The 203,081-nt window shown below is 37.6% G+C and overlaps 7 protein-coding genes and 1 pseudogene across 16 annotated transcripts; 4 read left to right on the top strand and 4 right to left on the bottom strand.

Annotated features, from left to right (window-relative positions):
- The first annotated feature begins 5,564 nt into the window (after positions 1-5,564).
- LOC148851505 (spatacsin carboxy-terminus protein) lies at positions 5,565-53,817 on the top strand. 3 transcript variants are annotated; one of them, XM_088947062.1, is made up of 27 exons: positions 5,565-5,885; positions 5,974-6,026; positions 13,561-13,751; positions 13,845-16,109; positions 18,722-18,797; positions 19,616-19,738; positions 20,057-20,312; positions 20,413-20,907; positions 20,979-21,164; positions 21,346-21,642; positions 22,991-23,635; positions 24,801-25,200; positions 25,329-25,471; positions 25,672-25,842; positions 35,976-36,176; positions 38,536-39,099; positions 39,186-39,245; positions 39,745-40,079; positions 40,205-40,637; positions 42,099-42,566; positions 48,201-48,317; positions 48,496-48,617; positions 48,816-49,578; positions 50,061-50,315; positions 50,397-50,579; positions 52,046-52,384; positions 52,564-53,817. In XM_088947062.1, exons 3-27 carry the CDS (start codon positions 13,568-13,570, stop codon positions 53,311-53,313), a joined length of 9,831 nt encoding a protein of 3,276 aa, XP_088803188.1. In that variant the 5' UTR covers positions 5,565-5,885; positions 5,974-6,026; positions 13,561-13,567; the 3' UTR covers positions 53,314-53,817. The 3 variants fall into 3 exon arrangements, with proteins under 3 accessions (XP_088803188.1, XP_088803187.1, XP_088803189.1); XM_088947061.1 differs by having other exon boundaries at positions 5,565-6,026; XM_088947063.1 differs by having other exon boundaries at positions 5,565-6,026; positions 13,558-13,751.
- Positions 53,818-61,645: 7,828 nt separating this feature from the next.
- On the bottom strand, positions 61,646-76,483 carry LOC148851504 (S-adenosylmethionine carrier 1, chloroplastic/mitochondrial-like). 4 transcript variants are annotated; one of them, XM_088944637.1, is made up of 13 exons: positions 76,256-76,483; positions 76,048-76,139; positions 73,226-73,333; positions 71,757-71,843; positions 69,901-69,973; positions 68,972-69,062; positions 67,538-67,591; positions 67,364-67,459; positions 63,576-63,665; positions 63,237-63,288; positions 62,932-62,993; positions 62,667-62,747; positions 61,646-61,997 (listed from the first exon to the last, which is right to left on the bottom strand). In XM_088944637.1, exons 2-13 carry the CDS (start codon positions 76,100-76,102, stop codon positions 61,869-61,871), a joined length of 978 nt encoding a protein of 325 aa, XP_088800763.1. In that variant the 5' UTR covers positions 76,103-76,139; positions 76,256-76,483; the 3' UTR covers positions 61,646-61,868. The 4 variants fall into 4 exon arrangements, with proteins under 4 accessions (XP_088800763.1, XP_088800762.1, XP_088800765.1 ...); XM_088944636.1 differs by having other exon boundaries at positions 76,455-76,483; XM_088944639.1 differs by lacking the exon at positions 63,576-63,665.
- Positions 76,484-78,827: 2,344 nt separating this feature from the next.
- LOC148851503 (glucan endo-1,3-beta-glucosidase 8-like) lies at positions 78,828-80,570 on the bottom strand. The gene is made up of 2 exons (XM_088947392.1): positions 80,156-80,570; positions 78,828-80,038 (listed from the first exon to the last, which is right to left on the bottom strand). Exons 1-2 carry the CDS (start codon positions 80,494-80,496, stop codon positions 78,934-78,936), a joined length of 1,446 nt encoding a protein of 481 aa, XP_088803518.1. The 5' UTR covers positions 80,497-80,570; the 3' UTR covers positions 78,828-78,933.
- A 4,857-nt stretch (positions 80,571-85,427) lies between these two features.
- On the top strand, positions 85,428-109,638 carry LOC148851502 (UDP-Glycosyltransferase superfamily protein). 3 transcript variants are annotated; one of them, XM_088944992.1, is made up of 15 exons: positions 85,428-85,579; positions 93,093-93,164; positions 93,716-93,809; positions 93,949-94,091; positions 94,217-94,287; positions 95,548-95,629; positions 96,323-96,424; positions 96,606-96,661; positions 98,260-98,294; positions 98,847-99,063; positions 100,264-100,479; positions 101,745-101,804; positions 101,927-101,966; positions 102,542-102,736; positions 109,332-109,638. In XM_088944992.1, exons 1-15 carry the CDS (start codon positions 85,502-85,504, stop codon positions 109,410-109,412), a joined length of 1,542 nt encoding a protein of 513 aa, XP_088801118.1. In that variant the 5' UTR covers positions 85,428-85,501; the 3' UTR covers positions 109,413-109,638. The 3 variants fall into 3 exon arrangements, with proteins under 3 accessions (XP_088801118.1, XP_088801116.1, XP_088801119.1); XM_088944990.1 differs by having other exon boundaries at positions 102,515-102,736; XM_088944993.1 differs by lacking the exons at positions 96,323-96,424; positions 96,606-96,661 and having other exon boundaries at positions 94,221-94,287; positions 102,515-102,736.
- A 1,592-nt stretch (positions 109,639-111,230) lies between these two features.
- On the bottom strand, positions 111,231-145,483 carry LOC148851501 (DNAse I-like superfamily protein). 2 transcript variants are annotated; one of them, XM_088944988.1, is made up of 12 exons: positions 145,330-145,483; positions 128,275-128,400; positions 127,992-128,100; positions 127,749-127,820; positions 127,239-127,320; positions 126,967-127,071; positions 125,794-126,670; positions 121,414-121,598; positions 115,173-115,281; positions 114,736-114,878; positions 113,544-113,773; positions 111,231-111,556 (listed from the first exon to the last, which is right to left on the bottom strand). In XM_088944988.1, exons 2-11 carry the CDS (start codon positions 128,302-128,304, stop codon positions 113,554-113,556), a joined length of 1,932 nt encoding a protein of 643 aa, XP_088801114.1. In that variant the 5' UTR covers positions 128,305-128,400; positions 145,330-145,483; the 3' UTR covers positions 111,231-111,556; positions 113,544-113,553. The 2 variants fall into 2 exon arrangements, with proteins under 2 accessions (XP_088801114.1, XP_088801115.1); XM_088944989.1 differs by having other exon boundaries at positions 125,839-126,670; positions 145,330-145,465.
- A 23,547-nt stretch (positions 145,484-169,030) lies between these two features.
- LOC148851500 (putative F-box protein At1g19160) lies at positions 169,031-169,903 on the bottom strand. Its single transcript, XM_088945688.1, has one exon. It carries the CDS (start codon positions 169,901-169,903, stop codon positions 169,031-169,033), a length of 873 nt encoding a protein of 290 aa, XP_088801814.1.
- A 17,649-nt stretch (positions 169,904-187,552) lies between these two features.
- LOC148851499 (3-ketoacyl-CoA synthase 20 pseudogene) lies at positions 187,553-189,436 on the top strand (annotated as a pseudogene). Its single transcript, XR_016098945.1, has one exon. The product of XR_016098945.1 is annotated as a 3-ketoacyl-CoA synthase 20 pseudogene (transcript).
- Positions 189,437-201,618: 12,182 nt separating this feature from the next.
- LOC148851498 (uncharacterized) lies at positions 201,619-203,006 on the top strand. Its single transcript, XM_088947753.1, has 3 exons — positions 201,619-202,043; positions 202,174-202,467; positions 202,582-203,006. The coding sequence occupies exons 1-3, from the start codon at positions 201,766-201,768 to the stop codon at positions 202,586-202,588; spliced, it is 579 nt and encodes a 192-aa protein (XP_088803879.1). The 5' UTR covers positions 201,619-201,765; the 3' UTR covers positions 202,589-203,006.
- Positions 203,007-203,081: the final 75 nt, after the last annotated feature.

The raw sequence follows: 203,081 nt of genomic DNA, 5'->3' as shown, positions 1-203,081 counted from the left end.
AGTTAATAAGGAATACAAATATAAATATGTGGAGTGCAAAACCTTATATTTTGTATGTATTTGTATTGTACATATTTGCATTTGTATTCCTTTCTCAATTAAAAAGAGTATAAATACAAATGTATAATGCAAATCGATGGCGTGTGATCTGGCAACTCTCTATGTGAGAATAGTTCAGAAGAAATGTACTAAGGTTAGCGAGTTACAAGAAAATAATCAGAGTATTTGGGGTGCATTATCTAGGGTTGAGGGAGGTGCCTTTATATAGGCATAGGTAGTTGCGATCATGAGCCTCACGCAGCATGTCTGAGATCTCTGTGAGGATGTGGTTTATCAATCTGCCATGCTCGGTGGTGGTTTTTGCATGAAGCAATAAAGCTTATTCGATTATCTCCAGGGTGGGTGACACGAGAGCCAATTCCATCGGCAAGCATCGTGATCCTAGAGGACTCAGGGATGATAAGTCATATGTAGTAGAGGCTGGTCACCACGTCATGCAGGTTGCCACCTAGGCCTTAGTAAGGTTGGCAAGTCTTGGGCAGGAGTTTTCCCCCCATGCCAAGGTCCCTAGCTTGACCCTGGTAATGTCACAAGTCTACTTCTACCGAGGTGCATATGGCTTGGCCCTAGCCAAGGTGGTTTTGGGCGCTCTTGTGTACAAGGTGCATCCGAGGTGAACTCAACCAACTTGGCAAAGACATTTCACTGCTTACGTAGCGCCGAGATGTTATGCAATGGTTCAAAAGTGCCACGTGGCATCCCCTCATCACAAATACATACAAAATACAAGGTTTTGCATTATACATATTTGTATTTATTCTCCTTCCAAAATGAGCTTTAAACTCTATTTGAAAAGTGTAAATACAAATATGTTCAGCACAAATACAAATGGAGCCTATATTTATAAACCATGCATATTTGTATATGCACTCTTCTCAAAAAGGAGCCTTATTAGACATAGTGTTGTATTAGCATCGGTGCCTCTAGACCTTAGTGATAAATACTGATGTTGCGCAATCTGGCTGCTCCTAGCTGGAGGTGATTCAGCTTCCAATAGACGGCGGACGTAGAGGATCTGCACAGAAAGAATCAGAGAACCCGAGGGTGCTTACCCGACGATGTCGCTCCGATTCTTAAGTCAGTATGTGCGAGCTGAGAGTAATTAAAGAGCAAGAGAGCTAGTAAGCAGTAATTGCGTATGTACCTTGGGCCCCTGAAGGGAGGCCTTTATATAATGGAGTCCTCGCGGGCTTCGCAGAGTAGTTCCGAGATTATTGCCATGATAGAATCTGCTTCCGTGATAATTGGAGATAATATTATTAGTTGATAAGGTTAATCACTTCCTCCCGAATCGGATGGGAGATAATGCTTAGCTATAATGAGGCGTGACCCCGCAAAATCCGGGAACCGCTGGAGTGACTCTCGGAATTAGAGAGGGCAGATTGGTATACTCAAGTTGGTTTCTACCTTGAACTGACGTTCTTGAGCTAAAGGTCGTACACCTCGAACTGATTTATGTACTGGTGCCGCGACCTGGTATCGAGGTGCCCTTAGCTCGGGATGATTTCAGCTCGAAGAACCCTTAGTTCGGGGAAGTGGGTCTTACCCGAGCTGCCTACGCCTTGGGCATTAAAAGTACTTCGCCTCTTTTGTGAGCTCGACACTTTTAGCCCTTAGGCTGAGGGAGCGATTCATAGTCCACTCTCCTTTGGAGGCCCATGCCGAGGAGGCGATTGGGTCTTATATGCCCATACCGAGGAGGTAACTAGGACTTATATGATGCCGAGGTCTTTTTGTTAGCTCGGCGTCTTGGCCCTTAGGCCTTGGGGGGGCGACTCACAGTCCACTCCCTAGTTCGACAATTATAGATAGTATTGCCTTAGGTTGACGATGTTCCATACACGAGGTACTTGTTTCCCTTCTAAGGTTTTGAGCTCATACGTACCTTCCCCGAGTACCTGCTTTACTCGGTAGGGTCTTTCCCAATTCGGTCCGAGCTTACCAACACCGAGCTCAGACACCATGACTTTACGAAGAACCAGGTCTCCAATGCGAAAATTCCGCTTCTTTACTCTGGCGTTATAATATCGAGCTACTCTCTACTGGTAGGTCGCGGTCCTAATGTATGTGAGGTCCTGTGCCTCTAAACATAAGGTTGTGTTTGGTTTGCTAGCAAATAAAAGATAAACAAAAGGTTGATGGAATGTTCTCAATAACTTCAAAAAAATTCCTCGAGAATTTCCCCTCAAATTTCTGTTTATATCTAACCATGCACAGCCTAAGGCATATCATAGTTAAATAGTTCAGCATCATTAGGGAGGAAATTTCAATTGAAAACTGATTTTTGGGGTTAACTTAATTTGAACCCCCACACTTTAATTGTTATAACTTATGACAGTGTTTTGGCACTACCAATAGTAGGGGTGCAATAAATTTGAATGGACTCAACCCAAAAGCCTGGACCCAATAATGCAAAATTCTCAGCTTGGGTACCCAATTTGCATCTATTTATTGGTTTAATTTGCAAGGAATACAAGTGCAAATATATACAATATAAATACATACAGAATAATACAAAATACAAAGTTTTGCATTCTACTAGACTCCTAAACTTAGCTTAAGTGTATGCAAATACTTGCATCTTAGGGGCAGAGGGAGCCATGCCCCCTCCCCACCTTAAAAATCCCCATAGTACCCATTTAAAACTCTTTTAGATTTTAGCCCCTACCTATGCTTATTACCCTTTGCTTTTTCTATCCTTGCTTGTTAGCTTTTGGCTCCCATTAATAAAAAATCCTAACTCCGCCCCTACTTATAAGGATGCCTAGAAATTTGGTGACTCGGTGCACCATTAGTCTTTTTGTTCTCAGCAAATCATTTCACCAAGTCTAGCACTGATTACAAGCTCCATGGAAACAACCATTCCGTTTTGCATTGCTGGATAAAGCCTAAGGTTATGTTTCGTTTGAAGGAAAAGATAGGGAAAGGTGGGGAAATCCATACAAGATTTGTAAAGGTTTTCTACCTTTCTCTTTCTTTTCCTACTTTTTCCTTTAAACCAAACACAGCCTAAAGGTAAAGTCATTCCCTTTAAAAATAGCATCCTGCAGTTTCCATCCCTAACATGAAACCAACTCTTGGAAGAAAGGAAACCCATGTTCCATTTTATTTTTTTCATTTTCTTTAGTCAAATTCTTTCTCTAAAACATTTTCGGTGGAATAAAAAAGTATACAGGTTAAAGTAATGAAAAATTATTTAAGCATTCATAATTCAGCAATGGCTATACTTTAAAATGGAATAGAAGTACGAAATTGGATTCATGTAATAGGCCTTGGACATCATATAGTTGAGATAAGGCTTTGATGCCGATTATAATAAAGAATTAAAGTAGATGTGCAATGAAAAGTGTAAAATACAATGTTTACAGAATCAGGCCGGCATAGAACGAAGAAGGAAGAGGTTCAACCGGGGTTGAACCGTGATGACATGTCATATAAATACTATATAATATATTTTATAAAACTTAATAAATTTAAGTATGGTAAATAGATAACAAGTTCATTCATTTTTAAAGCAAATGACTAGAGTTCAAGTCTCTTAATTTATATTTTTTTAAAATACGTGCATAATAAAGTAATATATACAATAATGAATCCTTAATTAATACAAGTAAAGAGGTGGACTAATGGTAATTAAGCAATATATGAAAATAAAGGGACATGGGTTCAAGCCTCATCAATTACTAAAGGGCTTGGGCAGTTTCATGAAATTGGGACTGGTCCACCAGTTTTCAATTAAACCATCCAAATCAACCGATTTTCTCCAATTTTTATCAAAAGTGGTTATTGGGTATGACTGAACCAGCCAAGGTCCCAAGTTTATTGTCGTGGATGGAAAACATTGGTCTAAAGCAACCATTTTTCAATTGTACCCATTTTACTTTTATATCTATTAGTTTAGATGGAAATCTATTAAAATATTCTCAAAAGAATATTTCAATTTTAAGGGAAAATTCCTTACCAGTACCCTGTACTTTGGCTCGAGTGACAATTTGGTCTCCAAACTTTAAAATGCGATAATTCAATACTCGAACTTTTAAAATGTGACAATCTAGTACCTAAACTTTCAAAATGTGACAATCTAGTACCTGAACTTTCAAAGTGTGACAATCCAATACCTGTAGTTAACCAGTATGCTAACTAGTCGTTAAGTGACATTTGAAAAGTCAAAAATGCCCTAAGAATGTCATCTAATTCTCTTTATCAACCATCCAAACATTGACAATAAACTGAACAGTCCCAAATTCTAGATTCTTCTAAACAATCACTAGCTTTTTTGAATAGAAGAGGCTAGGATTTGGGATTGTTCAATTTTTTGTCAACGTTTGAATGGTTGATAAAGAGAATTATATGACATTCGAAGGGCATTTTTGACTTTTCAAATGTCACTTAACGGTTGATTAACGAACTGGTTAACGTCAGGTACTAGATTGTCACATTTTAAAAGTTCAAGGGCCAAATTGTCACTCGAGCCAAAGTACATGATACTGATTGGGAATTTTCCCCAATTTTAATTAAAAATTCTCAATTAGACATAAAAGAATAAAATAATTTTATTCAATAAAAACATTAAATCTAAAACAAATTTAGCATTTTGAATTATATGAAAGACGACCTAAGTCCCTAATAAATTGAAAAGGATAATTTCGTAACTTTAAAATCTCCATCGTTGGAACAAAGATGTAAATAGGTAATTCCAGGATTTTATGAAAATAGAGGAGAAGGTTTATGTTAGAGTGAAAACCTCAGTAGAGGTTGTTAACTTATTATGATTGTGAGCAGACCTATTTATGTGTCGGGCCGGGCTTGTGCCGGGCTTTCACTCTGTATTAATAGATTTTTCTAAGACCCAAGCCCGGGCCCGAGCCCAAAATTTAGCCCATACTGTTACTACTGTTGAAGTGGCTGAATAGAGAGAGAGAGAGAGAAATTATAAAGAAAAAAATAAACAATGTATATATTAAATTATAAATATATATATTTCAATAAGTATTATATTATTTATATATTTTATATAATATATAAAATACACATTATGTATTTTATAAAATATATAATATTGAATCGGGCTGGATCGGGTTTTGTTGATAAATCCTGAGCCCGGCCTGAAACACTATCGGGCTTATTGTGTTAGGCCTGAGGTCAGGCTTACAGGCCTAATTACATGACCAAGTCCAACTGGGTGCAAGCCAGACCGGGCTGGGCCGTCGGGCTACCCGGCCCATGAATACGTAGAAACTCGAGGGGAGATGTGTCGCCTCATCTCAAGTGAAGGACTCAAAGGGGTCGCAGGTGGCAACTTTGGACGTGGCGCAAATGATGGAGACTCGACGGTAATTTTCGGCGTGTCCCAACGCAGACGGTTCAAAGTGAACTGGTACAGCTTGATTTATATTTGCTATTGCCTATTGGTCAATTGGAAACCCAACCCATTTTACAACCCTTACTCGTTGTCCGTGGCAGTTATGCAGTTTATGAGAACAAGAGAGGCTTAAGTGATAACACCTTTGTTTTATTAATTCCAGAGAGAAACGACATGCCCATTGAGTACAAAATTGAGTATAAAAGGGCGGTAATCGCTAGAACCCGACGGAGATGGTTAAAAGTATTGAGAACGCGAGATTATTAGCTGACATGTCGATCTCCCAGTAAGAGATCTCGCGAGCTTCCAAGAAACCCATGAATTTCCAGGTTTTTGGTCGCTTTAGAGATTGGAGTTCCGCTTCATTTTCATTTTCTGCGGCCACTGGCGCTTAGGTTTTGGAATCGATCTTGCATGTTCCTATCTGTTTCATCCGGTTTTGTATATTTCGATCTGATTTCAGGTTCCGAGAGTTGATACGTTTGCGGCTGTATATAATTCGCTTTAATATGAGATGTTGTTCCTTCTGAGATTCTTTGTTTGTGCATCAGATTATCGTTTTTGGTGAAGCTTCAGTTTCTGTTACGTCGTTTGGAGCTTGCAGGTATGAATTTGATATCATGTGATGTAGCTGAACTTGTTTCTTCATAGTATTTTCTTGATTGGGCATGGATTATTTTTCCCTTTGGGGGTTGAATTTATGAATCTGTTTGTTTACCTTTGGTCGATATGTGAAGCTCGTGATGGTGATATTGAAAGACATTGCTGAACTACATTTGAACTACTCGATAGCTATTTTAAACATGAAATTTATGCGACCAATTAAGAAGCAACCATTTTTGCCTCCGAAATCCTTAGTTGTTAAGGAGTAGCCATTAAAAATTTGATTCACCTATTCTTGGATAGACGTCGATGGGTCCAACTTTTCTGTTACCTAGCCCCTTATCCCAATTATTTTGGTTCAAGTATATACAGGGGCTTAGATATATTACTCTTTTTGGGCCTGGGCTAAATTTATCAAGTTCACATTGTTTTCTGACAGGTTATGCATAGGAGAGGCTGAACACCCCCTTTAAAAGTTTTGTTTTTGGTTGCTGCAAGTGAACATGGCTTTTTTCCATGCAGCACCAGCATATGCATCATATACAATTCTTCATTTGGAAGGCTCAAAATGATGCTATTGTACACATTACAAAAATACAAAAATCATTTAAGTTCAGTTGCTAAAGTTATTTAAGATAGAAGACCAAAAGTAAATGATGCATTATACTTTTGCCATGACAGCATCCAGTAAACATCTTTTCTGATTGAAGTTCTCTTATATCTTTCCCACCATATGTGTGAGCATGTAGCAAAAGGAACAAGGTTCTAGAAATATTACCCCTCTTGCTGAAACCCCTTGCAATGAATGAGGAGGTTGTGCCGATGATGACCTATTGCTGCACAAATAACCTAATGAAATGCCACCAATCTTGCAACCAAAGTGTCACGGGGGTAGATCTGCAGCGGAAGAAACCCATGCCAAGGTAGGCCAGGACAAGCCTTTCGTGTGCTTAGGGATAGGAGTTGCCTGATGTGATGGCTCCACCAAGTTCAATAGCACTGGATCATGACCTCAGTTCACATGGCCGGGGCACTGTGTTGGCTCCTTTCGGTCCATGGGAGGTGCTACTTACGTGCTAAAGGGGGACGACCATGATGAGAGGCGACTTGACACCGATGAGAGGGACTCCTATATGCCGATGATGCTAGGCACCTGTGTGACAATGATGATAGGCAACCACTGGGATGGAACACACCCATGCGCTATGGGCAATGGGATAGCTCATTCAGCTTAGGCAAGGGGCTGGCGTGGTGAAGGGTCATGCTTAGGCCAGGCCCGCATGCCAAGTCTCCCTTGAGTGTCGGTGGCACAGTGCCGGTCCATGCATTGTCCCCATGAGCATGTGTGCGCCCATGAGGAACCCTAGTAGCCATGCTAGCCATTAACCAGGGCCGCCCCGCAAGGGATGATGGTCTAGGAGTGCCAAGGTCAGGCACCCAAGGAGGTCGACCACCCCTCATCAAAGAATACGTTAAACTTTTGGAGGTTTGCCTGAAGATAACATCAATTCTCCCAAATCTTACAGGCAAAAATGATGGTGATGTCCCTTAACGTAAGCCCGCCAAGCGTAGGCAAGGCTAAGCATGTGTCAGACCGTGACAGGCTCCCCCACTCAATCCATTGTCGACCTCGATAATGGCTCCTTCGTGAATGGGTGTCTGTGTCCCGTGCCATCCACTTGTGTGCCAGTTCCTGGGCTCGCCTGGTCAACCCGGGTCTCGCCTATGTTGGTGTCCATTTATGGGGACGGAACCATTTCACCATGCTGACCTACCTAGACTTCACCTCCAGTATTGAGGTCACTCAAACCGCACAATGGCTATGCCGTTGAAAGTGTGAAAGAAGGGCCCTCAAAGAAATTGGATGTGTGTGCTTCCCGGAGGTCCGCCCCATGTATCATTTTTACCTTAAGGCTCGACTGTCTTTGTGGTAGCTTTTCGGTGGTGCTACCGAACACAATGTGATAGGTCTACTCCTGCTGTTGGCGGTGTGTGCTGGGTATCCTTTCACCATGCTGGCCTGCAGACTTCACCTCACTGTGTTCGAGTTACTCAAACCTAGACATAGCTTATCCTCTTTTGGCCCTCAAAACTACACTTCGCCTCGCCGGTTCGGGCTACATCTTCGCTCCGAGGGGGCCCCAATGTGTTGCTGGCTCAAGGAGATCTGACTGCAATGTGGCGAGTGGTGGCAACTTTTACCCATGATGTTGCCGAACATGCACTTGCCTTGTGATGTGTTGTTGTTGCCGCAAGTGTTCAACCTGTGATGAACTGAGCATGTCCTCTGATGCATTGCTTGTGATGGGCCGCCATGCTCCAACGGCCAGTGTACCCACATTCCTATCATTCCAATATTGTGGCTTCAATCGAGGACCCATTTGATGCAAAACTGCCACTTCAGTGATATTCCTTGACCAACCGTCGACACAACCCAATTTCGGACTGTTGTCCCTTCCTCGGTACAGCCTCAGGCAAAGCTACAGAACAATGGCTCATCCATCATGAAACCAAGATGTAGGTGCACCGCCCACAACTCACTAAAATGAATAGCAACTGATGTCCGTGAGGAAGCATGGCATTTCCCCACTCAAACCACCACAATATGCCTTCCATGAAAAGGACCATGCATCTGCCCCCGCATGAGCGCAACGACCAATGTGTTTGCCCCTGCATCAGCGCAGCGACCAATGCGTCTGCCCCCGCAAAGGCGCTGCTTTGGGGTCATTGGAATGGGGACACGATGAATGGCCTCTTGCCAGGCCTGATGTGAATGATTGCTTGCTTGTATCCGAGTGGAAGTGCCTAGGGACCGCACCCCACGATGTGCTGCTTGTCGAGATAACCGCTTCATTTGGCTCTGTGTGCTTTTGCTCTGATACCAACTGCGGCAGCAGTTGGCTAGCTCGCTCTGATACCTACTGTCACGGGGGTAGATCTGCAACGGAAGAAACCTGTGCGGCATCCAGGCCAAGGTAGGCCAGGACAAGCCTTTCGTGTGCTTAGGGCTAGGAGTTGCCCGATGTGATGGCTCCACTAAGTTCAGTAGCACTGGATCATGACCTCAGCTTGCATGGTCGGGGCACTGTGTTGGCTCCTTTCGGTCCATGGGAGGCACCGCTTACGTGCTAAAGGGGGACGACCATGATGAGAGGCGACTTGGCGCTGATGAGAGGGACTCCTGTATGTTGATGATGCTAGGCACCTGTGTGCTAATGATGATGGGCAACCGCTGGGATGAACACACCCGTGCGCTATGGGCAACGGGATAGCTCATTCAGCTTAGGAAAGGGGCTGGCGTGGTGAAGGGTCATGCTTATGCCATGCCCACATGCCAAGCCTCCCTTGAGTGTCGGTGGCATAGTGTCCCCATGAGCATGTGTACACCCATGAGGAGCCCTGGTAGCCATGCTAGCCATTAACCAGGGCTGCCCCGCAAGGGATGATGGTCTAGGAGTGCCAAGGTCAGGCACCCAAGGAGGTCGACCACCCCTCCTCAAAGAGTACATTAAGCTTTTGGAGGTCTGCCTGAAGATAAAATCTTATAGGCAAAAATGACGGTGATGTCCCTTAATGTAAGCCTACCAAGCGTAGGCAAGGTTAAGCCTGTGTCAGACCGTGACAAAAGGGCAATAAAGAAGATGCATAATTGATTATTCTTGCGTGTTGCAGAAAGAAAACACATTTTTATATCTCTTCCATGGAAAGTGAAATGATCAATTGCTAGAATCTTGTCTAATGTGCAATCCAAATAAAAGGTTGAAGCTAGATGTTTATTTGGTACCCACGTCTATAGCCAAGGGAATGGATGAATGGGGTATCAGGTGTTAAGGGCCTGCGAATAGGATCTCGTCACAGGTTGGTCAACGGGGAAAACCTCCTGTTTTCCCTTGTTCCTCCCTTTTCTTGAGGAACCTATCTTGGCGCCTTAATGGTGGTTATTAAAGAGATCACCCCCTCTCCTCTGCTGTTTCTTGACTGGAAATTTCGATGCCTTTATTGAATCATCAGCTCCTTTAAATAGGAGATTACAAGAAGATAAGAGTCATACTTTTAGGAAGACTCCCTACTAATCTATACTACTGAATTTAGCTAAGATAGAAACAGATAAGATAAGAACACTGAACAGATAAGATTCCCTACTAATCCATAGTACTGAAAACAGATAAGATAAGAATACTGAGCAGATAAGATAGAACTGTATCTAGCTAGATAAGACGAGAACACTGAATTAGATAAGATGAGAACACTGAATCTTGCATCCTTTACTACTGCTGTTGGCGGCGATATTGCTTCCCAATAAAAGCGTCCACAACATTACTCCCCTCTTGGACTAAGAACACTGAATTAGATAAGATAAGAATACGTCCTCAAGCTCAAATTCAGGATAGGTGTCTTGGAACACAGTCAAAGGAATCCAGGATAGGTGGAATGATTTTGCCCTCCTGGATCGGGTTCCAATGAAGAGGGTTCATCCTCATCTTCCTCTTGTTCCACCAGGAGGCAGAAAAGTCTCTTGCACTTGTGCCCTGCTGAGTAGAGTTCATCACAATTAAAACACTGTCCCCTCGCCCTGCGTTCCACCATCTCAGCCCTGGATAAGTGCTTAATAGGGGGTGCAACAACACTGCTTCCCACACTGGATGCCGATCTGGAATTGTTGCTCGTCTGTGGTTTCTGTTCTTGGCTGGATGCTGAAGATGGAGCCATTCTGAGTGGTTTTGGGGATGCCCATGCTTTCAGAGGCCGCCCTATACTGAAAGTTCCGCGGCTGAGTTGCAGCTTGCGTTCAAAAGCGCCAACCAAATTCATAGCAGTAACCAGGTTGGGGGGATTTTGCATCTCCACACCCACCCTCAAAGTTTCTGCTAACCCTACGGTGAACATGTCAACCTGCTGGTTTGGTCGTACCGATGATGCTCTTGCAAGGAGGGTCTGAAACTGACGTTGATATTCAGCCATCGTTCCTGTTTGTTTGAGGTTGATTAGTTCGCCTAATGGGTTGCTTGTTAATGGAGGCCCAAACCTGAGAAGGCAGTAGGATTTGAATTGGGTCTAACTGAGCCCGGGTTCCTCCTGCTCCAACTATAAAACCAGAGCTGCACCTCCTCCGTCATGTGGAATGTGGCTAAGCTTACCTTGTCTCTGTCCTCTGTCCGTTGGTTGCGGAAGAACTGCTCACATCTGTACAACCATCGCAGAGGATCTCCAGCGCCATTATAGGAAGGGAATTCCAGCCTACTGTATTTGGGAATGATCGCGGCTCCTTGGGCAACGACCTACTGCTCGCCGGACGATTCTGCCATGTCTGGTCAGCGGCCGTTTGTGGTTGCAGCCCCTTCTGGATTCCTTTCCTTGCTAGAAAAATATAACTCCATCAAGCGCCTTAATTCTTGGACATCGTCCTTGATCTCGCGCACCTCCGTGCTGTTTTCCACGAGCTTGTGCTCCAGTTCATGAAACTTAGTCGTCAATTGCTCAAGGTCACCCATGACGCCTGGCTCTGATACCAGATTGTTAAGGGCCCGCGAATAGGATCTCGTCAGAGGTCGGTCAACGGGGAAAACCTCCTGTTTTCCCTTGTTCCTCCCTTTTCTTGAGGAACCTATCTTGGCGCCTTAATGGTGATTATTAAAGAGATCACCCCCTCTCCTCTGCTATTTCTTGATTGGAAATTTCGATGTCTTTATTGAATCGTCAGCTCCTTTAAATAGGAGATTACAAGAAGATAAGAGTCATACTTTTAGGAAGACTCCCTACTAATCTATACTACTGAATTTAGCTAAGATAGAAACAGATAAGATAAGAACACTGAACAGATAAGATAGAACTGTATCTAGCTAGATAAGATGAGAACACTGAATTAGATAAGATGAGAACACCGAATCTTGCACCCTTTACTGCTGCTGTTGGCGGCGATATTGCTTCCCAATAAAAGCGTCCACAACATCAGGCCCATTTAGAAGCAAGAAGAAATTGGATTGCCTGATTGATAGCATCAACTAGTTTCTTTTTTCATTTGATTGGTAACCTTAAATTTTATTAATAGAAGAAAAGAAAAATTGTGGTAAGGAACCTAGAGGAAGGGAAGCGATAAAGAACAAGAACAAACCAAGTCCAGGGATAAACAAAAAATTGTTATAAGAGGAAAGTGAAATTAAGAAAGGCAAAACCTTTTCTGAGGAGAAAATACAAGGTCTAGTCTAGGATCTGAATTCCACATTTAAGACATCCCTATCAACCCTACTCCTACTCTAGGATCTGAATTCTTTTGATCTGCTCGATGCTGACAATTACTTGGAATTTAATACAATCCCATCACTCAACAATATTCATAAGTTCCAAGAACAAATCAGATTGGTCTCATTTGATAGTTGCTTATCTAATGAATACCACAATCAAGTTAAATGTGCAATTTCTGGCTCATAGAACATAGGCTGCAAAAAAGTGACAAACATCTAAAAACACTTATATAAGACTTTTAAACTATGATTCCTTAAACAAACTAAGCATCCAAAATGTAAAATTAGGAAATTTGGAAAGCCTTCTGGGCAGTTGTGTTCATAGCAGTCATGTGAGCAGGAAAGGAATGGTAAAACTTTTTATCACAAAATTAATTTAGAGGAGCCAGTAATCAATACTGCAGTGGATCTTATAAGGAGCTGGATTTCAAATCTGAAATGTTTTAGTGAGGAGGAATTGTCTTCTTTTTTGAAAATAGACTTTTTGGGCGTTCTTAGTATATGGTGTACAGAAACTCTTTGTATAGAGGACCTTGTATGCTTTTGCTTTTATATTAATACAATGATACTTTACCTTTAAAAAAAAGGAAATTGTGAGGGAGAACTTCATTTCATCCTCTATGGTTTTTCCCTTTTGCCATAGTTGTATCAATTTGTTCTTTTGATCTGCTTGATGCTGACAATTATTGCCTTCATGTCTGACAAAGAACCATTAGAGTAAATATGTTTTTGAAGGGAAAACATTTGATTCTTTATTATTCTTTTTCTTTGGTTAAAGAGTAAAGAAGCTTTATTTCCTGGTCGTGAAAAGGCATGTGCATTGCATGTCTTTCAACAAATGGAGAAATATTGATTGGGTTTTATACATCTTATGAAATATATTGGTTGTCGCATTGATGTGAGGCCGATTGAAAGTTTTGGCATTATATAGTAAAGATGATTTACTTGGGTATTTAATGGCTAAATGGTGGCCAATACCCAATGTTGGTTCCAGCTATTCAGGGTCTCGAGTTAGTTTTACAGGATATGGACCTTACTCAATGCCTGTGATTTATATGGACTAAATCGTATATATTATATAGTGCTAGATACCTAGTTTACCTTTTTGCCAAAATATGATTCACCTATTATTTTTAATGGCTTATGTAAGCTTGTTGCTAAATTACCATCTATATGTGTGTACTCATGTTTGTACTAGTCATTTCTGTTTCTATCCATCTCTCTGCCTGTCAATTCCACTTATAATCTACCATTCTCATCCATCGATTTAAGTCAAGTTTTTTTTCCTAGTAGGACCACTATGGTTACTTCTTTTATTGGTGAGGGTGGATATAGTCCAGCTATATTGCAGTTGCGAAGATGGGACCCCTCTCAAATCCAACTAAACCTGTCAGAATTCCGTGAAGCTTTTATTTCTCCCACAAGAGAATTGTTACTGTTGTTATCTTATCAATATGAAGCTTTGCTTCTTCCACTGGTTGCAGGTAAATTCCCGACCTCTCCTGCCTTTTCCTTTACAGTGATTTGATCCTTGCCTCCACCTTTGTTCTCATCTCTCTCACTTTAAGTGAATGCAGGAAATTCTACAAAGAGGAATAACCATTTGAAAGGACTTCAGAGCCGTAGTTTTTCTGATTTCTGTTCTACAGAACAGGAAGCATCTTGCATATCAGATTCATTAGACAGTATTCCGTGCACTTCTGAACCTGAAAAAGTTACTCCAGATGGATCATCAAGATCTGAGCACTACCCTGTTGCTTGTGATGTGAAATCATTGGCTTGGGGTCACTGTGGGGATTCATACAACCAACACAAGGGTGCTATTTTTAAAGAGCTTCTTTTTGTATCTGGTGACCATGGTGTTACAGTCCATGCCTTTCGTCAGCCAGATAAAACCAGTGAAATGATCTTGCCTGAGGATGAGGTTGGACAAGGGAGGTGGGTGGAATGGGGACCTTGTGCTGCCTCACTTAATAATTTGCAGGCAAAAGAGCAGTGTGGTTCAAATGATGAAAGTCCTAGAATTTTCTCAGAAGCAAGCAAGGGTAATGCAACTGATAAAACCTTTCAAGATGTCTGCATAGAATCCGGGGATAATGATTTGCTCTCAATAAGCTCTACATCAAAGAAATGGCTGCGGACTTTCCTAACTGAAGCTGATACTACTGAATCTGATGGTCACTTTTGGACCAAGTTTCCTGAAAAGCAGTCATTTCCTTGTTCTGCAGAGATAGTTTCATTCAATATTGTTGATAGCACATCAAAATTCTTGGAGTTTCTATCTCGTACAAAACCTGTATCGGATGTTAAGGGAAATTGGATTGAGGAAACACCATTACATCCTGTGGCTGATGCATCAGTACATTCAGAAACCAGTTCTTTGAGTCTAAATGCCAATAGCTTGCCCAGAATCTTAAGCCTAGGGACCAACAATTCATACAAATTTTCTAGAGTGTTCGCCAGCTCTTCTCATCGTTTGGTTGGTTTGGTTTTGACAATAACAGATCCTGTATTAACTGATACTAGTGGTAGAACTGCAAGAAGTAGGGAGGTTTTATTGGTGGTTACTATGATACACCACTGGGGAATACAGTGGATTTGCTCAGTAAAACTTCAGCAAACTTGTCTCAATCTGGATCTTGAGATTGAGTGGACTGACTTTCAGTTTTCCAGCAATCTTCTTTTTTGTCTCAATGCATCAGGTTTAATATTCATCTATGGTGCAACAACTGGTGCATTTATTGCATGTCTTGACGTTTTGCAGATCTGTGGACTCAAGCCAAAATGTAAGTTGTCAGGACAAGCAAAATTGCCTGCAAAGGATAATTTTACCCCCGGAGGTGCTGATATACAAAGAGAACCAGATAAAAAAGTTAATAGTGCAATAGATCACCAGATTGAAGGGTATTCACGTGGTACACAAGTTTTTGAAAGGTTGATGGTTGCTTCAGATTCTTCACTGTTAGCTTCTGTAGATAAGTATGGTGTAATCTACCTAATTTGTGTCGATGACTTTATTTCTGACAATTCTTATTCTCTTAAGGAGTTTCTCCCGCATTTTGGGTTTGGTTTATTGGCTGGCTGGGAGGTTGGAGGTTCTGAATTAGGCTGTCAGAGAGTGTTTTCTAAACTCTCACATTGTCATGGTTTGAATAGCTCATTATTAAAAAATAAGAGTTTCCTCTTCACTGATAATAGGGAAGATATCAGACTCCTCAATAAGAAAAAATGCTACATCTGGAGGAGGGTAGGCCAGTATGGTGACTACATGAGTGGTTTCTCTGCTGTGTCACAGATAGAGGATCAGGGATTCCCCAGTTCTCAATTAGCATTGAGCTCAATGCGAAGAATACTAATTCCCAATGATGTATCAAATAAATATGATTCCATTTGTTTTTCACCCTTTGGAATTACTCGGCTCATTAGGAGGTGCAATGTAAATGATAAGAATGGCTTTAAAATTGTTCATAGTAACTTACAAGTAGCTACTGCAATTCAAGATGACCGAGTTTTGGACTTGCAGTGCACAAGGTCTGGTTTGCTTGGAAGGGAGGAGGCCTTTGTTGGAGAAGCAATTGGTTGCTCTTTCCAGGGATGTTTCTATTTGGTGACACAAGATGGATTGTCCATTGTTCTTCCCTCTATTTCAGTCTCATCAACCATCCTTCCTGTAGAATACATTGGGTATTGGCATCCAAATATTGTCACAGGCAATAAATATAACCTAGAATGCCTTTTGGCAGGAAATAAGGAGCACCGGCCACCTTGGAAAGTTGAAATCTTGGACAAAGTTATTTTATATGAAGGCCCTGAAGTGGCAGATCACATCTGTTTGGTAAATGGTACGGATACTTGATTTTGATAGTTTTCATGTGATCCTTAATAGCTTGTTATCTTGGAGCCTTATTATTCATTGAAGAACAGTTTTTGATTGATAACTATTATCTTTTATTTATTTTTTTGATAAGTAAAATGGAGTTTTATTAAGGGGTTCGACTATGATATGGAAAAGATATGATATCTGAAAAACTTCTGACCCGTCAAGTAGAATCATAAACGTGGTAGCCGATCAGGTGTTATTTATCAAAATTCATGGGTGGGTTTTGATTGGTCAAAACTCTTCCCATACCATATCTTTTCTGCATCATAGATTTTCCCTTTATTAAGAGATAATAAAATACATACAAGCGCCCTAAAGAGAGGTGTGAGGTACACCACTCATAACAACAAGCAACAATAAAACAAAAAGAGACAGGTAACAATTGCCCAATGAAGATGATCCATATTAACTGTTATCTTTCATGAAATACCAAAAAAGAATTAAATATGTACAAATATACCAAGCATCCCACTTTTTAGGCTGACATCTACCAGACTACCACCTAACCAACTCTTGTTATCTATTTACATTACATTCTTCAATAATTGTCTCCAAAGTAGCTGATCTCTATTGATCCCTTGTTTGAATAATGCATAAGCTGCATTATTTGCTGCTAATGGATCCAACAAAAAACTAATTTCTGCTTCCCTTGTCATAGCTTTTATCATCCTCATTATGCTCTACTATCGTCATGATCCTGGCTTGTTATTTTTCATCCAATCCACTACCACTCTAGAATCTCCTTCCACCTTTAGTGATCTAATATTGAGTGTCTTCTCAACTACTATCCTTTGTAACACTGCTGGCAGCTCAACCCTTGCAGTCCCCATGACCAATGAGCATGGAATAAATCTCTAGAATGGGTTCCTGACAGTCTCTGAATACCCCCCCTCCTATGACTGGAGGTCCTGGATTTCCCTTGCTACTGCCATCGAAGTTTAATTTGATTTGATCACCACAAGGCAGATGCCAATGCAAGGAGGCCCTTGGTCTAGCTGTAGAGGAAGAAGCCACCCACTCCAAACCACCAACAGAAAAGGTGTTAATTCATAGTTTTGATCCAATACACCACTTTCACTTAGGTGCAATCATTAATTATCATTCTTTTGATGCTAATGAAAATAGGACAAAGAGAAGCAGCAAAACATAAACACCTACTACCCCTGCTTTTACATTATTAACATATGCAACTGCTTGCAGATATATTATTTTGCTCTTTCTGATTATTGTGGATATTTATCACTCTTAAATAGGGGTGCAAGTCAAGAGTTTACACAGCATCAGGCTTGGGTCCACTCAATTTTTATCAAAATTTCAACCCAATCTCTCACCCAAGTTATAGCCCTACCTCTAAATGTTACTAATAAAATGGTCGTTAACATTTTCTTTATAAAATTAATTATAGCCTAAGCAGTTTTTTAAAAGTGATAGGTGCAAAGGTCCTTCAATTGCCAGAGGCACAAGGTTCAAGGTAAGGCACATCCCTTGATGAAGCAAGGCAGAAGTTTGAAAAAATTTAAAAGCCATTAATACATAATAATATGCAAATTTGAATTTTAAAAGAATTAAATGCTTTAGAAAGCTGAGAGGGAGGCATTTGCGACAAGTGTATGTAGAAACATAACCTCTGAAGAGGCATTTGCCTTGGTTGTCTGATGCCTTTGCAAAGTGCCATCACCTGGGCATATGCAAGTAACTATACTTGAGATGTACCTCAATTGTGCACCTAGACATGCCTTGGTGCACAGTTGAGGCATTTGCCCTGGTTGTCTGATGACAAAACAACATGCTTGCTAGAACATAATGGTGGGCTTAGAGCCATAGACCTATATGCTTGAAGGATTTCGGATTTGGTAGTTAAGGTGTGGTTGATATGGTGGTTTCTTTTTGAAATATAAGAAAGTCTAGGTTATCTTTTTTTCCCCTTTTTTGTGTGTATGTTATAGGTCTTTATTAATATAAAGGAATGCTCTGTTGTTTTTTTAACATCTATCCTCTTCCAGCTTATGTCAACTCTCCATCTCCCTTAAGAGACCTATTTTCCCCCCAAATCTGTAACAATTCATTATTTCATTCCTTGATTTGTATTTAAGGTACAGTATATTTCTTCATGAACCTAAAGCAGTTCAATGGAAGCCCAACATTTCTTGAATGTTTTTCAATTTATGCTACAAGTTTACCATCTTTGTTTAACAACCCTCTGTTTTGTATAATCAATTTTGCTTTAGACATTGAACGGCTGACAGTGTACAGATCTTATTTTCTTTCATGCATCCTCCTTTGCAAAGACATTTTTGTTTTTTCATTGGGGCATTTTTTTAACAATCCTCTGTTTTGTATGACCAATTTTGCTTTTTATCAGAACAATTTAGAGTTGGCCATAAACAATTGCAACTGGTTTGATGTCATGCTAGTTTATTAATTATTGTCCCATCTTTTCTGCTTACCAAAAAATAATTCCCATCATTTCCATATAATGCACACTTTGGTAAACTCAAATTTTATACCACCTGTATACAATCTGAGCAATACTCTTAGTTATTTCTGACATGTGAGTTGTCAATCTCTTACCAGGATGGGATTTGAAAATTGCTCGGATGCGTCGCCTGCAATTGGCATTGGACTACTTGAAACCTGACGAGATAGAACAGTAAGAGCTTCTGTTATTTGTTTACCTCTGTTATTAGGTATTTAGGGTGTATGTGATGCACTAAGTTTTCTCTGAACATATAAAAGAAATTTTTTAAGCATATCAGAAATGTTGATGTATTTGAGAAAACATGTTCTCCATGTTGGAAAAAACAACAGAAAGAAAATTGTACATTTGCAACCTTTTTCAAGCAGCAAGTACCAATTGATACTCAAAGTCTGAGATCAAGAGAAGGAAAAAACCATCTTAACCTGAAAGCTGGTTCACTTGTACTATTTTTCTTAATATTGAATGAATCTGTTCCTGTCATTGATCAAAAAAAAAAAAAAAAGAAAAAAAAGCAGCTGAAGGCAGCAAACCATACCATCTGATCCACCAAAAAAAAGCCACCAAACCCATGACTCCAAGCTGCTCTCCCTTCTCATTATGTCAATGGGATATTTACTAGAATCAACATTTTGTCCCTGATAGAAGCCCAATTGACATAGAAATAAATTACAATGAATTGTTTCATCATTGAAGGAGACTCTTAAATCCTGATACAGTGGTTTTCTTCAATGAGCTGGAGGCTTTCTAATAGGATTGGGCTTCCTTGACACTTTTTTTTTGGCTTACCAATGACTCGTAACTTTTTTTACCATTATGACTTACAACATTATTGTTTTGCTACTTTGATCATGCTAATATAAATAGAAGATCTAGAATTTGAACTTGATAACCTATCTGTTTTGCAACTTGCATAACTTGTTGTTTAGCACTTGAGCTTACTGATATCTTTGCCTTGTCCTCTAAACACATATTCTTTATGGATGGAACAGATCTTTAGAAATGCTTGTGGATGTCAATCTTGCAGAAGAGGGCATCTTGAGATTGCTCTTTACTGCTGTTTTCCAGATCTTCTCGAAAGTTGGTAGTGATAGTGAGATTGCACTTCCGTTGAGGTAAGTTCTCATAATCCCTTGTTTAAAGGTCTAATTATTCTTAAATCCTTGTGGTTGTGTAAAGGGTGTCTTACTCGAAAGGGAAGTTATCAATACTCTTTACCCATATATGGGTGAGATTATGGTTATTGCTGCCTATCATGTGAATAATCTTTCCTTAATATTGACTCTAACTGATGGGTATTCAATAGAGTTGTATCCAAAAGAATGAGATAAGTGGAGATTTCTCAGCAGAACTTCGTTCTTCATATGTTGAATGGTGTTGAAAAATACCGTTTTTTCAGTTCCATAATTTTAATGTGTGGATTGTATTTACAGGCTTCTAGCATTGGCTACCTGCTTTGCAACCAAAATGGTCCGGAAATATGGGTTACTGCATCATAAGAAAGATCAGTTTTTGTTTCAGTATATGCTGGGCTCCAGAATTAATTCTCTCCAGTCAAATTTACTAGACAGAAATTTTACTGAAATAGGTGATTTAAGAAGGCTTGGTGAGATGGCTCATTTTCTGGAGGTTATCCGAAATATTCAGTCTCGACTTGGCGTAAAATTCAGGAAGTCAGGTCGAGGGCTGGTATGTTTTCAATAGTTCTGCTGATTCATATGAAATAATATCTATTGGAATTTTCTCTGGTATGGAAGTTACTAACATTTAGTTGTACTTTCTATTTCAGGAAGATGATGAGAGTGTATTGAATCCAGTGGATACAAATTTATTGAAGGATGACTCTAACCTTCCAATGCTTACTTTAGATAGTGTTTCATCTGAAATACAGAACCAACACGAATTGCCCTTTCCTGCATCTGATTTGTCCTTTGAAAACAATGAAAAGCTTAGTTTGATGCCTATGGGAATCCTGGGCTCCTCACTCCACTCCAATTCAGGAAATTTTGATGAATTGTCTGTCATTGTGTCACAAGATGGGGTCCAGGGAAGAAAACTGATCCCTTTTGAAAATCCCAAGGATATGATTTCTCGTTGGGAAATAGCTAACTTGGACCTTAAAACAGTTGTCAAAGATGCTCTGCAGTCTGGTCGTCTCCCCTTAGCAGTTCTTCAATTGCACATTCAAAGGTTAAGAGATTTATCCACAGATGAGGAACCTCATGATACCTTCAATGAGATTCGTGATGTTGGAAGAGCTATCATTTATGACCTGTTTTTAAAGGTATCATATTTTTCATATTTTGGAGTTGGGTTTGGTCTTTTAGTTTTAAACTAATGGTATGTGATCAATAGGGTGAAACTGGGCTTGCCATATCAACATTACAAAGACTTGGTGAGGACATAGAAGGCAGCCTCAAGCAGTTGTTACTTGGTACCATTAGGAGATCTCTTCGAATGCAAGTTGCAGAGGAAATGAAAAGATATGGATACCTGGGACCATATGAATTGAAGACATTAGAGAGAATGTCTCTAATTGAGGTTCAATTGCATGATTTCCTGTTGCTTTTAAATAATTATTTGTATTTTGTATTTCTTAAAGTATATCTATTATTGTTTTAGGTTTCACTATATTAATGTCCTCATTGAACTAATGTTTCTTTCTTTTGTTCTTCTTTTTTTCTTTTCTTTCTTTTTTTTTGTGTGTGTGTGTGTGGAAAAGAGGCTGTATCCAAGCAGTAGTTTTTGGAGAACCTTTCATGGTCGGCAGCGAGAAGGCAGTAAACTTTCATCTAGTTTAACTTCTTCAGAAGGAATCAAGTTGCACCTTATATGCTCACATTCATCCAACAACATTAGCATCGAATGTGGTGAGATTGATGGAGTTGTAATAGGTCCTTGGGCAAGTAATAATGAAATGCCTACTTTTCCTGTGCCTGACGAAGACGATACTCACACCGGATACTGGGCAGCTGCTGCAGTCTGGTCTGATGCATGGGACCAAAGAACCATTGATCGTGTAAGTTTCTTCTCATCTATACCACTAAAGTTATAACACCAGTTAATTATGTATTCAACTCCTTGCCTAAGCCGAAAGTCTAAGTGCATGTATGGGTGTTCTTATCAGGCCTGGGCCCAGCCAAGCCCTCATTTAGGCTGGAAATTCCAGGTTGGGCAAGAAGTATGAAATTATTTATTTTTCTTTTAAGTTTTGCATAGCCATTACCTTGTCAGAACAGGATTCATGTAACTGACCCCATGTAGTTGGAACAAGGCTATGATGATGATGACATCCATGACTTGAACCCAAGATCTTAAACACAATGAGTTCTTCAGCCACTAAATTAATATAAATGTTATGTTGAAGGCTACAAGTTGTTTATAATATAATGCATATTCTTGCTTATTAGAGGTTTCTAGTTACTGTTACTGAAAAAATAATAAGCATATATTTAAGTCCATATAAATTTCACCTAATATATTATTTTCTGCACTACATAACTTGCTTCAATGGTATAGTTGAAGTACAAACCAAATGTTGTTCTCCATTTAGTCTTGGTTTATCTCCTTGGTGAATGGACCATGATCATCTTTTCTTTAAAGATGGATAGAGGCTCCATTATCCCATCCAAGGTATGTTTCTATTTCATGGACTGCATATCTGGACAAATCCTAACAATTTACCCCTATTATCTAAAGGTATGTATTCATTTTGTGACTCCTCCCATGGATCAGTGGGCTCGTTCCTGCTATATTTTCTCTTACGATGGCATTTCATCAAGCTGTTTGGGTACCAGTGGGTAATCCTTAGTAGGAGTCAGATTTTTTTTTTAAAGCGGGGATTAGTTAAATGCTTTTATGGGCAAAGTAGAATATCTCATTTATTTTCAGGCATCTATTTTAGAGGAGCTATGGGCTTGAACTTAGCCACTTATGTAATGATTGACACAACATTGTTGAACCAGTTCTAATGCATAGTGTACATGATGCATATCTGACTTAGTGAAATGTCCCAATCATTTTTTTTCTTATATAGGGCTTTCTTTGAGTTCCTCCCATGCATATTATATTACTATCTGTACAATTTTTACCTAAAAAATTGATATACTGCATGCCAATGACAGCCGTAAGAACTATTCAACCATCTTTACTTCAATCATCATCATCATCTAAGCCTTGTCTCAACTATGTGGGCCAGCTGTCTTTACTTCAACCAGATTGATTATTATTTGATCTTGGTTAGTTTTTTAGGACTGCTTTTTGGTGATAAATGCTGGTTTTTTTTATTTATATTTATTTTTCTTAATGATTTGTTTCTGCAATGGAAGGTTTCAAAATGACAATTTCAATTCTTATATGTTGCGCAGATAGTTCTAGACCAGCCGTTTCTCATGGGTGTTCATATATTATGGGAATCACAATTGGAATATCATATATGCCACAATGATTGGGATGAGGTCTTCAAGCTTCTGAACATGATTCCTACAGCTTTATTGTCAGAGGGAAGTCTCCAAGTCAATTTGGATGGCTTTCATTCTGGTGTAACCGTTGGATGCACTGGTGAACTCCCTGAGTATGAGAAGTATATCTGCTCTTCTGAAGAATTGGACACGGTTTGCCTTAGTGTGCCAAATGTTAAAATTTTCAGGTTTTCAGCTAGTAATATATGTTCCATTTGGTTAAGAGTGCTTATTGAGCAGGAGCTGGCCAAGAAATTCATTTTCCTGAAGGAATACTGGGAAGGCACAGCAGAGATAGTACCACTTCTGGCTCGTGCAGGCTTTATTATCAATAGATCAAATTCTGCTATGAATGAACCTTTTGGGAGCTTATCAGAGCTTAGTTTGACTGATACTGGTGGAGAATTACATGGTGATACCTTCCAAGCCTTGCATAAACTTGTTATACATCATTGTGCACAGTATGATCTACCCAACCTTTTGGACCTTTACCTTGACCATCATAAATTGGCTCTGGATAAGGGTTCACTTACATCATTACTGGAAGCTGCCGTAAGTTTCTTTATCTGGTTAGTTTTAATGTTATGAGTGGGCTCATCTGCCTAATAATTTTCATGTTAATCATAATTGTTCTGTTTCTTTCTTTATATCATTAACCAGATAAAGGAGATTGGTTAATTTAGAAGTTGAAACTATAATCTTCTAGTTCTACCTAATACAATGAAATTTATTGGAGATACATCAACCTTCCTAAACCATATGCTAAAACTACATTAATCTAGTAAAGAAACACCCGAATGTAAATGTGCCTTTCCCACCCCTCCTCTACCTAAGCTGCCTGCTATATGATTTTTCAAGCTCCACACCCATCTGAATGAGGTGTTAATCAATATGCCATAGTTGTAGCCTCTTTAACATCACTGTCTGAAGATCAAAGGTCCCTGCCATTCGTGAAACATCCAACTGTCTTCTCCTGTTTCTTTCTTCATTATTAAATTTCTATTTACAATATATTTAGGAGCCTCTTCTTGGTGCACTGTGAAAATCTCAGGATAACAAGTGGGGGAACATGGGTTTGAGTCTGAGAGCAGCCACTTTATGCGAAAGGTGCCAAAGGTTAGGTTTGTACCCAGTCCACTCCTCCCAACACTAGATAGTTTGGACCAACATCGAGTAATGACCCTTTTATTTTAAAAAATATTTCCATATTCCATAACATTGGTTTTATACCAGTAGCGGTAAGTTTCAATTGCAATCGAGTTGATTGCATAGACTAGTAGAATATGTATTGATATTTTCCTTGTTAACATTTTCTTATATGCCTTGTATGGTTAGGTATCTCTCTTTCTCCCATCCCCTCCCCCTCTTTTATATGATATTGCATGTATGATTTTCTTTACTTTCTTTATAGACAAGTAGTGTACACGTTGACTATGAAAAGAAAGAAAAAACAGTATCATATTTCTGTATCCTGTAACAGATCACTATTCAGACAGATTTTGTTAGCTGGATATTTTACTCAAAACTTTATCATTCCTAATTTCTTGATGATTGAAATTTTGTAGGGTATATCAGTATTTGACATTAGACATAGTAGATCATAGGTCAAAAAGAATCTTCATATATTGCTCTGGTTTGGTCTTCAAGATTGTATCATCTGATTTATATTTAATAACCAGTCACATACAAATGTGTCATTTCTTTTGAATCTTTACAGGGAGATTGTCAATGGGCAAAGTGGTTGCTCCTGTCTAGGGTTAAGGGGTGTGAATATGAGGCATCATTCTCTAATGCTCGTTCAATTATATCAAGCAATGTAATTCCTGGTAGAAACCTCAGTATGTTGGAGGTTGATGAAATTATACGTACTGTTGACGATATGGCAGAAGGAGGTGGAGAAATGGCTGCTTTGGCAACCTTAATGTATGCATCTTCTCCGATCCAAAATTGTCTCAGCAGTGGAAGTGTTAATAGGAATTGTAACTCTTCAGCCCAGTGCACACTGGAGAATCTAAGACCAGCTCTCCAACGCTTTCCCACACTATGGCGCACTCTTGTTGCATCATGCTTTCACCAGGATGCAGATGGCAGTTCTATGGCTCATAATACAAAGAATGGTTAAACTTCTATCCTTAGACCTCTTCTTTTTAGCATTTTATGACATGCATAATTTTCCCAAAATATTCCAAGTTTCCATGTCAAATTATATCCCCACCAATTTCTAACATTATCTTCCAATTTACAGTATTTGGCAACTCAAGCTTGTCAGATTATTTGTATTGGCGTGAGAACATATTCTCTTCCACTGGACGTGATACCCCACTGGTACAAATGCTCCCCTGCTGGTTTTCAAAATCTATAAGGAGATTGATTCAGCTTTTTGTCCAGGTTATTTCTGAGTTCATGGTTTATGTCTCTTTTTGGTATTTAATGTTCTTTTAATTGGTTGCATATTCAGAAAATTTGTAGAATTGAAACCAAGGAAAAGCTCAAGACAGTATTTTTAATCTCAAACCACTCCAATTTATGCCATTTCCTGTGACTGAGCAGACATTCTCATTTACCTGCACTTTTTTTTTGATATGCAGGGCCCTCTTGGATGGCAATCTCTAGCAGGCATTCCTGCAGGAGAATCTTTTCTTCATAGAGAAATTGGCATTTTCATCAATGCACATGAAAGTGCTGGTCTTAGTGCCATTTCCTGGGAAGCATCTATCCAGAAAAATGTTGAAGAGGAACTGTATGCTTCGTCAGTGGAGGTGAATGCTTTTCCCTGATCTCTATACACAATAAACTTGCTTTTAGAGTTTCTCTAGCTTGATATATAGATGAACAAACTTCTGTCTGTGCTTCTCTTGAACATTGCGGGAGCAAGAATTCAGCTTTTATGCTCCTACTAATGTTTATTAGTCTGTCTACTGTGTTATGTGCCTGGAATATTGATTAAACCCTGTTGAGTTAGTGGTTATGGAAGTTTGGATGGAAAAGTTTACATTATTAATTTTTTATTAGTAATAATTAGAAGGGTGTTGTGGGAAAAAGAAAAGGCAAATATTGATTTGTGTGCCGCTATGCCAGTATAATGTTCAAACTAAAATCCAAAAACTATCATTTACAATTTCCTGTATCTTTTAGTGTATTTGTCATTGCCTTTAAAAAAACTCTAGAATTACTCAACTTATTAAAAAACACCCTACAATTGCTTCTTTTCAAATGCTTCAGTGAAAGGAACCACATCCCCCAAATAGAAGCACCCACTTAGAGAAGTGGCTAATACTGAATCGCATTACAAGCTGAGGTGGGAAAAACCAAATGAATGTTGAACCATAGTTTTCAAGGCATCTAGGCGATTCTGGGCGACAATTGGGCGCCTAGTCGCCTAGGCAATGGAAATTTTATAATATAAAAAACTAACTTTTGGATAGTTCCCTAGTTTTATATACCACTCAGCATGTATATTAATTGAAAAAAATAGCAATTCTCTTTAGTAAGAACATTAAATTTCCTCTAAAAATGTGGCAAATCATCAAATCTAAAAGATAAAAATCTTTTACATATGTTAATTTCATTATTATTTTTTATTGGAAATGATAACTTCATTACTGTAAAATTAAGATACAATTGTCAACCCCTAAGATAGGAGTTGGGCCCAAGTAATTTGAAATACAGAACTGCCCAGAACAAACTTTACCTCACTGTCCCTTGTTTGGCTGAGGTATCAGCCAGACCATTAGTTGATCTTCTTATCCACCTTGAAACCTGCATCAAGCTCCCTTGTTATTATTAAGAATTTCTCGTATGGGCTGTCAATACATCCATGCTCCCAACTTGCCTGATTGCAGCCAGTCCATTAACAATTTAGAATCTCCTTCTATCTCCACTTGGTGTAATCCCAATTGCTTGGCATATTTTACACCTTGAAGCAGAGCCATCACTTCTGCTCTCAGTGAGTCTCCCACCCCTTTTGGCCCAGAAAACATAGCAACAATTCTCCCATCTCCATCTCTGAGTACTACCCTTATACCTGAAGGCCCTGGGTTACCTCTAGAGCTCCCATCAAAGTTCAACTTATTCTTTGTTGTGTTGGAGGGGACCACATTTCCTGCACAATAGGTTTTATAGATGTTGTAGCTGCCACCACTCCCCAATTCCTAAATATGTCCTCAGCTGAAAAATCTTTAAACAAATCTAGAGTTGTCAACCAATGAATAGTCATAATGGTTATTCTTTCTATAGTTGCCTCGGATTTCTCCTCCTTCAAAGATCCTGATATTTCTTTCTTCCTAGACTGACCAGAGTATAGCTGCTCTTGTGGCTCTCTCCACATAAATCTACCACGCCTCTTCGATTGCCTGAAAAAGCTTGGGTCAAAAAGGCTTGTCACATCCGGGGGAGGTGTCCACCTGCAAACAAAGAGAGAAGAGAACCAGGACCAAATAAAGTGCACAAAAGGACAAAATATTAATAGGCGCGTGATCGTCTCACCAGAACCCAAGCAGAGGCTACAAACATGGGGTGAAAGGCAGAAATTTGGCCTTTTTCTTTGCAACACATCCAAAGTATTGATTTTTTTGAAGAACCACCTCCCAACAAAAAGCCTGAAGTTTTGGGGATACAGGGCTACACCATACCTCCTTTGATGGAAAGTTCCTTGCAAGGTTATTTGATTGAATGAGGACATTAAAGAAAGAGGAACAAATGAAAACACCAGACGGGGAAGGTTTCCAAATTCTACTATCCACACAAGACTGATCTAGAAAGGTCGACCCTAAAAGGGAAACTAGTTCATCCACCATTTCCATTTGTCTCCCTTAGACCTCTTCTTAATCCCAAGTCCCAGGAATTATCAATAAAAACCGAAGGGATCACTTTTCTTTATTTTCTGACAGTGAATAAATAGTAGGGAACCTATCCTTAAGGGGACTCCCTCCAACCCAAACATCTTCCCAGAACAACACTTCGTTTCCTGCACAGGGATCAAGTTTAAAGTAAGGAAGGATGGAAGGCAAAATACCATGAGTAGCTTTCCAGGGAGAACATCGAGAAGCCCTAGGATCAACTCCCGCATCCCAACCATTGTCTGCCAATCCATGTATGCTACCAATCACTCTGTGCCATAGTCTATCCTGTTCCAATGACCACTTCCATAACCATTCCCCAATAATATTGTGTTTCTCATCCTAACATTTCCTATCCCTAGGCCTCGTCCATCTCTACTTCTAGAAACTACCTCCCACTTCACTAGGCGATCCTTAGAGACTACTGGTTCCCAAAGGAAGTCCCTCATAATATTCTCTAACTTGTTTGCCCTTTGACTGGTATCCAAAAGGTAGATAGGAAATACACAAGTAAGCTAGCCAATGTTGACTTAATTTCATTATTTTCAAAAATACTACTACTACAATAAGTATTTAATAGAGCAATTTCATATCAATTAGCAACTAAAGAAGGTTATTGACTTTATATGATAAATATTCAAGATGGAAAGTAAAATAGAAAAAACAAGGATAGAGTTTCTGTTTTATTTAATTAGAGAGAGAAGGAATAGGAAAAAAAACTTTATAATTCTATTATTTCTTTCCACTTTCTTTCTTTTTCTCTCCTCAAAACTGTTTGACCTTTTAAATTTCAGTAGTAAAACATTAAAACAAAGTATAATTGATAAATATAGCATATAATAAAATCTTTTAACACATACATTAATAAGATACAACAATATAAATGATATTATAAAAGGTGCCTGCCTTGTCATTTTTGTCGCCTAGGTGGGCGCTTAGTCACCTAGGCGGGCACCTAGTCGCCTAGAAAGGCGCCTAGTTGCTAAAAGTTAAGGTGTTTGGGCAAGATGCCCAGCCAAGGGTGCCTAGTCGCCTAGGCGTTGAACAAGAAACCAAAGAATCTGAATGTGGTAAGGTGTAGGGAAAAAAAAAGGATGTAATCTACTTGATGTCTTTGCATGTTCAACATCTATTCAGGATACAAAGACCTAAGCTTTTTTATAGAAAACATGTAAAGTATGGAATATCATTGAAAACTGAGAGAAAAACAAAATGCAGAATCCTTGGATACTAGAGGACAATACACTCAGAATTTACAAAAAAGAACACGATCCAAATTCGGGGTAGTAACACTTAGCTCCCTGGACTTTCATTTGCATCATATGGCTATGAGCTACCATGTACTTTCAGATTCGAACCATAATTTTCAAGGCAGCAAGTGAGGCTAGGCAATAGGGGGGCATCTTGTTGCCTAGGTTCCATAGCAAGAAACAACTGTCTTTCACTATTAATTGTCTACAATCTTTATAAAAAATGTATAAACTTGATTTAAACATAGAAAACCAACATATTCATGAAAAAACTGGAAGAAAGAAAAGAAATTTCAGAAAATAGAGGGACTGAGCCTTTATTTTTGTCCTAGGAAAAGAAGAAAAGAAAAAAAAGATGAAAGGAAGAAGAGGAAAATAAATAGTGGTGTGTCTAGACAGCTTCATTGAACTTGTATCCCATGACTTCTCAAATAGGATAGAAAGTCTCCATCAGTGTATTTTCCCCCTAAATCTGAGTGGAGGATACGTATATGAGACTGAAACCGAACTCGTATCATAGTATTAAAAATCTGAAATGCAGGATATACTTCTGATTTATGTCTCAGAAAGTAAATCCATGTGTACCTGGTGCAATCATCAATGAACAAATTAAAGTACTTGTATCCAAGCCAAGAAATAATAGTTGAGGTCCAAACATCACTCTGTGTAATTTCAAATGATGAGGTGGCATGTTCAGATGTGTGAGGAAAGGGTAGAGTGTGCCTCTTACTCAAACAACAAGAAACACATGAGGTATCAAATGTATGTAAAGATGAAATTTTATTCTTAGTAGAACTAGAGTCAGACAAAAATTTTAATTTTTCAAAATGTGGATATCCCAAACATTTATGCCATAATTGTTTTCCGAACAAAAGATCTAGAAGAGGATGAACTAAAATATGCCGATGATGTTGGTGCTTGAGAATTCTTGAACTCCAATGCAAATAAACGGCCTAGCCTACGCCACTTCCCTTTCACCTTCCAAGTGTACCAATCCTGAATCAAGCAACCATCATGAGAAAATGTTAGTGTGTATCTTTCATAAACAAGTTGGCCAATAGAAATCGGATTAGTAGTGAAGTTAAGAACAAAAAAGGTTTTGGTAAGAGGAAAGGATGCAGTAGATGGCAGCTCAAGGGACAAGTCATTACTACCAATCATATTCAGTTCCGAAGTCGATGATCCAAACATGAGATTGAGAGGAACAATAACCAGAAAACTCACCAAACAAGCCGATAGTAGAAAAGGCAGAGGAAATAGCAGAGGATACCAATTGCCAAATTTTCTCTACGTGGTTGGTTCTTCTTCTAAACACTGTTAGATGGCCTAATTAGACAGTCTGGAATGATGTGACCATGCTACTTACAATAAGTGCAAACATTCTTTTTCTTGCAGTGAGAAGCAATGTGACCAAATCCCTTTTTTTTATGAATGATAATAAATTTATTAATTCAGAAGCAGATTTAGAGTGAGTTCATACAACATCCCAGGGAGAGGCATGAGCTGCAGCCCCTCCTTGAATCTTACAAGTAAACTAGGAAAGAAAAGCAAGAATCACAACCGAGCCCAAAACAATTCTTCCCTATTTACCCCATAGCTAACACATTTGACAAATTATTTGCTGATCTCCCCACCCACTGTACAGTGACCAACATATTCCTTGTCAACCAACTAAATTTCTTCATTTCATTCTTGTAATGCCACATAGCCTCTTCAGGAAATTTCAACCAACCCACCACCACTTTGGAATCCCCCTCGATTGTTAGGTGTTATACCCCTAGCTGGTTTGCAAATTGCACCCTTTGTATAACAGCTAAAAGTTCTGCCCTGATGGAGTCCCCAATTCCCAAGGGACCTGAGTAGAGCAACAAAATCTCTCCCTTCTCGTTTCTCAAAGCACCCCCATTCCGAATAATCCTGGATTACCCATGCTACTTCCATCAAAGTTCAACTTCAGTGAGCCTTCGGATGGAGGAGACCAGCTTGTAATTGATTTGTCCTTTAGGGATGAACACCTCGCTACTGCTGACCAATTTCTCCAAAGGTCATTAAAGGAGAATTGATGAAAGATTTCCAAGGTCTTCAGCCAAGGTATTGCCCTATTTAACACAGTCTTTCAATTTTTGACTACTCCTTTCCTTTTCTTGAAAAATTATAATATTCCTTTCTTCCCAAAGAGTCCAAATCAAGGCAGCACGAGCACATCTCCACATAATTCTTCCTATTTTTGTAGGCCAATAAAAGGTAGAATGGTTGAAGAGCATGTGAACTTCTGTTGGTAGACTCCAACTACTCCCAAACAACCAAAGTAGCCAAGCCCAAAGGTCTGTAGAAAAGGGACAAGATATTAATAGGTGGTAAAAATCCTCACTGTGAGCTCTACAGAGGATACACCAATTAGGAGAAGTACAGAGGAAAGGTCTTCTCTTTTGTAGGTTATCTAGAGTGTTTACTTTCTCATGGAATACTTCCCAACAAAATGCCATAATTTTTTGGGGAACTGGCCTGCACCAAATTTCTTTTGACAGAAAGGGTTGGTGAGTAGAAAGTTGAGAGATGGACTTGAAGAAAGAAGCACAAGTGAAGGTTCCATTGGGTCTAGGAGTCCATACCCTCTTATCTGGCTTGGAGGGATCCAAACAAACCTGATTAAGACAACCAAGAAAGACAGAAAGAGATTCAATTTCATCATCCCTAAGTCCTCTACGAAACCCAAAATCCTGACGAAATCCCTTGCACTCGTAACATTGTGTTTTGGAGAAGTCTTTGGCACCAGATTTCTTGATTCCTTGAACAACAAGAGCTGTATCAGCCCTAAAATATATAGGAGTCTAGTCTTCTCCCTCAACAGTTCATCCATCACTGAATCCAACTGGAAGAGTTCCTCTACTCAAAATATAGGACCTAGTTATCTCATGTTCAGGTCTAAGTCTCATGAGGAATTGATTCACTTTCGTCTTCTCAAAGTGCTGCTGGAGAGATACTTGACACATTCTGCAGGGTCCGAAGGGTCTATATGGACAAGCTCGTATTCTGCCCACAAGTAAAGGAAATCAGCATAATATTCATGAATCTTCTTATCTCCCAGGCAATAGGCAAAAATCTCAGATTCAATTTTATACTGTCTAGACATGTTGGATTGATGGTACACGGTCCACCTTCTTTAAGTATGCATACATCTCATAAGCAGTACACTTTCTTCTCATTGGTACTGCAATATGAGATAAAATTGAGCTGAGTATCCAAGAAACTATTTTCCCATTATCCAACTTCCATTCATGTATCCTTCCAGACCTTTTCCTTTAACAAATAAGTCAAAATGGAACTTCCACATGCTGTAGTTAGTTCCATCAAACTTTACAGGAATGATATCAGCCTTCTCAGACATTCCGAATCACAACCACAGTCCAAGACAGGTTAACAATGCTAAAAGAGGGAAGAACCAGAGATTAACCACCTAACTTAAATCAGTAACAGTTCAAAAGCAACACTGAAGTTATACTTCACCAAGTAAAATGAGATTATACTGCAGAAATCTCAGAACAATAGGTTTATATCGATGTCAGTCCTAAAAATGAAAGTTTCAGGACTGTCGATTACAAGGTGGGATCAAAACCCTACCAAAACCAAACCAGTCTTCAAAACAGATTAATAACCAGTTAAAGGAAGCCTGGGTGACACCAACCTTAGAGTCTTAGGCTGATTGAATCAGCCAATTTAGAGAAAACAAGAAAAAGATGGCCTGCTGGGTATCTTTTCCAGAAAATATCTATCAGCTTTGGTTGATCAAAAGTTCAAAACAACCTTCATATAATCTTCAAACAGAACTCAATGGTAATCAAAATACTTCTCAAACAACCCTCTAATCATTCAAGAAATAGATCGAATCAGCAGCTGGTAGACATGACCTGCTCTGATACCATGTCAATCTTCCAGTTTGTGAGAGAACACCAGGGGTGTCTAATATGATAATCGACCCCCACCCTCAATGAGTTATATATATACACACACACACAATTACAAAGAGCCCTTGAAGGGCTAAAAGATAAAATACAAAGAATTACAAAAGAACCCTAAAAGGGCTGAAAGATAAAAGGAAGAAATAAAGAAAATAAGACTAGTACAACAGGGACCATAGTACTATTCATAAAAAAAGGGACCATAGTACTACAGTACATCAAGTATCTCCACAACTATTGGTCGATATGGGCCAATATGTTGTGGAATTTTGATCCTTGGATCAAAGGCATAATTGCGAAATGAGGCCATGGAGCAAGCTTGTGAGGTGAGATTGTGAAGACAAGGCCAGGCATTACAGTGTATCACAAGATTGTTACGTGACACGCTATTGAAGGATCGTGCTTCAATGAAAGATAGGGGAATAATTGGTGTATGAGAGACAATTGCGCTGGGATTTGATGATACCAAGTCAATATTCCATTGCATCACTATTGCTTATGCGATGGTTACATATGTAACCTTATGGTGGGTCACTCATCGTAGGTAGTGCAATGTCTAATTCCATATACTTACAAGGGGGTTTAGGAATTGATAACCTATTAACTCAAAACAAGGCACCACTAGGGAAATGCTTGTGGAGGTTTCCCCTAGAGGGAGACAAGTTGTGGCACTAAGTGGCCGTAAGCATTCATGGCTATCTGTTGGACAGTTTGGTAAGAAAGGAATCGTAGGATTTTTTTTTCTTTTTTTTTTGAAAAGGAGAGAAGTAGAGGAACACTTGTTGATGTCATTACTGCTAGAATGGTCCATTGGGTGAAGTCTATAGATTCTGTGAGGATATCTCTACAGTGGCTGTGCTTAGTAATTCGAAGAAAGTAGCTAATTCCTGCCCCTTTTAAACCTGTAGTCGATCCAATTGGACTCCACCAGATAGTGGGTTCACTAAGTTGAACTTTGATGGAGGTAGTGAAGGAAACCCCGGTCCTTCAGACATTGGAGGAGTACTCAGAGATGAGGAAGAAAAAGTGGCCTTATTTTCAGTTTCAATTGGTGTAGGTGATTCACTAAGAATTGAGGTCCTGGCTGTTTTGGAAGGTATACAAAGGGCAATGGAGCCGAATATTAGAAAATTGATTATTGAAGGTGACTCAAAGCTGGTTAGAAAAGGAGGAAATTGGGCTTTGGGGTTTTGTTGATGAAAGAAGGAGATTTAAGTGGTTGATCGAGGGTATGGAAGTAAGACTGCAGTGGGTGAAAAGAAGTGCTAATTCCTTTGCAGATGCACTTGCCCAACAAGGGTGGGGAGGGTTCAATTGTTTTGGACTTTATTGTAATCTTGTATATTTGATGTGGGAAAGGTTAAGAGAGCTTACATCTCCCCTTGCTATCTTATAATTGTATCTAGATGTGAATCAACCCCAAAAGAGGAAGGAATATTTTAATCTGAAAGTAGAAAAAAAAAAGAGAGAAGATAGCAGAAAAGAAGAGGAAGAAGAAGATGAGAGAAGAGGAAGGGAGAAGGAGAAGAGAGTTTGATCAGTTCTCTCTCCTTTCTCCTAATCACTTTTGTTAATCTTCACTTAATGATCATAATTACAAAGATGCCCTTAATGGGGTGGCCAGCTCATAACATAACATAAGAAAAGAATAAAAAGGATAGCACACCCATATGGATAAGGCACATTAACATCGACATAACAAAACAATAAAATAAAGGTACTAGGGCCCATTCGGCCCAGACTCTCTCTACATATCATTTATCTTGATTTTTAATAAATTGTTTCTGTTATTGATAAAAAAAATGGCTGGGATGCTGGTATGGCTGCAAGAGACAAGAGTTACCTTAGCTTCTCTCTGGAAAGCAATTCAAGGCAGTCTTACTATCTTTAATTTTATCAGGTACAATGTCTGGTCCAGTCATAATATTCTGTTTTGGGAGGATATGTGGGTGGGCAACTCTCCTTTGAAAGGCTTGTTCCCTTCTTCGTATGCCCTATCTCATATTATAATAAAGAGCCTGTGTCTAAAATTGTAACCCCCTTGGCTCATGATCTGGATTGGGATCTTGGCTTTCATAGGGTGTAAGAGATTTGGAAACCCTTCAACCACTCCCTGGTTATGTCAAAATTTCTAGAGGCCCATACTATCTTTTATGATCCATCCCACTATTACATGGGAGTCCCCATCCACTATCAAATTTCTATAATTTAGGAGCTTAGCCAATCTTATCCCTTGTTGGATCGCTATCAGTTCTGTCTTTGTTGAAACACCATGGCCGATGAGTTCAAAGAATAATGCAAAAATATGTAAACTTTATCACCTTACTGAATGTTTATCAATCTTTTTCTTTGAGTTCAAATTTCCATTTCACAGATATTAAGGAGCACCTAACTACAGCCATTCTTTTTGAAATCACTTTCATGCTATGTGAATGTAATAGTTCAGAGAAATGATTAGTCAACCGCCAGAAATCACAATAATAGTTTTCCTTTTATGGTTCATATATTGTGGCTATTTGCATTTCTTGGAGCTTGGTGCATTAATCTCTAAAACTGTATTTGCTCTTTCTGGGCTTCAATAAGTGCTTGAATTGACCTCCAGGCTTCTGACAGCATAGTTAAAGTAGCAATTACCAGGATCTGCATTTAAGTTAAGAACTTTCCTGTACTCAACTGTTCTTAGCATATTCCTTCTGCAGTTCTGCTATAGATTTATGTGTTATAGTTTGGAATGTATTAGCTTCATTTGAAAATTCAAGTCAGTAAAGGTTCACGGACTTAACCCACCATCCATCTTGGCTTGATAACATGCTTTGCTCATTTCATTGGGTTTGGTGTCTTACAGGAGACTGGATTTGGAGTTGAACACCACTTGCATCGAGGGCGTGCACTAGCAGCTTTCAACCATCTTCTTGGCATGCGAGTTCAAAAGTTGAAATCAACAAATATCCTGCTGGAACAATCTGGTGCCTCTGCAAATGTGCAATCAGATGTCCAAACACTTCTTGCTCCTTTGACTCATAATGAAGAATCTCTTCTTTCATCTGTATGGATAATTTCTTTGTGTATTTCTTGAACAGAATTTAATTGTTTAACTTTCAATTCATCTTACAGTTTGACTTAGTTTAAGGTGTTATTCACTAAATATGTAAGGTAGCTTAAATTATTAATAATAAAATCATCATTGATGCCTTATTCCAACTATATGGGATCGGCTACACAAATCCTGTTTTGCCAATGCATTCTATTTAAAGTCATATCCATTGTTAAATTATTAGTGCTTAAATCATTTCTTACTACTTCTACTCATGTTCTTTTTGGTCCACTCCAAGCTCTTTTAGCACCTTCAATGTGTAACAAATTACTTATTCTAATTGGTACAGTTGGCGGTCTTCTATGCACATGCCTAAACCATCCATAGGTTCCTATGGATAACTTCATTCATAATCCTATCCTTTCTAGTTTTTCCACTCATCCATCTTAGCATTCGCATTTCTGCCACATTCATTTTTTGGACATGTTCCTTGGTTGCCCAATACTTTGTTCCATACAACATATCTGGCCTGACAATTGTTTTATAGAATTTTCCTTTTAATCTAAGTGGTACTTGTCTATCACATAAAAGTCCAGATGCACCCCTCCATTTTGCCCATCCTGCTCTAATTCTTTCGGTGACATCTTCCTCAATCTCTCCCTTGTTATGAATTATTGAACCAAGGTACTGGAAATGGTCACGTTGAGTTATCTCTTGGTCTCCAATCCTAAGTCTATCTTGATTTACACTCCTATTATTACTAAATTTATGTCATATACTCCGTTTTTGTCCTACTTATTTTAAAGTCTCTTGTTTCTAAGGCATTTTTAGTAATAGAATAAAAAGAAAATCTTATTAGGGGAGCAAAAAATAAAATGAAGGTGTGTTGAGGTTCCACACAACAAACAATACAACCAGAAACAGAATAAAAGGAAGACATTCATAAGTTATTCATCCATTACAATATCAAGGGTATTAAAAATCTCCAATGTGAAAGTGTCTTCCAAATTCCAATGTCTTTGAATTCTACATGAACCATAAAAAATAAAGGATTTGAGAATTGATATCAATATAAAATTCTCTGTTGTTTTTTCCTTGTCAAAAATCCTTCTATTCCTTTCCTGCTAGATGCTCCCACAAACAGCAGATGGTAATGGTATTGAGAATCAACCTCGCTTTCTTGTTTCCAGCAAGCAAAAGCCATAATGAAAAGATCTCATAGGGGTCAACGGATCTGAACACTGGCTTGCAGAACAATGTAAAGAAATATGTTGTTTAGGTTCTGATTGTTTGCAGTGCAAATCTGAACTGAATGCAAATTTTGCACCGGGTTCAGTTCTGCATCTTTTTTGTTTGTGAAGATGATTTGCACTCCTACCCAATGCAAAATTTGCACCTTCCTCCTATCTTAATTCTTTCTCATATAAAGTGGGGACTACATCCTTTTGCTTATCTTAATCCTCCTAAACAGATAATCTTCCTGCTGCCTCCATTCTCTCTCTCATACAAGTATGGACCACATCATTTGATTTCCTTTTTTTTCTCACAAACATTCAAGATAGGGTCAAATCTGAAGCAAAAGTAAAGAAGATTTTAAACAGACCATTTGCACTATCATGCATTTATGCTTTATGCTAATGCAAATGAAATTCACAGTGCAAACAAATGGAGTCTTAGCTACATTTTTTACTATTTCTAATGAACTTTAAATTAATGGTGTTTTGCAAAAGATTGATGAACATTTTTTGTATTTTCAATTATTGCAACAACTCATTTTTTCATAAGTATGTACATTACATTGTTGAAGTGTTACATTAATTTGGACATATTTTAAGTATTTATGATTTTTTTTTTAATTTTTTCAACCAATGACAAGATCAAAGAATTACTAGTAAGAGAAGAAAAAGTTATGATAATATGATATGGTGACAATCAGAAAAAGAAAGAAATCAAAACATGGAACAAGCCAACTATCTAGGGTGACCATGGAGCCCCTCAAATATACCCAATCTACAAAGGAAGGTCCAAGTCCCAACACATCTCCTCCCTCCAAATGCTTCCCGTAGCTTATGAGTCAACTAATAATGGATAGACTTCTGTATCTGTTGAAAGGATATATTCCTTGAGGAAGCTAAAGATCATGCTTACTTGACACATGCGAGAATGCTGTGGTCTCTTTCCATCACATTTTATCCAGCTAATTACCAAGTAGACCTTAGTATTATAATAATTCTGTTGTTGGTATATAATTACATATATTAGCTAATATCATTTGTTTAATGCCAATATTATCTGAATATTTCTTACAAAATATTATCTAAATATTTCAGTTAGCACTGTCTTGTAACATGTGGTGTGCATTCATTTTCAGGTTGTTCCACTTGCTATTGTGCACTTTGAGGACTCCATGTTGGTTGCTTCATGTGCTTTCCTCCTGGAGCTTTGTGGCTTATCTGCCAGCATGCTTCGTGTTGATGTTGCTGCCTTGAGACGTATTTCTTCTTTTTACATGTCCAGTGAGTATAATGAACATTCTAAGCATCTCTCACCAAAGGGTACTGCATTTCATGCGGTAAACCATGAGGGTGCTATTACAATTTCTCTTGCCCAAGCACTAGCAGATGATTATTTGCATCATTATAATGATAGTGTTATTAAGCCAAAAGAAACTTCTAATAGAGATTCCAGCAGTAAACAACCTTCACGAGCTCTCATGGCTGTCCTACTGCAATTGGAAAAGGCAAGTCTTCCTTTGATGGTTGAGGGGAGGACCTGTGGATCATGGTTGCTAAATGGCACAGGTGATGGAGCTGAGTTCAGGTCACAACAAAAGGCTGCAAGTCAGCACTGGAATTTAGTTACAGATTTTTGCAAAATGCATCAGATCCCCCTGAGCACAAAATACCTTGCTGTACTAGCAAAAGACAATGATTGGGTACTATTATTCTTCTACCTCTGTTCTGTAATGTAGTTTTACTATTATCTAGGACCAAATGATCATTGTTTTTTCCCTTTTGTTAGGTTGGTTTTCTTGCAGAAGCCCAGGTTGGAGGATATCCATTTGATGCCATCATCCAAGTTGTAAGTTTTTATTTCCTAGTTAATTGGATGGCATGGACTTTTTTGATGGATAACTAAGAAACTTTTTTTACTTTGTTGAAAAAATAAACTATATACAAAATGATGAATGCTTTTTTTTTTTATCAGCAAAAGAATTTCATTAAATTTAATTCAGAAACTTGGTACAAAATAATGAGTGATTTCCTCAAATCTATGGAGTAGCAACCCCTTTTTAATTTCACCCTTTTATGTTGTTCCCTAATACATCTGATCGCTAATTTATCCCTTGCTAAATAATTGCTAATGCCATTTTCTGATCTCTGTGTCCAAGTAAATTCTGCATTCATCTCCCTTGCCAGCCTCCTTATCGCCCTCTGAAGACATTGATCTTTCTTAACTTTATATCTTATTTATGAAACAATTCACTATTACACCATTTCCTATCAAAAAAATCAATATTACTTCTCTTAGCTTCTCTGAGTGCATTACCATTCCATTCTGATATTATTTCATGTTTCAGGCTTCTAAGGAGTTCAGTGACCCACGACTGAGGATCCACATTTTAACTGTTCTAAAGAGCATACAGTCAACAAGAAAAATGTCTAGCTCTTATTCAAATTTAGCTCCCATGGAAAAAAGCAATGAAATGCCTTTTTCAACTGATACCAACCTCCTGATCCCCTTGGAGCTTTTTAGGCTTCTTGCTGAGTGTGAGAAAGAGAAAAATCCTGGAAAGGCACTACTGATAAAAGCAAAAGATTTGCGCTGGTCTCTTTTGGCAATGATTGCATCATGCTTTGCAGATGTGTCTCCTCTGTCCTGCTTGACAGTTTGGCTAGAGATAACAGCAGCAAGGTTTGCTAAAGTGAAAGTTTATATTTTCTTCCTGTTGTTTTAATTGCAATTGGTGCTTTTATTTAAAAAAAATGAACTCCTAAGTATAATTCTGTGTGCATCTCAGTACCAAAATTTATTTACAGGGAGACATCATCAATCAAGGTTGATGACATAGCTTCCCAGATTGCCAATAATGTTGGAGCAGCTGTGGAAATGACCAATCTACTTCCTGTTGGTAGTAGAGCCCTTACATTTCGATATAACCGAAGAAATCCAAAAAGAAGGCGCCTGATGGAGCAGACATCAGGGGATCCCTCAATTACTACCTCTTCTAAAGTTTCTACTGATATCAATGTTATCAGAAATTCTGCCATTCAAGATATCAGTGCCGAGGAAGATAAAAGACAAGAAGCTGATGAGCAAAACATAATTTTAAGTGATTCTGATGAAGTGCATGTTTCTCTTTCCAAGATGGTTGCTGTGCTTTGTGAACAGCATCTGTTTCTTCCTTTGCTAAGGGCATTTGAAATGTTCCTCCCATCTTGTTCTCTTTTACCTTTCATCCGTGCCCTGCAGGTATATAAAAAAATCCTAACAACAGAACGTGTATGAATCTACTTTATTGAATTCATCCCTCTCCCCCCAACAAAAAGAAAATTAGGTAAGGAACTATGTAGTGCAAATAAGAGAAATTGGATAACTTAAATAGGCATTTACTGGAAGATCTTATTATCGTCAAAGTCAATATCCTTACAAATAAACTCTTATATTATGTTCCTTTCTACTTGAGGTGCTTTGAAATCATTCCTATCTTTAGCAGCCCAGCTATTGTATTATATTCCAACTTTCTGAGTCTAATTACATAGGCAATTCATCATGATACAATATAATTGTATGTACCAATGAAAAAAAAAATTCCTTTATACGGGAAATGCTAATTTATCAAACTCCAACTAGAACTTTAGTTATGATATTTTTGTTATTTTATACTTTACACCAGCGTAATTTGATACATTGAATGCATATAGTTGTACTGTTGTAGTTGATAAAATAGCAATGCTATTACTTTATCAGAGATTATTTTATTTTTCTAATTGTCCCTTTCCTATAACCTTTAAAAATTGACTAGGTTAAGCTGTCATAATGTTATATCATTTCCACTTAATAAATCTCAAACCTCCTCAAATTATACTACTTTCTTTACAATTAATCCTAGTTTAGTTTTGTTTATTGCATTTTAAAATTTTAGTTAGTTAATTTTAATTAAAAGTGTTATGTTTTTTTGCAATACAAACTAGGCTGATTTTATTTCAACAACATAATATTGAAACCAAATAACAAATACCATCAAATTAATACCTTTTGTAATTTTATGATTATTGAAAAGAGTATTTTATTATTAATTTAATTATTTAACTAAATATTTTAACAATAGGTTTTCTGAAAAGTCCAATTAGAGCTGTTGGTTCAATGGTTAGGATCAACAAACCGAGTTTATATTTTATTTTATTTTTTATTTTTGCAAAATGTAGTTAAGGGTGACTTTCATGCCTCATGATTATTCCAATAGATTCGGTGGCATCGCTGAAATTTGGAATATTTGCACATTACATGTACTTTTTTTTGCTTATATATCAAAATAGTTTAGAAATAGTGGGAAAATATGAAGAGAATTTTGAAGCCTTTTAATTCTAGGTGGTTTCCTTCCTCCTTTTGGAGAAATAAAAATTTCATTATGTTTCAAGAAATTGCAAGCTGAGTATAATGATGAATCATCCAATAATGTGTAAATGGAACCATGCCTTCCATGTAGATATTGTTATGTGTTGTTTTTAAATTCTGAGTAGAGAAAGTTTCATAATAACTCACTTTGGTTGACTTCCAAGCTGAGATTTGATTCCTGTCTGAATGATTCTTCAAAAAGAAAGGAGAAAAACAACGAGCTAGCAAGCAAGACCAAGAGAGAGTAATTTTAGGTTTTGACTCTTTTTCACTATGCAATTTTAGGTTTTGATTATTCTTCGCTGTTTATTTTAGGCATTTTCACAAATGCGACTAACAGAAGCTTCGGCACATTTAGCATCCTTTTCTGCCAGAATCAAGGAAGAAGCTCCTCATGTGCAAACAAGCATAGGAAGAGAAAAATTAATTGGAACATCATGGATAAGTTCAACTGCTGTGAAGGCTGCTGAGGCAATGCTTTCAACATCTCCATCAGCGTATGAAAAAAGGTGCTTACTACAACTTCTGGCTGCAACTGATTTTGGAGATGGAGGATCTGCTGCAACGTGTTTCCGTAGACTGTATTGGAAAATTAATTTGGCCGAACCTTCATTGCGGAAAGATGATGATTTATACCTAGGGAATGAAACTCTAGATGATGCTTCACTTTTGACAGCATTAGAAAAGAGTGGAAATTGGGAACAAGCACGCAACTGGGCCAGGCAGTTGGAGGCTAGTGGTGCACCTTGGAGATCTGTTGTTCACCATGTTACTGAAGCACAGGTGTTATTATTACCTTTAGATAATTTGTCTATTATGTGCAGTATTGGTCTTTTGAGGAAATTTTTGATACCCGGAGTCTTGTCTGCAAAAAATACAATTATTAAATCCTTATTGTTGAGTTGTGGGCCGATTTTATTTGTTTTTTTATTTACATAACTTAGGTTGTTGTTGGGCTTTAGGCCCATTAGTTTATATTTAAGTTAAGTGTGACTTTTCAGCTTCTTACAAGTAGCCGACTTACTGAGGGTATACTTGTACTTGTACACTCTTTATTTATGAGTATATAATCTAATGAAGGGGGCGGCCAGATCTATTTTTGGCTTCTTTCCCATTCTCTTCTATCTCTCTTCTCTTTCTTTCTAGCAGAAACTTTTTCCTCTCTTCTTTCTCTTCTACCTTTTACAGATTTTATATCAAAACAGATTATCAAAACTTTTCTACTTGGTATTAGAGCAAGTTTAAAGATATCTTGAGCTGCTCGATCATGCAGCCCTAGATCAGCCGATTGCATGATGAGGTAAAGGGCTGATCAAAGACTTTAGCTAAGCCCAGTTCTTGGATTTTTAGGTGGATTTGCAATCCCTTGTAGCTAGTCTAGGGTTTAACACCAAAATCGGGAAGAATTGGTGAAAGGGGGAGAGTCTTGATTTAGTAGGACTCTTCAGTTTTGACCTAGGAAGCGGCGCCCTTGTTTTCTAGGGTTCCTTGAGCTTTTCTAAAGGGGGCGGTTCAAGTCCCAGCTTTTTTGGAGGCCTTTGGAGGGAGTGGCAACCTTCTCTCTCTCTTCTCCTGCTCCCACGGAAAAAGGAATCTTTGGATTGAGGGGCTTGTAGGGTACCAGAAAGGTGTTTGAGTTTCTAAGGGAGATAAATACCTCTCTTTTCATCTCAAATTGATTTCCAAATCCTTTTTGGGAGTTATGGAGGGTTGTGGAGTTGAAAACAAACTTGGAAGTGAAATGAGACAAGAGGGAGGAGGTGGAGACCTCTTCGGGGTTGGGACCACCACTACAGTCAAGCCATATGGTACAAACTACTTAGAGTGGTCACAATCTACAAAGATGGCCATTGGTTCTCGTGGGAAATTGGGGTATATCACTGGTGAGGAAAAGAAACCTAAAATTAACTACTCCCGATGGGTACAAGAGAACTACATGTGATGACTTGGTTGTGCAATTCCATGCTACCCCATACAAGTAAAAACTTTTTATGGGCTAGCACAGCTAAGGAGATTTGGGATGGAGTTGCAGAAACCTATTTACAACTACAGAATGTTGCTAGAGCTTACCAGTTGAGAAACCAGGTGATTGCTACCAGGCAGGGAGATAAATCTGTTGTTATTTATTTTTCTGCCTTCAAATCCATATGGCAGGAGATAGATCATTTGGGGACTGTGATTTGGGAAAGTAGCAAGGTTGCAGCAATTTATTAGAAGCTGATAGAGAAGAATAGGGCTTTTGAGTTTCTAGCCGAACTTAACCTTGAGTATGACATTGTACTGTAGCATATTCTTTCCAGAGACGGTGCAACTTTATCTCAGGCATATGCCTTTGTGTCTGGAGAGGAGAGTAGGAGGAATGTGATGATGAGGAACCCTGATCTTGAGCAGTTAGCTATGGTTAGCATAGTGAAACCTAAGCCAAGTGGAGACAATGGTGGAAATGAACCTAGGATGGAGGACAAGAAGGATCTGATCTGTGACTACTATAAGAAGTCTAAATATACCAGAGATACCTGTTGGAATCTTTGCCCACACCTTGTGCCGAGTTGACTCAGAAATTATAAGGGAAATGTGAATATGGCAGTGACTGGTGACTTATCAGGACCACCTACTACAACTTCCCTAGAGTCTATTGCAGCAGTTGCAATGAGGGCCGAATTGGAGAGATATGGACAATTTCTAAATCAGAGGGACACAATCAGGCGGACAACAAGGTATAGGTGGATCAGGAGGTAGCCATTCTACTTCGTTTACACATACAGGTAGTTCACATGCCACTACAAACTACGTTTCCACTACAGGTAAGGAGGGACCTCCTTGGATTATAGACTTAGGAGCCTCAAAACATATGACCAATATTTCCACCATTTTCTCCTCATACCACCTCTACTCTGGCAGAGATAGAGTCTCAACAAGTGATGGATCACATGTTCCCATTGCTGGGAAAGGGTCTATCAAGATAACTGATACCATTACCCTACCCTCTGTCCTTTATGTCCCTAGACTGAGTACTAACCTTTTATATGTTAGTAGCTTGACAAAGAATTTGAATTGTTCAGTGATTTTTTCTCCTGGTCATTGCATTTTGCATGATCTGGAATCAAAGAGGACGATTGGGAGTGGTCATGAGGTGAATGGAATCTATATTCTTAATGAGCTTCCTAGTCATCAGAGTCATCATGTCAGCAAGGGTATTGAGTCAAAGTCGGTGGGTTAGATTATGCTTTGGAATAATCGGTTAGGGCATTTGTCTTTTACTTCTTTGCATTTCTTGTTTCGTTGTTTGAGTCTATCAGTTTGTCTAGTTTGGAGTGTGAAGGTTATCAACTTGGAAAGCATTGTAGACATTCCTTTAAAGCAAGTAATAAAAGATATTCTTGTGCTTTTGATATTGTTCATACTGATGTTGGGGGTCATATCATATTGGCTATTGGTATTTTCTTCTATTTGTGGATGATTATTCCCAATATTCTTGGTTATATTTGATGGGATCCCATGATGAGGTACCATCTTTGGTTCGACAGTTTCATCAGATGGTGCTGACACTGTTTGGGGTACGAGTGTAAGTGTTTAGATCAGACAATGCCAGGGAATATTTTGAAAATAAAAAACTGGCATCATACCTATTGGAGCATGGAGTAATCCATCAAAGTAGTTGTTCATACGCTCCACAATAGAATGGTGTAGCAGAAAGGAAGAATAGACATATTGTAGAAGTTGCAAGAAGCATGATGTTGAGTTCTACTGTTCTAGTTTGTTTTTGGGGTGATGCAGTTCTTATAGTAGTTTTCTTGATTAATCGGGTGCCTACTCATGTTCTGGGATATAGTGCTCTGTTTAACCTTCTTTTTCCTGAGGGGGAGATGTTCCATATTCCTCTAAGGGTGTTTGGATGTGTATGCTTTGACAATGTTCTTGATCCTCACCACTCAAAGTTGGACCCTAAGGCGAAGAAGTGTGTCTTCCTTGGGTATGCAAGAAACTAGAAGGGGTATTGTTGCTATGACCTAGTCTCCGGGGTCGATATGTTACTATGGATGTCACCTTTTTTGAATACACATCTTTTTTCGCAGAGGGTTCTTTTTAGAGGGAGTGTTTTGGGGAAGGAAGTGAGCAATCTATACCACTTCCGGTTCCAGCCCCTTTGTCCACTCCAATTTTTGACCCAACCCACCCACTTTACCACTCCCTTGCATCCTATTTCTCAGACAATGCCTACAACGGCACAGGGAGGTTGATTCCACAACAGAGGAACCCTCATCACTCCTTATCGGCTCTTTGGAGATTCTAGGTTCAATTGACACTGACCTAGGTATGCCTCTTGCTTTCTTTGATGGTTTAGTTCCTATTGATACTACTACTCTTGCTCCTAACCCCATTGTAGATGACCTTGATCTTCTTATTGCACTTAGAAAAGGGAAGAGAAAATGTACTACTCATTGCATCTCACACCATCTTTCCTATTGTAGATTATCTCCTTCCTACTAAGCCTTCCTTTCCACCATCGACTCCGTGTCTATACCCAAGGGTGTTAGTGAGGCTCTCTCCAAACCTAAGTGGAAGGAAGCTATGCAGGAGGAAATGAAAGCTTTGATTAAGAATCAGGCGAGGGAGATTATGGATCTACCAGAGGGCAAGGAGACAATTGGATGCAGATGGGTTTATACAGTGAAGTACAAGGCTGATGGGAGTATAGAAAGGTATAAGGTGAGGCTAGTTGCAAAAGGATACAACTTAAGGCAAGATTACTTGGAAACTTTTGCACTAGTGGCAAAGATGAGCTCAGTCTGGATTCTTCTTTCACTAGTAGCTACATACTCTTGGCCACTCTTCCAACTTGATGTGAAGAATGCTTTTCTCAATGGGTATTTGCAAGAGGAGGTGTATATGGATCTTCTAATTGGTTTCTACAATGATGTGGAAAAGGGAAAGGTATGTAGGTTGAAGAAGTCTCTATATGGTTTGAAGCAATCACCTAGAGCTTGGTTTAACAGGTTTAGAAGTGCAATGATTGTATTTGGCTATACTCAAACTCAATCTGATCACACTCTATTTGTGAAGAGGAAGGGGGTCACTGGTGTCAGTTTTGATAGTGTATGTGGATGACATTGTAGTAGGAAATGATCTGAGTGAGATTGATACCTTGAAGAAGAACCTGCACAAAGAGTTTGAAATTAAGGATCTTAGGGAGTTGAAGTACTCTCTAGGCATTGAGGTGGCAAGGTCCAAGCATGGGATCTTCATTTCATAGAGAAAGTATGTTCTGAATCTACTACAAGAGACAGGGAAACTTGGGGCAAAGGTAGCTTCTACACCTATTGATCAGAACCACAGGATAAATGCTTCAAAAGGTGAACTAGTAAAGGATGTTGGGAGGTATTAGAGATTAGTGGGGTGGTTGCTATACTTATGCATGACACGACCAAACATATCTTATGCAGTGAGTGTGCTGAGTCAATACATGCATGCCCCACGAGTTCAGCATTGGAAGGCTATTGACAGGATACCTTCCTATTTGAAGGGACACCCAAGTAGAGGCATATTGTTTGCTGGCCATGGACAGTTGAAGTTAAAGGCTTACACAGATGTTGATTGAGCAGGGTGTCTAGACGATAGGAGATCTACATCAGGAGTTTGCACTCTTGTTGGAGGTAATCTAGTTTTATGGAAGAGTAAGAAATAGACAGTTGTGGCAAGGTCAAGTGCAGAAGCTGAATATAGAGCCATGGCACATGGTGTTTTAGAGCTCCTCTAGATCTGTTCCTTGTTAGGGGAGATTGGGATTAAGGCAGAAGAATCTATGATGCTATACTGTGACAATCAAGCAGCAATTAACATTGCCCACAACCCAGTTCAGCATGATAGGACAAAGCACATCGAAGTGGACAGACATTTTATAAGGCAAAGGGTGACCTTTGGAGAAGTTTGCTTGCCATATATTGCATCTGACTTGTAGTTTGCTAATGTTCTTACAAAAGGTGTTGCAAGAAACAGGCTGGAGCATGATCTACGCAAGTTGGGAATGTGTGACATCTATTCCCAACTTGAGGGGGAGTGTTGAATTGTGGGCCGATTTTATTTGTTTTTTATTTACATAACTTAGTTAGGTAGTTTTTGGGCCTTAGGCCCATTAGTTTATGTTTAAGTTAAGTGTGACTTTTCAGCTTCTTACAAGTATCTGACTTTCTTCCCCATTCTCTTCTATCTCTCTTCTCTTTCTTTCTAGCAGAAACTTTTTCCTCTCTTCTATCTTTTACAGATTTTATATCAAAACAGGTTATCAAAACTTTTCTACTCTTATAAATGGGTTACTTCATATAATTTTATCATAAGCAACTTTAATATGGATTACTTCATATTTCATTGTGCTTCTTCTATGTTTCATTGTCAACTTTGACATTGTATTTGTTTCAGGCTGAAGCCATGGTGGCAGAATGGAAAGAGTACCTTTGGGATGTCCCTGAAGAGAGAGCTGCTTTATGGGGCCACTGTCAGACGCTGTTCCTTAGATATTCCTACCCTCCCTTACAGGTCATGCCAATAATATGTCAGCAACCATATGGAAGTACAATTAATTGCAGATCATCCATATACTCATTTTACTCATATTCTGTTTAATATGTTTTTCTGTCTGATTTCTTGCTGGTCAGTTGTGTAAATTTTTTTCTACACTCCCTACTGATGTTCTTTTCTCTTGATGTGTCTTCAGGCAGGATTATTTTTTCTCAAGCATGCAGAAGCTGTGGACAAAGACATTCCAGCAAAGGAACTGCATGAACTGCTACTTCTTTCCCTACAATGGTTAAGTGGAACCATAACCCAATCCAACCCGTATGTAACTTTCCTTTTTCTGGTGCTACTTTGTCTCTGACTAGGGGTGCAACTTGGGCATGCTTGGGTTGGGAAATTGTTAAAATTTCAATAGGTCCAGCTCGAGTGCAATGTAAATTCTTTAAATTGGGTACCTAACTTGCGCCCCTATCTCTTATTTCTAGTTACTTTTCTAACTTATATGCTTGTTGTTTCCAGAGTCTACCCTTTGCATCTTCTGCGTGAAATTGAGACCAGAGTATGGCTCTTGGCAGTTGAATCTGAGGCTCAGGTTAAGAGTGACGGAGATGTCATGTTACTCAATTCTGGCTGGAACAAAGTGAGTGGAAACAGCTCCAATATCATAGAACGTACTGCAAGTATTATCACAAAAATGGACAATCATATAAATGCAATGAGAGCAAGAGCTGGAGAGAAAAGTGATACAAAAGAAAATAACCACATGCATCTTCGTAACCTGCAAGCCATGGATGCTAGCTCTTCCATGATGACAGGAGGAAGTACAAAGACAAAGCGGAGGGCCAAAAGTTCTCTTCCACCAAGACGGTCTTTGGTGGACAATGCAGATAAAAATAGTGATCCTGATGATAATTCCTATCCTCCTGTCAGTGTGAGGAACAACATTGAATTTGTTAAAAGCTTTCAGTTGCAAGATGAAAATTTTGGAGTAGAGGGCTCTGTTTCAAGGTGGGAAGAAAGAGTTGGACCTGCTGAAGTGGAAAGGGCTGTTCTTTCCTTGTTAGAGTTTGGACAAATAACAGCTGCCAAACAGCTTCAACATAAGCTCTCTCCAGCACATGTTCCTTCTGAATTTGCACTAGTGGACAGCGCTTTAAAGCTTGCAGCTACTTCAACTCCTAGTAGTTGTGAACCATCTACTCCAATGTCGGATGCAGAAGTGCTTTCAGTTATCCAGTCATACAATATAATGACTGGTTGCCATCAAATTGAACCATTGCAGGTTCCTGCCCAATCTCTTTCATCATATATATATATATATATATATATATATATTTCTTTCATATGGTTCTCTATGTTTCTTCTGTTCCTTAATCTCCATCTTTACATTATTGGCCTTTTTTCCAGTTTTCCATTCTTCCTTCTTGAATATTCAAGATGTGACAGGGCCTGGGTATTTCCCAAGTGATCGAGTTATAGCAGTCATGGTTCAAAGTTTTGATACTCTCAATACACAAAATTTGCATATCAAGACTTCTGTCTTTATCAGAACTATTTTTGTATCTATTAGGTGTCAGATTTTGACAGGGGTGTGCCAACATTGTCTCTTGTGAAATTCTTAAAACCTGCTAACTCCCCTTAAATGGCATATTGGGGACCCAAAGATACAATACGATACGCCTGGTACAGGCACATCATATTTATACTTTGAACCTTCATAGTTGATTACAGTTCTCATATTTGTTATTTATCATTTTATTGCAGGTCTTGGAGAACTTAACAAGCAAGTGCAATGAAGGTGGGGGTCGTGGTTTGTGTAAGAGAATAATAGCTGTTGTAAAAGCTGCCAATGTCTTGGGCCTTTCTTTTTATGAGGCATTTGGAAAACAGCCAATTGAGCTTCTACAATTGCTTTCTCTTAAAGCACAAGATTCACTTGAGGAGGCAAAGCTTCTAGTGCAGACACATTCCATGGCACCAGCCAGTATTGCTCGAATTCTTGCTGAATCTTTTCTGAAGGTGATTTCTTCCGTATCTGCTTAAGCATTTTGAGTTATTGCTGCATGAGATTATGTTCTAACACTTACTGTATTTTTCCAGGGTCTATTGGCCGCACATCGTGGAGGATATATGGATTCTCAAAAGGAGGAAGGACCTGCACCTCTTTTGTGGAGACTATCAGACTTCTTAAAGTGGGCAGAACTTTGTCCATCAGAGCCAGAAATTGGGCATGCATTGATGCGTTTGGTGATTACTGGACAAGAAATACCACATGCTTGTGAGGTAGGTATCTATAGTTGGGATTAATAACATAGTAATGTCATAGATTAATAGACTGCCCAACGTTTTGCTCAATATTATCATCTCTCATATTGATAAAAAAATATTATCATCTCGGATTTAGAATTTAGATCTCTCTAATAGCAGAATATTGTTGTTTTCGATCAAGATATTAGTACTGCTATTACTATTAAGTGTTAAAAATTTCAACTAGCAATATGTACCAACTGTACCATAGATGGTATCTCATAATTTTCTTTGGAACTCATTTCTCAGTTAACCATATCGATGTATTCTTGGGATTTTTTGCACCTGAGGCTATATCATAGTTTTCAAGGCGCCAAGGTGAGGCTAGGCGACAGGGGGGTGCCTTGTCACCTAGTCACCTAGGCAGGCGCCTAGATGTCACCTGGGCGATGGATTTTTTTATGTAGAAAACATAGATCCTAGGGTAGTTCCCTAGGTACCATAACCATATTTGTAATACATAGTACAAAACTGTTTGGCAATTAGGCGAGGCGAACCTCAAAGGTCGCCTTGTCGCCTAGGCGTCACCTTGACAACTATGGGCTATATTATAACTCTGTATATTGGGGATGATCATGGGCTGGACCAGGTTTTTGCAAGGTAGGAATAGTATTTTGAGCTGTCTGGGTGTGGCAGGCCTACGGCCTGATAACATGTCTGGGTACAGGCCTGGCCAGGAGTCCAGGCTTTAAAACTATAAAATTTAAAAAAAATTAAAATTTAAATCTGAGTTTATATTTAAAATTACAGAAAATATATAAAAAATTTATTATGCGTATTAATTTATTAATATATGTGCAGGCCCAGACAGGGTGGGTAATTTTTTACTTAACTTCCAGGGCAGGGTGGGTAATGCAGGCCCAGGCAGAAATTATCAACCCTACTGTATACTCCAAATTTGTATTTATCCTCATGATTATAGTATTTGTTTTTTACCTTTGTTAAAAGAACAAACATCAAATTTTGTTACTTTTGAAACTACAAAAAACAATTGAGCTATTATTTACAGAAAGCAAGAACAGAAATAATCCAGTTAAGGATCATGATATTCCAGCATTATTTATCAAAAAAAAAAAACAGATCATGATATTCCAGCACCATCTTTTAATCCATATGTTATATGTAAGAGTGAAGGCAAAAGTTTGAAGGATTGAGAAGACACTTGACAATAGTTTTCCTCTGATGCAAAGCACAGATGATCTATCTGTGTCTCACAAAATATTTATTGTGGTGCAACTTATGGTAAATGCAAACATAACAAAATCTCCAGCATGGGTTTTATTCCATTTTATTCACAGAAAAAAGCTGATTTTTTCTTGTATCAACAGTTTGAAAGACCCTACCATAAATACCCGTTTGTGTGTGTGTGTACATGTTTCTATTTCTTTGGTTCAATATGATATATTCCCACGTCTTACCATAATTAGAAAACTATTTTTCAGGTTGAACTTCTCATTCTGTCACATCACTTCTACAAATCTTCTGCTTGTCTGGATGGAGTAGATGTTCTTGTAGCCCTTGCAGCAACAAGGGTTGAAGCTTATGTGTCTGAGGGAGACTTTTCTTGTCTGGCTCGCTTGATAACTGGAGTAGGAAATTTCCATGCCTTGAATTTCATTCTTGGCATTCTTATAGAAAATGGTCAGCTAGAGCTTCTTCTTCAGAAGTATTCAGCTACAGACACTACCACTGGCACAGCGGAGACTGTCAGAGGGTTTCGGATGGCTGTCCTCACATCATTGAAACATTTTAACCCTTCTGATCTTGATGCATTTGCTATGGTATGGATATACTCCAATTCTTTACCATATTTTACACAGACATGTACACTAGAAACATATATAAAATGCTGCAGTGTGGATGATGTGGAATGGGGATGTACACTAGTCATATAGTAATTATATTGTTAAGGGCCGATAGCCTCACATTTGTCTTCATGTTTGGGAATTTCTCTGTGCAGGTTTATAATCATTTTGACATGAAACATGAGACAGCTTCACTGCTAGAGTCACGAGCTATGCAGTCCATCCAGCAGTGGTTTCATCGCTATGACAAGGAGCAGAATGAGGACCTCCTGGATTCCATGCGCTACTTTATTGAAGCTGCAGAAGTACACTCCACCATTGATGCTGGCAATAAGACATGCCGGTCATGTGCACAGGCATCTCTCATCTCACTCCAGATCCGCATGCCCGACTTCGATTGGCTCAACCTATCTGAAACCAATGCAAGGCGTGCGCTGGTTGAACAATCCCGCTTTCAAGAGGCTCTCATTGTGGCCGAGGCATACTGTCTTAACCAGCCAAGTGAGTGGGCTCTTGTGTTATGGAACCAGATGCTGAAGCCAGAACTCACTGAACGATTTGTGGCCGAGTTTGTGGCTGTGCTTCCTCTCCAGCCATCAATGCTCATTGAGCTTGCAAGATTTTATAGGGCTGAGGTGGCAGCAAGAGGGGACCAGTCCCACTTTTCTGTGTGGCTGTCACCGGGAGGTTTACCCGCAGAGTGGGCAAAGCATCTTGGTAGGTCATTTAGGAGCCTTTTGAAGAGAACAAGGGATCTAAGATTGCGGTTACAGCTTGCTACCGTGGCAACTGGCTTTGCTGATGTAGTTGATTCATGCATGAAAGCATTGGATAAGGTGCCAGAGACCGCCGGGCCACTTGTATTGAGGAAGGGACATGGTGGAGCCTACCTCCCGCTAATGTGAAGAAAGTTTGGTGGCAACAATGATGATGGGAGATAAAATGATTCAGTGTGCTAATGAGATAGTAATGATGATAGTGGTGGTATTGATGATGACAATGAAGGTAAACACTCTCACCTGAAACACATTTTAAACTTGGTGCCATTTAAGCTTTGGGTGCAGGAGAGCACAGTTGGGATTAGCACATCGTGTAATAGGCTTGAGATGGGTGTAAATTAGGTTACGGATTTTCCAGCTCCCTACAAAGTTGAAACAAGCAATGGGATGTATGGAAATGTTTTGCAGTGTAGGTTGTACAGTCCAAGTCATTAATTTCATGCTGGTTTTGTTCTTATTTTTTGGCAGAAACCGGGGCAATTTGTAGCTTTGTTGAGTGCATTCTTTGTACCATGTATCTCTTAGGCCCATTTGACCTATACGAAGTGCCCTTTTGTGTACATAGATGTATATTTCAACCTTTATAGCAAACCTCAAATTCCATCGGTGGCGTAGCAAAGTTTCTTCTCCCTTTTCTTCTGTTTCGTAAACGAATCCTTGATGTTAAAAAATTAAAATTTTATAGTATCGACTGTAATGTTCAATAAGCGAAAAAAGGAATGCTATGGTTGTGGTAGGGCTTCTTTCCGGGAGTTTGGTGCTGAAGCAGTGGTTAATGGCCACTGGAAATACAGGTTTCTTGAGAACGTCTTTGTATGAAATAAATGATCGAGTTTCAAAATTGTGAGGTCTATTTTACAGCCCCTTTATCTCCACTGCAAGTCTGCACGTAAAACCAAGAACGAACTTATTTTTTGCAGTCAGGCATTGAAATAATACCTCGAGTACTTGTTATTAGATTCATTTTTAGGATAAAGTAGAAAATATGTTATTATTAGACATTTTTTAGGATAAGTCGCAGATTACCACCTGTGCTTTGGGGTACTGATATTTAGTCGCCATAACTTTTAGCTGTGACAAAGGCCCTTCCTGAACTTCCATATTCCAATGCTTTCTCTTGATTGATGGAAACATACGGGTTTATGCAAATATGTAAAGAAAGGGCATAGTGGTTCCACAAATCAAAGAAATGGTGGTTTGGGGGTTTAAAAATGTTTGACAAGCACATGATACTGTGAGACACAGAGAATCGTTTACAGTATGTTAACAGAGGGAACAAATTGTTGAAAAAAGTACAGGGTGGGATGCTTTAGCTCGCTGAATTAAAGTGGCCATATTATTGCAGAAACATCCACCAATATCAAACCAGGAGGATCACTGAACTTTGGGATGCTTTAGCTTGTTGAATATGCAAGATTTAAGACAATTTCAGCATCCATCTGTCTATCTATCTATCTATAAAAGTGCAAATAGGTATCTTTGACTTCTTGAATTTTCGTTGCAACAAATGCCCCCTAGCTAAAGTTAGAATTGGAAAATAAGCAAAGACAAAACTGTTATTTTACAATTTTCATTTAATGTTTATTTATACTATTATTAAAAGTGTGAATAATGGTGTGAATTTTTTAATTTGGTTCTTATCTAATTTTAAGGACGGAAATGTAATTTGAAAACTAATTTTCTCCTCATTCAAATTCTCATTAAGTCTCATATTTAAAGTATTAACTCCATTAACATTCATTGATTCGTTTTCTTGATTAGAACACTCCCTATTTTTGAATGTGGTTCCTCTCTAATTGTGAGGGCCCAAAATGTAATTTGAATTTTGAACTACTATATTGTGGGGTATTAACTCCCATGTCAGCAGTCATCTCCTTCTTCCATTACCCCTTCTCTCATCTCTCCATTCTTCCTTACCCCTTTCCAATTCTCTCATTTACTCTCTTTCTTTCCTCCCCTTCCCTCTCGATAGAGTCTCTTTGCCAACTAAAGTGACCTATTAATCAAGTGATTTTTTGTTCCCATTGAGAGAATCATGCATAATTTATATATAGAGAGCTAGGTTTATAATCAATCACAATTCTAAAATGTCTTCTCTTACTCCTAAAATCTCTAATGATTTATAGATTATTGCTCTTAACTGTCTTTTCCCACGTTCTCCTCCTCCCCCCCACTGTGTTCCCACCAACTTAAATAATCTCCTCTCCTAAAATTTCTCCTAAACAGCCTCCCCTACCTCAATAATTTCCTCCCTAACAACCAATGAACCAATAGATAAAGAAAGAAGGATGTGCTTTTCTAATGTTTAGCCAAGTGATACCATGTCCCCCACTTTTTTTTTAAGTTATCTCTAATTCCTATTTATTTTCTAAATTGTCTCTAATTTAGTAAAGAATTTCTCTCCAAAATTATCTTTAATTCCTATTTATCCTCTCCCCCACTTTTTATCTATATCTACGTAAAGAAAGTTTAAATTAAAAATTTTAAGAATTATTTGAATATTATAAAAAATTATGTAATAATTATAAAATATTTATGAAAACACAAAATTAGTTATAATAGATTTAATAATATCCATATTATTAATAATTTTATATTTTTCAAAATTCAACATGAAATTATGTACTAACAACATAAATAATGTTTTAACAGATTAGTCAATTGAAATCTTATTCAAATAATAACTTTAAAATTAAAAAAATAAAATATTATTTAAATATTTCAATAACTAAATATCTTAAATAACAAAATACTAAAAATAGCTAAATAATTATATAAAAATATTTAATATTATGTAATAACTTTTAAAAAATAAAATCCAGACAAAAAATAAATATTTTACATATTAATTAAATGTTTAAACAACTAAGTGTTTTAAATAATAAAATATTTAACATAAATAAATTTTAAATAGTTAAAATAACGAAATTAGGTAATAAATTTAAAAAAATCCTAAAAGTAGAAAAATATTATAATAGATTTCATAATATTAAAATTTATAATAATTTAATAGTTTACAAAATTAATAAAGAAATTATGTAATAATAGTATAAATTATAATTTTTAAACTTATTATTTTCAATAAAGACTTGATATTTTAAAAAATAAAAAATGATATTATTAAATAACTATTATTTTAAACAACTAATTTTACTTATATCAATTAATAAATCTAGAAAATAACTTTCAAAAAATCAATATTTATTAATAATAATTTTAAAATCTTAACCTATATTTATTATATATTTACATATATAAATTAATATTTAGTGTATTTTCAGTAATTATTTGTTGTATTTTCGTGATAAATATATTTTCAATAGTTATGTATAAATCTATTTTTGTTTTGTTATTTAACAAAAAGTTTTCAATAATTATTGTAAATTAAAATACTCTTATTTAGCATTTTAAATTTACTTTATTGTACTTATTGTATTTTTGTTATAATTTATTGATTAATATTTTTAAGAGATCAAACTATTTTTTGAGATTACACTTTTTATTGAGTAATTTAATATCTTTTTAGTATTTATTTTATTTTTAATATATTTATTGTTAACCAAAAGCTAAATGATATTGTAATTATTTTATTTTTATTAGTTATTTATTTTCAATAATTGTGTATTTTTACTATGTATTTTCAATAATTATTGGTGATTAAACTATTGTTATTTATTAAAAATTAGAGTATTAATTTAGCTAAAAATTAAGTGTATTCATGGGTCAGTTCAGTTTGGTTGCAGGTATTTTTTGGCCAACTAAATCAACCTAGTCAAGTTGGGGAGTTGGTCACCCGAAACCAACTGATCATTAGTGAAAACTAGCCAACTCAGGTTGTATCAATTTGAGTTAATTTTTTATTTAGTCAGTTGATTCAAAAAATTTTAACTTAAAATTAATTTAAATTAAAAAATTGCATTGATATTATTAAAAAAATAAATCAAAAATTAAATTCATGATATAAAATACTTTAGCTAAACTAAGAAATATGAAAATTTCCCACATTCCTGTATTAAAAAATTATATTTAAAATATAAAGTATTAATGTATATCCATAGTTGTATCGGTTCGGTTTTGGTCGGTTTACAAATGGCCAAACCGAAACTCACCCAACCTGATTGGGTTTGAAAATTAATGAACCAAAGCTGATTGGAAATACTAGAAGACCGACCAACTCGGGTTGAGTTGGTCAGTTTCATTTGTTTGATGAACAATCCTAGCTAAAATTAATTATTGTTATTTTTGTATTATAAAAAAATTATTAAAAGTAGTATATAAAATATAAATAATTATTAATTAGTTAAAAATTAAAATATAAAACAATTATATACTCTTGTGTGTTTTTATTGTTTAGGTTTCACTTAATGGGTCCCCACTAGTGTGTGTGTGTGTGTGTCTATATATAAAGAGAGACAAAGAGAAAGAGTCTCTACTTTCCCTTTTTTTAATATTTTGATTTTTTATTCCATGCCATGTTTTAAATAATCCATTATAGACTCTCCTTTCCCCTTTAATTATAAAAATTTTCCTAAAATCTCTCTCTCTCTCTCTCTCTCTCTTTTATATATATATATATATATATATATATATATATATATATATATATATATATATATATATATATATATATATATATATTATTCCCATTCATATAATCTCCTCTCCTAAATTTCTCCTAAGCTATCTCCTCCACCTAAAACTTCTTATCCTAAAGCATCTCTAATCTATCTTACATGTCTAATAAACCATCTAATTCTATTGTCTCTTTCCCACCCTCCTCCCCCCTCTCCCTCTCTCTACCTTCTAAATTCATCAATGTATTAAAATATTAATATTTAGGTTAAAACTTCTTTTAGAAACAATTTAAGTTAAAACTCAAGCATTGAAATGAGATGCGTAAAAAACATCTAAAATACTAATTAGAGAAAAAAACAAATAAGACAATAAGACAAATAATAAAACTAAAGTAATAAAATTTAATTTCAATTTAAAAATGATTAACATAATAGAAAATGTAAATAAATTATTGTTTTTAATTTTAATGATTATAATTGTTAAATTTAGTTACAACAATATTACTTAATTTATAACAAGAAATTCTAACATTATTAAAAATTTTAAATAGTAACAAAATTAGCATAATATCCTAACTTAAATTACGCATCATAACAATTTACTAAATAAATTAAAATTTAATAGAAGTAAAAATTATTAATCTATATTCAATTTCAAAACAATGAAAATGAACACAACAAGTTGGTTTTAGTACGGGGTTGCATTCACCCTACTCAAACCCCTCATTTTACCATATCATTAGGCTCTTAGCCTCTAGTCATGTCACCCTATCTCCCTTTTCACCTTGGTAACAAAGGTGGAAACTTTCCAAACATTAAATGTACAGGATAATTAAAATAATAAAAATATCAATTTATTTTGATATTTTTAATAATTAATTATTCATAAATACATAAAATTTTGAAAAATAATTTATTCAATTAATAATTACTAAATAATCAATAATTAAGGAAGTTTACTAAAATTATTTTTATATTTAACTTTATTATTATTATTGTTGTTGTTGTTGTTGTTGTTGTTATTGTTGTTGTTATTGTTATTATATGAAATTAATTATTATTAGTATTATCTGAATTTTATAATTATTACTTAAAAGTTTTCGTAATCTTCACAGAATTATTTATTTTGAAATTTTCAAAAAAAATAATTTTTAGTAATTTTTAGGTTATTTAGAAAATTATTAATTTTAAAAACTAAACTTGGCAATAAAAATTCTTTGTTGATATTTTCAATTGCATTGGTTTCTGGTAACTATTAAGTATTAAATTGGAAAATTATTGGGGAGCTTTAACTATATTTCCATAACTATTCAAAAAAATAATATTTTTCAAAAATTATTAAATTATAAAATTTTATAGTTTCCATAATTAATTATTGGTAATTTAAATTGGTTTTTTGGTAATTATTAATAATTTCCTTAATTACTGGTAATTTACATTGACTTTTGGTATTTATTGGGAAATTTTAATTTAGTGATTTCCATAAACTAATCTTCATGGTTTTGGTAATTTAATTTAGTGAAAGTTAATTTGAAAAATATAATTTACTATTTTTACATTTAGTAATTAATTATTCATAAATTCAGAATTTTTAGATAATTAATTTATTAGTCAATAAATTTTGAAAATTTTATTCATATCATTTCAGAAGTTTAATTTTTTGAAAAGTAATTTATTCATATCAATATTTATACCAAGGATTTTTAAGATATTTAAGTTTTTCTTTCTATAAGGTCTCCTGCTACCTGTAGTTAGGGGTGCAAGTCGAGCAGGTTGGTCCTGGTTTATGGTCAACCCGAGCCCAGACCGAACCTGAGGTCAAGCCTGATTTTCCCAACCCGAGCCCAACCTGCCCTATAATTTGATGAACTCAGGGCCGGGCTGGGCTTGGGTTGGTCAATGAACCCATTCTAAAATTACACACACACACACACACACACACATATATATATATATATATATATGCAAAATATGTATGTAAATAGTTAAATATTTATACAAATGTATATACACAAATATATATATATGCAAAATTAACATATATATACATGTGTATAGTTGGGTCAAGCTTGGCTCAAACTACCTAAGGACTAGGCCCAGGCCTGGCCCAAAAATAGAAAAGTCCGATTTCTTGAGCCCAAGCTCAGACCGTGTAAAATTTCAGACTGGGCCAGTTCGGGCTCAGATTGGGCCCACCCAAGTTGCACCCCTAATTGTAGTGTAGACCTAGGATGAAATCCAGCTTGCAATAAACTCGTTCCAACAGCCATCATAGCCTTCTATTGGGAATATCTCCCGATGCAAGGCTGTTTGAAAACTGAACGAGCCTTGCACTGACTGAAGCCGATCTCATTTAAACCATCCTGTACTTTGACCTCTGAAGAGAAAAAAAAAAAAAAAGACATCTTTAATGTTATCAATTAATAAAACTAATCAACTTTCAGATTTTCCCGTACATCATACAGGTCCCCGCCGGTAACAAAATGAAAACCTATCCTTTCAAACGACCCACAACAATCCATAATTTCAATTTTCATCCATTATGAATTTTGATGACAATCCGAGAGGTGCAGAAGACCATATGGAACTTCGACCACTAGTAGGAAATATGTCTCCATAGATGAAGTTTCTAAGTCTGTCTTTAACTTAAGTTTCTGAACTCGAATAGCTTGGGTCAATTGAGCCCCCACTTTCAAAGCTCTTAGTTCTATTGTTAGAGACGTCCATCCCTCACAAAATGACTCAGTGGCAGCTCTTGCTATTTGCATAGAGCCTTTATTACAATATTAATTTTTGCAACGTCAGGGTGCAGAAGTCTTCCCACCAGCAATATGTCTCCCAAGCGCTGCAGTGGGAATATCTTGGCAACCTCAACAAGCTCAAAATGGAATTTACATGCTAAAGAGTTCTGAGATCCAGAAGTTTATTGCAGACAAGCATTAGGAATAAGTAATATTGTTGTGTAAGAAATGGTTTTCCTGTTTCTTTTAGACGAAAATTATAACTGACATTAAATTTGCACTTTTTTTCTCAAACATGAATTTTATATTCTGTAATGGATACTGTTCAATTTATGGCACCTGTTAGACAGGATGACTACCAATATTTTCCACTCAAGAACTCTAGAATTTAGTTAATGGTATATGCACTCCTAACGTGAACGCAAAGCCATGCCAACCCACTGTCAATCAGATATGTTTTGACATGAAAAATGTAGATATAAACCTGATGGATTTAAAAGCTGTTTTGGAGTGATACTAAACATAATAGATTTATCTAATTCAAATAAATTAACCTACCCTGCTTCAGGAGAATAACAGTATGTTGTCACCATCACATGGAGATGTTGGGTTTTTCTAGTCTATTTACACAACAATACGGACACCAAGATGAAGTCTCATCCACCAACTTATGGTGGCTCAGTTGGTAATAAAGAAGGCCATTACCCAAAGTTGGTCCTGGCTATCCGGGACAGAGGAGCCAGAGCTCCATAACCAAAATAGACTTAGTTTTCCCCATATTTATCCAATCTTTTAAGCAGCATATGTATGATTTTTGTTTGAAGGCCCAGTCTGCAATTGATTCTAGATCAACAATGCATACCGCATGGGTATCCGGGTTTTGAATAATTTCTTACATTTGATATTTCTTTCTTGCTTAATGCAAGTTCTTACCCCGAAAGATTAATCATCCCTCAAAATCTCTTTTCACCATGCACCAATAACAAGCAATGGCCCTAAATGGCACTGCTAACAGAAAAAGCAATCTTCCCCATGCAAAGGTTCCTGTCAAGTGATTTAGCTTTAGAAGTCACAGAGAACCCAGACAACTTTTAGCAAGAAGCTGCAACAACCAAAGAGCAAACATCACCCAACCAAAAAAAATAATTTAAAACGTAAACTTCTAATTTATGATAGGCTAGTCAATCCAAAACAAGGTGAATTGATGGAAGCATAACTAGTCATCTATACAACATGCTTTGAACGTTTTGCATCATAGTGACTTTTTCCTGCTTTGTAGGTGTAGGTTCTAAGTTAATCATAATGAAACAAAATCATCAAACTGAGGTGTTACAAAGGAACATGAACAATGTAGACATAGCCACCATCATTGCTGTTTAGAGTTTGCTTTTTCTGCCTCAGGACGCCTTTGAGCAAGCAATTGCTTTGTCCTCTCAAGAACACCAAAGAAAATTGAACCACCAATACCTATCCAAAGTACCCTTGGCCCAATACCCTGAGATAAACAACCAAAAAAAGGAAAAAATATTAGTGCGAGAATTCCTTTGTTCAAGATACATGAAATTTTCCCAGGCAAAGTATGACAATGTTTTCTGAGATGCTCTCCAATTTCTTCCTGCTAGGATTTTCTCACTAACATGTCTAGGGCTATGATTTTTTTTCTCTTTTCCTTGATTCACTTAAAAGTTACTGGCATCAACAAATGATAAGGCCTGTATTGTGAGTTTTGTTATCTAGGTGGGTGCTTTTTTGACATAAGTTAAGGCATTCAGTTTAGGTTCTCAATCAAGGGCATCTAGGTGATGCCTTGACAACTATACTTTCAGTCTCCCAGGGAATGACCCCCTACAGTTGGGTGCTACTAGCCCCTTGGTTTGGTCAATACATTTACCATACATTTAGCTGATCTTTGAGTCCAAGTGAAAAGAGTTCCTATTTCTCTCTCTGGTCTTCTTTTCCTCACCTCTCTTCTTCTCTCTAACAGCAATGCTACTATATAAAGACATAATGACAAAAGGGTGCTTTATGCTCAAGCCTTCACATGCTTGAAGAAGCTATTTTATGCCTCGTGCTCCTATATTAAAATATCTAGCAAACTGATAGAATTGAATAAGGAATAATAACTTCAATATTTTACTCAAGTTACATGGTGAAACAAAGGTACCTTTAAAAGAGCTGAAGGTCCTTCTTCTCTAACAAGAGTCTGAACACAATCAAAAATTCCTTTGTACTGATTTGCTGATCCCTGTATACAACAAAATAAAAATAGAATGGCTAAACAGCATCCAAATGAAGCATAATATATGTAAAACAAATTCATAAAAAAAAACAATATATGTAAAAAAATTGAGATATTGCATGCAACTCAACCAAACCTTACCAACTAATGTCTGCAAAAGCAGTTAGGCAAAGTTAGAAACGAAGTGTACCTGAACCATTAATCTTGTCTTAATCACATCAAGCGGAGTAGTTATGGCCCCAGTTAATGCACCTTCAAAACAATATTCAATTAAAGGAATATCTATGCAAGTATACCTGAACCATCAATCTAGTTCATTTCAGCCTTATGGTAAAGTATTATGCTAAAAGATTTTGTGCCATAATGATTTTTTAGAACTAAAAGAAAAGGTGATGCCATGACAAATAGGTATGGGAATGTACAAACAAAATATAATAGCTCTTTTATAAAGAAGGGACAAACACAAACTAGAAGGAGGTGTGGGGCCTTAAATACCAGCAAAAGCACCAATTATAGCATTCTCTGGATCATTTAAATCTCTCTTTGCCTGCATGACAAATTAAACAAGAAAATGACAATTATTGTCCATAAATTGATGCATAAAATAAAGACAGTGTGTATAGGCAGAGTATATAATGCCTACTCAACAATAAAATAACAGGGTTACTTGAACAAAGGCACAGAATTTTGTCATATACAAAATAAAATTTAAAGCTTGTCCATTATTCAGAAATTTTTGGAAAAAAATATGAAACGAAAATACTACACAAAACCCAACAAGCAGTCCTTTCCAATAATTTCAGGTAAGATCTAATAATAGCAAAATGAGCTTACTGCCAGCTTATAACCCAGTCGAAGCTGCTCATAGATGCAGAACTGGATGGCATCAAATGGCAAATCTCGCAATAAAAAGGACCCATATCCCTACAGTCTCAAGGTGAAAGGTCAAATAGCAATGAAAAAATATTTCATGATATCAAACAAAGAGAACCTTCACATGGATTAAAATATACATTAAGCATAAATATACTCCCCCATGTCAAAATTATTCCACTCATGTTTCCCATACTACCCTACTTGGTAGCATTAATTTTCATATTCCCATACTGTTCCCATATGATAAGATACTTATCTTTCCTCCATTTGCATTGGGAACACAAGTTCAACCTAGCTAGTATATGAAGAAAGCAAGCTGGAGTCAGTTGGAAGAGTGGGTGTATAAGGAGGAAGTAATCTGGAAGCAGAAATCCCGGTCCAGGTGGCTAAAGGAGGGCAACAGAAACACTAGTTATTTTTGTTCTATGGAAAACGACAGGAGGAGGAAAAATTCCATTTCTAGATTGGAAGTTGATGGATCTATCGACTCTGTCCTGACTACCCAGGATGAGATAGTAGAGGCACTTATAGAACATTTTAAGTCCATCTTTAGAAGGCCTCTAAATGGGAGGGTGTGTGTAGAATGATTGGATTGGCCAGATATAGGGGCAGAAAATAGGCAACGGCTGGAAAAAAAGATTTGAAGTGGAGGAAATCAGGGAGGCGGTATTTTCTATTGGCGGAACAGAAGCTCTAGTCCCGGATGGTTTCACAATGGCTTTCTATCAAGACTATTGGGATGTTTTGGAAAGGGACATAATACTAGTCTTTGATGAATTCTATAGAAGGGGAGTAATTAATCTTGGTTTGAACTCTACCTTCATTACACTAGTCCCAAAGAAGAAAGATGCCTCTTCAACCAAAGGATTTCAGACCAATCAGCTTAGTAAATAGCCTTTATAAGATAATTACAAAGGTGTTGTCTTTAAGGTTAAAGCAAGTTTTTCCAAATATCATTGCACCAAATCAAGGAGCTTTTTAAAACGGAAGACAGATAATTGATCAAATTTAAATTGCCAATGAGAATTTGGAGAACTTCAAAAGGGCCAAAAAGAAGGGGTGGTGTGCAAGATAGATCTCGAAAAGGCTTATGATTTAGTGGATTAGTCTTTTTTGAAGGAGATTTTGGTAAACTTTGGGTTTGGGGACAGATGATGCAAATGGTTATGGGGTGTGTCCAGAAGTGTCACTACTCTGTGCTAGTAAATGGGTTAATGGTAGATTTTTTTCCCAACCTTAAGGGGAATAAGACTAAGAGATCCACTCCGTTCCTGTTTACGCTGATTGCAGACATTTTGGGAAGATTGATTCATAGAGCAAATTCAAGGAATTTAATAAGAGGGTGGAGAGTAGGAAGGGAGGAATTACCCCTTACCCATTTACAGTTTGCAGATGACACAATATTGTTCTGTGAGGGTGGAACTTTTTGTTGGATTAGAAACTTGAAATTGGTGATACAAGTTTTTGAACAAATATCCAACTTAAAAGCGAATTTTGAGAAAAGTTGTGTAGTCAGCAGGAGTGAATTTGGAAGAAGAGGAGGTTAGGGAGTGTGCAGAGATTTTGGGGTGTGTAGTGTCAAGTTGGCCTTTGAGCTATCTAGGGTTACCATTAGGATACAATCCTAAAAATTAAGGCTTTTGGAACCCAGTAGTGGAAAGATTTGAGAAGAGACTCACTTCTTGGAAAATGAACTACCTTTCTCTTGGTCACTCATTAGAGCTACCTTAGCCAATCTGCCCATTTACTTTTTGTCAATTTTCAAGATTCCTGCAAAGGTGGCTAATAGGCTAGAGAAACTAATGATATATTTTCTCTAGGAACCAGGAGAGGAGAAGAGGGACCATAGGGTGGGTTGGGAGATAATGTGCAGAAGTAAGGAGCAAGGAGGGCTAGGGCTAGGGAATATTAGAAAAAGGAATGAGGCTTTGTTGGGGAAGTGGCTGAGGTTTCCTTTAGAGAAGGAGAAGTTGTGGGCTAAAATAGTGGCTAGCATTCACGGACTGGAGGGCAATGGATGGGATCCCAGAATTCTAGCAAGCACTACAAATGCCTAACCCTGGAAAGCCATCCACAACTTGCTATCAGCTTTCTCCCCTCTGATCAGGTGTGACTTAAATTCTGGAAATTTCATAAAATTTTGGGAACAAATTTGGTTAGGGAGCACCCCTTTGAAGGACCAATTTCCATCTTTATATGCCCTCTCTGATCTGAAAAATGAGCCTATCTCTTCCTTCCTTGTCCCATCTTCTTCCAACTCGGGGTTCGGTTGGAATATGGGGTTAAGAAGGGATGTTAGAAACACTGACCTGAACAACATTTCGACTCTCCTCGGTCTTCTTGAAAATATTTTCCTGGACCCCACAAAGGAGGACACCAGAATTTGGAAACCCACCCCCTCGGGCTTGTTCTCTTGTGCTTCTTTCTTCAAAGCCTTAGCTGAGCCAACCAGTCCCATGGACCCTCCTTTCCCTGTCAAAGAGATTTGGGGTAAGCCAATTCCTTCTAGGGTTGGGAGTTTTTGTTGGGAAGCTTTTCTGGAAAGAGTCAACACTAGTGATCTGCTTGAAAAAAAAGAGACCCAAGACATGCTTATCTCCTCATTGGTGTGTTATCTATAGAGCCGATGGGGAAACTGGTTTTCACATGTTGGTCTCTTGCCAGTATGCAAGAGTGATTTGGGAACGGGCATTATCCCTTTTTGGGTGCAGTTGGTTCCCTCCATTGAGCTTGCAGATGCTATTTTCTTCTTCCTTCTTCAGGTGGCAGTGGAAAAGAGGCAGGGCCATGTGGAGATGCCTAAGGGCTGCAGTATGCTAGTTTTTGTGGGAGGAAAAGAAATGGACTTTTTCTGAAAAAAAGAGAGGAGGGTTGAAGACCTGATTGACTTGATCCATTTCAGGGTAGTACAGTGGCTGAAATCCTCAGAGTTGTTCAAAGATTTCACTGTGGATGACTTGCTTAGAAAGTGGGGTGAGATTGCTAATTGTAACCAAGTCAAAACAGACCTGAGATTGTCCTAGAATCCCCCCCCCCCTTCCGGCTTCATAAAACTGAACTTTGATGGGAGTAGCAGAGGGAACCAGGGCTTTCAGGTAATTAGGGGAGTGTTTAGGGATGAGAATGGGACTGTTTTAGCTTTGTTCTCAGGCCCAATAGGGACGGAGGATTCTCTCAGAGCTGGGATCTGTGCATCTGTGGAAGGTGTCCAGAAAGCAAAGGAAATGAATATCAGGAGACTTGTAATTGAAGGGGATTCAAAGGTGGTAGTAGGGTGGCTGAAAGAAGATAAGGCTGGCCTATGGGGGTATAGCAATGAAAGGAAAAAGTTTAAGTGGCTGGTCAAGGACATGGAAGTGAAGTTCAGATGGGTGAAGAGATCTGCTAACCCATTTGCTGATAAGTTAGCAAAGCTGGGGGTGGGTAGGGAAGTTTTATTTTGGGCTCAGTTGTAATTTCAAACTTTGTCCGGGGCTTTGGCCTCAGTAGGGGGAGATAAGAAATTTTATCTCCCTTTATGTACCATATTTATAGACTGATTAATGAAATTGTTGTTATTGATAAAAAAAAATGTATATGAAGAAAGAAAAGATAATGGCTTCATTCACCAGTGTACAACCACACCAAATTTCTGTCCTCAAAACAACAAATCTACATACTCTTTCTATAAAAGTGAAACCAAATTATTCCAGAATGAAGTAACTACTTGAAGTTGGAACCTTTAAGGGAGAGAAACAAAATCATACCGCATAAAGACCTTTAAAACCCTCTTTGACAACTATAAGGTGGACAGCATCAGGAGCTGAAGCAAATTGCCCAGTTTGCATTCTTTGCTTGACAACCTGGAAACTATTGAAGATGAGAACAAGACAGGTGAAGTGATGTTAAAGAACGGGGAGTGAAGGAGTCAACTTAACTACCTCTGTTGGTACACGAATGAGAGAAGCAGCAACTCCACCAATGGCACCTGCAGTCTACATTAAGTCTGATAATCCATTAGAAAAGACAAAAGGATGGCCTGTTACCAGAGACAGAAAATAAGAATGGGTAAAATGGTTCTTAATGTGGCAGATGAGGAAGTGAATACACAGTCAAACTCAAGCCCAGAGTTTAGCAGGAAATAAGACTACAGTCATCAAGACACCATCAAGGGGGACTATCTGACCAAATCATGAAGCAAGCATAAAGGTTCCATTTGAAAGTTATAGGCTGCTCAAGGGCATAAGTCTCTAGGCTAAACAGGCTGGCTTCTGAAAATATGTAAAGGTCTTAACTACTTTCTTTTCCTCTGCAAAAATATGTTTTATCATACAAGTAGGGTGACCGTGATTAAGTCTATAGATAAGTGAAGATGCTCAACTGATGATAATGAGCATTATATAAGAAATTTTGAAGTAAAATGCAATGAAGATTGATGATTTGGAACAGACATTTGGAAGCATTCCATTCCTCTTTTTGGTACTTAATGGTGGCTCTGAAGTGTTTTGGAGCCTACTTCCCCACTCCCCCCCCCCCCCTTTCACATACATAAAAAAGGCTATTACAAATGTTGGTCCCAGCTATCCCGGTCTTGGGAGTGGTCTCCTTCAGACATGTACCCATGTTTTCATTACACCAGTAATTGCTCCTCAACTCCCATCCAAAAATAAAACAAAAGAAAAGATGAGGAAATTAATACAGCAGAGCTCCAGACTACCTTGCCATTAAGATGCATTGAAATGGTTTCTCTCTTGAGAATTCAAACCCATGCCTTAGGAGAATCTTATGGAGATCAGAAGGACAAATATCATCTGGGTATACCCTGGCCTGAATGAGTATGGTGATTGAATTAATTCTGAGATCTTATCCCTCTATACAGTTAGAGGCTCTTTTTCCATAGGGATATAGATGGTTGAGAATGAGGGAGACAAGGTAATAATTGGTCAGATGACCAATGACGCATTTAGTCCCTAATCATTGTGACATCCCATGGCTTCAAGAATGAACAGCTTGTTTAGGTGGATTTTAAGGACAACTAATTTTTTAATCAATAGTCTCAATAGGGATGTGGTAATGAGGCTGATATAGTTATTGTACATGGTTCATTCAGGTTCTATTTCTTGTATCTTGTTATGCCAGCTTCCACTTCATTTTCTTGGGGCCCCTCCCTCTTGTAGGGGCATACTTTGGCCATACCACTACTTTTTGCTTATATTAATGCAAACTTTTGATTGTTATAATTAAAAAAAAGGAAAGATTGGTCATTTTTCTTCTTCATCCAGGCACAGAGAAAAAAATACAGAATTCAACAATATAAAGTTAGTTAAGTTCCTGAAACAAATTACCAGGTTAACCATCAGTTCATACCCACTTACCAAATGAGCAATAGCACTAAGATTTTCAGGGAAGCTCTGTAATAATTTCTGCTTTGTAGGTTCATATACACCAACAAACAAAGCAGAAGCCCTGCAGGATAGAAACAACATTGTTTACCAATTCGGGCCAATAAGCAGTTTGAGGATGTAACAGGACATACACATTATGAGAATTGCTTTCTTTTGTAGTTTATTCTTCCCTTCTTTTCAGAAGGGGGCAGAATAAATGATGGATTCATATAAAATCAACATGGATAGTTAACTATCTACTAAAGATGCCAGATACAGATACAGGTACAGGAAACAGGGATATGACTCTCTATTTCCTAAAGTTCTAAACACAGATACAGACACAGATTTTCCCCTTCCTGTCCTGCATCAGAGGATCTATCAAGATCAAGTTCTGGCCATAGTTATAAGTTACAACTAGTCCAAAATCTGACCCAATATCATGAAATCATCACAAATCCTTCTATTTCCTTTAAATATTCCTCCATGTCTTCAGTTTATTGGCCACCAAGTTCTCCTCCTTCATTAGGCTCTCTCTTTTGATTGGGTACAGGGAGGTGCTGATATGGTTCAGTCTGGAGATCAGAGATCACATTTTCAGAAACATCTTTAACACAAATTGATAGTCTCTTAGCATAATTATGGGACCTAACAATGTCAGGAGTCAGGAAAGTACAGTGCAAGACATTGAGGATGAAAGTGGGGTAGTGGCTGAACACAATATGAACAACTTGTCATAAGTAAACTCTAATTTGAAACCTAGACCTTGACTTGGAACTGTGAAGTACCTGAAAGGCATATCAAGTAGAAGACAGTACGGTACAAGTAAAACTCATAAAATTATATTGAAATGAAAAGGTCCAATATGAATTTCAGAAGAAAATGTTAAGATATATTTCCAATCAGCATGAGGAGCCTACGGTAAAACCCCAGCAAGGTTTCCAGCCAGTCCAGAATAAAGGCCCTTCAAGAGAATCTCTCCTCCACCACGAGCTGCCTGAAAATAGAAAAAACCAATACAGGCAGTTTTATGAGATAATGTTGTGAGGAAAATATAAAAATATTAAAAAACAATTGTAGAGAAGTTTAGTTATCGAAGAATTACATAATTCCCTTCATGCAATTATGCACATATAAACACATATACATGCACATTACTGATCAGAGATTTTGCTAGAATAAGTACAAAGAATAATAACAAAGGTATATCCAACCCTCCCTGCTGTAGTTGCGGTAGTAGACCATGAGCATTTTCCAAGTTGCTAAAATCCCACAACATACAACCCCCCCGCCCCCCGGTAACCCAACCACAAGCCTGGAGGATCAAAGCAAATATGCTTAATTTTAATTCCATTAGAAAGTCTACTTACAAGTAACATCAGAAATGCCATGCTAAAAACAAAAGGGATAATATATTGTGAGACCAAAACTCACAAAAAAATAGAAAATATTATTTCCTCTCCCATAGTAGTATATATATATATATATATACATCTTACCCCCACACCACAGCTCTTACAAGTAACCTAATGAGATCCTTGTCCAAAAACTTGACAAGCCATGCCCCAACTACCACAAAGTGGGCCATGGAATTAAGATGGTAACAAATTCTAACATGCCCCTACCATAACCATAGAAAAAAGTTATCAAAATGCAATTCACAAGATTACTCACAATGCAAAGAAGCCTAATAAAAAGAAACATATAGAAACTCAACGGGGTTATCAATTGTTACTATTTAGATGCTTGTATCTCATCATCCAGCCACTGGATTTGCTTAGGTTTAGATAATGTGATGATGAGAAAAAGTGATAAAAATGCAATTCAAAGATTACTCACAATACAAAGAAGCCTAATCAAAAGAAAATACAGCAGCTCAACTAGGTTCTTGATTGTAACTGCTGGGGTGCTTGTATCTCATGTCCAACCACTGGATTTGCATAGGTTTGGATGTGTTAATAATGAGTCTACTACACTGTTTTAAAATTTCAATCAATCATAGAAGTGGAAAGGTACCGTCCAGGAATTGTACAGAAGCTGGTTTTTACAAATTGATAGAAACATTAATTCTGGTCGAAGTCAAAATTCGATCTTTAACCATATAAGCCCACTACTATGTGTCACCCAACATAGAGGAATCTGGCAGTCTTTAATTTTAATTTTTAATTGGATTTAGTTGGGTTGATAAGGTACCAAAGATTTTTTCCTTGAAAAAAGTAAAAAATCATTAAACACAGATTTTTTAAGACATTTTGGTAATTGAATATTGGTCCACTAAGTTGTTTCAACGGTCCAAGGTTTCATGAATTCTAGTGGGTTATTATGGATAGTTCTGTGAATGGTAACATGAAGAAATTTTTTAATAGAATTTTTTTCTTCTTTGGGAGAAACTTTTTTCTCTTTCTGTGTAGCTTGGCCAATCATAAAAAGCCATCTTTCACTGTTCTACTTAGTTTGCACTGTCTTTCTTATTATTAGATTAATGTTTGCAACTACTATTTTTTTCTTCAATTTATGTGGTTCTATCTGTGTTAAAAAGCTTTTATCCTAAATACCCAACCCACATAAATACACTAAATTTTGAGAGCTTTTTGCAGGAAATTTCAACTTGATTTCAAGTAGGCTACCCATCTCATGAATAAAAAAGGCCATTACCCAATTTTGACCCCAGCTAGCATATAAATATTTCTGTGGCTAACCTGCAAAACACTTTAATGTTCATATTAATTCATGCAACAAAAGGACAAACCATAATGGCTTTTGCTCTCTAATTAACCTGCCTGCAGGCGAGTCTTTATTGTATCAATTGGGTATAAAGCTGTTTCAACAATGACTCCAGCAGTACCTCCTGCTATAACTCCCTCTGTAAGATCCAGAACAGAAAATTAGAAACACGGAAGCATACCAATTTAAATTTTCCTCTCTATTCCTTAGTACGAAGACAAAATTGTAGCATAGGCAAGAAGTTTCAGATCTTAAATTTAATTCTAGAAACAAAAAACTAAACCCCCATAAAACCAGCTGGACTGAACCTTTCTGATTACATCAGTAAAAGCAGTCCATTTTTTGACAAAATCAAGAAGATTGTTTTCATGTACAGTACAAACAAAACATGTGCCCCTTGATCAATAATAAAAACATCATTGTTCGTAAGAACTTTTTCTCTTATTTTAAATTTCTTGATACAATAGCTAGATGGATATATTATATTGCCTAATGAACTTCTAATGCTCACTCAGAGCAAGCATGTTTGTGCCCAACCAACAACAAAAACATGTGTGCGTGTGTATACAGAGAGAGATATAAAAAAAATAAGGAGATATATAAATTCCACAGAGCATCATAGCATGTATCTAGATATTGTATTTATTTGTAAGATAAAGTTTATTGATAATGAAAAGGAAAACATGGAAGACCATTCTCATATAACCATTTATTGATTAATCAGATTCAATTTCTCATTTTTCCTTATTTTGATTGAAAAGCTCTACAAGTTTTTTTCGCCTCCAACTTACTAAGACACAAAGAAAAAGATAAAAGAAGAATTCTTTGATGAATTTATTGCCCCTACCTTAAAACTATTTTACTTTAGAAACTTTCCTTTTCATTATAAGAAAAAAAAAAAGAAACAACAATAATAAAATTATTTCTTCTATGAATATTTAGAGTCTTCCAAATTGTCAAATGACTATTTGTTTCATAAAATTCCAAATTATTTTACTAGAAAATTCATTAAATTAAAAGTGAAAGACTCAAACCAGCACAGACACCTTGGGCCCATGGTAGTTGTATTGTGGCATGCTTTCATGCAAACTCTTAGGTGTGTTGCAAGCTTGCCAGGTAATTGGGTTGCTGCTAGCATTCCGTGTAGAAGATACACACATATTTGAAAACAAGGCACTGGAAGAGATTATGATTGCGAAGAAGGTTATAGGGATGTTATTTTCTTGGATGACCAGGCATGAATCATTCAAAGGAAGATCATACAGCTCTTTTTTATTCTTATTTTTCTTTTTAAGAATCACTTTCAGAAATCTTATGTGAATTCCCAATGTACAGTCCCTTGTTGTACCTGGGTTCTTTTAATGAATATAATCATTACACTTTACCTTTTTCTAAAAAAAAAAAAGTGTTTTGAAAGTGAAATAATTTTGACCAACTATAAACAAAACCAACCTTCTTGAGAAGTTGTCCTTCAAACATCCAAAACCTAAATCCAACTTCAGAAAAATTCATAGAGCATACCAAATAAAACACGTAAAAAATTGAATGGCTTTTCTTCACTTGTGCTAATTGATGCAAAGAACTTCCGTTGGTCCCACTGAGAATTACATATTTTGCTTTTGTGTGAACCTGCAAAACCATATCACCTGCTCAAAAGTAGCAATAGAGTTGATTCTGGACATAAAACCAAAACATACTGAAATGGCATATAATACCTCAATAAATTTGAGATATTATAGAAAATGATCCCAGAAATGGTATTAACTCTAAGGTTCAAAGCATTGATACGATACGCCCCATATCAGGTGTATCATATCATATCTTTGTATTTCCAATACACCTATTTAAAGGTGTTTTGAGGAAACGGGTGTTTATTGATTAAACAATATAAAAAATGTGTAAGACAGAAATTTTGAAAAAAAAAAAAAACTAAAAAAGTAAAAAGTGTGGGGTAAAAAAGTATCGATACACCCCTGCCGGCGGTATTGAGGTGTATCAATACTTTAAACCATGATTAACTCAATTGGTGTTCCTATCAAGTACAATGAGTTGAAACATGCAATGCAAATGAATAAAGAATAAAAGAAACAAAATTCAAGGTGGATGAGTACTTAAGTAATTAAATTCTAACTCTTGTTAGTGCATACGTCAATAATCCCAGCTCTTTCACTTCTTGTTATCCAAAACTGCAGGTATTATTTCTGGAAAATCCTTGCAGAAATAATTTGTTATTCTCCTTGAGTTGGAGTAATCGCCACTTATGAAAACATTGCAGATTTTCGTGTGAAGACTTTGAACCCATTGGGGAAAATCTTCAACCCTTTCACAACATTATATTGAAAAGTTAATAAGCAACACAGAAAGTTCCTAAGTGCTTATCAAAACACACACACAGACAAAGGTTCCTAAGCCTCTTGAATGATTATCCAGTTCCTATGTGTTTTGCTATTACTTGCTCGTACTATAAGCAATCAGCAACAGGTCATATGTGCTGACTGAGAAGAAAAAAAAAAACTTTTTTTTTTTTGCTAGAGGAAACCGGTCTTCGCACCCTGTTAAGGTGTCCCTTCTCCCTAATAGTTCAGTAAAACTATGTGGCAATCAGTGCACTTAATGGAGCATATATATATCTGCACATTTATAAATAAACAATATGGTTGAAAATGCCTTCTTCCCTCTTGCTGGGATGCATCATGCAATTGAGGTAACTTAGATGGTGTTTGGCACCAATGCATTTCACAGGCATTCCGTTTCACAAGTGTTCCCAATTCATAAGTGCTTCATTTCTACTTTTTTTTTTTTTGAAAAACGAAAAAAAAATCATGTTTGGTGGAGATGCATGCTTACTGGGCGTTAAAATGTTTTGTAATATATTCATATGACAACTGTATAACATTTCAAAAAAGCTGTCAGCTTTTTCAAATTTCAATGTGCCACACCACTTTGGTGATTCAAGAAACGTCTCTTTTAAAAAATCCCAAAGCTCATCATTGCAGCAACATTTTTTTCAAAAAACAGTTTGCAATTAAATAGCATTTCCATATTTTTGTTTTTTCTAATGTGGATAGCTCGTGAAACAAAACACTTGTGAAACACTATGGTGCTGAACACCCACTTAATTTAACAAAATAGATTTGACCTTTCCATATTTCAAAAGCATTTCCCCATATGAACTAAATGGAAGTTGATCTGACATTTAAATGAATTGCAATTCTTGCTCTAGATTCTGGACATTAAGATATTCTGCCCAATCAATTTAGGGTGTCCTCAACATAAATTTCCTTGGAAGCAACAAAGAGACCAGACTCTTGATAATCTCACCGCAATTGATGATTTTGATGATTCAATTGTTAACATGCAGAAAATAAGAGAAATCTTAGCACTTCTAAATCAGCTAAAGATGACCAAGGATTTAAAGATCCATTCTTTAACTTTGAAGGAGATTGTAGCAATATGATAGCTTGGGTTTCTGCAAGAATACCCTGTTTTCCCAAGTCCATTCATTAACTCCTTTTTAGTTTTTTTTTTTTTGATAATTGAAAATGATTTCATTCAACAAGAGGAATAAGATTTTACAAGAATCCCTTGGAGAGGCATGAGATGCAGCCTCCCCTAACCGTTACAAGAGATCAGAAATAAAATTACAATGCTGCCCAGAATAAATGGTCCCTAGTAGACCCCTGTTTAGCAAGATGATCAGCCAAGGCATTTACCTCCCTACCCACCCACTGGTATCTACACGAGATGCAGCCTCAATAACTCCTTTTTAGTTATTGATAACACATTGAAGCAACTTCAAGAAAATAAAGCGAATAAAGGAATGTTTCCTTGGTTAACTCATGATAAGGTGATGTGGTTTTCTCACATTGACATTACATCTAATCCTTTTTGCCACCAAAAGTTTTAACTTTTTTTATTCTTCTTTTGTATGTGGCACGTTGGATTTGTCCCTTTCCTTGTATACTAAACTCCTCTTTCGACTTCAGCGAGAATGTTCCCTATAGCATAATCCTTTGATAGCTTCAGGTAAAAGAAGAATCAAAGCCACGCTTCCTTTCAAACAGTGTACAGCTTTTTATTTAAGAGGTTAGAGATGGAACGTATGGATATTGAAAATTCTGAAAAGGAAGTGGAGAAGTGGCCACTTACGAGAAAAGACTTCATCTAGTCATAGTTGATAAAGATTATTGCAAGAATTAACCAAAAAAAAAACTGTTTATCTATATGTCAGAGCCTTCAACATCATTCGACACAATGCAACCAATTTAAGAACATCCATAGCTAGTTCAATTCATAGAATTTACCAAGAAATATTTGTAAAGTGCTTCAGCGTGACCTGTTACCTGAAAAGTCAGCTGGAGAGATTTTGGCATCCACGAACAGCGTTAGAGGACCCATTAAGGTTCTAGAAATTCTTTTTTCTCCTCTCTTTTACCTGAAATTTGTACAATTGACAAAAGAATGCGACTTCAACATTCTTGACGTTGCTCAGAATAAAATCGACTACAACAGAAGGTGGAGGTTTCGGATTCTTCATGCATTTGGCATTACCAGACAAAATTTTCGGATATCCATATGCCAGTAACTTTCAGAATTAAGTGTCAATCTAGCATTTCTTCATACAATATACCTCCATGAACTAACTGGTTTTTATATAACAATTGTCTGTACCTTCTCCGAGTAAAGAAATGGAAAACGAGAATAAAGAAGCATCAAAAACAGAGAGAGAGAGAGAGAGAGAGAGAGAGACCTGTTGGGTAAATCTGCTGCTTTTGAGTTCTCTTACTTCTCTAGGAAAACGAAGCCAACCGGGCCGGGTAAGGAAGGGATGAAGAATTGAAGATGGAAGAGGTTGCACGTGTTGTTTTGTTATTTTCCAAAAATGGGTAAATTGCTGAAACCGACTGAAGTTTGCTAATTGCAATTACCTCCGATATGCACATCCAACCGTTGGGAACATTTCCGCTACCCTCACAGCACATTCATCCATTCATGCATTGAGAACATTTTATATCTATAATATATCTATAGTGTGAATTCAATGTAAAATTTTTGGATTAAAATTATTCTTTACTTTTTTACTTTTTGTTTAAGAAACATTATAAAAGTTATTTTATTATAGCTTTAATATCAGATTTAATAGCTACAAAAATCCTATAATTATGTATTTAGTCTATTTTAATGATAAGGGTTAAAAATGTAACTTCAATTAGTATTTCCCACCTCATTTAATCCCTTTTCATTAAGTCTTATACTTAGGTATTAACTCTCATTTTCTCTTACTAAATCTTATATTTAAGTTATTTTCACTAATAAATAGTAATAATTAGCATTGTTTTCAAAACTAGACTAGATCGGACGGTGAGACCAAAAAAACCAGGAACTAGTCCCCTGACTGGTTCCATTTCACCCAAAAATCGCTTTTTGGCAAAAAAATAAAACATTGATTTGGTCAATGAACCGTTGACATGGGTAGTCAACTCGTCAATCCAAACAATGGTTTTTGGCCTTTTTTTGTTTTTTATTATTTTTTATTTTTTTGATAGAATGGGTTGTCCATTCGGACAATTTGACCCGAGAACCAGCCCTTAAAATGGTTCCCTGTCTGGTTCAATTTCAAAAACCTTGCTAATTAAGATCTATGTCAATATTTTTAGCAATATAAACCCATATATTTTAAAATTAACTCAAAAACAAAACCATTTTTTATTTAAGTGATGGCTAAACAATTCAATCATCCAAATCAAAGTCATCAACTTATGAAGTCATATTTAGGTAATAGAATTTTTAAAATAAAAATAAATATAGAAAATTACAAAAATATAGAAAAATTAGATGCGTTTATGATATTTTTTTTAATCAAATTAAAAAAGTATAATAAACAATAATTATTTTTATTGATGATAAAAATAAAATACATAATTTAGAACTAATAGAAAATGAAATTATTTTACGATTTGGCAAAGACCAATGGTTCAACTTTTGGGTCAAATGTAATATCATAAATAAATAATAAAATATAAAAAGACATAAATTTTGTAAAAAAAAAGCATTTAGGATTATATATATATATATATATATATATAATATAATATAATATCATGTAATTATTATATTAAACAAGAAGTAAGTGTGACATATCAAAACTATTTTTACACATGAAAATACAAAAAAAAATATTATAGAAAAAAATTGAACACATCTATAATTCTATATTACACTACTATTAAAAACATGAATATTGTGGAACTTTCTTTTCACTAAAATACTCACTTTTGAATTTAGTTCCTATTTAATTGTGGTAGTATTTACTACTGTTGTTGTTGTTGTCTCTGTTAGTGTCATTGTTCCCTCCTCGTCCTCCTCTTCTTCTTATTCTTCTTCTTTTCTTTTCTTTCTTTCTTTCTTTCTTTCTTTTTCAGTTGACATCCACATCCTTCCTACCCTAATATTCTAATCTAAAAGGTTAAGATTTAAAATTAGATGTTAGAATGAACTCAAGTGTTTGAACCATTTGATCCAAATGGTTAGACTGCTGACATGAAAATCAATGGTCAATGTTTTTTCATTTCCATGTCAGTTTTTAAAACTTTGAGCAAATGTTCAATTAGAGCTACTATACACAAGGCCATCCAATGAAAGCTGGGACCATATCAATACTTTTTTCTCAGTTACTAGTGTAAGAGAACATGTTATGCATGTGCGCAAGTATAGGGGTGTTCGTGCTTTGGTTTGATTTGAAGAAAATCTCTGACTAAACTGGTAAATTACAATTTGAGAATTTCTTAGACCAAACCAAACCATTTTAGCATAGAAACCAAATCATACCAACTAGTTTTATCATGGTTTGGTCTGGTTCCTAATATGGTTTGGGCTATTTAACTATTGGACTTAACTCAATTAGAAAGCCCACCATACATACACATATAATTTAGTTTAGTTTGATTTATGGTTTGGTGTTGTTTCTAAAATTTAGAAAACCAAATCAAACCGTTTGAGGGTAAACCAGACCAAACCGCCAATTTCAGTTTGGTTCAGTGCACTTTGGGAGTATAGACCATATACATAATATAATGAACACCCTATGTGAAAGCAGTATACTTTATTCTAACAAATTAAAAGTGAAAGTATATAAGAAATTAAATCACATTAATTAGAAGAAAAATAAAAAGAAAAGAAATTAAAAAAAAGCTGGCATTTCTTCTCTTCAATCCCCATTGCTTTTCCTCCTACAATAATGTGAACCTAATAATAATCATCAAAATCAAAAACAGTGTCGTCGTAGATCTCAATTCAAGTCTCTCACCGGCACTCATAATCTCAATCGGGAAGAGACAAGACCCTCGAGAGGCATTCTTGGTTGTTAAAACCGCCAATCCCTGAAAATCACAAGCTTGAACATCCTGGTTTTGCATTTGGAAATACATATTGAATGCATATGATACGTTCCCGTAAATGTCCATGCCGTTACACGACCCTCCATACACCAGAGCCGAACAGTCTGCGTAGGTGCAAGCGTAGTCCATGTTGGCCGGCACCAGATTCACGTTCTTGATTTTTCTGTCCAGTATGCACCACTGTGCCGGCAAGTATTGCACCGCCTTTGCACCCACCGGGAGCTTATCGTGTCCTTGGCCGGAGAAGTCCATCGGAAACTTTGGCTTGCCGTCGTATCGAAAGATGCCCCAATGTCTCTCGAAAAAACCTGGTAAAATGCTCTTCATGTTCTCGTCGAAAAGACCGAACAGGTAGACGTCCATTTTCCCGGGTCTCAATGGGGTGCCCTTGTCGCTTGCCAGCTTCTTAAACAGGCCGTCGTAGAACCTCTTTGCGTAGTGCACATTGGCTTTCTTGTGTCCGTCGGTAGGCCACCCAATCTCGCCGATGATGATCTTCAGGTTGGGAACGCCGGCCTTCTTCAACGACCAGACAAGTGTGTCGTGGTTGGCATCAAGGACGTTGGTGTACTTGATGCCATTGTCGACGATTGGACTGCTGTCGCTATCAAAGAAAGCAAACTCCATGGGAAAATCGTCGTTCTGGTAGAGGCTGAGGAATGGATAGATGTTGACGACAAAGGGCGCATTGTTGGCGTTGAGGAACTTGACTATTTTGATCATGAGCTCCCTTATGTCCTTACGGAAGTTCCCACCCGATGGCGTGCCTGTTGAAGAGTCATAGACATCTGCATTTAGGGGGGTGGTAGCTTTGATCTTATCCCCAAGGCCGGCCTCGTCCAGGGCTCTCTGGATGTTCTTTAATGCTGGGAAAGTATGATTGGTGAATCTACCATTGTAGCTCTTGAGGAAAGGCTCATTTCCAATCGCAACATACCTGTAAATTGATCAGGAACATGAGAGAGAGAGAGTGTGTGTGTGATATAAATAATTACAAGCTCTCAATTAAAAAACAAACCCAGAATTAATTGTTTAGTTCTAGCTAATTATTTACTTGATATCAACTCCTCCCTTGTACAGATGTGATGTAATGTTGTCATGCACCCAGTCTTTGGCGTTATCATAGTCATCACTAAATCGTTCAAGCTGATCATTTGGTATTGCGACCATGACTTGGATACCGCTCCCTGCCAAGGAATTTACAGTCCAAGAATCTGAATCAAACAACTTCACCTTCTTTATCCCATTGTCCTTGAGCATGCGGACAACAGTGGCTGGAAGTAAGGGGTGGGACATGATAATCCCCCAGTTCACACCAATCCCTTGTGCTGGATTGGCGGAGAGCAACACTAGACAGAAGACCCATGTCATCAGGACCTTGGCTCGGACGGCCATGGTTATTCACCACCCCCTAGCTATGACAGGAGTATCAAGGAGGAAGCTAGGCAACACAGTAGGGCTTGGATTCGAGCAAGTAGTTTTGGGAACGGAGCACGAATGATATTTAGGGGAGTTTTGAATTAATGAGTTGGAAATATTGCAGGAGTGTAGAAAGAATGTAAAGGTTTTCTAAAGCTGGGGGGAGAGACCCCTTCTCATTTCAGTTGGCATTCAAAAAGTTGTTGGCAGCTCAACGGCTTTTTACCACTTCCTATACCACATGCAAGTCGGCACTATTAGTTAATTAGATGATCGCTTACTGTTATTGTTTAGGTCCCATTAACCAGATCCGGAAGATAAGCATGTAAAGTAATATTTGGTTGGTATACTAAGGTTAGATTTGAAATACTGTAAGAGTTCTTCCCAAGATTTAGGCTGTGTTAGGGCTAGATTAAACAATATTTCACGCGATGTGTAAACATGATTTGAACACGACACGAGTTTAGAGGGTCTGGGTTTACGTTAGTCGTTTTAACATGATTAATGAATGTGCCAATTTTTTTTGACCCACTTAACTTGACTTATTTATAACAAAAAAAAAAAAAAATCATTTAGGGTCCGTTTGGTTCGTAGTCAGAAGCGAAATCAGAATCGGAATAAAAATCCTCCGGAATTGAAATCAGAATGGTCCATTCTCATAGTCTATTTGGTTCAGACCGGAATGAAAATGAAAATTAAAATCAGCAGGAATGGGATTTCATTCCCAAAAGAGGGTCAGGGAATAACCATTCCCTCAAATAGGAGAATGTCATTCAGTAGGAATGGAAATGGGATTCTGATTCTTCCCAATCAAACAGTTGGAATGGGAATAGCCCATTCTGATTCTGATTCCAGACCTCTATTCCTGCAAACCAAACGGACCCTTAGAATAAATGGCTACATTATATTTAGATAAAATGCTGATAATGGTCTACATTTATATATATATATATATATATATATATATATATATATATATATATAGTGTGTTGGTTTCATGTTAATTTGAATTATATGTATTATTTAGGATAGAGTTAAATGGGTTGTCGAGATTATATCGTGTCATGTGGTGTTAATTGAAAATGACTGTTTAAATAAACGAGTTAACAAGTTACCCATGTGAGAAATAAATCGTGTTCATACATGTTTGAAAATCTAATTAACATGTACTATTAATTAATCATGTTGTGTTCATCATCAATATCTATGTATTTAAATACCCTTATCTTGGCATGATGCAAGAGCACAAATTACCACTTCTAATTAGGGACCCAGTGCTCAAGTGAATTGAATGGGCTCAGATTTGCTACTCACAAGTTATTCAATTCCCACATCTCTACCCATGGGACATTATAACTGTAAATTGGGAATATTTTCCTTGTCATTCATGGGAATGGGAAGATGTCCCCCATGGCAGTGGTGTTTTTTAGGTAGGAAAGTAAGGATGTGGAAATAGTTTGTGGATAATAGATCCCAGTGGACTTGAATCCATCAATAACTTGACTATTGTTGCCCCATTTATTTTATTATTATTGAAAATTCAATTAGTCAGTTCTTGGGTTGGTATTGGATCCCATGTCCAACACTTAGGCTTTGTTTTTTTGGTATGCTTTCAACTTCTAATGTCTTAAAAGCAAAAGACTTCAGACATTAGACTACTCTTTTAATACCTCCTGTTTTTCAGACATTTGACATTTGACCTAACAACCATTTTATTATTTATCCCCAAAATTCCTTTTGTACATTTTATTCATTATTTATTATTAGTAGCACACTCTTAATATTACTTTAATAATTTTATTATTAATAAATATGATTTATCATAATAATATTTATTATTAAAATAATAATATTATTATATTATTATATTATTTAATTATTTATTATTCAAATAATAATAACAATAATTTATGATTATTTTATTATTTTATCTTCTTGTTAACTATTTAATATTTAATTATTACTTTCATTATTTTATTATTTCCTAATTAACTATTATTATTTTTTATTTAATTATTTTGAATTACTATTTTTAACTATTTTACTATTTTAATTGACTCTATAATGTGTGGTATGCAATACCAAAAAAAGAGTATATCAAGTGACAAATTTAATTTCTTAATATTTAGATTCAAATTGGATATTATCCATGGGGTTTTAATCAAAATTGAATTTTTTTAAGGAGTGATCGAATTTGGATATATTTACCAAAAAATGAATATTAAATACCATTAATAAATTAAACTAAAATAATTCAAATATTATATATTATTTTTTAGTAGAAAATATCATTATATTATTTTTTTAAGTCATAAGGCAATTCCATTCATCATAAAAAATCAGTTACATTGTTCAGAAGAAATAACATGAGAAGCAAAGTATGTTGTCAAAGTGTTACTTGGTATCTTAAAAGAACTGAACTTAGCTAAGTGATGAGTAGCAGCATTACGATATGGTGTTTGGTATTAGAGTCATTTTTCAATGGCGTTTCCACCATATTAGAGCCATGTAAACCTATTGTTCTCTCCCTCACTTTTTCTTCTTTGGTTGAGCATTTTCAAGATGTTTTTTCGAATATATTGAATGCCTTGGATTTTGTAAGAACAATATTTGAAGAAAATGTCCTTTTGGCATTTCTTGCAATGAAAACAACACTTTCACCATTTTGTCTATATGATAACTAACTAGCACCAAACAACAATTAATGTAAACTATGCATAGAATTCAGAGTTATTTTATTAAATTTCTGGTTGTTGTATGATAAAACAACATGAGCGTAAATAGTACTAAACCGAACAATGCTGGAGGGGTAGACGTTAAGCTCCCAAGTTCAGCTATGGTACAATGAAATCTCCAATGGGGTTGTCTGTGAAGTCGCCAATAGGATATTTATGAAAGTTTGAGAATCAAGTCCCCAATAGGATATTAATTGAAAGTTTGAGAATCACCATCAATAATAACAGATGTTAAAGCCAGATCCTTGGCGAAGCGCAAGAGCCATCAAGAAAAGGTAGCAGCAGATTCAGCCTCCATTGATGAGATGAACTCTAACAAACAAGAAAGGCTACCAAGTGGTGGTTTGGACTTTGGACCACTGTGTCTGTCTTGTTGGAGCTGAAGGCATTTCATGGGTTGTTGTGCTGCTGATGGATGGGTATGCCCCAAAGCTCTTGAGCTTGAGTTTGGACCATTATAATCAATGTGGGTTAAGGGCGGAGTGCTCGAAGATTGACTTGTTTCTCTCCTTCCAAATATGCCAGCAAAGGCATGTGTACTTAAGAACAACCAATCTCTCCCTTAGGTTTGGTTGCAACTTGCAAGATCTTTTAACAAGTTAATATGGGTAAATTGCTGAAACATCCCTTCAAGTTTCTAGTTGTTGCTGAAACCTCCCCTGAAGTTTAATTGGTAATTGCAATGACCTTCTCGGAACTTTTTGACATAACTACGAATAGACCCCCTATGGTAGAATCTTCTAAAACAAAGCATGAAAATGTCCAAAATACTCATGCAATTACTTTTAACAAAAATGCTATTTTTAAAATTTTCTCTTCATATGAATCACTACCCCAAATCCTTCCAATCTCTTTTTTGAAACGGATAAAAACAGTTGTATTGTTTTTTTTCCACAGAAACCAACTTCAATAATAAATGTATGGGTATTTTTTGATATTTTTATGCTTTTTATGAAAAATTCTATGGAGTAGGGCTGTTCACAGGTCAGGTTGGGTCGGTTTACTAGTTTTTTTTCAACCAACCCGACCTAGTCGGGTTACCTAAAAATTAACCAAAACCGACCCTCTATTAAGCAAAACTGACTTGGTCGGTTTAGACCGATTTGAGTCGGTTTTGGTTTAAATATATACATTTCTGAAATATATATTTCAGCTTTTATATATATATATATCGAAAATATACATATTATACATAATATTTCAAAATATATTTTTCTGGAAATATATTTAAAACTGAAATATAATTTCAGAATATACATATTATATATAATATTTCAGTAAGAACATATTTATAGATAACTCGGTTTGGTTCGGTTCGATTTCAGTTTTCATGTGTGAAAGCTGAAACCAAACCGAATTATCGATTTACCCATCTTTCCAACCTAAAACCGACCAGTGGTGAAGAAAAACCGACCAAATTGGATTGGGTCGGGCCGGATTGGTTGATTTGGTTGGTTTGAACTTATTTGTGAACAGCCCTACTATGGAGGTCTACTTGCAACTTTATTAAAAAGTTCAGGTAAGGTGATTGTAATTACTAAACTTCAAGAGAGGTTTTAACAACTGTCAGAAACTTAGGAGAGGTTCCAACAAATTACCCTAAAAAAAGCAAAAAGTAAACATGGAAGAAGAGGCAAGGAGTGAAGGATGAAGTGATTAGATTCTGATTTGCCATCCTTCTTCGTTCATCAGAATGTGGAGAAGAGAGGGGAGGAAAGAAAGACAGAAAGAAGAAGAAAAAAGAGGAGAAAGGAGGATGTGGTAGAGCGAGGATACGAGGAAGGAGGAAGGAAGAGAAAGGGAAGAAGAGGGGGCAGAAGTTATTGTTTGTGGGACGTTCAAATGGAGAAGAAGATTGCAGTGGTTCTGTTTGTGTTCAGTGTTCACTGCAGTGTAAAAAGCTTGTTTTTACCGGATGGAGATAAAAGGGTAAATTTGTATTTTGACACTTTTTTTTGGCAGAGGCCAAGTGAATAACGGAAGGGGACATTACGTATAATTTACCCCAACTGAAAAGGGAGTTTTTTGCAGAAGTCAAAAGGTTCAGGGGAGATTAAAGCAGTTATCAGTAACGTAAGTGCCAAAAAATTTTTGTGAAAAACTGAAAATTATTTACTGGATTGGATTAGGGTGGATCCATATTCGGTCCAATTATAAAAGAATCGAATTCAGAATTTCGGACCTCTGGAACAAGATACCAATTGGCATTTGCAGCCCCAGCAGGAAGGTGGGGAGAGAGTGCAGGCATGGAGGAGGAGAATACCAGAACACCTCGGGCTGTTTTTATGGCGTTCGGAACCAAAGGAGACGTTAACCCCATTGTTGTAATAACTAAACTTTTCTTTCTCTCTTTCCCATTTTGTTTTATTTCTTCTTCTTCTTTTTTTTTTTTTTTCACTCCTTTCTTCTGCGTTTGCATCCAGTTACAGTGAGACTTGTTGAACTGTACGCCTCTACGTGGAGTAATTTAATTCGACATAAATGCACTTCATTTATCAGGAGGGAAGAATAATAAAAATTTTATAGCCAAAAGTTTCGAACATCCGATGTTCAACCTGTAATTGGCGTCACAGGTGCCATTAACGCTTAAAACTCAATTGAAATTAATAGCCCTGTTGTTCTGTTAATGGTCACTAATTGCAATGCTGGATCATCTTTAGTAGAGTTTTAGATTTGAGCTTAGACGAGAACAGAGGTACCAATGGTTATATAGCATCTTAGGAGTTAAGCTGGTCACTTTTGAACTACGTGGGGTGGAGCGTCAGCCCAAGAAATGGGATATTTTGTATTTGATGGGTATACTTGGTTTTGTACTCCTTTTTTTCCTCCTTTTCTGGTAGTGACTACTAATATTGTGATTGTATTTTGCATATAAGTGCCAAGTGAATTGCTTTATCTCCTGTCCGAGTCTCCTCCCTTATATTAAAAATATAGAAAAAAAAAGAAAGAACTCAAATTGGTTGCATTTGGATGGGCATTTCTCAAGAAACTGAAGTTCAACCTGACATGATTGTGCTGTGGACTGGCCAGTGTTTTCGATGTAATGAAGGGATGACTAGTCGTTTTGGCCTCTCTAGTCGATGCGATGACTAGTTGATAGAAAAAAAAGATATGTTCTGTATTTAAGAAATTGATGCAATCTCATAAATAAGTTAATATAAACTACAATTATGCAATAAAAGAATGATATTGAACATTTAGTTTACAGTCTTTGATTTGCAATCAAAGAAAAAGTTACTTTGGATAGCTTAGGATAGGGAATCATAGCCTTTGCTTTCCAGAGAAAGAGTGCAACCTTGATCATTTGGTGTGCCATTTGTTTGTGGCAACTCTGTACCAACAAACCACTAATTGGAAGAAAAATTGAAAGAACTCCACCCCCTTATTTTATTTTAAGCCTATTTTATTTTATATACCATCATCCAATCACATTTCATAACATCTTTAAAGCAACACAATGAATATAACAAAATACATACTATATTTTATATTATTTCAAAAAATTTGTTGCAAACAAATAAACAACAAAACAAAACAAATATTGATAAAAAAATAAATAAAGCTTTAAGATTACTGTGATTGACTAGTCATTAATCAACTAGTCTACCTAGTCAATGCTTAGTCATCCTAGGTGACCAATCGTGAATATGGACCAACTAGTCAAGAATGCAGACAGTCTGGCCCTTAACTGACTAGTTGATTGATTAGTTAATGAACAGTGGACCTGGCAATGCTGGAACCTGTAATGGTTGGGACTTAGGAGAAAATTCATTTTGATTAGTATTTCAGTTTTGATTCTTGTCATTTTAGCCGTATCTAATAAATAGTTAGTATAAAAGTCTTATAGTAATTGTTTACTTGTGTAGAGAACGCTAATGTGGACCCCACTGTTCGTATGTCAGCAATATGATAAGATTAGGATTAGTCTTTTATGATTTCAGCTTTATCTTATCTTGCCATGTAAGCAATTCAGTCCTTTTATAAGTATGATACTATGTATATAAATTTAAGAGTGGGGTGGCTGTTTCAAAACAACCAACTCTCTCTTTTCTCAAAATCTCTCTCTCGCTCTCTCTCTCTTTTCTCTCTCTTCTTTTCTTATTCTTTTTCTTCTTCTCTTTTAAGTGTCTGTTCAATCTTGAACGACTACTTGGTATTAGAGCATTCGATCTAGGGTTTCTCATGTGGAATTAATTCATCCGACCACATGAGAATTATTTAGGGCTGAAAGATTTTTTTTTTTCATTTGACTGATTCTTGGAGATTACAAGAAGTCTTCAACAACTGTCCAAGGATTGGAAAGTGCTCCTTGTAATCAAGAAGAATCGGATTTTTTTTGTTCTCTCATCAAGACTGAAGTTGGCGATCAAGAAGATTTTCTCAAAGATCAGTTATGTTTTCAGAAGTTTCTAGGGTTGATCAGCATCAAGATCAGTTTTGATCAAAACTGAAGTTGGCGATCAGAATTTCAGGAATATTTTTGAATCAAGATCGGTTTTTTCAGAAATTTCTGGGTAAGGTTTTATTCCTTCTTGAGGTCAGTAGCAAGGATAGCTTAATTTGTGAGGTACGACCATATAGAATTTTTTTTTCTTTTATCTTCTAGGGTTTTAAGAGAAAACCCTAAAATCCAGGATTGTTACTGTGTCCGGATAAGAGATTAAACTTGCTCTTTTTTAAGTTTGGCTGGTATCAGATTTCTGTTCTCTGATCTCTGTTTAGGAGTTATGTACCCAATTCTGCTGAAATCTAGGCCAACTGCTATTAGTTCTCAGATTCAGTAGGCTGATTGATATAGTGATATAGTGAATTGGAAAACTTTTTTTTACTGAATCTGATTTATGCTTCTAGACCTACTGTCGTTAGTTTTCAGACCCAGTAGTCTGATTGTTACAGAGCCAAGGGGAGGGTGTTTTTGGAACTGGCTCAAGTAATATGACTGAGAACACTTTCCAGATTATAATTGTTAAGTTTGATGGGTTGAACTACTTAGAATGGGCTCAATTAGCCATGATGACCATTAGGGGAAGAGGAAAACTAAATTATTTGCTAGGGGATATAAAGGAACCAACTAAGGAGGATCCCACTTATGCTAAGTGGATTCAGGAGAATTATTTGGTGGTGACATGGTTGTGCAATTCTATGCAGCCACACATAAGCCGGAACTACTTATGCGCAAAAACAACTAAGGAAATATGAGATGTTGTGAAAGAAACCTACTCTCAGCCCCTTAATGTTGCTAGGGCTTATGAGCTGAAATGTGAGGTTAAAAATCTCAAACAAGGTGAGAAATAAGTTTTTGTTTATTTTTCAATCTTGAAATCCTTGTGGCATGAAATTGACCACCTTGAATCAATTGAATGGGAAAGTCAGAAGGATGCACAGGCTTACAGAAAGCATATTGAAACTAATAGAGTGTTTGAAGTCCTGGTTGGTCTAAATTCTGAATATGATATTGTGAGACAACAATTGTTGACAAGAGGCAGTGTAACTTTGTCACAGGCATATTCCTTAATGCACAGCGAAGAGACTAGGAGAAAAGTTATGCTACAACAACAGCCTTTTGAATCAGCTTTGGCAGCAGTTAAGCCCAAATCTGAGGATGATAAGGAAAAAGACGTGAAGAAGGAAGCTAAGAAGGACCTAGTATGTAAGCATTGCAAGAAACCTAAACGTACTAAAGATACCTATTGGAAGTTGCATCCACATCTAGTTCCAACAAAACTCAAAAACAAAAAGGGGAATGCAAATATGGTTGTTAACGCTGATAGTACAACCTCATCTAGCACAAAAGGCACTCCTCTAGACACCCTAGCTGCTGTTCAAGCTGCTCTAATTCGGCTGGAAAATGAAGTTGGTAATTCAGCTCCACCTCCTCAGACACCATCAACACCCCCTACCTCAGCTTTTGCTCATTCAAGTAATCGGGCCGCAGCTCACCATGCCTCAGCTACAGGTAATATTGAACATTCATGGATAATAGATTTAGGAGCACCTGACCATATGACCAGCTTGCCGTGACTGTTTATTACCTATCACTTATCTTCTGGTAGAGACAAAGTGTCCATTGCTGATGGCTCCCTCGTTCTAGTATCTAACAAGGGAGACATCAAGTTGTCTGATGTCATTTCCTTATCTTCGGTTTTGCATGTTCCTAAGCTTAGTACTAACTTGCTTTCAGTTAGTAGCATTACAAAAAACCAAAATTGTTTTAGTAACATTTTTCCCGGATCAATGTGTTTTTCAGGATCTGGAGACAAGGAAGGTGATTGGGACTGGCCGTGAGGCAAATGGAGTCTATCTGCTTGGAGGGAGTTATCATTGGGAAGATAGTGAGGCTAAGAGGTCTTGTGCTTTCTCAGTCTGTTAATCAGGCTATGCTTTGGCATAATAGGATGGGTCATTTATCTTTTCGGGCTTTGAAGAGTTTGTTTCCCAGTTAATTTGAATCTATCCAGATGTGTAGTTTGAAATGTGAGAGTTGTGAACTTGCAAAACATTGCAGGACAACCTATTCATTAAATAATAATAGAAGTAATGTTCCCTTTGAAATTGTGCATATTGATGTTTGGGGACCTTACCATACCACTGCCATGGGGGGGTACAAATATTTCCTACTATTTGTTGATGATTATACTCGTTTTTCGTGGGTTTATCTCATGCGTTCTCGAGATGAGGTTCTGACATTAACCTGGATCTTTCATCAGATGATTTTGATAACCCAATTTGGGGTCAAAATCAAAATTTTTAGATCTGGTAATGCGAAAGAATATTTTGCAAACCCATTAGCCTCCTATTTGGTTGAACATGGGATCATCCATCGAAGTACTTGTTCTCATACACCACAGCAGAATGGGGTTGCTGAAAGAAAGAATAGACACATATTGGAGGTGGCCAGAAGCATTATGTTTACCTCCAATGTGTCTATACGTTTTTGGGGGGATGCTATTCTTATAGCAGTATATCTCATCAATAGGATTCCTTGATGGGTTCTTGACATCAAACCTCCATTTACCCTCTTATATCTTGATAAAGGGTTATTTACCGTTCCCCTTAAAACCTTTGGTTGTACATGCTTTGTTCAGATTCTTGGCCCTCATCATTCCAAGTTTGATCCTAAGGCCTCAAAATGTATTTTCCTTGGTTATGCACAAGCTCAAAAGGGATATTGCTGCTATAAACCTACTTTTGGGAAAAGATTTGTCTTAATGGATGTCACTTTCTTTGAAGATGTACCTCATTATCCAAGGGTTTTTCCTCAGGGGGAGAGTAGTGAGGTTGGGATTAATTCATCAGAAGTTCCTTTACCTGTCCCATTAAGTGAAGAAGGGTGTAATGGGGAGGGTTGTTAGAGGTGCAGGGATGTGAGAGTCTATCACAGACGATGGAGGTAGGTTGATTTTGGTCATCAACAGTCCAGGCCAACCCCAGTTCCTTCTGCAAATCCAGATTAAGGTACCACAGTCTCTTCACCAGATACTATAGATGAGAGATCTTCCACCATGGAGCCTTTACTTTCATTGAATGACCTTGACCTTCCCATAGCAGTCCGTAAAGGCAAACGCCGTTGCACCACACCCACAACTCACTGCATTTCCCAATTCTTGTCCTATGAACATTTGTCTCCCTCCTACAAGTTTTTTCTTGCATCCATTGCTGAAATTTCCATTCCCAGAACAGTACAGGAAGCCTTATCAGTTCCTAAGTGGAAAGATGCAATAAAAGTAGAAATTGATGCCCTCATCAGAAACAATACCTGGGAGATAGTTGATCAGCCTAAAGGGAAGAAACCAGTTGGATGTAGATGGGTGTTCATTGTGAAACATAATGCTGATGGTTCCGTTGAAAGGTATAAAGCCCGATTAGTTGCAAAGGGATTTACTCAGACATATGGTATTGATTACTTGGAAACTTTTGCACTAGTAGCAAAGATGACCACTACCAAAATCCTATTATCTCTTGCAGCCAATTACTCTTGACCGTTGTATCAGATGGATGTTAAAAATGCCTTCCTCAATGGAGACTTGCAAGAAGAAGTTTACATGCAGTTGCCTCCTAGATTTTATGGTATAAAGACGAAAGAAAGTTTGTCGGTTGAACAAAGCTTTGTATGGATTAAAACAGTCCCCCAGAGCTTGGTTTGATAGATTCAAACGAGCCCTTGAAAGGTTCGGATATGTATAGGCCCAGTCAGACCACACCTTGTTTATTAAGAGAGTGGATTCTTCCTTAACCTTGCTTATTGTATATGTGGATGATATTGTAGTAACAGGAAATGATAATAGTGGGATTGAGTTCCTTAAGCAACTCCTTCATCAAGAGTTTGAGGTAAATGATCTGGGAGAACTACAATACTTCTTGGGCATTGAGGTAGCCAGATCCAAGCATTGGATTTTTGTTTCTCAAAGAAAGTATGTTCTTGACCTATTGGAAGAAACTGGAAAGTTTGGTGTTAAGCCAACTGACACACCTATTGAACAAAATCACAAGATCAGTCCAGAGGGTGGAAAGCCCCTTGAAAATAAAACTATGTTCTAACGGTTAGTTGGAAAACTTCTCTATCTTTGTCTCACTCGACCCGACATCAGTTATGCAGTCAGTGTGGTTAGTCAGTATATGCACTCTCCTAGGACTATTCACCTCTTCGCAATTGAGAAGATACTAGCATATTTGAAGAGGTGCTTAGGTAGAGGCATTTTATTCAAGAATAATGATCACATGAAGATAGAAGTTTACACAGATGCTGATTGGGCTGGGTGTGTTAATGATCGAAGATCTACCTCTGGATATTGTGCTTTTGTAGGAGGTAGTCTTGTCTCTTAGAGGAGTAAGAAACAAAATGTTATTTCTCGTTCCAGTGTTGAAGCTGAATATAGGTCCATGGCAAATGGTGTAGCTGAGATTCTATGGTTGAGATCATTATTTGAGGAGTTATGTATTGTTTATGAGAAACCCTTGATGTTGTACTGTGATAATTAGACTGCCATCAATATAGCCCATAATCCGGTACAACACGACAGAACTAAGCATATTGAAGTGGATTGACATTTTATTAGAGAGAGGGTTACATCTCAAGAAGTATGCCTTCCATATATCACCTCCGATATGCAGCTGGCAGATCTTCTCACCAAGGCGGTTTCAAGGAAGAAGTTAGAGGCATATCTATGCAAGTTGGGAATGACAAACATCTATTCCTGACTTGAGGGAGAGTGTAGAAAACACTAATGTGGACCCCACTAAGGTGGTCCCCACTGTTCGTATGTTAGCAATATGATAAGATTAGGATTAGTCTTTTATGATAAGATTAGGATTAGTTTTTTATAAGATTAAGATTAGTCTTTTATGATTTCAGCTTTATCTTATCTTGCCATTTGTAAGCAATTCAGTCCTTTTATAAGTATGATACTATGTATATAAATTTAAGAGTGGGGCGTCTGTTTCAAAACAACCAACTCTATCTTTTCTCAAAATCTCTCTCTCTCTCTCTCTCTTCTCCCCCTCCTTTCTTATTCTTTTTCTTCTTCTCTTTTAAGTCTCTGTTCAATATTGAACGACTACCACTTGTATTTTCATAAATATATAGAAATTGCAAATTGTTTTCTTTTTTAGGTTGCTCATATCATATCTCTCACATTAACCAAACAAGTTGATGTTGCAACAACTTTACCCTAGGAAGTCTCTCTTGCTTTTTCACTATCCTCAGATTTGATTTCATGATGGAATGCAGTGTTTAATAATGATATGATCTTTCTTTTTTTCATTCTTCTTTCTAGATGTGAAAGTCATGGACTAGTATAGTAATAGCCATGTGATAACTGAATGAGCTGTTGTCTACAGGCCATTGCTGCAGCTTTTGCTATAGACCAACGTCAATACCATGTCGTGCTAATCACTCATTCAGCTCACAAGGTTTGTACTATAAAACTCTTCAGATTCCATCCCCTTTGTTAGCACTGTTTTATTCAACTAAATATTACTATAGTGAGAATGGGCCGAATGGGCCCTAGTGTACTTTATTTCTTTTAAGTAGTGTTTAAAAGTTATGTTTCTTAGTTATGGGCCTTCTTTTATTTTCTTTAATTATCTCTTTAGTGCTGGCCGCCCCATTAAGGGCATCCAAGTAGTTGTACTCAGACTTAGAATTATTAATAAAAGTGATGAAAGGGGCTAGAGAGAGAGGTTCAAATTCTTTTTTTCTCTCTTCCCTTCTTTTCTTCTTCCACAACCTATTGTTGAAACTTCTTTTCTTCTTCTTTCTCTTTCTCTCTTTTCTTCTTTTCTTGCATTATCTGAATTACTGTAGGTGAAATTTTCAACTATTACTCATAGTTAAAATCCTCTTACTTTTAACCTAATATCGATATTTATTGATGTTTATCTTTCTTTTTATCTCATTCATTGATTAGCAATAATTTCATCATAGTTGACTATAAGACTTTATTATATTGTTTATGTTGCAGAACTTAAGTACATATCTAGCAGCAAATAATGTCACCTACTTTCAAGTTTCAACACCACCTGTTCTTTCTGCTTATCAGGATGATGATGCCTCAGGTTTTAATAGTTAAATTGAGTTTAAGTTCTTTAAATTCTAGTCTAATTTATTTCTAGGTACAATTGGTTTCAATTATAATGAACGCTTTATTTTCTCTATGATTGGGTAAAGTTCTAAAACTGCTCTTTATCTTCCCAGGTTCAGTTGAGTCCTTGTTTTCTTTGAAGAAAAAGCTCATTGCAAGAGAACATCGACAAGAATGCTTGTCTATAATGGAAATGGTTTTTGGAGATGACCCAAAAATGGATGGTGATTTTATTCTGATAAATTTCTTTGCGCTGGTATGTGCTTTGTAAAACTTGGGAGCAGTTGATTTTTCCATAACAATTTAAGTGCTTCATCTAACAAGGCAGCAGCATTGCTTTATGCCTCTATCCTTGATTGGATATCTTGCATGATGGACTAGGAAGGATGGAATCTTGCCGAACTGTTTCAGATTAGATGTATTGTTGCTGCTCCTTATGTTGTTCCATATAGGTACTTGAAGATTGTTCCTTATTTACATACAATGATGTAATGAATAGGTGCTTTAAATTTATGTATTTAATATTATGCCTGATTGTTTCCCTTTGTCTATGTGATAAAAGTGCTCTAGGGTGCTAGATGTGTACATTCTATATTGCTGTGTAACTAACTTTGACATCACTACTTCCTCATGACCTTAAACTTTTGGTCATTTCTTCCCCTTCTGTTCTGAGATGGAGACCATGGAACCTGACATGTATAGTGGGTCATCTCTTCCTTTGTATTGCTTTATGGGTAGCATTTTAATTATGACTGCTTTTTGCGCAATTGTGTCTATTTATTATTTCTAAGAATCTGAGATATTGGAAACCGTGGTTAATTAAATGTCGCATAAACATAAAAAGTATTTTAGGAAACTCCATAAACTAGTGGCTATCCATTGCATAAATATGAAAAAGAAAAGAAAAGGAGCTTAAAGATGCAAAATTAGTAAAAAATTGTTATTTTAACTTATTAAGATGATAAAAATTAAAGGTAAAATTGTTAGTTTTAACTATTGAAATGAGTTATTTACATTGTTTTGTTTGTACAAAATCAGAAACATTACATTAATAAATAATAAGAAAGTAAAGTTAGATTGAGGTAGAGTAGGATGTAATACCACTACAGAAGAGGGCGGGGGGATACAGAGAAGTGGAAATTGTATTGCTCGTAATTGGAGTAGTAGGGTCTTGGTGGTTAAAAGAAGATTGTGGGTGGTCTGGGTGTGGAAGAAGGCATGGGTTTCTTGGCATGCAGATTGGTGGTATGCTACTTGCTGGTTGTTACTGTGTTTGTTTGTCTTTTTATTTTTTGTGGGTACAACTTGTATATATACATACATACATATTAAGATTCATTAATATGGTTTACCAATCAAAGAAAGGGAAGGTTTGAAGAATTAGACGGTATAAACCACATCAAAGCATTGGGTTGCATTAGGAAAATATGCTGTGACAGAACAATGATTTCAGTACCCAGTGGAAGAAAGAGGGAAATAGTTTGAAGAAGTATCAAGAAACATGCTGTTTTCTTAAATTATTTTTTTATCAGTAAAAAAGAGCAATTTTATTAGTAGTCCAACTTTCCTGTGCTAGTGATACCCTTTAGATGAACTGAATCTTGCTTCAGTACTGGGAAAGCTGTTGGATATATTCTAAATTCAACACTGATACATCTCAATGATAATTCATTATGTGATGCATTTTTTGACATTTTTTACCTACTGGACAGTGCACCTTCATCATTTGAACGCCGATTTAAAAAGGAGTTCCCTCTCCTGTATAAGTATCTTCAAGAGTCTCCTGTTGACCAAGTAAGAAATACTTGCTTTCAATATTTAGAAGTTTCATTGATGCTATTAGCACAAATGGCGTATTTCTGTACTAGTTGAGACTTTAAGGCATGATCCAATAGAAAAAAAAAAGGTGGAACCTCCCCATACTTTTGTATTTAAACCTTTTTCTTAATTAATGAAGTTTTCTGTTACTGATAAAAAAAAAAGAAAAAAGAAAAAAAGAGGTGGATGAAAAGAACTCTTTATTCATTATCTATTTTTATGAGGGGATATAACTAGAAAAAATGGATTTATCAGCATGAAAGGTTCTTGCTATTCGTCTCTTTGATATAAATAATAGATTTTTTTTTTTTGGTGTAGAGGTAACAGATATTTTAAAATTATGTAGCAGTGCCTTGATAACTTGTGGGTGATGCAATGGGATGTAATAAAAGTGACCAGGCTTCAAGGAATAACATAAATTCTATGGTGATAAAACATTTAGTTCCAAATAAGTTCAAATAGGAATTAAGAAAATACTTCTATTATTTTCTTTCTTTCTCTATTTTCTTATGATATTTACCTCTGCTGTATTTATCCATTGTATTTTTTATTTTTTGTTTATATTCTTGGTTATCTAATTATGTAATACTCATTTTCTAAAATTTCATATATCTAGAAGGATTCATATTGAAGCACACGGAGTCTTTTTCTCACCTTAATACACAATAGGTTTGCTGGAAAGATGTCATCCATTGGATGTGGCCGCTTTTTACAGAAGAGTGGGGATCATGGAGAAGTATGGCTTTGAACCTAAGTCCTTGCCCTTTCACGGTCAGTGCCCCTAGCTTACCGGTTAGCCTGTAATAACACAAGTTGCATTCAAATAAATTTTTTATGCATTTTACGATACAACCAAATTTGTTAGGACCTTGTTTTAGTAATTGCAACTTGTACATAGCTATTGTTGACCATTGTTACTTTACCCACCAAGTTGCTTCTATGATGGATGCAGGATCCTGTAACAGGTCTTCCCACATGGCATGACTGGCCCCGATCGCCCCTTCTATTGTAAGATTTTTTATATAGGTAGATAGATAATCAGTCAAAAACTGTTTATAACATCTGAAAGGAAAAAAAAAAAGAAAAACTCAGTACAAGGAACCCCCCACCCATCCCTAAACATCTGCTAGGGAGCTGACTGACCTTGATACCCAATTAATTAAGGAGTGCAACTTGGGCAGGTTTTGCCTAGACCCAACCATTAAGTCTCAAACCTCATGCTCGGGCCTGGCCCAACCCAAGGTCAAGTCTGAGTTTACCATCCCAGGCTTAACTTGAGCTTAATCCAACAAAACTCAGGCCAGCCCTGGCCAGGTTGGTTGGGTTTGAAAGTATTTTTTGAATATTTTTCACACATTTATATTTTATTGGACTTTGTAGCCCAATTTAGGAATTAGGAGTAGAATTGATTGATAATATGCAAAAATGTCCTTAAGAAATGCATACACACAAATTTATGTAGATGCGTTACATCTGTATATTATACAATATCATTTGGAATTGGGCTACTGGAGGCCTCAACCCAAGTTTTCTGGCCCAGGCCCAGCCAGGAGCCTGAAAACGCAAGCCCAATCTGTTGTTTTGACAATAGTGATAGGCCAGTCAGTTAGTTGTTTTTATTTATTGGGCTGTTATGTGTCTTTTTGGTCTCAATGGGTCCTTTAATTGTTTCTTATTGCTGCCACCCTATTAAGGGTACTAATGTAATTTGTCTCTCCATACTTTAAAACAATAAAATAGTGAGGCTTCAATAGAACCTCACAATCTGTTTTCTCAAATTCTCTTATCTTCTCTGTTCTTTCTCACTTTTCTTCTCTTCTTGCTTCTAACCAATTATCTACTGGTTCCTTGTTGATTAAAACCCTATTTTATACTGCTGAAAGTTGCGCACTTGGTATCAGAGCCTATTTGACCAAGTTGTCTAGTGTTTGATCCCCGTCGCCCTGATTATAATTAATTGAGTTTCAGCACAAGGCATGGGGGGCCTGATGTGCTTGTCCACACTCCAAACCCGATAAGCTTTCATGTCAGAGGTCATATTAGTGAATTGTGCCTTTAGGTTGGGCCCACCCAAGGCAGGGGGGACCTTACCTAACAGCTTAAGCCTTTAGGTTGAAAGGTTCTTTGATATGGGTCGGGTCAGGTCAGGCTCGGGTTAGGCCCACCCAAGTTGCAGCCCTATGATTGATATTGTCATCTTAGCTGTAGACAATCTTGCCATGCCAAAGTGTCCAATGGCCTTCTGATTGTGGTCTCATCCATGCCACCACTACTGAACATTCTTTCTCAATTTCAAATCTCTATAAATCTAGAGAGAACCAGATCCTCAGGCCCTTGATGGGGGAAAAATCTACACTCTTATGGATGCTATGTATCCAATAGTAAGCTTTCCAAGTATTTGTGCAAGGAAAATTCTGCCTCTTCAATCTAGAGAGAACCAGCATGATTATTTGTGATGGCTAGCATTAAATTATTGTGGTTAAATAGGCACTGTCTGATGGAGGACTGTAGAGTTTATTTTCTTGATTACTTCTGCTTTCAATGCTTGTGTCAACTCTTTTTAATGAAGAGTTTTGATATCTTTTACTAACCAAAGTGCTTTCCAGGTATGGGTTTAGCAAAGAAGTGGTGGAATGCCCAGGTTTGTGGATCTTACTTCTACTGCACCTTTATATTACTTGTACCAATTTTATATTGTTAAGTGGAACCTACCTTCTTTGCGAACTATGAAGGGGCTCTTCATTTGATCTAGACAAGGTATTTGATTGAGCTTATGGAATTGATACATAGAATAATGTTGATTCTCACGGGAAAAAAATGAAAGAATTAGAATATGGATTTTTGAATCAACCAACTTGATTTTCCAATATTTGATTGAACATAGGAGGTTTATATATAGAACCACAGATGGAATGGCCTGTTTTGGTGTGTCTGAGTACCAGTGACAAAACAGCTGTCCATAAGCAGGAGATTTTCAATACTAAAAGTTGGCATGATTAGTTAATTGGCCATCTCATCTGGATTGTTAGGTTCTTTTAGTTCTGTAGATTCCTTAGGTAGGATTCACTTGAATGTTGGGTTCCAATCTGCATGACTGCTGCTACATTATTAATGTACATACATGAAAAACTTCATAGAATAGTCAAACTCCATTTCTCTAGTTTAATCTATATTGACACAAGGCTGATAACAGGTTATTGGCCATCAAGAGTTCGAGTATGTGGCTTTTGGTTTCTACCTGAAGAATGGCAATATTCATGTAACAAGTGCAGACAAATTTTGACCCCACTTCCATCAGGGCATCTTAGTACAAATGATGATACGTGTCTACAACATGCTAATTTACATTGGTTTCTGAAGACATCTAAAACAGTTTTACCTATCTTCGTAGGGCTAAGCTCCATAGGAAGGCAAGTCATTACCTTGTTGTCATACACATACAGACATAGATATGTACATACATAAGCATGCATGTAGATGATCATGAAGATTGTTCTGTAGATGATCATGAAGACATAGATATGTATGTATGTATGAGAGAGGAAGAGGAGAATAATCATGGCTTTATGAGACAGAAATATGTTCACGAAGATTGACAAAATCACCTAGAAAGAAAGTAAGGCTGTGTTTAGTAAGAGTAAAAATGCAGAAGTGAAGCAAATTTGCACTCTGCTTCAGTTTTGCAGGTGTTTGGTAAGAACAAGGTTCAAAATATTGATACGCCTACCGGCGTGGGCAATATTGATAGATTTTTTCTTTTTTTTTTTATAGTTTTTTTTTCAAATCCGGTTCAGAGGGGCTGACTTAAGGTCCATCCACCCCCTGAACTGGTCGAAATCCCAAAACACCCCCTGGAAGGGTGTATTGGGAAGCCCCCGATATGATAACTTCAAACCTTGGGTAAGAATACGTTTTTGTACTTAAATGAAAGTAAACTTGTTTTTTCAACTGTTTTTGCACACAAAATGAGCTGGTCAATGTAAAATGTCCCATCCTTGAGATTCATGTTTTCATCCATCACAACCAAACAAGGCACAATAAATTTATGAGAATAAAACTGAACTGGGTTTGCGCCCTTCTATTTGAACAAATTTGCATTCACATCATTGCATTCACTTTTTGCATTCTTACCAAATGCAGCCTTGGTGTAAAATTTGTGTTGAAACCTCATTCATCTACAGCCTTGCCATATATGGGTATCCTAGTGCCGATTGCAAACTAAGTCTGAAAGAAAAAGAAATGGAAATATTTCTATGCAGTTTGTACTGTGCTTCATGTCACACTTTAAGCTACTAATGTTCCTAAGTTAGTTTCATCAACGCCTTGAGGCTTTTGCTGAAATGTTTCTGTGAAAATTGGTAGATGTTAACTTTATCTTAATTGGTTCTCTTCTTGGATGTATTCTCTTCTTTACTCTAGTACAAAATGTGCTTAAACTTCGCTGCTTGTTTGTAAGGGTTCAAGTTCGGTGCCCAGCTTGAAGAATTTAACTGCATTGGGCTTGGGCCAGGCCTATTCAAATTTTAACAAAATGCTCAACCTGGGCCCACCCAAGTTGCAGCCCCACTATTCTGTAATTTCTTGAACTTGGATACCTTTACATTTTTCAGCATGGGTTTCTTGACAAACCCTGGAGCATTTCTTCAAGTACTTGAAGCTGTTATGGAGATCACAGGCTACAGATTCATCCTTCTCACGGCTGGTTTTGAACCCTTAGATGCTGCTATTCAACTTATTGCCACTAAGACATGTTCGCTCTCTGATAAAAAACCACAGGTTGAAGATGGAATCCTTCTCTTCAGTGATCATCTCTTGTGCTTTTCTGGGTGAGAATTTCTTTACTGGCTTTATTAACATTTGTGTTTTGTTTTGCAAGGCCAAGAAAGTCAAAGAAAGAGGAGATTTACTAAATGAAGAAAGGGAAGAGAACAGTAATAAATAATTCTTGAACTACATATGTTCTTGCTAGGAAAAGTTTCACTAAAATGGATGTTACACCCCATCTAGAACTTCTCTGGTTGTATGGACTTAAAGACAGATTTATTTGTCAATATCCTAAAATAAAAAAAAAAGAAAAAAGGATAAAAAGCACTCCCTCCTCCCCCCTCCCTAACCCCCAAACACAAACAAAATAAAAAAGGGAGGAAAGGAAGTCAATGTAACTTTGTAACTTCAGCTTTGCCTTTATACCTACCAAAGTAATTTTCCTCATACTCTATTTATCCCTATTTTTCTAATTTCAGCCAAATTTTGCAAATCTGATTCTATATTGGGTGGATGAAAACTGCTACATTAAAAAACCATTTACAATTTGATAATTTTATTGATATTTAGTATTTACAGTTTTTCATGGATATAAGGGAGTTGTGTCAGAATGTTCAATAACAAAGTGAACAAAAAGCAAGTCAAAATTCCATTCTTTAATGGCACAGTTTTTCTTGTTATCTTTTTTGTTTGTTTTCTTCTTTTAGGAAGGTTGGAGTCACACTACACAAGGTGAAAATAAAACTGAACCATTACAATACATATTTAGGAACTCTCCAAGAATGACATGCAAATCTAATATCTAACAAGTCATTGAGTCATTTTATCTGGTTATATCAAGTCCGTAAAGGAAAAGAAGGAAATGACAGAATCCCCTTTTCTACTGCTCATAAATGTCTACTGTGAAACTAATAACCTTTTTTCTGCATAATTCATATCATGTATAGACTTTATTCTAATTTCTTTGTCTAAACTTAGCACTTTCTGTATCCACCATTTGATATGTTTATCTGAATGTAGCATAAATGAAAACATCAACAACGATATAAAATACAGTGTAAATTGGGGAAAATGGATTTGTTTTAGAAAAATAATTCAAATTTTGTGAAATTGTCTATTTGGGTTAAATTAAAAAGAAAAGAGCTAAGTTTCTTGGCCTTCAGCATAAGCTACACCTCACTTAAGTTCAACCACTATTTTACTTGGTCTGATTAGTTTGGTCATCTAAGAATTCGTTCTGCAGAACTTGAAATTTCAGATCAGTTTAAAATTCAGATTTACTTTTTATTTGTAGACTGACACTTCCTCTTGCCACTTTGTCAATTAGAACTGTGCCATACAACTGGCTATTTCAAAGATGTGCAGTTGCCATTCATCATGGGGGAAGGTAGAATTTTCTGTATGATCTTCACATTGCCTTAATATTAAAACAATGTTTTTGAGTGGTGTCTTGATACTAAAACATTATGCATCAGACTGACTGATATATGCTTTTCTACCATATGTCAGTGGATCCACTGCAGCAGCACTACATGCGGGTATTCCACAGGTAAATGACTAGTGTTAAGCAAGGGTCTAAGTATCGATACACCTGTGTCGGCAGAGGTATATCGGTACTAAAAACCTTGCACTTTTATATATTTTTAGTTTTTTTTTTTCAAAAAATTGTTTTTTATATACATTTTTATTAAAAAAAGAGGGATCCCGAAACACCTGTTTCGGAACCCAAAAGATACGGTACGATACACCATCAGATGTATCGTATTGAAATTTTGATCCTTGGTGCCAAGTTTGTTGGTCATCAAGCTATCTTTGGTACTCTTGATTAATATTTTTCCCTGAAACTCAATTTTTTTTTCTCTAAAGAGAATAGAAAACCTTAATAGCATAGGAAAATTGCCTAATCCATAGGGTGGGTTGAATAACTATTTTGTACATTGATATATATGAGCGGGTAAACTGCATGATAATCTTGAATGCATAGATCTATCAGAATGGATGAATGCATGGATTTATTGAAATGGATTGTGGTCCTTTGGTCGTTATGAAGCTTTTATGCATGTATTGTGGTGCTTACTGACAAGCATGGAGTGGCAGATAATTTGCCCATTTATGCTAGATCAGTTCTATTGGGCGGAGAAGATGTTCTGGCTTGGGGTTGCACCGGAACCATTACAGAGGAACCATTTAGTTCCAGATAGAGATGATGATGTAAGCATTGTGCAAGCTGCAAATGGGCTATCAAATGCCATAAGTGATGCGATGTCTCCTAAAGTAAAAGCTTGTGCATCAGAGGTTGCTGAGAGAATTTCTTCAGAGGTATGCAAATATGTTTATGTATATAAACGCCTAGTATATGAACTCAAAAACAAATAAAAACCAACTCAATCCAACTTAAAGAGTAGACTAGAAGTTAGCCCCAAAAAGCTCTCTGGGCATGTTCCTTAAGTACTGAACCCAGTCTAAAATCATTGATACCAAATATATATTGATTGTGAAAGGATAGAAATCATTAAAAGAATATGGAAATACAGGAGTAGGTGATAAGAAATAACTAAGGTAATAGAACACGACAAAACCACTGAACCCTGAACCTTAAAGAAGTGCCAGGCAAGCCAAAACACCACCCAACACCATCTTCCAAGATGCACAAAAAATTAACTGACATCCCTAACTAAATCACTGCCCCAATCACTAAAACCAAAAAATGAAACCAAGAAAGAACACCCCCAACCTGCATTATCTTTAAAATATACATAATATAAACCTTCAGTTCATGCTTAGTAATAAAATGCTGCACCTTTCAATACCTCTTTCCAAAAATTTAGAAATCATCAACCATTCCTTGTCTAGAAAAAACCTTCATTAGCCTCCAAGTTATTCCAACGTTGAGGAAATGGAATTTTTAATCTTTTCTTCTATTTTAATCTCTTCATCCTATTGGATATCACCTTTTGTTTCTTCTTGGTCTGATTCTATTTGCCATTGTGATTAACTGGCTTGGATCTAAATATTTTATTCTGTGCATTCCTGCTCACTTCAGCATTTCTAAAATTCTTGTCAGCAACTTCAGCAAAATCCCTGGCCCTATGTGACATAGAAAGTACCTTATAATCATTAGCTACTTCAACCACCAAAACTAGTGTGTATCAGGAGTACTTTTTCCCATTAACAATCAAACTCTACCACTCAGATGCCCTACCTGCTTTGCGATCATTGCCCTTAACCACCTTTCAATTGTATACACTTTTAAAATGCTTTCATGGGCTCACCTAGGGGTGATCATGGGCTGGGCCCAGGCCGAGCTTTGCCTTCATAACAACAAACTTAGGCTAGGCCCAGGCTCAGCCCAGCCCACATTATGGGCCTAAAAATATAAGCCTGGGCCAAGATTCTGGGCCTAATTATTGTATTTAAGTTCCAAAATTAAACAATTGTACTTTTTCTTCATATATTGTCGTGGAGACTATAGTAATCTGTAAGAAACTTTAAACATAATATCAAGATAAAAGCTTCTAACATAAAAGAAATTAAATAATTATACCTTGTAATTTATAAGTTTCAATTGGTCATTAGTATGCTAAAAATGATAATTTTAACAAACCAATTCTTCTATCAACAAAAAATCAACCTAGAACCTATAATATCTATCAAAAAATAACCATCCATTGTCATGTAATATCCACAAAACAACTTCAAACATCTCTACAAGGGGCTCCATCTTCCATTCAACTCCTACAAATAAAAAGTGAAATAAAAAAGATATTAGCAAACTAAGAAAAAATAGTTCAAATTAATGTAAATAAATAAGTAATAAAATATTGAAAATGGTTTCAATTTTACCCAAAACTTGCAACCACTCTAAACTTCAGATGTATCTTCATCAATGGAGTCTTCATCACTAGAAGATTCGTCTTTTGGTGAGAGAGATATTGGGCACGGTGGTGGTTTTGTAAAATTGGTGTGAGAGAGAGCGAGCTGAGAAGACTAGGGTTTAGTAATTTCTATATTTCATTAAATACTAGATTAGAATTTGGTAAGATCTAAGACCATAGGATTAAAATCTTTAATCTCCTACAAATCTCTATTTAATATATAAAACATCAATTATCAAATATTTTTAAATAACAGATATACATAAAGATATATATATATATATATATATATATATATATATATATTATTTATAAATATCTGGGCTGGGCCTAAAAAATTAGGCCCAAGCCCGGCCCTAAATTTTGCGGGCCTGATGTGGGCCCGGGCCGGGCCGGGCCTTAACAAAAAACCTAGGCCCAAGCCCGGATTTTCCGGGTCGGGCCGGGCTGAAATGATCACCCCTAGGCTCACCCCAGAAAGACCATTCTTCAGCAGGCAGAAAACTCTGGTAATGTGCACCAACTGGTGATTGTTTAGAACCTTTACAATGGTTTCCAAAGTTCTACTTTCGATCAATACCTTCACCCAAAACTCTGGTAATGTGAAGGGCAGCGCAGTGCATGAGGCTCCCACCAATGTGGGGTCTGGGGAGGGACAGATGTACATAGCCTTTTTTTTTTTGAAGAATAAAGAAAAAATTTTATTAAAAAGATAGGGAGATACATCAGAGTTGATAAGATATCACCAAAAGCAATACCAGCCCCAAACCCACAAAATGGACCAAATACCGCCCAAACCCACAAAATGGACCAAATACCGCACTGCTTACAGGCTTGAATACCCATCTAACCCAAGATATAACCCAAAACCGACCCAAAGCAAATCCCCAAAGAAAACATAAGCATTGGTCCGACAGCTGACCCAATCAAAACCCCTTCCTGAAACACCACCCTTCAGTCTAAATCCGCGAGAACATCATCCTCCCGGTCTGAGACATCCTCATCCCAGACCTTGCTTCCTTTTGAAAGTAATTTTTTCTTCAATAAGTCTTCCTTTTTTCTTTTCTTGAATTCCTTGAAGGCTCTCCTGGCAAACTCCTCACCACCTCGAAAAAACAGACGCAGGCTTTTCCCAATTCTAACCTCTCTATCCACTAATTTCTGAAGAGCTTCATCACCTGATTCTCTATCGATAGTATCACTACCCTTCTGCAATTTGTTCTCACCAGGGTTAATTACAGTACCTCTTAACTCTTTTTCCTGATGTTCCTTCATCGAATGGGGAATCGAAGCCTGAACTTGTTTTGTTGCCTCCCCATGGTCTGAACTGGATATCCCCTTGCCTCTCATTCTTTTCCTTCTATACACCCATTTGTATTTTTTTTGTAGGTCCTGCCCCACTAGGCTGATTTTGAGCCTAGAAAAAAATCTGTCACATGTACAATGTTATGGTTTCTCAAATTACTTAATTTTTTGTTAATTATCCCGTTGGTCTGTTCCTCCTCCTCCTCAAGTTTGCTCCTTTGGCCTAAGTCAACACCCAACCTACCAACCTTTATTTCTTCAAAATGCAAATGATCCTCTACATAGTTGGCACCCTTCCCTTTAGGGAGTTCCTCACCATTTGAAACTCCCTTTCCTCCAACCACACCTTCACTTTCCAGCTCGACATCGATGTTATCTCTCCTCCGAGCTGCCTACCTGCCTCATCCCTCCCTTCCGTCCTCTCTGCTTCTGCTGAGGCAAGCTCTTCTGAAAACTTTGGATCTGGTTTTCCTACTTCACCCCTAAACGCTAGGGGCGTCAGATCTGTAATCACAGATTTGGAGGAACCTTGGATCCCTATTAACCCGAGGCAGAAGCCCTGCATCACTATTCACAGAAGAAGAAAAGTAGTCATCGCCACATCGGGAGCCTCTTCTGGTCCACCTACAATCCTTTTCCTACCTTTTTTGTCATACCTGGCAATCACCCAGATCCATCTTTCTCTAGCCTCAGTCGAATTCCTTCTTCCTGTTGTTCCACTCCTTTTAAAATTTGGTCTGATGAATCCAGGATACTTTTTCTTGTTGATTCCTTTCCTTCTAAACTGATTCTCCTTTCTGCCATTGAACTCATCATCGATGTAGCCTTCATTCGACCTTTCTATTGGGCAGGACAAAAACTTCAGTTGAGTACCCTGTTCAGAGAAAGCCGATGATTGTCATGTGTCACGCTCCTTTACCTCATCATTGATTCCTGGAAGGGTTTCATCTGTTCTTACTGAACCCCCATAAGTCCCATCATGTAATAGTAGGGGAGACACAGCAGGAACACCAGCTAAATTTGAGAGCACCCATCGCTCGATTTTATCGAAGGCCCAAGTTTCAAGTGATTAGTAAGGTGTATGTTTGGTTCCATTTACGTTTATTGAAAGTGCCACATAGGCACCCCGTCAGCAAATGCCTCATTAATTGCATTTGTGTGTATCGAAGTTTGCAAAAGTAAACTTCGGTTTCTGTGCGCTTCTCCCGTTTCAGGAAGCTTCATTTTGGAGCTTCCTGAAACAGGTAGGTGTTTATTGGCATTTTGCTGATGTGGTGCCTAACGGCGCCTATGACAGAAATGCCATCATTAAATGTGTTTTTCTGTTTTGCAGTCATACAAGTACAAAACGTTTACTGAATAAACGTAAATGGAACCAAACACCCTGAAGGTAATCACGTAAGTTTGTAATCCCAGCCGGTATTTTCTTTTGAACCGCTGATGGACCATTTGGTTCAGCTAAATTCTTTTCAATACCCTTCTCTTTTATGGTGGACCCCACCCACTCGCTGATTCAACCCCCTTCAATGCTGTTTCCCCATGCAATCCTCATTCCCTGTGCAAGCCTCTTTCTTCATTAACCTCATTTATTCTCCTTTCTGCATTCAACTCTGGAATTTGAAGCGCCTCACCCGGCTTCTTCCCCACATCCTTTCCAGCCTCCACATCACTGACCACCTATGAGAGGTCAGTTACACATACCTCGCCACTTGTAACCTGACCTGCCATGTCATCTTCCTCTTTCGTCTTCCCAAACCAGAGTGTTGCTTCCACTTCCGAAGCCACCCACACCCTGTTCCATAGACCTCCTGCACACAGAGGCTGTTTCCAAGATTTGAACCTTGGTCACCCAGGTTGCAATAGAGCAACCCAACCATTGTGTGAACACCCGCCCTCATGTTACACCAAGAAATTATCTTCTCACAATATAGCATTGCAGTGATCAACAAAATGCTTGAAATGAAAATCACTGAAGAGATCAGTAATGGAGGTCCATTTGACCTAGGTTTTTTTTTTTCGGCAACTGCACCCTTTATCAGGGGGACCGGCTTTATCTTCAAACAGGCAGTTGTTCCTCTCTTTCCAGATGCACCAGCAAACCACTAAAGGAGAAGCTTTCCACAGGACCTTACCCTTATTAGAAAAAGCCTGACCACACCAATGAGCCAAGAGGTAGCGAGGTCCAGGGGAGTAACCCAGTTCATACCAAACAGACTTAAAACATGGGCCCAAATCCTGTGAGAGTAGCTACAGAGGACAAGAATATGCTTAGCAAATTCTTCATCCTCCTCACATAAACAACAGCAGTTGACAAGAATCATTCCCTTTTTTCCTCAAAAACATCTATAGTAGGAATTTTACCCTTGATGGCAGCCAAAAAAAACTGAACCTTCAGAGGAATAACAATCTTCCAAAACCAAACCCAAGAGGGGGAGGGGGAGGGGGAGGGGGGGGGGCGGGGTGAGCTCTTTTGTAGTGAGCAAGGAATTCAGTAATGACCTCACTGTAAATATACCCGAATTTTCTTTGTTCCACCAAATCTTGTACACACCTAATGACTGAATCTGAACTTTTTCCAAAGCTTGCATCAGACCAACGAGAGATTCCATGTCCCAATCATTAGCCTTTCTTCTAAGCCTTGGTGCCCAAACAATCTGAGTGGATGATAATTCAAAACAGTCACAGACCCGAACCTCCTTGTCAAGCGCCAAAGCAAAGATTGAAGGGAAATACACTAAGGGGATTAGCTTCACACCACCTGTCTTTCCAGAACAGAATTCTTTCACCCAAGCCAGGCCTGTAGGAAATGCAACAAAAAAATGGATCCCCGTTCTGCAATATTCTTTTCCACATGCTAGTACTGTAATGTTCTGAAGCTGAACCAGATTCCTAGTCATGAGTAACTTCCCCATGTTTGTTCAAGATTACAGATTTCCAGAGCAAATCAACCTCCATTTCAAACCTCCATAACCTTCACCCAAAACTTCTAACTTACTCAACACTAATATTATCAGTTTCAGCATTTTGAGGACTCCCCCTGACGTGACCCAGATAAACCCCTAGCAGACCAATTGAAATCTCAAACTGTTCTCCCGGTTCCCAGCCCAACTTCCAATTTGGATGAGCCTCCATTTACTACTGAATCATCCACCTTGCAACCATTGCTAACATCAGCACATATCTTCTAAATATTTCTTTGTTTCCAAATAAGGTTTTTTGTTTCTTTCTTTTTAAACTCTCAACAAATAACAAGCAGAACACAACTTTGAAAATTTTTTACCTTTGGCAATCAAAAGTATATGCATGCATAATACAGAGATTCTTGATCTAGAGATCTCCTGGGTGGACCATTCATAAATGGGCTCTGATCCATCGTAGACGCTACTTGTTTAGAATTTGTATTTGATGAGCAATTGGATACACTCATAGACATGGCTTCCCCAAAAGGGGGAAATTGTTAGGTAACAGTAAATGCATGCAATGAATGACAGAAGTGGATGACTATTGATTACTGTAATCTAAATATCATACTCATTTTGTAATCTAAATATTTATTTTGTGAACTCCACGAATCTAAAACACTACAAATTCTATTGGCTCCGTTTGGAAGTACAAATACAAACATGTAGAGCGCAAAACCTTATATTTTGTATGTATTTGTACTGTACATATTTGTATTTGTACTCCTTCCAATCCGAGTCTTATGTGTCTAAACTCTGCATTTATGATTTCAGGATGGAGTTGGAGAAGCTGTGAAGATCCTGAAGGAAGAGGTAATGTGTCAAAGTAAAATCAGGCACCAAACTTCATTCTGATTCAGTTTTAACTTGAGCTGATAGGGTTCCGATCCTTTCTACAATCATTGCAAAGATGCGGCCACACCTTTGAGCCTAGTGTCTGTCATTGATGTGGCCTCAGTTTTTGTCAGTTCAACTTGCGTTACGGCAATGATCCATGGTGGATCCCTTCATACTCCATTTTATGTAGTATGTATTTGTCTCATTATTTGATCCAACAAAAAGACTAAATTCATCAGCTTCACATCGTTGTTCACTTTGGCTAACAGGCTAACTGGCTGGTTATTTTGCAAAATGGCATAATTAACCAAACATCTGGTATCAGGGATAAAAGATAGTGGTCTAAAATCTAAATTTAATATGACTAATAAAAAGCATCTTAAAGCTGCTGGGATAGTGAAAAGGAACCTTGACACCCCCTCCCCCGCCCAAAAAAAAAAATGAAGATAGAGAAACGAAGAAAGAAAATATAGAAGAAAAAGTTCTTCAATGGTTAGACGATCCATTTTGAGCATTTCATTCTCCCTGGTTGAATTGTAGATTGTGTGAGAGATTTAGGCTCAGTTTGGAAGGAGTACAAATGCAAATGCAAATATGTAGAGTGCAGAACTTTGTATTTTGTATTATTTTGTATGTATTTGCACTCTACATATTTATATTTGTACACTTTCCAAACTGAGCCTTAATTGTAATTCTGCGATATATCCGCTGAGACCCACCCCACAGCTAAAATTATAAAAGCATGTGCGATCTTGTGAATAGCTTTGTAATTTGTAAAGAGAACACGTTAATACATACGATGATACGACCAATGGTTAAGGCCAGATTTTTGTTAATCTTGAGCTTTGTTTCTGGAATTACGCATCTGTTTGCTAATGTTTCGGTTTAACACGATAATGGCACAGGAGAGCTTGTAAACCCTTGCAAATTGCTCCATTGCTTTTATGTTCTTTGCATATTTCTGAATTCCTGCTGTAAGGGTTGCCTCCTAACGTCAGGTCTAGATCTGGGTTAACATCATGAGATGAAACTCCAGTAACAGACTGGGATCAATAGAAGTATAGAACCTTGACTCTTGATAACCAAATTCTCTATTGCACGGATAGGTTTGGTGCAGTCTAAGGCTGCATTTGGCATTCCTTTTTTTTAAGGAATGTCCCATTGAACATTTCAGCCTTGAGAACAGCCTAGAACCACCAGAAATTAGCAGGTATCTTAGGCCAAACCAAAGGTATCATGATGATTCAGCGATTTGCTTCCAAAAATTCTCAAAAAGCAATATTCCTTTATATTTTGAGAACATTAAGTTTTAAAAATGCTGATCATGGGAGTAGAAAGGGAACTGAGTTCTCCCCAATCCGATTCCACAGGTTTCAGTCCTTCAGATGAGAGCTCAAAAGTCACAAGACTGAGTTGGTCATGCCCAATTCTGCATTAGATCGAATAGCTGACCTATATAGCTGTTTTAGGGGCTGTGGGACCAATTGTTTTGCTCCATGTCAGCCATAGAGTGCAGATGGCCCATACCACTTAATCTCTCACTTTCACTTATGGCCGGCGTGGAGCAAAATGATAGGTCCCACAGCCCGTAAAAGTTTAAAACATGCATCAAGTTCAGCTAATCCAATTTCATTCTGCATGTCCGAAGTCCATTGTTTTGATAGCAGCTAATCGATCTCATTTGCATATCTAGAACAAATGGACTGAATTATCCTCCTTGGCTAGAGATTTTAGTCAGTCATGAGAAGAGTTGGTGGTACTTGGTAGTTTTTGTTTCTGTTTTGCTGCTTGATCCTTGCTTTATTACCAAAAAGAAAAATAGAATGATAACAAGATTGAACTAAGCAAGACACATTCAGTACAAATATATACATATTGAGACAGCACACACGCACTGAACTCTGTTTTTCAATTAATTTGCATCAGTAGCTCTGCTGGCCATTAATATATACACATTTAGTATAATGAATTAATGACATGGAACGCTATCCAAAGCATAACCAAAACAAAGAATTGGTTGCAAAAAAAAAAAAAAAAAAAAGAAATCAAAACAAAGAATTGATATGAAAAAAATAACAAATTTAAGAACTCTGTCTATACCTTTGTGCATGTTAAGATTATCATTCAGTCATTCTGTATTAACATTCCAAATCGTATATATCCTACATCAGCAAAGAAACAAAACATATCAGGAGGGATAGAACCTGATGCAGGAAAAGAGACCAAACCCCACAAATTTGTATTTGGAAACAAGCATATAGCACTGAATTTCTCATAGATAGGTTTATGCATGGGACAAGATGCACCAATGTGATTACAAAGTAAAATTAAATTTGAAAGATAAAGTAAAATTACTCGAAGCTAAATGGATTGGTCAATTAGTTTGTTCCCAAAATAAACATGAATTACCATATCTGATTCTTGGTTTCTACTTTCTAGATTGCATATCAAATAATTGAGATTGACTTAGAGATTTACTCAGCTCAGCAGGGCTGAACGTGAAGTTGATTAGGGAGTCATGTTACAATTTAGGAACTTAATCATACCATAATTTTATAAATTTCACAGAGTTCATTTTGATAATGTGTTTCTACTTTCTACACTACAATAATCAGAAATCTAAACACAAATAGTTATAATATACTAATATTAAAGTAAAATTAGATATACAGAACACTTAAAATTTATCACTTGATAATTCTTGTGGAAAAGAAAATATAGAACTCAATAGATCTACTAGTATTAAGTTTTTAAGCACCCATATGCGATCTTTCTTGTGTTTTAAAACAATGTATTTATAAACACTGACAATATCCACAGGTGGCATTTATATAACTTAACTATCATTGACTTTGAGGAGTTGGTCTCTTGACTCAACTATGTTTATTTAGAATCATCATAATAACTTAAATGGGTAAAGGCCTTTTTTATCATGACCTGGTTTCCTATGTGTTACGATCCATTTGTCCCATGTTGGTAGTATGGGATGCTAATGTGAGGTATCCCACATTGGTAGAATGGGATGCTGTTGTGGGGTATATATGTGCTGAGACGGGATCTGCTCCTCACAAATGGGCACCTCACATGCACATCCACCGTTCATTGGGAACATCTCCCCTGAATAATAATTAATAAGTGTGGGAGATGTTCTCAATGCATGGTAGGATGTGCATGTGAGGTGCCTGTGAGGTGCCAGGTGTGAGGAGCAGATCCGGTCTAATATGTGCTTGGGTTCCCTCCCTCTAACAGCTAGCTTTTAGGGGTGAGTTCTCCTAAGGCACATAACAAATGGTATCAGAGCCTACACAATGCCTCCCAGTTGCAATCGTGCGGCATAGGTGGTGATGCCGGTATTGCAGTGTTTGGCTGGGACTAGGTGGACTGGTGCAAAGCCAGCCTGCGTGGGCATCGGGACTGCAGAGCGTGGTGGAATGTTATGATCCATTTGTTCCATGTTGGTAGTATGGGATGCTAATGTGAGGTATCCCACATCGGTAGAATGAGATGCTGTTGTGGGGTATATATGTGCTTGGGTTCCCTCCCTCTAACAGCTAGCTTTTAGGGGTGAGTTCTCCTAAGGAACATAACACTATGCTTGATAGTGGAGTGACCCAAAAGAGTCAATAAGCCAACTTGGGAGTTGGGAAATTATGGATCACTTCATTCACCAAAATTCCAAACCCCGTCGATGGGATTGTAATGGCATAGCAGCCGGTGGAGGCAGGAGAAATGCCATACAAAATGCAAAACAAATTATTTTATAGTTTGGTGGTACTTCTATGTCCAAGATGTGCAATGTTAGAAACTGATGCATAAATACGCACACTTGTGCATGTGCATGAGTAATTTTTTAAAGATTTTCAGAATGAATTTTAATCATCTGATCCTAACAAAATAGACATAGAGGAATAAAATAACACGGATCTCTCTTAAGCAGACAATTATTACCAAAAAGAGATTGACAATAATTGTTCTTTTCTGAGTAAACTAGAAAATTCTTTTCCTAGTTTTCTGAATTATAATTATCTAAGTAACAGGTCTAAGAGTGTTGATCAATCAAATATTATAAACAAAAAGAATTATTGCAAAATATAAAGAACATAATTGGGTGGGGGTGTTGGACATGATAACATACAGAAGGATATTTACCTTCCAAAACTTAAGCAGTTTGTTCTGCCATAAAGTTATCTGTTATGACTTCGTCAGCTTCTAACTCTGCATCTGTGAATGTGAGAGCTCTTTGTAGCTTCCTGTGACAGAAAACCTCTACCTCAGCCATGTAACTGGCTGTCACAGGCCGATGGTCAGAAAGCCTCTGCTCAATCCTCTTATAATTCAATAGCCTCATTCCATTTCCATATGCAAGAATGCGATCACACCTGAATGACACACATATCAAATCTCGAAGAGTAATATGTTAAAATTTAAAGTATACACAAATTTTCGTGCAACTAGATAAATTCCAGTTAAAGCTTGAACTTCAGGATCTGGTATGTTAAATTTTATAATCGTGATATATAATTGGAAGCATTCTTGAGCTAATTTCAGTAAAATGATTAACTCAGTTCAGACAAGAGAGGAGTCTAAGCCCTTCATACCTGATGACATCATTAGAGGATGATAATGCGGTTTCTTCTTCAACCAAAACTAAAGACTCAAACCTGGCTCCCTCCACTAATCTCCAAAAAATTAATGGGTGCATTCCTGAAAATCCAGGGAGATCAGGAGCTGAGCTGGTGAAGCTTCAAGGAACAACCAAGGTGAAATATTGATGGTATATTAGGACCAATAGAGCAGGGAGACAGCCGAGATAGAAATCCTATTGTTACTTCACAGGTTAAGGTTGTGCTATTATCCAGGATACAGTAACAGAGGTGGAAAGGGATTTTCAGATGATAATCGTGTAGATACAAGGGGAAACTCCAGGGCCATGGCAGTTTAGGCATTTCACCAGGGAAACTAGATTTAATAGAAGCTAGCCCTAGTGAACTATTCTGGGGAGTGCCTGAGCACTTCTCTTTTTCTTTTATTGGCATCTTTTTGCATTGATTATTAAAGTTGCCTAATCAGTTATTAATCAAGAAGATAATTGGAAACATAGACAATATATAGATATTTAACCTGGGGGAAACTCAGGGATATGGTTCATCTCATAGACATCCTACAACTCTATTGTAACAGATTTTTATAGTGCATAACTATGTTAAATTTCCCTACATTTACTGGATAAAGTAAATTAAGACACACATAATGGGTCATTCAGGTAAAGGAACTAACTAAAGTTTGCATTAATTGGCTATACAAGGTGAAATGCAACAGATGGAAAATTGCAAGTACATACCATGCTGGAGTACGCCGCCCAGTCTTTGGGTCATCTCCACAATATTTCTCTGAATTATACTCATATTTGTATGTGGGTGGAAAATTTAAGGTACCCTCTTTCCATCCACCAAACGCACGTCCCTTTCTTAGTTCTCTTACAAGCTGCCATTTAATACAAAAGAAAGAATTTCAACGTAGTTATCAATTAAAGTTGGCCAGCAGTTACTGACAAAAAAAAATTGTGTTTGATCAATAAACTTGAAGACATTTTTGACTGTTGAATAGCTTCAAGAAGGTAAATAATTTCAAGATATAGGGTTCTAAAACTGAACCGCATTTAATGCTTTATGCATTACCGATTTGAAGTTTAAATCAATTCCAGCATTGGAAAAATATGTTACATTCTTTAAGGCATCATAAAGTTAGTTTACAAAATAGAAATAAAAGTTGAATTACCTGGTCCCTCTCGATCAACTCAGACCATTCTTTTCTAGATATGAGTTCTCGTGTTTTCTCGTATGGTAAATTGATACGATAATTCAGGTCCCCAAACCATATTATTCTTCTGCAAAGAGAATTATGAGAATTAAATAAGTTCATGTTCTTTACAAGATTGAAGAAATGAATGAAAGTTGGAGGTTCAAAGAAGCAGTCATTTCCATGTAATCGGAGGGCAGGTATGGGTACTACCATTAGTAGCATACTTCCCAACTAGTCTAACTCTCTTGCAAGAGTAAGTTAACAATTCCACCAAGAACCTTCTTAATAAGCAGTTTTCCATATGAAAGTGTAACATTCAGTTAGAAGATAATACAGAACTGACTCAAAAAGATGATGCTATTTTAAACCGCAATTTTTTATAAATAACAAATTCACTAAAGATCATGAGCATTAAAACATATGTAAGAGGGTGGAGAAGGGAAGAAAGTGTTTTGGAATGGTAGAATACTGATATGTTTCATTCTATTGCCAATAGGCATATTTATACAGAAAGTTGCTGCAATAAATAGAAAGAAAGAAAAATAGAAAGAAAAGAAAATAGAAAGAAGAAAAAATAGAAAGAAGAGAAAATAGAAAGTACAAAAATAGAAAGAAAAAACTTTCTAAATCAATCCTTCCACAATCCTAGGAATATATACAATTCTATTTTCAGATCTGAACCAGTAACCCCACATTTTCCAACACTCCCCCTCAAGTTGGTGAATAGAGATCCTCCATTCCCAGCTTGGCTATAATTCTCTGAAAGTCTGTACTATTGAGCCCTTTAGTAAGTACATTGGCCAGTTGTCCTTTTGTAGACACATAGGGAGTGCAAATCAACTTGCTGTCCAGTTTCTCTTTTATAAAGTGTCGGTCAATTTCGATGTGCTTCGTCTTGTCATGTTGAACAGGATTGTGAGCAATATTGATGGCTGACTTGTTGTCACAATATAGTTTCATAGGCTCTTCTCGTGGAATCTTCAGGTCTTCTAAAATTATCTTCAACCAGAGTAATTCACACACTCCTTGTGCCATAGCCCTGAATTCTACCTCTGCACTTGACCGAGCCACTACATTTTGCTTCTTACTCCTCCAAGTGACTAAGTTTCCTCCTAAGAAGGTACAGTAACCAGAAGTGGACCGTCTATCTACTGGAGATCCTGCATATTCGGCATCTATATATGCTTCAAGAGTCAGTCCTCCATTTCTCCTGAATAAAATTCCTTTTCCTGGATTAGCTTTCAAATAGTGCAGAATTCGATGAGCAGCCTGCAGATAAACTTCTTTAGGATTATGCATAAACTGACTTATTACACTTACAACATATGCAATATTCGGTCGTGTATGTGCAAGATAAATGAGTTTTCCAACTAGTCTTTGGAACATCTCCTTGTCTGCACTTGCATTCTCGTTGGCTTCTCCAAGTTTATGATTGGGATCTATAGGCGTGAAGCTGGTTTACATGCCATATTTCCTGTTTCTCTCAAAAGATCAACAACATACTTTTGTTGAGAGATAAAGATGCCTTGTTTAGAATGTGCAACTTCAATTCCGAGAAAATACTTTAGTCTCCCCAAGTCTTTTATCTCAAATTCTCTGGCAAGGCAGTTTTTCAATGCTTCCTTCTCCTTTTTATCATTCCCAGTAACGATTATATCATCCACATAGACTAATAGTGCAGTAACTCCCCCTGAGGCTGTGTGTTTGATAAAAAATGTGTGGTCACCTTGACTTTGCTTGTAACCTGTACTCAGCATTACCTTCGTAAACCTTCCAAACCATGCTCTCGGAGATTGTTTGAGACCGTATAGTGCTTTCTTCAATCGACAAACTTTATTCCCTTTAATGCCTTGTCCAAAACCCGGCGGAATGTCCATGTATATCTCCTCTTCTAGATCACCATGGAGAAACACATTTTTTACATCAAACTGTTGCAAATCCCAATTATAGTTAGCAGCCAACGACAGTAACACCCTTACTGTATTCATTTTAGCTACTGGGGCAAAAGTCTCCTGATATGTATATCCCTTGGCTACTAGGCGTGCTTTGTACCTTTCTAATGACCCATTAGATTTGTACTTAATTGTAAACACCCATTTACAACCTACCGTCTTCTTGTTTCTTGGTAGATCGACAACTTCCCATGTGTTGTTTTTTTCTAATGCCTCAATTTCCACTCTCATGGCTTTTCTCCACTCCTTATTAGAAAGTGCCTCGGCTAGAGTATTAGGAATTAGAATGGTGTTAAGGCTGGCTAGAAAACTTTTATGGGATTTAGAGAATCTTTGGAATGATACATATTTGGCTAAAGGGTACAATGGGCGTTTGGTACATTCTCTGGTTCCTTTTCTCAGTGCAATAGGTAGGTCATACTCATACTCAGACTGTGAAGGTGTAGGTTCAGGATCTAAGCATCCCTCAGTTCTAGGATTAGGAGTTGAATCTTGGACTTGCACAGGTTGAGGATCTGGATTTTTCCTCCTAGAGTAAACCTACATATATCTCACATTATCATGCACATTATTCGTGGAGTTAACAGTGTCCGAATTTGGTTCAATGGTCGGGTTGTTTGACTCTTGTTGAGACTCGGGAATGTGGGGCTCAGAGGAATGTGACTCAGAGGGATGTGATTCTTGACGATTGAATGTCTATGAGGAGGGTAGTACATCTAGAGAGAGTAGATCCGAGGCCTTATCTTCCATTAATGAGGGCTTCCCATAAAGACAAGGTTGAGTGAAAAAAGATTTTCCTTCCTCAAATGTGACATCGATGGAGGTGTAGAATTTTCTGGTGGCTGGATGATAACATTTATAACCTTTTTGAGTTGGAGAATATCCCAAGAAGACACACCTAATTGCTCGTGGGTCTAATTTTCCCTTATTATGGACATGAACAAAGGAAGTGCAGCCAAAAATTCTTGGTGTGAGATTATTTGAGGCTCAAATATCAGGGTAAATTTGAGAAAGGACTTGTATTGGGCTTCGGTTGTCAAGAACTTTAGATGGTAGTCTATTTATGGTGTAGGCAGCAGTAAGGACAGCTTCCCCCCAATATTGTTTTGGCACCTGATTTTGAAAGAGAAAGGCTCGGGTGGTTTGCAAAAGATGGCCATTTTTTCTCTCAGCTACCCCATTCTGTTGGGGAGTATTAACACAGGAAGATTCATGCACAATGCCTTCTTTTCTGAAAAAATGGGGACAAATTCTGATTAAAACAATCTGTAGCATTATCAGATCGAAACCTTTTAATTCTCACACCAAACTGAGTTTGGACCATGTGACCCTAGTGCAATCATCAATAAAGGTGACGAACCATCTGGGACCAGTAATGTTGGGAATTTGAGAAGGGCCCCATATATCCGAATGAATCAAATAAAAAGGAGTTGAAGATCTTTTATTGCTGATTGGGAAAGAAACCCTTTTGTGCTTAGCAAGTTCACAAACATCACAATGAAAGGTTTCAACATCAATTCCTTTAAACAAGGAAGGAAGCATTGTTTTTAAAATAGGAGATGAAGGATGACCAAAATGGAAATGATGACGCCAAATTAAATCTTTATTGGAGGTAGATAAGAATGACTCGTGTGTGACATGCATAACAGTGTGAGATGATTTGCTGGTTGCTTCAAGGTAGTAGAATCCATCTCTTTCCTTAACAAATCCAATCTTCTTCCCCGAAACTTGGACCTGAAATACACAGTAAGAAGGGAAGAACACAACATTGCAGTTCACATCCTGGGTGAGTTTATGTATAGAGATAAGGCTAGTGGATAACTTAGGAACATGAAGCACATTTTTAAGTAATAGGGATGGAGTAATTTGAATATTCCCAATCCCTGCCACTATGGTGAAAGAACCATCAGCAATAGAAATTTTTCTATTACTAGGACAGGGTGTATAGGTGAGAAAATGTAGTGAAGAGGGTGTCATGTGGTCAGTAGCTCCAGAATCAAGAATCCGTGGAAAAACACTAGCCGAGGCATGTAATACTAGAGATAAAGACTCACCTGAGAGAACAAGAGAGGTAGAACCACTTCCTGGTTTCAAGGTTTTCAAGAAGCGCCTTAGCCTTTCAATTTCTTCATCATTAAATGGTCCCTGACTTGAGTGTTCTTGCTGTGGGGTTGTGGAGACATTATGGGCCTGTTGAACTCCTTTTGAAACTCCTCGATTTCCCCACTCCTTGCTGGATGTGGGAGGTTTCCCATGAAGTTTCCAACACCGATCTTTCGTGTGTCTGGGCTTCTTGCTATAGGTGCACCAGAGGTTATCGTTAGAGTCACGGGTGGTTGTGTCACGAGCCAAGTTGTGATTGTCCTCACCCTTTGAACCACTGTAACTTCCTCCCCTTGCCACCATGGCTGAACCTTCGGGATCTTTAGGCTCAAGCATGATTCCACGGTAGCTTTCCTCAGCTCTGACAAGGGCTATGACTTCATTCAATGGAGGCACTTCTTCTTTTCCAAGAATTTGTATTCGGACCTGATCGAATTCAACATTCAGTCCGACCAAAAAATCATACACCCTATCTCTTTCAATAAAATTCTTCAAGATCACAGCATCATCTGCGCACTTTGTCTCAAGAACCCGATAATGATCAAGCTCATGCCATAAATTTTTCAGCAGATTTGCATACTCTGTAACACTCCTGCTCCCTTGTTTGGCTGCCACAGTCTTCACTTTGACCTCAGAGACACGAGCGGCGTCATGGGCTTTGGAATAGGTTTGTCGGACAACATCCCAAATAGCCTTTGCAGAGGGAAGAAACATACAAGTATCACTGATCTCGGGTGTCATTGAACTCCACAACCATGACATAATCATGGAGTCCTCTTCATCCCAAGCATCAGAATTTGGCTCGCCCAACCTTGGTCCTGTTCCAAGGAGGTGACTAATTTTTTCTTTTCCCTTCAAATAGGTACGCACTAGTTGTGACCACTTCAAGTAATTCTGGCCATTCAGTTTATATGTTGCTTGAATATTCTGCAAATCACTAGCGTGAGGATGAGAATTTGTTGCTCCTTCATCGGTTTGGACGGGAGCACTTGTTGCAATCATGTCGGACATTGTTAATGGAGGAAAAATAAGGCCAGCATGAAAGAAGAATAAAGGAACACTTCTGGTTACAGATCAACATTGAAGGCCAGAAGAGAAAAACACAAAATCCGGCAATGAAGGCCGAAAAAATCTCAAGGTTGACAAACCTAGAGCTCTGATACCATGTTTTGGAATGGTAGAATACTGATATGTTTCATTCTATTGCCAATGGGCATATTTATACAGTAAGCTGCTGCAATAAATAGAAAGAAAAGAAAATAGAAAAAAGAAAAAATAGAAAGAAGAGAAAATAGAAAGTACAAAAATAGAAAGAAAAAACTTTCTAAATCAATCCTTCCACAATCCTAGGAATATATACAATCCTATGAGCACTTCTACAGACCGCATTATATCTAAGTGGTCCCTTCCACACATCGAGATCTGAAAGCAGTTCCTTTGGGATTTACTTGTTTAGTAACTCATACAATGAACCATAAAGGGCAACAAAGTATATGTATCCTCTCAAACTGCATGTCAAGCCATCCAAAGAAAATATCAGGTTTCTCTAACTCCATGCACACACTTCAACTCTCCTAGCTGCCTTACTATCTCAAGGAGGTCTAATTTCAGCAGTATAGCTGTACATGTGTGGTCCCATATGGGTGTAGGGCCCTTATTTCATTCCAAACTACCATATCTAAGGGTGTAGGGCCCTTAGACATACCTAAAGTGCCAATCAAGGCCAATTCATGGTTGCCAAATAAGATGACAGATACTGCAAAGGATGCATAGATTGTACAAGAAGTTCCAATCACTAAGATAGATTCTTTGTTTTGTTCCCTTTAAATGGCTTAGTATTTGCAAGAGGTAGGATGCATCCTTAAAGAGAAACTGGAAAATGAAAATGTTAGAGGAGTGCTATAGAAACTGAGCAGTTATACTGGGTCCAAATGAATAACATAAAAAAAGGATAAAATAGAAGTAGGTTGAGCAACCTCTCGAGTTCTTAGTATTCCCAAAATGTTTAAGCAGAAAGAGAAAATTTAGAAAACCGTTCAGCATTTATGACATCTCCAGATTACAAAATGGTTTATTAGCTGAAACAACAACATAGAAAAATGACAACATTCATGTCTATTATGTCCTTACAATTGAGATGAAAAAGTTATATGTTTACTTACTCATGGTCATAGATGGTTTTGGGAAATCCCAGACCAGAAACTGAATCAAAATTTGTCCTCCGATGTATTTCATGCACATCAGCATTTCTTTTAAGTTCATCCCCTTCTTTTTCACCTGCTGTTAGGTGACTACAGATGAAACAAAAGAGTGTCTGATGTATAGACATGCTGACAGATATTGATCCCTGGAATATTAAAAAGATTTGTCAACATATATCCAAATTTACCATGGGAAAGAATCAAATGATTAATACTGCTCATCAATCACAACGGTACAAATAATTATAAAACAACCACAACAACAACAGAATTATTTTTTTACCAGATTTTATCAAAGAAAATTAGAAATTGCAATAAATATCATAAACCACCAAAGAAAAAGAACATCAGACCACAAGGAAAGTGAAGAAAATCAATCCAGTAAATAATTGCAACCATCCTACAAGGGCAGCCCAGTACGCATCCTGCCAATGCAGGGTCTGGGGAGGGACAGATGTACCCAGCCTTACCCCTGCACATAAAGAGGCTATTTCCAAGATTTGAACCCTGGCCACCCAGGTTGCAATGGAGCAACCCAACCATTGAGCCAAGGCCCACCCTCAATTGCAACTAACCTATCTATATATTTTTTGTTAGATATTCTGGAAGATGGTTTCATTGCCATTCATAATTTTTTACAAGTCTCATCCTTTATGATTCAACCTGTTGTTTTCTATACCTATAGGACTCATCCTAATAATTTGCTTGATACATAGTAAATATAGTTTGTAAATTATAATGAGTGGAAATTCCAAAAGAAATGTACACAAATAGCAAAGACAAGCAATAATAGTCTATTGATCAAAATGCACTTAACAATAAATTGTAGAAGTTGCATATGCTGACTGATTCTTAAAAGATAAATTTATTCTAATAAATGATATTGATACATATAATACTTACATGGCCAGTATTCCTTTCAGGAGCTGCACTACAGATAAGGTAATCTCATCTACTGAATATGGAAACTGACGTGCTTCTTATAAAAAGGGATAATGTTGTCAAGTTTCAACCTATTCAATAGCCATTTTCCTTAGCATTGGATGTTTACATTATTCTAAAATAAGTTCTTAATAGTGTTTGCAGGTAAAGAATTACTTCACTTCTCTAGATACTAGCAATGGAAAGAAACAGTTCTTTTCAAAAACGTACAAAGCTCTCTCAATTTGGAACTTCTCTTTCTACTTCTCTTTCTACTCCTCTTCCTTTCAATATGTGGCAGTTTATTTTGTAATTGGAGTCTCCAAATAGGGGTAGGAGGATATGGGTATATTTACATGCTTAAACTGGATGGATATCAAAAAGAAATGAATTCAGCTATGGAGAGGGTTTCTTTAATAGTGATATTTTCTTGCCTAGTTAGCTCATTTTTTGCAGGAGTTCCTTTTCTAATAATACAACTATATATCATTGCCTTTCTCAAAAGATGCATCAACACTGATTACGGGAATTTTTTCCTTCACTATTTTAACCATCAACAAAAAGAGGTATTTGTTGAAAGAGAAAAGAAAGATGAGTACAATCCATTCAGAAAATCAGAAATAGGCCATGGGCAACTCCCATGCCCATGGCAATGGGTTCTCCTTTACAAACATACAAAAGGAACATCTAACCCAGCATGAAAAGGAACCAAACAAGAAAGAAGTTTATTCCTCTTGGCTCACACCTAGTGGAGTCGTCAAAACAGGGAAGCTTGCACACACACGTAGGACTTACAAGAATCAGACACTACCTTTAACCCAAAAACTCATGCCATTAGGTTGTGGGCCAATCCTCATATTTAATTCCTTTGCTTCTCTTAATTCTATCCAATGTGGGATGTCTTTCTCATATACTCATGCATGCATCCCAATGATCTCCACCTCACATATGAGTTTCTTTCCACATTAAGTGCTCCTCCTTGAACAAAAGCTGTTATCATAGAAACAAGTTTGACAGGCACAAACCAAGAGCCCTCTGCCCACAACCATAGGGAGCCTTCACTCAACCAGAAACAGCCAAACAAATAGTTATCCATGGGTATGTCAGACATGAGAGTCACCAAATGCTCAACTATGGGAGCACATTCCCATGGGTGGAGTTATCACAGGAGATCAACCACTCAACCATGGGGAAGCCTGGTCAAGTGGTTAGCAACAAAGACACACATGTGTGTGTGTATGTATGTATCGCATTCTGTATATATTGTTCCATATATTATAAGTCAAATCATGATATTTTAATAATATCATATTGTAGGTACATGGTGGCCACTAAGACCATCAGAGTACAGAAAGTGTGAAACCAACACTACATGGACGCCTGCGATAAATCCAGGACCCATTGCACGATTGTGATGAGATCATCGCATATCCACGATTGCGATGAACTCATACCCGGGACAGGTCACGATGAACTTCGGCTAGCACGAATCTGCAATAAAGCTAAGATGCGCGGGCTTGCGATGAAACCCGAACACACGGATTTACGATGAAGTCGGACACGCATAAAGCTGTGATGAACCCGACACCATTACAGAACTGCAGAATCATGGTAGAATGGGAATAGATACCAGTTACACGTACGCCTTTAAGTTACGCGCGGGTTCAATAAAATACACCTGCCAAATGATGACATCACCCATGCCACGTCAATATAACAGGGCCACATACGAAGAGAATCCGGAAGGGATAAGATTTTCTAATAATAATCCCTTAATAGTCAAACTAAAGAAAATATCTCCTTCCCTAACAGAAGGGATTCCCTTTCCTAACAGAAAAGAACTTCTTCCTTGATAACCCTAACTTTCTCTCTATAAAAGGGGCGGGGAGAGACAACACAATCAAAACTCTGACCTAGGGTTTCTCAAGAGGTTCCTCTTTCTCTCTCCCTCTCCTCTCTTTCTTCACTTCTCCACCTTCTCTCTCATTTCGGCCACAATTTTCGAACCTTCAGAGACTGACCGACTGCCAAGAGTCTACGGTGATTACACATATAATACAAATTTTATAAATGTCTTTTCATTTATTGAAATATTTTTCTTTAAATCTAATCGTTTATTTGGAGTTCACATTGATTTTTTCAATTTAAATTTCAAATTTCAAAAAGTCTAATCAATACAACCTCAATAAATACAATTAATGCCTAGAAAATATAATTAAACATAGTAAATGACGTTTTAGTTGGTGAATGTTTAATTATTAATGCCTAGTAAATGACATTTTAGTTGTATTGTATCTAGTAGTTGTATTAAGAAATTGAAAGCTGAAACTATAGTCCCACATCAAATGGGAAGAGAGAAAGCGGGCAAGAGAGATGAACTATAAAAAGGAACTTGGGATCTTAATGAAATGTCATTTTCTTGGCCCTTTGGCAAGGCCTGGAACCAGACCCAGCCCAGACCCAATCTAAGTCCCTTGATAAAGGTGCTAAGCCCGCCCCGGGCACAGCCCAGCCCACGATCAGCCTTAGTCATCACATGCATCCATCAATACTTGCACCCAGCCAAACCTTCAGCTTTGATACCACTGTTGTGCGGGAGTTGCTAAAACTGACAAACTTGCACACATGCATAAGACTTACACACAGGAATTGGACACCACCTTTAACCTAACAGCTTAAGCTATTAGGTTGTGGGCAAATCCTCATATATAAGTCCCTTGCTTCTCTTACTTCTATCCATTGTACACACATGTGCATCCCACCATCTAGCAAGTTTGCCAGAAATTTTAGTGCATAGATCCTAAACACATCAAGAATTAGTTTTTCTATTTCTTCCAAGGTCAACAAACCACACTCAGGTTTTAGGACCTGCATTATAATATAATTTGATTCTGTTGGAACCTATAAAGATATAACCCATTACTTACTATAACAGTGTTCATAAACCAGTCTAGTAGGTTGTATTTTTGTACAGTAATGTCTTGTACACAACGTATGGTAGACAACAAAATATTTCCGTGACTCAATATTCACTATTCTAAAACAAAAACATATCTTCTTCTACAAATAATATTTAGTCCAAGTAATCCAGTCTACAGGGAGAATTCCCCAAGTCATTTATATTTATATAATAAGTACGAGAAACATTAGTAAAGGAAAATGCAAGATCCAGAGATTAATTTGACAGAATTCCCACAATGATTTTGATTCCTAGTGTTAATAAGTAGTTAAGGCATTTATAGCTTGGGCTTAAAATGCCACAAATAATCAAAAAGATCTTATAGCACACAATTCAAAAAATCAAGATTTAAAGAAAAAAAGCTTCCATTAAAGACAATGAAATCCATGAAACAAAAAATGATTAAAAAATGGAACTTGGCTATGAATTAGTTTTTAGCAACAGAAAAAGAAGGAAATGACCTTGTTACCAATGTAACCCATAACGCCAACACCAACAGTGGATACCTTCAGGTTTTGAATATGCCTCCTCAAGCTTCTACGAACCCATATAGAAAGGAAGATCCCAACCATCTGTTTACTAACTATTCTTACAAATTGTGATCTTTTCTTCTGCTGTAGAATAGGTTCCAGGTCAAATTCTGCAAGTGAATCTGTCTTTGATGACCCTCTGCTACTCTTCATTGATGATGACTTGAAAGAATAAGATTGCCTAAAAGAATTAGAGGCTTTGAAAGATTTAACTGATTTGAAAGAACTTTGTTTGTCTAAAACATGCTTAGCCAGTAAATCCATTGGAAGCTCTGGCCAGCTCAAACCAATCCTTTCTGTCCCACTAAGCGTTTTGGCCAATTTTCCTTTCTGTTGGGATTGGGAAAATGATGATTCAGAAATCCCTATAGAATTCTCTGTACAGAAACAATTTAATCTATCTAATCTCTTTGGTGTGGAAAACTGCCTCTGCAAACCTTCTTTCATTGATAATTCTACATCAGCATGTTCAGTCGAATTTAAAACTGACATACTTGTTAATACATTTTCACTCATGGTGACTGTATCCTTTATTTCATTGATATCATCACATTCTTCATCCAGTGGATGGACCATCTCATCATCATCACTATCAGTTGCATCCAGTATTTCATCTTCAATATCCGAGACATCATCTGATTGCTTAAACCTCGATGGAGAAGGAGGATGACTATAACACTTAACCTTTTTCTTAACTGGTTGTATTTTATTCAGTGTTTCACGAATAATATTTTCCCATTTTGGAACTGGACGGCCATCCTCAGCACCAAAAATGTTCCCGGCATTTAGTGGGACAATCTCCTGAAGGCTGCATTAAAAAAGCATTGTTATAGTTCCAAGTCAAACATAAAATCGTGAGTTTTTCAGACAATATTGGTCAGATAACTAGTGGGTGTGCAAGGGAAAAAGCAATCCATGATTTCGCATTGAAGTGTTCAAAGAGAAGGGAAATAAGATAACAAAAATCCTGCTGCATCAAACATCTATGCATGTCCAGTTAACTGACTGTTGAAAATTGAAAGCGCTTACATGGGAACAATTTACCATCCTAACAAATAAAATCAATTAGAAGCAGAATTCTGGAAAATAAGTTCTGGCATATACCCAAGCACATATATATCAGCAGGCTGATCCATATCCAACCAATCTTTGATATCTAGGTCATCAGATGGAAGTTTCCCTCCAACATTCCATGTCCCAACACAGATCCTAGAAAGAAATAGGAAAGTAAAAACTATCAGAGTCCAAAAACGTATTTAAAAGAAAATAAATGGTTCTCTTCCTATGGTGGTGCATTCATTACATTTTTTCACCTGGCCATTTAGTTAGCTAAAGAGTAAAAAAGTTTCATCACATACAAGACAAGAGTAACCTACCTGATTTCTTTGGTTTGTATGTATTGAGCCCGAAGGGTCTCTGAATTTCGTCTTCTCAACCTAGGAAGAGTATCAGAGGTCCCTGAAAATTAAGGCCGCAAATTTATTGGAAGGAATAATGTAATAGTATGACAATTTCCATATGAAAAAAAAAAAAAGTATCAAAAGTTGACGCACAAGAAAAAAAAAATGAAGCATAACCTTGTTATTTTATCATGAACAAATTGTCCAATAAAATAAGGACAGATATGGGGAAACCAAAAAAGAAAACACAGTATACATGACGATGTTCGCCATAACAAGAAAAACAAGAAAATGAGGAAAAATAATTATTTCCAAAGGAATTCCCTTTTCAATAAATTGCAGAGAGAAAAGGAAACAAAAAGAAGGGGTTGGAAATATTTCCTTCTCGCCAGGAAGATCAACATACTCTGTATGATAAAATATTGATAACGAGTACAAGTAAAAAAAAAAAGGGAACTAAAGAAGTACGATAAAATATTTTATTACCATTGGGCTCGAATTTGACTCCATCCCCTTTCTTGTCCCCAAACCGTGATTCTCCTTCATAACACCCGCATTCTGCAAAATCCATCATATAGTATAGAACTAAAGAAGTATGCATCTTAAACACGAAATTCGAACTGAAAGAGATCAGTCAAGTAGTGCATTAAGGAGAACACACGACTAGAATTGAAAACCAAAAGAGAAGAAATGAAATGAAACTGAATTTTTCCTTCTGTTTCTTCACACCTTCGAGATCAGAACCGCTGTCGCTACCGTCATCTGTGTCAGCGCTGTAATCAGAATCTTTGGTTTTGATGTTCAGCCACTTCCTTAGAACAACTCTGGCCCAGAAGAGCTGTAGGCACGAGCAACCGAAACAACATATTTCAGCCCAACTCCACTGCAACCTCTCAACCAACATATAAAATGGAGACTACATCGTTCGAAAAACACTAATTTAAAGCTTCTAAGCATCCCCTAAAGAAATGAAGAGAACCCAGATAGGGAAGAAGAAGAACAAGAAGAGTACCTCTGATCGTTTTCTCCGGCGATGCTTCATTTCGGCAGGCGACAAAAAAACTACAGAATTGGAGTTAGCTATAAGAGTGCCTCCGGTTCTCTCTGTCTGTCTGTCTGTCTGTCTGTGCTTAGCGATCTAGAGAAAGGAAGAGAGAAGTAAACTTAAGCGAGAAGGGTAGCAGTTGCTGGAGATGAAAGGATGCTGAGTAAACAATAACCACCTCGCTTGATAGATAACGGTCCTGTCTTGGGAGGGAGATCGCTTCGTCAGATTTATTTCAATCAAGTTTTATTGCAAATTTTACAAGTGTGCTTCGGCCGCTGCCGCGGGGCCGAGTCAGGCGCGCCATTTTTTTCTTAAAGATTCCATTTTCTATTCAAAATTCTTCTTTATTTTCGTTTTCATAATAAATATGTTTTCTCAACTCACCCAAGTTGCCAATCGCCATCCAAGTCTTACATTCTGTTTCCATGAAGCCGGAAACAACCATTTTTACGGGTCCCACACGGAAATCAGCTGAGTCAATTAATCCAGTTATTTGATCAATCATACAGATTCGATAGCTTGAGTCACGGCACAGGTGCCACGATGGTTGTTGGTCTTTTTCTGGGTAAAATCCCATATCTATCTTTGATTCTCAACATTTCTTGTTTGGAAAAAAGTAAAGGAAATACTTATACAGTGTTATGAGACTCAGTTTCATTTGGGATTATTTGTGCTCTTTCCGGAGGAATTCGCATAGGCGCCCTACAGCCCAATCCCAATCATGTATCGAAAACATTGAGAACACCTCTCACACCTGTTTTCGGGAAATGTTTTCAATGCACGTTGGGGTTGCATGTTGGGCACGATCGAGTTCGGCTTCAGTCAGACAAAGGCCGGTTTTCATACTTCTTTGTTTTGTTTTATGAGGAAATATTTCTAGTGCAAAAGTAAAAATAGCTGTTAGAACGGCGTGGGCACAGCTTTGCCATGATAAAAATCGATTTCGGCATGATCTGTACGGCGCTATCTGATCTTTTCAGAGAGGGAGCCAGGAGAATTGAGAAATTGAAAAATTTTGGCATAAAACATGGTGTACAAATACAATATTTTCCTGGGTTCGACTATAATACCAAAAGACAATTTGTAACCAGTCAACCTTTATCATAAGAGTGGTAACTTTTGGCAGTATAAACTTTTTTTTTCTTTACTATTCCAAATAATTTAGCACATTGAGATAAGATTAATTGAATGTCAGCCTACAATCATTCAACCTCTCAGGGGTGAAGCTATGATTTTTCTTAAGAGGGGTCCAAAGCTGATAAACATGAAACATAGGGCCAAAAGTTAATAAATATGAATGGAAAACCAAAATATATATAGGAATTAATTGGGGATTATGAGAAACTTTGAAGGCATAGGAGGCCATGGCTCGGTCCTCCACGACCCCTTTGTCTCCGCCCCGGGAAACCTCTCACCGAGTCACCGGGCAATCAAATGTGTTCAGCTAACCCAAATTATAGCACGAATGTCACCGACTCACGGTGGACAAATGAACAGAAAACCGCCAACGTCCAGAAATATAATCCGGGCGTTCCTTTCAAAACCTACAATGTGGGAAACCTGATACAAAATGTGGTAGCCTTTCAGATTTCCCTCAGTGCTGTCAAATATATTTTTAATCTCGTATATTAAAATAATGCCGTAGCCTTTGGTGCAGCGAAAGGACCTCTCAAAATCCCCTCGAAGCTATTTGGAACATTCCCTCTATTTCACTCTTATTTTCTGTCCAATCAAATTTCTCCTATTTTCTCTCTCTCCGAGTACATTCCCTCTCTAGTTTCTTCTTTTTTCCTTTATTCTGTTCCACTCTTTTTTTCTTACACAATTACAAAAGCTATATTTTTTTAAGTGGTACACCACCTGAAGTAAAAACCTTTTTTTCATGAATCACGGATGATGACACGTGTCAGTTGTGATTCGTCTCGTTGGGTCAGCCCAACCTTTCGGTGATCCTAGCTCAATACGATTAATCCGTTTTTCGTATTTAGATTAGGTTTTTAATGCAAATACTAAGGTGGTATTTGCAGATGTATGATTTTGCTTTTTACAATTAACTACCATTTCAATAAAAATAAGGGTTCATAACTCCATTTGATTTGTAGGAATAGAGATTTAGAGTCAAAATTAGAATTAGAATTTCAACTATTTGATGGGATGGAATTGGAATCATACAGTGAATGTCATAGTTTTTAAAAACGACCTGGAGATCGAATCGGTCAGGGGTTTGGTTACTGGGTCGAACGATCCGATCATTCAAACTGAATGATTGGTCCATTTTGACAAAAAATAAAAAATTAAAAAAAATAAAAAAATAAAAAACAGTCAAAATTATTCAAATGGTTCGAACAATTAACTGCTCGGATCAGCGGTTTACTAATCAAAATCAACAGTTTTAGGCAAATTTACAGTTTTAGAAAAAACTGAAACTGATCACCTGACCAATTACCGGTTTTTCAGTCTGACTGTCTTGTTCGATCAAGTTTTGAAAACCATGGTGAATGTCACCACTGTTGGAGGCTAACAGCCTCCGCTGTTGAGGAGCTTTTTCCATATGACACGCTACTATGGGTGTGGGTCTAAACAGTAATTGCATTCATTAATCTTTTGAAAAAAAGGTTTGAACGAGTCATGCGGAAACATCTCTTAAAAAACTTAAAGAGCCCAGGTTCTTGGGTCCCATCAGCCAAAGTATATAATTCTTGGAGAATTCGGATTAACTGAACACTTTGACTGTTCAGCGGGTGTGGAATCAATGATAATTTTCATGTCAGTAATAAAGTTATAGGCTCCACTGTGAAAGGGTTGAGTCCCATGTATTTTATTACTGACGTAAACCTTATTATTGATTTCACAGCCCACTAAACCACTAAAGTGTTAAGCTAAACCTTGCTGTTCTGTTGGGGCCAAAGACACAAGCTACAATGAAAAAGAAAAAACAATATTACCTTGCTCGAAAGAGATTGGATAGTAGAATCATAATGACACACATGGCACCCTCTTACATAGTCCACAGGCCTCTTGTGCTAAAATCAATGTTATCTTGCTTCACAACAGTCTCACCCTAATCTCACAGCATATTTCAGCCGTACATCTAAAACATCTTTTCATAAATAAAAATTTATAATTACGGAAATATTTCTAATACATAGCTGAAAAATGTATTATAAGATTGGTGTAAGGTGCACTATGTGAGCAATAAAACTCTTTTTTTTTCTTTGCTATAACTGAATCCTTTTTTCTCCATATAACTATGCAACCGGGGTAGTCAATCATCCAAACCCATAACCCCCAACTCAGGTGCAAGTGAGATTTATTTACAGCAATTGAATTAATCACAGCTATTTGAATTATATAAAATTTATAGATTGGGAAATTATAGTCGCATCTACCGATTATATTGAATTTACCTTTGACTCCTTACTTTTGCTTTTTAATGATGTTAAAGTCACCTCATCCAATATCCATAATTTTTCATATAAATCAAGGAAACCTGCCCTTATCATTCCTTATAAAAAGTCAAAATACTTATTACCTTGCTAGCATCATGCAACTTTTTCTCAACACTGCTACTGTCAAGAATCATGAGTTTTGTTGATGCACATAAGAAAAGATTTTTGATAATAAGAAAAAAGAGAAAAGACATAAATACATAGATAAGGAAAAGAATTGTGGCAATGATTCTGATACCAATGCAAAATTATAAAGAATTCGTTTTCTTCAACACTATCAAATATCATTTTTTTTTCTTTTTCTTGTTCTATCCTTCATGGGTGGATCCGAAGATCAGGATGTAAACTAGGGGAAATGTATTATGAAAGCCAGTTGGCCAGGGGGTACATGTGCGTGCCAATTAAGATAATATTTGTCTTTCTTGTTGTTTATTTGATTTGATGCAAATACATTGCACGCTTAGAGGGTTTGGTGGTATAATGGTTTTGTCTTTTCTTTTTTTATTTTTGTAAACCAAAACATCTGTTACATCAGTAAAAATGTATGGACTTTGTTGACATCACAAATATTTTGTTTTAGAAAATAACACAATTTACATTGGCAAAAACACTTTTCCTTTGTAAGTGTTGAAAAAAAAATGTGCTAATTAAACATGATGCCGATGTTGTAGCCCTGCTCTTTTTTTTTTTTTTCAGAAAGTTAATATTTCAAAATCAAGAAATTACTATTTATTGTCAATGTGCGGCCACAGTGGCTTGTTGGGAGCTCTTAACATTTCTGCATAATGGGCACAAACAAACACAATTTTTTCCTGGGTTTAGATTATTTAAGGCAAGTAATTTCACAAATTCATAATTCCACCAATTAATGGTGGCTCAATTGACAAATTTGCTAGTTAATTGTAGTGGAGACTTAGGATCAAATCTCGTTGTCACCCACGGTTGGATTACCTGAATGGTGAGCATATTTTCCTAACCAAACTGAAATAACTGATTAACCAATTCAGTTTATTGATTTTTTTTTCATTTTTATTGTAATTTTCATGAAAACAAAAGGAAACTCGTATTTCCCCTACTTAAAAGAAAAAGAACAAACTACAATAACATTTCAACACCAACCAAATAAACCAAGCAACTAATAATTATTATTATAAAAACACATCAATCTTCAATATATACTCATAACTTCTACTAAATCAAACACATACAATTATTAGAAATTATGTAATTTATGATATATTATTGATGAATCAATTTTTTGTGTTAAGTACCTCATCATTTGGTCTGAGCTAGGGGCAGATTAGGTGTTGAGTTAACTAGGCCGAACTGGGCAGGTTAGGTGCTGAACTGACTGGGCCGAGCTAGGCAGGTTAGGTGATGAGCTAACTGGGCCGAGCTAGGCAGGTTAGGTGATGAGCTGACCAGAGTGTCGAGCTACCTATTAGCTGCCGAGCTGACCAGAGTGTCAAACTGCCTATTAGGTGACGAGCTGAACATAGTGTCAAGCTGCCTATTAGGTGTCGAGCTAACCAGAGGGCCGAGCTGCTTGGTGGCGAGCTGGATTGATTGTTGAGCTTCGTCGTTCTTTAGAGACCTGCAAGGAATCAATGCCAGAGGTCCCGGGGTGGCTAACCTAGCGAGGTCACTTCGATGCTTAAGTTAGCACTCTCATAGTAGATTACAGGCTAAAAATCACAAAGTATGAGAGCTAGAATATGCTTACTTGCCCCCCAATGCCATTGGTGTTGGTGCCTTTATATAGGCATTGCTTGGCATGGGCTTCACACACCGCATCCGAGATTTCCACGAGGTTGTCTAAGTGGTCTGAGATTCCCATAGGTAACCGCCATGCACATTGACCACCCTCCGGATCGTTCGGCACATGGGCCAACTTCCAAGGATCGTGGGAGTGTTAGGATATGCATGTCGAATTCGTTAGCGAGCACGCCTCCCAGGCCGCCAGGCCGCCAGTTCGCGCCTGGGTCAGGTCGTCAAGTCGACGCCTGTGCTAGGCCGCCAGGTCGCGCCTGGGCCAGGCCGCCAGGTCGACGCTTGGGCCAGGCTGCCAGGTGGGACACCATCAACTTGGCTAAGGCAAGTTGTTGCCTAAGTGGTTCCGTGTGTCACCTAGTTGTTTCGAGGTGCCATGTGTTACAATATCATTGGAGGGCCAAATCCGCCCTTATCATTTGCCCCCCACTCCCAAGCTAAAAGTAACTTGGTAAAGGGAGTAAATTGCTCCTTTTGTTCTGAAATGACTAATTTGATGAGCTCATAAGTGTTGATTCAATTCCTTAGACTCTGGGAGTGACTCGTAGTCTACTCCTTTACCCTTCATTTTGTCCATGCAAAAGAGGCGACTAGGTCTTATGTGGTGTCGAAGTCTTTGCCAGTTCGACACTTTAGCCCTTTGGCTTTAGGAGCGACCCGTAGTCCACTCTCCTTGATCTTTGATTTTTCTCATGCCGAAGAGGCAACTAGGTCTTATGTGCCCATGCTGAGGAGGCGACTGAGACTTATCGTAGTGTCGAGGTCTTTTATCAGTTCGCTAGTTCGCACTTGGACCAGGCTACCAGGTCGTGCCTGGGCCAGGTCGCCAATTCGTGCCTAGGCCAGGCTGCCAGGTCGCGCCTTAGAGCTACGGCTGCGCTGCATCAGCCTCGTTAGTGACGTCGGTTACCCACTCCTACAAGAAGCTACTAGGAGCTCAACCTATGGGGGCAGCACTACTGACTTTAGGTCACCAGCTCGCACGGGAGCCTTGGAAGGCTCGATTGACAGGGGCGTCCATGTAGTCTGTTGGCCGCCTACTCTCGCGGAAGCCACGAAGAGCTCATCTTTGTAGAGGGTACCTTGCAAAGAGGACTGATTAGGCTTTATCTGAGTTGAAATAAAGTTGGTAGAGCTACTTAGCATGTTGGCCATCAACTTCCTGCATAGTGTTTGAGTTCATAAAAAATGAAAACTAGAAAGTGAGAGCTTTTAGTTTCTAAAAGGTGAGAACTTAGCTTTTTGGAAAAGGAGGACTTAGCCTTTCGGAGGATGAGAACTTAGCTTTTTGTAGTGTTTCCCACAGACGGCGCCAGAAGTACTTTCATAGTAAACTACGAGCTAAAAATCACAAAGTATGAGAGCTAGAATATGCTTACTTGCCCCCTAGTGCCATTGGGGTTGGTGCCTTTATATAGGCATTGTTTGGCATGGTCTTCACACACCGCATACGAGATTTCCACAAGGTCGTCTAAGTGGTTCGAGATTCCCGGAAGTAACCGCCATGCACGTTGACCACCCTCCGGATCATTCGGCACGTGGGCCAACTTCCAAGGATCGTGGGAGTGTTAGGATATGCATGTCGAATTTGTCGGCAACCACGTCTCCCAGGCCGCCAGGTCGGCACCTGTGCCAGGCCACCAGGTTGTGCCTGGGCCAGGCCACTAGGTTGGCGCCTGTGCTAGGCTGCCAGGTCGCACCTGGGCCAGGCCACCAGTTCGCGCCTGGGCCAGGCCGCCAAATCGGCGCCTATGCCAAGTCACCAATTTGTGCCTGGGCCGGACCGCTAGGTCGACACCTGTGCCAAGCCACCAGGTCAGCACTTGGGCCAAGCCACCAAGTGAAACACCATCAACTTGGCTAAGGCAAGTTGTTGCCTAAGTAGTTCTGGGTGTCACCTAATTGTTTTGAAGTGCCATGTGTCACAATATCATTGGAGGGCCAAATCCACCCTTATAGTTTTCATAAAAACAAAAGGAAACTCGTATTTCGCTTACTTAAAAGAAAAACAACCAGCTACAATAACATTTCAACACCAACCAAATAAACCAAGCAACTAATAATTATTATTATAAAAACACATCAATCTTTAATATATACTCATAACTTCTAGTAAACCAAGCACATACAATTAGAAATTATGTAATTTATAATATATTATAAATAAACCAATTGGTTCAATTAATCAATGTTTTCAAGTCGGATCAGACCAGATGGTTAGACTGAAAAAACCGAGAATCAGTCACTTGACCGATTCCATTTTTCTCTAGAACCGTTCTTTGGCCAAAAACTGTTGATTTGGTCAGAAAACCACTGATTCGAGCGTTCAAATCATTCAAGGACTTTGGCTTTTTTTATTTTTTTTTAATTTTTGTCAAAATGGGCCATCCATTCAGTTCGAATAGTCGAACCATTCAACTCGAGAACCGGACCCCTAAATGGTTCCCTGTCCAATTCAATTTTAAAAACCTTGCAGTTAATAACGAATTTTTTTTTTCCAGATTAATTGAAACCAAACCTAAAAACAGAATATCTATTACCCATTAATAAAAATGAGAATGGTTCATTGGTTATTGTCAAAAGATCCTTATTTTATATTTTTGCTTTTACTCCTGCTATAAAAATATATTTCCATATCTACCCTTGCCAAAACACCCTAAGAAAAAGTTGGTTTAATTATGTTAAAAAGGCATCAAAATAGGCGACAAATCCAGATTTTCTATTCACTTTTCTTACCCATTATCCACCTAACATGAATTGCAGCCACATGTCTCTCAATTCATATCTCTGTAGCTGCAATTCAAGACGGATAGAAAGTGAATAGGAAAAATGAGTAGAAAATCCCATTTGAACATGAAAGCTATAGATATTTTTTTTTTTCTTTTTGGACACTTATTGCAAATGAAACGCAAAATGTTCTTTTGTTTCAAGTTTGATGTTAAATTAATAACAAAAAGGACCACCAAAGAGGTTTCAATCGGTTTTTGTTTCTTTTTCATCGAAAAATCGGTTTTATCTGAAAGCATAGTTGAACGATTTCTGATCGGGTAGGACAAATCAGATGCAATTAACGTAGTTCTGACATTTCAACAGTTTGGTAAGAATTATTTAGCAAGTAAGTAACTGTCTGAAAAAAAAAGGAAATGAATTGACTCAATTACCCATATAATTTTTGTTTTTTTTATTTAGCTCATTGGCTTCGGAAAGAAATTCCGGTTTTTCAGATTTTCAGTTTGGGGTGGGGTATTATTTGTAGGTACAATACAATCGTTTTTAACGGTGGATGATAATTCAACACCTCCCTGTTTATGTCAAATTTTTTGAATAGCAATGGCTTAAACATACACCTAAAAAGAAATTAATTATTAGTATTTAACAGGAGCCAAAGTTCTCTATGGGATTTTATGCGCAAGTGGTATATATAATTGGACTTTCCGTGCACTTTTGTCCTAATATCTCAAAATCTCAAAAATGTCATGTGCACGTTAGAATCGCAACTATTTCCATTTTGACAGAGACAGACGAGCCGAGGCAGTAGGCCCCAAGGCCTGATACCTTGGCTTGGGTTCTGATGATTATTTACCAATAGAAATGCGAGATGGATGCATTTAGACTATGGAAGAAGTTCAGAAGTTCTAGGGGTCTCGTATCGTGAACCAACAACGATGTGGACCTTCGGATCACACTGTGTTTCTACGTAAAAGTTAGAAAGGGAACCTTCCCGTTTTTTGTCCCCACCATCTTTTTTTTTGTCTTGGTCCACAACACATCCCACCGGCCCAGGCCAACCAGACACCCACCACGGTCTACCCAGCCCACAGTATGAGACGATGAGTTGTGATCCAGGGTGGCTCCACTCTTTCTTGGCCAGAAACATTGCATCCACAGGGGTGGGATTAAGGGAAGAATCAGCTTTGTTTCTTTTATTCTTCTGGTGACCCGACTCCCAAAACCTCATCATTGTCACAACCGATGTGCATGTAACTGCAAATAAGTTGGACCCCTTTTTTTAACTCGTTTGGTAGTGTCGTCAATGGGATCAGACGTCAGAGGGACAAGCGATCCAATCTGCAAACATTCACTCAGCTGTTGCCCTTTTATGATATGTCAGAGGGACCAAGTGACCCGTTATCCTATTCATTATACCACTACGGAAAAATAGATTCTATTTTAAGGATATTTTGGTTTGATAAAAAATAAGAGAGAAATAGAAAGTGGTAAGAAAGTATTTAATCAATTTAACATGCCTAATCAAAATATATTTTTACTCAATATATTTCATGAAAGAAAAACATTGCAGAATCAATCATGCAATTGCGTTCCCTACTTGCCGTCTGTTATTAATTGTGCTTCAAATAATGGGCTGCAGGTAAACACTACATATTACATACCCAACACCATCCAAGAGTTATAAAACTAGGGATGATCATGGACCGAATCAAGCTTAGCATCTAGCTAAAGGGTCTATCGCAAGCCCTGACGACTTCAAATACATTATAGGTCAGTTATCGAAATAGGGGTTTATAATCAGAATCCAGCTGTCTACCTAAAGCCAAAGGACCATTTAGACCTTATCGCTTGGGAATGAGAATCTTATTCTAGCCGGTCAAAAAATAGAAGTGACTTGAGAAAAAAAAAACATAAACCTTATTTCTCTTTATTCATCAACACCAATTCTCCTTGAGAGTCATGGATATTCTGATTCTAATCTAAATCGAAAAGACAAAGCATCATAGATGGAGATGTAAGAGGGATTGATGTGTTCCACTCTTAACAATTTTTATTTATATGGGTCAAAACTCAAAAGTCATTCTCCTTTTGGCCTTTTTTCAAAAGAACCCACCTATTGACCCAGCTTGGACGGTGGGTTAGACCATTCAACTCGCCGTCCAGCAACCAAACCTAAACTGGAATATGCTATGCTTGGTTTGACTATATTCTTTTTTGTTTTAAAATTATGATATACATGTATATAACCCTGATCCGGTCCTAATCCAGGTATCCAACCCGTCTCCATGCTTAATAAAGTTACTTTCCAGAAAGCAAATAAAGGTTTTGGGAGGCTTTGGAAGTTGAGACCTCAAAAACGACCTTATCATGTATTCATGTCACGTGCTACAGTCATTTTGGTTACCAAGAAAAGAGGTTTTAAAGGCTTCAGAAAAAGAAGAAAGGTACGCGTTTCAAGTTTCAACATGGATGATGATGGATCCCTCACATGAGACAGATGAGAATTGTTGCTTTGAATTGGTGAACTGGTGTTACGTGGCACATATATAATGTGACAATATAAGGTGGAGCATGGGTGTTAAAGATTCTAATTTGACGTCAGAAAAATTCCTCAGGTCTATTTTCAATTCAAGGGGTGTTTCTTTCTGAAAGAAATTTCCATCTAGGTGTTATATAGGTGTTTTTTTACCTTCCCCACCTAGAAACAGTATTTGTGGGCAGACTCGCTACAATTGAATTGATCTCTAATCGAATGATTCGGTTTTAAATTAAATTAAGTTCAATTTAAGTTCGAACCTTGGGATAAACTCGATTAGTAAACATCAATATATATATATATATTAATTTCATTTTATTATTATATATATAAACAATTATATGCATTAAAATTCATATAAAATAAAATTTTAAGATTTTTTCATTTTCTTTTGTCTATTTTGTTAATTTATTTTAAATTTTTCATCTTTTTTCAACTTTTTTTTTAAATATACCAGTCAAGCCCAAGGCTCATCCCGCGAACTAGCCTAGTATGTGGTACAACACGGCATGACCCGGACCCATACCATGGGTCATGTCAAGCCAGACCTCTGAAGCATCCTAAAGGTAGCAAGCACGGGCCACCCACACTCGATTTACAACTCTATGAGCTCATACATACATATGCCATATTATAGAATATAAAATATATTTTTATATTTTATATAATATAAGAATATACTATATATTATTAAAAGTATCGTATATAATATATAAATATATTTATTTTTGAGATTTCAAGTCAAACTCGAGCTCATTGAATATTTAATCAAATCAAATTCGAACCAAAAAATATAGTTTGAATAAAACTAGAGCTTAAACTAAAACCTAGTAGTATTTTAGTCAAGTCAAGCCAAGCCAAGACATGCCAATGTTCAACTTGGCTCGGCCCAGTTGCAGCCCTACTCCCTAAATTAGGTTATTGGGTTATGGGAGTTAGAATTTTTATTAAGGGCCTATTTCGTTTACTAGAATAGGTGCTTGGAATCGGAATCAGAATGGCCCATTCAAATTCCAATTGTTTGTTTGGCATGAATGGATTTTGATTCCCGTTCTTAGCGGAATGGGATTCCCCCAACACATTGCAGTACTTTGAGCCCGGTCCCATCAACACATTGCAATGGTACCAAACACTATCTATATGGTAGTTCAAAAGGTAGAAATGAAATATAAGAATTCTTTTTATTTTCTAAATAATTCTTTTCATATTTTCTCTTTTCCCATTACTTTTCCAACAAAAGATTGATATTTTTTATGTTTGGCAAGAAAATGAATCTAAAATTAAAATGTAAGTACAAAAAAAAACAATTTCAATAAACGAATTGGGATACTCATGGAAAGGCATGAATTTTGACAATAGAGCCAAAAAATTAAGATACCTATGGATGCTTTAGGGAAACTCATAAGAATTCACATGAATATAAATATGAGATGAAAGTATAAAAAATACTTCAATGCATAATCAACATACAAATGGAATGGTTGATATAAATAATATGAAATATATAAAGAAAGTTCAACTAACAGATTTTAATATAAACATAAAATAATTAATAAACATTAATATTAATATTAAATATTCTAACATAAAAAAGTGGAAAACACTATCTATTAAGTATACAAATCTAGTTGAATATATAGGGATGTCAATAGATCGGGTTCAATATAGCTTCTTTACCTTGAGTCCAAATCTGCTCCTCATAGAGCGCTCTTCACACTGATCTCATAACATGTATCAGCTACACATTGGAAACATCTCCTGTACTTGTATGCTATTATTCATGGGAGATATTCCCAATACATGGTGGGATGTGACTATGAGGTCGATGTGAGAAATGCTCTGTGAGGAACATATCCCAATAAGGGGACCCATGGGACCATGCCCCCCCCCCCCGATGGTGTGGCGAAAATGTTAACGTGTGCTATGGAGAGTGGGGAGAGAGGGGGTTCGTTGGGATTTGGTCCCCCCTATGGGTTCACCAAATAGTTGTATACAGTTGACAATGCTTTCACCTATAACTTGTATTACTATTAATTATTATTTGCAAAATAAAAAATAAAACAAAACCAATATTCAATCAAAGAACTTGATACCCACAGCCTAAAACCACTTTTAATCAATTTGAACACTTCTAGAAGAAAAAACTTGGAAATATGGAATAAGACTTGCCTAGGTTACAAGTCTGAAGAACCATATATATATATATATATATATTGTGAAATCAAATTTTAGTATATTATATATTAATATATTATATTATATATTATATATTACATATAATAATAAAAAGTTTGGTTAATTTGATTAGCTGAAATTCTAATTCTAAAAATTGAAACTAAAAACCAGATTAGCCGAACCAATCTAACCAAAAACCAAAAAAACCGAAACCAAAATTTTTGGTTCGATTTTTCGGTTTTAATCAAATAGTGCTCACCCCTACCTAGAAGGATCAACTCCATAAGGTCCAGAACCAATAGATTGTTTAATACTTAAATTTAATGAATTTGATTATTCATTTATTTGCATAGTTGGAGTTGAACTTTTGATATTTTAAGGAGTTTGACTATAATGCCGGAAAGACATGATACTGAAAAAACACATAACTAGTATTTCCTTTACTTGCTTCTCAATAACAAATTTTCCACTAAGAAATTGCCAATCATAAGAGGGATGGATATTGATGGATCTTGTGAGATTTGTGGGGATGAAGAAGACACAAACCATATCTTTATAAATTGCCTGATTGCCAAACAAGTTTGGTTGGGTACTAGAGACTCGGTTAAGGTTCCTAGCGACCGGAATGGTTCTGCTCGCGGTTGGTGGAACCTCATTTCTAGTAATGAATGTGGTGGTTCAATTATTTGCCCTTATAGAAAGGAAAAATTTATGTTGCTTCTTTGGCAACTTTGGAAAAAAAGTAATGATAGGGTTTTAATAAAGAAATGTGGTTCCTCCCAGTATTATTGAGAGAGCACGAAATTCCTGAGCTGACATCCTAGTTAGTGAGGAAATGGATGTGATTGATTAGAGAAGAAGATAAACTATTCCTATTAAATGGTCAAGTGATGGATTAGAGTCAGCTTTGATGCCTCTTGTATTAATGGTAGTTGTTCGATAGCTTGTATAGCTAGAGACCATATGGGCTGAATATTGGATTTCAAGTAGGGGTGAGCAGGAAAAAAAAAAAACTGAAAAACCAAACCGACTGGTTCGGTTAACCGATTTTTTAGTTCAATTTTGGTTAATCATTTAAAAAAATCGGCGGTTAACCGAACCAACCGAATATATATATATATATATATATATATAATATTATATACTATATTTTTTTTTGAAAATCTAATTAAAAAGCCAAACTGAGAGTCTGAGACTTTCAGGTTTCAATTCGAACAACCTGACTGACTGACTGACACCCGCCACGTAGGGACTTTTCAGTTTTCCCTCTCTCTCTCTCTCTCTCTCTCTCTCTCTCTCTCAAACTCTCACTTTCTCAGACTCCCACTCTTGACTGTCCCAATTCTCTCATCTCTAAGCTCTCTCTCTGTCTCTCTCTAAGCTCTCTTTCTCTCTATCTCTCGGACTCTCTCTCTAAGCTTTATTTCTTTCCCTTTTCCCTTTTCCGCAATGGACTCTCTCTCTCTCTCTCTCTCACTCTTTTAGACTCCCACTCTCCCAGTTCTCTTCTTCCCCAACGGACCGACGGCCTTCGGCGCTCCACCCTCCGATCGAATCACCGACAACCTTTGACACTGGCGATCCCTCCTGCTTTGGCGACACTGGAGGTTCGACTGCATTTGCTCGACAACACTAGTGATCTCTCTACTACATCTCCCAGTTCTCCTCGACTGTATTTTTCCCTTTTTTATTTTAATTTTGAGAGCATATAAAAAAACCAAAAAATTGAACCACTGTTAATTGGTCCACCGGTTAACCGATTACATCAGTTCAGTTTCGGTTCGATTAAATGTAAAAACCAAACATATCAATTTGGTCTAAAAAATCACCCCATGATTCTGTTAACCGAACAGTGAGCACCCCTAATTTCAAGGCTTATAAACTAGACATTTCTACTGTCAATGTGGCAGAGGCATGGACTACGTGGGGAGCCCACAATTTTGCTCTAATTGGTTCATTATCATTCAAGGTGATTCTAATCTAGTGATCGACTATCTGAAGAGTGCTACCAACCCCACATGGAGAGTGAAGCCGATTATTGAAGGCTGTAAGGTGTTTTTTGAGAAGTTTGGTGGAATGGTGGATTACCGTCATGTCTTCAGAGAGAGGAATATGGCTGCAGATTGGCTTGTTAATTATGTGCATTCTAATGAAGTCTACAATAGTTCCACTTCTAGGAATTTAATTGTTATTTGTTGTGTTGATTTTTTAGGACGTGCTACCCCCTGTTCTGTGTAACCCCTTCTGATTCTATCAAAAAAAAAAGAAAAAACATATAACTAATCAATTGGGATCATAAAAGTGGTAAGCTTAAGTAAATTGTAAAAGCTTTTTTTACCTTGAATATCTTCCATTTTTTAAAGTTTTTTTTTTATCATGTAACTAATTAATTAAAGGAGTCTAGGACTGACTTTGAATTTTTTCTAATTTTCACACTGGAATACCTTCATTCCACAGATGGAAGATGGAATACCAAAAAAAATTATTTGAGATACATCTTATAAATTATTTGGTTTTTATATTTTTATTTTATTAATTGGTGTATTTTTTTCATTAGCTTAATGAAGGACCAATTTTGAAATAGACAAGCATTAGCAATGAATGAGCCCCATATGTTCAAACAAGAGTCCCATATGGGACTTTCGCGTAGGCGCATGCCACGACTTGTCCAGTGCACACAAGCACTTCAATCTCTTCGCCATTGCCTAGCCCACCTGCTTGGGCTTTCTTAGTACCCAACACACCCATCTGCACTCGGTTACCCACTTTGTGCCTTTACCCAACCCACCCACCTGCCCAGCCACCCCGGTTATAATTAACAAGGCAAAAGACAAGGAAATCCAATTTAAATATATAAAACATTAAACAACAATTGAAAAACACTCAATAAATGTTTTCTTTTTCTTAATCAAGTAGCCAGTAGCAAGAAAACACACATAATCAAACTGTAAAGACCACTTAACATTTTGGTGAGTAAAACAATTTTATTATTTTCAACATGTCATCTTGAAATCAACATATCAGAGAATATCAAACAACAATAAATGTATGAACATAATAAAAAAATTAGAATTTAGTTACAAAATTTACATTACAAAACCACAAAAATTTGAATTAGGAGCTAAGGAAATCTCGACAGCACAATAAAAAATCTTATATATATTAACTTTAGAATTTTGGTATTTTATAACAATCTTATAATTGTTAGCATTTTTACTATGAAAATTAGGATATGTGTTTAACTAAGCAAATTAGTTGTTGCTGTTGCTGCCAAATGTAGAGTTGAAGGCAACAAGGTAATTTATAGTATTTGCGGCTGATAAATCCAACTTATTAAGAGAAGAAATATATCAAAGGCCCCGAAAGTTATGCCAAGGGTGAAGAATCTGATGTAGGGACCCCTTTTTATAATCGGAATTGTCTGAGAGTAGAAATAGTTGAAAGTGATTGATGATGGGTGATCAGATATCAAGCCGATGCCACATATCAAGTACACGGGATAGCCAGGATGCATCTGGCCGACTTCATGTGTCAAGATCTACGGGTCGGCCAAATGCTCTAGATGTATGACTGAATTTTGAAGGCATACAACTGAATTTTTAATTTACTCTTAACATCTCTCCCCCTCCCATTTTTTTTGTTCTTTAGTACTTGTTTTATTTCTTTTTCTTGAAAAATCTGTTTTCTTTTTTTTTTTTTTGAAAAGGTAATAAATCCAAAGTCGAACTTTCCTACAAACTTTGAAATAAAGAATGATTTATCGCATTTCCAATTCATACGCTATCACAGAGTTTCAACGTCTGATATGCACCGGCGTTTAAACCATGGTAATGAGTAATGAATAACACACTAGAATACCATCTTCAGAAAACAGATGGAATCGGGGCCTTATCCTTTGCGTCGTGTTCTCCTATTGTTAGTTGTTACTATTCCCGAGATACGAAAGAGAGTACCAATGTGGACAGTGCACATTCTTAATTGACACGGACACTGACATTACCTTAGATTCCAATTCAATGGTAAGCAGCTAAAGAACACGTACTCGTACTCTTTTGTATTTTCTCTAATAATAGTTGTCGGTTATCTTCCTCTTTTGATCATGAAATTCAATATCGAGAGGAAGAGCAAATTATCTAGCTATCTACTCGATTAGTTGAGTTTTCACGCGAATTCGATCCATGGAATACGAATTTCAGAAAGCGAAGTTAGCAAAATTTCGTTACAGAGAAGCATTTTCTTTTAAAAATTTCTTTGGACACCATGAAGAGCTCATGAAGAAGAAAGAACTTCAAGATCTAGCCGAACTAGTAAATTAAATAAAGAAGGGAAAGCGGAATAAGGGACGAGAAAGAATCGCACCTTTAATTCGGCGTTCTGAGTCGGAGTCTTGTTTCTTATTTGCCTGTGAAAAGCTCTAGACTGTGAGGTGTGACGAAGAGGAGAGAAGATCGCAGCGTCTCCGCCTTCCTCGTCGGCCCGAAATTCTCTCTTCTGTGGTCTGAAGAGCTGCTCCAACTACAGCTAGTGCTTCTCTCCGAGTCTATTTATAGGAGCAAACCTGACTGCGCCACGAAGGTCCCTAGATGGCTCTTCTTTATCCGTAGCTCCTGAGCCTTCTGTACAGTAAAGCAGCAGGAGGAGAACTATCTGCTACGCCGTTAGTGTTGCTTTGGGCTAAAGCTGTGAAATCACAGCCCTCGATTTATTAACGTGGCCTTACATTGAATTAGATGAAGTGTTAAGATACACAGTAAAAATCCCAAAGCTATGCCAACGGGCCTAGCGGATTTTAGGATGTATGTATTAAAGGATTCTGTAGTTCATGATACAGTGGCTACTGTGTGTATAGTGTACATAAAGAGATATTCTGTAAAAGCAAAATGGAAGTGGAGGTAATCAATGGCGAAGAATTATTGTTTTCGGCAACTTGATGAATTTAAAATTTCCATGACACATGATGAGGGCAGATTTGGCCATGGAATTGTGACACGTGGCACCTCATGACAATTAGGAAAACACCCAGCCAACAAACTTATGAAGTTGGTGACCCACCCGGGCACTAGTTTGGCCGGCCTGGCGCGACCTACGCGCGGCCTGACGCGCGCCTGCGCACGGCCTGCGCGAACTACGCACGGCACGCGCGACCTGCGCGAACTGCGCACGGCCTGCACAACCTGGCCGACCTGGACCAGCCTAGCGCATGATCCGGCCAAGGCGCCCACCGACAAACCTGGCCTAGACACTAACCCGCCGACTGACACAGGCGCTAGCTTGACGACCTGGCCTAGACACTGACCCGCCGACTGACACAGGCGCCAGCTTGACGACCTGGTCTAGACACTGACCCGCCGACTAACACAGGCACTGACCTGACGACCTGGCCTAGACACTGACCCGTCGACTGACGCAGGCACCCCTCTGACAACCTGGCCCAGACGCCGACCTGGCCGCCTGACACAAGCGCCAGCTTGACGACCTCGAGGAGTTCACCACCGTACCCCGGTTCTGACAGGATGCGACGAGTCTTACCGTTTGGAGGCTTTTCACCCACCTAACCTGCGAGGACTCCGGTATATAAAGACCTCACCCCCCAAAGGGGAGGGGGATGAAAAAAGGGAAGTAACCCTGCTCTCTAGCTCTCTCATATTATCTTCAAAACTCTCTATAATAAGAGTGCTACTTAAGCGTCGGAGAGCCCCCACCGGGAAAATACCCCCAGGACCTCTGATTCAGTTCTCGTTGGTCCTTCAGCTCCCGCCGCCTACAAAGAGGAGGAAAAAATGGAAGTAACTAACCCCTGCTCTCTAGCTCTCTCATATTATCTTCAAAGCTCTCTACAATAAGAGTGCTAACTTAAGCGTCGGAGAGCCCCCACCGGGAAAATACCCCCGGGACCTCTGATTCAGTTCTCGCAGGTTCTTCAGCTCCTGCCGCCTACAAAGAGGAGGAAAAGATGGAGTTCTCGCAGGTCTCTCAGCTCCCGCCACCTACAAAGAGGAGGAAAATATGAAGTTCTCGCAGGTCCCTCAGCTCCCGCAGCCTACAAAGGAAAAAAGACCACCTCACGCTGAGGGCAGTCGGATTGCACCGCACCAGGGAGCTCCAGCATTCTTTAAGTCATCGGCCGCCTAGTAGGCAGTCCGCCACCAGGCAGTTCGCCACTAGGCAGTTCGCCACCAGGCAGTTCGCCACTAGGCAGTTCGCCACCGAGCAGTTCACCACCGGGCAGTTCGCCACCAAGCAGTTCGCCACCAGGCAATTCGCCACCGAGCGGATCGCCACCGGGCAGTTCGCCACCGAGCAGCTCGCCACTGGGCAGTTCGCCACTGGGTAGTTCGCCACCAGGTAGTTCACCACCGAGCAGCTCGCCACCGGGCAATTCGCCACCGAGCGGATCGCCACCGGGCAGTTCGCCACCAAGCAGTTCGCCACTAGGCAGTTCGCCACCAGGCAGTTCGCCACCAGGCAGCTCACCACCAGGCAGCTCGCCACCAGGCAGTTCGCCACTAGGCAGTTCACCCCCAGGCAGTTCTCCACCGAGCAGTTCGCTAGTAGGCAGTTCACTACCAAGTAGCTCATCACTAAGGCACGCCACCACCGGGTCAAATAACGAGGTACTTAGACAAAAAATTTTACATCATAAAACATTGGTACATGGCCAAAAACGGTTACATCAACACCCATTTAGGATGTGTTTGGTGCTATTGGTGTTTCAATCTGTAATGTTTTTTAATTGAATTTGTAACATGAAAACGACTATTTGCATACGAATCTTGTTTGGTGAGAAATTTGTATTCTTCATTCGTGTCATTGTGTCGGCACCAAATCATGTATCAAATCAGTTGGGATTTACTTGCCTCCTAACAGGGTTGGAAGTCTTGTATCTATAAATCCTAAATTTTAAACCTTAAACCCTAAATTTATATTAAAAATGTGTGTAATCTAAATGTGAAAAGTGAAACTTTCTTTGTAATAAACAGTCTCCAACTAAATAGAAAATTGATTATTAAACTCAAAATACCTATATGGTGTTGATGCCATGGCATTTATACTTGAAACTCCAAAATACCAAACAAGAGCTTAATTTTTCTCATTAGCTGAACGTTTTAAGAGGCTGTAAAATCAATGATAAGACTCCACACCAGTCTTAAAATACATGGGACCCATCCTGATTATCAGCTAAAGAGTTCATTTAATCCTATATATCCCAATCTCCTATTTAGAAAACCTACCAACTGTCCACATATTACTTAAGGCTCCTATAGAAGGTTTTACATTCTATATATCTGTATTTGCACCCTTTCCATGGCTCAATTTAATTTGGAAGGATTATGAATGCAAATATGTAGAATGCAAAACCTTGTAATTTGTATTATTTTGTATGTATTTATATTTATGCTCCTTTCAAATTAAGCCTAATATGCAAAAATTTGGACAAAAAGAAAAAACATTCTTACTATTATTTGCACGGAAAATGCATTCTTACCCAAACAAGATTGCAAATTTACCAAACATATGCATTCTTATCAAATGCACCTGATGATGCATTTGGAATGGGTATAAAATACACTAATTACGTTTTACACCAAAGCGTGAGGAAATGACCATTGCACTTTGAAAAGCATGATGTGAAAAGTACAAAGTTTTACATCATTTTTATTGATGTATTATTTATATTAGATACTCAATGTAAAATATTATATTTGATTAGGTTTTTCATTGATTTACAATGTAAAATTCCATTCCATCCAAATGCCAGTAAATTTAAGGGATATTTAACTTGCACTCCACTTCAGAATTTAGATTTGAATTGCAAACTTACAACAATTTAAATTTATGAACAGCTCCACCTATAACACCCATACCCACCCGTAAATTGGTATCAATTCTGAGCTAGCATCTACCCCTAATTATAGGTGGAACTAGAATTCTAAAAATAGACTAAAATGATAAAAACCTCTAAATTTAAACCAAAGTGAAGTATTACATCAATCTCCATTAACTCTCCATACAAACGTTGAAAAAATCAAACCAATGTAAACTTGTATATCATTTTTGTTTAAACCGATTCCAAAGGCAGCATGATGGAATATCTTCTTATTTTGCTTTTCTTTTTAATCGTCTATTTATTTTTTATCCTGTACATGTGCCTAGCCATTGGAATCGATTACGTTTCTGTTTTAGAAATATTAATGGATTGAGTGGTGGAACCCCACATTCATCATTTAAGAATCCATGTTCTGATCGTTTTGCTGGGAAGGTCCCATGATGTCTCATTGTCTTCTACCCTGCATCCATTTTGGTCAGGATTATTTGGTCCTGTCGTGGTCATAGTCAAAATTTCGTTGCTTCGTACAGGTAACTTCTACCGGTGGTGCTTAGGAATCAGGACCACCCATGTGACAGTGGGACCTACTGGCTAGTGTATCAAGTATCAACGATGTCAATACGTGTTACCACATGCAGCTTCTTTCTCAGGTTCTTATTTATTTAAGGCGACTCTTGCATGCGGATTTTTGAATGCAAGAGTCTCTCGTTCGGATGAGTTACTTGGCCTGGAATTTGGAATTCAATGGATTTAATTAAGTATTGAAGTCGGATTCCTTTTGGATGGCTGACAGTGGGAGCTACAGTATCAACAATGTCGACACGTGTGGACCAGAATATTATGTTCGATTCAAGCTAGGCTGGGCTAGTAATTCACTAATTTGTCGTGTTTCCATCTTTTGGTGAGAGGTCGTTTTTCCTCTTGGAATTTGGAAAGGAATGTCATGGTCTTAACTCTTAAATGACAAGATCAAGACAACCAAATAAGGATCCGTTTCGTACTTTCGTTTACCAACAGGACCGGAGTTTAAATTCTTTGAAATCGGAATCAGAATTATCTATTCTTGACGTCTGTTTGGTTCAATCAATAATTAGAATGGAAATATTAATTGTTTTTATTTGGTTTATTAGGAGTTGGAATCGAAATCAATCAAAATTTTTTAATTTTGTATTAGTTTATTATTATTTTATGAATATATATAATTAATATTTTATTAATATATTATTATTATTATTTCATTAGAATTTAATAATTAATATCTTAATATTTATCATTAATTTATGAATATTTTATTAATATATTATTATTTTTCTTATTAGTTTAACAAAATTCTATTATTTTTGTAAATTAATTTGTTATTATTTAATAAATAGCATGTTAATATTTAATTATAATATATTAATATTTTATTTGTACTTAATTATTATTATTTTATGAATATTTTAGTTATTATTATTATTGTTGTTGTTATTGTTATTGTTATTGTCTTAAATTTAATAATATTTTATTATTTTTATTAATATTAGTATTTTAGGGGCATTTTGTCATAAGTTAGTTATTTACTTTTTGACAGACTTTAGAGTAGGAATCCTGTGTGTGTGTGTGTGTGTGTGGTGGGGGGGCGGGATGGTCTTGCTTTAGGTTCACTATTGGGTTAAGTTATTTATCTAGGTGATTGTGGTAAGTGTATTTATCTATATTCTTTTTTTGTTCAAGTAAGTTTTTTGTTTTTTCATTTTTTTCCTTTGTAGTTTTTTTTAAAGCCTATTTAATAAGTAATTTTGTCAAAGTTGATTTAGTTTATAGCATCTCCTTCCTTAGGAGATAGGTATTAATGGTATCCAAAGGAAACTTCATTTACCATGGAACCCACATTACCAAACAAATGAATATATCATGAGGTTTGGTGGTTTAGGATTTAATAGGGCTTAGGTTTTAGGGTTAGGGTTTAAGGAATTAAGATTTAGGTTGTAGAAAGATACTTGGTTCCTGCCTAGTTGGAGAACATGCATCCCACACTCATCATTTTAAACATAAACTTAAGGTTTAGAGGTATAGGATTTAGGGTTCAAGAGTTTAGATTTTAGGACTTAAATCTAGAATTCAAGAGGTGAATATTCATAAAGATTTACACTATTGTCAAGATATTATTGATGATGCGCGATCTGGTGCTCCCTATTGGTAGACAGATCAGACGTCGGACTAAGTAGGTCGCCTGGTCAAGCTACAAAAAAGTGATTATTAGAGTGCTTGGGTAGCTTAACCCAGGGTGGGTACTCCGATGCTTAAGTTAGCAAGTGAGTAATTTTTTGCAAGAAAGCAAGAGAGTTAGAGAGTTGCGAGAGCTAAATCATGCATACCTTGTGAGGTTCGAGGTGAGTCCTTTATATAGGCAAGCTACCATGAGCCTCACGAAACGCGTTTGGGATCTTTGGCCCATCTGGTTTGGAGGTGATTTCACGCCTAGAGGTAGACTCCACGTAAGTAGGTAACGTTTATCCAATCCCGCTCGAAGCGGGCAGGGCAATAACCAGCTCTTCCAACATGGCGTTGTGATTCCGAGAAATTCAAAGATGATAGCCCGCTTATTAAGGGGGAGGTCGCTCGACACGTCAGGTAGGTCGCTAAACGAAGTCTAGTTAGATTAGTGGAAGTAGGTCGCCTCTTACGCCAACTTAAGATCTTGCCTGGCTGTTTGTAGTTCGGCCTACCGATGTGGTGCCAAGGTCATCAAGGCGGTTTGTGAAGTGTCAGAAGTGCTCCTGGAGTCCTCTTATGCGGTGCAAAGATGTCATTCTACTATTATGTAATGCCAAGTGTCATGATATCATTGGACAACCAAATTACCCCTCATCAATTGCCCCCTATTCCTGAGTCTGGCGTGATCAGTCCGATGAGGGAGTAGTCTTAACTCGAGGTGATTTTATCCGAGTTCCAACTTTGATCGTGGTTCAATCAATGGCTCAGGATTATGTTGGTTTGATCAATCCAACCTAGGCACGAGGTAGCATACTGGGAACACGCGGATGCCACACAGTCATTAGGTCACGTAGTCGTCAAAAACGTGCTAAATTGATTTCGCCTTGGAATATGAACTGCCATGTCCTTGCAAACCATTGGATCCAATTGATCTCAACTATCCATAGTTCAGTCCAACTATCTATAAATAGGACCCTCAGAGGCCCATTTCTCTTGTCCTTAACCTTGGAGTTCTGGTGCATAGTGAGGTTGTGGAGCTTCGACATTGTTGAAGTCAATGGTGTAGTCGGTGAGGTTGGTCCATTCATTCTAGGTGAGTCATCTCCCCCTTGATTTGTTCTTTGCTTTCATCATGTTGGGTGTCGAGTCTGGGGAAGAGAGGGGTCTGTCCTGCCATGCCGAGGAGGGGTCCTCGGCCCAAGAACAACGACGTTCCAATAAGGGAGCCTCATCCTCCCGTCGTCAACCCAAAAATAAATATGAGCTCGGTTCCACCGAACTGGCTGTCAAAGATGTTTACGAGCTCGTAGATTGGTATAGGATACCAAACCAATTCAGATATTCCCTTCTCCTTGGGTAGTTCCCATGGAAGCATGTCGATAACGAGGTTGCTATCATCGAGGATGCCTTGAAATTAAGTCTTCATTCCCCCCTCACCTCCTTATTCCCAAGGTGCTAAACTACTACAATGTTAGCCTAGATCAGCTCCACCCCAACTCTATTAGGACCCTGGTTGGCACCATCTCCTTCTGTCACCACGCCGGTTTCCCCTAAATCTTAAGACCTTCGTCGACATCTGCCACATAAAGAAAAACCCTCCAATACTCCTGGGATGTATAGCTACTACTTGTCCTACCGGCCTTGGTGTAAATTGTTGAACGACTTCCCTTCCAAGGTACTGGACTAGAAGATGAGGTATTTCTTTCTCAATTGAAATGGTGGATGGCTGTTCTCAATGGCATGGAGAGTGGGACTAGAGACTCCAGGGAGGATACATTGAGTGAGAGGATGCAAATTAGAGTGCATCTATTAGTGGACAAGAGGTTGGAGCTGAGTGAATTCTTGGCCGAGGAGAAGCTGATACAAGCTGGGCTGAGTCCTCCGAGTAGGTCGCCTTTTCAAGTTCTAGCATATTTCTTTCTCTCTTTGGCCTTAACGTATCTTTGAACTTCTCGTGTAGGATACATGTCGTGTGCCAACTTCTAAGCTATTTCAGGCTAAGAGGAGGAAAAAGAGGAAGGTGATTTCCTAAGAAGCTCCTCAGGTCGTAACTTCCGAGCCCACCATACGGGGTGCAGCCGAAGCCATGCCAATGGTTGACCTCGTCAAGGAGGAATAGCCAAAGGGGACCTCACTTGAACCCAAGGCCACCCAGACTTCCAAGGAGCCCCTTCCACAACTCGAGGCCAAGGCGACCACTACTTCGGACACTAGGGCCACTTCTGAGGGGTGATGGGTATTATATCATTTTTACCATAAAATGTATTCAGATTCAATCTTTAGGCACACATGGTCTATGTGTGGCGGACATCTTGGGTAGTTACAGATGATATCTTTCCTAAAAAGCTCCTTGACAAATATAGGTTTTGGTAACAATAGTCCTTTGGTCAGAGATTTCGAAAAGTGTTTAAGGGATCTTTTATCCTATTTGTTATATTATTAAAAAACAATGATCAAGAGTTAATTTATCATCTTAGATAATTGTTTTCCATGATTTTTCCATGATTAAAAAACAATGATTCCATGATTTTTCCTCTAATTGTTTTCCAACGCTTAGATAATTTCTCAGTGATACATACTTCTAAGTTGTCTTCAGGTGGCTTATTATCAGCAAATTCTTTTTACTTAGAAAACCATTCCCAAAAGGGTATATTTTCTCTACCCTTAATGATTTCTTTATACCATAAGGTTCTTATTTTATCCCTTTCTCCTTTAAGGAAGGTGGGAAAGAACCATTCATTGCCTCTTTTTAGTCTATCCATAAAGAGGTCTTACCTCTCTGGGATTCTTCTTCTTCTATTTCTAAGATATTTATTTCAAAGTGTGCCTGTGTTGGCTCATAAGATTTTACTGAGGGTGGAGTTATTTTAATCATAATCTCATATGTAGCGTACTTGATTCCTAGAGGTGGTTTTAATAAGTCAAATGATCTCCTTGAAAATACAGATCTTATCTCCAAAGGTTCACTATATGATGGTTTATAGGAGACAAAGGCCCTTCTAAATCTTAATTCAATTGATCCGTCATTTTCACTTATTATATAATCTAATTCTTTGGATTCTATTAGTTTAGGTGGATCTACATTAGCCATGGTCCCTTTTTCCATAGAATTGGTTTCAGAATAATGAAATTGTTTGTTGCATTATTTTGAAATAGGGTCATCATTCCCTTTATACCTATTATCCTATTATTAGGATATATAGTGTTCATAGTTTTAAAGTAAACTCTATATACTAAAGCAACATTTTTAGATCCTAGCTTTATATCGAAACCCTAAGTCTAAAGCTATGAGGGAAAGGCATGGGATTTTAGACAAGAGAATCAGTGACAATAACATTCTAGTGAAATGGGTGAAACCAAACAACGGCTTGGTTAAGATAAATTTTGACGCATCAAGGAGGGCTGATGGCATATGTGCAATTAGAGATATTCTAAGATATGGCAGTGGGCTTGTCTTATGGGTTAGTTGTAGAGACATAGGAGAGTGCTCAACCAATGAAGTTGAAGCTTGGGTGGCAGTGGAAAAATTAATATCATTGTGTCTTGGTTCAAGCAGTGGAAGTTCATTATAGAAAGAGACTCAAGCATCTTTATCAATAGCTTACGTGGACAGTTAGATCCTCCTTAGATTGTTAGTAACTTTGGGTCCATTTGATGTGTCTTTCTGCGTGATCTTTTGGCTGTTTACAAGCCGAGAAGACCGACTTTCGGTCTATTCCCATTTGGTTTGTGGAAGATCTAGACGCCAAAAGATGGAGCGCAGAAAAGATGCGAGAAGTCCATTTTCGGGCTGATTTTGAGAAGCTTCAAATGAAGCTTTTCGTGTCTTTCGCATTTTATTCTCGCACGAAAAGGAAAAATGTGAAAGACACGGAAAGACGTGCATCTGTCAAACTTGCTTCGGGCTGCTCAGATCTTCATGCAAAAACTCAATAGGTCTTTTTGCATGTCAGAACTACCAAAAGATCTTTTCAAAAAGACATGTGAAACAGGCCCTTCATCAGTCTTTGTATGGATATTAGTACCGATAATGACCTCCAAATTTCTTATGAGTATGTGTTGAGGGAAGGAAATATTGCGAGTGATAGATTGGCGGCTCTCAAGCATTCGATGGAGATCTCCAACTCATACTTGTCTGATCCTACCCTTTGTAATATTTGTTTTGGGGATGCATAGAGCCTTCACCAAGCACCACTCTTCATTTTAATGCATTTTCCAAAATATCAAAAAAGAGAAAAAAAGATAGCACCAACAATCTTAGCATCATCATCGGGGAACGAAGTCCATCATATTCACGTTTAGCTAAATTGGGTATTAAATCATGGTCTATATAAGTCCTCCCCCCCCCCCCCTTTATTTTAGTCTATTTCATTCTCATTAAGGCCAGTTTGCTTTTCGGTAAGTTACTTATCTAGGTAAATGCACTCACCCATGTTATCCATGTTCTTTTATTACCCATGTAAATAAGGCAATGACCATTTTAGTCATAAAAATCCATTATTATAAGGGGCATTTTTGTCACATTCAAGTGTTGGCAACTTCCCCCCAAGGTGGGAAAGTTATTTACCGACCTACGAGATGGGTATCATTTACAATGATACATAGGAAAATAAACTTTCCCTGATCCCCACATAAATCTGAAAAAAGAACATGGGATTCTTGGTCAATGGAAATCAAAATCCCACTGACCAACTTTCCCCCTCTCAAAATCCAGAAAAAGAACACCCCCTAGGTACTAACTTGTTAAACATATATTTTCTATCTCATAATGTTGTTGTTTTCAGTTGTTCTCACACTATTGTTTTCTTCTTCTTCTTCTTCTTCTTCTATTATTATTATTATTATTATTATTAATTTAATAATATTAGGTTTTGAGGGGTTTTTTTTCATGAGTTCTTTACTACTTAAGACTCTTGAATGGGAATTTCATTTTGGGTGTTCAAATTCGGTTATCAAACTAAAAATCGAACCGAACCCAAGCGAATAAGCCATTTCAGTTTAGTTAATTTGGTGTTTTATTTGGTTTGGTTTTAAGATTTTAGAAATTTTGATTTTCAATTTTGAGTTTGGTTTGAGAAAAAATTCAACCGAACTAAAAACTGAATTAACCAAAATAAAATACATATATTATATTTTAATTATAAATATTCATATTAATATTAACATTATTATTTATATTAATAATATAATATATATTTTAGTTATAAATGTTGATGTATTTTAATAATAATTATTAATATAAATATAAAATACATTTATATTTTAGCTAACCAAATTAATTGAACTAACCGAACCAAACTAATTTAATTTTGGTTTGGTTTGGTTCATTTCAAGTCTAATTCGATTCATAAAAATGACCTAACTTAAATGTTAGTTAGGTTCTATTTTTGAACCAAATCAAACCAACCTGACCGAATGAACACCCCTAATTCCTTTTTTCTCTAGGGGTCCTAAAATACCTAAACGTCAAGCCTTTCCTTTCAACAAAGGTATTTATCTATTTTCTCCTTTTTGCATTTTTCCTTTTTATTTTAAAAATATAAAAAATCATTGTCATCAATAAAGCTAGCTCTACACCATTATCATGTCATTAATAAAGCTTTACACTATTATCAAGATATTATATTATTAGAGAGAGGAGAGAGAATGAGAGAAAAATATTATATCTATACTACTTTAAAAAGCATGAATGGCCTCAAGAATATTTCTGGAACTTTCTAAGGATAAAATTTACCCCTCTATATTGAAATTTATTTATAAAAAAGAGGACAAATGGGGAAATAGGTTATTGATATTAAATGAGTTGAAAATAGGTGATTTTAAGATATTCAATGCAATCTGATGTAACCGTTTTCGGCTACGTACCAATGTTTTGTGATGTGAGATTTTTTGGCTAAGTACCTCGTTATTTGACCCGATGGTGGCGTGCCTTAGTAATGAGATACTTGGTGGTGAACTGCCTACTGGCGAACTGCTCGATGGAGAACTGCCAGGGGGAAAACTGCCCGGTGGTGAACTGTCAGGTGGCGAACTGCCCGGTGGTGAACTGTCAGGTGGCGAACTACCTGGTGGCGAGCTCCCAGGTGGCGAACTGCCTGGTGGCGAACTGCTTGGTGGCGAACTGCCTGGTGGTGAACTGCCTGGTGGCGAACTGCCTGGTGGCGAACTGCCTGGTGGCGAACTCCCTGGTGGCAAACTGCCTGGGGCGAACTGCCTGGGGTGAACTGCCTGGTGGCAAACTGCCTGGTGGCGAATGGCCTGGTGGCGAGCTGCCAGGTGGCGAACTGCCTGGTGGCGAACTGCCTGGTGGTGAGCTGCCTGGTGGTGAACTGCCTGGTGGCAAACTGCCTGGTGGCAAACTGCCTGGTGGCGAACTGCCTGGTGGCGAACTCCCTGGTGGCGAACTGCCTGGTGGCAAACTGCCTGGTGGCGAACTGCCTGGTGGCGAACTCCCTGGTGGCGAACTGCCTGGTGGACTCGTCACTTGACTTGCTCCTAGGCGGCCTACAACTCAGAGGATGGTGGAGCTCCCTGGTGCAGCGCAACCCGACTACCCTCCGCGTGAGGTGATTTACTCTCCTTTGTAGGCGGCGGGAGCTGAGGGACCTGCGAGAACTGAATCAGAGGTCCTAGGGGTATTTTCCCGGTGGGGGCTCTCCGACGCTTAAGTAGCACTCTTATTGTAGAGAGCTTTGAAGATAATATGAGAGAGCTAGAGAGCAGGGGTTACTTCCCTTTTTTCCTCCCCCTCCCCTTTGGGGGGTGAGGTCTTTATATACCGGAGTCCTCGCGGGTTAGGTGGGTGAAAAGCCTCCAAATGGTAAGACTCGCCGCATCCTGTCAGAACCGGGGTACGGTGGTGAACTCCTCGAGGTCGTCAGGCTGGCGCTTGTGTCAGGCAGCCAGGTCGGCGCCTGGGCCGGGTTGTCAGAGGGGTGCCTGCGTTAGTCGGCGGGTCAATGTCTAGGCCAGGTCGTCAGGTCGGCGCCTGTGTCAGTCGGCCGGTCAGTGTCTAGACCAGGTCGTCAAGCTGGCGCCTGTGTCAGTTGGTGGGTCAGTGTCTAGGCCAGGTTTGTCGGTGGGTGCCTTGGCCGGATCATGCGCTAGGCTGGTCCAGGTCGGCCAGGTCGCGCAGGCCGCACACCGCACGCAGCTCACGCAGGCCGTACGCAGTACGCGCAGGCCGCGCGCTAGGCCGCACGCGTGTCGCGCAGGTCGCGTGTGCCGCGCGCAGGTCGCGCAGGCACGCGTCAGGCCCCGCGCAGGTCACGCCAGGCCGGCCAGACTGGTGCCTGGGTGGGTCACCAACTTCGTAAGTTTGTTGGCTGGGTGTTTTCCTAGATGTCACAAGGTGCCACGTGTCACAATTTCAGTGGAGGGTCAAATCTGCCATCATCAATAGCCCCCCAATCCCGAGCTGATAGTAACTCAATGAAGGGAGTAGATTTCTTTTGGCCCGTAAGTCGATGAGCTAGTAAGTGCTGATCCAATTACTAGTGTGGCCCGTAGGCTTTGGGAGCGACTCGTAGTCTACTCTTTTTTGACTTTGCCCGTGCCGGAGAGGCGACCGGGTCTCAAGCAGTAATGTGGCCCGTAGGGTTTTGGGAGTGACTCGTAGTCTACTCTTTTTTGACTTTGCCCATGCCGGAGAGGTGACCGGGTCTTAAGCAGTAATGTGGCCCGTAGGCTTTGCCTGTGAGGTGTTGAGCTATGATTGTGTTGCATCAGCTTCGTAATGCCGGTCACCCACTCCTACAAGAAGCTACTAGGAGCTCGACCTTCGGGGGCAGCACTACTAACTTTAGGTCGCCAGCTCACACGGGAGCCTTGGAAGGCTCGACCGGTAAGGGCGCCTATGTAGTCTGTTGGCTGTCAAATCCTGCGGAAGCCACGAAGAGCTCATCTTTGTAGGGGGGACCTTGCGGAGAGGACTGATGAGGCATTATCTGAATTGAAAGTAAGGTTGGTAGAGCTACTTAGTCTGTTAGCTCCCTGCATAGTTTTTGAGTTCATAAAAAATGTAAACTATATGGTGATAGCTTCAAAAAAGTGAGGACTTAGCTTTGGTAAGATGAGAACTTAGCTTTTGTAGGATGAGAACTTAGCTTTTCGTAGCGTGTTCCCACAGACGGCGCCAATTGATGTAACCGTTTTCGGCCACGTACCAATGTTTTGTGATGTGAGATTTTTTGGCTAAGTACCTCATTATTTGACCTGGTGGTGGCGTGCCTTAGTGATGAGCTACTTGGTGGTGAACTGCCTACTGGCGAATTGCTCGGTGGAGAACTGCCTGGGGGCGAACTGCCCAGTGGCGAACTGTCTGGTGGCGAACTGCCTGGTGGCAAGCTCCCTGGTGGCGAACTGCCTGGTGGCGAACTGCTTGGTGGCGAACTGCCTGGTGGCGAACTGCTTGGTGGCGAACTGCCTGGTGGCGAACTGCCTGGGGGCAAACTGCCTGGTGGCGAACTGCCTGGTGGCGAACTGCTTGGGGGCGAACTGCCTGGTGGCAAACTCCATGGTGGCGAACTGCTTGGGGACGAACTGCCTGGTGGCGAACTCCCTGGTGGCGAACTGCCTGGTGGCGAACTGCCTGGTGGCGAACTGCCTGGTGGCAAACTGCCTGGTGGCGAACTGCCTGGTGGACTCGTCACTTGACTTGCTCCTAGGCGGCCTGCAACTCAGAGGATGGTGGAGCTCCCTGGTGCAACGCAACCCAACTACCCTCCGCGTGAGGTGATTTTCTCTCCTTTGTAGGCGGCGGGAGCTGAGGGACCTGCGAGAACTGAATCAGAGGTCCCGGGGGTATTTTCTCGGTGGGGGCTCTCCGACGCTTAAGTTAGCACTCTTATTGTAGAGAGCTTTGAAGATAATATGAGAGAGTTAGAGAGCAGGGGTTACTTCCCTTTTTTCCTCCCCCTCCCCTTTGGGGGCTGAGGTCTTTATATACCGGAGTCCTCGCGGGTTAGGTGGGTGAAAAGCCTCCAAACGGTAAGACTCGCCGCATCCTGTCAGAACCGGGGTACGGTGGTGAACTCCTCGAGGTTATTAGGTTGGCGCTTGTGTCAGGCAGCCAGGTCGGCGCCTGTGTCAGTCGGCGGGTCAGTGTCTAGACCAGGTCGTCAAGCTGGCGCCTATGTCAGTTGGTGGGTCAATGTCTAGGCCAGGTTTGTCGGTGGGCGCCTTGGCCGGATCATGCGTTAGGCTGGTCCAGGTCGGCCAGGTCGCGCAGGCTGCACGCCGCACGCAGCTCGCGCAGGCACTCGTCAGGCCACGCGCAGGTCGCGCCAGGGCGGCCAGACTGGTGCCCGGGTGGGTCACCAACTTCGTAAGTTTGCTATTTGGGTGTTTTCCTTGTTGTCACGAGGTGCCACGTGTCACAATTTCACTGGAGGGCCAAATCCGCCCTCATCACAATCAATTCTCTCTCATTAAATCCAACATTTAAGTTATTAACTTGCATTCATGTTCATTGAGTCATATATTTAAGTAATTTTTGTTTCTTCTCACCATTAAGTTCTATTAATTAAATCCATACTTAATAAATTAATAATTTTAATAACATAAAAGCTTATACTTTTAAAATCTACCTAGAAAAAAAATAGTGTTTTCATCTAGGTGGTGGTAAGAAATTAAACCATTAATGGTCAAATGGGTCAATCCATGTTGCCATAATTAAATAATAAATTAGAAAATTAGAAAATAAAAAAATGGGAATATTTTTAACATACATATTAAACAATAGTAAGTATGATAAATAAGAAATGTTTTTATTAATGATGGAAATGGAATGTAAAATTTTAAACCAATTGGAAATAAAAATACTTTTTTGTTCTACCTCATTAAATCCTAGATTTAAGATATATTTTTCTCATCATTAAATTCTTGTAATTAAATCCACAATTTTAATTTTAATAGTATAAAAGTAAATATTTTGAAAAGTAATTTGAAAACTAAAACATTTTCTTCCCTATTAGTGGTGGGCAATCAATTCGACCACTTGACGTCAAATGGGTTAATAAATAATGTCATAATTAAATGATAAAAATTAAAATAAATAAGTATGAAATGTAAGAAGTATTTTTATTAATGATTAAAATGGAATGCCAAATTTAAAATCTACCTAGAAATGAAATGATGTCATAGTCAAATAGTAAAATTTTAAAAAATAGAAAATACAAAGAATCACAAAAATAAAAAAGAAGATAAAGAAAAAATTGGGCACATAACTAATGTTATATTTATAAAAAATAAAATATTGGGTACATCTCTAATATTATGCATACATTATATTGAACAAAAATAAGTACTGTATATAAGAAATAATTTTATCAATGATAGAAATGTAATACAATATTTATTGTCAACCTAGAAGTCAAACTATTTTTCTTTTTGGGTGGTGGGTAGTGGTTTGGGTCACATCATATCATAGACAAACAAAAATTAAGTGTTATAAGTAAAAGTTATTTTATATAATGTAAATAAAATATATAATTTAAAAATAGTTAAATCAAAACTTCTCTCTCTCTCTCTCTCTCTCTCTCTCTCTCTCTCTCTCTCTCTCTCTCTCTCTTTCTCTTTCATTCTTCTCGCTCACTCTTCCTCTCGGTCAATATCTCCTTCTCCCTCAATCTCTATTGTTCTCCTTAGTCTTTCTCCCACTCCCTTTCTCATTCTTTTTTATTTTTTATTTTTATTGCAAACTTATACAATATTAATCAAACCATATAAAAGAATTAAATGGGCCAATTACTTGTACAATCAAGTTATAAATTTCTACCAAGTTGGTTTAAATTTTATAGCCAAGAGTTTTGTGTGAATTTTTATCAAATTGATGCAATGATTTTTGAATCATACCAAGTTGGTTTCATGTAATTTTATACGATCTAATTAATACCATATAAGTGTGTAAGAAAAAAAAAAAGAAGAATAAGAGAGGGAACGGGAGAGAAACTAAGGGAGAACGATAGAAATTAAGGGAGAAGGAGAGATCGACCAAGAAAGAGAATGGGAGAAATTGAGGGAGAATGATAGGTAGAGAAAGAATGTGAGAAATTGATAAAGCGAACATAAATACGGAAACCAAAATCTACTTTATTTATTTTTAAATCACACAATCATGAGCAAAGAGAGATGACTGAGAATGAGAGAGTGGGAGAGAGAGAGAGAGGGGGGGGGGGAGAGAGAAATTAAAACCCTTTTTTATTTTCCAATCACTCAGCATTAAAGGGCAATTTCAATATAAGTTTTTTCTTGTGTCCAACATGGATTAAGAGTCTCATGTTGGCAACAACCATATAAGCCTCCAATGACATTGTGAGGTTTTTATAATTTGAAATGTAGAGCCAATTGTTAGAGTTTTGTTGGTTTTTGGGCCAACCTATAGCCTAGTTTTAAATGTAAAACAACCGGCTCTAACTATAATTTTTCTTAATTTAAAACTAATATAAAAGCCAAGCTATTTTCTTATCTAGATGGTGGGTCAACGATCCAACTTTTCAAAGAAACCCATGATGTCATAATTGAATAATAAATATTTAAAAAAAGATATTGAAAATGTACAGAATTTTGTAGAAAACATTTGAGAACATTTCTAATGTTATATATATTCATCATATTAAATAAAAATAATTGTTAAAATAAAAGTTATTTTTATTTATGATAAAAATGGAATACAAAATTTAATAATAATAATAATAATAATAATAATAATAATAATAATAATAATAACTATTGTTATTTGCTACAAACATTTAAGTTTTGTTTTAATCATATTGTTACTTTGTTAATTTTTAGTTTCTATCTTAACTATGAGATATCTAAAATTCAATTAATTAATATGAAGAAAAATTTTCTCACATGCAACACATGTGCTTAATTACTAGTATTATTAAAGAGAGACAATAAGAGAATGTGTTAATGAGAGAGAGAGAGATTTTTGGGTATTTTAGGTAATCTAAAAGATATTAATTATTATATATAATAATAATGTATAAATAAAATATTAATACAATATTCAAGTAATAATATAATATAATTACAATAATAATAAAATATTAATAAACTAATAATAAATAAAATGTAATAAAATAATAAATTATTAAGGTAATAAAAAGACTAATACAAAATTAAGAACTTTTAGTTGATTCCGATTCCAACTCCAAATGATCCAAGCTACAACAATCAGAATCCAATTCCGATTCTTTACTGAACCAAATAAGCATCAGGAATAGGTGCTCCTAATTTTGATTCTAATCTTGTTTGTAAACCAAACAAGAATAAAATATTATTAATTTAGGATCCACTATACTTCTATGAAAATAATTATTAATAAAACTTTGTAAAAATTAAAATAGATATATCTTATAATAGTTAATAAAAATTAAGAAATTTGGTTTTCTTTGAAATATTAATCAAATTCAAATATATACATACATACATACATACATACATATATACATACATGCTGATGAAAATCAAAAGTCATTGTACTAACTCAAAGACAGCTTCAAAGGTCGACAGGGGTACCTAGAGTTTGGGTAGGACACCTGAAGCAGAAGTGAAACACATTTAGGTGACCCATGTGCCACATTATTGATGTGTGGAAGAAGCCCGAATCCCATTGATCGACAAGACAACCATGCATAATGATGATGTTGTATGTGAGGTTAAGACTTTAATCTTTCATCATAAAAAAGATTAGATTTTAACAAGTTTTTATCTAGTAACTATTGAAAATTAAGAAATTAATAAAATTAATGTCAACGGGATAATTAAAATTAATAATAAAATGTAACAAATCATTGATAACTTGGCCCAACCTGAATAAACCTATAAATTTTCAGGCTCAAGCAATTATTTTCTTTTGAACTAGGTCTAATTCGGATATACACCAAGTTCACACATAATGTGTGCAATAGGATTGTAAACAAATTAAATTTAAATGAGATGTAGCTATATTTGCATTAAAATCCGATTATGAAATCACTAGATTCACATCCACATCTAATTATTAAGTTGGATTTCAAATTTCATTTGCAAAAATCTTATTGTATTTAAAATGACCGAAAAATTAAAACTTGATATAATTGCACAATTGCGTTCCTTAATTATAAGTTTAAGATTGAATCACTTTTCCTTGATATAAATACCGTCCCCGTTAGTATGTTTGGTGGAACTAGGAGCCCAGCATTGGCCGCATCCATACACAGCCCCCTGGGTCCTATAACAAAAGAGTTCGATGGAACATTCCCAGGAGATGAGAACACAACAAACCATAGCTAAATGGTCCCGAAGAAGAAAATGGACAATGAAACCACGGTGGGTCCCAAATAAAGAAATAAACTAACAAAGCACAGTGGTTCCACCCAATTCCCAAAATGATAATCCGACACCTATCACATAAAAGTAGTTCTTCCACACACAATTGGCAATAAATAAATCAATGAAACTCGTGCAACCATTTGATAAAAGTCAAGTCAACCTAATTGTTCAAAACCAAAATGATCTAGAACCTGCCTCGTTCCCCTCTCCAAGTTTACCACGTAACTCACATAATAAACCGACAACCTCGTCATCGATTGCAACGCGTTCGGTTCAGATCTATTGACCACAACATTGTCGAATGCATCCAGCCGTACATTTGGAACATTAATTGTATTACATCATTAAAAATAATATTTGGAAATATTTTTCATGTGCAACCAGATGAAGGAGACGAACAATAACAATATATTGCATTCAAACGAGGTGTGTATTTTTTTGGAATTTGGATTAACTAAACGTGCTGTTCCATTTATTGTGAAATCAATGATAGGTTCTACGCCAGTAATAAATTTATGGGCCTTAGATGCAGATCTATGTATTTTATTACTGGTGGGGAATTTTATCATTGGTTCTACAGCTATTTGTTCGCTTTTGCATTGATTGAAATTATTTTTAAAAAGTTATTCGAGATTATTTCACTGAAAATTTTACTTTTATCAAAGCCGTCCCAAACGGGCACTAAGGTGTGAAGGGGACTGTGCTGTGTAGACCATGCAAAGATTCTCGAATCATACATGTGCCGAACCGAGGAGCCGAGACTTACTCTATTATATTTTATGAGACAACTCGACAAGTATATCTTGGAAGGATGATTGTTTTCTTCAAATTTATAAATTGTTGACCTCGTTCAGGCATCGGCTCGGCTGTGATGACTTCACTTTACATTACAGCAAATAAATAAATTAGTCAGCTGCTTATGTGTCGGCCCACATAAAAAATAAACAAAAGCCCTGGTACCCATAATTGAAGAAGAGCCCACCAATGAGATCCATTTAATTTGGACGGTGAAAAGTGAAAACTAAAAGCCCTTGTATTTGTTTTCTAATTCTATCTATAATGATGACAGTTGAAAAGGATTTGATTCAAACTCCAAAATAATCTAAGAAACGGTTAGTTGATGGGAATAATAAAATTGGCTAATTGGTGCATATCTCAGCCCACGTAGATGGGCCCAGCTTGAGAGGGCCGAGATGGTGACCCTGTTCTCCGCACGCGGCCCAATTGCATACTAACACCTTCCATCAGGTGATGAGATGAAATCAGCTTTGATCTCGTAAACTCAACAGAAATTCAGAATGATATAACCCACCACTGATTAAATATAGACGAGTGTTTGGGTATCAAAAGCTATCGATAGCATTATACAGTAGAATATGGAGAATGCAGGTTGAATTAGGACTGTTGGTTGAATGGAGTGGAGAAACGTAGAAGCGGAAGGAGATCAGATAGAAATTTAAATAAGAAAGGTAATTGGGATTTGATTGATTTCAGGAGACGGACTTCGATAGTGAAATCCTTTGCCCATTTGGTAACTTTGGGGGCGTTTTACTTTAAAAGTGGGGTCAAACAGGTTCCCAGTTCGGAATCGGAATCATAATCTTCCGGAATAGGAATCGAAATAGTCCATTCCCATAGTCTATGTGGTTCAGACAGGAATGGGAATGGAAGTTAAAATCAGTAGGAATGAGATTTCATTCCCAAGGGAGAGGCAGGGAATGACCATTCCCCCAAATGGGGGAATGTCATTCCAACAAAAATGAGAATAGGATTCTGATTTCGGTTCTGCCAACCAAACAGTTGGAATCGGAATAGCCCATTCTAAATCCGATTCCAGACCCCAATTCCCGCAAACCAAACAGGGCCTGAGTTGTTTTTCTTTATTGCTGATTTTAAAAATAAATCAAAATTATTTAGTTTGAAAATAGATTGTTTCTAAAAATAAAAACACAAAAATCATGTTTTTTGGTTGTGTATGTCAGTACGTGTTAATCAAAAATATAATTTTGAATTTCCGGTTTCAAAGACGCGTTTTCATTTAGTTATTTAATAACATGTTTCATAGATCATATGATTTTTACACTATAAAATTTGTTTTTTGTTTCAAAGACCATTGTTTTGATTGTTTAGAAAACATGTATTGTTTTTAGAAACAATACCAACTTTTTTTTTTTTCTTAGGCTCAGTTTGGAAAAAGTACTACATATTTGTATTTGTACTCCTTCCAAACTAAGCGTTAGGTTGTGTTTGGTTGCAATGCAAATAAATTTGCATTGATGCAAAACTGTAATAGTGCAAATGATTTCTAGTATAAATTCTGGCATATTTTTGTTTCAAATTTTAGCTTATTTTATTTGATTGCAGTAAAAATGAAGTAAATTAAGACATTAGGCAGAATAAAATAAAACCCAAAACAAAAATAGAGTTCAAGAACGTATTTTTGCTTTTAGCTGATGTGGCAACTTAAAAAACAAATAGAAACAAAAAAATTCATGCTGTAGAACAGCCTTTTTGAAGATCCCTGCTCCAATATCTTTTAACGATTAGCGGATTAGGTGATGCTATATTGCTATTAACCTAGGGTGAGCTTTTGATTACTTTGAACCGAGGTTTTTTAAATCGAATTGGATAGGAAACCATTCTGGGGTTTAGTTCTTGGGTCAAATGGTCTGACTGTTCAAATTGAATGGATAACCCGTTTTGACAAAAAATAATAAAAATAAATAAAGAATGATCGAAAAACGTTGTATGGCCCAATGGTTTGACCACCCAAGTCAGCATTTCACTGACCAAATCAAAGTTTTTTAGCCAAAAACAGTTTCCAAGCTGAAACGGAACCAGTCAGGTGATTGGTTCCCGTTTTTTTTTCCAACTGTATGATCCGGTCCAGTTTTGAAATCATTGCTTTGAACCCCACAAGCAGATTCACATCTTAGGCCCTAACTCAATCCAAGGAGACCTGCATTTACATTACCCAGTTTGGTCTGATCTTATCCAGCCCAAACTTTATTCATGCATGGTTTGAATTTGAATCACTTTATAATGGACACATTTGGCAGACCTAAGCACCATCAAATCGTTAATCGGTGGTCAGACAAAAGGGTCAAGCAAGTAAAATACCATGTTACAAAATGGATGGCCTTTTTGTTTGTTTGTTTTTTTTTTTTTTTTTCAGATTTAGAGCATCTATTTGGAACCGTTGCTTTTGTTTTAAAAATTGGTGTCACATCAGCATTATGTAGAAAAAATAGTGTTCTAAGAAACAGTCATCTGTTTGGATTCGTTTTTCTATAAAAAATAGTACTCCAAGCCACACCTTGGAAATCGGGAAGATATGGCTTGGAGTAATGTCAAATTTGATATTTTTTGGAGCTGCAGTTCGTTGCTGCCAACATGGCAGTGATGTGGCAGTGGATAATGGGTAGAAGTGCGAAAAACGTTTCCTGGAGCATTGGTACCAAATAGAAAAAGTTGTTGCTCCAGGAAATGTCCTACCTGGCAGCAACGATTCCAAACAAAAAAACAGTGATGAAATGTGCTCTAAGCCACACATTAGCAACACCGTTTTCTCACCTTTTTTGCAGGAAAACGATACTACAACTGCAGCATCGATGCCAAACATATACAGATATTTCATCTATTATGTTCACCTTTTTTGCAGTAAAACAAAGTTTTTATTGTCTAATACACTCTAGACAACAAACCCTAGACAAGCACCAAAACTATTAAACATTCAACCCAGTCCAGTGAACCAGCAAGGAAATAAACATTTTTATGATTAAAAGGTAATTAGAGAAGAGATGCATGATAGTGGTGATTAAAGGATGATTAATACCAATTAGGAAATCTATTTGACACAGATAATTTTATCACTACTAGGTAAATTGTATAGGCAAAACAATCTTATGGAATTTTAGACATTAATCTTATGGATAATTGGGCTCGTAACTTGCTGCATGTTCTGTAATATATATATAAGATGTCTGGGCTTAGGTCCAGGATGAGAAATGATAAACCCTAGTCCAGCTCTCTGAGGTATTGCCGTCTTGGGAGAAGAACCTTGGATTCTGTCCAAACTGTGGCATTGTTTTTTGCACAAAGTGGCAAACCAATAAGCTCTTATGACTAATCATGCCAGTACTTTGAGATCCCTGTCACTCACTTGGAATATCCTTTTTTTACAATTGATCATAGGATAAATTTCATTTGCGCCAGAGTAAATGCATGAGATTGCAAATAGGTTGAATGTAAATTTTGGTTTATTTTTGCTTCTGATTTAACTTTCTTATTTGTTTGTGAGATATAAAATAGGTTAGGTAGTAAATTAATATGATTTCCACGTTAAGAATGGGGTAGGATAAAAGAGGGCTATTTGTTTAGGGTCCCCACTTTATATGAGAAAGAATTGGGGTCATATGAATTTTATATCAGTTTTCGGATGCAAAATTTGTATTTTCAGTGAATGAAAATGAGACAAAAAAAGTACAGATTTTGTGTCAGATATATAAGAGTGCAAATCATATAGATGCAAAACTGAACCAGGTGTAAATTTGTATTGTGTACTTCATATTTTCACTATAAACAAAGAGATCCTTCCACTGAGAGAAAATCAAAAAGAAAAAAAAATAACATGAATTAGATTGCAATTGAAAACTAGAGATTTCTCTACATGGAACTATATAACAATATCTAATTAAACACAGTTTTCACTGATCAATATTTGTTACACAATTCCAGATCAATCAAACATTCAAAGAAAAGAGGTTGTTGGCATGGGGACCATAGATACCATTTAGAACAAACACGTTTCCTTCTGTACTTAACCAACCTCCATTGCCCAACTCTCAAATCGTAGATGCTGAAGTGTCTTTCGTATCTATGAAAAACAATAACTTCACCATTTCTTAGGGTGGTGATAACATTATACAAACATCGTTTTATCTCCCAATGCACATTGATACTGTATTCTTTAACCCAACCTTCTGCATGAAAATCCTTCAGAACCCACACGTTTATATGTTCATAGGGATCTCGATCAAGAAATGACAGAAAGCCTCCTTTCTCTAGTAGTTCTACCTGTGTGTGGAAACGTCGATGAGGGAGTTCCACCAGACGGAATTTTTCTTCCCTGAGATCCATAGATATAATATACCAAGTCGAATTAACATTCCAGTATATAACTCCTCTCACTATAACTCTTTTTCCCCAAAAGTATTTATTGATTCGGTTTTCTGTGATCGAATCGACTAGTCGCCATGAATCATCACCACCACCACCACCACCACAAGTGAATATCTCACACCGAAAAGTGAAACTATGGTAATCTTTAAACAAGTGTATCACCTTATACTCTTGTGTACAAGGAACGTATAACAATTCGAACCAGTGGCCAATGGGTGTAGTGAAAGGAGGAATGCTTGACCATTGACTTGTAGCAGGATTAACTACATAAAGGTTATGAACATTTTGTCCATCTTGCAACAACGGCATGCCATTAGAGCAGCTTCTAAGGTTGGGCATTTCACATGAACTCAAAGATCTAAATTTGATGAATCGGTCTATCATCTTGCCTGCTCTGATATCCATAAAACGTAATGCAATCCAACCCGGCTTAAAACATATTAGCCCCAGAGTTATCAAACCCTGTTCGGCATTGGAGTAATGAGTTTAAATGAAATGAGGATTGGAGATTGATTCAAACCACTTCCTGCATACATGTCTGAAGTTGTTATGAAGATTGTCTGCTGGAACTCTAGTGAGTATCTCTTTAAAGATGATATCATCACTTAAATATGGGTTGATCATCTTCAAAATTAAGATTCTATTCCTGCACCTATCCCCACGTTCGTTTGACTTGAAAAAGAAATTAATGAACAGACCTAACAAACAAGTATTGATCAAGGAAGAACGAAAGAATTATTAATAATAGAATAGAAGAAGACAGAATGCTTGTAGTTAATGGGCAGATGAGAGTATGAGACTAACTAATAAATAAATAAAGATTTAAAATCCCAGTTCGATTAGGAATGTACATAGTTAATAGAAGGTGAAGTCAGTGCCGAAGACTAATTTAGACTACTTGGCATGCAAGAAAACTTGGAAAACACGTAAAAATGGAACGAATTCGTAAGAGATAATTCCATAAGGAATTTCCAAATTTCTAAAGGAAACCCAACCCCAATAATCCAATAAAGAAGTTGAGGATTTGTAAAGTTTATTTGCTTTCACTATGTGACCACGTGAAAGAGGTTTTCTTGGTATTTAAATAAGAAAAGCCTAGAAAAACACATAGGAAAAAAAACAAAGTTGTTGTGTCTGGGTAATTTAGGAAGCTTCCCACAGTTTATTATCAGGAACTTTTCTTCAGTACAAAGACCCTAGTCCTAATGCAGTGTAAATTAATTGACTTGTACCCCCTCCCCAATTTCGACTTCTTTCACAAATTTTCATGATTCGTGTAGCATGGAGCCCTATTTTGTTGCAGTGCAATTTTATTTGCACTAGTACAAATGTATGAAAGTGCAAACAAAAAAAAATGTAAAATGTGGTTTTACTTTATTTTGTTTCATGTCTCATTTTACTTCATTTGCTCTGCAATCAAACAAAATAAGGTAGAATAAAAAATATCACAATTTGCACTCAAATGATTTGTACTATCATATTTTTGTATTTGCACTGCCATCAAACCAGGCCTAAATCACAAACATGCCCCAAACAGTGTTAAATTGCCCAAAAATGTTAATTAGGCACGTTTCCCTTTTTAATTTAGTACGAAAATTTCAATAACCTCACCTGTGTTGGGGCTGCAAACTGGATTTGAACCCAATGAGATATACCATCATTAGATCCAGCTTTGCTTCCTTAATATTCAAACTCATAATCAATACTAAAATGCAGTTGTTCTCGACTTCATATCAGATTTCTCACATTGCTTCTTAACCTTTTTAGAATTTTGTGGGTTTTTTTTTTGAATTTTAAAAATATAAATTTGAATAAGGGACTATTTAAGCTCACCTATAACTAGGGATGATCATTTCTGCCCGTCTGAGAAAATCTGAGTTTGGGATTAGGTTTTTTGTTAAAGCCTGTCTTGACCCAGGCCCGCATCAAGCCCACAAAATTTAGTTCTGGACTTGCTCCTAATTTTTTAGGCCTGGCTCAGATATTTATAAATAATATATATCTTTATGTATATATATTATTTAAAAATATTTGAAAATTGATGTTTTATATATTAAATAAAGACTAATAGAGATTTATAGGAGATTAAATATTGGGTAAAATACAAAGACCCCCTGGCTATTGCTACCAGCAATTCAGAAGTGCCCACTATTTTAGAATTTTTACAGCGACGGAAGTTGTAAACAAACAAGGCTAAGCAATTATCTTTGGCAATAAAAAGGATTGTAATTCTTGAACGAAGACCTGTATTGATGGTTGCCAGAGAAATGGATGTACTAGTTAACTGTTACTCTCACTCGATGAAAATGGGAGGTGCTATTCAGGGAAGAACAGTGAGTGGTGAGAGCACTTCAACTTCTACCACACAACATGGGAATAACTCCAGGACTGTGGTTGATGACCCTATGAGAAGAGTACAGACACATGGAAGATCCACCAAACATGAACCTGCAACTGTGAGTGGTGTGGTCAGTGAATCTATGCACTACAGGACCAAAGATGTGGATAATAAATCTCTTGGTCTTACCACTTTTTCCACAATAGATAGATCATCTACTTTTTTGGTTTCTGATTCTGAGGAGAATGTCAACTTGGCACTGCAGAATACCAGTTCAGGAGAGCCTCTTCAAAAGCCTCTATCAAGTGAGTTTCATGATTTGGGAACAAAAGAGGGGATAAAGAGTATAGATGCTGGAACTTCTGATGTTGAGGCTGAGCAGTCAAGTTCAGAATCTTAACTTTCTCCTAGCAGCAGTCGATTTGACTCTAATGCTTCTGTGGAGTCACAAGTTCCTTCTGCAGCAATTTCACCTGATGAAATGTACAATTCTGCATTTGCTCTCGTTGAGGCAGAGATGGCTGGAGACCCTACTTATTTGGTTGCTATCATTGTTGAGTACTTACGGAGTGCGGCTGTGGAAAAACTCAAAGTACATCCAAATCTGTATGTTTTGACTGTACAACTGCTAGCTCGTAGTGATCGCTATGCAGAGCTTATTCTCCTTGATATCGGGTAGAAGAAAAGGGAGGAGAGAAAGGGGAAGGGAAGAAGAGAGACCGGGGGAGAGAGAAAGGGAGGACAGAGGATTTCGGAAGTGTATCGTGAGATTGGAGAATATGAACAGTATTTTTCTCTGAATAGTTATTATAAGGGTAGTATGGGAATTAAAAACTATTGCAATGGTGGATTTCAACGGAAGGCTAACGAAAAGGGGTCTTTGTCTCACGGTCATAGTACGGGGGGGTTTTGTCGCAAAACGAAGTAAAGGGGGGTCTTTGTAATTAACCCTTAAAAATTTTAGTCCTACGTCTTAGATCTTATCAAATTCTAATATAGTATTTAATGAAATATAAAAATTACTAAACCCTAATCTTCTCAACCATCTTTTTCTCTCACTAATTTTACAAAACCACCACCGCACCCAATCTCTCTCTCTCTCTCACCAAAAGACGAATCTTCTAGTGATGAAGAATACAATTGATGAAGATAAATCTTAAGTTCAAAGATGTTGCATGTTTTGGGTAAAATTGAAACCATTTTCAATATTTTATTACTTATTTATTTACATTAATTTGAACTATTTTTCTTAATTTGCTAATATCTTTTTTATGTACTTTTTATTTGTAGGAGTTGAATGGAAGATAGAGCTCCTTATAGAGATGTTTAAAGTTGTTTTGTGGATATTATATGACAATGGATGGTTACTTTTTGATAGATATTATAGGTTCTAAGTTGAGTTTTTGTTGATAGAAGAATGGGTTTGTTAAAATTATAATTTTTAGCATACTAATGACCAATTAAAACTTATAAGTTACAAAGTATAATTATTTAATTTCGTTTATGTTAGAAGCTTTTATCTTGATATTAAGTTTAAAGTTTCTTATAGGTTACTATAGTCTTTGAAAAAAGTACAATTGTTTAATTTTGGAACTGAAATACAATAATTAGGCCTGAAATCTTGACCCAGCCCAGCCTAAGCCCATATAGGGCCGGGCCCAAACTTATATTTTTAGGCCCATAATGTGGGCTGCGCTCGGGCCTAGCCTAAGTCCATTGTTATGAAGGCAAACCCCAACTCGGCCCAGCCCATGATCACCCCTACCTACAACCAATTCATCAATTAAGAAACTGAGTGTAACATGGGTTTCTTTCTAACACCAGCCCATGCATAGTGTGGGTCTCTTTTAGTATTTCCTATAATACAGTATGAGAGGAATTAAGAGGTCAGACAAAAAACAGTAGCAAGGTGCCAATCAGCTGGTTGGTAAGGTCTCATGCTAGTTGTAGCAGAGACTTGGGATTGAATCCCTATGATTTCAACTGGTTACATATATCAATTTACATAAATTTGAAGCCCAGATCTCTTTCAAGCAAAAACTCTACTCACAAGACCATCCAACAGCTCATTGGAAATATCTCCCTTACATATATTTTAAATTCATAGAGAGATGTTTCCAATGTATAGCTGGATGCTCATGCTTTCAGAGTGTGTACATACATATATACATATATATATATATATATGCCGCCGGTTTTGGATCGACGATTCAACATCTAATTCAAACGAATGGCCTGTTCTATTTATGAAACACATTCATTCTAACCAAGTGGGCCATTTGATCTAATAAACATTTATATGAATTTTGAAATTCATAGTAGGAAATAAAACAAATCTACCTTTTCTATTTATTTCTAACCATATGTGTTTCATAAGTTCAGGATTTAGGGCTCAGTTTGTTTTCAGTGCGAATTAAATTTGCACTGGTGTATGTATGGGATGGGAGTGCAAAAATAAGACGTAGTTTAGATAAATTTTTACTTTTGGATTTTCAGCTTTCAAAAGTTGGATTTGTTTACTTGGCAGCACCTACCTTTGGAAGCCAAAGTCTAGAAAGCCGAAGTCACTTTAGGGCCAAAATCCCAAAGCCAAGAAGAAAAAAAAAAAAAGACTTTGGGATTTGGACTTCTAGCTTTTTAAGCAAAATGACTCTCTGGGATTTGGACTTCTAGCTTTTTAAGCAAAATGACTCTCACCATCGAAATTTGCTCTTGACTCTCCACTTTAATTAGATTGGGAAGTGGGACGAAAGTGGTGCAAATTTTATATCGAATTTTGGGATGCAAAATGTGAATGCAAATGAGACAAGAAATACATATTTTATACCAGGTAAGTGCAATTCATATTTGCAAACAGATGAAAAAATAAACTGGGTGAAAAATTAGTATTAGATTCAGGTTTACACTGCAAATAAATAGAGCCTAGTGTTTCGATTTCCACATACTCGATTGGTCCAAATGTTTGGTGGGTTAGAAACTTGAACCAACCTATCACAGGCCGGCTCAAAACCTGATAAGACCTGAAACCCATGCATAGAAACATAGGAGAATATCTTAGAGGCTGTTTGACAAGTCTTTCCAAGTGGCTTTTTGGGCTTTTGAAATATTTGAAAACCAATTTTTAGTCTTTTTCAGTTTGATAACAAAGAGCCAGCAATTTTACAGTCCTAAAAAGCTCAAATCTTCATCCTTTGTCTTCTGGGCTTTTGAAAGATCTAAAGACCAAATTTTAGTCTTTTTTCATTCGATAACAAATAGCCCGATGAATTGAAAGATGTCTTCGTTGAAATAGGATTAACTGAACGCTTTAACTGTTCAGCAGACTGTAGAACCAATAATAATACCCCACTTCAGTCATAAAATTCATGGGCCCACAACCATTCAGTCCTATTAATTTTGATCACTAATGCGGAACGTTATCATTGCTTCCACAGCCTTTTACACAATTAAAGCGTTCGATTCATCCAAATTCGTCTTCATTATGTATTAGGGGCTTAATCACATCTAGTTGTGGTGATATGGAATACATGGAATAATCTTTGTTGGTGGCAGTCATTGGGCCAGCCCAAAGAGCAATACTTCCAGCCAGGAACTTGGGCTTTCACGGCGAAAGCCCTTTATATGGGCCCTTAATTTGCTTGGCTCTGCATGTTAATATCATTTCTCAAATCTAATGGTAAACTGGTGAGGACAAGACTGATCAAATTAAAACACAGTGATCAGTCAGTGATGCATTTTAAAAGATGGAAAGGGGTGAGGTGGGGACCTAAGGAGGGAGACTGGATCCGGTTGGTATACTTGATGAGCATACTGAGTAAACATTCAATAAATATGCTGACGTCTGGCTTTAAGCCACTGCACCCATTGGGTTAAGTATTTATGAGACGGGCAGGTGTGTCAACCTACTTATTGAGTACGTATACTCAATGTGGTGATGCAGTGTAAAATTTGCACTCCGTTCAGGTTTATAAACTGCTAGAAATATGCATATATCCGTGAGTGGGATCTCCTTTCAACAAAACACGTTCCAACACCTTACATCTTATTATAAAATTGGAGCCCACCATAAAAGTGAGACCTGTCATGTTACGGTGTTATATGATGTTGGAATATATTTTGTTGGCAGGTGATCCGGGCTCTCTATCTAAAAGGCTCTGAGCAATTTTAATTAATAGGAATAAATTCTATGATACCGGTTCATTGGTTACAAGTTTTTCCTGGATCGAATCCATTTATGTTTTTGGTATATTAAGAAATAAGATAATGGATGATAGAGGAATCCGGATCTGGTGATTAAAACACTCTATGCAGAACCCTATACTCACAGTCACACATTGGGGCATAAAGGGCAGTCCAATGCACAAAACTCCCCCAATGTGGGGTTTGAGGAGGGACATATATACGGTTTTTAAAACTGAATCGGTCAGAGGTCCGGTTATTGATTTGAACGGTCTGACCATTTCACTCGAACAATCAGGCCATTCTAACAAAAAAATAAAATAAAAATAAAAATTTGAAAACGGTCAAAACTGTTCGAACGGTTAACTGGCTGATTCAGCAGTTTGCTTATCAAAATCAACAATTTTGGGGAAAAAGCGGTTTTGGGGTAAAACGGAACTGGTCAGATGATCAGTTCCTGGTTTTTCCGGTCTCGTTTTGAAAACCATTGACATATATACTCTGCCTTATCCTTCTATACTTTTATTGCCATTTATAAGGAGATGTTCCCAGTATACGATTATAGTGTATTGTGTATAGGATGTGGTCAGTGTTTTGCGGTCAGAAGATCTGAGCATGGAGACATCAGGGTGGAAGTTGGGAGGACTAGCCATTCCACAGAGAGCCTGTAGTTTTACAAGTCTGATCTCATGCCTCCTATTTTGGAAGGATGCTGAGTAATCATTCAAACAATGAGATTGGCTTCTATCAGGGCAAATCTGTGTCCACACCGTTCTAACAACCTTTTGCAATCTTGTATTGGGAATACCTCCCTGTGAAATAAAGTACACAAATATGGAGATACTCTCAATGCAAGGCAGTAAATGCTGCTCGAATGGGCTTTGCCCTGACTGAAGCCGAACTCTCCAACAACTAGGTCATTCATCCATTTGTTCACTTTGTTTAATATGGATCTTTAGGTTGTCTTTGATTGCACTGCAAATAAATTTGCACTGGTGTAAAATTATGGCTGTGCAAATGATTTTAGTGTAAAATATGATCTATTTTTGTTTTATGTTTTAATTTATTTTGTTTGATTGCAGTACAAATGAAGTAAATCAAGATCCGAGGCAGAATAAAGTAAATCCCAAAACAAAACTAAACAAGAATTTACATTTTTTTTATTTGCACTCCCATGCATTTGTACTAGTGCAAATAAAATTGCAGTGTAACCAAACACAGCCTTACAGTTTTACACCACCTTCCTCCCATCTTTACTCTTCCCCCATAACATGTAGAGATTACCGCACTATATGCATTTGCACCAAGGTTTTTAAAACCGACCCGGAGATCGAACCGATCAAGGGTCCAGTTCTCAAGTCGAACAATCGGCTTGTTCTAACAAAAAAAAATAAAAAGGTCAAAAACGTTCGAATGGTTCGAACGGTTTGAATGGTTAACCTCCTGGGTCAGTGGTTTTCTGACCAAAATCAACGGTTTTGGAGAAAATCCGGTTTTGGGGAACAACGGCTGACCAGTTCACAGTTTTTCCGGTGTGATCTAGTTTTGAAAACCATGACTTGCACCCATTTACAATCCCTTTATTTGCATCACAAATAAAAAAAGCAAACTAAAACCTGGATCGAGATTGAAACATCCTTTAAAAAGTTAATAAATTTCTTAGTACTTTCACAACTTATTTCTATTTCCCTTGATATTGAAACGAAATTTTATTGGAATCGACATATCCCCCAATGAGCGCTATCAGCACTATATGGAGTATAAGAAATATATAGTACTATAATGTAAGTTGGTGACAATGTTATAGATATGCACAGTAGTAAAGTTGTTACCCACTTAGTGGACATAATTACCACAATGATCCAATTCAATATTTTTTTTTCTAAATATGAAGTTAAATATTAGTTTTTATTTATAAAATTGATTATTTGGTTAATCTATTAGAATCATTTGCATTTTCTATAAGTTTAAATTTTATTTCTACTCATTAGCTTTGGCTGTTAAGGCTTACAAGGCAATTTCACAACATATTATTTTGTTTATAACCTTAGTTTCTTAGTTTTATTTAAAGATCTTGAACAAAATAATAATTTAAAAATGTGTATTTTTTGTATCATTTCATAAAATATCATTTTATATTTTAAACTACTTACAATGTTTCTACTATGTTTACAATATCAATTTGGATTGGACTGATTTTGTATTGGACCCCATCCAGTCCAAAATCAATTTGGATGGATTGGACAGACCAACAAGACATATTGGATCAATCCAGTCCAAAATATTTATTAGATTGGATTGGACCTGGTCCATCCCTAACAAATTTATATTGGATTAGGTTGGATTAAGTCAATATCTAATTCATTAATATAAGATAAGATTATGTATCAATTAATGGACCAAACATTTATTGGATTGGATTGAATCTGATATATTTATAATGAATTCACATTGAACTGAATCGGATTGAATGAATTCCAGTATAATTGACACCCCTATATATGTACAATAATCTTTTCCTCTAAAAAACAAAGGTTCATAATAAATGCGTTAATTGAGTAGTTATGAAATTCAATGGATGAAATGATGGAACTAGTGAGCCTTAGCCGTAGGGGACATCACCTGGCGTATTGTCTTTGGAAGTAGAAAGTTAGACAATTTATGCTTTCACGGGTGTAATGTAACCAGCTCCAACTTCATGATCATTGACTCTTATTGCCTTGTGCAAAAGCCCAAGGATTAATCAGTTGTTTCAATTTAATAGGACTCCTCACTCGTGATTGGTTACGACTTAGGTACTTAGCCTGCAGCTGGTTCACACATTGGCCATTTCCATGAACGATATCTTTTTGTTGTTTTCTCAACAGCCAGACCGATGATGACTTATGTGATTTAATTGGGACTCTTGAACTCTTGATTCCATCAACATAACCATTTCTCCCAGAAGAAGAAGCTAATGATCCGTTTGGTTTATTTGAAATTGAATTGAAATGGTCTATTGTTATAGTTATTTGGTTCAAACATGAATTAAAATAAGTTGAAATGAGATTTTATTTCTTAGGATAAAAGAAGAAATGATCATTTTTTCAAATGGGAAAATGCTATTTGGATAAAAATAAAAATTAGGATTTTGATTCTGTCAAGTTCCAACTAAACAGTTGGAATTAAAATGTTCCATTCCAATTCCAATTCTTATTCCCAATTCATATGATTTCATGCACCCTTAAGTTTCATGGCCGTACTACCAATGTGATGTGTGGAGCAGCTAACTTGCGCTTCTCCATCAACTTTATTTCCGGAATTGGACTACTCAACTAGACTCTCACATGCTTTCCGTTAAAAAAACATGAAAAGGGGAGGCAGTGTTCGAAGTTGACGTCCCTGCTCATTAAATTTGGCCGGATGTAGAACATTTTAGGATCTGAGTTTCCTTCATTTTCACACTCTCTCTCTCTGAATCTATCTATCTCATTCACGTACACACAGAATAGTAACTAGCTTGTGGAGGAATTTGAAAACAGGTGTAGGGTTTCAGTTCAACATGCTCTGCAAACCCCCGTGAGAAACCCCTTTAATTTTAGTTCGAAAGTGGACTAGTATTGCACAATTGACAGTGCAGAAACAGTTGAGAATCTTGAGATTTAACCATGGTTTTTAAAACCGAATCAGTTAGGGGTTCGGTTATCGGTTTGAACGGTCCAATTGTTCGACCCGAACAGTCAGCCCGTTTTGACAAAAAAATTAAAAAATTAAAAACAGTCAAAACCGTTTGAACGGTTTGAACAGTTAACCAGCCAATACAACGGTTTGCTGACCAAAATCAATGGTTTTAGAAAAAAAAAAGCGGTTTTGAGAAAAAACAAAACCAGTCAAGTGATTTGTTTTCAGTTTTTCCGGTCTGACCATCCAGTCTGGTCCGGTTTTAAAATCCATAGATTTAATGCATTTAAAGCTATATTTGGCATTCCTTTGACTTATCTCCTTTTTGCATTTAAAACATATAAACACTGAACTATAAATACGAAATAAGTTCTTAAAAACAAAAAATGCCAAATGCAGCTTGAGCTTACATCTTCTCATCTTACTATGTAAAGGTTTGGTTGCAAGGAAAAATCTATACAGCTGAATGATTCATCATTAATATCTATTTCTAGGGTTTTTAAAGGGAGATCTGGCCAAAAAATCAACCCAACCCACAGACCCGACTCGAAGGGGAAGGTGGCCTGATCCGACCCAATCCGAAGAGATTTTGGATTACAAGGTCACCTATTTTTGGTAGGGCCATCAAACGTGGGTAGGAATGGCAATAGGGCATGGATCATATTCTTTGACTCCAACTCTGAAATTAATTTCCATCTCCGTCCCTAATCTCTGTCGAGGATAAAATTTGTCCTCCATTCCTAATCCCCGATGGGGATAGATTCTCTGAGGGAACCCAAAGTTTATTTTTAGATAATAATATTTTTTGAAAAATAAATTTATGTAAGATAAATGAAAATTTTAAATTATAAGTAATGTTTCTAATATGTTTTGATATATATATATAATCGGGGTCAGGGAGGGGCAGGGACCTCAATCCCCATCCCCAACCCCAACCCAGATCAGGGATTTTTATTAATCCTTGTCTCCGCCCTATCAAAACAATCCCCACCTGACCCCATTAGGTTGGGGAGGTTAAATTCCCATGGGAGATGGAAAATATTGTCATCCCTAAACGTGGGTCAACCTTAACCTCAATATTTATGGATAGGGCTTAGCCTTTGAAAAACAAAGGTGAAGGCATCCCACCCAAAAATGCCTTGACTCGATTCGAACCCAATATGACCCAACCCAATTTCCAGGTCTCATATGATCAAATAAGAATTCATCAGATCTAAATTTTATTTGATTTCCAAAGGATATTTAAAACATAAGTTTGAATTCGATTCGCTTACATATTCAAACATCAGAATTAATTAACATTGAATTCAAACATACTAAATTTGTATATAATTAACATAATTTATAAAACTAAATGTAAATCAAATTTATTTATTTACACGAACAATATTATGTATACTTATGATAGAATCACATTGAATCTTAGCGGATCTGATCAAATATTAATGAATGAATCATATTTTCAAATCCAATTTTATCAGATGAATCTGAATTAAACAGGTAGGATTCAAATTAAATTTTATTCATTTGTGGCCCTAGCAATTTCCTTTGGCCACTTAATTCTGTGCATCCCTTTTTTAAACAAGACCCTTCTTTTGTTTATGTCTTTGTAGTTTCTATCTATTTGGATACATCTTTTTGGGATTCTTAAATGAGACTGGACATCCATCTCTCTTTGGATGGCTGATAAGTCTTAGCCCACACATAAGGTTTGTGCCAAAAGTCTAGTTTGAGAGAGAGAAAGAAGCCTTCCTAATAATAATATTATTGTCATATTGGCAGCTGCTAATAAAATAACTCCTGCTGTGTTTGGCTGCAGTGAAATTTTATTTGCATTCATACAAATGTATAGGAGTGCAAATGAAAAAAAAATGTAAATTTGGGTTTAATTTTGTTTTGGGTTTTTCTCTATTCTGCTTTGGATCTTATTTTACTTCATTTTAATGCAATCAAACAAAGTATGGTAAAAGTTGAAACAAAAATAAATCAAATCTTGCATTGTACTATCATAGTTTTGTATCACTGCAAATGAATTTGCACTACAACCAAATACAGCCTAAATTCCTAAATGTCTTAGTCTAGAAATGCCAAGCACAAAACAAAACTCTGCAAGGAAAGATGTATTGGTAGTTCAAATGCTTATTTGATTATTGATTGATTTCTTCTCATCAGTTAATTATAAGAAGAGATACACATCTCCTATGTATAGGCCTCTATCTCCTCGATATATAAATGTCCTAGAACCCATATAAGTAGAGGCATACATTGTTGAAAGTTTGGATCTGTTGACTTTTATTTTGAAAGTTTAAAGAATAATGGAGGGTAAAATCAACATTGCGAGCGGATTGTAATGACACACTATAGGGAAAGATTTTTGTCAATTGTCAGAAAATTTAAAATACATGAATGAATTTTTTTAAACAGCAGAGTAAGTTTTAGTCTATTTCGTAAAACTTAGGGGGCGTTGTTTATTTGGATTTTGACAAGAGGGAAAATTGGTCAATGGGATTTTGGTTCCCATTGACTAAAAATTTCATGGTTTTTTTTTTTTTAGATTTATGCGGGAACCAAGGAAAGTTTATTTTCCTGCGCATCACTTACCTGGATAAGTGATACCCATTTCCTAGGTGGATAAATAACTTTCCCATCCACGGGGAAAGTTGTCAACACTTGAGTGAGACAAAAATACCCTTTTTAATAATGAATTTTTATGACTAAAATAGTTATTGCCTTATTTACATGACAAATAAAAAATATGGATAAATGTACTTACCTGATTACCTGGATAAGTGTTTTTTAGAAAAACTTACCCCAATAACTACATTTATCCGGATAAATAATTTATCGAAAAGTAAACAAGACCTTAGGGGTAGTTAAGTGTTTTACCCATAATTAATACCCTACAGGGACCTGTATAGAACGCCTTCAAGCCCAACACTCTGCCTAACCTGTAAAAACAAATTTATGAGAAGTCCTTGTGTGAATCATAACACACTTAGCCATTAACATCAACCTTCTCTTTAGTTGGCTTTGGTAACTCATTCTTACTTCCTCATGGAATTAAGGAAGTGTAGTAACCTAATCATGAGCATTAAGGACTTTTATAAAGTCTTTGTCCTGACTCTCTTCTAACCCTTGTTATTCCAATCCTTTTACACTTCCATTTCTTGTCAACTTTGGAATGGAATTTGGATGGTTCTAGAGAAAGGTTCAGACTTGGAAAAGTAGATTAAGTTGAACTCCATGAATTGATCAACCACAGCCACTTTCCATATAGCAAAGTTCTGCATTTCTCACTTTTGTAACAACTCTTACTCGGGCACTCCATCTATGAAGTTGAAGGAAATCCAATTTGCTTCTCACAGAGTTCACCTCTCAGCACATTGGAGTCATGCATTGGGAACGTTTTTTCGTGAAAGACAACATACAAGTAGGAGAGAGATTTCCAATACATGGTTGAAAAAGCTGTGAGGTAGATGTGAAACGTGTTTGTGAAGATCTGCTCCTCACACAGGGCGCCTCACACACACATCCTACCACGCATTGAGAACATCTCCCATATTTATAAGTTATTATTCACGGGAGATGTTCCTAATGCACGGTGGATGTGCCTGTGAGGCGCCCATGTGTGAGGAGCAGATCCCGTGCATTCCGCTTGTGAAGAGCAAACCCTGACTTAAAAACATTTTTTTTCTTGAAATGACAAGTGGAAAATGGTGGTTGGGAAATTACAACAATCATATCCATATTTCTATGATTTTATTCATGGGGAGATATTCTTAACGCATGGCTAGGACTGTGAAGAATATGTGAGTCTGAATTTTGTGTGATTGACTTGTACTTACCAACTCAGATTCAGTTATGATATCCACTTGCAACCTTTTATTGATATTCCAATGCACAGCTGCAATTGGCTATGAATACAGGGTGAGCATGCACCATTTAGTTGTGTGAGGACTGAATTATATCACTGCACTCACAGCTTGACCTGTTCATGGGCTGGGCCGGGCCGGATTCGGGCCGAGCTTTCACTTGTCACTAATGAAAATATACTAGGCCTGAGCCCGAGTCCGACCCGACCAACGGGCCTATAACTTGGGCCCGGGCCCGAGCCCGGCCCTGGTAAAAAGCCCGAAACCCGAGCCCGAGCCCGAAGCTCGACCTAATTGAAAAAAAAACAATTTTTCATATTCAAATTATAAATAAAAATTTAGATAGTATTTTTTCTATTTAAATGAACAATGGGCCTACAATATGGTATTTTTCCCATTCTTTCATATTTTAAAACACAATTTTACATTCTTAAATCAAAAAAAATATTCAAATGGACATAATCACATAACTAATTTTAAGTTTAATATTAGGTCGGACCGGGCCGGGCTCAGGCTGGGCTATTTCGACAAAACCCGAGCCCAATTCGAATTTATTACGGGTCGGGCTTTTTGGCCCGAATTAAAGCCCACGAGCCTATAAGTATGTTCAAGCCCGTCCGGGGGTCGGGCCGGACCGGGCCGGCCCGTCGGGCCACTCGACCCATAAACAAGTCTACTCACAACAATGATCGATGGTATTAGCCATTCCAACAGACGTTATTCCGTCCTCGTATGAAACTGAGTCCGGATCTGCTCCTCACACTGTGCGCTCCACACCGATCTCACAGTATGTCCTAGTCGTACATTGAGAACATCTCCCATCCTTTAGTTTATTATTCATGGGAGATATTCCCAATTAATACAGGGTGGGATGTGTCCGTGAGGTGGGTGTGAGGTTAATTTAGTTATTACATCCAACAACCACAGAACAAAACTCCTCTCTTAAACCTTTCTTATTTTTCCCATAATTATTGATGTTCTTTCTCCCTTCTCCCTAACTTCATTTTCCTTCTCATAAATTAAATTTTCATCTCTCTCTCCATCTAACAATTCTACACGCATTTAGCCTGATGAGGGCAGATTTGGCCCTCTAATGATATTGTGACACATGGTACATCGGAACAATTAGGAGACACCCGGAACAACTTAGGCAACAGCTTGCCTTAGCCAAGTTGGTGGTGTCCCACCTAGCGGCCAGGCACAGGCACCGACCTGGCGACATGCGAGACATGCTCGCTGATAAATTCCTCATGCATATCCTAGCACTCTCACAATCCTTGAAAGTTGGCCCACATGCCGAACGATCTGGAGGGTGGTCAACGTGCACGGCGGTTGCCTTAGGGAATCTCGAATGCGGTGCGTGAAGCCCACGCCAAACAATGCCTATATAAAGGCACCAACCCCAATGGCATAAGGGGGGCAATTAAGCATATTCTAGTTCTCATACTTTGTAATTTTTAGCTCACAGTCTACTATGAGAGTATTGACTTAAGCATCGGAGCGACCTTGCCCGGTTAGCCACCCTAGGTCCTCTACATTGATTCCTTGCATGTCTCTAAAGAACTACAAAGCTCAACAATCAATCCAGCTCACCGCCAGGCAGCTCGGCCCTCTGGTCAGCTCAGCACCTAATAGGCAGCTCGGCACTCTAGTCAGCTCGTCACCTAACCTGCCTAGCTCGGCCCAGTTAGCTCGTAACCTAACCTGCCTAGCTAGGCCCAGTCAGTTCGACACCTAACCTACCCAGTTTGGCCTAGTTAACTCGGCACCTAATCTACTCCCAGCTCGGCCTAGTTAACTCGGCACCTAATCTGCTCCTAGCTCGGCCTGGTCAGCTCGGCATCCAGGTCATCATCTAGCAAAAGTTCACTTTGGCCTCTGAGTCATCGGCCACTTGGAAGCAGACCAAATGACGAAGTACTTAACACAAAAAAATTGATACATCGCCAAAAATTGATTCGTCAATTGGCGTCGTCTGTGGGAAACGCTACAAAAAGCTAAGTTCTCATCCTCTAAAAGGATAAGTCCTCTTCTTCCAGAAAGATAATTTCTCACCTTTTAGAAACTAAAAGCTCTCACTTTCTAGTTTCCATCTTTATGAACTGAGAGACTATGCAGGAAGTTGATGGCCAACAGACTAAGCAACTCTGCCGACTTTATTTCAACTTGGATAAAGCCTCATCAGTCCTCTTCGCGAGGTACCCTCTACAAAGATGAGCTCTTCGTGGCTTCAGCGGGAGTAGGCGGCCAACAGACTACATGGACGCCCCTGTCAATCGAGCCTTCCAAGGCTCCCGTGCGAGCTGGTGACCTAAAGTCAGTAGTGTTGCCCCCGTAGGTTGAGCTTCTAGTAGCTTCTTGTATGAGTGGGTAACCGACATCACTAACGAGGCTGGTGCAGCGTAGCTGTAGCTCTAAGGTGCCAAAATGATAAAAGACCACGACACCACATAAGACCCGGTCACCTCTTCGGCATGGGAAAAATCAAAGATCATAGAGAGTGGACTACGAGTTGCTCCCAAAGCCTAAGGGCTAAAGTGTCGAACTGGCAAAGACTTTGGCACCACATAAGACCTAGTCGCCTCTTCAGCATGGGCAAAACCAAGGGTAAGGAATGTGGACTGCGAGTCACTCCCAGAGCCTAAGGAATTGAATCGATGCTTACGAGCTCATCGAATTATTCATTCTAGGCCAAAAGGAGCAATCTACTCCCTTCGTCGAGTTACTTTCAGCTCGGGAGTGAGGGGCAAATGATGAGGGCGGATTTGGCCCTCCAATGATATTGTGACACATGGCACCTCAGAACAACTAGGTGACACCCAGAACCAAAGGCAACAACTTACCTTAGCCAAGTTGGGGGTGTCCCACCTGGCGGCCTGGCATAGGCGCCGACCTGGCGACCTGCGAGATGTGCTTGCCAACAAATTCGGTATGCATATCCTAACACTCCCACGATCCTTGGAAGTTGGCCCACGTGCTGAACGATCCGGAGGGTGGTCAATGTGCATGGCGATTGCCTCAGGGAATCTCGGACCACTTAGATGACTTCTCGGAAATCTCGGATGCAGTGCATGAAGCCCACGCCAAACAATGCCTATATAAAGGCACCAACCCCAATGGCATAGGGGGGGCAATTAAGCATATTCTAGTTCTCATACTTTGTGATTTTTAGCTCGCAGTCTACTATGAGAGTACTGACTTAAGGATCGGAGTGACCTCGCTAGGTTAGCCATCCCGGGTCCTCTGACATTGATTCCTTGTAGGTCTCTAAAGAACTACGAAGCTCAACAATCAATCTAGCTCTCCACCAGGCAGTTCGACCCTCTTGTCAGCTTGACAACTAATAGGCAGCTCGATCCTCTGGTCAGCTCGGCACCTAATAGGCAGCTTGGCACTCTGATCAACTCGTCACCTAACCTGCCTAGCTCGGCCCACTCAGCTCATCACCTAACCTGCCTAGTTCGGCCTAGTCAATTCGACACCTAACCTGCCCAACTCGGCCCAGTTAAGTCAGCACTTAATCTGCCCCCAGCTCAACATCCAGGTCCTTATCCAGGAAAAGTTCATTTCGGCCTTTGAATCATCGACCACTTGAAAGCATACTAAATGACGAGATAGTTGGCACAAAAAATTGATAAATCACCAAAATTTGATTCGTCAATTCAAACTTTAAATTGATTGTAAAAAATTGTTAACCAAAAATTGATTAGTAAATTCAAACTTTAAATTGATTCGTAAAAAGTTGTTACATGGAGACTCTCTCTCCATCTAACAATTCCACACGCATTTAGCCCAAATCCAAAGTTTAACATGCATAGGTGGTTTTTCTTGGTAAATGTCACATCTCAGCGACCAACGGTTTCCTAACCTTCAATCCTTCATTGACTCTCTCTCTCTCTCTCTCTCTCTCTGAATTTATTACTTATTAGTTTCCAAGTAGACCAATTAATCAAGGGTGAGGTTCATAACCACTCTCTCTCTCTCTCTCAAGAGTCAAGCCTCCTCTTTATATAAACACTGCACATCCATCTCTTTATAATATACTACATTGAATTACTCATACACCATCCATTTGTTCTCTTTTTCCATTGCAGAGCAAAGAGAAAGATCATTATTACATCCCCTCCCACCTCTACAACGAGCTTCTGCAACTCGATCAAACAAAGCAGACATCATGAAAACCATTATCAATATCCAACTCCTCCAGGCTTCCATTGCAACCCTCTTAACCTTAACCTTCCTCCTTCACACCCTCATATCAGGCACTCCATTAACCCATCTCTTCCTCTTAGACAACCTTGCTATCTCGTTATCATTCGCGTGGTGCCTTCTTGTTTCCATCATCTACTACTTCTGCACTCGTCCACGCCCTGTTCTGTTGCTGGACTACGCCTGCTTTAAACCAGACTTCGACCGTATGCTCAGCTTGGAGAGCTGCGAGTATTTCGTACGTCGGACTCGACGCATCAACATGATAAGCGAAGAATTCATGCGAGGTATATATCGCAAATCCGGCGTGGGTGAGCAGACCTATGGACCCAGCTTCTTATTTCAATCATACGCCGATGCCAATTTACAGTCCGCCGTTGACGAAGCTGAGGAAGGGATGTTCGCCGCCGTCGGTTCACTCCTCGACAAAACTCGGATTGACCCAGAACAGATCGACATTGTCATCGTCGCCTGCGGCTCCTTCGCGCTGGCTCCTTCCCTCTCGTCGATGATAGTGAACCATTTCAAGCTAAGACCAGATGTTAAGACTTTCAACCTGAGCGGAATGGGTTGTAGCTCAGGTGTCATGTCTGTTGACATGGCCGCTAAGCTCCTGAACTGCAGCAGGCGTATCAGGTACGCGCTCATCGTAGTAACAGAGAACATCAGCTTGAATTGGTATTTTGGCAATGACCGCTCGATGCTCGTCACCAACTGCATCTTCCGCGTCGGTTGCGCCGCGGTGATGATAACCAATGACCCGAGTCGCCGGGGAGAAGCTAAACTGGAGCTCATTAGCTCTCTGAGGACTCACCATGGTGCCGACGACAGTGCCTACGCAGCCGCGTTTCAACAAGAGGACGAAGCGGGTAACCCCGGAGTGTCACTCAAGAAGGATTTGATCCGGGTTGCTGGTCTTGGCTTGCGTGAGCACATCCGGTCACTTGCACCGAAAGTTCTGCCGGTGAGTGAACTCATCTCGTATGCCTACTCGGTTGTACTGTCTGCAGTATCAGGTGGCGAGTCCAAGCCAACGGTGCCGGACTTCACGACGGCGTTCGACCACTTTTGCATTCACACCGGAGGGAAGGCCGTGATTCAGCAGGTGGCACGAGTGCTTCGGCTTGGCGACGATGTGACTGAACCGGCTCGAATGTGCTTGCACCGATTCGGAAACACGTCCAGTAGTCTGGTGTTTTACGAGTTGGCTTATTTTGAAGCGAAGCAGAGGGTGAAGAGAGGCGAGAAGATGTGGATGCTGGCGTATGGGACGGGGTTCAAGGTGTGTAGTGTGGTGTGGAAGTCATTAAAGGATTCGTGTAAAGATGATGGAAATCCATGGAACGATTGCATCCACAGATATCCATTAAAGAACTGGTAAAGCAAGATAATATATTAAGACGGTGGAAAAAGAAGATATTAATTAATAAAAGTAGAAATAAATAAGGAAAGCCCATAAAAGAAACTGGTAAAGAAGAAGAAGAAGAAGAAGAAGAAGAAGAAAGAGCTTTCTGAAATCTGAAATAATAAACACAAAATGAATATTGTTTCAAATCTGTATTTATTCTGTCATTCATTTCTTCCAAGGAGAATTGTAAAGGCCTAAAGGGATGAAAGAAGATGAATGTTACTTAATTATGTGAATTGTGATTTAATCTTAAGATAATATTATTGCAATCATACTTGTGGCGACTGTGGCCTGAGGGGATTTTGTTTGTTGGTCAGCGAGCTTTCTCTCTCTCTCTCTCTCTCTCTCTCTCTCTCTCTCTCTCAGGCAGCAACTTATTCAGTCTCAAACACTACGGTGCAATTCCAGTATCCGGTTCCAAGATGTAATTTAGAAAATGGGCCCAGGTTCTCAAAAAAAAAAAAAAAAAAGAATTTTGCAGAGATGATGGTAATTTTTATGTGTTTTCTGATAGGGTTTTGCACCTTATGCTCAGTTTGAAAAGAATATAAATACGAACGTGTATAATATAAATACATACAAAATAATAGAAAATACAAATATGTATAGTATAAATACATATTTGTATTTTACTCTTTCCAAACTGAGCCTTAATTATTAATGAAGATATCTCCCTTCTCTTAATTAAGTGGTTGATTTATTTTGCAGTAAAAAAAGTTGATTTGTCTATTGTTTTATAAGGATTCCGCTCACAAAATATGATTTGAAAAGGTGATTTGCTGAATTGGCTGATTTGGCAAGATAAATAAAGTGGAATTCCTATTTCATCAAGTAAATCCACCAGATTGTGGCGGTGTTGGTTTGCAGTACAGATTTCATTTGCACCGGTCTAAATGATGCATGGGAGTGCAAATAATGATTTACTTTGCTTCAAATTTGATTCTGTCTTGTTTTTCTGAAAAGTAAAATAGGATGTAAAATGGTGTGGTCCCACCTTCTATTGCAAGAGACTAGAGGAAGTGCAAATCATAGGTAGAAAACAGAGATGCAAAATTGATATTTGGTTTCAGATATGTACTGCAACCAAACGCCGTGGCAGGACCAAACTTTGGTTTAGGGCAGTCCTGACTCCTGGGAACCAGTCTGGATCTCCTAAACTTAAAGTTAACTTGTACACTAACCAACGATAACTCATCAAAATATAATGGGTGGTTTTGATTGGTCAGGTCATCACCACCAACTCTTACTTCCTGGGAGTATGACATTATGATCGACCAATCAAAATCACCCTGTTGAATTTTGATGAATTCTCGTTGGTCAGGACTTGGGAACACAGAAGGCCATTAAAGCTATATCTACCATCCAGTACTGGAGCAGTTGCCTATTAATAAGTCATTCTCCTCGAATGGTGTATATGACTTAAATGGTTGAGAGCAGCTTGAACTGTGACCAAGAAGAGATGAGCCTTTGCCTTGGCTTCTCAATTAATTCAACTAGATTGAACATATATAATACACCTTCAGATTCCATGCACCACGCCCTCTGTTCTCTTCTCGTTCAGAACTCAAAACCCAAAACTCAAAAGGGTAGTGTAATTATCGTTTTTCTTTCCAAAAATGAAGAAAAAGAAAGGTTTATCTTCTTTTGTCCACCTTCCATTCTACCCAGTTGAAGCTTCACTTTTGTTTTCATCTTAAACTCTGTCAGTTCTCTCTGTCGTCTGTGTCTCTGTGAATCAAGCTGGATATCTGACATACATAATGACTGATCAACACTCAAGTTGTAAGTTGCCGTGAATCATTTATAAGCATTGAATGAGTTTGATCGTTAGTGAGGGGACACAGTTACTGTGTTCCAGTTGTATGATTAATTAAAACCAGAATCTTAGCATCTAGTATTTGGGTGATGGCACTGATAAATTCAGACGAGTTTGACCACACACAGAAAATTCGACGAAGCTTCATAAAAGCAGATTGAGATATGGCCAACTTCCTCCTTTCATACTCTTTCAGGGTGCTGATGATTTCTGTACAACAGAGTGAAGCGAAGCATTATGAATCCCTGTTATTCTGATAAAACATTCTAATTAATATATACAAAATCATTGCTAATTAAGTTCGTCTGTTGATCTCAAACAAGATAGAATCTTATAAATACTATTGCTCTCCTTAAGACATCAACCCAACTCGTCTCTCCAATAGCCACCTGCCTGAAAAGAGAAAGCAAATTGAAATCCATCTCTACAATAACTCTTATCCTTTCATGGAGGAAAGTGGTTGAGAGTTCATTAAAACTACTTCATATACCTCTAAACATTGACTGAGCAGCCTTCAAATTCAAATATGCTGAAAAGACCGAGTTACCCTTATAGTCATATATAGAAAAAGACTTTCAGGGTCATGCTTATACTTTGACCTTTTCCCTTGCATTGGAGAAGTTTATAGGTTTAATGGGAGAACAACGAGAACATAAAATAGGAGGAAAGAACAAGATTGTAGATGTGAATGTGGATATTCAAGCTGCGGCTTCAATTACTAAAAATTTCATTGATTGGTTATAAGTTTTTCCGGCATCATAGACTTCTCCGTGATGTCTACTTTGAAAACAAATTTGTTAAACAAACTCTGAAGAGGGCAATGAACCCAATTGGTTTATCAGCATCCCTCAATCTAAGGAGGTGTGGGTTCAAAAATGGTAGGCTCTCTATGTTAACCGGGTCCATTTTAATGCACCCTGCCCCCACATTTCCACCCTAAAAGAAAAGAAAAGGAAAAGAGAAAGAAAAAACCCGTGAAGAGAATCAGTTTTTACAATATGATATATTAGATTGGTATCATCATCATCATCTAAACCTCCTCCCAACTGTATGGGTTCCACTCCACCTGTTTTGCCATTCCATTATTGTTTTTTCTTTGGCACTAAACTAGGGCTGTTCATAAGAAGACCCAACCTGACCAAACCGACCAACCCGGACCAATCCAATTCGAGTTGGTCGGGTTTTATTCAGCATCGGTCGATTTCGGGTCGTAAAAAATCATAAACCAATGGTTCGGGTCAGTTTCGGTTTTCATGTGTAAAAACCAAAACCGATCAAAACCGAACCGACTTAGTAGTTAGTTCCTATTTAGTAGTTACAACCTACTTAGTTCCTACTTAACTAAGTTGTCCCTATTGTAGTTACAACCTAACTTAATTTCTATTCTTCTAATTAGGAATGACATTAATGGCAAGTATTGTAAGACAATTAGACAAGGAAATTTTTTGGAAAAGTTTATAAAAAATAATCAAAGGATCCTAGTTTCTATGGTCTTTTAAACCAAATAGGCAACCAATTACAATTAGAATTGTGTCTTTTTTTACTTAGATTATAAGGTTTCTTGAAATATACAAATTGCAGTCTTCTTTCTCTAATATAGTTTGACTTTCTACTTTCTTGATAACTTATATTCTAACTTGGTTCACCCCCTTAGCCCTCAACTAAAGCACAATCTCTAATACAATTTGACTCTCAAGAATCAAAAATTTGAAATTTCAATTTATTACCATGGTTGAACTTAGAGTCGAAACCGAACCAAACCGACCCAACCCGACTCAAATCGACCAGGTCGGTTTTGCTTAACACAGGGTTAGTTTCGGTTTCAATTTCAGGTAATCCGACCAAGTCGGGTCAATTGGAAAAATCTCAGTAAACCAACCCAACCCGACCCGTGAACAGTCCTACACTAAACTATTAATCCCTATCTTTTTGGTGCCATATCCATTGTTAAGTTATAAGCAGTTAAATCATAAATTAGAGGGTAAAATATCCAATGAAATAGTTTCTTGCAGGGTGAAATATTGAAGAGAATCAATAATTATACTATTTTCTTGATTGCCTCTTGTTATTTTTTGCATAAAATAATCAAAAGCTGACATCAACATTAATCAAATGAGCAATCTTATCGCTGAAAATGATAATTTAAGCTGGAGGCAAGGTTTAAAGTATGGATACGATCGGCCCGTATCGGCTATGCCGATACATATCGTATTGGGAACTTCCCGGTACACCCCTACAGAGAATGTATCGAGGTTTTAACCGATTCAAGAAGGTGGACAGACCTTAAACCAGCCCCTCTAAACCAAAAGAAACTAAAAAAAATATCGATACACATATATCAAACGTATCGATATTTTAAACCTTGGCTGGAGGTCCAAGTCATATCAATATACGTTACACCAGAAGCAGGACCAACCATTTAACTGATCCTAACTTGGGCATGAATTTACTCAAGCTTCTAGTGACATTAGCTAGGCATCCTAACTGGGGCTTTGAACACTGACAACATTGTTCATATTACAGCCATTATGCCACTGTTACTAATCTTGCCGATATTTATATTGATGTAGTTTTATTGCTAAAAGTTACAATTCCTTACATAAGTACAAGAATGTATTTCCCTCCACTTACTAAAAAAATTCATCTGTTGCAAAAGCAGCAAATTTATAAAACAGCTATGATGTATAGATGAATGTAATTATAGCATCACCTTCTCAATTGGTACTATTCAAGAACCCATCCAGGTAGTTCTCATGAAGATTTTGGGGCACCCATGCACACCTACTCAATTGGGCAGGCTTAAGTCAAGTACTATAAAAAGTGGTTAATGCGAAGAGTTGGGATTCCCCTAGTTGATAAGGTGCAATTTTTTCGGGTTAGGGTTGTGATTTTATCAAAATTTCAATGGATCTTACGGAAAACAATGTAAATTGTTAACTCATGTCAATTTGATTTGCACCCCTACCAATTAGTAAATGGGTTCAATCCCAAACTGTCTATGTCATTCATTTAGAGGACTAAATGGGGTTCGAGTAGGGGTGTCAAATGGACTGGATATGGTCCAATCCAATCCAGTCCAATGTGAGTCCATTATAAATAAATGAACCTGGTCAAATCCAATCCAATGAATATTTTGGACTGGTCCAATACAATGTCTGGACCATCCAATCTATTCAAATTTGTTTTAATTTAGTTTAATTCTAATCCAATCCTGGTCCATTGACACCTATATTCTTATCTTCTATCAATAGACCGGATATTGGCTCAATCCAACCCAATCCAGTATAAATTCATTATGGATGGACCAGGTCCAATCCAGTCCAATAAAATACTTTGGACCATTAAGTCTAGACTGGTCCAATTCGATATAACTTGTTGGTCCGTCCAATCTGTCCAAATTGATTTTGGTTTGGATGGGGTCCAATCCAAAGCCGGTCCATTGACACACCTAGGTTCAAGTTAGGTCTTTATTCAGTCCACCCCTCCCAACACCTCAGAGAACCATTTTATGGATCATCTTCTAAATGTTGTTTTTGCACTTTTTTACTAGGGGTGTAACTTGGGCCTGGGTTGAGCATTTGCTAAAATTTGAAGGGGTCTGGACCGATGGCCCAAATACATGTTTTGTTGGTTGAAAAGAATGCAGAATTTGTAGAAAATATAACTTGTATTTTGGTATTAATGTACATTTGTAATAATAGTAGGCTCTTTTCTATTGTGTTTGGTATTGATGTACATTTGTAATAATAGCAGGCTCTTTTCTATTGTGTTTGCCTTTACAAAACACCTGGGTACAACATTTACAATAAAATGCATGGGGACCATATGAAAGAGAGAGACAGAAAGGATTTATTATAAGGAAAGGGATTTCAAAAGTAGATTGGGAATTAAAAAATGATGTTAAAAGAAAATTAATTTTTATAAGTCTTGGTCCACCTGCCTAAAAAAACTGGTAATGGTTGGTAGGACTTAAATGTGTATGGGGGTAGTGTCAAGTTAGTATCCCAACTTTTAAACGTGTCCTATTCAAATTTTCAAAGTCTCAACAGTAAGTTATATGATACATAATGATTGTACAACTTAAAATTTTTGAAAAGGGATAATTTATATTTTAAAAAAGACATTATTCATTATTTCCTACCTTGAGACTTTATGCAAGTTGCAACGGCTAAAACGAGGGTTAAAGCGGGACCCAACCCTAACCGGCCAATAGGGAAGAAACTAAGCTCTTGAGTTAGCTCAGAGCCTCAGACCTGACTCCAGAGAAAGAGAGAGTATGTCACCTTTCAAATGGGCCTAGATCACTATAACCGGAAGGCGTGGTCGAAAGGCGTGGTCGAGATTGAAGTCCTGACCTTATAAGTACAGTTCGGAGTATTCGGACCATTCCAATGGCTTATCTGTTCAAACATCCGATACATGGCCGATGGCCCCCACTATATATATAGGGCCTCTGCAGTGTAATCTGTATCAGCATGAAGGATATATAACCATAGATTGGAACTAAAAAGCTTTATATGAATCAACTGAAAACATTTACTCTCCAAATTTGATCGAATGGTTGAGATTATCTGGTTGTGTTTGGACCCATTTCAAAGATCTCGAACGAGTTGTCTAATTAAAATCATATAATTATTATTGAGTTGTCAAGAATGTGAGTGTAAGAATTGAATTGAACTCAATAAAACCTTGCACTCATGAGGACTCAGGCAAGAAGGAAGGGATAATAGTATATAAGGGTAACTTTTGTGCCCTAATATCAATAAAATTAATATATTTAAAAAAATTAAAAGTAGTTTAACTTTTAAAAAATAATATCAATAAATGGCAGAATCATTGTTCATCTTCTTCCTCTTGCAATTTATTCATCAGCGCCGCCGTCTACCACCGCCCATCGCCACCTTCGACAACGTTGCCGAAGGTGGGCGGAGGTAGAGGTAACAGCGGCGGCGGCACTGATGGTTATTTCTCTGCCCAACACCGCTACCTCCGCCCACCAGCACCGCCACTACATCTGTCTCCACCCACCCCTGGCAACATTGCCGGAGGCGGCGATAAGCATCGGCACTGGTGAATAGACTGCAAGAGGAAAAAAATGAACAGTGATTCTGCCCTTTATTGATATTATTTTTCAAAAGTTAACCTATTTTCAAAAATTATTTTAAAATATTACTTTTACTGATAATAGGGCCCAAAAGTTGCCATTATATGCTATTATCCCAAGAAGGAAAGATAACCAGATAATGTTGATTTTGGTTGCATGTCTTTTGAAAAATAGAGAAGCAAAAAAAGCAAAATACTATCAAATCTTTCACTCGTCAAAAAATCATTGAACGTGTATGTATTTAAAAGGCGGGGAGGGCATTTGGATGGGTTTAACTTGTTTAAAAGGGAGTCTAAAGAGAATACAGAGAGGCATTCAGATATCAATCATAATAAAATTAGATGATATGTGAAGGGCATTTTTATCCTTTTACATGAAACTTAATGTTTGTTAACAATTTTGGACCAATTTAATACTTTTTAAAAGTTTGGGTACTGCAGTGACACATTTGAAAGTCCGGGTACTAAATTGACACTACCCCAAATTGATTTTGATTTAGATGGTTCCTATCCAAAGCCGGACCATTGACACCCTTAGTTTCGAGTACGATGATGGCCATTTGTGTCAAAAATACCAAAAAGAAAAGAACCTAAAAATTAATTATGTCTTTATTCAATACACCCTCCCAACACCTCAGAGAACAATTTTACGGATATCATGCATTGAAAACATATCCCGTATTTATTAATTATTATTCATGGGAGATGTCTCCGATACACCGGTGGATGTGACCCATTTATGAGGAGTAGATGCTGTCACATCTTTTGGTGTACCTTGGGTGGGCCTACGTTGAGCATTTGTTAAAATTTGAAAGGGATCTGGGTGTGGATTGACGGCCCAAATACAGCCTGTTTTGTTGGCTGAAAATAATGCAGAATTTGTATATTGGTAATAATGCACATTTGTAATAATAGTAGGCCTTCGTTTCTTTTGTGTTTTGTTTGCTTTAAAAAACACCTGCATACAACATTTACAATAAAACGCATGGGGACCATTTGAGAGAGAGATGATTTATTCTAAGGATAGGGATTTCAAAAGTGGATTGGGAATTAAAAAATTATGTTAAAAGAAAATCAATATCTATATGCCTTGGTTCACCATGCCCCAAAAATTGGTAATGGCTGAAAATTGGTAGAAAAACTTAAATGTGCATTAATTTTAAAAAAATCAATATAATTTCTATTATTATATATTAGTATAAAAAACTTAAAACCAATTTTAGCATTAATTCACAAACATCCATTTAGAAGAGAAAAATTGATTGAGAAAAAGCGCATATAATTTTAAAAAGGTCCATTCACTAAAAGACCCCTATAGATTTATAGATTTACTAAAACCTACCCTATAATTTGTGTTTTACTAAAACACCCATTATAATTTGTAATTAATTTACTTAATTGACCATTCATTAGATGACAGTGGAAAATGATAATTTTGGACACAAGACATGAGCAATCATTCTATTTGGCCAATTTTATTTTCTGTACAGGCAAGTATTACTGTATTAGGGGTACTTTTGGAATAAACAACCATAGGACCATACCCTTGAACATTTTCCACTTAGCTTAGCTAATCATGTTATTATTTTATTATGGCAAAACAAGCACTTTTAACAAATGGAATTTGAATTTGGCATAGTAGTAAGGCCATGTCTTTTTGTCTTAAATGGCATGTCAAATTCGAACATGGTATTAATGGCCAGTTATTTTCAAATTTGAATTTAAATATAGCCTTAAATTTACCTATTAATTCAAATTAAACAATCTTGAATTTGTCTTAAATATAGGATTACTAAAAGGAATTGTAGGGGGCTAACCAACCGAGGGCTGGCTCGTTGGTGTATTAGCTGGTTTGCTCGCGCATTAACACGGAATCAAATCCCGCAACAATCTCTTTGGGAAAAAAGGGGTTAAGGGGATGTTATTAACGGTGCTGTATGGCACCGAATACCAAAAAAATGGGAATTATAGGGGGCTAGAAAAGGTTGTTAAGAGTTATAAGAGGGACAAGGAGTAATTATACAAGGAATTAATGAGATAATGTAAATACAGCAATATCACAATTCGTTAACACTGATACATCTAGAGTTTCAGCCCATATCAATTCTGTAGGACCCAAAATGACCCTTTACAGACCAGTATCGGCCAGATTAGGGGTGTCAATTGGATTGGATTTGATCCAATCCGATCCTGTCTAATGTGAGTCTATTACAAATGGACTAGGTTCAATCCAATCCAATGAATATTTTAGACCATTTAAGACCGATCTAATTTAATGTTTAAACCGTCCTATCTGTACAAATTTGTTTTAATCTAGAGTAATTCTAATTCAAACATGATCCATTGACACCTATATTCTTATCTTCTATCAATAGATCTAGTAGCTTAATCCAACCCAATCCAATATGAATTCATTACGGATGAATCAGGTCCAATCCAAACTTGAGATCTTTTAAACGTTGGAATCAATCTTTGGTTGCATATTTAGTGGCCAGAGCCAGAAGTAACCAATAAACAGCTCTTCCACGCTACCTTATCTGTTTCTTTATCCCGAGGACCTAAACTTGCATATTAAATGGTGGAAGGAAATATTGGTAGGTGTTTGTCTGCGTCAGCCACAACAAGTCTATGGTCCTTCACTGTAGATTCCATCAACGAAAATGTTGGCTCAACCAACCAAAGACCAAATGCTAACTAGAGTTAATGCATTCCACATTAACTATTGATGGGCTTTCATTAGGCATGTTATTCTCTATCTAATTTCATTTTCCAATTTGAATTTGATAATGAAGGGCAATTCAAATCCATTATGCTTGTGGTTGGATAATATATGGATTAGGTTTAGTTATAAATTCAGTCTTATAGAAATTGTTTTTATGTCATTTTATTCATGATTATACAACTGGGCATAGGAATTTCCAATTTGAATTCGACCATTTGCTGATTTGCATTTAACTTATAAAATTGACAAGTTCATGAAACCCTGATCAGGGATTATAAAGTTTTTGACTTTTCATAGTTGAATAATGTTAAATGAATGAGAAAAAAAATGCAGCTACAAGAAAAAGAAAAATAATCTCAACATCAAATTATTATAATGACAATGGAATTGGAAACGGCCATTTGTTGGATTGAGTGACTTATGACCCTTGGGTTCGTTCTGTTTGGTTCATTTTCGGAGTTGTCAAAATCAAAATTTATTGGAATTAAAATCGGAATGGTCTATTCCAATAATCTATTTGGTTCAATCACAATTAGAATCAGAATTGAAATAAATTGGAATGAAATCTCATTCAGATTCTGATTCCTGACCTCTATTCCCACGAACCAGATAGGCCCTTAATTTCATCCCACTTAGACCTGTTAATGGGTCGGGCCGAGCTTTCACTCTTCATTAATAGATTTTTTAAGGCCCGAGCCCTAGCGCTGTTCATAACAAGGTCCAAACCGACCAATCCGGTCCGATCCAACCTATGTTGGCCGGTTTTTCTTCAGCACCGGTTGGTTTCGGGTTACAAAAAAATATAAACCAATGGTTCGGTTCGGTTTCGGTTTGAAAACCGAAACCAAACCGACTTAGATATATTATATATATAATATATTTCAGATATTATATATATATACATATATATATACATATATATACATATATATATACATATATATATATATACAGAAGTATACATATTATATATAAAATTTCAGCTTTAATCCATCAAATCATTTTTTATTTCCAAGCATCTAGCCTTCGCTTCTTAGACTTGAATCCTTTACCGTTCACACCGAGAGAATCATTCACAAAACCGATCCAGACCAACTCAAACCTACCAGGTCGGTTTTACTTAGTACAGGGTTGGTTTCTGTTTCATTTCTAGGTAAACCGACCAGGTTGGGTCAGTTGGAAAAATGCTAGTAAACCGACCCAACCTGACCCGTGAACAGCCCTACCGAGCTCGAGCCTGATCCGACCATTGGGCCTACAACTTGGGCTCGAGCCTGGCCCTCATAAAAAGCTTGAAGCCTGGACCCGAGCCCGAAGTCTAAAAAGCTCAACTTGTTGTCGCTACTATCGCTGAAGTGGCTGAACAGAGAGAGAGAAAGAGAGATGATAAAGAAAAAATAAAAAAATGTATATATTAAATTATTAATATATATTATAATAAATATTATATACTTTATATTATATAAATTAGCCCGATTGGGCCGGGTTTTTTGACAAATCCCAAGCCCGGCCCAAAACACAATCGGGCTTGGTGTTTTGGGCCCAAGGTCAGACCCGCATGCCTAACTACATGTCCAAGCCTAACTGGGTGCGGGCTGGACTGTCAGGCTACCCGGCCCATTAATAGGTCTAATCCCATTCAATCTCCTACCCATAAACTCTTTCCACATCCCTACTAGACTTGTTCACAAGCCGGGCTTCAGGCCTGACTTTACACTATGTTGGGCCTAGCTTTTAGGTTGGGACAATTCAAATTTTGGCAAAAGCCAAACCCAAACTGGCCCATGATTAAGTATAATCCCTATCCACTGTCGATGTGTATTGGAAACATCTCATAAATGACAAATAAAATATTGCCGATGTGCACCTCTAGTGTCCTATGGGTAAGGATGCGCAAAGAGTTTGTGAGTAGGAGATCTGAGTTCATCTCATCCTCCACAAGTTGGACAAATCATCAGCCTACTAGATCACCCAAAAATAAGAATCTTTCTTTGGTGGTCATAAGAAATAAAATTCCTTCCAAAGAAAACCTGAAGAAAAGAGGATTATTATGCAATCCAGAATGCCATATTTGTGGGAACCCTGAAGACACAAACCGCATTCTTCTTAATTGTCCATTAGCCATTCAAGTTTGGAGGCTAGTTAATGACCAACTCCTGGTTCCCAACCTTGATGGAAGCCAATCTCTAGTACGTTGGTGGAACAGCTTTGTTGAGGAAAGAAAAGACAAAGAATATAGCCTAATGTGGGAGAAAGTGGCTTCTATCCTTTGGGTTTGGCACCTATGGAAGAATAGAAACTAAGGCTTCCGGGGATCATCAAGAAAGTTTTAGAAAGTAATAGATACTATATAGAAGTTCAAAATGTTGAGAAAGACCAGAATGGGCAACGAAACAAGTACACAACAAAGTTATATTGGTAAAATGGACTCTACCAAGTGAGGACACAATTAAAATCAACTTTGATGCTTCGAAAAGAGAGGATAATTATTGTGCTAATGGCTGTGTAGTCCAGAACAATATAGGAGAAATCCTAAAAATATTAGCCGATTCTATAGGTTCCACAACCATCACCGTGGCTAAAATGAGGGTTTGAAGCCATGGTTTTCAAAACCGGTAACTGGTCAACCCCCGGGTCTGGTTTTACTAAAAACCGAAATTTGGTAAAAAAACGTTGAAAAGGTAAAAAAAACACTGACCCGGGCGGTCGGACCATTAAACCGTTTGACCCGGCAGCAGTTCACGAGTTAGCTTTTTTTTTTATGTTTTAAATAAAAACAAAAAATAAAATAAAATTCTTATTATATCCCAACCCGGTTTGAATCCCTTATTCCCTTTAGCTTTAGGGTTAGAATTCTAACCCTTCCCGAGTTCCATTCTCAGTCCTCTCAACCCTCACACCCTACCGACCGACCACCTGTGGTGGCCATCACCTCCGGCATCCAACGGTGACACACACCGATGGCGACTGGCGAGCTTTTAGCAACGAGAAGAGTCACCCTCACCAGCTCTTGCAGCGGTGTCCGACGACGAAAAGATTCACCAGCACTTGCAGCAGTGACTTACAACAACGGATGGCAAGTTTGCAACGGCACTCGGCACTCGGCACTCGGCATTGGGCATTGGGCATTGGCGAGCAAGCCCACTGTCAACTTCTTGGAGCAGCACTTACAGTCTTGCAGCGGCAACTTGCCTGTGACCAAGCCCGACTGCCCGAGCCCACTAGGGAACTTGATTAGGCAACTTCTTGAACTTGTTTGCAAAGCCTGCAACTCTCTTTAACTATTTGATACAGTTACTTAGGCTACACTAGGGAACTTGATTATTTCCTCTCACGCTCCACCTGATTGTGCTTTTCTTTGAATGCAGGTTTACTTTTTGGTTGTCGAATTTAGTTGTTTTAAGGGCAATTATTAGCCAGGTTGTTGCGGAATCTCAACTATCAATTTGTGTTGATCCCCAAATTGAAGCTAATAGTGGTAAAATGGGAAACGAAAAGAAATCTTCTCCATTAAAATGGAATGAAAGTTCTCTGAACAAGAAAGAGAAGTTTGTTTTTTCTAATGATTTTGATGACTGGGAGGATCCGCAGACATTTGTAACTGCACTGGAAAATGTTGAAGCCTGGATTTTCTCCCAAATAATTGAATCTGTTGGTGGCAGGTCAATTCCAAGTGTTTTCCACCTCTCCCCTAATTTAACGTTTCAGATTTTTCTAGATTAAGCATCCTGAATTGCTGCTAGCTTTCTGACCTGGCTTTCTGTTTGTTTCTCCAGACCCTAACACCATATATGCAGTCTGCCACCGGGATAGCAAATGATAAAGTAATGGCATCAAACTCAGGGAGTTTGGGTGAGCAAGAACAGGGGAACTTTTCCTTACACCTTTCGAAAGAAGCTTTCAGGGATGCTTGTGAAAAGCTTTGCCCTGTTCGAGCTGGAGGCCATGAGTGTGGTTGTTTGCCTGTGCTGGCTAGACTGGTAGTCTATATTTTCATTATCTGTTACTAATGTACTTGCACCAATCAAGTGCCCCAGCTATCATTTGTGATTGGCCTTTATTATCCAGAGCTAATCTGGGTGCACAAGCATTAAGCATTGTATGGATTGACCATTGCATGGATGTTGTTAAGTGATAGTTTAAACATGGACCCTTTTACATGTAGAGTGAACATGGAATTCCTTTATAAGTAGCCCCTTTTTTTATATGTTTCTAGAATTCACTTCCTATATAATACTCAGGTATCAGTCTTTCTGCAATAATATTCTAGTAGTTG

The sequence above is a fragment of the Nelumbo lutea genome, chromosome 5, assembly GCF_056320005.1.
Source record: "Nelumbo lutea isolate HS-2025 chromosome 5, American lotus-T2T, whole genome shotgun sequence".
Lineage (NCBI taxonomy): Eukaryota > Viridiplantae > Streptophyta > Magnoliopsida > Proteales > Nelumbonaceae > Nelumbo > Nelumbo lutea.
Note: the sequence above shows the minus strand (reverse complement) of the source record. Positions and strands in the feature narration are given on the sequence as shown.

What these genes read in the sequence shown, in the direction of transcription:
- LOC148851505 (XM_088947062.1), top strand. Translation starts at nt 13,568, where the DNA reads ATGGTTACTTCTTTTATTGGTGAGGGTGGATATAGTCCAGCTATATTG. An exon ending in ACCAAAGAACCATTGATCGT is followed by an intron (nt 21,643 to 22,990) that starts GTAAGTTTCTTC and finishes TATGTTGCGCAG; the next exon opens with ATAGTTCTAGACCAGCCGTT. An exon ending in TGTATGCTTCGTCAGTGGAG is followed by an intron (nt 25,843 to 35,975) that starts GTGAATGCTTTT and finishes GGTGTCTTACAG; the next exon opens with GAGACTGGATTTGGAGTTGA.
- LOC148851504 (XM_088944637.1), bottom strand. Translation starts at nt 76,102, where the DNA reads ATGGGTCCTCTAACGCTGTTCGTGGATGCCAAAATCTCTCCAGCTGAC. An exon ending in AAAGACTCGCCTGCAGGCAG is followed by an intron (nt 69,974 to 71,756) that starts GTTAATTAGAGA and finishes ATTTTCAGGCAG; the next exon opens with CTCGTGGTGGAGGAGAGATT. An exon ending in GTTTTAAAGGTCTTTATGCG is followed by an intron (nt 63,666 to 67,363) that starts GTATGATTTTGT and finishes TTGAGACTGTAG; the next exon opens with GGATATGGGTCCTTTTTATT.
- LOC148851503 (XM_088947392.1), bottom strand. Translation starts at nt 80,496, where the DNA reads ATGGCCGTCCGAGCCAAGGTCCTGATGACATGGGTCTTCTGTCTAGTG. An exon ending in AAGGGAGGAGTTGATATCAA is followed by an intron (nt 80,039 to 80,155) that starts GTAAATAATTAG and finishes ATCAATTTACAG; the next exon opens with GTATGTTGCGATTGGAAATG.
- LOC148851502 (XM_088944990.1), top strand. Translation starts at nt 85,502, where the DNA reads ATGGAGGAGGAGAATACCAGAACACCTCGGGCTGTTTTTATGGCGTTC. An exon ending in TGATAAATTTCTTTGCGCTG is followed by an intron (nt 94,092 to 94,216) that starts GTATGTGCTTTG and finishes ATGATGGACTAG; the next exon opens with GAAGGATGGAATCTTGCCGA. An exon ending in CATCTCTTGTGCTTTTCTGG is followed by an intron (nt 100,480 to 101,744) that starts GTGAGAATTTCT and finishes TTTGTCAATTAG; the next exon opens with AACTGTGCCATACAACTGGC.
- LOC148851501 (XM_088944988.1), bottom strand. Translation starts at nt 128,304, where the DNA reads ATGAAGCATCGCCGGAGAAAACGATCAGAG. An exon ending in ATACAAACCAAAGAAATCAG is followed by an intron (nt 127,072 to 127,238) that starts GTAGGTTACTCT and finishes ATTTCTTTCTAG; the next exon opens with GATCTGTGTTGGGACATGGA. An exon ending in AGTTGATCGAGAGGGACCAG is followed by an intron (nt 114,879 to 115,172) that starts GTAATTCAACTT and finishes ATTAAATGGCAG; the next exon opens with CTTGTAAGAGAACTAAGAAA.
- LOC148851500 (XM_088945688.1), bottom strand. Translation starts at nt 169,903, where the DNA reads ATGGATATCAGAGCAGGCAAGATGATAGACCGATTCATCAAATTTAGA.
- LOC148851498 (XM_088947753.1), top strand. Translation starts at nt 201,766, where the DNA reads ATGGCGACTGGCGAGCTTTTAGCAACGAGAAGAGTCACCCTCACCAGC. An exon ending in CCACTAGGGAACTTGATTAG is followed by an intron (nt 202,044 to 202,173) that starts GCAACTTCTTGA and finishes CTTTGAATGCAG; the next exon opens with GTTTACTTTTTGGTTGTCGA.